General features: G+C 44.2%; 5 protein-coding genes across 7 annotated transcripts; 2 read left to right on the forward strand and 3 right to left on the reverse strand.

Moving 5' to 3' along the window:
- Window positions 1–8,353: 8,353 nt before the first annotated feature.
- CSNK1G1 (casein kinase 1 gamma 1) lies at window positions 8,354–56,519 on the reverse strand. Its single transcript, XM_063142740.1, has 14 exons — window positions 56,463–56,519; window positions 37,489–37,868; window positions 36,222–36,262; window positions 35,473–35,542; window positions 34,885–35,036; window positions 33,236–33,470; window positions 32,184–32,269; window positions 30,140–30,224; window positions 27,698–27,846; window positions 25,048–25,149; window positions 24,113–24,220; window positions 22,160–22,266; window positions 17,849–17,872; window positions 8,354–9,192 (listed from the first exon to the last, which is right to left on the reverse strand). The coding sequence occupies exons 2-14, from the start codon at window positions 37,655–37,657 to the stop codon at window positions 9,138–9,140; spliced, it is 1,383 nt and encodes a 460-aa protein (XP_062998810.1). The 5' UTR covers window positions 37,658–37,868; window positions 56,463–56,519; the 3' UTR covers window positions 8,354–9,137.
- An 11,700-nt stretch (window positions 56,520–68,219) lies between these two features.
- Window positions 68,220–73,682, reverse strand: PCLAF (PCNA clamp associated factor). The gene is made up of 3 exons (XM_063142331.1): window positions 73,587–73,682; window positions 71,268–71,436; window positions 68,220–68,697 (listed from the first exon to the last, which is right to left on the reverse strand). The coding sequence occupies exons 1-3, from the start codon at window positions 73,669–73,671 to the stop codon at window positions 68,634–68,636; spliced, it is 318 nt and encodes a 105-aa protein (XP_062998401.1). The 5' UTR covers window positions 73,672–73,682; the 3' UTR covers window positions 68,220–68,633.
- Window positions 73,683–81,185: 7,503 nt separating this feature from the next.
- TRIP4 (thyroid hormone receptor interactor 4) lies at window positions 81,186–130,723 on the forward strand. The gene is made up of 13 exons (XM_063142770.1): window positions 81,186–81,294; window positions 84,905–85,071; window positions 86,800–86,936; window positions 88,311–88,535; window positions 89,821–89,899; window positions 91,588–91,717; window positions 93,744–93,959; window positions 97,740–97,863; window positions 99,149–99,336; window positions 102,209–102,333; window positions 106,339–106,430; window positions 119,424–119,526; window positions 130,456–130,723. Exons 1-13 carry the CDS (start codon window positions 81,209–81,211, stop codon window positions 130,518–130,520), a joined length of 1,737 nt encoding a protein of 578 aa, XP_062998840.1. The 5' UTR covers window positions 81,186–81,208; the 3' UTR covers window positions 130,521–130,723.
- A 15,742-nt stretch (window positions 130,724–146,465) lies between these two features.
- On the forward strand, window positions 146,466–231,765 carry ZNF609 (zinc finger protein 609). Of its 3 annotated transcripts, none has more exons than XM_063142859.1 (10): window positions 146,466–146,570; window positions 167,281–168,171; window positions 213,281–213,506; window positions 222,491–222,578; window positions 223,596–225,981; window positions 227,644–228,010; window positions 229,451–229,626; window positions 229,945–230,155; window positions 230,651–230,754; window positions 231,270–231,765. In XM_063142859.1, the coding sequence occupies exons 2-9, from the start codon at window positions 167,413–167,415 to the stop codon at window positions 230,722–230,724; spliced, it is 4,287 nt and encodes a 1,428-aa protein (XP_062998929.1). In that variant the 5' UTR covers window positions 146,466–146,570; window positions 167,281–167,412; the 3' UTR covers window positions 230,725–230,754; window positions 231,270–231,765. The 3 variants fall into 3 exon arrangements, with proteins under 3 accessions (XP_062998929.1, XP_062998928.1, XP_062998930.1); XM_063142858.1 differs by having other exon boundaries at window positions 230,651–230,729; window positions 231,238–231,765; XM_063142860.1 differs by having other exon boundaries at window positions 230,074–230,155; window positions 230,651–230,729; window positions 231,238–231,765.
- Window positions 231,766–236,446: 4,681 nt separating this feature from the next.
- On the reverse strand, window positions 236,447–252,712 carry OAZ2 (ornithine decarboxylase antizyme 2). The gene is given in 6 exon segments (XM_063142151.1): window positions 236,447–237,701; window positions 238,909–238,994; window positions 241,284–241,459; window positions 243,845–243,925; window positions 243,927–244,002; window positions 252,546–252,712. Coding segments are annotated over 6 exon segments (570 nt in total). The 5' UTR covers window positions 252,566–252,712; the 3' UTR covers window positions 236,447–237,570.
- Between the last annotated feature and the right edge of the window lie 35,646 nt (window positions 252,713–288,358).

The following is a 288,358-nucleotide window of genomic DNA, read 5'->3' on the forward strand; positions in this document are numbered from 1 at the left end:
TTATAAAGCGCTTTAACTGCTTTAAAGCGCTATAAAACTGTTATAAAGCGCTTTAAAGCAGTAGTGTAGATCCGTCCTTGTTAGGCATATAGGCACAGCAGAAGGGGATGATCCTTCATATGTTAAGGATTGGGAGTGTAGCCCACCATTCATTTCCCATTCACAAGATGCATCTTCCAGCGGGCGATTTATTTATTTATTTTGCAAAAGGCTGATTTTATTAAGCTGCAATCCTGGGCATACTAACCTGGAAATAAGTGTCATTGAACTCAATGTGGCTTACTTCTGAGTAGACATGTGGGTTTGCACTGCACCTCTGTTACAGCAAACCCAAAGAAAGGAGTGTGGCACCTCGAAGACTTATGATAAACTTATACCACAATCTATTGAAGATTTAGGGAGCCACAGGGCTTCCCTGGAAAGAGTTCTGTGCTATGGATAGAGAGGTGCGGTCATTCAGATGCAAACTGAGAACAGACTTACCAGGCTTGTGGCACCTTATAGGCAAAGAAAAAGTCCTTTTGCACATAAGTGTTGAAAAATCTAGTATAAAACCTCATGCATCAAAAAGTGGGCATTAGTCCATAAAAGGTTATGCGACAATAAAATATGCTAGTCGTTTGGCTGTTACAAGGCTCTTTGTTGGACAGATTAATGTAGCTATACTGCAGAAGTTGTAGAGGTTAGGAGTGTACATCACAGGGAACTAGCACTCAGCACTGAATTATTTTGCTCTTCCGTGTAGGGAAATGAACAGTGTGAGTGAGCTATCCAGATATCTTTTCTGTCAACACAGCCAATTTAAATTCTGACTAGGAACAAGAACACATGAATGTCGATTTCCAATCCACAGCACTTTCACATGTATTCACTCATAAGGCCTTTCCTTGCCATTCATTTTAAAATCCACTAAAAAAATAGCAAATTATTTCTAAATGCATTTCCTTAATAGAAGCACATATGCGCATTTTGATACCCTTTGAGCCAAGAACTGTGCCAGAACATTCAGGTAGTGCAAAAGCCAATGGATAACTAAGTTCCCATTCACACAATGCTAGCTGAGATGGTATGAATCAAGGCACCTTGCCTCAATTCACACAGAAGCGTTGCAGGAACTTATCAGGGTATGTGAAATCAGGATTTTTTTTTGTCCAAGTGTGCAGCAGCTTGCATTTACTTGTGTCAACTTCTGTTTCATACTCAATTTAAGCACACATCCCACAGGAACATTTCAAAATTGTGAACTGGCCAGAGAGCCTTGGCTGTTGGGCAGTATAAATTAGGGCTGTGCTCCGCTCCGATTCGGATCGCGAATCCGGAGCGGAGCGACCCAATCCGCCTCCACCAAATGAGGATCCAAATCGGGTCGGGGCAGCTGCGGATTGAGGCGAAGTGGTTCGCCTCCATCCGGAGCTCCGAATGCAGGTAAGGGGGGGGAGGGGGGCTCACCTGGTGCCGCCGCCAGTCTGTGCAGCGATAGCAGCGGAGCCAGGTAAGGGGGCAGGGGGGAGGGGGGCTTATTCGGCCCCCATTTTGCCCCCCCTTCCCCACTTACCTGCCTCCGCTGTCGGCTGTGGAGGCAAGTAAGTAGGGAAGGGGGCAAAATCTCGATCCGCCCCTCCGGATCTCGCTCCACGGAGCGGGGGAGGGTCGGATCAACCCGATCCGAAAGTTGTGGATCGGGCCACGAAGCGGTTCGGGGGGTCCGTGCACAGCCCTAGTATAAAAATAATAATAATAATAATAATAATAATAATAATAATAATAATGGGTTGTTGAACCATGCACTGAGTGTGGAAGGTGGACTAGATAACCTCCATCTAAGTCTCTTCCAACTCTATTAGTCCTTCCTATAAGAATATGTTCAGGCAAACCAAGTCAAGATTGGCACTAGTGTTTAGGTATGCACTGGCTGTCAGTCTCTGCAGAGTAAAGCCAAAAGAATTTACTTACCTGTTTTGAAAGTACATTTACTCTCACCATGTAATCTGAGGCCTGTGGGTTATTATCCAGACAATGTTAGGTTCTCTGCATATGTTAGAACCAAGGCACAAACAACCTCCTTAGAAACGGTACTAGCAGGGATGGCTTCTCAAGATCTGTCTGAAAATTTCACACAGAAACTAGCACTGGAATCTTAGCAGTAGAAATGCAACCAGTTCTTGGTTAAACTCCAGTCTGAGAATGGCCAAAAGCCATTTACAACTGTGGTGGAAAAGAAATGCAGAATGAGGAGATGGCAGGGTGAAACCACGGTGGGTCAAGTTCAGGGTATGTCTAAACATGTATAATATGCACACGGAGAGATCACTGAGTGACTGACTGATCAAACTGAATGGCAGGACATTCAAACAGCAACTTTGGAACATGTTGATTGGTAAAATATTAAGGTTTCTCCTATTGGTGTGACACAGCGCAAGGATGAAACTCATGCAAACTGGATTTATGCCTCTTTTGCAAGTTTTATTCACTTTGCAGAAACCACTGACATTCTCTGTAGATGAGTGACATTAACATATTTTGTAACTACCAGTCAGGAGTACACAAAAGACACACACACACACACAGAGGAATATCATACTCTGTTTATCCCAGCCCATTTTGAAGATGCTAAGCATAGGAACCAACACTCAAGGCAAAAGAAAAAAAGGACAGATATGAACAAAGCAAAGTTGATGTTTTATTTTACATTAAAAGGGTGCAAATAGGGGAAAGGGAGTATTTAAGGTACACAACATTTCTTGCAATGTCCCATTAAAACAGGCACATCAGAAAGATCAGTAGCAGGATTCAAATTCCTGGCAAAGTCAAATCCAACCAGCGCCAGTGGAGGGAGCCTGCCGCATATGGTGTGTGTAAGCCCTTATCCTGGTTGAACCGTTTCAAATGCATTTGAAATTGACATTCATGTTAAAAATACTACATATCGTGTTCACTGCCGAGTCCAAGAGCAGCGCCAGGATTATATGAATAAAACATTGCATTACATGTTTAAAATAAAACAATTAAAAATCAAAAGGCATTTCAACAAGAATCAGACATGTGCACACAATACTTTAAAAAAAAAGATTTTCACAGCTGATTTTTCTTTACAGTAACAAGAGTTGCACTCATTATCCCAATCATCCCATTTTGAAAAGCACAAAAGGCCTACATTAAAGAAACAGACATAATAAATTATACATCACAAGGTTTCCAGTGGGAACAAGCCACTTAACTGCAAATTTCCCTGTTTGGGGAAGATGCAATATTTGGTATGGTCCACGTGCCCCAAACTGATAATTCTCCTCTCTGCTTGGTAACTGCAGAGACAGACCATCACTACAAAGTTGCTTTTCTATCTGGAGAACATAACCTGTTCTGAGTTCCACAGAGCAGCCCCCTACACCATGCAGCAGTTATGCAGTTTGGAAAAGCAGTTATTTAGAAAAAGTGATCATTTTCCTGAGACAGTCTTAAAAGGATGAGATAGGCTATCTAAGAGGCTTTCCCCCCTGCCTATACTTGATTGGCATGTGCCTGCCATTTCTTTGGGATGGCATGCTAAACTCAGGAGCAGACACTGGGAACCAGGTAACGTCTACCTGCTCGATGTGAGAGTGCATCCCAGGTCCCTCTCGGACACCACAGCCTCCATAGGTGCAATATCCTAGGATAACAACTCAGAATGACATCCCTGTGAGGTGCTGAAATGCAGGTTGCTACAGCACCATTAAGCTGAGGAGGGGGGCATCCCGATCAAAGACTGAGGTTCCTTCGCAATAAGAAGTTTGGTAATAAAAGCATCTACTATTCATCCTCAGATCCAAAGCCTGCTGCATACAAATACTGAAGTGAAGATTCCCCCAACCACCCCCTTCAGACGTTCACATTGTGTACAGTGGCTCCCATAATTTCAGTACAACTTAAACCCACCCACCACCACTTCATCTACAGTAAAAATACTAAAGGGTGTTTGAGGAATCCAATCCATTCCATTCTCTTACTGGGATATGCGTAATAACAAAACACAGCGTTGAGAACTGGCAAGGCAAAGTACACTGGCAATTTTAGACCCTTCAACTGCTTGATAGACATGGTTCCAACATCAGGACTTACAAGCAAAAAAGGAAGATCTCTCATTTCTCCGTTACGGAAGCTTAAAACGGATAATGGAAAGCAAGCCTTCCAAGCAAAACATTGGTACACCTGAAGGCCTGATAAACAATGCAGAAAAGGTGTCATTTGTTCCCTCTTGAAAATTCAGTAGTATTTCGAGAAAGCAGGGATTATGGCTTTGTCTTTATAGGGAGGTGGGCATTTGGCAGTTCACTTCCATCAGACTATATAAATTCAGGGGAATCCTCGCTATGGCATCTTCTGTTTCCCTTTCACAACAAAACACCACTCACAAAAGGCTCAGGAGATTTGTAGAACACAATAAAGAGTTCCATTCATTAAGGGGCAATATATGTTTGTTCCTCCACCCACTGGAAGATATTGTAAACCATGAAAGTGGAAAAATTTAGAACATGTTTTGGACTACAGGGGACATTTTGAAGTGCCAGTGTCCCTGGGAGCAATAGTTTAGAGTGTGTTTTTTAAAGTAAGATTAAGGTTGGACATTGAAAGGGAGCAAGGTTTTAAAACCAATTATGGTTTTCCAATTCCGATTTTGACAGCAGCACTTCTCAGAGTGATACAAGAACACTTCTCTGGCATTACCCTAATAGCTAGATTGAGTGACAATAGAAATTAGCAACCTGAATACTACCCAAAAAACTCAGGCTAGTTTTGGCTAGCGAAGTCATGATCACACCCATGAGATGAATTGTTTAAAATTCAAAAATGTAGAGAAGTCTAGATATGGAATTCCTCCTCCAGATACAGATGTCTGCCTTTCAATGTGGAAGAACAGCAAGTAGATCTTGAACAAACACTTGGAAGGCTCACCCTGCTAGTTGTCTTTTAATAGAAGCATGACCTATATGCTGAAATTTTATTCCCATAAAACCAGGGACTATTAGGGGTCGGCTAATAGAGGACTCAGACTTCCTGAAGGAAGTAGATTTGGCCCCTAATATCTGAGGAAGACACACAAAACTGGAGTGGGGAGATGCAAATTGTTTACTCTTATTCATTCCTCGTTATAACATCTCTCTCCTGCTTTCCAACAGTAAGTTTCAAATTAAGCAATGAGAATGCCAGAATTGTCTTGCTAATAGCAGAGAAGAAAACTGGCTATAACCTTCTCTTCAAATCAGCTAATCTTAGAACTCCCAAGAATGAAGGGGAAGACCACCAATTCATAGTTTACTAATTCCTGGAAAGGATGAACACGTTTCAGAAAAAGACCACAATACTGGAAGAGGTCTTCAAAGTTGGAGTTGGTTGTTTCATTGGAAACGGGAAGCCGCAGACCCAGTTCTGGTTTTCAGACTCTGTAAAGGAAGCACTGGTAGGCTGTGTTCATGAAACGGACTAGCGCTTTCCACACATTCTCTATTCCATGCAGCTGTTTATCAGCTAAAATGTTTGCTTGTGATAGAGAAGGAAAGCTACAGCTAATCCAGACTAAGCAGACCTCTAGTTTCTATCATGATCCCACAAAATCCAGAGTTTTACTCAGAAGATTTAGAAGCATCCCTACAGTGAATTTCTTCAAATTATTTTCTTGCTTGTGCAAAATAGGAGTTGAATATTGATTTAGCCTGCTTTGAGAACATGAACATTTTCATTCATAAGAAAGCTAGATCTCCTGAGCAATGAAAAAGTGGATCAGGAGCTTTCAAGCAATATTACATAAAAATGATCACGAAGAGATCTAAACGGAAGTGGGGGAAGCTAATTTATCTTTCCCAAAAAGCCTTCACTTAGACTGTAGCTTCTCCCTTTTGCAAACTCCAAATTGCTCCTTGATGGAAGAGAACTAGACTGACTTGTAGAGTGCAAGAGAGTTTCACCTTTGAATCAGAGTGCCAGATACTTACGGGGATTGGGAAAGAGAAAGGTAAATTGCTGCAGCACGTGGCTGAGCTGGAAACATACAAGCTGGAGTATTCCTTCACAAATTCCTACATCTCCTCCTCCCCCTGAAATCAGGCTTAATTTCCCATGGTAAGTAGCATGAGAAACATTTAAATGAAAAGATAGAAATTAGGAGGCATGGGCTGCAAAGGAGAAAAATCTCCCTTTCCTTATCAATGACTAAAGGTGAAGACTTCATGCTTCTAAGATGCATCCGAAAGGCAACAGGTAAGACTCAAAGAATGGATGCCCAGGTCTCTAGGAATGGTGGCTCATGGGGGGAAAAGAATGTTTTGGCTCAGAGACTGGGGAGAGAAAGGCAGCCCAGGGCTCAGTAATGGCAACTTCCTTTATATACAGGTGAGATTTTTAGATTAAGAAAGAATACTTTGAAAGAATACTTAAAATTGGCAGGAACCAAAATAGTCAGTGCAGAGAGAATTTCTCCTCCTCCTTGCAGAGCAGGGTCTTATTACTGTAGGCAAGGAGGTCTCACACTCTTCCTCCTATTTGCCAGAGTGTCACAATGATGAAGGCCGTTTTCTTCCCAAAGAGCCAGATCTGTTATTGACCGAAATCAAGGGCTGTGCTGCCCTTTGTTGACGATGGCGGCAACAACTTTCAGAAGGTGAGCCCAGAAGCTCTGAAAGGGGAACCCTTGCAGTCCGCTCTGACACATGGTGGTCCAGACCTCTCTGAGCAAAGTCCTCAAATTTTCAACACTGATCTCAAGTGGTACCCAAAGAAGCGCTGTGGAAGTTTGCAATCTCTGCCCTGAAGCACTGAGTGAAGACTGAGTGAATGGAGAACAGCCAATTCCCTTTGGGGGCAAAGTAATGATCCCTCTCCTGGGGCACGTTAATAAACAGCCCTGACTGCAAAACTGAAAGAACTGCAGGTAATGCACGAGACTGCTCTGCCGGAAGCCACACGTTCTTCTATTCAGCACAGATATCCTGGAAAAACCTTCGCAAGGTCTGATTAGAGATGAAGTCTAAGGCAGCGACAGTGTCCTCTCCCCAACGGAGTAGCTTTGCTCCCTTTAAATGGACAAAAGTGCCTCATTCTTTCCATTTTCACTTACAGCAGTCTATATTTGCATCTCTGTGACCTACCCAGAGTTCAGCCCAGCTGACTTCTTTCCCTCCCGCCAGCAGAAAGACTTCCATTTCCAAGCAGGTTAAGTCAGGCACCACGGAGAAAAATCACAAGAGGGGTGTTCACTGACAGCTAGAAAGGGCAGCTGAAAATTCAAGTAAGCTTCAGTGCACAACCAACAGTGGGGTCTAAAAGCCTCAGAGTAGTTCTACGGGCTTCCAAATGTGGCGGACAGGCTAGGTCGAGAGAGGCTTTGCTCTCGAATGCAAGCTGAACATGTGAGGCGGCATCGTTCACGCTCACAAGGAAAAACACACATACACATACAGCATATGCATACATAATGCTAACAAATAATTAAAAGTGCAACAACGTAAGTTCCTTTAGAACAGTGGTTCTCAACCTTCCTAATGCCGCGACCCTTTAATACAGTTCCTCATGTTGTGGTGACCCCCGACCATAAAATTATTTTCGTTGCTACTTCATAACTGTAATTTTGCAATTCTGTTTTTAGACTGTTGGTTGTCTTATTATGCTTTTCATGGTTTTAATTTTTCATGGTTTTAATTTTTGTGAAATTTGGCTATTGGGCAGTATAAAAATGAAATAAATATATTTTTTTAAATCGTGGGTGCTCGAGCCTGGCACCTTCAGACGAGAGCTTTGCAAAATCCTGGGTTGGTTCTTTAATTGCACTCTGTACATGGCCAGAGGCACTCCATTATCCAAGGAGACGTCTTCTCGCCAAAATAAAAGGAAAATCTGGGGCCAGGCTAAAAAACAACATTAATAACGCAATCTTATAAAGGTTTAGACGGGGGGGGTGGGGAAGTCCTACAGCCTCATCCAGCTGCTTCAGATGCTAAATGCCGCCTTCACCATCCCTGCTCTAAACTAAACTCCCTCAGCTTTTCCCGCGCTTTTCCTCAGACTAGGAAGTGAGCGTTGACTGGCAGCCTAATCAGCGCCCAGGGGAAAACCAATAGGATCCACTCCTGCGTGAAAGGGGTGGGTAGGTGAAGTAAGACAGGACGGCCCGCAGTTTTTTGGGTTCGTCCAATCAGAACGGGGCAGCCAATCAGAGCTCGGCGGATGCAATTGGAGGGGGGGGGAGGCGAAGGCAATCGCTGAGGCACCACGGGCGCAAGAAGGACGAGGTCAGGAAGGGAGGGGCGCTGGTGGTCAAGGCGGCTGGTCCCCTTTCTCCCCCTCCATCTATTTGGGGGTGAGGGGATAGGGTGAAATTGGGACCTCTTTCTTGTCTCACTTCCTAAGACCATCGGAAATATGTGTTTTCCGATGGTCTTAGGCGACCCCTGTGAAAGGGTCGTTCGACCCCCAAAGGGGTCGCGACCCACAGGTTGAGAACCGCTGCTTTAGAACAACCAACACTTCTCCGTAACCATTCTGAGGAGGGAGACGTCGCAGAAACCAGTAAATCAAGGCAACTGGAAGAGTAGATTGCAATTCTCTTGCTGTTGGCTTACTACCATGGAATTCGCCGGGAGTGCGATGAAGAAGGATCAAAGTCTAAGCTGCCCATGCAGCTGAAACGCAGTTACTTGGAGAAAGAGGATCTGGGCCCTCGCCAGAGCATCCTCTCTTCACCACCACCACCTTGACCCCACCGTCCATGAAGCCCCTCTCTGTTGGTGGTGAGGAGGGGGGTGAAGCACATCGAGAACGAAACAGAGAAAGGGAGCTGGGACAAAGCACATTCGCCAGGAACGCCCCCTGTGCCGAACTGTTGTACAGAGAAGAAGGAAGGTAGCCAGCCAGCCTTCCGACAAGGACAACCCCGTGCCTGAGAGGATGCGGTCCCGATTCCAAAAGGAGCCTCAGGCGTGGAGTGAGCAAGGGAGACCATTTAGGGAATCCACCTGAATGTTTATTTGGGAATTTCCCCCCTGCTCTCTTTTTGGTTTAAAGTGTCCCTCGTTCCTTGTCCTCTCCCCAACAGAAGCCCCATTCAATAAGACGTGGCAGGAACAGCAGGTAAACAAAATCCCCCAAAGACCTCAAGGAGACACCTGTCATTTCTGGCGCTGGGAAGACTTCTTCCTTTTCCTCTTATAGAAGCAGCAGCACCTGGAGCACAAAGAACACAGCAAATCAATACAGGGTACTGGGGGCTCCAGCAAGCCCTCTCCTTCCAACACAACATATGGGATGGGATGGGATCAACTTCTCCACTCTCAGAAACACCCAAAGCGCATGCTCCCCGTACCCATCCTCTCCTGCAAAAAAAGAAAAGGAAAAGGAAACACCCCTGATGAACTAAATGGCTGGGCATTTTGTCATCACTGTCCCGACATTCTAGGGACCCCTGAGACGTTTCAAGGGCTGCAAGAGCTTGAGAGAGTCACTGCAACCCATTCTAGATCCCGGCTTTGTCATCATTTTCCACACCGACGACATTTACGGCCGGGAACATGAACACGGCAGCTTCCAACGAAAGAGCTCAGGACCCAAAAGTCCCCCTGGGGGCCGTACACTTCAAGGAGGACACATTTTTTAACCAAAATACGTTTGCAGAGTTGTCGCATTTACTACACAGTGAACTAACAAGGCCTCATTTGGACAAGTAAGATGCTTTCAGACTGGAACTGTGGCTAATTCCTAGGATAATTCAGAGGCATGAAGAACCTCAAATGAGATGCTGTTGGAATAGATGGACCCACATAACACAGGCTGGGAAATTGCCGCCTACAATTACATTAAAGAGATTGAAATGGAGTGTGAGAATTACTTAAAAAGCAAGAACACGTGGAATTGGCACCCAGCCCTTAACACAGGTTTAGGTTGTCTGATCTGGAGTTTTCAAAACATATGAAGCAAAATATTACGACAGTGACTTGAACAAGGAGTCGTCTTTGTTATAAACAGATGGGAAAACAGACTTCACAGGAAAGCAGACTTCAAACGATCAATGTAGACTCTGATTAATCAGAGATAAAAGCTTGAGTGATAGGGAAGAGAGGGCTATAAATTAACCAAGAGCTGAGACTGAAATACACAGTTATGTAGGCCACGGAGATTTGCCAAGTCCCTCTTCTTTGTGCCAGGTTTGATGGAAAAGATACTTTTTCTTCCAGTTTGTATCCAAACCTAACAGGTAGTTTGCCTTACCGAGAGAGGCCACCACAAGCTTTGCTTCATAAAAGTCATAGGAAACTGAATCTCACTGTGCAAAGTTGAAAACCAATGTCAGTAAGTCTTTGAAATGTGGAACTTCCAGAGTGTTGGTGAGATGGGACCTTGTTCATTTCTTCAAGCCATTTACACTCTGGTGTATTATTGTCAAAGAGAATATACAGTATTCCCGATGTTCAAAGTGGTTTGCTTTTTCCTTCTATCAATGAGTGTTAGCTTAATTGATAAATAGTAAGTTCTCATATTTAAAAAGCACTGCGTTTTTGCCAACATCCCACCAAAAGGGAAGCAGGTTTTGGTAATGTGCAAATTTCATCAACCAAATGCTACAGAAAAAATCAATTAAAAATAACTGACCATGTGGACAGACCAAATATTTACGAGTTTTAACTGGAGTCGTCTGTAGCAGCCTTTTATGGCTTAGAAACACCTCCCTGCACCGGCCTCGTTATTTGTGGTCCGAAGAATATCGCCCCACAGATTAGATAGGACTTCAAGTATTTTTCCTCCTTTCTTTGCTGCATCTGGCTTGCCTTCTTGTTTGACAAAACGTTTTCTACATCAGCTTTCAGCCTGTGTCTTAGCAATACCACCTTCCCTCCTCCATTAACTGAAGGAGAAAACCATTAGTCACCCAAGTACAATGAAGCAAAAATATGAGGACAGTTGTCTTGGCTGTGCATATTTACATCCTTGAATCAAGGACCCCGGGGCGTGGGGGGGGGAGGGGACTTTGCCACAATGCCACAAATAACCATGAGGTGCTTTTATGTTTTTGAGAAAGAAGCCAGAATAAAAAGTCCATGCAAAAGAAGAAGCTGTTGCACTGGTCTCATAGTGCTGTGCGGGAGAGGGAACGGCGATAGGAAGAGGCAGATATGGCCCACTGGTTTGCGTTGAGGTGCAATTGATATGTGACACACACATAAATGAGGCACCCACTGAATTATTAGTGCCCGTAGTGGCTTTGTCATAGCCTGCCTCACATAAATACACAGGCTGCTGCTGGCATCAGCAAAATTTTGTGTCTCTGTTTTTGAGTCATTCTAGCAATTTGTAACCTATTGCAATTTTTTTTTTTAAAAAATAATAAACTCAACAAAATGGTGGAGAATGTAGTATGCTAGCAAAGTGTCTATCAGTCTAAACAGTCCTCCAAGAAGTGAGTGGCTTTCGCTAACTTCTACAGAGGAATGCAACTGGAGACATTTATTTATTTATTTATTTATTTATTTATTTCATTTCATTTCATTTCTATACTGCCCAATAGCCGGAGCTCTCTGGGCGGTTCACAAAAATTAAAACCATTCATAATATAAAACAACAGTATAAAACCATAATATAAAATACAATAAAAAAGCTCAACCAGATAAAAATCATCCATGGGTGGAAAAAAACCTTGATGTCCTTCTCAAACACTGATGAGCCCTGCACTGGGTAGGGTACAGGTCTGATGTCAGTCTTCTGTGACCTATTTTTTGGAAGGAGGAGGACCCCAAGGCCCCACAAGAAGGACTAGGGACAAAGAAGGACAAAGGAGTCCCTAAACGTGCAATGGGCCTCTCTTAATTACTGCTTATCCACATCCCAAGGCTAGCCAGTACATTTTGGAATTGATAGCAAGTCTGTACCTCCGGAGATGAAAGCAATAAGGTTAAGCTAATATAAAGAATTACATATTGTTCCTAATTAATTTCATGTGTAAAATTTGAATCCTTGGGTACATGATCCTGTAAGTGGATAAATCCTCAGGAAAAACAATGACTCTACAGTAAAAGAGCAAGGTGACATATCTAGGTTTTGACATGATGTTTTTTAATCAATGATAAAATGAACAGCAGAAGTGAAGGAAGACGATCTGTAAAACCTGAGAGGCCTGCATGAAGCTAGGGGTGGCTTATACTGTACAGATGGCCTCCGTTAGAGACGACACAGGCTGGAGGGTTGAAGCACAAACCAGTTTCTTATGAGAAGCCTGGAGTGGACACTGGGTGGTGGCCTTCACCTATGAAATGAATTCATGATGAAATGAAGCAGAGACACAGAGTCACACAGAACGACCCATTTCCCCTACTCTGTGCTTCCATCTAAAGCACGGGTGTCAGGTTCTGTCCTGCAGCACCACCTGGTGGCTGCAGTGCACCTTGCCGGCCGCAGAGTAGTTGCAGGATCCAGGCTCATATCATCAAGCCCTCACAGGTGGGCTGATGCAGACCAGGTGGGAGCAGCCAGGAAAGGGCAATATAAGAACTGCGTTTCCCCTCCAGCTTTGCCACAGCAACATGGTCTTCTGTGCCTGCTGCAGCCTGTACCTGACTACCTGCGAATGCTGGACCTTTCCTTTCCTGACCTTCTGTTTCTCCGGACTATGCCTCTTGCCTCCGCCCCTGCCTGAACCCTGCCACACAAATGGCTGTGATGGGCCACATGCAGCCAAATTCCAAAAAATACCAGCATATTATGGCTTAAGGTTCTTATTGCCAGTGACTAACCCTTAGGAGAAGCATTTCAGATGGGGGAAGGGACAGTCCAAAAGCTGGGAAACCACCAAATGATCCATGGTCAGGAGTAAGGTTGCGTGGCCATCTGGGGACTGGACTGGACCCCAGATGGCACAGATTTGGCTCATAGACCTGGGGAACAACATCGAGCCTAGATTCATAAACTGTGGATCCAGATCCCCTGAGACTGTCAGTGATCCACTAATCCTGAGTGTCATAAGTAGTGTGCGCACACACACACACACACACACACACACACACACTTTCACCCCCACAGCCCAGAACTCAGCAAGCAGAAACAGAGGAAGGAGCTGCTCAGTTTCTGGTATTTGGGTTAATGTCTAGAGAAGGCATGAGCCTCGTGTGGCGCAGAGTGGTAAAGCAGCAGTTTCTGCAGCTGAAACTCTCCCCACGGTCTGAGTTCGATCCCAGCGGAAGCTGGTTTCAGGCAGCCGGCTCGGGTCGACTCAGCCTTCCATCCTCCCGAGGTTGGTAAAATGAGTACCCAGTTAGCTAGGGGAAAGGTAATAACAGCCAGGGAAGGCAACGGCAAACCACCCTGCTATAAGGCCTGCCAAGAAAACATCAGCGAAAGCTGGCGTCCCTCCAAGAGTCAGCAATGACTCAGTGCTTGCACGAGAGGTTCCTTTCCTTTCCTTCTAGAGAAGGCAGTGTGCCTGTTCAAATACGGTGTGTGTATGTGTGTGACAAGGGTTAGACAATCGCCCCTGATGAAATCTTTAATATGCATTAACCTCAATAGTTTCACAAGCGTCAGCGAGTTGGATGCAGTCATCTTCACACATGCTCTAACCTGCCAAAGAGACATTGGCATAGGGTTAGGGAAAGTCCCCAAAGGTAGAGGATGTTCAGAAGGGGACATTCTGAACATCCTGCTGGTCCAAAAGTTTAGAGGAAACAATGATCTAAAGGAATTACATGAAGGTGTTCATCCGTTTGGGGCATGGGCTTCTGCTACTAGTGGTGGAGAACGTCCTTCGCACACAGAAGGTTCCAAGTTCAATCCTCAGCAACTCCAGGCAGGACTGGAAAACACTCCTGTCTGAAACCCTGGAAAGCTGCAGTCAGTGAAGACAAAACTGAGCTACATGGACCAATAGTCTGCTTTGGTATAGGGTAGCTTCCTAGGCGGGCAACTTCAGAAGCTCTGGAGACTAATATCCACCCCCTGGAACTGCCTAGGGACTGCACCCTCCCCACCATGCTGTCACCAGTGTCAACTCAGCAGCGAGAAAAAGGCTTAATTTTTGCTTTAAGTTTAAAACGACATACATAGGGAGTGTGGCACTTGTTTCTACTCAAAATCACATCCCAGAAGCCCCAAGAGAGTGCAATTTTGCTCCTTGTTTTAAAGTAAATGCAAGTGTGGGGTGGGTAGGGTGTTCGCTGCTGCCACTGAAATTTGGCAGCTACGGCGGGGTGGTAGTGGCCTCTTTTAAAAGTCCCCCTTTTCATAACCTTTGGGATAACTCCTCCACGAGCAGAGGCTATCCCAAAAGTCCTGGAATGTCCTCTAAGAAACTTAGAGAACAGGAACTCACAGTAAAAAACAACAACAACACCTTTCCCTTTCTCTCTCTCTCTCTCTCTCTCTCTCTCTCTCTCTCTCTCTCTATATATATATATATACAGTATAATTAGCATGCCGGATTTAACCAGATGCTGCAGTTAAACAGCTTTTTGCAGAGGTGGACAATTTTATGTAAAGGGCTCAACATCCAACAAGACTTTCCTCCCAACTCCGCAACGTTCAGTGGCAGGCTTCAACATACTTGCATGAAGTGTTGCCCTGCACGCAAAGATGACAGAGCAAGCACATCGCTCTTTGCACAGACGGCGATATCAAGAACATTCTCCAAAACGGTCACATGCAGAACCTAGGCACAGCCTCCCGCAGGGATTGATTGATTTGATTTTATCCAAGTATACGGTGCTTTACAAAGAACAGGATTGACAGGTCCCTATCCCAAGGGGCTTACAAGCTAAACAAAACAAAAAATAGACATATTGCTTCTTCATATAGCTAAACGAGCCTTTGGACAGGGAATAAAAGCCATGTAGTTGCACTCTCCTTCCTCCTCCGCACCTTATTTCAATACTTTCTGGTTCATTAAACCATATTTGTGGGGAGGGGATAACGTAATTGCCAGGAGCAGCAAGAAAGAAGCAATTATTTTTGCAGATAGTAACATTGTGAACCGCCCAGAGAGCTCCGGCTATTGGGTGGTATAGAAATGTAATAAATAAATAAATAAATTTGCAACTGGCAATGAATATTGGTTCAGTAGGTAAGAAAATCTACGAAACCGCAGCGTACCTGTCTAAAACCAGCTTAACTCTCCTTTACTTCCTTCTCTAATCACTTCTGTCTCCCCTCTCCCTAATGCCATCAACACAAAGGCAGTTAGTTCAGGCTGCACTTTCAATAGGACAGGGTTGAGCAACTTGTGGTCCTCCAAAGGTTTTGGCCTGCAACTCCCATCATCTCCATGCCAGTGGCTATACTAGCTAGGGATGTTGGGAGTTGTAGGCCAAAAATCTGTAGGGCCGCAAGTTGTTTACACCTGCATAAGGGATATCAGACCTTGTGATATGTAACAAAGACCCCGTGGATTCAATTCAGATCCTATGTCATGGCTTCAACATAACTGTATCTTTCCACCAAGAGATATATGTAGCAGGAATCTGCTATTTCTTTCCGTGCTACAAGAATCGTTCCATATAGATAAGGAATATGGATTGCAAGTAAGGCATAAGCTAGGGATGGAACAGAGCGGCCAAAACATTACATTCTTAATGTTCTAGATTTCGTAGGTTTGACTGCCTTCCCAAGCCTCTTCTCTCCCTGGCAGAAGTGCCTCACCAGCCTTGGAAATTTAACTCTGACTTTGGAGTTTTATCTGGAATGGCTGCCTGAAGCTGTGTCCAATGCTCCTGCAGATCAATGAACTGTAACACTGAAGCCATCTTCCCATGGAAGATTGTTCGCTCTCTTATATCTGAGGGGAAGAATAGGGAGGGAACCCCCCCACCCCACCCCACCCTGAAGCAGATGCCATTCAGATCCTTGAAAAGGCTCAGTACCAAGTCTTCATTTCCTTATGAGTAACTTGCTATTTCTTCTTCAAACACTAACTCTCTTCAAGGAGAACACCCTATCCAATTCCACACATTTTCAGACACCTTGAACATCCCCTTCTGCTTTTAATTAGTGCAACAGCTGTTAGGGAAAACATTTCTGTTTCATAAAATACGCATCCCTTACTCCATAAAGCTCCAAGCACACACACACTGCAATAAATCACCAGTTCTTCAGGGCAGCAAGCATCGCATATGGCCAGGGTCGTATGGCCGGGGTCAGAGGAGCACTGGCTAAATGACCAGAGCGGCAAGCAGCACTCCTCTGGGTGTGGCGGAGTTGGGTGCCTGCTTCATGTGCTGTGCGCTGCCGCAATTGGGAGAGCAAGCAGCTCACAAAAGGGGATCCCTGCAGTTTTCTCTAATCAATATTCCAAGATCCAGACAGTGCGGATTCCTCTCTCCATGGAGAGGACATCACCATGGGCTGGATGGGGAACTTCCACAGGATGCATTCGACCCGCAGACCGGAGGTTTCCCCATCCCCAGTTATAGTCCAGGTGAAAGGTACAAAGGGGACTATCGCTTTCACAGGATGGGCCATGTGGTGTTTTACAAGTGCTACAGCCCAGCTAGGAAGGAGCTGCAGCAAAGTAATAAACATGGTACATTAGGCCACATATGGAAAGGTTTTCTCCTTGTTCCAATGTCTGTCAAGCAATGCCAAATCTAGCCCACGGAGATAGGTAACCAGCCTATTCCCATAGTCCATAGCTGTATCACATAGCTTCTGCAGCTCGTACGAGGACCTTTTTGCTTATTCTGGTCCCATCAGGGCTCAGAGAATGAGTTTAGGATAAGACGAAACATTCTAGATGGCTTTTGAGAGAACAGCTGCAGATTAAGACACACGCGAAAGCTAGAGAGACGACAAGAATTGGTGATAGTGACAACAGGCAGCAACTTTTCTTCAACCGGTAACGCCACAATCAGGCAATTTAGCTTCTCTCTCCTATCCCCTTTACTACAAAGTCTGAAGCCCTAATCTCTTGCAAAACTCACTTTGCTGCAAAAAGAAAAGGGGGAAAAAGTTGATGTGCCCTCCTTTGCCACAATATTGCATCGCTATGTCACAAATAGCTTCGCTGAATGATTCAGAGCAAATTACTGTTATACAACCTGAGACAGAATCCTTCCTTTCCCACAAGGCAGACCTGAGAATCATATTGCTCCAAAAAGTGTCGTACATCATTTTGTAGTTCTTAAGTATTTGGAATTATTGTTGGAGCAGAAGCTTGATAAAGTCACTGAAAAAGGTACAGAGAATCTTATCTAGGCTAGGGTGCGCACCATTTTGCAAGCTTAGAGGGCTATAAACACTCTTCCCTGCAAAGTACAGGAAGTCACAGGAAAATGACTACCTCGTTCTGTGTCCTATTATAAGGAGCCTAGAACTAGATCAGACAATACCTTCAGGTTTCCCAGTACAGAAACACGCCTGTTTTTGTACTGCAGAACCCCATATATGGAAATACCAAAGTGCACTGCCCTACCAAATGACATAAATTACTCCAAAACTGCGAATAAAATGCAGCTTCAGTAAATCGAGGATTGCAAAGAAAGAAATGTGTGCACTGCTTTCAGGAGAGCTGCGCATTTTTGTTAACAATGTTTTGCCAGCTGACAAAGGTGCCCACGCAATGAGTGAATCGCATAAGATATTTATCACTTCTGGCTCCACTTCCTAGCTTCAAGGCATTTGTCCACAAATGTAAAACCTGGTGGGCTTTTTTGTTGCTGTTGTTTTCTTTTGAAGGCAAGTATTTGGTGGCTGTTAGTGTGTCAATCCAAAGACTAGTCCCTGTTCCTTGTCCTTAAGGAGGCCACTACTTAATTGTCCACCCCACCCCATCAATTTTGTTTTGGTTTGTCCAATCAGAGCCTAGCCTGGTTCACTCCCCCTTCTATGTGAACCAGAGAGAGTGACTCACCACATGTTGAGCATTTTCAGGCAGCTACAACAGACAGTGTGAGGAGAAAGAAGGAAAGAAAGAAAGAAAGACAAATAAAAACACAGAAAGGAAGGAAACGAAACGTTAGTTCAGAGGTGAGATGGAATCATGTCATGGCCAGTCATGCAAACATGCAGTGCAGATCTGTGATACACACCAGGGTCCATCTGCCTTCTCAAACCTGGTTCCACCTGAACCTGCTGCAACTAATGTGGGAGAGATACCGTGACGGGGTCCTCCTGAGATAGACAAAGACAAGCTTTCATAACAGCCCAAGACAACGGAACCAGAGCACCAGAATATCATCACTGAAGGGAATGTACTCTAGGGGACTTTGCCAGGCAGGAGGAAGAGCATTTCTGAGCCTTCAGATTAAAGTATACACATGGGAAGGTTTGCAAGGAACCTTCAAAAAACAGCTGGCTACAAGGGCCCAGATGCAAATACTTTAGTGCTTTAATGGACCATGGCAATTGATCAAAACTATACCCCTAAATTTCCTTATAAATGAATTCATCCTTTGAAGAGGACTCAGCCTCCCTACACACTTCAGCCTACATGCTTTGGAAATAAAATACACTTACTTGTTACCACCACCACTACCGCCACGTTATTTAGGGTTCACTATGTGCTAGAGAAGACAAAAGTAACATTCCTTGCACAAAGAGCTTACAGCCTAAACTGAGGCAGAACACACACAACAGCAGAAGACGGCCAACATCTAATCAGCTTATGGTTACGAGCACAAGAGGGCAGAACCTTCGCTTTAAGATTAGAAATGACAACGTTGGGGAGGAAAGTAACAAAGAGATGAAAAAGAGATTTAAGAAGAGGAATTATCATTAGTGACATTATCCAGTAAAAAGAGGATGCAATACTCAAAAGCAGCGTAGATGAGGGTATTTAACACCTAGAGGCGGGAAACAATAGTAGCATTAAGATAGTAAAAAAGGGAAGCATCCCAGGTTTCTGGTTGGTGAGATGGGAAAAATATAAAACTTTTGCCCAGTGACAGACAGAAGTGGTGAGATGGGAAGAGGACGAGTTTGGGTGAAAAGATTACTAACTCTGTTCTTACTAACAGTGCAATCCTACACATGTCTACTCTGAAGTAAGTACCAGAGTTCAATAAGACTTACTCCTAGATAAGTGTGATTAGGATTACAGTCTACGCTGTTTAATTTGGAGCTCAAACAGGACATAGAGGAGATGCCAGCAATACAAGTAGAGTAACCGAAATAGTTTTTAAGCATAAATGCAATAAGCAAAAGCCATGAGAGCATCCAGAGCAAATGGCTAAATTTTGGCTGGTAGTGAATCTCTCACATGAGCAGAAAAATTAAACAAAAAAATCACAACAATACTAGACTAACAAGAGGGATGTTAAGGAGGAAAATGTACTCAGGAGGATAGAATGAACTGACAACACTATAGCCACCTGATTGGTCCATAGAATAATGAACCAGCTCTTAGATTTGGCCAGAATAAAGTATCGGATATGTTGGTAAGAGCAGTTTCACTGGTAAAAATCAGACTGGGGGAAAGCAGAGAAGACAGCTAAAGGATAAGAAGTGAAATCGACCATAGTCAATGTATCCAAGGAATTCTGCAGTAACAGGGTATAGGGTGATGGCTGAAGGAGGAAAAAACCCCAAAATATCAGGAGGATTTAAGGATAGGGAAATATTTGTGTGCCTCAAAAACCTGTGCAAATGAATCACAGAAAGTTTAAAGGTAAACAGCGAAGGAAAACTCAGGCAGGAAGGGACGGGTCCCAAAAGCAGGACTGATGGCGGTGGGAAAATGAGCAACTTTAGAATCAGATATGAAAGATGAAGGAAAGAGTAAATAATTTTAAGGACAGCAATGGAAAATTCTGGGGTGGGGTGGGAACATAGAAGAAGAAAGAAGATTTGGATGGAAATTTGCCACCACATCTTTCACAGTGGGGGGGGGGGGAAGCAGACAGGGAGCCTTCAGTGGCAAGGTAATTGCAGGAGACACATGGCAGGCATGAAAGATTTGGCAAGGAAGGAGACTGACAGAGCTTTAGCTAGACAACGTTTGCATGGTCTGTTAGGAATCCCTGAAGGTAATGGTATAAATAAATAAATAATAAAGATAAGCCATGGTTGAGAGGTGAATGGTCAAGAAAGAAAGAGTAAAAGGCTGGGGGTGGGTGGGCGGAGAGAGACAACGTCCTATCTACAGGCTAGTAAAAGCGGAGCACGGATTTTTGGCTTTCCAGAATTTACTACACAACTCCCCAACACTCATTTACAGCCTAATACTACGCTGAGTAGATGCAACCTAAGCCTATTAAAACTAACAGGTTCAAGCATCTCTGTACCGGAAACGGTGAACAGCCATTTCCCTTAACTAGCTGTACCTTGCTATAATAGCATCATGTTGACTGGATGTTTAAGCATCTTGGAAATTCTTGCCAGAGCCAGAAAAATGAGGATAAAGCTCGGATGTACGATTTCCACAGAAAGATCAGGTGCAGGGGAGGTACGGTGCACTGAGGTAGTGACCACGTAACCTTTATACTAGAAGAGAACCTTCATTTATTCTAGTGAACATTAATGCCGCTAACCTTCACTTTCATCCCAGAAGAAAACCTCTGTTCGCATAGCTAGGTTATGGTAACAGCAAAGAACGGGATCTTGATGGCACCTCCCACTAAAGAAAGACACAGTCCTTAGGCATACTTACTGGGGAGTAAGTCTCACAGGACGAAATCTGATTTATTTCAGAGTTACCGTGCAGAGACGGGGCTGTAACGGTGACAACAGCAAGAAGGCCGCTACAGAAGAATTCCTTGGGGACATTCTGGAGTCTTTCAATTGAGTGGCCCCACGACAAAAGAAGTGGCCTCATTTAGCTTAGCTGATGCGGCGGTGTCAAAGCAAAAAGCCCTCTTGCACAGAAAAGCAAGACAAGGACGTTATTAAACCTCTCGCCCGGAGAGACTCACAAGTGTGGAAGCCCAGCCCACTTGAGTGGTGCTTGCTGAAAACTAGCCTGTTGCTGAACGGCTGAGGGATCCTCAGGCAGACAGCTCTGTATAACGTCATAATAAATAGCCAAAGCATTTAAAACCTCTCTCTCTCTCTCTCTCTCTCTCTCTCTCTATCTCCCACCCACCCTCACCTACAGAAAGACACTGATTATCTGCAGAGCCACAAATACTCATCCACTGGTTGGGAAAGCAAAGCGCAATTATTAAGTTTGCCACAAGCATTTATTTAAACTCATTTAAATCCTGCCTCTCTGAAGCTTCAGAGAGGCAGCTATGAAGCTCTCCTTAGGGGCGAAGACAGAAACGTTTGCAAAACGATAACCTGTTTCTTGGGTAATGGAGCACTAGGCGATTAGTTCCTCTCAGCTGGAGATTCAGACCTGAAGCACAATTAAAGGTATTGCATACACTTGCTTTTCTGGCAAGTAAATTTTTCTATTCATCCTCAGCACAAGGACTCAAGGATCACAACACTGGCTGTGGAGCCTACTAGGTACTGTTAGGGTTGCTGAGAGCTTCACCAGAGCTGCAAGGCAAGACAGTCAGACTGCTATGCCTTGACCCCTTTGAGGAACCTTCTACCCACAATGACTCATTAAGTGTGTGTTGGCTTTCCTTATAAAGGAAAGGAGATGACTGCTGATCACTGGGAGAAGACTCCACATTATGGTTCATGTGGTGGCAACAGATCATGCAGAGTACCACTGGATATGGCAGAGATGGGGGGGGGGGGGGAGTGGGAGAGATGGCCAAAGCATTGTTCTTCAATGCCTAAGCAAAAAACAAAAACCAAACCTTGAAGCACTCCCCCGGCAGTTTGCAAAATAGCTTACGATATCTGTGGCCAAAAAAGTTTCTGACGTATTTGCAAGGGTGAACACATGGCCTCAGAGTCCCAAGGAGGCTCTGGTTTCAATAATTTCTACATTCCCCAAAAGAAACGGAGCTAGTTAATGTGCGAACAGCATTAAGGAGAGAAGCTTCAGCCCGACCTCTGAGAGGTTTTACTATACATGCTACTCGCAATTTTTTTTTTTTTTTTAAAAGAATTCTGTCCAATTTGCAACACATGCTCTGGCCAAAAGTAGCAGTACTTAGGCAGCACAAGCAAAAAGAAGCTGTACCACCGGCAGCATCACTGTGGTTATCATGCAAAAAACAAAGGATCTGACAGCAGGTTATGGATATAGGCATCCAACACAGGAACACGCAAACATATTTCACATACAGATGATGCAGGGAAACCCCTGCTTCGACAGCAAACATACCTAGCTTCCTCCACTACTTCCACCTCAGTACGGGCTGTAAGTTGTATACTGGACGGTGCTCCTGTTGGCTCATCATTGTTCAGTTCACCATTAGTTGAGCTTACCACCTAAAAAGGAAAAAAAGGAGGAAAAAAGATCTCTCTAGACAGCTTTATAGGTAGTGCTGGGGTGGAATCAACGCCTGTCGTACATGATGGTACCAACGACGTGGGGAAATGTAGTCATGAGATCCTGGAAGCCAAATTTAGGTTGCTGGGTGGAAGGTTGAAATCCGGGACCACCAAGGTGGCTTACTCTGAAATGCTACCTATTTCACACAGAAGGCCAGCTAGACAGGTGCAGCTGAGGAGTCTCAATGCATGGATGAGACAGTGGAGTAAGGAGGAGTTCAGATTTGTTAGGCACTGGTAAACATTTTGGGACAAGCTGGGCCTTTACAAGGAGGAAGGGCTCCAGACTGCTGGCGGTAAACATAAAAAAGGTAGAAGAGCAGCTTTTAAACTAAACCTTGGGGAAAACCTGACAGGAGATGAGAAGCATCCAGTTTGGGTTAAATCATCCCTAGGGAATAAAGACGAACATGTTTCCAATTGCCCAAATGTAGAAGGGGAAGAAGCAGGCCATGAGCATACAGTGAAACATAATAGCCAGACAAAGAGGCCTTAAGTGCTATAGCAGAAAATGCCCACGTCAGAGACATCTGGAGGGGGACATCACGCGTTTCTATGCAAATACTACACACTACACTTGTTTTCCAAAATTTGCTTAGATAAAATTGGCTATGGAGCCTTGCCTTGTCTACTGGATATTATACAGCAATTTTACCCCAAAGCAGGAAGGAACGAAGCTGGAATCGTGGTCTACCAGTGAGTCGCAATTCCACCTAAATATCAGGGAGTGGGATCTTAAGTGTTTTGTATGTTTGTCAGCATACGTCGTGGGCAAACAGGCAAGTAAAATCGGTGGGCTATTAACTACTGCTGGCTTATTTTCAAGACAGCACGGTGGGCTGGGATATGCTGGGAGTTGTACCACATTGGAGAAGGCTGCCCTGCAGGTGCCTGTCTATGGCCTCTCTTGCCTGTCTCTATTCACTCCTATTCTCCTTCCCATTTTCAGCCAGCTTGTCTCAGTCCTGCAACAGACTTTGCACATCTATTGACGCTGGGTGGTTGGGGGTTGTCAGACCATTCTACTGAAGTCTCAAAACAAGGCAGAAAAGGCAGAAGGTTGGAAAATGGGTGCCCTTCTGTTCGAGGTCCTGGTTCCTCCAGCTGCAAACTGCCCTGGAGACCTCCGGCCAGTATGCAAATTAGCCCCTCCCATCAAATCATGGCTAAGGATCAACTGCAGAGAAAGATTTGTGCAGGTGTCAGGAGGCAGCTGCCAACGCAGTTCAATGAGGTCAGGAGACAGAAACTTGCTCTCTTTGACATGAAACTTTTATGCACAGATAAAGAGCTCAATTCATGAACTGTCACCTGAGTCCAATTATTTATATATTACATATTTGATACTGCCCAATAGCCAAAGCTCAGCTGTGTCACCCCACGGGCCCACCAAGTTGCAATGTGTTTTCCTGACCTGCCCCTGGCATTGTGCTACCAGCTTCCCACCCTCAGCCCATGCTGGGGAGGGGAAGGAATCTGCACCCCTAAGTAGTTTTAGGCATGCAGCTCCTTGCTTCAAATTCTGCCTACAGAATCAGCAAGTGCAAATGTCAACCCCAACATTCACCCAGCACCTCTGTCCCAGAGGTATTCTGAGCATGCACAAAGGTTTCCTATCACCCCACCCCACCCCGCCTCATTACTTTAACAGAAGCAGTTCACAAGTTGTAGCTGGAACATCCAATGGCAAAACATGCATGTCTGAGAATCAATCCACGAGAATGTGGTGGCCGAGCTATCTGGCTGCATTAGAAAAGCGGCGCAGGGCAGGAAAAGGCAATACCTGTACTGATCCCCCATGCCGTTCTGAAGCCAAGTGAGATGTCAGAAACAAAGCATTGGTCTGCCGTGTTGCTGGAATGTCCCAGTCTCCTCGACGCTCTGACACAGTCTGAACAGGCATTTGCAAGCAGGAGAGCAAGAAGACAGCAGGAAAGGCAAGGGTGAAACAGAGCAAAGCAATGCTTTCTTTAAAAAAGAACATGGTCAGTTCGTTGGGTAGGGCGGGAGGAGCAAAGCATTTTAAAAGCAGTTTGCTAAGTATTCATTTTGACAAGGTTACAGCCCCATATTTTGCACAGAAGTCAAAAGCAGTAAACACCCAAATGGGCTTCACATGGTTTAAAAAAAAATCCAGAGTAAGCCTTAGTTATCAAGTGTGTTTTTTCATTCTTCACTGATATGAACATGACAAATGGATATTCATTTAGCATTTATATAGTGCTAAACTTCACGTACATTATCAGTAATCCTTACACCAGGAGATATGAATCTGGCCCATGGGCTAAATCCTGTCTGCCTGGGTCATAATCTGGCCCTCTCCAGGTGACCATACCCCCTTTCCCCTAACCATCACCCATTTGTTCCATTCTTGGCTCTTGCTTATTTTTTCCCCGTTCTAAATGGTCAAAATGCCTCTTACAAGACAGTAAGAGCTTTAAGTTAAAATAGGCTGGTAATTTTTTTTGGAACACTGGGTTTGTGGTTAACAACCCAGAGTTAAGCCATAGTGCAGGGTTCACATGGAATGGCAACCCACGATTCAATAACAACCCATACTTTGGATCATCGTTATGTGTGAACCAGCTCAGTGAGTGCTATTAAGAGTGATCTTCCAATAACAATCCCAGCAATACAAATGAACAATGTTTTCTATGTTCCACTTTAGTCATTAAGTTTCAATAAAGTCTGGAACTGAAAGGTTATAGGTTAACAAACCTGATTTCGGTGAGGCTGTAGCGATGATCGATCCCTATGCGTATGGGCTTCTCTCGTTACAGATGGTCCAGATTCTACATGCATAGGCCCCACTGGAGTGGGCTGGAAAATAAAAACACACCACTGAATATGCAGGTGAGATCCAAACAAACCATTTGTGTTAGCTTAATAATTAGAACAGCTCATTTTAAGAGTGGGAACCAGACAATGTAGTCTGAATTTTCAAAATACTTGCTTTGAGCCATGCTGCCACCCAAGGTTTTACAGCAATGGCCTGCAGCTTCTTTAGCTCAAATGAAACATGATTCAGGTCAATACAGCAATAGACATAATTGGCATCTACATCAATGTGGTGGCAAATAACCAGATCTTCCTGCTAGATGGAGCACCCAAGAATTTGGTAGCGCGAGCACCACATTTTGATAGACTTTAAGATCTCTTTTGAGGTGCAGCTTTATATCAGGAATTTCATAGTTCCTTATCTATTTATTTATTTAGAATATTTATATACCACTCCCCATTGAAAAATTTCGGAGAGGTGTACAAGGTAAAATGAAAATAAAAACAGAATAAAACAGTTAAAACAAAATTTAAAAAGAAGCAAAACCAGAAATCCAAGGCTGCATGTTAAAGAAAGGCTTCATGGAATAAAGATGTTTTCAGGAGGTGCCGAAAGGAGTACAAGGTTGGCGCCTGCCTGACCTCCAGAGGCAGGGAATTCCACAGGAGGGGAGCCACCACGCTGAAGGCTCTTCCCCTGGTGGACTCCAATCGGAGGATGGATCTTATGTGGGACCACCAGCAGCAGACCCTCGGATGACCTCAGTGACTGGGCAGGTTGGTAAGGGAGAAGGCGCTCTCTCTTATTTGCCTTCTCAGAGATGGCATATATCTCCACAAATCTAGTAAGAAATCTCTCTTTTTTCCAGGACAAGCCTGGCAAAATAATCTAAGCTTTACAAATATATTTCCTAGAGAGCAAGCATTTTCCTCAGGAAAGCAGCGATTCTCAGGATTATAAAGAAGCACATGGGTCATAACCAGAAGTTATACAGCAAATAGGAAAAGACAATGACTGCAGAGTTCAGGATTCAACCACACAGGGGGAAAATAATTTAGAATCGGTTTCTAAACACTCTTTAACATAGCAACAGAGTCTGGATGAGTGGGATGTGACAAATAGTTTCAGTACTGAAACTATTTGAAACTTGAGTCTTGGGTTTGAGTCACAGAAGACATGGATTTTTTTTTGTCTCAGTACACACATCTGTGTTGGAATGCTTCTCAAGACTCTTGACCAACATTAAACCTGTGTAACTGAGCAACTGCCATGCCTCTGACAGTCTCTTAATATTGTCCTGGAACTTCTGAATGTTTGGAATTACAGGATCAGAAGTATGCATGATTGAACATTGATGTGTATATAATTAAGACCGGGGCTACCACTAATTGCTTGTTGTTCACATTTGGAAGAGATTTTCAACAACAGATACACAGGTGGTATTTGCACAAGCATTTCACACTGTTCTGTTTGCTGGAATTGCGATAAGAAATCTAGTTCAAATAGGATTGACACTTGTTTTGACAATCCTGTATGAACTCTCAGCAAAGAGAGGTTATAATAGGTTCTAGAATCCAGTTTTATCGATGTCAGCCATGGGGACATATTAAACAGTGGTTGCACTCGAAGTACTCTGCGCAGGGTTGAAGGGAGGGAACAGCCATGTAAAATGCAAGTGACTTTGCAGCACTTGGATGTGGATGTGTAAATGGACACACACAGTCGCAATTTGCGATTACTGACTGTGCATTTATTGAAGAGACCAAAAAGGCGGCATTCTCTCATGCCTACTATATTGAACTGGGGTTCTGATTCTGTCAGGTCCCAGTCAAACTAGATTCTTTTGATTACCAAGATGAAACAAAGCCGCTTGTGCAAAAAGATGACAGTTAATTGACAGAAAATGGATGCAGAATATAGCAAAGAAAGTTCACACTCTCTCCAGCCAATGAAGCTGTCACAGCTGGGTGTCTGCTGGAGTCCCCATAACAGACGAGAAGACGTTCGCGCAGGATGGGCAGAAATTCTCCAAGCTGTCCATGTGTACATCTCCTTGGAGCAAGACCACAGGCAAAACTAGCCTCCTTGATTTTATAGCTTTCTCTCTCACAGCTCAGAAGCTGACAGGGATGCGAAACTTATCACATCTCTTAGGAGCTGACATCAACCAGCTGAAACTGTAGATGAAAGGGTTCCTTAATTAATTATAAAGCTGCTGGCTAGGCCAAACTACACAGGTCTCTAAGTGGCTACCACAGCATATAGGAATGCTGTGAAATCCATCTTTTTTGCTCACTAACCCACTCTCTACACCTACATTCTCAATGCAAGAGCAGCGACTGCACCTGTACTGTTGTATGACCTATCTAGGGAGTCATTGGCATTCAATAAGAAAAAAAAACCCAAGAACAACATTTGGAGGCATGAATACAGGTATCTACTTTTGCAATTCGCAACAAATGTCAACCATCTTGTGTTCTCAATATATAATGAAAACATGACTTGCAACTTAAGTGGCATGTAAAAGCAGTCTTATGGAAAGAGGAACAGTCCCAAAAAGTAACTGTATGTCACTCGCCTACAACTTACAATTGGCCTGCCAACCCAGTCGTAGGCATAATCAAAGGTGAATCCTCTCTTTTCAAATAACTCTGTGAAGATCGTTCGTAGGTAATCATAGTCTGGTCTCTCAAAGAAGTCTAATCGTCTGACATAACGAAGATAAGCGGCCATCTCCTCTGTTAAAGGGAATTAGGAAGAAGGAAGATCAGATAATCTGTTCAGAAAGAAGTAGAAGCACAATACATTTCAAAATTACCTACTGGCCAGATAAATCCCCTAAATTATGAATCTACTGAAGTAGATGAGATGCTCAACAAACCTGTGCCACAGGATGGATATGCAGTCTCATAAATTCCAAGTGGTTTCCTGAAGTATATTTGAGGCCTTTGGGACATATGGAAAAGCACTTTCAGGTAGCAAAATGGACAGCTTAGGGAGGAGATAGCATTTATACTAGTGGTTCCAGAGTCCCTCAATGGAAAGGGTTTGGTGACATCAGAACAAAATGCTCATGCTGGTGTGTTTGTTTCAAGTGTGCTACCTTAACAGCTTAAGAGTGGGTTAAAACACTTTGCTATTAAAAATAGGTAGATTTCTGATCCTAAAGAAAGGTTCACAAGTCAAGTTACACTGAGAAACAAAAGAGTTGGAAACTAGTAATCATGGGTATATTTTAAGAATTATGTGAGGATTACAAGGTCCTTACTTCTACGTTCAGTCAACATGTTATGACTCATTATTAATCTGAAGGCAGTAATAAGCTAAGCTAGGTCACAAACATACATTTTGAACAAGGTCTTAATGTATGCTTTTCTGAAGTTTAAAGCCCATCTTATTTAAATCAGGCACATCTTGCTGTTCTTAAACTGTATTGAGGCACACCATCTGTGCTGAACCATGCATGATGAAGAGCAATGTGACAGCTGTCAAATATCAAAAAGGAAGGACTTCCAGTTAACTATGCTGCATATGCAAGCCTGACTAAGGGAAAAACTAGAATACTGTGGTACTTCTCTTTGTAACGCTCCTATTCCCAACATAACATGACTTCTGCAGCCACCACATAATAGGAAGCCTGTGAAACTATGGTCTCTAAAATAGAAGAATTTCAGCTTGATCACTCTTAGCACTGATTTAAGACACACTTATTCAGAGCTAACACTGTCTCTCCAAGATTAGATGAAAATGAGAAAAATGTGTACTAGGCACTATATCCCAAGACTCTGAATAATTTCACCCAGCAGTTTCATGGGAGACAAGCCAATAAACCTTGAGCTAGAGCAGAGTTGCAGAATTTCAGGCCCAGAAGCCAACTCCGACCATCCCAGGGTCCCAATCTGGCTGCGCCCTTTGACTTCATCCCCATCCGCCACAGAATGTGGCCTCCATGAGCTTCTCTGCAATGGGATTTGGCCTTTGTATTGAAATAGGTTCTGCATTCCTGGGATAGAGCAACAGTCTTTCGGCACCACCTTCTGGGACTGAGTCTTCAGGGAGGACTGGAACTACCACAAGATAGTGTTCCCCAAGGCAAGGGGTTCCAGAAGAACACCAGACAAACGAAGCATCAAAAATATATTCCCCCTATCTAATTTCTAGCACAAGTCATCCACTCAACCAGGGCAGTTTCTAAACTGGGTCAAAAACCAGATTTGCTCATTTCTCACTCATTTATTCACACCACACTTTTAGATCACAACTTCTCAAAACAAAAGAGTTCAGCTCCTTTGCAAAAATCACTCCATTATTCTGCAATACTTATTCATTTTCATTTTATAATACATATGATTAAGTTTGCAATGTTACAAAGCAGGAAAAAATGGGTTTTACTCACCTCTCATTGAAACATGTCTTTGAAATGGGTGAACGTTAAGAGGCAATACGTTTTAAACCCAATGATAACTGACTCTAAACATTTTACCTGTATTTTGCTATTTTAAACCAAGCATATAATTTGTACTGTGCACAACGATGCATAAAACATATATTTAGTACACTCATGTCAAACCTGCAGCTCCTGGCTCAGGCAGCACCCAACCTATTCATGGCAGCCTGCCAGATGATTGGAATTCCTATTCTTGTAGCACAAAACTGGCAGCAAAACCACAACATTTATAAAATAAAAGGCAGGCTGCAACATACGACAAAGTTATTGTGAACTTGACCGGCATGATTTATTTTAAACAGTGAAAGGATTTGCATTAGAAGCATTTGAAGCATAATTAGGAAACTGGCTGAAAGAAATGACTGGAACTTAAGTTATGGAAAAGCCTGTGATTTTAAAATACCACTGAAATGTACAGCCGACTCTGCTGTTTGCTGCCATACGTTGAACAACGTCTAGCATGCCAATGTGCATGTAATTATATTATTAGCTGATCTCAGAAAATGTTGCCTTATTGGGATACCAGCTCCTATTTCAAGAAAGGATCTTGCATGGTTGACATCTGCACCCAGTCTGACACTTACCTGGGAAGTTCTCACAGAGAACATCAATTGGAGTGTTCCTCTTTGTGTCCCCAATCTTCTGGTACCTCTCTTTTAGTGTATCAGCCTGTACAATGCAAAAGAGTTTTCGTTTTAATGCTTTAAAGAGTCTCTTGGGTAGCCTACAACAAACTGCACTCTCTCTGCCTCCCATCTGCAATATGGGGATAATAATGGCTGGTTGTAAACTAAAATTATATATGTAAAGCCATCTGAACTCTTAGACAGAAACGGTGGAGCTGGATCCAATGGTAGATCTCTGGACGGTCTGCAGACTATTAGCAAGGATTTCCTATTGTTAAATAGTAGCAACAACATGGTTCTCCCAGCCTGCAGTCTCCCTAAATTATACTGCTGAAATGAAAAAAATCTGGGGTAACCAGGAGTGGATTTTGTGTGGAAGGACTCCGGTCAGTTCTGATACTCAAAACAATTCCCTCGGTTCAGAATTCTTTAATTCTAAGCATTTGCTTTTACTAGAATCTCAAGGTCTACAACAGAACCTGGTGCAAAACAAAAAGTGGCTCCCACAGGCTTGAATTCTACTTAAATCTGATCTAAGCACTAAATGGAGATCGTTAGAACCATTCGGTTGTAGCCACAGTTGTATGAGCAGAAGACTGCTCATACAGTGGGATCTTCCTGCCCCCTGCCTTATCCCCACAAAACTTCTCACTCTACGCAGCAGATTTTAAGAAAGTAGGCGCTTGGAGTTATTTTGTAACATGCCATTTACTGGGGCATCCACTCTAGGAAAATTACTATTCTTATCCATGATAATTGATGAGTTTCAAGAGGTTCCACTGAACTAATGAGCAGTAACACAAGTGAACTAGGCAGGTTTAGGGGATACACGAGGTTAGAACATTGCCTATTCTCTAATCAAATCAGATCAGTTCTAATGGAGTCTAGAAATTATGTCCAGGCTTGGTAGTACAAAATTAAGCATTCCCCCATTTCCTTGGCAAATGTACAATGAACAGCTAGAGAACATGGCCTTCCTCCCTCCAAAATGCCATCCCATCCAGCACAATTAAACTATTTTTCTTCCCCCAACTCTCTAAACTCTCCATTCTTTACACCCATCCCTTCTGCTTAATTTCCAGAAAGAGACCTGCAGGGACTCAGTGTTATTCTTAATAAGCCTTTTTGTGCTGTTAGCTCTTCTCCTTAATTCTGTGGGAGGGACGGGCTGCACTGGTTTAGTGAAAAGGGACAGACACTCTGTATGTGATTAGATGCACTTTTATTTCCACTGGTTATTACAAATAATGCTTGGCTACCAAGCCTGGACATAATTTCTAGATTCCATTAGAACTTCATTTGCACTAGTGCCCAGCCCGGTAGTCATCTATTTTCAACAGGAGGGCTTAAACATCTAGGACTACAATCTTTCCCTTCCTCAAAAAAATCCACTCCAGATTTTAAAACCTTCCCTGCAGAAGCTCCCTTCTCCACAAAACGGTAGGTTTTCTTTGTTTGTTTTCCTTTCTGAGATTTAAAGTGGGATGCTAGAGAGATGCCAGCTGGGAGGAGGACAGCAAAGGCTCTGGGAAAGGAGAAGTGGTCTGCAGAGAAGCAGACAAAATGGAAGCAGAAACTAAAAGGGAGCTTTGAAAATGAAAAGGAATGCAGGGGCAGAGCAGAACTAAAAATAAGAAGTCGTAACAGAAGCCTGATTTGCAGCCACCTTTAACTGCTTACAGGAAAAATGCTGGCAGTTAAAAACAGGAAGGGCAAGACACATGACTTTGCCTGGCAGATGGCCAGAATTAAGTTCCTGGTTGCCAGAGCTACCGGCACCTGTGTTTATTGAGCGCTGGTTTGAAGTACCATAATGGATGGAGCTTAAGGAGAAACTTGCCCGCCCTCCCCGACAACTAGTTGTCACTGTCCAAAGTCGCACGTTTTCTCCAAGTTATCCGAATTAAATATTAACCTTCAGCAAAGGAGAAAGTAAAGATATCAGTCGCACAGGAAGCATCTGCTAGAGGCAAGTTTACCGAGCACACACTTTAGTAGGTACCTTAAGGCCCTGCCATGGCAAACTGCCTCGAAGGAAATACATGAACATATGTCCAAGGGCTTCCAAGTCATCTCGCCGACTTTGCTCTGAAATTCGTAAGAAAACATTGTTGCTTTATCCACTAATAGAAATGCCTATTACATTCCTTACATTACATTCCTATTACACTCCATAAAAAGCAGGAAAACATTTGTAAACATCTGGGAGCAAACAGGAGACATGTGTCAAAGAGGTCTGATTGGCCACGAATTCTTAGTTAGGTTTGTTCGGCATTTTCAAAAACACATTTCTGCTTCATATACTTTATGATGCTTGCCACTCCAAAGGTCAGTATGCACAGCAAATATCTCCAGGACATAAAGTATGAAAGGATTTCAAATCTAGGATATGAGGACTTAATCATGAGTCAGGAATAAAATACACAGCACTGTAGTAACGACAGGATTTGGAAACTTAGCCAAGTTCTCAAAGGTGGACAAAAGAATCTTTCAAGTGCCACATAACCTGTGTTGTAAAGCTTCAAGGATGTTCTCTGAAGACTCTTCTAGTGTGAGGGCAGAGGGATTAAGGGATGATTTAACAGCCCAAAGGCTGACCTCTAGAATCCACTTTCACCAAATTTCACTGCTATCAAAGCAGCTGTTCTACAGTAAAGGACAATATCTTGCGTTTGGACTACAGAAAAATGCAAAATAGAACTGAAAGAAGTTAGGGAAACTGAACAATCCAAAGAATTGGTCAAATAACAGCCATTACTGGACCAAATTAAAAGCTACTGACAAGTTAGCAGGTGTGCAAGACTACGCAGCAGTAACCACTACAGCATAGCGCCCCCACCATGTCCCAACATTTACTTCCAGGCTCATTAAAGCTGCTGTGAATCTATTGCTCTGTCTGTTACCATCTAGCTCTAAAATTAATTGCGACGTGGACTTGCAATTCCAGTCATTCAACTGCCTCATTTTTTACATCTGAAAATTCTTTAAATAGTATAAATAGTGCAGAAAAGAACCAATGCTCTTCCGAGTGACATCAAATTAAACTGAGCAAACCTTTGCCAAGATGTGTGTTGATGGACATGTATCTTGCTGTTCCAGTTAGACTTTTGTGTTCCCTGTAAGGTATATGCTTTTGCGTTTCAGGATCGATGTACTCCTTGGCCAATCCAAAGTCTATTATGTGAATGACGTGTTCTTTCTTATTTCCTTGCCAGCCAATAAGGAAATTTTCTGGCTTGACATCTCTATAAATGAGATTCTTTGAATGCACAAATTCCATTCGTGTGATCTACAAGAGGACAGAACAAGAAGATATTCAAATGCCTTTCGTTACATCTGGTGCCCTCCAGACGTTTGCTCTACAATTACCATAATCCTTGACCATTCATCATGCTGGCTGGGGCTGATGGGAGTTGCAGTCCAAAACATCTGGAGGGCACCTGTATTAAAGCCACTAGCCTATCATACCCAAAAGTGTTGGAGTAAGGGACATGGTTCACCTCATCTACTGGGGAAATATAAACCATGGGAGACCATCCTCCTGAGTTTTTTAAAGGACGGGACTCAACTGCCACAGATCTCCAGGATATTGCAGCGAATCCTGGGACGAGTTCTAGATTAGACTCCTGGTTCAGGACAAGCTCTTGCCACACCTGTTAGGCTTCACTGTTGCCCCCTCATTAACTGAGTGCAGCCTAACACACACATTCCCCTGCAAAGGATGAACAGCCAGCCACCTTCAAGGAACCTTGTCCACTATTAAACTTCTCATGGAGAACTCCCCTTGTAATGCTTTCAAGAAACCTCAGAGTTTCCCTGTAAACAGCTTGAAACCCAGTGCTCTAATCCATGCTCTGCCTTCCATTATTACTGGACTCAAAGAACTAAAAACCACCCAGTGTAACTTAGCCTGAACTCCCATGCATTTACCTCAATTTACTTGTGAGGAAACTGGCCAACTTGACAGAGCACAAATTCCATTTGGGGAATCAAAGCTTTCAAATCAGTCAGCCCTAAATTTCCTTGTCTGCTACCCAATTCAGTTCAAACAACATGTTCATCAACGCAGTGTGAAAACTCCACTCAACGGATGAGTTTTTAGGGGGTCCTCCCCACACAACATGGTCTAACTCCACCGTTGTGTGACTGTGGGCTACCATGGAGTTGAGTAAAATTCATCGCAATGTTTGATTGACAGTTCCTCCACCCTCTCGCCTCGCCCAGTCCTCCCGATGGTATCCCATCAGCCACTGCTGCAAAAAACCAATCCTGGCAGCTCTCCTAGAGTGGCACTCTCTCCTTTCGCCGCTCTTGCCAGGGAAATCTGTAGCCAGTGGAAAAAGTCAACTCAATGGAAAACTCCATGGAGCCTGCCACACAACATGCAACACAACAGTTGTGCAGAAACTCTCCTCTGCACAGCATGGAAACCTCCGCCATGGGGTGGGGTGGAGTTTTCCCACCAGACAACACATTTCTCAACGGTGGAGTTCTAAAACCATCGGTGAGAAACGTGTTGTCTGAACTGAGCCAATATGCCTGTTGCAATAATGTTTTAAAACTTTGTACTTTTAAACTATTTGATAATGGAACACAGAGTGTGCATGTGTGTGGGTGTGGGTGTTTAAACAAATCAAAAAGCACATGCATTTTTGGAAATTGTGAAGATAAATCAAACAAGATGAAACCCTTCCTTTACTCACCAGCTGGATTGCTATCATCAAGACAGTCTTCAGAGTGAATGTTCTATCACAGAGGTCAAACAAGTCCTCCAAACTTGGACCAAGGAGTTCAAGTACCATGGCATTATACTTTCCGCATGGCCCATAGCAATACACTTGGGGGAAGCCTTCAACTGAAAGTATACCAAAGGAGAAAAATTAATCCATCATAACGACTGCAGTACCGTCACTATCGTTATATGGAAATTTCCAAGAGCCAGTCAAATTGGTAGATAGGTTTGAGAACCATTTTAGTGACTAATCTTTCTCCCCATGATATCACCACTGGTAACCCTTGCATTTCATGTGTGGTTTGTTTCTTTATTGGATAGAGGATGACCTTAGAATTGTGAGTTAAGAAAATAAAGACTAATACAGCAATTCTGGCCAATACTTGTAGTCCAAAAACTAACAGAATTAACAGCTCATCATTACACTTTATGGCTGGAATCAAAAGAGCTAGGAATGCTACTGATGAGCTTTCAAATATATGCTTGTGTCAACTACAAGCTCTAATACGTTGCTTTATTACCACAATCTATTCTCATTCCTAGGAGAGACATTCCTTACCTGTACAGCCAATGTGTTTATAAAACCTATACTCTAAATGCAGCTGTGGGGCACGGGATTTTAATGGCTCCTATAAAAAAAGAGAATGAAGAGACAATCAAATTAAACTGAGCTTCATGGCAGACTCTGCATTTTTCAAACTTTTAACAACAGCTTAGTACCAGCAATAAGCTTAATTAGATATGAAAATATGCTACCAAATCCCTGGCCCTCTCTCTCCAAAGTAAAATGATCAGGCCTCGGTTCATAAGAGGACATCCGTTGCAGAGTTAAGACACTGAAAGTAAACATCCCAGCTACCCTGTCATATTGTCAGATAAGAATGTGTAATTAATATTAAACATCTGATCAAATAATTTAACCTGGGACGTAAGTCTGACTTAATATATGATATCTGGTAAGTTAGAGGAAATAGCGGTCATTCACCAAAACAACATTAGGGGCAAAAAACCTATGCATGTTTACGCAGAAAAATGGCTGGCTGGGAGTTGTTATGACTTCTTTCTGTCTAAACACGTGAAGGATTACACCCTAAATCTTTTGGCATGTTAATATCACGACAGCTTTCCAAAATTGTCTTTATGGAAGCATATCATTAATAGGTTTATAGCAGGACCACATTCTGCCAGGATTTGGTAAGTACACTTTGCATGGATGTCCAGGATAATACAGTCTAGAACAGAGACAAAGTCCTATTTTGTCTAACATTCAGAATTTCAAAGATGTTTTAAAACTGAAGGCCTACTCACCAGTTTGATTGCTACATATTCATTTGTGTAAAGATTTTTGCCTATAAAAGAAACAAAGATGCTTCCGGAATTACAAATGTTTGAATATAATTTTGAATACAGAATTCCCCATTCTCGAGTTACAGAATTTTGCAATTCTGGCACAAATTTTAAAAATGGATCATTGCTGTCTCCCTAATCTTGATTATTCCATGAAATCTGAGTCTAGTTAACAGCAGGCTTAATTCTGATGATTCTTACCAAGCTGGGGTAAAAACAGCAACCCACAAACAATCAGGTTCAGACATCACAGTTCAGACATCGCAGTCTGACGCAGCATTTTTAGGGGTTTTCTGGAAATCAGAAGTTGCTTGTAAATTAACCCACAAATTGCTGTCTAACTCTGCCATTACATCACCAGAGCTACATTTTTTTCTGGCTGAATTACATTTTTTACACAGTATTAAGAAGCTACATTCTAGATTCAGTTGCAATCATCATAATTTATGTAGCATTTTAATGACTGAGTACTTTACTGCCTTTATTCTATTTGCTCTCACAACAGCCCAGTGAGGTAGGTCACCATTATCCCCATTTTACAAAAGGCGAAGGAAGGCTATCAGGTATCTGTTTACCCAAGAACACACAATTAGGTCATGGCAAAGGTGAGATATAAACACAGATCTCCAACATCTACATCCAGATCCCTATGCTAATTCAGTAGTGTTGAAACACAGCATGGCCATTATAGATGATCATCCGCAGACTTAAAAACTCAGAAGATCTAAAATTCCCTGAAGTTGCCAGGAATTAGAATGCAACGCCTCTTTACAGCTCTTCAGATAAAGTCCTTAAAACATAACCCACCCTCCCTCCATTGCAAGACTTTAAATTGCGTGGTAAAGAAATGTTTACCAAGTAAATAGAAGTACACCTAAGAAATTTTATTAAGTTAAGTAGACTGAATTCTAAATCAATAAATTGGTTTAAATCTGCACAAAACTGCGTAAGAACACAGCATATAGAGACAAGTACGTTGTAGCAGGGGCCATATTAGACAGGGCGTTTCCTCACACAGAAGGGGAAATGCCGTTCCTATGCTGGCACCTGCTATCTGCAGTTTTTATACATATCTATCTATCTATAGATAGATAGATAGATATAGATATTAAAAAAGCGCATTGTCTAGTTAATTGCAGCATCTTTTTAGATGATCGAAAGGTTTTTAATCCATTGATCAAGACCGTGCAAGCCTAATGACAAGTCAAGGAAACTGCAATGCTCTTACCTAGCCTGAGCTCTCCGAAATTTCCACAGCCTATCTTCTTGCCAACTCTGAAATTGGGCCCAACCATAAGAACACCAGATGCTGAAGTGGAACTTGATGCTTGGGAACTTCTTCCTGGATTTCCCTTTCCTGTTCGCCTTTCATCTTTCTCTCTAGTAAGATGGTCCATGATCTTAAAATAAAATATCTGCCAGTAAGCAGGATTTGGACTTTGCACTTATTCTTGTAGAGAAATATATATCCAGAAGAAACATTGGGTCAAACTATAAAATCGTTTGGAGATCTTTTGGCATCATATCCAAGTTGTTCAGGTAGTACCACCGAACATCTGATGGGCGACTCCAGAGTCCTCCACGAGGTAGAGGGAAATCTTATACAACCTAAAAGAGAGAAAAAAGGGCAACTGAAAGACCAAAATCCTATTTATAAAAGAACAAGCTGCTCACTAAAATAGAACTCAACGATATCTATTTTGGAGTGAGTATTTTCAACCGGTTGATCAGTTCCAGTGTAACCCTTTGTTGCTTCATATTGCAGAAAACAAAACCTTGAACAGAAGGACATTTCCACCTTCCACTCCCAGGCCAGCCATCAACAATGGCTATTTTCTCCAATTTCTACAGTCACTCAATTTTCAACTAAAGATACTTGAGAGCCCTTCTAGAAATGACACCATAAGCATTTTAGTTGGTCTATGGTCTATGGACAAGTGCCTTGACTTTAGATCTGTTGACAATGAATTGGATATGGCTGCACATTGATGATGGCCTTAATGAAGAATGTTTATGAGTCTGGGTGTGCAGTGCAACGGGAGACACAGAAGAGGTTTGATAGCAGTAACTATCATGCACATAAGTGGTATGAATACATTGTACAAATCACATCCTGAAACAACTCACTTCCCCAACCTGGTGCCCTACAGATTTTTTGGACTACAACTCCCAGAATTCCAGATCATTGGCCGTGATGCCTGGGGTTGATGGGAGTTGGAAGTCCACAACATCTGCAGGGCAGCATGTTAAGGAAAGCTGTCCTAAAACATGTCAATTAATGCTTTGGTAAAGTTAGAAGCTGGCAGTTTAAAGATTAGGTTTGCTCAAATGCAGGCCTGTACATTTATTTATTTATTGGTATTACCAGCTACTGAAAAAACAACAGTAGAGAGTGACTGACAGAAAGGGGGCAAGTTTGAAATCACCCCACCCCTGAGCAACACGGGTTTTCCCACACGACCCTATCTCCACCAATGTTCTAAGGCCCTTCTTGTTGAACCCCCACCTGTGAGGTTTGGTAGGTAGCTCCTGAAGAAAAGGGTCTTGTCTTTGGTGACACCAAAATTATAGAACTCTTCCCCTAGTGGTGTAGTGGCTAGACTGTTGGGCTGGGAGTCGGGAGATCCGGGTTCTAGTCCCCACTCGGCCATGGAAGCTCACCGGGTGACTATGGGCCAGTCGCAGACTCCCAGCCCAACCTACCTCACAGGGTTGTTGTTGTGAGGAGGAGGATTATGTACATCATTTTGGGTTACGTAAGAAGGAAGAAAAGCAGGATATAAATATAATGAATAAATAATAAGTGGAGGGCAGTGTCATGTATATGTTAAGTATATGAAAAGAAATACTTGCTTAGTCATTAAAATTGTGTGTGTATGGCTATCTCAGGGTTAAACAGAGAAAGTATCTGTGGGCAATTACCTTGAGATAGAGGCTGTTCTGGGAACCTTGCCAAGATTCTAAGTTAGCCTCATCACAGCTGTATGTAATGTAGATAAGAATTGTGTAGATCTGTATATAGTTTCTCACTTGTGTAAAATGGAACTGATCACTGATCACTGATCACTGCTCTATAATCACTGCTCTCTGTGTATGCCTCAGTGTGCTGATCTGAACTGATCTGATTTGGACTGCACAGAAGCCTGAAGGAAATAAACCAGCTCTGCTGTGTAAGACCTGCGTGATGTGTGTTTGTTTCTGAGCACAAACAGAGTTCCAGAGAGAGAAAAGTTCTGGCACAATAACCCAACAAAGGTTATGGGCCCAGTCAAGTCCAGTCTAGCCTAGACCAGCCTACGCCAGGCAGAAGAACCAGAACTTGATGGGAACGGTGCAGTATCAGAACCAGGAGTCTGCTAAAACAGAAGACTGTTGATGGAGGAAGACATCAAGCTAAAGCCAGTGCTGCAAAGTGAGGAAGAATCTCAGTCGGCTGACTCTGAGGAGGACTCTGAGCAGGAGGACGGTGAGATACAAATTCCTAAAGCAGAGAAAATGGCAGGAGCTAATATGTCTGGTTTGCATCAATTGTTAGAAAAGCTGAATGACTCTAACTATGCATTATGGTCTTACAAAATGCAAATGTATCTGATTCAGGCTGAACTGTGGTATGTAGTCACAGAGGATCCACCAGATAGAGCAGATCCACAGAATGCTAAATGGTTTAAGGACGATGCAAAAGCAATGGCAGTTATTGCATTAGCTGTGGAAGACTCTCAAATTTCCTTCATTCAGTTTTTGAATACATCAAAAGAATGCTGGAATGCGCTACAAGCTGTATATCAAAGAGAAACAGCGGGCAGTAAAGTAATTCTAACCCGGAAACTGTATGGAATGAAGCTGAAACCAGGGGAGTCTGTGTCAAACCATTTGAAAAGCATGAGAGAAATCTTCAATCAACTCAGGGCACGAGGGATGGAGTTTACAACTATACACCAAGTCTATGTGATTTTGTCAAGTCTTGATTCATCGTATGACGCGGTTGTCACCATGATGGAAAGTCAAGAGGAGAAAAATTTAACCCTCGAGTATGTAGCTGGAAAACTACTGGAAACCTATGAAAGAAGACAAGCTTCAAAACAACAGAGCCTTAAACTTCCTGTGGCTGAATTTCAACAAAGCCATAAATCTTCTGATGTGGTGGCTGCATTAAAGGCAAGGAAATGCTTTAACTGTGGTTCCACAGGACACTTAAGGCGGGATTGCAACAACAAGAAGAAAAAGCAGTCAACAGCAAAGTGGAGAGAAGAAAACAACATGAATGAAGCTGAATCAACAAAGAAGTGTCTTCTAGCAAGAGTCAAAGAGACAATGAATCCTTGGTTTTTGGACTCTGGGGCTTCAATAAGTATGGCAAAAGACAAACTTTCATTTGTAACCTTGGAAACTTCTACTTCAGAGCAAAAGTGTGTTACCCTTGCAAATGGAACAAAAATCCAGATTTGTGGTGTGGGTAATGTATATTTTGATTGTCTGGGAGTTGAACTACAAAGTGTTTTATATGTACCAGAATTAGAAACAAACCTTCTAAGTGTGTTTCAGTTAACAGAAATGGGGTATGAGGTTTGTTTTACTGAAGAAAATTGTACTATAAAACAGGGAAACAAGGTGTGTGTGCAGGGAATAATGAAAGAATCTTTGTATGTGATTAATACTTGTACAGAAAATGAAGTTGTAGCCAGCAAAGTCACAACAAAAACAATAGCCAATTGCAAACCACACCAAGAGTGCATCCATTTAACTCATAAAAGGTTTGGTCATGCTAACTATAAAACAATTTCTAAGATTCCAGAATTGTGTGAAGGGGTGAAAATCAAACCATGTTCTAACTATGTAGAATGTAATGTATGCAGTGAAACCAAGTGTCATAAGTCAAACATTCCAAAACATAGTGAGAGAACAACAAAAAGAATTTTTGAATTAATACATGCAGATCTTGCAGGTCCTTTTGAGACAAGTCAAGGAGGAAACAGATTTTTCTTGTCTATTGTTGATGATTACAGTAGATTTGGATTTGTGTATGTGTTAAAACAGAAGAGTGAAACTTTTGGAAAGTTTAAAGCCTTTGTTAAGTGGAGTAAAAATAGATTTAAAGAACCTATAGCTAATCTAAGAACGGACCGGGGAGGTGAATTTCTTAGCAACCAATTTAAAAAATTCCTCAGTGATGAGGGTATACAACATGACCTTACTGCTCCATATTCACCATTTCAAAATGGAGTTGCAGAAAGGAAAAACAGAACCTTGCAGAACATGTTAAGAGCTCTATTGAGAGAGTCAGGATTGTCTAACCTGTTCTGGGCAGAAGCTTTGTCCACCTCAAATTATTTGTTAAACAGGCTTTACCACTCTGTACATGAAAAAACCCCATATGAAATGTTTTACAACAGAAAACCTAGAGTGTCACATATAAGGGTTTTTGGAAGTAAATGTTTTGCTCATATTCAGAAAGAAAACAGACCAGAAAAGCTAGCTCAAAGAGGTTTGGAATGTAAACTGTTGGGATATGATACACAAACAAAAGGCTATCGTTTGTGGTCTCCATATCACAAAAGTGTAATTGTGAGCAGAGATGTAGTTTTTCATGAACAAATGCAGGAAACAAAACAGTATGTAAGTTTGCCTGTAGAACAGAAAGCTGTAGAAACAGAAGAAATTCCTGAACAATCTCAGCAAGAGAGGGAGGGGGAAGAAACTGTAAAGGAGGAAACTGTGCCTGTAACTATGCCAAAGCGACCAGAAAGGGAACGCAAAGCTCCAATTCGTTATTCAGATGAATACCAAAGCAAACAGGTTTCTCATAGAGCTTTACTAATAGCCTATGAACCTACTTCATTTGAGGAAATTCAGGAAATGGAACCTACAGAAGCTCAGGGCTGGCATGAAGCAATGTCAGAGGAAATCAGAGCAATGGAAAAAAATGAAACGTGGGAGCTAGTACCTTTACCTGAAGGTCATAAAGCCATTACCTGTAAATGAGTATTCAAAGTAAAACAAAATGAGAAAGGACAGGTGGAACGTTACAAGAAAACAAAATTGTGTAGCAACCTCTAGTGCAGAAGCAGAATATATCAGCTTATCTCTGGCTTGTAATGAGATTGAGTGGTGTAAACAATTATTTGCTGATCTAAGGTTGGAAATTGAGACACCAGTAACCATATTTGAGGATAATCAGGCATGTATTAGTATGGCTACATCTGAAAAGTGTAAACTAAGAACTAAACATGTGGATGTTCATTATTCTCATGTGAAAGATATAATTCAGAAGGGCTGGATTAAGCTTGAATATTGTCCATCTGAAATGATGTTGGCTGATTTATTCACAAAACCAGTATCAATGGTAAAACACAAAGAGATGATTTTAAAGCTGGGTCTCAGATTGTAACACAATTTAAACAACATGCGCAAGAGGAGGACTGTTAAGTATATGAAAAGAAATACTTGCTTAGTCATTAAAATTGTGTGTGTATGGCTATCTCAGGGTTAAACAGAGAAAGTATCTGTGGGCAATTACCTTGAGATAGAGGCTGTTCTGGGAACCTTGCCAAGATTCTAAGTTAGCCTCATCACAGCTGTATGTAATGTAGATAAGAATTGTGTAGATCTGTATATAGTTTCTCACTTGTGTAAAATGGAACTGATCACTGATCACTGATCACTGCTCTATAATCACTGCTCTCTGTGTATGCCTCAGTGTGCTGATCTGAACTGATCTGATTTGGACTGCACAGAAGCCTGAAGGAAATAAACCAGCTCTGCTGTGTAAGACCTGCGTGATGTGTGTTTGTTTCTGAGCACAAACAGAGTTCCAGAGAGAGAAAAGTTCTGGCACAATAACCCAACAGTATAGCCCTACTGCTCCTGTATTGGGAGAAGGTGAGGCAGGTAATCAATCAGAAACAGATTCAGACAAGAAGGCACCGAGCCAGACACCAGGCAGTTAGAGCCAGTGGGGGAAGAGGTTCACACGGGAGGCTCCAGCTGGTTATCTGCCCCCTCCAGAGTCTATCTCTTCAACGCCAAATTCTATGCTTTCAGGGGACAGGGAGTCAACTTCTGGGGTGAGCATTCAGAAACCTTACTGGATGCTAAGAATCGCCGGAAACTAAAACGTCCAGCGAGGTTAGCAGCAAAGAGACAGTCGGACAGACTGCATGAGAAATTGTCCACGCATCAACCACCTTGAAGTTATGAACATTTGAAAAGCCTTTTCTTTGAACGGACAATTGTCTTACTTAGTTTGCATAGTTTTTGCCTAAGGGGGAGTTTCACAGAAAGTGCCTAGTTTGTGTTACAGAAGTGTTTATTGCTTGCAATAAAGCTTTGTAAATTGCCTAGCACTTTACCTCATGCGTCTCCCAGAGAAAGCTGGAGCAGCTACAGGACAGGACAGGCAGCACTTGAGGTGATTATCTTTCATTGGCCTCAGCCCTTGCAGCGAAGAACACTGGTCTATTCTAGGCCAGCATTCTGTTCACACAGTGGCCAACCAATTGCCAGTAAGAAGTACATGAGTACCACAGCACCATTCTGCTCAAGTTCCCCAACAACTGGTAACAGAGGCATATTGGCATTCTACCTGTGAATATGTGTGTGAACACAATGTTCAAAGAATCTTACTCCCAGGTAAATGGCTATAGGATTACAGAGCTACCTGTTGTTTTGGGTCAGGGTTTGTATAAGCAAATCAAACCCTCTGATTCTTGGAAGCACCACAGATTCAAAATATATGACCCACTACCACCAGCTCTGGAGTCAGTGAGATACTTACATGTATTCTCTACAAATCTAAAAAATACTTTATATCCATGTACCTTTACATGTCTGCAGCCCCATACAGAGTTCTCTGCACCACTGTTGCCTAGCATTTAAGAATTAAAATCTACTTGTTACCATGCACTTGCTTTGAGGGAGACATAAAACGAAAAGGTGAAAATTGATTTATAAGATTTGCTGAACAGACTGAGATACTGTTAGCTCCTGAGTGACTAATAGAACTTGCACTCCAAAACCAATATACACATTGGTCGAACAAACATGAGAGTTTGTTGATATAATTTGAACATACTATAGGTATCAGACCTCACTGACATTCTGAAGCTTACTTCACATGAGTTCATGCATAAGAACAAAAAATGAGATCAGAAATCACAAGTATTTTCACTTGCAAGAGCTGTGATAACACTGAATTATCTATTACTATGAACTTAGGAAGAATTCATTGTTTTGTTTCCTTGCTGCAAACGCAAGACTGCCTGCTTCTATATTATGATATTCCCTAGTTCTACCCATGTATGAAAGAAAATCCATTTATGCTGTATGGCAGTACACACAATTTGATTCAAATTACTCAGACTGCATTAACTTCTACTTATGTTGGAAGCAGAATGTATTCCCACACTCAAAACATGTGCTTCTCTACTCATCGTTGCATGTCCCCTCCTCAGCAATACGTTCCTGAACCTTTATTAGCAAGTCTTTATGATAAAAATAAGATATGACCTAGTGTCTATCCACCAGACAAATTTTACAATATAGGAACAGTTCTGCTCAAAGGAACAATGGTGCTTTTACCTGTAACCTGTCTCAAACAATAGCCAGATGCTTCTAAGGTGTTAACAAAACCAGGTATTAATACAGAATTCTGTTATTTGTTATTTTAAAAAAATATTTCTAGATCACCTTTCAGGGCAGCAGCTTACAGTACAATTAATATACCGTATTTCTTTGATTCTAAGACACACTTTTTCCCCATCTCTAAAAATGGGGTGCGTCTTAGAATCACGGGTACGATTATTATTCTTAGAATCAAAGTTTTTTCTGTTGGTGGTACTGAAATTAGTGTGCGTCTTACAATTGAAGAAATATGGTAATAAATCCTAACCTTCTATTCCCAACCTTCTCCAGTTTGAGAACACTAGAAACAGTAAGATATATTCCCAAAGCTGCTGAACATCTGATTTAGTCCAGTCCTCTCTTTAACTTACTTACAAGATGGGCCATTTCTACCTCCATCCACAGATGGATCTTTTCCTTTTAACCCAGCTGTGTGCCAGATTCACTATAGGGTAAACTACCTTATATGACCGAATGTTGTCAGATATCAAGTCTAGTTCAGTCTTGTTTGCTCTGACCGCAGTTCTTCTTCAACCCTGCTACACAAAATCTTTTAACTGAAAATTTAACCTGAGTCCTTATCCATGACAAAGCACGTAGGCTATGACCCTTCCATTGTTCCCTATTTAGGACTTTTTTTTACCCTGAACTTAAAAATGTTTTTGTGCTGCTTCATACGGCAGGCATCCCATGCTCCTAATCATTTTTCTTGTAAGTATTCTAGTTTATTTTATCTCCATTCAGGTTCAACCACCACAATTACACATAACTCTCTTGATGTCGTGTTTCTCAAAACCTCCTGCCTTCTTGGGAGACAATAATGAGGCCTGCTAAGTAATCGACAAAGCTTTATTTAAGCAATAAACATCTCTTCCCATATGAAGAGAGCCTAATCTCTAGGAACTTTCCCCTGGGCAAAACTATGCAAACTAAGCGAGACAACTGTCCTTTCAAGGAGAATGGAAAGCCTTTTCCCAAGACACCTTAACTCAAGAGAGGCTAGTTGTGCTGCAGCTTCCGATGGGATGCCAGCCGGGCTGACTTTCTTTCACCTTCCTTTAGCCCCGCCCGTTTTAGTCTGTGGCGTACTCTAAGATCGGCTAACCTCTCCATGCTCTCCCCCTTGGAAGAATATTGGCTTCCCACTGACTGTGTATTGTTTGCCCTTGAGGAGATAAGCTCTGGAAAGGGTTCACTCCCAGCAGGTGAAGAGCCCGTGAGAGCTTTCTCCCCCACTGGTACAGGCTGGCCTGTTTCTGGTGCCGACTCCTCTACTTCAGAGTCTGATTCTGATTGATCACCTGAAACATCTTCTTCCAACCCAGGGGGAGCAGGGCTAGACATGACACCTGAGTACTATCATCATGGATGAGCACTGCTAGATCTATCCTCCACAAATGCATTTAACCCTTTATTTTTTGAGATATTTAGAACTTACTGGCCACCACATTTTGTAGCACTGCATTCTATAATTTACTGAATCTAGACAGATTAAAAACATGTCTTATTCAGGCAGCAGCTTGATGTTCCATCTTTAATACTGGGTATATTTGTCATTGTTTGAATAAAATGAAGGCATGTATACTTTAACTTTAATAAATAAACTACAATTATGTGCTAAGATATATAATGCATTATACATTCTTAAAGTAATACAGTTTACTACTGATAAGAAAATAAGTACAGCATATATTTCAATTCCTTCCCAAATTTCCATTATTTCAAAGAACAAAACAGAAATACAACACAACAGGGATATACACATGGCTTTTCCCCATGGCTTCAAAATATCTGGACATTTTACATCTTTAGAGACATGGCTGAGGGGGCTGCACATTTGCTAGGATAAGCTTTAATACGTATTTATCCCAGCCATTTTTGGTACACAACAGCAGGATATATGCCACTGCACATGAGAATCTCCACATGCTCACCCACCTAAGAGATTGCTGTTGTGGGGCAAGGTGGCGGTGAAGGTGATGATAGAAGTCCAGTTAACTTTAGGGGCCCTCCCCAAGTTCAGAAACTGTGAGACAAAATTAGCTTAAATATTGGTTAAACTTAAATCAAGCTCACCAATCCGTTGTCATTTTACTGTCTAGCTCATAGGTGGATGTTGCAACATATGAAGTAAAGGGTGGCTTTATGATCTCATTTGAAAGTAGAGCCACTGCCAGTCAGAACACACAATACTGGGCTACTTAGACAAATTGTCTGACCTGGCATTAGGCATCTCCCCATGTTCATATGAACACGTGTACCAGGGCAGCAAATAACAAAAAGCCCATGTAGAAGACACAAGAGGTGAAAAAAGGTCCAAGAAAGTGTATCCAAGAGTTTGCTTCATTTTTAACTAGAGAAAAAGTTAACACCAGAAGAGGTATTATAGAAATGTAGAAATATCTACTACTACTCTCTTGGACTATGACTTATTGTTAACCTAATTATTTGGTCATACCTGGCTCAGAAAGGATAGGTACAAGACCATTTTGCTGTTTATCCCAAAGAAAAATCTTTATGTTCCTAAGCTACATGTCTTGAGTAAAACCTTAGGTTGAAAGGCTGTCATCCTAGAATGTGAGAGACTCATAGAACTTAGATGGCTGTGACAACATAATGAGTTCAAGTGAGTACAACCACAACTATTTGAACAATACACTCATTTCTGATTTTATCAAGTTACAAATTATAAGTAGTAGAGGACAAGTCTTGTGGATTATTCTTAGAGGAATAATAAAAATGTATCGAGAACTTTAAAAACTAGGTGCTGTACAGAACAACACAGCTTCTGTTCAACAATCTAACATAAACACAAGCTATTCCATTTCCTTGAATCCTCCTATACTGGAATAGAGTCCTGGGAAGGAAAGATTATCCCAGACATTGTGTGTCTGATTGCATAGCCGAACAGCCACCAAATAATTCCTGTTTCTGGATTGTGGAAACAGAGTTCTTTCTGCTCATGTTTAAGCTACCTAACAGAACAAACAGAAAGGAAAACTACATTAATCACTTTCAGCCTGGCAAGTCAGAGTATTGCCATTGGACATTCTTCTTAGAATCAAACGAAACAGTTTAATCATTTCGGCTGCGTTCAGACATCACTTTAAGCCATGATAGGTAAAAAAGCTACTCACAGTAGCTTATTTTGTTATCCCCCACACAAACAGACAAATAAGCTACTGTGCGTAGTTTATTAACTTACTGTGTATAATCTGAGTCATGTTTCACCCATTGACAACATCACAGCAGTCTGTTTTAACTTTCCACATTATCCCAATGAGAGCAGAGATGTGTGGAGTAAAGGGGCTTAATTCAGTGTTTCTAGCATTACCGACAAGGTGGTGATGGCTCTTAAAGCACTAGATGTTTGCAGGATCGGGACAACATTTCATACACAGTCTCCCCGAGTCTGGGTTGTTCGTTTCCCTCTTCCTTCGCCTGTTCACTCCCTATACCACAAATGTATTTGCGGTGAAAGAATACTGGTATGTACAGTGGCTGGGTTTGCCAGCTATTCCGCCTATTCCTATCCATATAGCCCATGGATAACCCATAGCTCTGGATTCAAATAATGACAACCCATCATTTTAACAACACAGAGTTCACAACCCAACAACAAACCATAGGTTCTCCTTCTGGGTTGATCATTGTTAACAACCCATGGTTTGTTATTGCAGCTGGGTTTGTATATCATGACAACCCAGAACGGAACATTGGTACTTACCGAGAAGGTTCCTTCTGGGTTGGTGTGCGGAAGGCATCCCACAATGGGTTAACTCCCCCTATCGCCCAGGAAAAGCAGCGACTCACATGACTGAGTTTTAAGCCCTCTATTGGTCTGAAGCTCCTCCTAGCCAGTTCCGTCCATGGCGAAAGCTCAGAAATTGAGAAAGGAAGCATCTCTTTGTATCATAGGTAAGGAAGAACCACAGAGGAACAGATAACTTATTAGTAAGTACTTAGAAATCAATCTGAGAGTACAAACTTTGAGGATCCTTAGGAAAAGGTCTGGCCGGCTAAATGCAGAGACAAGTGGCCTGATAGACTCGGTGGCGTTTCAGGGTGTGGTTGGGATGCCTTCCGCACACCAACCCAGAAGGAACCTTCTCGGTAAGTACCAATGTTCCGTTCTCCAGGTTGGTGTGAGGAAGGCATCCCACAATGGGATATGCAAAAGCTAAAACCCCTTATCTGGGTGGGAAAATCTTAAGCCGAGTCTATTGTAGTCCTACAACCTGCTGGAGGACTCTCCTGCCAAAGGAGGCATCCGCTGAGGCATATGTGTCTATTTTGTAATGTCTTATGAAGGAATTAGGACTTGTCCAGGTGGCCGCCTTGCAGATTTCTGCCAGAGGGGCATTAGTACTTAAAGCGGCTGATGTGGCTGCTGCTCTAGTGGAGTGAGCTGTGACTCCTAATGGCTTGGGGAGGCATGAGGCCTCATAGGCCAAAAAAAAATACATGCTTTTAACCACCTAGCTAGGGTAGATCTGGTAACCTTCTTGCCCATAGCCACAGGGTGAAAGGAAACAAACAAGTGAATCAGATTTTCGAAAGGACTCTGTCCTTTTTAAGTAAACTTTAATGGCTCTGCGGACATCCAGCTTGTGCCAGGCCTTCTCCTGTGGATGAGAAGGGTTAGGACAGAAAGATGGCAGAATAAGCTCCTGTGACCTATGGAATAGCGTGTTGACCTTAGGGATAAAGGTCGGGTCTGTTCGAAGGACGACAGAATCCTTATGGAAGGTGATAAGGCCTTTTCTGATTGAGATGGCAGATAACTCTGAGATTCTGCGAGCAGATGTTATGGCCACAAGGAAAAGAACTTTTTGTGACAAAATGTGTAGTGGAATAGAGGCAATTGGTTCAAAGGGAGGTTTAGTCAATGCAGAAAGTAAAACATGTAGGCTCCAGGAAGGAAACCTATGGACAATGGGAGGACTCTTGAGTGCTGCTCCACGGAGGAATCTTTTGACGTGAGGGTGTGAACTTAGTGGCTGCCTACCAGGCCTGGAAAGGACTGATGACAGGGCTGACGTTTGCCTGCGCAGGGTACCCGGTTTTAAACCCATCTGAAGGCCTTGTTGGAGAAAGGCTAGGAGTTCCTTGACACCTGTTGCCCGTGGAATAAGCTTCTCCCTTTCACTCCACCTGCAGAAGGACTTCCAGGTTGTTTCGTAAATTCTGGTGGTGGAGTCCTTGCGGGATGCCAGCAGGGTGGATATGACATCCTCAGAATAACCCAGAGTTAAGTAGATGGACCTCTCAGCAGCCAGGCGGCTAGTTTGAGCCAGTTTGGATCTGGGTGCAGTACTGGTCCCTGAGACAAGAGATCTGAGATCTGGGGCAGGAACCATGGACCTTGCACTGCTAGGGCTAGAATCTCGGAGAACCAGGGGCGTCGGGGCCAGAAGGGGGCTACTAGGACTACAGTGGCTTGTTCCTTTCTGATTTTTTGTAGAACTCTGGCTAGGAGGGGGATTGGAGGGAATGCGTAGAGCCTCTCTTTCGGCCAGTTGATATATAGTGCATCTATCCCTTCGGCTCCGTAAGACTGGAATCTGGAGAGAAATCTTGGCAGCTTGTGGTTGTGCCTGGATGCAAACAGGTCCAGCGTTAGTGGGCCGAAATGGTGTATGATTCTCTGGAAGACTGCTGGATGTAGGCTCCATTCCCCTGGGTCTATTTGTTGCCGACTCAGATAGTCTGCTGTATGGTTCAGGGTCCCTTTGATGTGTTGGGCTGATATGGAGGCTAAGTTCTGTTCGGCCCATAATAGCATGCTCTGGGCCTCCAGGTGTAGGGAGAGGGATTTGGAACCCCCTTGACGTGTTATGTGGGCTCCTGTTGTTGTGTTGTCCGTTCTGACTAGGACATGAGAATGTTGCAGATGGCGTGAGAATGCTTTTAGACCCAGGTGTACTGCCCTGAGCTCCAGCCAGTTGATGCTGTGGCATTTTTCCTCTGCATTCCATTTTCCTTGGACCAGGAGAGAGTTGCAGTAGGCTCCCCACCCTTTGAGGCTGGCATCTGTTGTCAGTAAGATCCTCTGAGGCTCCTGGAAGGAGCTGCCCACCTGCAGATTTTGGAGGTCTTGCCACCACATGAGGGAGTCTCTGATGTGCAGAGGGAGAAGTATTGGGAGGCGATCCCTCCTTGCTATTTGAGCCTGGAAGGGTAATAGGAACCACTGAAGGGGGCGAGAATGCAGCCTGGCCCACGGGAGAATGCCGGGGCATGAGATCATTAAACCCAGAAGATGCGCAGCATCCATTAAGTTGGTTATTCTTTGCCGATGAATTGCCCTTGAGCGGTCCTGAAGCTTGACTATTCTCTCCGGGGAGAGGAATATTAAACCCTTGGAGGTGTCGATGAGTGCTCCTAGATGAGAGAGGACCTGGGTGGGTGTGAGATGGCTCTTTTTTCTGTTTATGACAAAGCCGTGTCTTTCTAGGCACTCGACAGTTGTCTGTAGATCCTGCGAGGCTTTCTGACTGGAAACAGAACGGATAAGAAGGTCGTCCAAATATGGATAAATATGCACACTCTTTAGCCGGAGATGAGCTATTAGTGTCACCATGATCTTGGTGAAGATGCGGGGTGCCGAGGATAGGCCAAATGGAAGTGCTTTGTACTGGTAATGATAGTTCTGGTACGTGAAGCGTAGGAATTTTCTGTGAGGTAGTGAGATGGGAATATGCAGATATGCCTCTGTGAGGTCTATGGAAGTCAAATATTCTGCTTTGTGAAGGGCTTCTTTGATGGTTTGCAATGTCTCCATACGGAATTTTCGATATTTGACAAACCTGTTCAGATGCTTGAGGTCCAGAATTGGTCTCCAGCCCTTGCCCTTTTTGGCTACTAGAAATAAGATGGAATAAATACCTTCGTATTTTTCTATGGATGGTACTGGTTCTATCGCTCCTATTTGAAGTAGATGCTGTATGGCGGTAGATATGATGTGATTCTTGGTGGCGGATTGTGATGTGGGGGATGGGATGAACCGAGGGAGGTTGTTTCCAAAACTCTATGAGATAACCATGGGAAATGGTGTCCAGGACCCAGCGATCGTCTGTGGATTGTTCCCATGCTAGGAGGAAATGTTGAAGTCTCCCCCCGATGAAGGGTTCCCTGGCGTCAGAACTGCTGTCGTCCAGACCTTGAGGCCTGGAAAGTAGAAGGGGGTTTGGCAGAAGCGCTAGAGGAATTGGCGCTTCTGGGCTGAAAGCGGGATCTGGACCATGCTGGTTTAGGAAACCTGTAGCTTTTGGATCGAAAGGAAGATTGGTTAGTGGTCCGGAATGGGCGAAAGGATGTATAAGACCGGATGAGTTTTTTATCTTCTCGCCGGAAGGATGAAGGCATAACTTTTTTCTTATCCTTAGTCTCTATGAGGACATTTTTTAAGGCCTCTTCTCCAAAAAGGTGTGCACCTGTGAAAGGCACAGTCGCAAGATTTCCCCTTGAGGGAAGATCAACATTCCAGTGCTTAAGCCAAATGGAACGTCTGGCCACATTAGCAGCTGCTATGGAGCGGGCTGAAACTTGAAGCGCATCTTGTGTAGCATCAGCCAGGAAGGCAAAAGATTTAGAGAGTTTGAGCAGTCCTCTGTATAAAGTAGGCTGATCTAATTCCTTATTGTTTATTATGTCTTCCACCCATAAGATGGAAGCTCTAGCGAAAAAAGATGATACTGCTGAGGCCCTTAAAGCTAATGCTGAAGCTTCATGCGCCTTTTTTAAAGCTGTATCTGATCTTCTTTCACCGTGGTCTTTTAGGGGAAAGTCACCATCTTTTGGCAATACAGCACCTGAGAGCAAGGCCGCCACAGGGGCATCTACTAATGGAATTTTTAATTCTTCCATCACATTGTGAGGAAGAGTATAAAACCTCTGCGCTGTACTGACTCCCTTTTCCCCCTGGAGGAGAGATGTCCACTCCTCCTTCATTAATTTATTAAAGGAATTGGGAAAAGGTACCTCTCTGGTGGTTGGCTTGGGTTCTGGAAACATCGCTGCCCCTCTAGATAAAGATTGCTGTTTGTCGGGTTGTACTGGCTCACTAGCTAGAGAGACAATTGCTTTGGACGATAAAGGTAAAAAATCCTCTTTGTTAAAGAATCGATCAGCCGAGATATGGTCTGTAATTTCTATGTCTGACCATCCACCCTCCTCTCCTTCTGAAAAGAACTCCTGCAGTGACATTATGGAGGAATCACTGTCATGGTGGGGCTCAGCCAAGGGGGTCTTGGATTTGTTAGAGCGACCTTTGGCTATGGAGTGTGGGTCTGGAGAGCCGTCCCCAGAGCCTGCTGATGAGTGCAGACTATGGGAAGAATTGGGCTGTTTTGACCTGAAAGCCTTATTTTTGTTTTTTGTTTTATCATTGTTTTTATTTTTGTTTTCTAATTGTGGAGGAGGAGAGGAGGAAGACTCAGAAGTGTGCAAGCTTCTGGTGCGTTTTGCAGAACGGCTTGATCTCAAGGTTTGCTTGTCTAACAAATGGTCAGACAGATTATCCAGTACTGCCTTAGTGATCTGTGCTAAAACAGATTTATCTATTTGAGCCATGCTTAGGATAGGCGTTGGGGCTATCTCATTATTCTGTGGTTGAGCAATGGAGGAGGTGGAAGGAGGAGGGGCTTCCCTTTGCAAGTTGGAATCAAAACTGCAACTCAAAATGGCCGCCCGCTTTGTTTGGCGGGAAACATCCACGTGGGGGAGAAAGAATGGATTTGATCTCACCCTTGATGCTGTTGGAGCATCCAGCTGCTCCGTTGCTTCCTCCTCTTGTTCTGAGTGGAGAGGGTGGCGTGCTGAGCCCCCCCCCCACTCCCTCAGTCTCTGCCGCATCTTTTGAGGCCGGGATCGCACCGTTCCTGGTGTGTAAGAGACTCAGCGAGGGGCCTTGGCCTCCGGGCTGGTGATCTCTTTGATCCTCGGCAGCCTAAGCCGGCAAACTGGTTATCTCCTTGACCTTTCTGGCAGGTCATCCTTTTGTCTGCTGATGGCTTCCTAACGACTCTCACATGAGTCCTTGTTTTCTTTTTCTTTTGAGGCTTCGAAATGGTTTTCTTTGCCGGAGGGGTCATAGAGAATGATAGGCAAGCGGCAGAGAAAAGGAAGCAGAAAAGCGTTTTTTGTTTGTTTGTTTGTTTTTGGTAAGAGAAAGAAAGTCAAAGAGGGAAGAAGTTTAAAAAGTGTTAGAAATAGAGATAAGTATAGGCTTGAGATAGGAGGAGATGAGAAGTAGCTCTGTCCTGGGCGAAAAGCAGGGACGAACTGGCTAGGAGGAGCTTCAGACCAATAGAGGGCTTAAAACTCAGTCATGTGAGTCCCTGCTTTTCCTGGGCGATAGGGGGAGTTAACCCATTGTGGGATGCCTTCCTCACACCAACCTGGAGAATTCAACAACTCATGTGTAAAAAAACCCTTTGGGTTAACATTCTTTGTGAATCAGGTCACTGCTTACAAGGAACATGCTGATGCACACTGCCCAATTGCTCCCTCTGCAACTGAGAACAGCTGAACAAATGACTGACCCTCCATTCGCATTGTTGCAGCGTGGTTAGTAAGTCACAGAGGCTTGTTTATTTATTTATTTTATTTACAATATGTATATACTGCTCCATTCAAAATTTTTGAGTGGTTTACAAGATAAAATAAGATAAAAACTGAATAAAACACCTTAAAATAGATTTTTAAAGAAGCGAAATGAAAAGTGAACCATGGCTGGTCATTAAGGAAAGGCTTCCTGGAACAATGACGTTTTCAGGAGGCGCAAAAAGGAATACAAAGTTGGCATCTGCCTGACCTCCAGAGGCAGGGAATTCCATAGGAGGGGGGCCACCACGCTGAAGGCTCTACCACATGTTAACCCTACCACATGTGCTATTTTATTTATTTATTTATTTATTTATTACATTTCTATACCGCCCAATAGCCGGAGCTCTCTGGGCGGTTCACAAAAATTAAAACCATTCATAATATAAAACAACAGTATAAAACCATAATATAAAATACAATAAAAAAGCTCAACCAGATAAAAACAGCAGCAATGCAAAATTACAAATTTAAAACACCATGTTAAAATGTATTTATAGATTGTTAAAATGTTGGGAGAATAAAAAGGTCTTCACCTGGCGTCTAAAAGCATATAATGTAGGTGCCAAGCGAACCTCCTTAGGGAGCTCATTCCACAGCCGGGGTGCCACAGCAGAGAAGGCCCTCCTCCTGGTAGCCACCTGCCTCACTTCCTTTGGCAGGGGCTCACGGAGAAGGACCCCTGAAGATGACCTTAGGGTCCGGGCAGGTACATATGGGAGGAGGCGTTCCTTCAGATAATGTGGCCCCAAGCCGTTTAGGGCTTTAAATGTTAATACCAGCACTTTGAATCGGGCCTGGACCTGGACTGGCAGCCAATGAAGCTGGAAGCTGGAAAAGGACTGGCGTAATGTGGTCTCGTCGGCCAGTCCCTGTTAGTAAGCGTGCTGCCCTGTTTTGTACCAGTTGAAGTTTCCGGACCGTTTTCAAAGGCAGCCCCACGTATAACGCATTGCAGTAATCCAAACGAGAGGTTATCAGAGCATGGATAACTGTAGCTAGGCTATCTCTGTCCAGATAAGGGCGCAGCTGGTATATCAGCCTAAGCTGGTAAAAGGTGCTCTTTGCCACTGAGTTCACCTGTGCCTCAAGTGACAGTTCTGGATCCAAGAGCACCCCCAAACTACGGACCCGATCCTTTAGGGGGAGTGCAACCCCATCCAGGACAGGGCAAACATTCACCACAGATGAACCACCCGCTAGCCAGATTTCCCTAATTGGCCTTGTTGGCACAGCTTGCTATGTTGTCTGAAACTGAGCATCATAGCTTGTTTGAGGAGGCAGCAACCCTCAAATAACCCATGAGCTGTTGTTGGGTTATTTGAGTGTTGCTGCCCACCCCAAACAAGCTATGCTTCCTGGGTTCAGATAACATGACAAGCCGTGCCAGGAAGAATAACTATGGAAATGTGACTGGCACGCATAACAGGATTAAATAAGCCACGGTGGCTTGTTAATCACACCACAATCATGAGAACAGGACCAGTATGTCAAAGTTGAAAGAGATAAACATCGTATCATAATGAACTCATCCTTTTTCTTACAATGGCACTTTTTTCAAGTTACTCTTATTTGGGACAATACTAATAGTTAACACTTATATTAGATAATGCACACGTCATTCTGGACAACCAGATGTTTCAACATCATTCCAAAGATTAGTGGACAGTATCTTACTAACACAATACAAACACAATAAAGCAAACACAATGCGCGGAAGACGTTCCTGCAAATGGCAGTGCTACTACAATGATCGTGTCATGGAAAACTCTCAAAAAGTATGCAAGTGTGAAAATGAATATGACTAGGGCTCAGCTACAAGAATATTAAGCTGAAGGAACACAGTGGAAGAGGAGATTACAGTCTGACTAGGCTTGTCTTCACTGGATAAACAAGCAAAACTGAGACTTAATATTACCAGCTCACCAATACATATCAATGCCTATGTACAATTTGAATAAATCTGCATAGCTTAACTACCTATTTGCAGATCAGTCAACAGCTGAAGGTGGTTGTCATGGAAGCAGCTCACAGTTGTGCCCACGCAACAGCACCAAGAAACTGAACAAGTAGGTGGCTACAGGAAGAGCTGAACCCTGATAGTGCGAAGAGGCTGGAAAGAGAATTTTGCAGCATCAAGTTTTGCAATATCCATAAGTCACGGCTTAGAATAAATTTGCTTAGCAAATTTGCTTTCTTATGGGTATATGATTTGTTTTAAACGTAATTAAAACTCAATATAAAAACAACTGCCACTTCCCACGCTTTAACACACTCACACATCTTGTTAGTGAGCTTGTCTCTACCATGACAGGTATCATTCCTCAGCCGTGTTGTGTTTACAAGAAACCTACAATATACTGTGTAAAAGCCGTAGATTAAAAGGTAAATAAAGCCTTGCTCACATATTTGCAATTTTAAAAGGCTCTGAACTGAGCAACAAATGAATGTTTACCATAAAACCAACTGTTTTAATTGATGTTATTCCCTGCGCTTCTTCCCAAAATGCTCAAGGCAGTTAAAAACAAAAAACAAAATTTAAGACTCTAGCATCTTAATTATAATCCAAACCAAATAAGTACTAGGATATTTAAAGATGTTCCTAATATAAGCATTACATTGCTTCTGAAATGGACTCAGGGCATTTCTATGGTTAGTCCATTCTAACGAATAGGAAGCCATCTCAAAAGGCAGCTCCACTCTGGTTCCCTGCTATTTTTTTCTCCCTGTACAGGGGTATTCAAGGTACAGCAGGGCTTATGTGGGGAAAGGTGTTTTCTTTTGTGAAATAACACTCTAACAGAACTGGGCCAGGAAGTTAATTTGCAGCCCATATAACTCCCAGCACCGATTGAACCAATTCCCTCTTCCTAGCACTAGTCAGGTAGACAGGATGGGCTATTCTGCTCAATCTTGTGAATTATTTTAGTAGCCCTTTGTTTACAACAATGTAAGGGTCAAACCTAGAAATTACAAAGGCATGAATGAGGATTGCAAAAGTCCTTTTCGCCCAGCAGCTGTCATAGCTAATAAATTAACTGAAGTTAGTACTACATGCTGCTGGCCAAAAAAATACAAACTGCAGCACCAAGTCAGAGAATACCTCTAGATGACACTTTTGTTCCTTTAAGACTGGCAATAACCTGCAGCCCCTAACTATTATTATTATTATTATTATTATTATTATTATTATTATTATTTATATAGCACCATCAATGTACATGGTGCTGTACAAAGTAAAACAGTAAATAGCAAGACCCTGCCGCATAGGCTTACATTCTAATAGCATAGGCTTACATTCTAATATGTAACTTACTACTGACCAACTACTTCTGTCATACCTGAATATAGTTACACCAGCTACTCAACAATGGCTGTTAGATGCTGATTTAGAACTGGAACCATTATTCTAACACTAAACAAAATTGAGAAAGATTTCTCAGAGAAATAAACACATTAGATAACCATGAAGCCTGAATTCCCAGTGGCTTCCTACAGCAAAACACCACAACAGCGAAACCTGCTTTATCCTATTAAAGACAACTGGTCAATCCCAGTTACTGGTCAAGCCCAGGCTCTCATGGACCTCTCAGCAGCTTTTGATACAATTGACTATGGTATCCTACTGGATAGCCTGAGTTAGGATGGGGAGAGGGGAGCTGTGGCCCACTGGTTCAACTTCTGGATGGATGGCCGATTCCAGAAGATGGTGATGAAGGATTATTGCTCTGCTCTATGGCAACTGTGTTATAAGTTGTCTCAGAGCTCTATTTTATCCCCCATATTTTTCAACATCTACATGAAACCACTAAGAGGTTATCCGGGGATATGGGCTGAGACGCCACTACTATGTGGATGAACCCAATTCTACTACTTCTTTTCATCTAATACAGGAAAGGCAGTTGATATTCTGAACCACTGCTTGGACAGGGTAATAGACTGGATGAGGGACAATAAACTGAGGTACAATCCAGAGAAGACAGAGATATTTGCTGTAGGTGATTCATCTGTCCAGTTAAAAGGTGTTTAACCTGTTCTGGAAGAACAGGTTTGTAGTTTAGGGGTGCTCTTAGATTTGTCATTGTCACTAGAGGCAAAGGTGGCCACAGTGGCTTTGAAGGCTTTTTATCAGGCCGATATACCTACTACAACCCTACCTGGACAGAGACAGCCTCCCAACAGTTATTTACATTCTGGTAGCCTCCCATTAGGATTATTTCAATGTGTTATACCTAGGACTGTCTTTGAAAACAATCCAGAAATTCCCATTAGTCAAAGATAGGGCCGCTAGATTGCTAACTGGGACCAGTCAATGTGATCATATTATGCCAGTACTTTGCTGTCCGCACTGGCTGCCAATCCATTTTCAGGCCCAATTCAAGGTGCTGGTTTTCACCTTTAAAACCCTAAAGACCTTAGGACCAGGTTATCTGAAGGAGTGTCTCCTTCCATATCTACCAGCTCAGACCCTAAGGTCATCATTTGAGCCCCTCCTCCAGGCACTCTTGACAAATGAGGTGAGGCAGATAGCCTTTTCAGTGGTGCCATGCCATCCATAGAATCCCTTCCACAGAGATTATCATCTAGCACCTATGTTATGGCCTTTGGAGAATCAGATGAAGTTTCCAGGCATTTAAATAACTGCTTTTAATGCTTTTAAATCATAGCTGCAGGTGATTTTACTTGGGTGCTGTAGTGTTTTACTCTTTGCTGCTGGCTTTATCTTGGTTTTATTATGTACTGGTTTTATTCATTATTTTATGGTCTTAATGTATTGTACATCACCTAGAGAGCTTGGGTTATTGGGTGGTTTAAAATGCAATAAATAAATAGAAATTCAGAGTAGCAGAGGTATTGCTAGCCACTGCTTTTGCAAGTAACTGACTGCTAATGCAGGAGCCCAGTATAAAAATTGGTCACTCTTTCATGTGCAGGACAATGTATGCATATGTAAGTTTGTAAATCATCCGTGAAGGGCAATCTCACATAGCACAGATAGAGCAGTTAAGTCCCAGGGAGGTCAGTAGAACCTACTTACCAGTCTATTTACATGGGATTGTAAAATATCCTATCAAAACTTGAGTTGTTTTTTTAAACTATTTCCCCCCAAAAGTCTTCACCGCACTGCCGGTCATGTGCAAGACCGGCAGTGCAGAACCTAAATCCTGGGGGGTCAAATCTATTCCTTCAGGGGTTCCCAGAAGGCCTTGCCCACTTTCCCTGGCCACACCCCAATTGTTTTGTGATTTCCCAGCTTGTGTGCATTTTTTTCTAAAATGTTGAAATTCCTCTCTTACAGCTTATTTACTGGCAGAAGGAGCTTCAGACTAAAATATGCTGGTATTTTCAGTATTCTTGCCCAGCCCCTTTTGTCTTCAGCGCTGCCCACCACTGGAATGCAGCCCCCTAGAGCATCTCCCAACCAGAACTTGGCCCTCAGGCTGAGAGAGGTTCTGCACCCCTGGGCTAGACAAATCCCAGCACAGTGACATTTTCAGATATCATATATAGCACTGTGGACATTCCCTTCAAACATAACTGTAAACAGTTGACCAACTTTATACATCCAAAGACCTAAGATAAGTGTGGGAAGTGGTTCTTTCAGATGGGCTTGGCTGACTCGGATGTCTCCAAATCCAAGCTCTTGGAGACAACTCATGAACAAGTTTGACAGTCTAAAGCAGAGGTGGGCAATTTGTAGGTCAAAACATTGGGGGGATACAACTCCCATTAGCCCTAGCCAGCACCCCAATCATGAGTGGGGGTGCTGTGGGACAGAACATCTGGAGAGGATGTACATGAAGAACTGTGGGATGTACATGAAGACAGCTATCTCAAAGATAATTGGCTTTATAGAGTTTGAAAAGAACTGTTCTCCATATTGATATATTTGCACTTCAGTTTTGCAAATTATATGTAATAGTTCTTCTTAAACTGCATATGAGTCAGCAATGAGTGAGATGGTTGTCTTTATGCAGTCATGCACGTTTACAGCCCAACAATTCCTACATGTCAAGCTTGTTCACGATTGTCTCCAAGAGGATGGCTCAGGAGATATCAAGCATATATACCTGAAAGAACAAACTCTCATGTTCAGCCCAGGTCTCCATGTTGATAACACTAAGTGAGAGGTTGGGCCTGAAAGAGATGGTCATTTTGCTATATGCAATACCTATGTGCCATAAGTAATAGGATCTATCCAGCCTCTGCAATTACGTTTCTTCAGCAAATATGGGCTGTGTCCAGATTCAGTCATACTAAGTTAAAACCCATTGATTTCTACTCTGACTAAAACTGGATCCAGGCTGATTAATCTTTTAACATATATTTGAAAGTATATTTTGCCTCCTTTGCAAAATTCCATGCGTGCAACTTCCACATGCAATGTTCAGTGGGTAGCCAGAAACAAAATTATTTTGGCTCTGTTACTAAGCTCCTGCAAGTGTCAGAGGCCACCGAGGAACCCATAAATGCAGTTCTAGAACAAATGCCCTGCTAGATGAACATAAAACTTTGTCTGATCTAACACCATGCCATAAACTAGATTGCTGCATGCTAAGGAGTTATTCTAGAATGCATCAGGAATGAGGTTTATAATCAAGGTTGCAGTAATTTATCAGTCTAATATATTTGATAAAAACACTAATGCGTTCTGTTCTGCAACCCATTCCATTGAAAACAACAGAACTTACATCCATGTAAGTATGCCTAACAAAAGGCTGCTAGAACAAGGTGCCAATATTTTATTTTTGCTTGCATGTGTAGAGTTTGCTCTACTCCTAAAGTGCACAGCTTCAGTTTACTAAAACAGTATAGATGCCTTGTACCAAACAGGAAGCAATGTACAATGAGTGCAGAGTGACAAGGCACGCATAATGATATGGATCAAGGCAACATCTGGTAATAGCGATTATGCCTTATTATATTCTACAATTGTTAAAATCAACATGAAGAGTTATATTTAAGACATGCCAGCAATTCTGAATGTCATACCTGATAAAGGATTCACTCATATACTATTGAAATATTTAGCAAACTTGCTGCTAAACCCCTGCCCCCAACAAATGTTTTTTTAAAAAGAAGTCATGCTGAAGCAAATGCATATATTCCATTGACACTAGAAGTTAAATTTGCAGCAAAATGTACAATTTAGAAAATTCTGCAATTTTGAAGTGTAAATTACACTTCTACAAACTGCTTTGATTCTCATACAACACAGTCCAATTCTAACACGACTTGATAAATTGACTTACTCTCAATGAAATATGCTTAAGCACACCTCTTGTTATAGGGTACACACTAATACACACATTCTCATAATTGTAACATACTCATTTCAACATCCTTACACACAATAAGCATGTCATAGACACAGTAGCTTTAACTTGACAGACAATAAGTTAATTAATTAAACTTTGACACCCTAATAGCAGATGATTTTTCTTCATATGTCCAATGCTTCTTCAGTTCCAAAGCCAGTAAAATGCAGATGCTAGCCAGCAAGAAGCACAACAATACATACATATCTGTATCAGCCTCGGTACAGATCATCATCATAATAAGCTGCTGCATTTTATATACTGAGTCATCAAGGCTTAGAAAGGAAAAACAATACATTCAAGAGGCTCATGGCAGAGAGGAAGCAGAAAGAATTCCTAGTTTCTTTGGTACAGCCACATCCTCACTCCTCTTGAACTGTTTAGCTTGGCTTCCTAAAAAGACTGCATCTGTTTTACAAACATACAGGTTCTGAAGCACTCAAGACCTCCAGAGTACTTCAAAACTATTAGGAACTTGTTGACTTGCAATTTTTGTGACCTCAAGTTTAAATGAAACAAAGAGAAACTCTCATAATACATAACTAGCCAGTGGAACTGTGTTACAACCTCGTGGCAGAAATGGTGTTTCTAAAAGGGATTAAGTAGAGGGACCAGAGAACTATATCAGTGACTATTAATCCTGATAGCCAAACACATGAATTCATATTCAGAGGCAGAATTCTTCCATATAGCACCTGCTATTTATACAAACACTCCCATTAAATCGTTTAAAAAGCCCCTACAGGTCATCCAGCGGGCCACTTTCTGTAGGCAGAAGCCTAAACTTAGACAGACCATTGGCCTGATCCCCACACGACAGTTCTGACGTGCTGTATCGTGTCCAGCACCCGGCAAAACAGCAGGATTATTATTGTTATTCATTTTCATTTTGTCTCGTGGCTAAGGCAGAGCCAGCGTTTGCTTGCATGAAGGCTAGGAAGTAGCTACGAGGCTCTTCCACCTCCCCACATACAGGGACGTGTGAAACCCTCCTTACGGGCCAGTCCTTTGTCGTTACACGCTTCTCAATATTTTGGTCCAAGCCACGGAGTTGGAACTTTTTTCTTGGAAACGGGTTGCAACGGAAAAACGAGAGAGAGAGATACACACACACACACACAAAAGGAAACCCTGATTCCGCCTGCGCGATATCGAAGCACAAACGCTCCTGCGTGGCTGGAGAGCTCCGTTTCCAAGTCTGAGGCGAGGGGGGCGGCGAGGGGCACCTCAAGGCAACCCAGCTTCCCCCAAAAGGACACGCACGCGCGTGCGCCCACCCCACCCCACCCCACCCCCAACCTTCACTTTTGGCCCCACAGAAACAACGCCGAGCGCTGTCAAAGCGAAAACAGACCTGCCCGGGCAAGCCGGAACATGCCTGGCTCAAAGAAGCGACCTCCTCGACCTCCTCCTCCTCCTCCCACTTCCCTCACACCCCGATGAGCAACGCCAGTCGGCGACTCCCGTTAACGGCACACGACCCCTTGGGGACAAAACAGCCCTGAGGCGCCTGGGAACACGGATAAAGCCCGAACGCGGCGATCGGGAACGCAGGCGGCCATCCGGCCCGCGACCTCCTACCGTCTTGAGGGGGGGGGAGCCGCTTCTCCCGGGAGGGGGCGCGAACCCGGGGCCACTGCCCCCTCCTTCGCTAGGCGCTCTAAGGGGGAGCGGGACACCCCGGAAGCTCTTCCTGCGGGCACGCCCTATGCCAGCCAGCGCCCTATAGGAGAGACGCGAGCCGGCCCTCGGCCGCGTCATCAAACTGCTTCCGGGTCCCGTCCGCCACAAACGCTCCTTAGCAACCGCGTTCGGTTGCTAAGCGGAAGTTGGCTGGGATGAGGCAGGACGAGGTCACGTGGTGTGTGGGGGTGGGGTGGGGGTCTCCTCGCTGAGAAGAGTTGCTCTGTGTTGGGACTCAGGGGGCCGCTGGACTGCCTGTGGTGAAAGCCTGAGGTACATGGGAAGATGAAGACGAGACACAGGGCCGGTGTAATACTTCCCAGAGACATAGACATGAAGATGCCAGGGAGACTGGAGCAGGCAGGGACCACCGGAGCCTGCTTTAGTTGGACCCCCCGTCCCCCAGGGCTAACATCTTCACCCTGTGGGGAAGAAGAAGGAGCTGTTGGTTTGCCCCTCCATTGGGAGATGAGAGGACAGAGCAAGGCCGTCCCACCAGCCTAAACAGTCTCCTTAATTTCTTTTTATTTTCTCCCTCTTCCCTCCCCATCCCCTTTTCCTTGTGTGTCATGTCTTTTTTAGAATGTAAGCCTGAGGGTAGGGACTGTCTTCTTTATTGATAAATTGTAAGCTGCTCCGAGAGCCTTTTGGCTGAGGTGCGGGATAAAAATACACTAAAATAAATAAATAAATAAATAAAGCAAGCCGAGCTGGTCCATAAGAAAAATCTCCACATCCACAGTTAGGGAATGTCTTTATTACGGCCAAAGATGGACTGCAGTGTGGAGCATACTGTTTTGGCTGATCCTAAAAATGGTATTGACTGTCCCTGGATTTTGGAACATCCCAGAGAGGTTTGTACCATTTTAAGGACTAACGGATTTAGGACGCAAATCCTATGGGCGGAAAAAGGCCTACAACTCCCAGCATACCTGGCTAGGGAATGCTGGGAGTTGTAGGGTTTTCTTGTCTAAACAGGTATAGGATAGCACCTGTAGTGTACATCTATGCATGTTTACACAGGCTGTTTCATCTCTTAACTCAATACATGTAAGGAACAATTCTCATCACCTTTCCTGGTATTATTCAATTTATATCCCGCCTACATACAGACTACCCTAGGCAGCAATATTCCCCATTTGACAATGTCATTATGGAGCAGGGGTTGGACTCGATGGCCTTATAGTCCCCTATATTCTGATTCTATGATCATCCATGTTGAATAAGCATTTAGCCTTGATTTTACCTTTGACTCGCTCGCTTTCCTTTGTTCCCCATATCCAGATGCATTGCTTCTCCCTTTACAACAGCCTTGTCTAACCTGGTGCTCTCCAGTTATTGTTGACTACAATTCCCATCAGCCCAAGCAAGCAAGCATGTCTAATGGACAATAATTGTGGGAGTTGTCCAAAACACCTGGAGGGCACCAGTTTGGGGACAGCTGCTTTACATTGCAAAAATACACCCTGCAAAGACCTGTGTTCTTGTACTCTTAAAAGAAAAAAACAAGGCCTCTTAAAAACGTATCTTTCTAGACAAGCCTTCCCTGGACTGTAACCTATTCTGGTTTTATGTGATTTTAAATTTTTTAATCTGGATTGTTATAGTATGGTTTTAGTTGTAAACTGCCCAGAGAGCCTAGGCTGTTGGGTAGTATAAATATGTAATAAATAAAGTTGATGGTGCTGTATAATTAAGTCTAATTTCGATTGAACTTGCCAGTAATTGTGTTTAGCATTACAACATTATTGTGACACAAACCTTCATGGACTATAGCTCAATTTATCCAAAAATTGAAGCATTATCTTCATTTGGCAGATGTTATATAAAGTATAGAGGGGGGGGGAATGTAATCAATAGGAGCAAAAGGTCATGAAATACAAGTTATTGTCTATGCCTTTACTATACAAAGTCCAATTGTAAACAAGAGAAACACAGTGCCAATTCATTATAGCAATAATTGCAGCTAATGTATAGCAGTAATTGCAGCTAATCCAGTGCAAATCCACCCTTAAGGAAACTGAAACTACATTGGTTTATGGCATTTGAAATTTTATCTAAACACCTAAGAAATACAATTTAAAGCTGTTTAAGTGTAGACATCTTTTCATACAGTTTTGCTAGCTTTTTATCTACTAGAACAAAAAAGCCTACTTTCCAGTTAACCAAATTTCTAGTAAAGGCATACAAACATCTCACTTTTTAAAATATTGGCTATTATTCAAAACTTTTTTTAATTGAGTTTTTAAATATTTAAGTTTGCAAAACTTCTACAAAGTTGACGTTTTGAAGAATGAAAGGACGGTTTCTCTTAAGTAGGAGAATGTGCATCTATAATCTAGCCAAGGCAGCTGGTTTATTTCCTGTAATTTCAGGTTTAAATTATGGAGCATTGCTACTACAACCTTACACAAAATAGCTTTTAAGTAAGCCTGCAAAACTGATCAAGGTTACAAGAACAGCAACTTGGAGACATTGCCTACCAGCTCTTTCTTTTAGGAAGAAAACAATATAAAAGCTTCAAGTCAAACCATATTTTAGTATATAGTGGAGCTAGGGAAAGCTGAGTGTTCCTCTACCCACCACTTCAAAAGTTTGACACAGGGAAAACAGAAATGTGTACATGTGTGGTAGACCCCTCTAGTCCTTAAAAGGCTGTTATTGAACAAACCTCTATCTGTATATAGCCCTTAAGCTTATTACACTGATGAAATATTGCAGCCTTCAGAAATATGAAAAAAAAATCTATTCTCATTCTTGCTGTAACATTAAAGCAATGCTAAGAGAACATAAGAAGAGCCCTGCTGGATCAGACCAAGGGTCCATCTAGTCCAGCACTCTGTTCACACAGTGGCCGACCAGCCATCCGCCAGGGATGAACAAGCAGGACATGGTGCAACAGCACCCTCCCGCCCATGTTCCCCAGCAACTGGTGCACACAGGTTTATGTATAACTATGCAACTTTCCAAAACAGTCTTAGGTTAGTCTGGTCTTTCTTTGACCAAATATGTACAGGTGGGAAGGCCTTTTGGAGTCACAGGATAGAACGGAACAAAAACTATAGCTCAGACCTTGGTCCATTAAGCAGTCATACTTAATCTTCCTTTGATAAGACACCTGGGAAATGTCAGTTCCCCCAATTAAGAAAAATAGAAGTTACTTACAAAGTTCCCTTAGCCATTAATCAATACAGAGCTGCTTTTTGGTTGAACATGAAAATGCTTAGTGGGTGTGAGAAAGGTTTAGTCTTACCAGAAAACAAAAACAGAAGAGTTGTGAGGGGAACAAAGCAGCAGGAACACATTTCTTTTTCTCCTGATGCCTGTTTTTATGCTTCCGCTTCATTTTTTCTTCTAAATCACTGAAGAAAGACCTTGTTTTTCTAGGTTTCTAAGTTTTCATAGAGTAGTTTTGTGCTTTGTTGTTTGCAGATGCATGAGTAAGTTTTCCTGTGCTGATTATTTGCCACAGGTACTTTTACAGGTCTAATTGGATTAATTCTTTCTAGTTTTTACTGCTCATATTTTCTGTTTTCCCCCTTTTGTGTAATGGCGTAATTTACATTTAATCTCTTGTAGCGTTTTTTAAACAAATTCATCCTTATTTCTTCCTTTTGGTATTACACTTTTTCTAATTTTATAGAAGTGGTATTTTATTTTTAAACTTTTTGACAATATGTTTCACAATGATGCTTCTATTCTTAGTTCCACTATATTGGGTCATAGCTATGAATTTCTGTTGTACAGTGCTAAGCAGCTAGAACTGCATAGAAACTTAAATGCTTTTAAACTAGATGGCTAGACTGGAAGAAGTAATAAGATTTATTGTTCTGTATTGTATTGCATTGCCTTGTGTACTACATTGAATTGAGTTTATATACTTTCACCATTTGTATGCTGCAATTCCAATGAACCTCTCAAATTTTACTTACCATCTGCGTCTTGAGTCCTTTCTGGTTATGTAACTGAGCTCACTGGAGCAGAAATGGAGCAAAATAGAACCTAGTCTTTATATTATACATACACAGTTGATGTTTGCAAGTTTCAAAATTATGGGTTGGATTCAGACTTAGACATACTTACAGTAGACCCAAATCAATGGGACATTAGTTATGACATTGATTTCAATGGGTCTACTCTCAAACTGGATTCCACCTAGTAACACTTCAGCAAATCTTTTCTAACCTGTGTTTTCAAATGAGATTCTCAGCCATCTTTTATCCACATTAACACTAGCCATTTAGCCACACAATTCTGTTAAACAAGATTAGTAACTAAATTGAAACCAGTTATCTACTTCAATGTTTTTTACCCTGACACGTGTTAATCTCCACTTACCAGCAATCCTAATATTCATCACCTTTCCAGAGAGTTTCAAAACTTTTCAGAAGGTCCTATTTAAAGAGGGCTCTGCTTAGTTTCTCGACATATGGCATATCACTCTTAGACTCTACAAGTACAATTGGCTTTAGAATATGTATATTCTGATCCATCTGGGCAACTGAATCAACCATCACCATCATGCTTTTTACCTCCTCCCTCCCCATTGCTCTTTCCTTGTGTCTCGTTTCATATTGTAAGCCTGAGGTCAGGAGCTGTCTATGATTGATTCTGTAGGAGACCTTTTCCTGAAGAGCATTTTGGCCCTATTAAACTAGAAATGAAGAATACAGAAATACAATTATACTATCATTACTTTGTAAATTATTTTATTATAAAGCAAGTTCTATTTCATCAGATACTTTCAGTTCAACCTTCTCAAGGTCTCAGAACGAAAGGGAAGGCATATCCCATCAAAATACAGTTGGAGGTTGTGCAACAAAGTTTTAACAAGACAGTCTTAACACTCACATGGCATTGAAGTATAGGAAGTGCACAAAGAAGCAAAGAGCATTTAACATCAATTGGTTACCAATTAACTCAGCACTGCAACGCTTTATTGATAGCTAAGCTCCTAGGAAATTTTAATATCCTCAATTCCCTTACAGTCATTCAAGTTTTAGGTCAATTCAGTAAACGAAACAGCATGCTAGGCTTTTATAAAGACTTGTATTCAAACCAAATATTTGTAATATATACAGATGTACACACAAAGCCACCTCAGATATGGTACATGGCAAGACCTTTGAGCAGAAGTGGTGAGACAAGCTCACATTTGTTCCTCTTCCGAGGATGCTTCATGTTCTGTAGAGTAAGGAGGCAGAGGACGGGCTCTGTGAAAGGAAAGAATCTCTGTATATAAAACGCTTAGGTATGTTTCCGTAAAGGCTTCAGCTGATACAGGTTGCTAAGCAACAGTAACAATGTGTAATGTCAACTGATACAGGTTGCTAAGCCCAACTTCTCCGGGCTTTCCAAGGTAAACCTACCCCCCTTTCTGCCTCTTCGCTCCCCCCCCCCCACAAAGGGGGCAGCGTCACAGTCTGGATCATGAGCGAGGCACGGCCGGGGCCCTTGGTGGCCAGGTGGGAGGCCGTTTGCTTGCTGCGAGCCCAGGCCCCTGCCTAATCTCATGCAAGCTGGGCGGGCAGCCCAAGGCTGACAGGAACCCCGGGGAGAGGGGGACACCTGCTACTACTCCCCCTGACCTCCCTGCCCCCCAGGTCTGCCAGACAGCACTGTATCGCCGGCCTCCAAGCAGCCCGCGCCCCCACGATATTTAACTAATAAACTTTAAGATATGCTACAACGGCGTACGTTACGCCAGGTACAGTTAGTAATACAGAAACCAATTACAGAATGGTTGGGATGTTCTCCGGTTAGCAGATCCTTGTAGCTGAGATTAAATTAAATAACAACAAAAAAAGTATTTCTAAATTTCCTTTTTTCACTTTTTATTTTATATGAAAAAAGGAAGGGTATGATTAACAAAAGTCCAAGACATGAATATCATCAGGATGCCCAAGAAGGAGTCACAACTTCAAACTATTTGACACGATCATGACACATCAATACAGCAACTCACACTGTCTTTTCTATCAAAATTGCTACAAATAATATATCTTGGGTTTATTACAAAATAAAAATAATGTTTTAATAAAGTTTCCTCTAAACTTTAGCACTAAACTTCTGTATGTCCAGGGACCATTTCTGCCCCCCACCCACTCCCCGCTTTTGGGTGCTATGTAGCCATTATGGATGCCATTTTGTTCCAGGGGAGAAAACACTTGAAATTGGAGGGTAAAGGAGGGGGGCTAGGGCCTTCTCCGTGGTGGCCCCTCAACTGTGGAACAATCTCCCTGATGAGGCCCGCCTGGCGCCAACATTGTCATCTTTTCAGCGCCAGGTCAAGACTTTTCTCTTTTCCCAGGCATTTAGCAATATGTAATGACTGTGGGTCCGTTTTTTGGCTCATTGTTTTTAAAGTTGTTATAGCAGTTTTAAATGTATGTGTATTTTGCTTGTTTTTGTGGTTTTTAATCTTTGTATATTTTTTTAAAGTGTTTTTATCTTATGTGAACCGCCCAGAGAGCTTCAGCTATGGGGCGGTATACAAATGCAATAAATAAATCATAATAGGGGGCAGCGGCAGCTATGTGCAGCTTTTGGGATGCATGTTGCCCACCCCAGAAGGGAAAACAAGCCAAAGAGACTGTGCTCTGGGTGAAATAGATAATTCTGTCCAGCTGGCAACCAAAATGGCTTGTCTGATGCAGCACATCTGCCAGATCACTGGTGCTCAAGTGCATCAAGCTCAGCAGCATTAAAATATCCCTCAGCTAAACAACTATGGAATATTTTAGGTCACAATGTGGATTAGATATTGAATCTGTCCTTTGATAAGGAATGCCTGAGTCCTAGTTGATTGGCAGACATGACGGTTTATACCCCAGGGTATTTTTGAAATGAGCTAGACAGAACAATTCATAGACTGCATGCCCAACATCCCGGGACCAAAACACTTAATATAAATAGATGGGGCCACTCAAAGCAGTTGAAATTTATGAGACATTTCTAATTGGATTGCAGACCTCCAGCTCACCATACCAATTGTCCCAGTCTGTTTAGAATAAGCTGTTCACATTCCTCATTCCTCATTTGTTAAAATACCACAGATCCCAATGGGCCGTATTCAGAATACTTGGCTATTTAGAGGGACTGAAGTAAATATCCTATACTAAGCACACTCAGTTTTTGTTGTCTTGAATTGGAATTAGTTTTCCAATTTGGTTTAAACAACATTCTTCTGTGGCCTTCCTTGATACACACAGAAAATAATGAATGTCATATACTTCTTCTCTAGAAATGTAATCTTGAAGTCAGGTTTCAGAGCTTATATGATTTAAATTAAGGCACCTACAGAAAGTTTTCTTGCCCACATATTTCTGGGAAATGCTCTGAACCGGTTTTTAAAATCATAAAAAAATCAACGAAGCAAAACTGTTCTGAGCATTCTGTCCGTGGCAAAAAGTAGCCTTCACCCCACCCAAAAAGGCCACTAGGTCAGAGTTTTCGGGAAAATCCTAATTTGGCACCTATTTCCCATGGAACAATTTTACCAAATGCTGTACTGAGTGAGTGAGTGAGTCTTATGACTTCAAGTTGCATCAAGAGCCAAGTCAGAAAGCTGATTTATATGTTTAAAAGCCAAATTTGAAGTGGGTCTTGCAATCCCCTCAGTGCTTCACCAATCAATAAAAGACAAGGCTTGCCACATCACTAGGGGTGCAATCCTATGCATGCTTAGATAGGGGGAAAAAGTCTTACAAATGGTGAATTGTTCTAGACATGCATGTATCTTAGAGATATATTACAGTGGGAAAGTAGAGACACCCATTCTTACTTTCGTCTATGCTTTTCTATTCCGCTGCATCCTGGCTCCTCATCGTCAGAGACCTGGTTCTCTTTCTCTGAATGCTTTGAGGACTGACAGAAGAATTCTCCAATTCCTTTTTGCCATGGCGGAATTGGTCTCACGCACACTGGGTTGCCACCCGTGTACTTACTCTCAGCTGCAAAAGATAAACTTGAATGCATGAGGAAATGCAAGCTATCAGGAGCAGCCTATCTTCAAAGTATAGCAGGGAGGGCTGATTAAAGCAACTAGCTGCCAGGGTCTAGTATATTTATCAGAAGCAAGGCCCAGCACAAACCTATACAAATTTACTCATAAGCCCTGTCGATTTTAATTGACACTCCCAAGTATGCATATCCAAAGGATTCCATAGGTTTAGCACATTGGGGTGGATGTTACATCAGACATCTGCCTTTTCAAGAAAACTGCCAAAGGGCAGGTAAGACGACCCACCCCACTATTTGTGCTCTACAGCATCACTGGTTTCCAAACATCTGAAGCACAGTGTTTTCTGCATCAAATTTGGGGAGTATGTCTCATTCTTAATACTTGAAAGTTTGCTTTTTTAGCGTGTGCAAGAATAGGAAAATTCCTTAGCAGAGTTCCACCACTCTGCCTCCAATGATACCATCAGGGCAGTCCTCTTGGGCAAAGGCCCAGAACCTCTATAGCAAAATGAGTGTGACGGACCCCAAACGCAGCAGTTCACAGTAAGTGAAGCACTGCACACTACCCAGTGGAGGAGGCTGGTAGCTCCGACATCACTGAGGCAGTGAATCCACTCTTGGTTTCAGCCAGAACCAGACAAAACTCTAGAAGAGCTATCCAAGGTGCAGAGACTAAAATTACCTACCTGCACCATTGCCGACCTCATGTTTATGCATGTCTCACTGATCTGATCATGCCTCATGACTGGTTGAAGGCAAGCCTAGAACAGTGACTCTTATGCAGAGAAGCTCTCCTCTGAAAGCTGGTAATTGTGCTGCAGCTCTGCATTGGGAAAGACCCAATCACAGAACACGGCACAATTACCTGTCTGTTTTCAGCAGAAGCCAATTAAAAGCGGGCAAGGCCAGGTAGCTGCAGCAGATTATAACAGGGCATTTGGGCTCATTGGGACCTTTATTTAATTATCTTGCAACATGCTTCTTGAATCATGGCACACAGTTTGATAATTACTACCCTACATTAACTCCCACAGCTATACATTTTGGTGAGTCTTAAAATCCTAGTATAACATAATAACACTGAGACGGAAACGATACATAACCTACCCATATTTATATTCATATCAGCAGCAGTACATGTTTACCAGGATGCTGCCTTCCATATGCATGTCAAGTGCAAAGGCAGAAATTTAGAGAAAGCCTTTAAAGAAAAAGTAACCCACAACACATATCTGTGAAGAATGGCCAACACGGCGGCAGTCCTGCCCAGTTAGTGTTGCTCAGTTTGGCTTCGGCCTCTGTGCCGGGAGAAGGGAGTTTCAGAGAACATTCCTTAGAGATGGTCTCATGGTTTGGATAATTGGTTGTGTCAAACCCTCCCTGTCTGGTGGGAGTAATACATGTTGTGGGTTATCAGTTTAGCTCAAATAGCCAAGGCCACACTAATTGGAGTGCTCATCATTTACAGCAGGGACATGGCCTGATGAGGGAGGGGGTGCCAGCGACCCGAGACAGGCCTGGGATTGGCTAGCGCGAGTCACGAGGCCTGTAGGCCCAAGAAGGAATAAAGGAGTGGGCAATCAGGGGCCAGCCATCTTCCCTGGACTTGTGCGTAAGTAAAGTGGAAGATCCCCGGTGAGCTGGGTAAACGCTTGGTCTTTAGTTAGGTTTCTTATGTTCCAGTGTCTGGAGGTTCCAGGGGAATCTGCTTGCCTTAGGGGATGGTTCTGGGTTGGATTAGAGACTTAGTTGATTGCTGTGTGGAACTGTTTGTTGTGAAGTGTGTTTTTAACCTGTTAATCCATTTCTTCTGTAAAGTCTGTTTTTAAAGTATTGTCCCAACTTTCCCCTTCCAATATTTTATTATCTGTGTTATTTCTGTGTTTGGCTGAAGCCTTACTTGTTAGTCTAGTCTTTGTAATAAACTGCTTCAGTCCTTAAATGTGTGTGAGTGCTTTTATTTCCCAAAGTGCTGGCTTGGGTAGGATTAGGATGGGGGCTATCCGGGGAATTGGATGTTTGGTCCAGAAGCCTACCCTGCAGGGAGGTTGGGTTGACACCTGCTTCCCTTCACAATATCCAAAGCCACAATAAAACCAGCCAGGAAACTACTTCTGCCAGCCCCACACTATAAACTTACCTTTCCGTGATGTAGGAGAGGAACTCACATTAGCATTTCCAGAGCCCAGGACTTTCCGGGGTGCCCTCGCAGCTACCACTGGCATTGGAGAAGGAAAACTTTTAGAGATTATAAAGCGATTGATTCTTCCACAACACACACACAAGTTTAACTTGTACACTGGGGCTACACAGTGTACAAGTTTGTAATACAAGTTCCTGTATTACAAACTGTCATAGCTGCTGGTTGTAAGAAATACCCTATATAGGAAATATATTTAAAGGCATTCCCTTTATAGGGGAAAAAAGAAGTAAAGCATGCAAAATGTATGTAGCGTAATAAAGAAATGCAAAGCCCGGTTGTAAGAATAAAGCAACAGTGCAATAGATAATACTGTTTAGTTGTAAATAAACATGATTTAGTGTCCAGATTTGCACCATTGTTTAGTATATATATGATGCAGAATCAATGGGGAACCTTATTTAAATCAATCCACCCTGGTTCTACCAAGTTCAATAGGCCTTTGTCCCAGAAAAGTGGATGATTGCTGTCCAATCATGAAATGTAATTAAATGTAAATGTAATTAAATAAATAAATTCCTCCCCCCTTCCGACTGTGGAATGATCTCCCCGATGAGGCTTGCCTGGCGCCAACATTGTTATCTTTCAGGCACCAGGTCAAGACTTTCCTCTTCTCCCAGGCATTTAACAGCATTACACACTAAGTTTATTTTTTAATGGATCCCAGAATTGTTTTCAATGGCTGCTGCTGTCTTTATACTGTTGTTTTTATGTCTCTGATGGTTTTTAAATTTTGTATACTTTTAACGTTTACTGTTTTTAGCTTTTGTGAACCGCCCAAAGAGCTTCGGCTGTGGGGCGGTATATAAATGTAATTAAATAAATAAATGAAAAAGTCTTTCTTAACTTAGTGACATTTACTCACCAAGTAAAGCTACTCAGGAAGTTTTGCTGTAGCACAGCTTATAGGCAGATGATGAATGAGCCCCAATAGTGAGCACAGGTATTGTGGCTAAGCCCTACCACAAATGGAAGGCCTACTTTCACAATCACCACCAGCTATCCAGCCTCGAGAGTCAATGCAGCACAGTGGCTAAGAGCCTGAGCAACAATTCAGGAAGTCTTCATCTCTGTCATTAACTCACTAGCTCAACCACCCCGAACCTGGTGTCCTCCAGATGTGGCTGGCTGGGGGATGATGTGAGTTGTATGCCAGCACCCCAGGAGGGCAACAGTTTGGGGAAGATTGCACTAGCTGATCTTGGGCCAGGCATTGCACTTGTAGAAGCCCTGTAGAGTCCACCTGTGCAAGTATCTACCCTGGGTGGCTATAAACCACCATTTAAAGTCTCCCACAGTGCCTTGGAATAACGCTACAGGAGGTGGGCCAAGGATACTGTAGGACATTTAAAATAGCAACATATCTATCAGTTAAGCTCACACCCAGGGGTGCCTGTATAGGAGAGGGGTTCAGGGAGGTCCCTTGCTAAACCCCCCCCCCAAACCTGACCTCAGCCCCACCTTAGGCAAGCCACCCAAGCTCAGCCTCAGCCCCTCTGCTGCAATACAGGGCTAGGAATACCAAACTTTCTTAGAAAACTGCAGTAAGTTAACGCTTTGAACACTGGAAAGCGTTATATAATAGCAATTGTAGTTTCTAACCCTCCCACAGCCTAACTTGCTCAACTCTTCCCAGGGATTTACATGATGCAGGTGCTCTCCAGCCCCACCACCCATCATCTTGTGAACCACCCAGGGAGTTTCAGCTGTTGGGCAGTATAAAAATGCAATAAATCATCATCATCATCATCTTTAGCACCAGAACTCTGGTTTAGAAAACTGCAGACGAATCACCTCTTTGCAGTAACATCCAAATATCTTCTCATCACAGCCGGACCCTGCCAGCTTGGGAAATCAGGGCAGGGGAGCTCGAAATATCCTTGCAGACTTAAAACGGCAACAAACCACTCTGCACTCTCCATTGCAATGAATGGGATTTACTTTAGTCGTGACTATCTTAGATCTCATCCACTTCAATGGGTCTACTCTAGATAGAACTTTAGCTGGATTCTATCCTATACTCCGTTATTGGTTACAATTGTCCTCCCTTCCCCCCACCCTTTTTTTCTTTTTAAGGAATTCGGGACGGTGCAGACGGACGACCTACCACTACCGCCACTTTATCTACACAACAACCCTTTGGGGTAGGCTAAGCCAGCATCTAAAGCATCCCGGTGGAGTCTCGCGGCCCAGAACGCAGAACCCGATCCCTTGCCTTTCCGGTAGGCTCCGCCGGTCCCACCGCAGTCCGCCTTGGTCCGCACCATTCCTATGCAAAGCTAGAAAGCGAGCGAAGGAACCGTCTCAAGCAGCTGCCGCGCGCCGTTCTGGCTCCCGACCAGACTCGTTCCAGCCGCCGCCGCCGCGGCGATTTCGTCTTTCCCGCGCGCGCGCCTCGCTGCCATTGGCCCGCGCGCGCTCCCGGATGGGCCAATCACAGGCAAACCCGCGGCTGGCTTAGAGAACAACGCCGCCTTAAGTTAGAATACCCGCTTCGCTGAGGTGTCCCGTCCCCTCCTTTTTTCATTGGTCGCGGATTGACCAATCAGAATAGGCGCTGATGCTTGCGGCGGGTGCCTCGCGCTAAGATGGTTCTTCGTGTTCTTTCCCACCCCCCTTCCTTTGACCTTGCCATTCATCCTTTAACAAAAGACTCCGGTTGGAAGCCGCTGAATACGAGAGGGTTGTGAAGTTTGATTTAATTCGTTTGGGGCATGAATCGAGACAATAGTGTCCTATCCCATTACTAAGACGCACTTTTTTTCCCCATATAAACATCTCTAAAAATGGGGTGCGACTTAGAATCGCGGGTGTGTCTTAGGGTTTTTTTTCCTGTTGGTGGTACTGAAATTAGTGTGCGTCTTACAATCGAAGAAATGGTAATTCATTTTTATTAAAATAAATTAATATTTTTATGGGCCTATGGCCTGAATGGAGAAGAGACATGCTATATCAGACCAAGAGTCCAGCTAGTCCAGCATTTATTTATTTATTTATTTTATTACATTTATACACCACCCCACAGCCGAAGCTCTCTGGGCGGTTTACAACAATTAAAAAGAGTAAACATTAAAATAGTAAACATTTCTGTTTAAACAGTGACCAACCAGCAGTCAACCAGGAATCCACAAGCAGAACACCGGTGTAACAGCACCCTCCCATCCATGTTCCCCAGTGACTAGTGTATATAGACTTACTGCCTCTGATACTGCCATCAGGAACTCCCTGCCTCTGGAGGTCAAGCCTTCAGTGTAGTGCCTCCCTCTCTCTGGAATTCTCTGCCTCTGGAGGTCAAGTAAGTACCAACAGTGTTGTTTCTGGTGCCTCCTGAAAACACCTTTATTTCAGGAAGCCTTCCTTAACTGACCAGCCATAGTTTCGGCTATTGGGCAGTATAAAAATGCAATAAATAAATAAGTTTTATTGGAATTGTGTCTTTAAAATAATAATTTTCAATATGGAGTTTTATTCTTTTATCTTACCTTTTTTATCTTTTATTGTTTACCGCTCCAGAATCTATCTAGATGTGGAGCTATATATAAATGTTCTAAATTCATAAAATAATTGGTTTTTTTATTAAAATAAATTACGCCCCCTGTAACAGTGGAGCCATCATAATTAATTTAGGATGCAATTCAATGCATGCTTAGGCCGAAAAAAGTCCTGCAGTTCCCAGCATGCCCCAGCCATCCATTTTTTTCTGTTTAAACATGCATAGGAATGCATCCTAAAACATTTATACCCACCTTTCCTCAAACAAACTCAAGGCAGCTAACAAATTAAAACAATAACTTAAACATATCAAAAAGATACAATAACAATAATCAAGCAGCCATAAAAGACACAAACTGTAGAACAAAGCAAATCAAGCTTTTAAAATCCCAAACAGTTATCAAAAATAACTTCATCAGAAAACATCTAGCGAGTTTAAATCATGTCAATGCGTGATGAAAAGTTTAGGCTGCACTCCTAAGCACTCTTTCCTGGAACTAACCCCCACAGAACACAGTGGAAAGTACCTCTGAATTAACATTCATAGGATTGCACTATCAACCATCCTGCAAAAGACCATTAAGGAGAGGGTGAGGTGAGCATCCTTCAAGAGAGAAGTATGGTATAGTGGTTAGAGTGTTCAATGAAGACTGAGGAGATCAAGGTTCAAATCCCCACTCAGCCACAAAGCTCACCATGTGATTTTGGACCAGTCACTGTTCACAGGGTTGTTGTGAGGAAAAAGGGATAGAGAAATATGTATACCATATTGAGCTTCTGAAAGGAAAAGTGGTAAATAAATAAGGCTTCCCCTGCTTAAATTAAACCATCAAAAGGCATGGATTCCTGTCTTTTAGTCCCCCTGCTGGTTACTGAATACAGACCTGTGTCAGGTGTTAAATGCTTACAGGTCTCTATCAGCAAAGATTAACAGTTCCATTCAAAACCAAATACAGCTGAACTAATTCGATTTAAGCCAATTTAAGCCCACTGAAGTCAATGGGCCTAAAGTGGTTTAAGGCAGATTGCTTTTGCAGATTCATCTATTATTATGTTAAACCAGCTTAATTGGTTTTAAACCACTTTAGTACCATTTACTAAGGAGTAATTGTAGCAGCCTGGAGCAGACAGATTACAAGAATGAAAATCTGGTTAACTTGTTGATTGCAGAATGAGATGACCTAAGCAACACACTTCATTAGAGGCATGACATATACACACATGGGATGAGGTATAAGATTTCTCATCAGAACATAGTGGACGTATTAAAATACACACAACGTCCAATATCCTTTTTGATATGCAGCACAGTAAACTGGAGACAGTATTCCAAGTATGGTCCCACCACAGATTTACATAAAGGAATTATAATACAACAGTTTTATTTTTAATCCCACCATAATGATCTCAAGCATGGAATTTGCCTTTTTCAGTGCTGCCACATTCTGAGTTGACATTTTCATTGAGTTATGTCCCTAAGATCCCTTTCCTGGTCAATTACCACCTGCCCACATCCCATTAGTGTATATGTGAAGTTAAAATATTTTGCCCCAATGTGCTTCAGTGTCCATTACCTTGTGCACTAGCCATTTTATTTCCCGTTCACCATTTTTGTCTTTGCAATCTCTTTCTTAATTTTAGCACCCTGAATAATTTGTTGTCAACAAATTTGGCCACCTCACTTCTCATCCCTAACTCTAGATCATTCATGAACAAGTTAAAAAGCACCAGTCCCAAAATTGTTCTTTGGGGGAAATCACATTATATCCCTCCATTATGAGAACTGTTTATTTCTACTCTCCAAGGTCCTTTCCAACTTCTCTGCTTCGTGTTCAATTGCTAGTTATCAGCCCATAATAGATTGGCCTTTTATATTAGTTTAGACCCAGGTGAGAAAGGCCTGATGGGAAAAAAAATCTTGGTTCAAACAGCCATAATTGTCTTTTCAGCTTGCACAGCAGAGGGGAGACATGTGTCCTTGATGTTGGAATGCAAAAGGGCACAGATTGATAGGTGTGGTTCAGTCATAAACAATGGAACAGTATGAAGACATGGGATTGAATACTCCCTACAGCTGGTGAGGCCCGTGTAATCTTCCCAGCTTTGAGAGTAACTCAGAACTCCCCCAATAAAGATCCTTGGGAACTTGTCAGTTGCCCTTGTTTAAGACAAACTACAAAGAGATATTTTCTGAAATAGCAAGGGTTTGACGTTACAAAGTGGTTTTTTTACTTGGCCACTAGTCAAAGCAGAATTGCTTATTCATTGGAATGAAGATACCAATGAATATGGGATAGCCAAATGGAATACAGAAAAAATGGATGTTGTTGTTTTGGAAAAATTATATGGGAACAAAGATTATATGGGAACACACACTTTCCCCTAACTAATATTTAGGTGTTTTTCTCTGGCTAATCTCTGTTTTCCTGAATCCTGGAGAAGAGGATTTGCTCTGTTTTAGTTTTTTAGTTTTTCCAATTCTTGTCATTGCCTTTTGTCTTTTGAACATTTCACATTGGGATGTAACAGTAATGTTGCTTTATAGAATGGAAGATTGATATAGATCTCAAATCATAAATCAAGCAGTTACATTATGAGATGTAGCGTAACCCAGCTTTTTAACAATTCACAGTCCCTTTGAAGGATAGAAAGAGGGAGAGGACATAGGACCACCCCCTTCCCTTCTACTGGTGCTCTTGATATCAAGGCCAGCTCAGCCCACAAATATCTTCCTCTTTTTGTATATGTAACAGCGGAAAGAATATAGAAAAAGACTAGCAAGACATAGTGCAACATTTTTCCACCTGCTGCAGAATCCAGAAAGCACTTGTTCAGAGTTCTTGGCCATTGGAACAGCAGAACCAGCATGAGAGTAAGAACTTGTGAGATGGATTTCTCCAACTTGTCTGTCTTTCTCTGTTTTCTGTTTCTTTTCCCCTCTTTTCATTTCTTCATTAACTGTTCTCTCTTCTATCCTTCTCACTATTTACACACACACACACACATGTCCCTGCCAGCTTTCTTAATTTCTAATTGCCCTTCATGTACACACTTCTGAGCTGGTGACTAACCCGCAAAGATATCTAGGGTTGTGGTGGAGAGCACAATGAAATTGCCAACTCCACGTGTGGGGGAAATGAAAATGGATTATCTAGGGTGACCATATGAAAAGGAGGACAGGGCTCCTGTAACAGTTGCATAGAAAAGGGAATTTCTGCAGGTGTCATTTGTATATATGGGGAACCTGGTGAAATCCCCTCTTCATCACAAAAGTTAAAGGTGCAGGAGCTATACTAGACTGACCAGATTTAAAAGAGGGCAGGGCACCTACAGCTTTAACTGTTGTGATGAAGAGGGAATTTCACCAGGTTCTCCTCATATGCAAATGACACCTGCAGAAATCCCCTTTTCAATACAACTGTTAAAGATACAGGAGCCCTGTCCTCCTTTTCATATGGTCAGTCATACTATGGATTGTTAGGAAAGGGGTTGAAAATAAAATGGCCCATATCATAATGGCTTTACATAAATGCCTTTAAATAAATGTATGGCGTGGCTACATTTGGAATGCTGTGTAAAATTCTGGCCATCCCATCTCAAAAAGGATATTGAGTAGAACTGGAAAAGGTGTAGAAATGGGCAGCCACAGTGAAGAATGGATCCGAGCAACCTCTCTACAATCAAATACTTGAGCGTTATAGGGGTCCTTAGTCACACTTTTTATCTTCACAACAACCTTGTGAAGTAGTTTAGTCTGAGAGAGAGAGTAACTTTTAATTCCCACTTAGTCATGAAGTTTACCAGATAATCTCAGGCCAATTATTCTCCTAACCAGCCTCACATAAAAGGGGTGTTTGACTAAAAAACACACACACCCTACACCGCATTTAAACATTTCATTGTAGAGGGTCTGTTATTCCGGATTTATTAGGGCCGGAACTCTCGATCCGCAGCCCTTGTCGTTTAGCCGAGATCTTTGGGCGTTGCACTAAAGCTTTGCCGGTTCCTCACGAAAGTGCGCCGGTCTTTTCCTTCCGCCAACACCGAGGAAGACTCGAGCAAAAGCGGAGATGGCGACGGCTGGGGCGCTCGTGTCGTGGTGTATGGGGCAGTTGCGTGGCGGCTTCGCGCTGGATGTTGGCGAGGAGCTTGTCCAGTGAGCTGCGGGAATAAGAGGAGGGGAGATAGACTGGCCGAGCCGGCTCTCTGTCGCGGTTGTAACGTTGTAGAAATCCCCTCTGTGTGTTCAGGCTGGTCGTGGGGACAGGGATGGTGGGCTGATGGGCGAACGGTTGAGTTCTTGGCCTGACAGGCAAGCACCGCTAATGCGGTTTGGTACTTTGTGTCCTGGCAAAATTCCTGTGCTTGTAACAGGTGTAGGTCAGGCAGAAATTCAACAGGTGCAGGCTCTGGGAAGAGGCCGCTCTCTTACCATTAGGCAGACTAAGGGAGCTGCCTCAGGGGTGCTGGGGAGGTGTTGGGAATTTGGAGCTGTGTGCCACGTCACCTGTCCGGTGCCCCATAAACTAGCCTGCTTCCTTCAAATGCAGTGAAGGATGCTGAGGCCATTGTTTTAAGGTCCAACTGCCCATCTGGTCAGCTTCTGTATGTGGAATGAGTGTGGGAGCGGGAGAGGTTTGTCCTTCACCTCAAGCAAATGTTAAACATTCATCAGCTCTTTTCAACAAGTTGAACATAAAGCAGAATGTAAGATACCTGTTGAATGTTTGTCTTTCAGTTCACCTTATTTGCTTAAAATCAACATGGGTTATTGCAAAAACAATTTAAAAAAATCTGATCCACTGGCCAATACAATAGACTGTAAAGAAAAAATAATAAAGCTATAATTAATCTCCTCTCTCATCTCACACTATTGCCCCGCTCGTGCTCTTCGCTCCTCTAATGCCATGTTTCTCTCCTGCCCAGGGGTCTCTACTTCCCTTGCTCGGCTTTGTCCATTTTCTTCTGCTGCCCCTTACGCCTGGAACGCTCTTCCAGAACATTTGAGAACTACAAGTTCAATCGCAGCTTTTAAAGCTCAGCTAAAAACTTTTCTTTTTCCTAAAGCTTTTAAAACTTGATGTTGTTCGGACTTTATACTGTCAGTTTTACCCTACCCTGTGCCTGTTTACCCTACCCTGTGCCTGTTTGCATTCTCTTCCCCTCCTTATTGTTCTACTATGATTTTATTAGATTGTAAGCCTATGCGGCAGGGTCTTGCTATTTACTGTTTTATTTTGTACAGCACCATGTACATTGATGGCGCTATATAAATAAATAATAATAATAATAATTAGTTAACTAAAAAAAACTTTAAAGTTATTGTTCTTCAATTAGGGGAGTACATTAGATTGCACATTTTTGTGCCCGATTCTCTATGGTGTTATGGTGAATAAGGAGTTCCTATAGATCAGTGGTTCTCAACCTTTTTTGCTCTATTCCCCCCTTTCACCATTGTTCAGAATATAATTCCCCCCTTCCCAAGATAGTCTAACTCAAAAGGTGCATTCCAAATAATATGCATATAATATTGAAAATCTTTTATTTTTTTCTGTATTAGTCCCGTTTAAAGGGGCGGCCCCATCTGCATTCTCAGCTCCCATGCTTTGTGTTGCCCCTTTACATGGGAAGCTGGAAACTTCTAGCATTGCGAGGGAGGGAAAAGAGAGCAAAGGACTGGCTTTTGTAGATGACATGACACATTTCTGGGATGTTTTTAATAACGTGTAGGAAGACATAATCTACAGGACATAATACTTTGCTGAATAGTGGTCCCAATTCCCCCCCTGGAACCCTAAAATATCCCCCCTTGTTGAGAAATCATGCTATAGATGATGTATTTTTCCCAGTCAAGACAAAACATATTTATTTCTGTTTGTTAATGAATGGTTAAAGGTGTCAAGTGAGTATGGATGTCAATACTAGTTGAACAGAACTGGCTTTTTGAGTTGCTTAACTGTTTTATGGCTCCTCCATCTTCTTCCTTAACAGCAGCTTTATCTGCAAGCATTAGCAGCTGCTAATACTGAGATATCGGCTGTGAAGAGCTCCACCTGCTGATTTCTGCAAATCAAGCTTCTGATAATGACACAGGAGAGACTAGATGGGGGGTTGTTTGCTAAAGTCATCTGGATTTAACTCTGTAACGACATTAGAAAGGGCTCAACAAGGGTTTAATCTGAGCAGAAATCACCAAGGCTTAGACTCAGAATTGCTTGGTAATGCAAAGATTCACTTCAAACCAGGGGAATGAGCATTAAACTGGCAAATGTGGTTTAATGTAAGCAAATGTAAAGGGATGCACATTAGGGCAAAAAATCCTAACTTTGCATATACACTGGTGAGGTCTGAGGTGCCAGTGACTGACTAAGAAAGAGATCTTGGTGTTAATGAAAATGTTGAGCCAGTGTGGGACTGTTGTGCAAAAGTCAAATTCCATGTTAGGAATCGCTCAGATAGGAATAGTAAATAAACTGTACTGTGTACAGTTCTGGACTGGGAAACATGATAGAGGTGTATAAAATTATGTGCAGTGTGGAGAAAGTGGATAGGGAGATGTATTTTCCCCTCTCTTATAATGTTAGAACTTGGGATCCCCCAGTGGTGGAACATTTAAGACAGATTAAAGTATGTATGTCTTCGTACAGCATATAGTTTAACTATGGAATTTGTCCCCACAAAATGTAGAGATGGCCACCAATTTGGAAGGCTTTAAAAAGCAATTACACAAATTCACGGAGGAGAAGGCAAGCAAGCCTTCATATACTGGAATTCAACTTTTTACTCATGTTTATAAATGGGCTCTGTCAGTGGGAGATATTTCAGACTGATGTTATGAAAATAACAGAAAATAAGTAAACACGCACTAGCTTTGGCCCAAGTCACGAACCCCACCTTCAAGTATAACCTGATGGGATCTGAGCTGGTGGTGACTGACCAAAAAAGAGATCTTGGGGTTGTGGTGAATGGCTCGATGAAAATGTCCATCCAATGTGGCAGCTGTAAAGAAGGCAAACTCCATGTTAGACATTATAAGAAAAGGAACTGAGAATAAAACTGCCAGTATTATACTGCCTTTATATAAATCTATGGTGCAACCATATTTAGAATACTGTGTACAGTTCTGGTCACCACACCTAAAAGAAGATATTATAGAGCTGGAAAAAGTGCAGAAAAGGGACACTAAAATGATCAAGTGGGTGGAGCATCTCCCCTATGGGGGAAGGTTACAACAGCTGGGTTTGTTTAGTTTGGAAAAAAAGGTGGCTAAGGGGAGACATGATAGAGGTGAACACAATTATGCCTGGTGTGGAGAATGTGGATACGGAGACATTTTTCTCCCTCTCTTGTGATACTAGAACCCAATGGGGTCATCCCATGAAGCTTTTGTTTTTATGATATTAAAAAAAAAATAGAAGAAAGGGGACACTGACCTTCTATGAGGGTGGAGTTTGAGTATTGTTTTCTGCTGCATTCGGCCATTACTTTAATCCAGCCTTCCCCAACCCATCATCTCCAGCTAATAGGGAAAATGGTCATGTGGCTGGGATGATAGGAGTTATAGTCTACCTGATTTGAAAGGGACCAGTTTGGGGAAGGCTGCTCTAATCCTTGTTGTCTCATTTAGCCCTCCACATGGGCCCATAGCAATTTCATTGCACAGGAAGTGCATGGAGAATTTAAGCACCAACAGATGGAATGTAGCTTTTACTTTGTTTTTTGAGTAAGGTGCTGTTACAATTCTTTTCTTTTCTGTCCCTCTTTAGGTATATCTTGTCTATTGAAGATGAGGAGGAGATTCGAGAGTATGTCGCTGACCTAATCCAGGGGACGGATGGCAAGAAGAAGCACTTTATTGAAGAACTAGTAGACAGGTGGCGAAAATCTTGTCAGCCAACATCTGATCTTTTGCCACTTTATCGGAAAAAAGATGGTAAGTGAGTGCAGAAAATGATGCAGTAAGCAGAAGAATAATTGTTTAATAGTTAGAGAGAAATCAGCACTTTCAATATATTATTATTATTATATTTATTTGTATCCCGCCTTTTGCCCAATACTGGGCCTCAAGGCGGCCTTACAAAGTTTAAAACATACATTGAAAAGGAAAAAAGAAAAAACACGTTTAAAATACACAACAAAATTATGAAAATTAACATAGATGGAGGGACAGATTATTCTCCAAAGGCCTGCTGGAATAAACAAGTTTTAGCCTACTTCCGAAAGCCCATCAAGGAGAGAGCCAGTCTAGCTTCCCGGGAAGAGAGTTCCAAAGCACTGGAGCAGCCACCGAGAAGGCCCTACCCCAGGTTAAATATTAGACAATAGGCCTGTTCAGACAACACACTAATAGGTAAGAAAAAAAACCTATCCAGACCCCTTGAAATCAAAACCGTAAAATATGAGAAAGGGGCGAACAGAACAACAGGTTGGAATATCACGGCAACCGGTGCTAGCCCTGCCACAGTTAAGAAAGAAGCCTTTTTCCACCAAAATATCAGCCCAGTGGTTGGGATATGAGGCTATATTCTAAAGCTTTCACAATAGCTAGAATATAGTAGCCTAACTTACATTCTGAAAGGCAAAAGATAGAAATACCAAGTGGCGGTGGCGATTTAAAAATAGTCTTTAACAGCTTATGTTCATGCATACTATATTTCACCACTGAGGAAGACCTGTAGGTTGAAACGCGTTTGGTGTTTGAATAATATTGTTCTTTGTGGTTTGAAAGTAATACTGCACAGTGTAAGTATATCTGAATTTTACTTTTTGAATGTTTTCCATTGTGGTTTGAATACAATACTATACAGTGTATAGATATTTTAATTCCTGTGACCAGTGACCTTTTTTTAGCGCATTAAAAGCTTTTTATAGTATCTTATCCACCTTTGCTACATATGTGACTGTTAGCGGCGATAAGATCCACCCCTTTCTCATATTTCACAGACAACCCACTAAGCCATGGTTAGGCCACTAACCCTTTTGCAGCAAATGGTTAGTAAGTGTGTTTGAACCATGGTTATGAGGCCACCATGGTTTGAATGGTTCACATGACACGCTAAGTCATGGTTCGTACGACGTGTTAAGCCATAACGTTTAGCTTGGAATACTTAACCACTGTGGCTTAACATGTCGTCTGAACAGGGTCTATCCCTGATTCCAATAAAATTGTGTTCATGGAAAACATGAACCAGCACCCTTTATTTAGAACACCAGGAACTATTCATTAATGGTTCCTAGTGCTCCAAACGAAGGGTGCTGATAGTACTTTTACCAGCGTTCTCTGGGTATTATAAGACTTGCAAATCAGACAATTCTATGCCCCCCTTTCTTTTATGTCTAGGTAAATGCAGTGATGTGACATAGTTTCATATTGACCTGGATCAACAACCACTGATGTGATAGAGGTGGTGGGGCAAAGCATCAACACGATGGTGTCATGTCATGCTTTGTGTGGTCCTGCAGAGAGTTTGGCCTCCAGTTTCCATCAGCCCTAGTCATTATAGTCCATGGTGAGGGATCATGGGAGTTGTTGGCCAAAACATTGGGGAGACACAAGTTACCCACCCCTGGCTTAGATGTTACAAGGAGGGAAGGGAATAGATCTACACACACAACACCATTGATTTCTCTGTGTGTGTGTGTGTTCTGTATGTAACTTTAGATATTTTGGAGCCTCCTCGGCTAGGAGACCAAACCAAGAGGGGAAGACGTAAAGGGAGAAACAAACTGGAAGCACCTGTTTATGTTGAAACCGAGCAGCCTGTAGAGGAAGTAAAAACACCACTTGACCTAGCCAAGGTAGGTGCATTCCTTGTCTGTCATTGGGACACATCGCTTTGCGGGGGTACTTTTATAGCAAGATAGAAGTATAACTTTCAAAATAAGAAAGGGTTGTTGATGGAAATTTCTTACTTTATATTATTATTATTATTATTATTATTATTATTATTATTATTATTATATTTGTACTCTCAAAGGAGCCATTGCTTGCCAGTCATGGGGACTAATGAGGACACAGCTGTTCTGGATGTCACAGATTTTCACCTTTTCACTTGTTGAGGCATGGGACTCCTGGTTCTGATTATCTACTCTGGTCGCTTTTTCACATGAATTTCAAGAACATAAGTAGGAAAAATAAAATAAAAAGGGAAGCAGCCTGACTCCAACTCCGAGTTCTAGGATACATTCTTCCACACTTTTTTGTTTTGGTGATTATTAAAACAAACATGCAAAGGCAGGATGTGCTGCTGCTTCTCTTGGCGCTAAAAGGTCCAAGGATTAATAAACATGCCTTATCTCAGTCAAGCTGTTTTCTTGGCTGTTGTCCCAAGGTCGTCTTGAGCGTTTCTTTAAGTTCTCTTTCCCCAGAAACATTGTCCCCTTACGATAACCGAGCTTAGCTTAATACTACTATATTATTATTATCGTCCTCATCATCTGGGTGACAGGCAGTCTTTCACCAGATCTTGGAAGCTGGATCTAAATACAAGGGAGGGGCTGCTTGCTTCCTCTTTCTCAGGAGGCCTCAGCAATGGGTATTGGCAGCAGGAAAGCAGAGGATCTCGGCTAGAGCTCCATAAAAGCGCGACAGATGATGCCTGACTCAATTGATATGCAGTGGACACTGCTTTCCTTTCGTCTCTCTCCAACCAGCCAACACACCCACAAGATCTTTTAGGGCTGCATGGACACAAAATGCTGTCCCACACAGCGCTTTGATCGTAGGTGTTTCTTCCTTTTCCTTCCCCCAAGTAGCGTGTATGAGGTCTTTTCAAAGCCTGGTAAAGACAAAAGCTCCAAGACCAACAGCTTGTTTGATTACGGCCTGGGGAGGTTTGGGTTGATGAGGTGTTGACTTCAGCAGATATATTGACTAAGCGACACAGTGGAGGACAAAGTACATTGATAAACGTGAAAATACAGACAACATGAATGCAGTGAATTCACCCAGATAGGTGGAGCGTAATGCATCATCTTATTATCTGAGGCACAGGAAAACTTGACTACCAAACAATTCCTGCAATGAGACAATGGTTTGCTTGATGTGTATTTTTAGTGTGAAGCAACCTTCCATAATCTTTATGTCAACGAGAAAGAAGTAAAAATGGGTGATGAATTCCAATGTATTTCTCTTCTCTTCCCACCCACCCCCACCCTGCCTCCCTTAATTAGGCCCAGGAGATAAACAGCAGCAGCAGCTCCTCCTCCAAGAAGAAGGCAAAATACGTCAACTTGTACACGAAGGAAGGTCAGGACAAACTGGCAGTCATGCTACCGGGACGCCACCCTTGCGAATGCCTGGCCCAGAAACACAAACTCATCAACAACTGCCTGACATGCGGACGCATTGTCTGCGAGCAAGAGGGTTCCGGGCCTTGCCTCTTCTGTGGGACTCTGGTATGTTACAGCCTCCGGTATATATTTATTTTTCTCCCCTGTCTGCTTTGCTTAGCTGTAACTGATCATGCATGGGGTTGGATTTGCCCAGCGTTGTCTTCTGCACGAAAAGAGGCAAGCTTTTTTCTCTCTTCTGTTTATTATTTATTTGCACTTTTAGACCACCCAATAACCAAAGTTCTCTGAGTGGTGTCCAGAGAAGCTAAATTACAAAGAAAGGAATTGAAATTAAAACTGCCAGTGCCATACTGCCCTTGTACAAATCGATGGTTGGACCACACTTAGAATACTGTGTACAGTTCTGATCATCACATCTCAATAAGGGTCTTGTAGAGTTGGAGAAGGTGCAGAAAAGGGCAAAAGGATCACGGAGCAATCCCCTATGAGGAAAAGTTAAACGCCCAGGACTGTTTAGCTTAGGAAATAATAGCGAGTAAGGAGAAACATGATAGAGGTGTACAAAATTATGCATGGTGCCAAGAAGTGGATAGGCAAACATTTCTCTCCCTCTGTCCTCATACTAGAACCGTTGTGGTCATCTCATGAACCTGATTGGTGAGTGATTCAGGACAATTAAACCCATTTTGAGGTCTCATTGTGACCAGCAGAATTGCCTGTTGAAAGTACGTTCAGGAGAATAATTTGTTTGAAAATTGTACCTCTCAGCTGGAGAGTGTTAATGACAATTTGCAGTTTTTAATGTTTGCTTGATTCAGACATTTCCCCCCACTCTGAATATATCTTGAATGCATTGGGGAGAATGCTCTAAAAACATACCATTTTCTCTCTGTTATAAGCGCTGATAGAACACTTCCCCTGCTTCACCGGGGTCCAATGAAAAAGAGTTGTGTGTCATTGACATAGTGATGCCACGGCACTCTAAACAGCTAAATGGCCTCACTTAGCGGTTTCCTGTAGACCTTAAACAGCATGGGGACAGGATGGAACCTTGCAGGACTCCAAGCATAAATTAATGCCAAGGAGTCTAGCAGGAATCCCCCAGCATCACCTTCCAGAACCTATTGTCCTAACATGGGCAGAACCACAACAATGTAATCCTGCCACACTCACCGTCCTGACGACTTTCCAGAAGGATACCATTGTCAATGGTATCGAAAACTATTGAGAGGTCCAGAAGAATTAATAGGTTCACCCTCCCTCCCTCCCTCTCCCAGCACAGATCATCCCACAGGGTAACCAAAGCAGCTTGCATTGCAAAACCAGGCCTAAACCCCAATTGAAATGGATCCAGAAAATCCACTTACAGTTCTTTGTTCCCTTTTAGGTCTGCACAAAAGAAGAGCAAGATGTCCTGCAGCGAGATTCTAACAAGAGCCAGAAGCTGCTGAAGAAGCTCTTGGCAGGTTAGTAAATTACTGGAGATTTGTACACCAGATCTCATTGTAGGGTCAGCTGCACTTGCTATCGTGAAGTGATTATTCAAAAAGCGAAAAAAGGAGAAAAAATCTTCTGGAAGATGGGCCAACCAGTGCTTTTTGGGCAAGCTGTGATTATTATTATTATTATTTATTTATTTAAGGATTTTTATGCCGCCATTCAGCCAAAAAAGGCTCTCACGGCGGCTTACAAAAGTATTTCTTGACAGTCCCTGCCCACAGGCTTACAATCTAAAAGACATGACACAAAAGGAAAGGGGATTGGGAGGGAGGAGGAGGAGGGGGGAAAGGAAAGCAAATTCAGGCACTACAATCTTAGTTGCAAAGTTCAGCAGAGACAGTTGACAGCAGGAGGGAGGGGGCTCTCAGCTGGAGCTGGACCCAGGCACGGTGGAGAGGTGCCTGGCTGCTGCTTCCTCCCTCAGTGGTGGCCTCTCCAGAGACAGTTGGTAGCAGGAGGGAGGGGGCTCTTAGCTGGAGCTGGACCCAGGCACGGTGGAGAGGTGCCTGGCTGCTGCTTCCTCCCTCACTGGTGGCCTCTCCAGAGACAGTTGGTGGCAGGAGGGAGGGGGCTCTCAGCTGGAGCTGGACCCAGGCATGGTGGAGAGGTGCCTGGCTGCTGCTTCCTCCCTCACTGGTGGCCTCTGCAGAGACAGTTGGTAGCAGGAGGGAGGGGGCTCTCAGCTGGAGCTGGACCCAGGCACGATGGAGAGGTGCCTGGCTGCTGCTTCCTCCCTCACTGGTGGCCTCTCCAGAGACAGTTGGTGGCAGGAGGGAGGGGGCTCTCAGCTGGAGCTGGACCCAGGCATGGTGGAGAGGTGCCTGGCTGCTGCTTCCTCCCTCACTGGTGGCCTCTGCAGAGACAGTTGGTGGCAGGAGGGAGGGGGCTCTAAGCTGGAGCTGGACCCAGGCACGGTGGAGAGGTGCCTGGCTGCTGCTTCCTCCCTCACTGGTGGCCTCTGCAGAGACAGTTGACAGCAGGAGGGAGGGGGCTCTCAGCTGGAGCTGGACCCAGGCACGGTGGAGAGGGGCCTGGCTGCTGCTTCCTCCCTCACTGGTGGCCTCTGCAGAGACAGTTGGTAGCAGGAGGGAGGGGGCTCTCAGCTGGAGCTGGACCCAGGCACGGTGGAGAGGTGCCTGGCTGCTGCTTCCTCCCTCACTGGTGGCCTCTGCAGAGACAGTTGACAGCAGGAGGGAGGGGGCTCTCAGCTGGAGCTGGACCCAGGCACAGTGGAGAGGTGCCTGGCTGCTGCTTCCTCCCTCACTGGTGGCCTCTGCAGAGACAGTTGGTAGCAGGAGGCAGGATTATACTCTTGCAGCCTGGGACAGTGGTCAATCAAACAGATCATATGGAAGAGATCTTCTCTGTGTAGGGACAGAGGGGAGACTGTGCAGAAATGAGCGTACAGGTTTGGATCAGAAGAGGGGCAAGAGTATCGCAGTTCACTTCAGTGTCACATCTGTCCACACTGTGCCTGCTCCTGCAGTTTGCTTCTGCAATCTTAAAGTGGGTGTGAGTTTAATTGCATCAGTGCCTGTGGAATGGTCCCTAAAAGGCCATCTGTGCTTGTTGGATCCGTACAGTCCAGTGGGGGTGGTAGGCCTGTGAATTGGTGCATGGAGTGCAAGTTGTAATGAGATTCTCTGGATCCCAGGCGCTGAGAACTCTGGTAAGGCAGATATAAGTGGCAAGGACCTGTTGCCCCGTCAAGAGGCTCGACTCAAGGCAGGGCTGGAGGTGGCTGTGAAGCACAAAGACAAACTCCTGGAGTATGACAAAACAAGGTATGTGACAGAGCAAGTCAGAAATATATCTAGATGGATAGGATGCCTGAGGTTAAGTATCCAACCAGCCTTCCATGTGGGCAGACTGTACCACAGGCTTAGAGGTGGGCAGTACACAGGCTGTATGCAGCCACCCCCCTCCCCACTGCCCCTTTCCATGTCCCCAAATATTTTTTTTAAATTTGCAAACACAATTGATTGATTGCATTTATACCCTGCCTTTTTTCCTCCAAGGAACCCAAAGTGGCGTGCATAATCCTCCTCTCCATTTCTATCTTCACAACAACAGCCCTGTGAGGTAGGCTGGGCTGAGAATCTGTGACTGTCCCAAAGTCACCCAGTGAGCTTCCATGGCTGAATGGAGACTAGAATCTGGGTCTCCCAACTCCCAGTCCAGCACTCTAGCCACTACACCACACTGGCACCACACTCACATAATGGTGCGCCATGCTAGTTAATGAGCACTAAGGACATCAAATTTAATTTTGTTTGCAACTAGATTTAACCCTTTTAGCGCTACCAAATGCTATGGAGCATTTCAGCCAATAATAATAATAATAATAATTTTATTTCTCTAATGTGGCCAGTGGGAGTGTCTAGAGTGAAAATACCTCCCCAAAATGCCCACCCCTGCATAAACTAAATGCTCTCTGCTAAACCATTGGGCCTAATTTCTTCCCACATTTAAGATTTTGTCTTTTCCATCCCTGGCCCCTGAGCCTTGCTCTTTCTCTTTCTGTTTAAAGCCTTCACCAAATCACGTGCGCGTCAGTTTTGACTCAGCAGGTTCTTTGCTGTAATGGGAAGATACCCAGGGGCCCAATTTCTGACAGCTAGAATCTGTGCTAGTTAGACTTGCCTTCCAGCAGGATAACCTCCAGCAAAGGGGTGCGTTTTGTTAGGAGTCTTCACCTAGCCAATTTGCCAGACCAGAAACAGCCCTTGCTTTGCTTGCTTCCATCCCTCGTATATGTATGAGGCTGTGATCCATTGGTTCATTTTTATGCTCTAAGCGAATGTAGACCTATGAAAGGAAGCCATCGTCCTGAGTGTAACCTACTTACGAAGCCCAATACTAATTATGTGTAAAAGTGACCGCGTCTGCCGTACATTTTATTGTGGAGGATGGGAGTGGTGGTTATTGGCTGGCTATCACTTCCCAAGGTAGGGCTTCCAATATTTGTCATTGGGGAGCATCTCTGTGCAAGAGCTAGGATGACGGCTTGGGACCACAATACCTGACGGAACGCCTCTCCCGCCATGAACCTACCCGTACCCTGCATTCAACATCTAACGTCCTCCTCCAAGTGCCTACTCCAAGGGAAGCGCAGAGGATGGCAACAAGGGAGAGGGCCTTTTCAGTGGTGGCCCCCCAATTATGGAATGATCTCCCCGATGAGGCTCATCTGGCGCCAACATTGTTATCTTTTCGGCGCCAGGTCAAGACTTTTCTCTTCTCCCAGGCATTTAACAGCATTTAACAAAGCTAAGTTTGTTTGTTTTTTAACGGACCCCCAAACTGTTGTTTTTAAATGGATGCCGTTGTTTTTATACTGTTTATGTTTTTGATGGTTTTAAATTTCGTATACTTTTTAATGTTCACCGTTTTTAACTTTTGTAAACCGCCCAGAGAGCTTTGGCTATGGGGCGGTATATAAATGTAATAAATTAAAAGGCCCATCTGCTAAATGTGGGCTCCCATAAGAATCCTGGGACTCCTCTTGAGTAAACTCTGCATCTCAACCTTCTTTGCTGTACTTGCAGTAGGCACCAAAGCCTGTGAAGGGAGGGACTGGAGCTTGATGGTAAAGCACTCGTTTTGCAGGCAGAAGGTCCTAGGTTTTAATCCCTGGCAGCTCCAGGTAAAAAACGGATCCGAGCAAGTGACGTGCAAGGCCTCTCTCTTAAGATCCTTTTGAACCACTGCCGTATATCCACCCAATAATCAGATCTGGTACAAAGCAGCCTCTTATGCACTGTCTCCCCTGGGGCTCTTTGGTGCCCGTCTTCCATTTTTGCTTGCCAGTGTGCGCCGAACCCACGTGATTGACGACGAGTCGGACTACTTTGCCACCGATTCCAACCAATGGCTCTCGAAGCAGGAGAGGGAAGCGCTGGAGAAGAGAGAGAAGGAGCTGCGTGAGCTGCGGCATGCTTCGCGGCTCTCCAGGAAGGTCACCATCGACTTTGCCGGGCGGCAGATCTTGGAGGAACAGGGCGGCCTGGCAGAATATCACAGCAAGTGAGTATCCTGGCACAGTAGGGCAAGGCGGTGGGTTCAGGATGCCGGCAAGGAGGAATGGGCAAATGGCAGGAACAGGAATTTGGGGGCTGATAAGAAGTGCCATGTTGGATCAGACTGAGGGTCCTTCTAGTCCAGCACCCTGTTCACACTGTGCCCAAGCAGCCATTGGCCAGGAATGAACAAGCAGGACATGGTGCAACAGCACCCTCCCACCCATGTTCCCCAGCAACTGGGGCACACAGGCTTACTGCCTCGGATACTGGAGATAGCACACAACCATCAGGGCTAGTAGCCATTGATAGCCTTCACCACCAGGAATTTATCCAACCTCCTTTTAAAGCCATCCAGATTGGTGGCCATCACTTCATCCTGCGGTAGTGAGTTCCATAATTTAACTATGCGCTGTGTGAAGAAGTCCTTCCTTTTATTTGTCCTGAGTCTCCCACCAATCAGCTTCATGGGATGACCCCGTTGGGTCCTAGTATTTTGAGAGAGGGAGAAAAATGTCTCCCTATCCACATTCTCCACGTCATGCATCATCTTGTACACCTCTATCCTGTCTCCCCTTAGCCTCCTTTTTTCCAAGCTAAACAATCCCAGTTGATGATGTAACCTTCCCTCGTAGGGGAGATGCTCCAGCCCCTTAATCATTTTCGTTGCCCTTTTCTGCACTTTTTCCAGCTCAATAATATCCTTCTTTAGATGTGGTGACCAGAACTCAAAAAAGGAGCTGTTGTATGGCGTACCACAAGGTGCCATCCTATCCCCAATGCTGTTTAACATCTACATGAAACCGCTGGGAGAGTTCATCCAGAGGCATGGGGCGGAGTGCTATCAGTATGCTGATGACACCCAAATATATTTCTCTATGCCTTCAATAACAGCATCGGCTAAGGATAGTGTGTCTCCTCTGAATGAATGCTTGGAGGCAGTAATGGGCTGGATGAGGAAAAACAAACTGAAGCTGAATCCAGACAAGACGGAGGTGCTCGCTGTCAAAGGCCACAACCTAGGTTTGGAGGTGTGTCAACCAGTTCTGGATGGGGCTACACTCTCCCTGAAAGACTGTGTTCGCAGTTTGGGGGTGCTCCTGGATCCGTCGCTCCAAATGACAGCCCAGATAGATGCGACGGCCAGGAGTGCCTACTATCAGCTTCGGCTGATACGCCAGCTGCGCCCCTTCTTAGAGTCAGAAGACCTAAAGACAGTAGTGCACGCGCTGGTAACCTCAAGGCTTGACTTCTGCAATGCGCTCTACATAGGGCTACCATTGTACCTAGTTCGGAAACTTCAACTAGTTCAAAATATGGCAGCCAGGTTGGTCACCGGTACACCTAGGGGTGACCACATTACACCAACATTAAAATCACTCCACTGGCTGCCAATTAGTTTCCGGGCAAAGTACAAAGTGTTGGTCATTACCTTTAAAGCCCTAAATGGTTTGGGTCCAGGTTACCTGTGGGGTCGCCTTCTCCCATATAGTCCGCCCCGCACACTCAGGTCCTCTGGAGTGAACTTACTTCAGTCAGCTAAAACTAGGCTGACATCAGTTTCCCAGAGGACCTTTTCTTCTGTCGCCCCCAGATTGTGGAATGGCCTGCCAGAGGAGATTCGTAAAATTAACTCTATGTGTGATTTTAAGGCAGCTTTAAAGACTAGCCTTTTCCGGCAGGCCTATCCAGATCAATGTAAAATCATGAATTTTTAAGATGTATTGATTCTTGTTCTAATGTTGTTCCCTGCCTCGATCTAAAAGGAGAGGCAGGTAAGAAATAAATTTATTATTATTATTATTATTATTATTATTATTATTATTATTATTATTAGAACTATACACAGTATTCTAAGTGTGGTCGCACCATAGATTTGTATAAGAGCAGTATGTTACTGTCCGTTCTATTCTCAATTCCTTTTCTTATAATGCCTAACATGGAGTTTGCCTTCTTTACATTGATATTTTCACTGATATTTTCTCTTCTCCCCCATTCCAAGCATCCAATTTACTCTGTCTATGGCCGTCTCACTTTCTGTTCTGTGATATGACAGTCAACTGCACAAACAGCACAAACAAGAACAGAGCGTATTTGGAACAGCGTCTGATGCAGCTCCCTGGATGACGCTTCCTTGCATCTGTTCCCAGTGATGGCTATAATTGCCTGACGTGAAGCAGAGCGCTGTTTGAATCATGCTGCTGTAGGGATTTTAGTCCAGCATCTTAGTCGTGTCCTCATCCTGAAGACACCACATGGACACATGTTCCATTTTTAGCAGTATAGGCTTCTATGTAAAATATTGAAACTAGGGGTTAGTCTGCTAGGAAGACTGCCCGGAAAGCACCTTTGAGTTTTTAAGAATGCAGGTGTGGGGTTTTTTCATGCAGTGAAGTTTCATGTAGCACAGGAGGTGAGGGGAGCCTGGAAAAGCATTTTCAGCTGAAGTGGGGTGCGACGACACCGACCTCACCCAGAAGGCCTTGCCTAGCACACCCTTCTCAAGCCAAGCGCCACCCCTTGAAAAGCCAGAGGAAAGGGTAAAAACAACACAAGCTCTCCCCTATATGTGAGGGAACAAGGTAAAGGGGTTTTGGCAAATAGGTTCTGTTGTTGAGGTACTGAACTGCAGGTGTATTGGTAGATGTTTTTATGCTGCGTAATATAGCAGGTAATCACTCCGAGCTGACGCGTGGTTTGTGGTAACAGAACGCAAAGTAACGTTTATTGAAATTGAACAGCTCTCTGGTATTTCAATTTAGAGCAAACTTATTTTTATATTTAAAACAACAATCCCAAGTCCCTTAAAGTCCTGTCTCTTCTCACTCCTCGCACACCAAACACTCCCAAGAAGCACAAGCCTCAGACACTCCACAAGAATAATAATCAGAATCAGACAAGACAAGACTAGACCACAACCCCCCATCCACCCTATTTATACTCCTCCCTCCCGCTCTCTCGCAGCATCACTAGCCACACCCACTCAGTCAAATATTCCGCACTCACTAGACATACAAACCCAGACATACCTTATTATTATTATTATTATTAGTAGTAGTAGTATCCCGCCTTTTGCCCAATGCTGGGCCTTAAGGCGGCCTTACAAAGTTTAAAATATACATGGGGAGGGGAGGAAAACAAAACCATAAACAATTAAAAAATACACAACAAAATTATAAGACATTAACATAGATGGAGGGCTGGATTATTCTCCAAAGGCCTGCTGGAACAAAAAAGTTTTAGCCTGCTTCCGAAAGCCCATCAAGGAGGGAGCCAGCCTAGCTTCCCCAGGAAGAGAGCACCGGAGCAGCCACCGAGAAGGCCCTCTCCCATGTTCCCACCAAGCGTGCCTGTGAAGAAGGTGGGACTGAAAGAAGGGCCTCTCCAGAAGATCTCAAAGCATGGGCAGGCTCATAGGGGAGAATACGTTCTTTCAAATAACCTGGACCCGAACCATATAGAGCTTTATAGGTCATAACCAGCACTTTGAATTGTGCCCGGAAACAGACTGGAAGCCAGTGGAGCTGTTTTAACAGGGGAGTTGTGTGCTCCCTGTAACCAGCCCCGGTCAACAATCTGGCTGCAGCTCTTTGAACCAGCTGGAGTTTCCGAACACTCTTCAAAGGCAGCCCCACGTAGAGCGCGTTACAGTAATCCAATCGAGATGTAACTAAGGCATGTGTCACCGTGGCCAGGTCCGACATCTCTTAGGAACCTAAGGCACAGAAAGGACAGAATGGAGATCGTTTGTAGGGAATCGTCTAAAGCGTGCTGGTTGTCCTTGCAGGTTGGATGAAACGGTTGAAGCGATCAACAGCGGCACCTTGAGCAAGTCAAAGCAGAGCCCTGAAGGGAAACGTGAAGAGCCTGGAGTCCTCGTGAATCCAAACCTTCTCCAGCCAGCCCCTGTGGTCAGTACCCTTCCCCACTCCCCTCTTGACAAAACTCAGGGATGGGGAGTATGTGGCCCTCCATCTTCTGTTGAACTGAACTGCCATCGTTATTATTAATTTCATTTAGTTATTAAGCGCCATCAATGTACATGGCACTGTACAGAATAAAAAATAAATGAAATGACAAATCCCTGCCACAAAGGCTTACATGCTAATAAAATCACAAAAACAAACCAAAATGAAGGGCAGGAAACACTGCAAGAATAAATAATCAACATTACCAACAATGAATAAAATCTAAACTAAGGTTCCAGAGACTTGGAACAAAAAAAATCGCACGTTTTTAACTGAGATTTAAAAGCAGCCATTGAAGCCGCCATCTGCAAATTATCTGGAAGAGAATCTGAGGGATAGGGAGCAGCAAGAGAGAATGGATAGAGCTGAGCAAGGGAAGTGGGCAACCACCTGTCAGGGATGCTTTAGGGTGGATTCCTAAAGCAGGGGGAATCTGCTTTAGCAGGGGGTTGGACTCGATGGCCTTAGAGGCCCCTTCCAACTCTACGATTCTATGATTCTAAGTAGAAACCCTTGGGTGAGTAAGAATCCTAGCCTTCAAGGAGCGGAGAGCACGAGCAGGGCTATAATGTGAAATAAGGGCCGAGAGATGAGGAGGGGCTCAGTCCTGCTGGTGAAGCCTGATGGGAGTTGTTGTCCAACAACATCTGGAGGGGCACACATTGCCTGTCCCTGTTCTAGATAGAGTGTTGCATTTCCCTCTTCGATAGATTAGAGGATTAAACGTAGGATTGGAGATGGGGAAAGTCAGCTGTGTTTCCTGGCCCATGAAGCAGGCCTCCTTCCCATCCCTGGCAATGCAGCTCTCACTGAGTTCCTGCCAGGTCTCGGTCGTGCTCCGTTTCATTCTTGCTTTCGCTTGGTCCACGTTTTAGCGGAGGCATCCTTGCGAATAATATATAGTCACTTTCTCTCTGGGGGTTATCCTAAATTGCCGTCTGACTGGGAATCAGTGGGGAAGGGCCATAGCTCAGTGGTAGAGCACAGCCTTTGCAAGCGGAAAGTTCCAGGCTCTGGCCTGCTTCTCCTATGACCTAAGTAGTTGCCCTTGGGCCTTTCCAAATTAGCTTTGTGTGCTCGATGGAGAGAGCATGATGAGCAGTGATGACACCCAGAGCCCACAAGCGAAAGAGCACCTACTGATCTAGTTTAAAGAGAGAAGGGTTAACCTTCTATAATGTGTTTTTCTTTGTCTTGGAATTCCCCTCCTTAAAAACCTATATCAAAGTGGGTGGAGCAGACTGGATTGCTTCCACACAAGAAGACCGGCCCACCTGCAGAGACTGGGAGCGAGACAAATTTGGAAAGAAGCCGCTTACGGGTTCAGGACCGAGAAATACAGGAGATCTCAGATGATGGCTGGTGCCTAAGCATGCATCAGCCCTGGGCCTCCTTGCTGGTCAAAGGGATCAAAAGGTAAGCAGAGGCCTGTCGTTGGGAACGCTCTGAGCCTGGGTGTGCAGGGACAGCCCGAAATACTTTGCTCTGTGATGCCGACTAGCAAATTGTGCTGTCTGCCCTCCCCATGATGGCCCACAATACCCAAGGTGAGTAAAGTTATTCTGGCACCTGAGGCAGAAAATCCCACGAGTGCCTCTCCCAATCATCGGCAGTAAAACATATAACAATAGAGCCGCAATCCTATGCATGTTTAGACAGGGGGGAAATCCTATAACTCCCGAGTTGTAGGATTTTTTTCTGTCTAAACATGCATAAGATAAGCATTTGCTGCTGTTTCATGACACCCAGATTCAGCTCTGTTCGCTCTATTTATTTATTTACTTTAAAAGTTTTCTTTCTGGCCACACAACACTCAAAGCAACAGACAAGTTGCTTTTAAAGGTAATCATGTAAAATAATAAAAACAGCCAAGAACACAGTAGATAAATGCCAGTGTATTCAGCAAAATCCTTTCTAAATTAAAGTGAATTTAGTCACCTGTGGAAGCTCCGGCTATTGGGCGGTATAGAAATGCAATAAATAAATAAATAAAATAATAGATAATGAAAAGCTTGGTTCGCATGATACAAGATGGTTAAGAAGCGACAGTGACTTGTTAACCATTCTCGTGCGTGCCAGCTGATTTCCCTAATTTCCTTCTCTGGCCACAGCTTGTAACATCCGAACCTGGGAAGGGTGAATAGTTGGGGTGGTTAGCAAATCACCCAGCAACCCTACAACAGATTGGGGGTTCTGGGTATTGTTAACCAACCTAGTCACCCACCCTTGCCAGGTTTGGACGTCGTGACAACCTGCACCTGTAATTAGAGTAATCAGGCTGCTCAGAACTAGCACATGCAGGGATGGTTAACAAGCCACCATGGTTTATTAACCACCCTTGTCCTGTGCAAAATCGGTCAAAGTGGGGTGTCACAACAGAGAAGGCCCTGCTTTGTACTTGCTCAGGATTAGCTATAGTAAACAGTGGAAGAACAAGGACTCTTCAGTGACTGTAATAAGCAAGGAGACTTGTCTGGGAGATTGATTAACGCTTCTGAACAGTCTTGAAGGAAAGCCCCGGGTAATTCAGGCTGGAGGTTGCCAGCGCATGACGAAGGAATGTAAGTGCGTAACCTGAGAGTGCGGATAGCAGCTGGCTTGCCTGGCAAAGCTGGTAAGAGGCACTCTTTTCCTGGACGAGGGAAAGGGAACAGAAACCTGAAGCGCTGGGGGTGGGGAGCCCCCAAAACAGCCGTTTGAGTTTGGGGAACGGAAATCCAGGAAGATTGGAACTGAATAGGAACACTGCAATGTCTTTTAAGAATATAATTTATATATTCTTAAGAATCTATTCTTTTAAGAATATAATTTATATATTCTTAAAAGGATTATCTTCCAATATTTTAATTTTGGTATGGTGACCAGGCCTAATTTTTATTTTTACCTCCAATATCATGCACTAGGTGGTGCTATTTTCCTCTTTTCTCTTGCTGGAAAAGAGATAAATTTTGAACCGAATTGCAGCATAGCTTGAAGTCAGCCTCCTGCAACCTGGCACCCTTTTGATGTATTTGACTACAAGTACCATCATCCCCACCTCTGCTGGGCTGGCTTAAAGGATAAGGTGTCTGATTTTAGACTAGCAGATCAACTGTTCAAGTCCTGTTTTGATAGCACTTGATTTGATACCCTTGATTTGTAAAGATCCGGTATATTTTATTGGCTAGAACGCTATTGGGCCAGGGAGGCCTGGTTACAAATGGCTGCTCACCTGTGGAGCACACTGGGTGTCATTGGGCAAGTTGCTGTCTCTCAACCTAAGCTGATGGACTAACACCAAGCCCAGCAGCCATTGGCCAGGGTGGCTGGAAGCTGGTGAGAGTTGAAGACAAGAATATCTGGAGGGCACCAGGTTGGGGAAGGCTGGCTACAGCGTTCTGAGCTCCTTGAAGAAAAGACACAGTGCAAATATGGTAAATTAAGATGGGCACAGTGCCTCATCACTTGGTCGTCTTGTTTGATTTCTGGGCTTTTGAGACTTTGGAGAGGGCATGGACCCCTCTGTGTTTTACAGATCCAGCACTGGCAGTCCCTCAGTTCTCTATCTCTCTCTACTACCCCCCCCTCCAAGGATACAAGATCTTTCAAAGTTGGGGAAACCCAGCCATCACAAGAGCAGCCACTGCGGCTGCAGGTGCTGGCACTGCCTTCAGGGCTGCTGCAAAACCGCCGCCGCCACCACCCAGCTGGCAAGGGGAGTGGGGTTATTCATATTTATTACACTTATATCCCACCTTTTTTTTCCTCCGAGGAGCCCAAGGCGGCGTACATAATCCCCCTCCTCTCTATTTTATCCTCACAGCAACAACCCTGTGAGGTAGGTTAGGTTAAGAGGCTGTGACCAGCCCAAGGCCTCTTGAAGTTCAAATGGCAAGATTTGAGGGTCGGGGGAAAGTGTTCAGAGACCCTCAGCGGCTTCTTTTTGTCTAAGCTTGTTTCTAACCTCCTACCTAATAGCTTGAAGAAACTTGACAGTGGCTAGTGGCGAAGAAATGGGAAAACGTATAAAACCTCACTCTGGTGCTTTCAAGATCGTACTTCTGAAACCAGCCTCGTTAACGTCCAAGCTTTTCATGGGTTTTCAGCTTGCAACCTTTGTACTTCGGTTGTTATTTCTTTCTTTTCGAATCGAGTGTCTGGTGCCCGCCGTCCCGCAGAGTGAGCAGCCTGGATGCGGAAATGGCCATTGAAAACGTTCCCCGGGTTGTGAGGGTGCTGTGGAACGCCACGCCTGCTGGAGGCGAGATCTGTCCCTGATCCTCCCCTATCCTTCCCTCTCTCTCCCCAGAGTAGAAGGCAGGACTTGGTACACATCGCATCGGGGTCGGTTATGGGTAGCAGCTACAGCTCAAAAGCCGTCCGCTCAGGAAATCTGTGAGCTGGAGGCCACCTACAGAATCCTGCTCCAGGAAGGTGAGCCCTCTTAAAGACGTTGGGATTGCGGGTCCCTTTAACTGTGTCAAGGTGTTTCTACTTCAAGACCAGCAGGCCAAATGCAAAGGAGCTTTTGGGCTGCACAGTGAGATGCTGTGAAATGAACAGGATCTGGAAATAGTTGCAGCACGTTGCCTTTTCTTCGCTCTAACCTTTCCTTCTTTTCCTCCCCTCCCCTTCGATCTCCTCCTGTCTATATTCTCGTAACCACCGTGAAGTTTTTTAATTAAATGCTACTGGGGTGGGTGGGTGGGGAACATCTTCATGGTAGGAACGGCTGTTTCTGTTAGCTTGCATCTGGCGATAAAGCTATGTTGGGAATTTAAAAGAAATCAGGTTAAAATGCAAGTCAGGATTTTCCTTCAACCAGACTAAGGGGCGGATGTGCTTTCTGCTCCTCCCTCTCTGCTTCATTTACGCAACACTTCGAAATGTAGGAAGCTGTTTGTCCATCTAGAACAGTGGTTCCCAAACTCTTTCAGGTCACCGCCCCCTTGGTTCCACAACCTCATGCCCAGTGCCCCCTACCCTACACTATAAAAATAATTATTCAGAATAGCAGTTTTCAACAACCCACTAAGGAAGATAATAACAATAAAATTCAAAACAGTAACAATTTAATATTTATTCAAAATCCGAAGCACCCGCCGCAGGCTTGCTGAGGGAGGGAGGGAAAAGAGAGCGAATGCCTCTGTTTTGCAGCCGGCATGGCAAGGCACACCAAGCAGGGTATGTCTCTTCATTAGCGTTTTGGTGCTTTTGAAACATTTCAATTCACCATTAAACGGACTCTTCTTAAACGGTATTAAACGGTATTAAGCCCTATATGGCTCAGGTCCAGGTTATTTGAAAGACCATATTCTCCCTTATGAGCCTGCCTGTGCTTTGAGATCTTCTGGAGAAGGCCTTCTTTCAGTCCCGCCATCTTCACAGGCACGCTTGGTGGGAACGTGGGAGAGGGCCTTCTCGGTGGCTGCTCCAGTGCTCTGGAACTCTCTTCCCGGGGAAGCTAGACTGGCTCCCTCCTTGATGGGCTTTCGGAAGCAGGCTAAAACTTTTTTGTTCAAGCAGGCCTTTGGAGAATAATCTGGCCCTCCATCTACCCTATTTCTTCAATTTTAAGACACACTTCCCCCCCCCATATAAACATCTCTAAAAATGGGGTGCATCTTAGGATCACAGGTGTGTCTTAGGTTGGTTTTTTTCTGTTGGTGGTACTGAAATTAGTGTGCATCTTACAATTGATGGCGTCTTACAATCGAAGAAATACAGTATGTTAATGTCTTATAATTTTGTTGTGTATTTTAAACGTTTATGGTTTTGTTCCCCCGCCCCCCCCCCAAAAAATGTTTTAAACTTTGTAAGGCCGCCTTGAGGCCCAGCATTGGGCAAAAGGCGGGATACAAATAAATATTATAATAATAATAATAATAATAATAATAATAATAATAATAATAATACATGTGTGGATTCTTCCCCTATATGGCTTGGGACCAAACTACCTTTTCCCAGAAAAATGTCCCTGGGTTTTAAGACCTTCTAGAGAGGCGCTTCTCGGAAAAGACCACCTCGAGCGCCCCCGTGCCGCCCCTTTGCCTCTTAGCGCCCCCCTGCCACCCCCTTGCCTCTTAACGCCCCCCCATGCAATCCCGCCACCCCCAAGGGGGCGGTTCCGCTCCCTTTGGGAACCACTGATCTAGAGGCTCAGCTTCCCTGTTTTAAACGAAGATCCCATTCTCTCAGTTTCCCCCTCCTCCTTGCATTCCCTCCTCCTTCCCACGTGACTCCTCTCCCTTTCCTCCTCTTGCACATTTTTTCCTTCTCTTCTATATATCGGCTCCCTTCCCTCAGAGACTTCATTTCCACACTGCACAGGATCCTATGGATCCAAACCGCTGGAAGAAAGGTGGACGGGGCACCGCGATGTCAGGGGGAAATGCTTGGGCATTCCTCGCCTACGCTTCAACTTGGTGCATGACTAGACGTGAAGGAAGATCTGCATCGTTCTTGACATTGGCAGTAATGTCTGCCTTCACTAGCATTCAGATCTGATATGTCCGATTAGGGTTCTAGCCTGTGGCACTGTCTTGGATGCAGTCGCAGCAGGTTCTGGTGTTGTAATCCAGGTCACTCTTGCTAAACTGGGGAAGGGCAAGTCATTTGGCATGGTTGAAGTTGCCAAATCAAAACTTCAGATGTACTTTTGGTTTGGTTTGGCAGGTGGTACCGAAGCAGCCCCATCCCACTGACAAATAGGCTCAGTTCAAACAACACGTTTCTCAACGGTGGTTTTAGAACTCCACAGTGGAGTTGTTACACCACCGTTGAGAAATGTGTTGTCTGGCGGGAAAACTCCTCCCCACGTCAGAGGTTTTTTTGGGGGGGAAAACACTCCACGCTGAATATCCACGCTGTGCAGAGGAGAGCTCCTGCACAACCATTGTGTGGTGGGCTCTGTCGAGTTTTCCGTTGCGGCAATTTTTCCCACTGGCTACAGAGTTCCCTGGCAAGAGCGGCGAAAGGAGTGAGTGCCGCTCTAGGAGAGCTACCGGGATTGGTTTTTTTGCAGCAATAGCTGATGGGATACCATCGGGAAGACCGGGGGAGGAGAGAGGGTGGAGGAACTGTCAGTCAAACATCACCATGGACTTCACTCAACTCCATGGTAACCCACAGTCACAGAATGGTGGAGTTAGACCGTGTGGTGTGCGGTGTGTCCCCTAAAAACTCAACCGTTGAGTGGAGTTTTCGCACTGTGTTGACTAATGTGTTGACTGAACTGAGCCATGCTGATTTGCTCCAGTATGGATTGTGCTCTGCAGATTCCTCACAGCAGTGGAATCTGATGAAGAACTGGGCGTTTGGAGGAACGTGTGCATTCTGTTATTATAGCGCTGCCTGTGTACGTAGAATAAGAGGGCTCCGTGGGGCATCCAGTCTAAAAATAGACCCAGGGGAGACAACAGGGGAAGGGGTGGGAAATGGGGGTGGGGGCAGACCAGGCCTAGACTATGTGATTATTTCCATTACACATACTTAAGCTCAGTTACAGAAGTTTGGCTTTTGGGGACCAGGAGGTGGGTTCAAAACCTTCACCGGAAAGATGGGTTTTGAGGCATTGAAGTGAGTGAGAGGGGTGGCCTCACAGGGGTCTTCTGCAGGAGGCACATTTAGGCATAGGAAGCAGCAAGGGAAAATGGAAACACAGAGGGATAGATGTGTGTGTTGTTGGTAATATTTAGTTTTTATGGGAGTGGGACGAGGTTTGAATATGCATGGGCTGAGGGCTTTCCCGTTACCTACTTCAGTGTTCCCCAACCTGGTGCCCTTCAGCTGTGTTAGATACAACTCCCATCATCTCCAGCCAGCAATGATCATGCTGGCTGGGGATGGTGGGAGCTGGAGTCCAACTCATCTGGTGGGCTAGGAATGCTGCCCTTTTCCCCGTGCTATTGCCTCCTTTGGCATTCGCCTCCCTTCCTTCTTTCTCTTTGCCCCTCATTTTTAACTAAATACTTCAAGTTCTGCAGGAAATAAAATCCTACCATGTGAACACAATGCAATATTCAGATTGCATGAGTATGTTCCAGTTAAATAATTGGGTCATTCCTGGGCGTAGAGCATGGAATTTTTTAGGACTGGATGTAAACTTTGGCCTCCGTCGAAATACCACCTAAGCCTGGGACTGGCCTGGCAGTGGCTGGCGGCGCATTAATGGAACAGATTGGAGGGCCTCAGAGCTTCAGGTCGTGATGGGGAATTGCTTCCAGGCTGTGGGAGTGAAATGCTTTTCCCAGCACACCAGACAATGCTTTCCTAAGCAAATGTACACTTTGTCCAAACCATGAAATTAACAGTTGAAAGCACTGTGGAGAGAACACACGCAAGGCAAGCCGAAGGCTAATCAAGGCCATGTGGAGAACGGCAGGGCTCTCGATCGCGTGTGTGAGCTTGCCTAACAATTTTCTCTCCTTCTTGCCACAGATTTGGAATTTCCCAAAGATTATCCCTCTGGCTGCCTCCTCGGCTGCGTGGACCTGATTGACTGCTTGTCACAAGAGCAATTTAGGGAGCAGGTGAGTGAGCGAGTGAGAGTCTGTTTGGTTTTGCGATAGTTGGAGCTGGAGCACGTTATTTTGCTTTCCTTGACGGAAACAAATGTGGTCCTCCCCCACTTCCCTAGGAATAGCAACATGGTGCTACCCTTCTCAATAGTTTTCTTGATTGGAGCCTCAAAGGACCTAGCAGACCGCCTTTCCTTACACAGAATCCACACAGCCTTTAAAATCCGCAGAGGAAGCCTTGCTGGTCATTCCAAAACAAACAGAATGTCGCCTTGAAGTACCCAGACGGGCAGGCCTGACATCTTTTAAACGTCCCCTAAAAACGCACTTGTTCGCCCAGGCTTTCCCTGAGCTATTAAGTAAATTAATTTTGCTGCTCCATTTTACTGCTTCTTCTTTTTTTTACTGTAGTTGGAAGTGTCTTTAATGCCATGTGTTTAATGTGGTGTTCTAATATGTTTTTAATATTGTATTTTAATATTGTGAACCGTTTAGAGATTTTGCTAGACTCAGCAGCATATAAATGCCACAAATAAATAATAAAGTGGCTAGGAATGGGGGAAAGGTGAAAAGCTTGAGACACACATCAACCACACTCCAGATCTAGTTGACTCACAAGCCTGGAGAGGAAATGGTTGAGGTTGTTCATACAACCTCAGTCACGCTAACCAACCATGATTTGTTAACCACGAGCAACCGGTGAGGAGAGCCCATGGTTTGTTGTTGGATTGTTCATAATTAATAAATCATGGTTTGTTAGCATAGCTGGGTTCACACAACAATCCACGATGCAGCAACAACCCGTACTCAACCCATACTCTGTGTTGTGTGAACCTGGTTGTTGCCTCCCCGTCGCTTTCCCAGAGGGTTTTTCCTGTTCTGACACTGGCTCTCGAGGGTCTCTGGCAGAGGTCTTTGCCTCCCCGTGAAATAACAGCTGATGGGAGTCTGTTGCCCATCTCATATTTTGGCCTACAGTTCCCATAATCCCTGAGCCTTTGACCATACTGGCTGAGGCTTACAGGGATTGAACAGAAGTTTTAAAGGAACTGCGCTGGCTGCCAATACGCTTCCAGTCTGAGTTCAAGGTGCTGGCGACTATACTTAAAGCTCTAAACTGCTTCAGGCCTTGATATTTGAGGGGTCATCCCTCCCTGTGTACACCTGCCTGAGTAATGTGATCTGTTGAGGGGCTCTTCTCTGCATGCGACTTTTGGGAGCTGTGCATTTCGCGGAGGTGCACGAGAGCGCCCTGGTTATAGAGTGCCCCATCCCTTGTAGGCTTGGCTGGCGCTAAGGCCGGCCTCATTTCGACGCCAAGTGAAGACCTGGCTCTTTGCCCATACTGCGTGGGAATGATGGGGGTTGCAGTGCAACACGTCTGGCGGGCCCAAAGTTGAGCTAGGCTGCTTTGCTGACTCCGTCGGGTTTTAATTTGGCTGCGTGAGTTATTAATGCTGATTTAGGTTGTCGATAAGTATCTTGGATTGTAGTTGCAGGTTGAATTGTTTTTATTATTGTATCCCTCCCTGAAGTCTATTGATATAAGGCAAGTTAGGAAGATTTTAATATGTAAATCTTCAATAAATAAATGTAGGCTGGGACCTTCGGGCTGCAAGGGATATGCTCTGTGCCTCTCCTCCAAACAGCCTCCTGTGCTTCCGGTAGGGTTGGGCTGCCCCTGGCAATTTGCCTTTCTAGAAACACGACAGAAAGGAACACAAAAACGAAGTGTTTAAATTAAATTAAAAGCAAATGTTCTGAACCCTAGTTAGGCAAATTTGTTGCAGGAGGCATTTCTCAGCCAGGCTTTGCTTGAGCTTATGGTGGAAATGGCTTGTCTGTCTGGTAGAAACTAGGGGAAGTATATGCCCCCTCCTCCTTTTTTCTCGAGGCAGCTTTGGGTATAGATCTGAAACTGCCTCTCTCAGATCTGTGTCTGTTGTAACTCGTATTTGTTTAACCAAATCAGCCTTGAGTCAGGGAAATCCCTTTCTGAGCAAGGCTCCTGGCAACCCGTTGGGTGGTTGTTGATTTACAGAGGCAGCTGCAGCTGGGCCAGTATGCCTAGGAGATTCGTGGCAGTCCCCCGGCGCAGAGGGAGGTCTTGACTCTATCACAGGAGAGCTGCCACCAAAATGCATTTGCCCACATTTGCAAACCCTCTGTTTTTGGCGTATTTGGCTCACGCTTTTCTCTTATTGAGTGGTTTTTGTGTTTGTGCTTGGGAGGATCCGGCTTACCAGTACCTTCTTGGCCTCCATTTCATAATGCCTGTGTTTAATGGTGTGTGTGTGTGTGTGTTATCGGTGGTATTTGAAGCATTTGACGATTCTTGCTTGTTTGGGGACAATCTGGATTTGTTGCACCAAATCTATTTCTTGTCCTAAATGCGCTTCCAAAGTGAGGAACCTTTCTTGCATTTAGCGTATTCCACACATTTGCAAGTTTGCTACCTACATTTTAAAGGCGGCTTTTTAAAAAACGAAACAAAACTACAATGCAGCTTGCGATATGTTTGGTCCCCATGGGGTAACGGAATGCTCTCCTACCAGATAGGAAGATCAAGGCAACTGTCATAGCTACCTGGGGAGGGATGCTATGCTAGCAGGAAACCAGGAATTACCTCTTGGGTAGGGGAGCCTTCCCTGTTCTCTTTCATTGCTTCCCAAGTTAATATTTGGGATATGGCTGCATTGAGCCCAGCCCAGTCTGCAGAATAAAATTATTCTTTAGAGCAGGGATGTTGAACCCCTTTCAGTCTGGGGGCTGAACTCCATTTCAGAGAAACTCTCAGGGGCTCTGCTCTAGTGGCGGCCAAGGCTAAACCCAAAAGGGCCAGGGCCAGAGATAACCTATCTTAGCTTACTGCCAGTAGCCAAACACAAGAACATAAGAAGAGCCATGCTGGATCAGACCGATCAGTCCATCTAGTCCAGCACTCTGTTGACACAGTGGCCATCCAGCTGTTGACCAGGGACCAACAAAGCAAGACATGGTACAACAGCACCTTCCCACCCATGTTCCCCAGCAACTGGGGTACACAAGCTTAGATACTGGAGGCAGCACATAATCATCAGGGCTACTGGCCGTTGATAGCCTTCTCCTCCAGGAATTTATCCAGCCCCCTTTGAAAGCCATCCAAATTGGTGGCCATCACTACATCTTGTGAATTCCATCATTTAACTGTGTGCTGTTAAGCTTTAGGAGAGGTGTTTCAAGCTTTTTGAATGGAGAAAAAGAGGCACAATAGCCAGGAAACCACCAAACGATCCAGGGGAAGGGGACATAACCATCTGGGGCACTCCAGAGGGCCGGATTGGGACCTAGGCAAGCCGCATTGGGGCCCTGGGCCTGGAGTTCTGCACCCCTGCTTTAGAATGTGGCTGAGCATTACTGTGAAGCCAGACACGGCATTCGTCACAGGCGGAAAACCTTGGCAGGAAGCCAGATGCTAGACTCCTGATCCCATCATCCCCAGCTAGCATGGCCAATGGTCAGGCATGGTTTAAATTAGACCATGGCTTAAATTATTGCCTTCGACGAACCATTGATTGACCTCATGGATGCAAAAAGAAGTTTTCATAGAATCACAGAATGGCAGAGTTGGAAGGGGCCTACAAGGCCATCGAGTTCAATCCCCCGCTCAATGCAGGAATCCACCCTACAGCATACCTGACAGATGGTTTCCAGCTGCCTCTTGAATACTTCTAGTGCAGGAGAGCCCACAACCTCCCTAGGTAACTGGTTCCATTGTTGTACTGCTCTAACAGTCAGGAATCTGACTTTCTGTCACTTGAGCCCGTTATTCCGTGTCCTGCGCTCTGGGAGGATCGAGAAGAGATCCTGGCCCTCCTCTGTGTGACAACCTTTCAAGTATTTGAAGAATGCTATCATGTCTCCCCTCAATCTTCTCTTCTCCAGGGTAAACAGGCCCAGTTGTTTCAGTCTCTCTTCATAGGGCTTTGTTTCCAGACCCCTGATCATCCTCATTGCCCTCCTCTGAACACGCTCCAGCTTGTCTGCATCCTTCTTGAATTGTGGTGCCCAGAACTGGACGCAATACTCTAGATGAGGCCTAACCAGAGCCGAATAGAGAGGAACCAGTACCTCACGTAATTTGGAAGCTATACTTCTATTAATGCAGCCCAAAATAGAATTTGCCTTTCTTGCAGCCATATCACACTGTTGGCTCATGTGTGACCAGGGTCTGGCAATAGATTCTTAGTGATCCAGAGAACTCTAATCCTGTGCACTGCCCCTTTCCTGCAGTGACCCCTTCCCCAAAAGAAAATTCTTTCAAATCCTCATTCTCAAAAGCGAAATAAGTGACGTGTGTTTGGCACACATAAGCATCTATTCTCAATTTGCAAAATAATCTGTTTAGATTGTTTACCAAATGCTTGCTGCCCTGAGAAATACAGGCTATTATTAATAAACCCATTGATGGCTTCAGTCTCTGACGATACAGCGGATAAGCCTTTGATGTCCCAAAGTCCAGGGCACTGCAAACAGCATCTCCCCTCGTTTAAATGGCTCCTTCCCCCCAAAGACCACTAGGATATTAGGAACACATTAATCTTCTAGCGGCGGTAGCGGTTCTTATGCGGCACTGAGAAGCCAGAAGCCAGCTTTTAAAAATGAGAGGCGAAGGTATTACTAATACGCATCACTGGAACGACGTGACAGATCAGAGCGGCCCGACATCTTGATGATCAGCAGGCAGTTTGCACTGGAGAAATTAGATGATGGCTCAAGCCGGCCGGCCGGCTGTGCCCTGCTTCTCAAGCAAAGTGTGGTCTTACGCCTGGAAAGCCAGTGATGATGCAAGTCTCTATTTATGCTTCTGCCTCTCCAGATGAATCTGTGGGATCAGTTTCTAGACACATACAGGCTCCCCTGCTGCTCTGCATCTGTTGGCTAAAGCAATGCAGATTGCCTTAGAAACAGGGCCGGTGCTACCATAGAGGCCACTCAGGCGGCCGCCTAGAGCGCCAAGGTAAGGGGGGCGCCAAACGCTGCACCTGGAAGCCGCTGTCCCACAGCGGCTCTAAGAGGGCGGCTTCCGCGCGCGCCATTCCGAAGCCGCTCGCCCACCCTAGCGTCCTGGCTTTGCTTCGGCTGGGCGCCCACCCAGCTGAAGCGAAGCCACGCCCGCCTGCCCACTCCAGTGTCCTGGCTTCGCTTCGGCTGGGTGGGCGCCAAAGTGAAGCCAGAATGCTGGGGTAGGCGGGTGACTTCAGAACGGCTCGCCTGGCAGTCGCTCTCCCAGAGTGGCTTCCGGCCGGGCACGCTATTCCGAAGCCGCCCACCCACCCCAGTGTCCTGGCTTCGCTTCAGCTGGGCGGGTGAGATGGCGCCCCGCACCCAGGTACACTGGGGGTGGGGGTGGGTGGGTGAAAGCAGCTCACCTGCCTAGGATGCAAAATAGTCTGGCACCGGCCCTGCTTAGAAAGATCATGTTCTACACTTTCTACATTTAAAAATTACATCATCACTTCCTGAACACTCCTTGCATCCTTAGCAGCAGCCAACATCTGTAACAGGAAGGAGACGTTTCTCTTTCGCTTACACATTCAACGGCATTTGTATGTGCTCTTTACACTGTTGAAATCCTGTGCTGCTGCAGCCGTCTCATTGAAATAAGCATGCTATAGTTTGTATTTTCATTCACAATTGACCTTCTGCTAAGGCTGACTTACTGGCTGTTCTGCAAACATATCAGTGATAGAATAAGAGTTATAATTTATGATTTATAAGCTCTTGTTCTCTTATTATGCTTGTCCTTCTTTCTTGTTGCCTTTGCTTTTTAATTTTACTTCAAAATAAAATTTCCTGAGTTTAAAAAGAAGCGTAAAAGAAAAGGTGTTACTATACTTGTAGTAACTTTTAAACCATCCTTCCCCAACCAGGGGCCCACTAGATGAGTTGGGCTGGTTGTGGAGGATGATGTGTAATAATCCAGCCTATTTAGAGGGCTCCATGTTGCCCTAGACAGGCTAGCACCAGGTTATCTGAAGGACTTCCTCTGCTTTTCGGAAACTACCTGGGCCCTAAGATGGCCTTCAGAGACTACCTGCTCTCTCTAGCCATCACATTTGTGGTACCAGGGTCAGGGCCTTTTCAGCTGTGGCACCACAGTTGTGGATCTCTTTCCCCGGGGGGTATCTGTCCAGCCCCTCTCTCACCATCTTTACGTGAGTTTTTTCCCCTCAAGGCCTTTTATGACTAAGTCCTTTTGTCTTTACAATTGAATTATTATATATTACGGTCGCAGACCAGCAAAATCAATATGAAACATGCAAGGGATGAATAAAAACTCACATTAAAAACAAAATACAGCTTTGTGAAGTTCCTTGTCTCAGGAGGATTGCAACGTTATTTTTTAAAATTTGTGTTGAGTTCATAAGAAACTTAGAGACCCTTTCAGTAATATGGGGGGAGGGGAAGGAAAGGAACCTCTCGTGCAAGCGCATGGGTCATTGCTGACTCCTAGAGGGACGCCTGCTTTCGCTGACGTTTTCTTGGCAGACTTTGTAGCGGGGTGGTTTGCTGTTGCCTTCCCCAGTCGCGGTTACCTTTCCCCCAGCTAGCTGGGTCCTCATTTTACCGACTTCGGAAGGATGGAAGGCTGAGTCAACCTGAGAACCAGCTTCCGCTGGGATCGAACTCAGGCCGTGGGGAGAGTTTCGGCTGCAGTAACTGCCGCTTACCACTCTGCACCACACGAGGCTCCTAATATGGGGGGGACACATCCCTTAAACAAATTAATACCAAAGTTGTGGGGTTACATCCAGAAAAGGCTGTTAATAACGGAAAGATAAACTTCTTTCTGCATTCCTCATACATGTTTTGTCTTTACGCTAGCTCTTAATTTCTGTTTTGAAGCTTTTCCTTTGTTTTGTTCTTATGTCAGTGTACTTTACTATGCTCCTTTTTGTCCGCTTTCATTATTGTCTTCCTTGGTTCTGATGTAAGCTGCCTTGGAGAGGTTTTAATTTCAAAGGTGGCGTGTAAATAAATTAAAAACTTCAGCTGTTCCAGCCGGTGGCTTGGGAATACTTCAGCAGGCGGTGGCCAGGCACCATTTGCCGAACCTTCTGCCGAGGGAGGGGGCACATGGGAGGGACTCACCTACCCTGTGCTTGCAAGCGTCCCCGAGGCCCGTCTACTCCTCGGTAGCTCCTTCCTCTGTCTCGGCCCTGCCTGTGGCTGGTTTGGTGTGCCGGGCGGGCGGCGTGAAGAGTGAGAGGGAGCTTACATAAGCGCGAGATGAAAGGGAAATGCAGTAGCCTGGCTAAGACGTTTGCGTCTGCCCTTCAAAGCAGCCCAACCACTTGCCAGCATGTTTCTGTTATCTGCGAGCAGCAGATATAAGCTCTCAACAGCCTCCAGGGAAGATGTTGCCTGCATTCAGCAGCGCAGCAAGACTGTGGTTTGTAACCTCAGCATTTGAGGCGGTTGGTGCTTCTTCCCCCCCCCCCCCCGGTCGTAGCAAAGCCGTTTTGATTACCAAATCCATAACTATTAGCAGCGGCGGTTTTGTGCAGTTCCTTTTTCACCTGTTTCGGCTTGGCCTAGCAGGCTTCTACGTGTAGACTGCGTAGCCTTTTTTTAAAAAAAGCAATTCAACCTTATCCCTGACCTGAATGCATTGAAGCAATTTCTCTTGCCCTGTCACCTTCCTCCTCCTCCTCCTCTTTATTATTATTGGGGAGAGGAGGAGGAGGAGGAGGAGGAGGAGGATATCCCACCTTGGCAACTTACCAAGTTTCCCCCCTCTCCATTTTATACTCACAACAACCCTGTGAGGTAGGTTAGGGTGGGGGAGAGTCGGCCACTGAGCTTTCGCGGCTGAGCAGGATGTTCAACCCAGGACACATACCCCAGTCCTACCCTCATTCCCCTGCACCAGGCTGGCTCATCAAACCTAAAGTCCTGCGTGTTTGGCATGTCAGGACTGGGCTGGGACTTTGGGTAGCTGGCTGTGCCAGGAACCCAGTGAGAGTGCATGTTCCCCACCCAGGACCTGGGGTTTCAGCTACAGTTAGGGCTGAGTGAGCGCAAGCAGCAGAAGGCTGGTATCTATGCCAGGGAGCTGATGGAGCACAGTGGCTAAGAAACGGAGCTGTGCATCTGGAAATTCCTGGTTCTACTTTTGTCTGGGCCAGGGTGTCACGGTGGCCTTAGACAAGCCTCTCTGTCTCAGCCTCCGTTCCCCCACCCGCAGTCTGCAATATGGGGAATAATAATACTGGTCTATCTTGCACGGTTGTTGTAAGGATTGCCACTAGACAACAGACTGCCTTGCTGGCAGGTCTGAGGCCTCTGTCACCATCTGCTTCTTCGCCCCAAGAAGGGAGGGTTTACGTTGCACAAAATCAGGTAGCGAGCACAGTATGCGCACCGGCATCTTTCACCCAGACAGCATGTGTGACCTTTCCTGGTCCTCTGGAGAATTTGCACACTACTCTTATTATTGCGTATCTATACAGTGCTTTCAAGGGCTTCACGTGCCCGGTCACATTCATAGTTAAAACAGCCATGCAAAGTAGGTCAGTATTTTTGGCAGGTGGGCAGTTGAATCTGAGAGACTGTAGCTTGGCAGGGCCATGGGTCCTTTGTGGCTGAAATCTGAAGCGGGGATTTCCCATCTCCCAGTTCCCGTATTTGAGGGTCGTGGGAAAATTGGCTACAGCGGGGTGGAGGAAGTTCCGTTTGTACCTCAGCCTGTGCTGAGTGGGTGAGCATGCACTAGCTGGCTACGTTAACTGCAGCCACAAACATGTGTCTGCTGCTGTTTCATAGTCCTAAGCAGAGCCTTCTCCTTAGGGTTGATGAGACCAAGAGAAGGTTTTCTGAACTCCACGCACATCTTGCACGTAATGGAAATGTCACAGCCATCTGGCGCTGAAGTGAAGGGAGCTGTGCCCTGTGAAACGCGCCTGTCACAAACGGTTAATTACTCTGACTCTATGGGGAAAACCAGTGGGTCTGAGCCAAGGTTCTCTTTCTATCAGAAGGCTTGACGCTGCTTCTTCTCAAGGGACTTGTTGCTGGCTGGAAGCATTGACATAGTTGCCTGGGGCTTTGGCACTCTCTCTACTTGCCAAAAATCCTGATGCATGGTATTTTATTTTTGCTAAACAGCTGCAGAGTTGTCTTCTTGCTGGAATGGCAAGCAATTTCCTGCAAGAGCGGAGAAGAAAACGCCTACTAAGCCATTAATTACCTGTAGTATTAGCCTAATGGCTGTGCAGCTTGATGAGGCGTGAGAGAAGTGTGGATCTGGTTTTTTTCCAGCAACTATATTTGAAAGACAGGGACTGGAGAATGGAACGGGGGTACTCAGGACAGTGTTCCCCAGTGTGGTGTCTTCCAGATGTGTTGGAGAACAAGTCCCATCATCCCCAATCCACCTGTCCATGCTGACTGGAGATGATGGGAGTTACCATCCTCCTCCTCCTTAGTCTGTCTCTGAAAAGCACCATGAGGCCTCTTCAGGAAGGAACGAAGGAACCATATCTCATGCCTTCGCTCACTTTGCCCTCACATACCCAGCATTAGGGGGTGCTTGTAGTTAAACCGTGTTAGATAGCCTTCTCTGCCAATGTGTATAAAAGCACCAGTAAAGTTGATTTGAACTTCTTTTAAACTGGCCCTAGCCTGCACTTATTGTCTCCAATATTAAATGCTGTGTTGCCACGCTTTCTCTGTATAAAGCAACTCTGCTGTAAGTCACACTAGACTTTCCAACAGAAATACCTCTCCTAAGACATAGTTACTGGCAACAAGAGTTTTAATCTACGATATGCTGGTATATATTGTATTTTGGGCCCTACCTCTTTTGGCTTCTGCCCTGCCCATCACTGGAAGATCCCCCCCCCAAAGGAGCTTCTCCAAAATGGAATTTGGTCCTCACCCTAAAAGAGGTTCAACACCCCTGAATTAAAGGCTATTGCCACATCTCATGGTAGTGAATTGCATGATTAAATTACAGATTGCGTGATAAAACAATTGCTTTTTGGAGGGGAAGAAAATGAAATTGTGGCTTGGACTGCAGTGGAATACTTGCCACACAAACCAGAGAAGCCTTAGGTGCTCTTGGAGGAGGGGAAAGAAATGCGCAGCCCTCGTGCGATGTGTTAGATCTATACGAGAGCGGGCTGTCCTTCCCTTTTCCTTACCAGCTCTTGCAACTAATCCCGGCGCACAGCCGAGTTTCCCAAGTGTTGAAATATGCTAATTCAGCTGGTAGCAGCCTGCAAAAACATATATGCCAGTATTGGAACGACAGGCATTCCGGGGAAGATAGTCAGGTGGCTCTCCTCTAGCTGGAACCTCTCCCAAGCCAGGGGGGAATCTCTTGCTAGGGCAGCCAAGGCCTCCTGTGAAGTGGTACAAGGAGAGTAGGCAAGCCAAAAGGCCACTTCCTTAGTGTGTGAGTGATCGGGCACATCCAGGAGAGTCTCTGTGTTTCCCGCGTTGCAGCAAAACCTGCCAAGGTGTCTCATGGCACCTTTAAAGACTAACAAGATTTATGTTCGCGGGAGCCGGCTGCAGCCCACTCCATCTGAGGCAGTCTGCAAAAGTCGTTGCCTAGTTGCAGATGGCCGCTGTAAGCAAAGGCACGGGGTTTAATGCACACTTGCAGCTGCGCACCGCACAGCTGGAACGCCGGCGTTGACAAAGCACACATTTCTAGCCCAGATAGTTGCCAAGGTAAGCGACGCAGAAGTGAATGCCGTGATCAGGAGCGAGGCTTCAAGTGGCGAGGCGAAGAGCTCTTTGCCTTTCTCCACGGCTGTAATCACAATTGCCAGCCGTGAGCCCGGTTCATCCTCTCCTGGCGCTTTGGCATTATAGAACCGAGTACTTAACACTTGCATTATTTTGTATAAATTGAGTGGTATTATGTTGGCTGGTAGAATATGGGTTTCTGGGTTTTTTTTTTAAACATGGCGGTAAACCAAGGTCAGGTCTCTAGCTGAAGCAGGCTTGTGTGCATTTTGCAGTTGCATTTGAACATGTGTGAGCAGTACCTGATTAAATCTCAGAGGTGTGTGTTTGAGACAGACAGACGGGCAGGGTGTGGAGGGAGACAACTGAGACTATGAAACTATAAAGTTGCCTTAGAGATTTATTTTATTACACTTACATCCCGCCTTTTTATTTATTTATTTATTTATTTATTACATTTTTATACCGCCCAATAGCCGAAGCTCTCTGGGCGGTTCACAAAAATTAAAACCACAGTAAAACACCCAACAGTTTAAAACAGTTTTCCTCCAAGGAACCCAAGGCGGCGTAATCCTTCTCCTCCTCTCTATTTTATCCTCACAACAACAACCCTGTGAGGTGGGTTGGGCTGAGAGTCTGCGACTAGCCCATAGTCACCCAGTGGGTTTCCATGGCTGAGAGGGGACTAGAACCCGGATCTTCCGACTCCCAGTCCAACCCTTTAGCCGCTACACCACACTGGGATCTCCAACATGTGGCCTGTGGACACTTTTCTTGGCACCCAGCTGGGGTGTTGAAGAGGAACAGGTGCCCCCGCAGCGCTATCTTTAGGTTCAAAAGAGTGGTTTTGTGTGTTGGAGCTCAGGCCCCACCTGTGCCTTGTACCTAGGTTCTTGGGCAACTTATACTTTTAGGAGGTTTTTTAGTCTCATCTGTTTGCCTTCTGAGAAAGTAGTGGTTTGTCACCTGTTATACGCACCATAGCAGCCATTGTATGAATGAGCAAACCCTCTCTATGGCAGCCATTTTGTGAGAGTGCCCATGACACTCTCTCCCATTGACCCCAAAGCGTTAGAGACCCTTGCCTTAGAGTGAGTTAGACCATTGGCTCAGCTTGCCCGATGTTGTATACTCTGGCTAGCAGCAGTTCTCAGTCTGATTGATCTTAGTTTAACTGGAGCTGATGGGGATGGAACTCAGGACCTTTCCATGCAGGGCAGGTGCCCTACCACTGAGCTCCGGTCCCTTCCCTATAGGACATATGGGGAAGGACGCTCCTTTGGGTACATCATCTTCAGAGGCCCTCCACTGAGACCCACAAATACACACCCCTTCTGAAGTTAAGTGGATGGTGACCAGAAAAGGCTCATCTTCATTTGCAGCACCCTTTGACGTGGAGGCACCCAATCTCTTCCTGGTGCCAGCCAAAGACCTTGATCTTTGCTTTCCTCTTGTTAGCAAGGAATGGGCTCCATTTCCTGTTTTCTGCCCAGATACTGCATCTGCATTTTAGAGCTGTCTAGGGCAGGGAATGACATCCAGAAGGTGGCCCAGGGTTTTCATGCAAAGAAGTCTTCTGTTCTCCCCCTGGGCCATGGCTTTGCGTCTCAGAGATTTTGTAGTGAGGCTGGGAGCAAGAGATTGCAGAGTAGCCAGGCAGCCTAACGTGCTTGAAATTATTTAATGGCATTAATATTCATAACATTAATTTAATTATCTGCAACTTAAAAATATGTGCCAGGTCCTCATGAATCAACCTAAGTACCTCGATATGCAAGAGAAGATGTACTACTTCCTCAGCAATGGGCCAGAATGCCACCTGCAGTCTTCCCCCACCCCATATCTTATCGATAAAAGAATTAGAGACTTAATATTACTATTGCTTTGTTTTTGGTTTTTAATGAAACCTGACAATTTAAGGGTGGAATCTCCCTATGACCAGCGCCCCACAATAGCTCTAGGGCGTACCATCTTTTCCGAGCGATTTGCAAGTGTATAATGCCGTGTTTGTGTGGTTTAAGAACTAGCTGCATAGATTTGTCTGTGTGCTGTGCAGCTTCGTTTAAACCTGGCCATCCTCTGTATAAACCTCAAGAGCTCTTGAGACAGGTGAGGCTGCTCCCTGCAATTAAATTCTAAATTGCTCTGGGTTGCTCGAAACATATTTCTGCTGATCGGTGTAATTTTGAGATATACTGTTTCTCTCTCTCTCTCTCTCTAATGCATTGTGGTGTTTGTTTGATTTTTCTTTCTTTCTTTTTCTAGTATCCACGGCTGAGCCAGGAGTCGGCGTCCCCGTTTGTCTTTATCTGTTCCAACGCTCAGGAGATGGTTGTTAAGTTTCCCATCAAAGGCAGACACAAAATCTGTAAGTTGTCATTCTTTCCTCTGAGTTAGAGGTGTGTGTGTGTGGCAAAGTCCCTCTGGTGGGCCCCCTTCCTACATCAATGGGCTCCTTCAGGCTTTCCTGTCCATGGCAGGCAACTTGCAGCTAACCATTTCAATTTCCCACGATGCCCTGGGGCGAAGTGTCATTGGGGGCATTTGGGGAAATTGAAATAGGGGCTCCCCAGCCACCCAGTGTGCAGGAAGCTAGGGCACTCATCAGTAGTGGGTTGCAATAGGGCACCGGCAACATCTCTGTTGTTATTTCCTTGGTGGGCTCTGGCCTTGCTTGTGCCCTGTTCGTGCCTTTGCCCTGACGCCTTATCCATGCCCGCCCGTTGCTGTCGTTGCCAAGAGTGTTTTCATGCCAATGCCTCTTTAGCATTTCTTTCCTCCTTAGTTTCCCATCTCACCAATAGACAGTGCTTGCCTCGGGGCACATGGCTTCCCTGGGGTCCCTTGCGAGTGTTGCAGGAATAGCAAGCCCCTTCTGATGCAATCAGGTAAATGTAGCCCTGGTCTAAATACGTTAGAATGGGGAGGAAATGATTGACTTTCTTAACACATACCTTGGATCAAGGAGGACGTTGGGGGAAATGGCATAGAGATACCTTCTTTCTTCGCATTTCTTCACCTCGCCTCAAACCTTTGCTTGGCTTGAGAAGAGAACGTAGAATTGGTGCTGCAGGGAATGTTCATGGAGGAATATTTCGTTTCTGTGCTGAGTGCAGCCTATAGGTGTGGGTTTTTAGCCATCCCAGGATTTGGGAAGGCAAGAAACCTCTATCTCTGAACTCTGTTTGGCGACCAAGGCATGTCCACAATCAAGGATGCCATGCCAATTTCCTTCCTTCGGTGTGATCTCCTCTTCCCTGATTGTAGTAGTTAGCACTAATAAAATTGTAGTAATAATTACAATCCCCTTATTACAGCCTTGCTCAGTCTGTGTTGGATTACAATTCCCATAACCCCCCCCCCCAGACAGCTGCTGCCTGGAAGATAATGGGACTTCCAAGCCAGCACATCTGGGGGGCACCAGGATGCGAGGGCTGCTCTAAAACCCCAGCGATACATTATGAGCTCATGTGTAAGGGACTAGAATCACTTTATACATTATGATTTCCTATAGCAGCCTTCCGCAACCTGGTGCCCTGCGGCTGTGTTGAACTACAACTTCCATGATCCCCCAACCAGGTTGGCCACAGGCTGGATGGTGACAATGGGAGCTGTAGTCCAACACAACCAGAGGGCAACAGCTTGGGGAGGACTTTGCCCCTATGGGGTATCATTCCTGTCTAGCAGCGCAGTGTCTGTACTGCAACGTTTGCTTACATCTGTTTTTCTGGAATCTCATAAGCCAAACCCGATTTTCCTTTATGTGGACATGTGTGAAATGGATGTTTACGGCACTCATCACCCGTGATAGCATACCTGTATATCTAGGCATAGTTTTCGTATACAAAAATCAGATCTGTAGGACATTTTTTAAACTATTTGGTGGTCTTCCGTGACCTGTATTCAAACAGTAACCTGTTCAGATGTATTGCTTTCAATCCGATTAAACTATTATGGGACTGCCAATGAACCTCTCCTCCTGCTCTCAAGTGTCCAGTTTTGAGGCAGATCCTGGTTTGTAAGCAGCACTTAAACCACAGTTTCCCAGTTCACATGTCAGAGGAAAGAGTCGTTTAGCTAGCCACCATATATTCCTGGCAGATGGGCAATTGAGGGAATGGGAGGGGCGAGAATGACATAGGTGGGCAGTATTGGTCCAAGATCTTTGTGTCTAAACCAGGCCAGTAAATCCCCAGCATAAGCTCTCTGCCTTTCAGGGGACCCTAGAGTTCCCATTAATGTTAGAGACAGATTTGAATCACTGTTGATTTCATATCTCAAAAGGAGTGTGGCTGTGGCTTCTTTGTCCCCGGTGTGTTTTGGTGCTGCTTTGTCCCCGGTGTGTTTTGGTGCTGCGCACACAAATGAACATAACTAGTTTGTAAGGTGCTGCCAGAATCGCCAATTAAGTTACATATTACAGGCTGACCTTTTCCCATTCCCTCTAACAGCAGAACCTCCCCTCACCTTCACTTTTTGGAGGATGTTCATTTAACATTGAGACTAAGGAAGAGTTGTGTGGATGTCAAAAGCTAGCTCATGATTTTTAGTTGATCCTAAGAAAGGTGTTCATTGCAAGCAGTTTTGGATGACACAGATTTTCTAGACCCATTTCAAACTGGCTTGAGAGGAGGATACGGAGTTGAGACCGCCATGGTCGCCTTAGCGGATGATCTACGCCTGAGTATTGACAGGGGGAGTGTGTCCCTGCTGGTACTCTTGGACCTCTCAGCGGCTTTTCATACCATCGACCGTGGTATCCTTCTGGATCGCCTGAGGGGATTGGGAATTGGAGGCACTGTCCTTCGGTGGTTCCAGTCCTACCTCTCGGGCAGGTTCCAGATGGTGATGCTTGGGGATAGCTGCTCCTCAAAAAAGGAGCTGCTGTGCGGTGTACCGCAAGGTGCCATTCTTTCCCCAATGCTATTTAATATTTACATGAAACCGCTGGGAGAGATCATTCGGAGGCATGGGGCGGGGTGCTATCAGTATGCTGATGACACCCAAATATATTTCTCTATGCCTACGATAACAGCATCAGCTAAGGATAGTGTGTCTCCTCTGAATGAATGCTCGGAGGCGGTAATGGGCTGGATGAGGAAAAACAAACTGAAGCTGAATCCAGGCAAAACAGAGGTGCTCGCTGTCAAAGGCCACAACCTAGGTTTGGAGGTGTGTCGGCCGGTTCTGGATGGGGCTACACTCCCCCTGAAAGACTGTGATCGCAACTTGGGGGTGCTTCTGGATCCGTCGCTCCAAATGACAGCCCAGATAGATGCGATGACCAGGAGTGCCTACTATCAGCTTCGGCTGATACGCCAGCTGCACCCCTTCCTAGAGTCAGAAGACCTAAAGACAGTAGTGCGCGCACTGGTAACTTCGAGGCTTGACTTCTGTAATGCACTCTACATGGGGCTACCTCTGTGCCTAGTCCGGAAACTTCAATTAGACCAAAATATTGAAGGCTGGTCACTGGTACACCTAGGGGTGACCACATTACACCAGTTTTAAAATCTCTTCACTGGCTGCCAATTAGTTTCCGGGCAAAGTACAAAGTGTTGGTTATTACCTTTAAAGCCCTAAATGGTTTGGGTCCAGGCTACCTGCGGGATCGCCTTCTCCCGTTCAATCCGCCCCGCACACTCAGGTCCTCTGGGAAGAATCCACTTCAGCTAGCAAAAACTAGATTAACAACTGTTACCCAGAGAACCTTCTCTTCTGCTGCTCCCAGACTGTGGAATGGCCTGCCGGAGGAGATTCGTCAACTTGACAATCTTTTAGAATTTAAAAAAGCAATATAGACTGATCTATTCCGGCAGGCCTATCCAGTGAAATTTTAGAATGTTTTCAGGATGTTTTAATCATGTATGGTGTGTTTTAATTCATTTTAATGTGTATTTTATCTCGTTTTTATACTGTTTGTTTTACACTTTGAATTGTTTTAGTTTTTGTGAACTGCCCAGGGAACTTCGGCTATTGGGCGGTATAAAAATGCAAATAATAATAATAATAATAATAATAATGGTTCCATTTAGATCTCCCCCTAATACACCAATATGGCTGCCCGCATTTCTCTCCCCACCCCACCACTCCATATTAGTGTAATCCTGGACAATGCAACATAAAATCATTCCTGTTCTCCCCTGATTGGTAAAATGCATTTATATCCCTGTAATGCTTGGTTTTTTCTCCCTGTACGTCCTTGGTAATAATCACATGCTCATGCAGTATTTGCAGTAGAAACATAGATTAATGTGTCTTTATGTGGGTTGGTTTTCCGGCACAAGCCATGGCATTGTCTCCCGAAGGAGTGGGCCTCTTGCTTTTGGAACAGATTTGGCTGGGGATGCACCTGGCAAAGAGGCTTACCTCAATGCATATGAATTGGGTTGGGAGAGCTCTCTCTGTTTGTTGGGGGATTTACTTTGAGATCAGCTTCCTCCAGGCTACTGGATCAACTAATGGAACTGCTCACACAACACACTGCGTGGTTTGGTGTGGTTTCTTGTTGAACCACGGGTTGTTTGTTGAACCGTGGGTTAATGTGTTGTCTGAACCCAGGATATTTTCCACAGGGTGGCTGCCCATGGATGTTGTGTGCTGATGCTCATTGACCCGACCTGTCTTTTCCTCCTTGCAGGATTTAGGGCTATTATTATTATTATTATTATTATTATTATTATTATTATTATTATTATGGTTTTGCATCTCTGGAGCAGAATGTGCATTTCTGCTGCCAGTATACAACCCCCCTCCCAAGTATGTCACAGCGTGTCCTTTCCAAAGTGACAGCTTCCAGTCTGTTAGGGATCACCCTAACAGACTGGAAGAAGCTCACCCGTGCCAAAGGCTGCTGGAATGTGTCGCTTTCCCCGCTCTCCTTTTGGCATATTCCCTCTGCAACGGTGGGGAGCTAGTTGCTGTCCCATAGCAAGTCAGCTTGCGGGAGTTGAGGATGGGGCTGGTCATTTCAGGCCATCAAGAGGTTGTTAGTGACAAGAGTACGGGGACTGAGAATCCTCCAGCTTTTAATCACAGCAATGCGCCGTCACCATGTTTTAACTCAAGCCGAGCCTTAGGAGAAAAGAGTTCACTTCCACTCAAATATTATCTCAACATCCTAATTTCCATTAGCCTGGCTTGCACATAATGCTTAACCCATGGTTTATTTACCCCATGGTTCGTTGCCCTATGATTCACACGTAATGGCGGCAAATTGTTGTTTAATTTGTATTTTTCTAAATTGAATTGATGTTCTGCTGGTACAATCATTCTGAAACTTTTTCCCACCATACAATAAGAGTAATACAATACATATATACATCAATCAATGAATTAAGTAAGATTTATGATGATGATGATGATGATGATTACTAATTTATTATTACACCTATTCATGTTAAAATACAAAGACACAAATATCAAGACAAAGGCCACAATTTGTTCAGTTTAGCTAATACAGTCAATCACTATGGTTTAATTATGGGGTTTTAATCACAAGCGAAACAACCCAGAGTTCACAACCCAACGACGAACCTTGGGTTCTCTACCTGATAGTTAGGTTAACTGGGTTGTTTAACCCATAATTAACCTATACAGCTCAGGACCGCAATACCTGACAGAACGCCTCTCCCAACAGAACAACCCAGCAGTTAATCCATAGCTTGTTGTTGTGTTAACTGCTGGGGTGTACAATCCGCAATGTACACCCCAGGCCATGGTGCACAATCTGTGAAGGAGCTGCTCATGGGTTTTGCTGTGAAGGGGAAGAGGCGGACATGCTGCAGGCAAGCACATGCGTGTCCACCCGACAACCCTTAGGTTTTTAAACTGATGGGTGGTTGTTACATGTGAACAGCCCCATAGTTAACCCATAATTCTGAGTTCACTCATAATGACAACCCACGATTCAACAACCCATGCTCACATACACCATGGTTTAGCGTTATATGGGAAGGCAATCAAACTGTGGCTTGTTTTCTCAATTTGGGGGTTGTTTCCCTCCTCCTTTGCCCACTCCCTCCCTATATCCCAAACGCCTTTGTGGTGCTTCAGTACTGGCATGTAGCGGGACTGGGTTGTTGTTTTTTAACCGCTCTTGCCCGCCACCTCTGTAGCCCAGCAAAGCAACCTGTGGTTTGCGATTTGCACATAATGACAACCCACAGTTCACACCCCAACAACAAACCATGGGTTCTCCATCTGAGTTGTTCATGGTTAACACATGTTCACACATCACAACAACCCAGGATTCAACAACCTATACCATGGGTTAGTGTTATGTGCAAACCAAACCATTCATGAGTCCGTTCCCTGGATCGTTCCTGCAATGTTAACATTACCTTACTGCGGGATTCTTTGCAAGTCCAGCCTTAATGGACTTAACGTTTCCTTTTTTCCACACTGTATGTGATCTTTCAGCTCCAATCCAAATGGAATAAGCGAGGAATAGCTCGAGAGCTGCAAATCGTCTCTCACGCAGCTCCCATTTATTTCAACTGGGTTTGCTAAAGCTGCACCCCTTGTTCCCCGCACCCCATTCTTGCAATTGCCCCCTTTAACCAGAGAGATTTGGAAGCATCTTATGTTATGTTCCCGGCTCTGCTGCTCTTTCTTCTAAAAGGTACATTTCTCCCTATCTGAGACTGTGAGTGAACATGTCACAAGGGAGTGCATTTGAGGAAAGCAACAGCGAGGCCTGTGGCAAAATGCATTACAAATGTGATTTCATGTATCTGAGTAACGAGTGGTGTTCAAGAATTGGTCGCAAAAGAAAAGCAGGGTATGGGGGTAAGGACTACGGAAAACCAGACGCTGGGAAGAACTCTTGTGAAATGTTGATTAAAAGAAATAACTCCGGCGTATCACTTGCAGTGGTAACCACTGTCAAGACAGCGTACATATTGGAAAAGGGCTTTTCATTTGAGTAAACAATCAAACTCTGGCATGGCAGCAGCTTGTATCCTAAGGCAGCCAACCTCTGCACACTAACTAGAGAGTATGTTCCATTAACTGGAACTTACTTCTGAGTAGACATGTTTAGACAGGAAACAGCCCTACAACTGTCAGCATTTCCCAGCCAGCCATGCTGTAGGACTTTTTCCCCCAACTAAACATGCGTAGAATTGGGCCCTTAGTTGCTTTTCTATTCGTACAGGCGGGGGTGATATCTGCCAACCCCCTTTCTAACTAACTGCAGCCTCCTGCATTATATCCCACATCACTCTCAAGGGTCCCTCAACCCTCAGAATCAGATTTTCAGGGGACACAGGGATACATATACAAAAATCCTGAATGCTGAAGGTATCTGGCTATATTACGTTTAGTCTGTGCTATGCCCCAGAACGGCTACTAGGATATTTCTTTGAATTTTGCTTTGACATATAGGGTGGTGTGATCCATCGATTCCTGCTTCCCACTGCCTGAGATGCACAGCACGGTTCTTTCATTCTGAGATATTTATTGAACATTTTCACCTGCCTTGAAGGGTTTAAATTGGGGTTTACCAGGCTTTTCTACATCCAGAATATTGATCTTTGGGACCTAGTTAGAAGTTTGGGATTGTCTACTGTAGGGGAGGGGTGGAAATTGTGGTTCTGAACAAATCTACCAAAGGAAAGGCATTCTCCCAACACCCCTTGCACCACTTCCCCCCCCCCCCTGAATCTGGGTGGATTTTTGCTTTCAGTGTAAATGTTTTTTAACTTATTTAAAATTATTTTTGGGCTGCTTTTTAAGGTAGAACCTTCTCAAGAACAAGAATTCTGAGCTTTACCTAAATTCCTCATTTCCCAGAAACCAAATGGATGAGATTAAAAGAAACATCTCTTCCCCAGGAACCTGTGTGGTGTAGTGGCCAAAGTGTCGGACTGGGAGCCAGGAGATCCGGGTTCTAGTCCCCACTCGGCCATGGAAACCCACTGGGTGACTTTGGGCCATTTACAGACTCTCAGGCCAACCTACCTCACAGGGTGGTTGTTGTAAGGATAAAATGGAGAGGAGGAGGATTATGTATACTGCCTCGGGTTTCTTGAGAGGAAAAAAAGGTGGGATATAAATGTAATAATAATAAAATAAACCGAAGGCAGAGATGGAAGTCTGAGCGATAAAACACACAGCAGTTCTTTTGAACCTAAATAAAGCTGGCAGCACTTCACTTTGCAGCATGCCAGCCTCCCACAATCATCATCATCTTAAATAAAATACAAATAAGGAGGGGCCAGGCAGTGAACCTTGCAGGCATCAAGAGAAGGGTCTGTGGGCACGTTGATGTCCACAGGCACTACATTGGAGATTCCAGTGTTAAGGGTTCAACCAATGAGACGCTGGGCTTATGAAAAACAGCTGCATTTGGGGCAAGACGGAAGCAGCAGTTTATGCCGGAGTAGCAGCAGTTTATGCCGGAGTAGCCGTGGTCAAACATGGTGACATGGTAAAAAGCCCCATGTGCTCCCATCCACTCTCAAAATCTTCATTTCCCTTCTGAGGGTCTTCCACTTCATTCCAAGCCTGTCCTTGATTTGGGCATCCCTGCCGGTTTGAGGTTGGAAAGTGTCAACCATCTGCTCTTTGGGGTCAGACTTAAATCTCGAAAGAAAGAGGTATTCAGATGCACGTAGATTGGAGGATGGATTCAGATGTTCACTTTCCTTGCCTATGCTGTTCCTTTTCCTCTGTACGCATGAAGACGAAAGTTCTTGTTTACATAAATTGTGATAGTAATGTCATCAGATAGCAGACATGCACCAAAATCTACCTTCTCGGAGACACATGACTTTTGATACCGATGAAGTTGGATGAGTGTGTCCATGTGTGGTAGAGCCAGAAGCGTCTGCGGGAAGGGCCATGGCTCAGTGTTAGAGCACAAGGTTTCTGGGCAAAAGATCTCAGGTTCAGTGGCCAACATGTCCAGCAGGCAAAGACACACACCTGAAAGCCTGGAGAACCACTGTTACTCAGTGTAGGCTTAACAAAAGGCAAGCTGGTGGCCTCCAGATGTTTTGGGCTACAACTTGCAGAATTCCTGACCATTGGCCATGCTGGCTGGGACTTATCATAGAATCATAGACTCATAGAATAGTAGAGTTGGAAGGGGCATCTAAGGCCATTGAGTCCAACCCCCTGCTCAATGCCGGAATCCACTATAAAGCATCCTTGACAGATGGTTATCCAGCTGCCTCTTGAAGGCCTCTAGTGTGGGAGAGCCCGCAACCTCCCTAGGTAACTGGTTCCATTGTCGTACTGCTCTAACAGTCAGGAAGTTTTTCCTGATGTACAGCCAGAATCTGGCTTCCTGTCACTTCATCCAGTTATTCTGTGTCCTGCACTCTGGGTGGATCAAGAAGAGATCCTGGCCCTCCTCTGTGTGACAACCTTTTAAGCATTTGAGGAGTGCTATCATGTCTCCTCTCAGTCTTCTCTTCTCCAGGATAAACAGGCCCAGTTCGTTCAGTCTCTCCTCATAGGGCTTTGTTTCCAGACCCCTGATCATCCTGGTTGCCCTCCTCTGAACACGCTCCAGCTTGTCTGCATCCTTCTTGAATTGTGGAGCCCAGAACTGGACGCAATACTCTAGATGAGGCCTAACCAGGGCCGAATAGAGAGGAACCAGTACCTTGCACAATTTGGAAGCTAAACTTCTATTAATGCAGCCCAAAATAGCATTTGCCTTTCTTGCAGCCATTTTGCACTGTTGGCTCATATTCAGCTTGTGATCTACAACAATTTCAAGATCCTTCTCGTTTTTAGTATTGCTGAGCCAAGTATCCCCCATCTTGTAACTGTGCCTTTGGTTTCTATTGTAGTCCAAAACATCCAGAGGACAACAGAGTGCTTCTGAGCTAGATGAACCAGTGGTCTGACTCTGTGTAAAGCATTTTACTTTGTCCCTAAGTCACCCTCACATTCCTAGGGTCTGGTTTGGGGGGAGCCATTTGCACAGGGGAAGCGCGTGGAAGGGATGTGGACTGGTTTTGCTGTGCTGCTTCCTGCCCTCATTTGGCTCCATTCTATGCGGACTCCCTCTGCGTCCCATCTTCAGTTGTGCAGAGCTCTGAGCAATGTGAGCGATCAGCTTGGCTTGTGCAATAGCGTGCACATCTCTTGGGGGGGGGGGGGAAGAGGACGCAGCTAATGAGTTACTGCTGGTTATGGATGAGCCTGCCTCAAGTCAGCCGGTGCCCTGGCAGTGCAGAGATCAATGAGAGGAGACTCCTCCTGACAAATGGCTCTGTCTAGAGCAATGGACTTTGGGCCAAGGGCAGCCGATTAAAGGGTATAAATAGCATCAAAAGGAGGGGGCCGGGCACGTTCCTGGGCTGTTGAAGCAAAGGATAAGGCTTGGTGCAAAGGGCAGGGACTGACTGAGAGATGTCGGTGGGTCCCCACTCCAGCCCGTCCTATCCACACTCACCCTCCCTAGTAGAACGGATAACTCAGCCAGAAAGGGAGAGCTGCCCAGATGGCACGGTGGGTCCATCTTAGCATCCGCTAATGCCCTGCCAAGCGCTAGGGAATAGAAGTGCTGTCCTGCTAGCATTGCGGAGAGGAAGATCTCATGCTATTCTAGCCAGAAGCCTCGTGGCGACCACCGCCAGGGAAGGTGGCTTTCATGCAAGTGGCTTGCCACAGAAGGAAGGAAGGAGAGGAAGTTGGCCAACCTTCTGGACGGGACTGCAGGCCCACGGGACCTGACACGAGTGCACTTCCGGGCTGCGGACGTTGACCGTGCTAACACGGGACCTTGCTAACATGTGTGCCTTTTGTCCCAAAGACAGTCATGCCTGTTTCCTGGATGCTCTGCTGCCCTCTCTCTCTCTCTCTCTCTCTCTCTCTCTCTCTCTGCTTGCAGCCCTCGTTAAAATGTCTGCTTTTGGGGGGCTGTGCTGGCCGCCCCTTTCGTGCCCCCCCCTTTCCAAGCCCGCCTTTCACAATGGCTGCCCATTGTCTCTCAGTCTGAGACTCAATGTACAGGCCAGCTTACTTTCCTCTTGGCAGCGGTGCCAGCCGTGGCTGTTGGTCTTCAGTCCCCCCCCCTCCAATTTTCTTTTCTCTCCCCCCACCCCGCACAAAGCTTCATGGCTCTCTGTGTCACTGCAGCAACAACACGTTTTTGGAAATGCCTGGTTCCTGAAGCAGGAAAATCGAATGTGACAGCAGCACACTGACAGAGGGAGACCTTGCTGCCTGCAGCTGATTTACATTGCAAATAACCTTTAAAAATAAGTACTCCCGAGACTCCTCCCACCACCACCACCACCTCCTCCCTCAATTTTTCCTTCTTTTTTTGTTTTTACAGGGAAGCTGGAGTCAAAGATTCATCAGGGGGCAAAGAAGGGGTTAATGAGGCAGAAAGCCGCGTGAGCTGCCGGGCACAAACACCCACCGCCACCCACCACTCCTAGCGGACGGATGGATCTCTGCCAGGCCCCTGTGACTTCGGGAATGGAGGCCCTGGAGATGCCAAGGGGAGAGCAGAAGGCGCTGTGGAAATGGCAGCCCCTGATAAAGACTAGAGGGGGTGGGGGGGCGAGGAGGGAATGGTTGTTGAGTTGCATAAATATTATAATCAAAGAGAGAGGAAAAGCGAGGTGCTGAGTCGTCTCTGAGCAAGGGGCCGTGTCGGGAAGCTCTCAGAGGGTGGAGTGATGCGCTGTAATCTCTCCCTGCTTGACTGGCCACAGGTTGACTAGCCTTTCATTCTCAGAGCCTCCCGTCTCTCAGAATGAAAGCGGTGACCAGAGCTGAGCAACGAAGCAGCATCCTCCACTTGCTTTGCGCTCTCCCTCTGGGCAGTTACGTGGAATCTCCCACCATTCCGTTTCATGGGACGGCCCCTAGTTCTAACCTCATGGTGGTGGGGGGGGGGACACGTCGCCCTAGCCACATTCTCCACACCACGCGTCATTTTAAAGACCTCCATCCTGTCTCCCCTGACTCTATGCCACCCCAGCTGTTGTAACTTTCCTCCATAGGGGAGTTGCCCCCTGCTCAAGACCCCTCGTCCGTAGGTGCCTCGCCCTGTGCTGTGAATCTTGGCTTTCAGCTGCTGAGCAGGTGTGGGCCGCAGCCGAGAGTGCCTGGGAATCCCCAGCGCTGGAGCCTGTGTTGTGCGCTGCTGACACCAGCAGAAACGTGCGGTCCTTTGTGCCAGCGTTGGCCCAGTGCCCCGCTCCGAAGGTGCTGCTACCAGAGGCGCTGCCGTTGAGAAGGGGCGGGAAGGGGCTCAGAACACAGGCGGGAGACATGATCGAGCATCTCCTTCGAGCAAAGATGAGGCAAGCCACGTGGGAGGTAATTGGCTTGAAGATCTATATGGATTATTTCCTGCTGCTGCTTTCTTTTTTTAAAAAAAAGTCTCGTTTGGTAGCTTCATTTCCATGTTGAATGATTCAAGCCTTGGGCAACGCTGTGCAAAAAGCTGCTGTTTAGGTCTGTCTGGGTGTGCATACCAGCGGGAGGCAACCTTTTGCAGGTTGAGAGTTGCCTTCCTCGGAGGAATAGCGCGTACTGGCACGGGGCAAAGGCCAGGTAAAAGGTTGGGGGCGGGGGGGCGAAAGCCAAAAGTGAGCAGGATGACTCAACGTTGGGATTCCAACACTGGGAGAGCTGTGGATTTTCCGCCCCTGAAACCTTAACGGGGATCTGGATTTTTCCTTTCCTTCTGCTCCAAACTTGCCTCCGTCTCTCTCTCTGTGCTATCGCAGCACAGCTATATAGATCCTTCAAAACAGCTAGGCTGAAAAATCTTCACTTGAAAGCAAAAGAAAGTACATAAAAAGTAAGGGAAGCAAAACAACAGGGGAATCCGTGTCTGATCTTTCCTCCTGGCTTTGACAGAAATATTGCTTTGACAGAAAGTCAATGCAAGAAGCAGCCGACGCGGCTGGCCCGGGGGCTTGTCTGTGAGAGAGGACCAAGCTCAGCCCTGTTCATCAGGGGACGTCTGTGTGATCTTTCTCTGAGGATGGTGCAGTCTTTGGAACTGGCTTTTTCTGGGGTTGACTGGTGGGGATACATATACCACTACTTACTTTGGAGGAGGAGGAAACCTATTAAAACGTGGACTTTTTTCCGTCAAAGATACGATGAATTAAGGTCACAGGTTTTCTAATAAAAATGTGCAGGTTGTGTTTTCTCAAACGATTTTAATCTCTCTTTAGCCCCGGGGTGGGGGAAAGTGTGGCTTTCCAGACAGGGGAGGCTAGTGACTCCAGTGTCAGTGGAGTGTTAAATCTGTGCCAGGTTTTCGTCAGAACCAGTTAGAACTCAAAAGGAGCTATCCAGCAGTCAATTCATTGCCCCACTGACATTGGGGTCACCAGTCTCCACTGTCTCCTGATGTTGTTTGTCATGTCTCACCTCGAAGAAGAGTCCTCTGAGGAAGAGAGAGAGAGACAGCTCATTGTGCCGCAGCCTGAAGCACAGGGAGGGGTGGAGGCCCCGGCCGACAGCGTTCCAGAGGTTTCTCAAGTGCAGCAGGCAGAAGAATAGCCTGGCACATCTGGCTGCATGCCGGAGATGCCTGGGTTGCAGGAGGTGGAGCTGGACGTAATTCAGCCGGTGCAGCGGAGAAGAAGTAAACGGCAGGGACAACGAAAGAAGAAAAGCCAATCACAGCAGGAAAGAGCACTTAGGTACCACACACGGCCTTCATGACCCAGCTGTGCTAATTAACAGCTGGCTATAAATCAGACCAGGCCCAGGCATACTTTACTGAAGGCAAACTGTCCGTTTCCTTGGCTTCCTGACCTTGCTTCATCAAGACTTGGCTTCCTAGACCCTTGGCAACGTTTCTGATACCACTTTTCTGGACAATCCCTGATTGGCTCCGACGCTTGGCTCCACGACCTCTTGGCAACAGACTACGGACTGACCTGACTACACGTCTGCTTTTTGATACGTTACTGGAAATTCGCTGTGAGGACCTGGGCTGCTTGCTGTGCAAACCCTGCTTTGGGCACAGAGCATCCGTAAACAGGACATTGTTGGGCTGTGCCTCCTGTCATCCCTCCCTATTGGCTATGCTGGCTAAGTGGCAGTCCGGGAACATGTTTAGGGTGGATTCCTGCATTGAGCAGGGGGTTGGACTCGATGGCCTTGTAGGCCCCTTCCAACTCTGCTATTCTATGATTCTATGATCTGGAGAGCCACATGTTCCCCACTCATCCTTTAGCTTATTCTGGGTAGCCTCTCGTTTACTTGACACTGCGTGGGTGGTTCACGTGTGACACCAGACTGTGTTTTGGCATTGCACCAGAAAGCTTTAGGATTGCTTACTTCTTTCCCCCTCTCTCCCTCCAACGTAAACCCTCCATTGTTGGGTCACAGCTTGCCATTACAGCCAAACCAGCCAACATTTTTTTTTTTTTAATTGTACTCCAGGGATCAAACTAAGTTTGCTTCCAAACAGAGGGCTCCCAACATTACCCATCAAAAAGCCTGTGCAGCTCTTCACTCTTTTCCTCATTAACATTTTTTTTTCTGGTAAGAAAAATGATGGAAGAAATGATGGGAAAACATGGGCGGGGTTACAAATGAAAGGGGATGACTGGGTTCGCATGGCACGCTAACCTACAGTGGTTAAGTGTGGGTTGTGGAACCGTGGGCTCAGGGCATTTTCTTCGGGGTGGCATGTTAACCATGCAGCATAACGTTTTTCTTGAACAAGCCATCCTGAGAACTCATGGTTTGTTGTTGGGTTGTTTAGGGTGGTTAACAAGCCCCCCTGCAGAAAATGTACTGGATTCAAACAACACACTAAACTATGGTTCAACAAACACGGCACAGTTCAACAACCACCCACACTCAACCATTGAATGTAGGTTAGCGTGTCGTGTGAGCATCCCCAGCGCGATTGCACAATCAAAACCTCATCTGGAAGCACCCATAGAGTCCCATTTCCAGTTTGTGACAACGAGAACAAACCATAGTTTGCCAGTTCAGATGTGATGGCAAAATAGTTTTGTTTCAAACACCTAAGAGGGTGGCAGGTTGAGGAAAGCTGCTCTAGCTCCTGTAAAATTGGGAGTTAAATCATTAGTACTTGGTGCTTAACCCTGGAGAGGTCATCAAATCATCAGCTCTCTGCCTCGTCTTTGGGAAAGAAGGACTACGTTGGATAGAAACAAGGTAAGAAAACTGTCACTGAGAAGCAAATTATACTGCAGCACAACTAGCAGGTGCCTAGCGTGGAAATTAAACCTTATATACAGGCAAATAGCACACTTATTTATTTATGGCATTTTTATCCTGCCTTTCAGCCAAAAAGACTTCCAGAGGCAGCTTACGACGATAAGTGTGAAATTCCCTGTTCCCAGGCTTACAATCTAAAAGACATGACACACAAGGAAAGGGGATTGGTAGGGAGAAGGAAAAAAGCCTTGTTCAGGCACTTGATTCTTAGTTACAAAGTTCAGCAGCTCACGGTGATGGATCTAAACACACTGGATTGCTGCTGCTGCTTCCTCTGAAGAGCTCTCAGAGCTTTATCCAGGCATGATGGAGGGTGCCTAACTGTTTCTTCCCTTCCCTTGATGTTTCCGTCCAAGGCTTAGGCCTCTCACAAGATCTCCATTGCCCTCAGGTAAAGAGTCTGGCTATAGCATCCAATGGAGTTAACAGGTTTATTTAGAATGATTAAGGCAAAATACTTGCTTATTTGGCTGAAACTGATAAGTCAATGAGGTGGTGTAGTTCATAGTGTCAGGCTGTGAGTAGGGAGATCTGGGTTTAAATCCCTACTTAGCCTGGGACGTCACAGCAAGCGTGTTTGCACATCACTATGGCAATTTCTGAATTGTTTAACAACCCAGGAATTGCATGGACCAGCAGGGCGTGCACTCGTCATTTCCACTTTTAATTAATCCAGGAATGCTCCACCCCCGGGTTTTTTCATGATGCGCAAACCTGAAAATTCTTAGTTGCTTAAAGTTAAATGTTAAAAGTTTTCTCTATGTCTGAAATTTGAACAAGGTACTTAAAGTTCCTCAATTTTGGTTTAACATGATAGTGTTTATAAAGCTATTGTACCTTGTTTCTTTTTTAGTTCGAATATTAATGCACTAAAAAAAGATATGATTTTAAAGAAAAATATATGTAAAAAATACAAGCAATGATAAAGTACAACCCACTCACCTCAGATTTAGAAAAGACATAATAAAGCATAAGTACCTTATTTGGTTTAGAGGTTAGGTGAGAGATTAATAATCAGAAATAATTCAGCCCTATGAAGAAAGGCTGAAAAAATGGGCATGATCAGCCTGGAGAAGAGAAGATTGAGGGGAGACATGATAGCACTCTTCAAATACTTAAACGGTTGTCACACAGAGGAGGGCCAGGATCTCTTCTCGAACCTCCCAGGATGCAGGACACAGAATAACGGGCTCAAGTTACAGGAAGTCAGATTCCAGCTGGACACCAGGAAATACTTCCTGACTGTTAGAGCAGTATGACAATGGAACCAGCTACCTAGAGAGGTTGTGGGCTCTCCCACACTAGAAGCATTCAAGAGGCAGCTGGACAACCCTCTGTCAGGGATGCTTTAGGGTGGATTTCTGCACTGAGCAGGGGGTTGGACTCGATGGCCTTATAGGCCCCTTCCAACTCTACTATTCTATGATTCTAAGCTTAGGTTAATCATTGTTCCCTTTTATTATTTAATCCATTGGAAGGGAGTGTTGCTAACTAAATGCAAAAGGCAGAGCAGTTTTCATAGTATTAGACTACATCTGATGTAAACAGTTATTAACCTACATGCTGATTGCAGCACAAATTATTATTGCCACTCTTTGGAAAGGTGGAAACCCTCCCACAAAGAATCAATGATGCATAACAAATCTGGGATGTTGTCCAAATTGGGAGGGGGGATGCATCAGGTGAGGACAGCTTGCGGTTGCCAGAAAAATAATGTGTTTCTAGCAATATGGATTTCCCAACTATCACATATATTTATTTATTATTTATTTATTTATTTATTACATTTTTATACCACCCAATAGCCGAAGCTCTCTGGGCGGTTCACAAATATATAAAATGTACCAGGAGATGCACAGCCAAAGCAGTATAGAACCTTATTCCTATAGTAATCTGTTATTAGAGCCTAAAGGGCTGGTCTAGGTAATGAAATGGAAAGAAATGATAAAGCTGGAAGACTCTTCTATAATTATTGTTTTAATGTGATTCCTGTGCTCATTTTTTAAAGTGGTAATTTTTGTATCATTACAACATTTGGTCATTTTTTAAAAAAACACAACACATTTGAAGCTGTACTGCTGTACAACAGAGTCCTATGGCAACTTAAAGACAGTAAGATTTATTATGGTGTGCTGTAAGCTTTTGTAGACAGCCAGGGTCCACTTCATCAGATGGAGGCATGATAAAGGTAGAAATACTTCAATGCTTTTCAACAGCACAATCCTATGCATGTTTACTGCATGTTTATGTTTACTGATACATAAACATCCTTGTGATCCTTGGAGCTTACTCTAAGTAAATGTAAACACGAGTCTTGCAGCACCTTGAACACTAAAATTTGTTCTGGCTTAAACGTTTGTGGACTGTAGCCCATATTTTCATATGCATGGAGTATTATGGAGACTTTCAGATTTATATACGGTTCAGGTGGTGTAGGAAAACTTGTAAACAGAAGGAAATTAAACCCCAAAAGTGACAATCATATTATTAAAAATGGTCATTCACAGTGCAGTTGTTGCTAATAACACAAATGCCATGTCACTAGGTAAGCTAATAAACACATGCAGACCTGGTTTGCACATAATGGCAATTTATGGGTTGTTTAACCCATGATTTATAGTTACAGTGAATGAGTACACTGTTCCCGCATGCTTGTCACTTCTGTTTTGTATCTGGTTTCATAAATAACCCAGAAACGCCCTGTTCCGGTGTTGTGCGATATGAGTCTTAACACGGAATTCTGGGTTGTTGAGGGACAAACAACCCAAAGTTTTAACCCAACAACAAATCATGGGTTCAAGCTCACTCTGGCACAGCTAAAAACAAAAGTCTTTCCCTGTTTGCTGCAAACCAACAAAGGCCCCCAAAAGCAGGCTTCCTTAGACAAGGAATTCCATCAAGGCAATTTAGAAAGTGTCCCAACAGATGTTAAGATATATTGTTATGCAGCTTACTGGTAGGTTAGAGGAACAAATAGTTTCTGTTACAGCACAACCCACAAGGAAACTCCATATCAGGATCAAAATCTTCTTGGCAATTAACATGGTTTGGAACTATCAAGAAAGACAGGAAGAATCACATATAAGATGGCAGAAAGAGAAATGTCATCTAACAAAATGTTTCAAAAGGGAGACCATTTACTTAGGTTCTCCAGTATTGAAAAAAAATACAGCATGGAACTCCCAACAACAGGGGTTTTGTTTTGTTTTAAAGCTAGATAAAAAGCAGCAAGAGAAGCAAACTGTTTATGTGTTAACGTTCTTTCCCTCCTCCGAAGATTGTCTCTTCTGAAACAGGACAACCCCCATTCCTAGGAATGGAAAATAGATTTACTAGAATGATAAATGGGTCATTCCCCATGAGCACAAGTGGTTCCTAAGCAAAGTATTTTCACAGCTGGGCATCCATGTATACAGCACCTCTGTCTCTCTGCACAGAATGGGAACAGAACAATATACAATGGCTTGAAAATCTGATTAAGAGCAGAAGAATCAAGAGAGCCCTAAAACAGTCCGAAAACAAATGTAGCCTTAGTCTGTAATCAGTTATTCCTAGCTTATTGCATTTTAAACTCAATGTTCAATGATTTTCATTCTAGAAATGCCTATAGCGGTCCTGCGGGTAATCGTACCTTCAAAGCAGGGGAGCCTCATATCCGCAGGAGCTTAGCATGGAAGCCATGTTCTTCCTCTGAGCTCCAGCACTATCTGCCTCCCCTCTCCATGATCACCACTAGGATAAAAGGGCCCTGAAACAAACGTGCTTATTTATTTAAGGTATTTATTATCTTGCTCTTCAACCAAAAGGGCTCCTGGAACAGCTTACATGCAGTCAGTAAAACAAGACAGTCCCTGTCTGCAGGCTTACAATCTAAAAAAAGACATAACATACAATGAAAATGGGATGAGAAGGGAAGAGGGGGAAAATAGCCTCCTAGCAGGCCTGGTGGAATGGCCCCAGTTCCCCTCTCATCTCCTGCTGGAATGGCTGCTGATGCTGACAGTTGAAGGAAGAGGAACTTTAAGAACATAAGAAGAGCCCTGCTGGATCAGACCAAAGGTCCATCTAGTTCAGCACTGTGTTCACACAGTGGCCAACCAGCTGTTGACCTGAGACCCACAAGTAGGACACGATGCAACAGCACCCTCCAACCCATGTTCCCCAGCAATCAGATGCAGTAGGCTTACTGCATCTGATACTGGAGGTAGCACAGCCATCAGGACTCATAGCCATTGATAGCCTTCTCCTCCAGGAATGTATCCAACCCCCTTTTAAAGCCATCCAAATTGGTGGCACTCACTACATCTTGTGGTAGTGAATTCCATAGTTTAACTATGCACTGTCTAAAGAACGCCTGCCTTTTATAGAACCTTTGGGGTGGGGGTGGGGAGCTTTCTCTGAAACTCAACTCAGTCCCCATCCAATCGGTTGGGGGCTGGTGCCTGGCTGCCCCTTACGAAATGTTCCTGGTTTGGTGAGTCAAAGACATGCCTCTTTGCGCTGATCCAAACTACTTATGATGTTCTTGAGAGGTACATGAGCCTCATGCATGCAAAACCCTGGAGTCAACACAGTTTTGATAACCCCACATTTTAGGCAAAAGTAAACACACCCTTCCCACTGCCTCGTTTGCTACTTTTTCATCTGCACATAGATAGCTGAGGCTTCAATCCTATACTCATGTACCTGGGAGTAAGATCCATTGAACTCAATGGCACTTCATTCTGAGTAGACATGCATAGGGTTGTGCTATAGATAGGGTCCCCAACCAACTTTTATCTTTTTCGATCTTGTTCCTTATCTTCTTAACTATCTATTTGAAAAGAGAAGGGCAGATTTTTTAGATTCTTCTGCATAATTCAATTACGATGAGTCTCTTTTCTTCCTAACATTTTCTTTCTATGTGAAGGGATGATAGATGCATATTTAAAATCTTCATATTTTTGTCCTAATTTTACTGATTAATCTCTTACACTGTTTTATACTTTGGCATAATAAAAAAAAAATTAAGTTATAAAAAAAAGCAATCCAGTAATAAAATAATTTATATTTGTAAATTGCAGCCTTCTCCAACCTCCTGCTCTCCAGATGTTTTGTACAACTCCCAACATTCCTGACATTGACCATGCTGAAGCCGAAGTCCAAAACAGCTGGAGGGTACCAGATTGGAGAAGGCTGATTTATTGGTATGGATAATTAAAAATTGTAAAAACCTACAGACTGAGAGAGCGTGTGTAGCCTGGAACTCCGAGAGCTGATCAGCCAAGAAAAAAATCCCTGGCAAACCTGGGTGTACATTATGCTACAGGTGGTTATTCTGGTCCCAGAATTTGGCGGTGATCCCTTGAAGCCACTTCATCCTGCTGCCTGCTCTTGAAAGCTAGGCATAATTTCCATCTGAAGTGGCAGCCCCAGGGCATGGGCTGAAGGCACACGAGGCAGTCACCTTGCCAAAACTAAGCAGGTCTGGGTCTGGTTGGTGCTTGGAAGGAAGACCAGCTAGCTGGGAGCCCCATGTATCCACCTTAAGGTTCATGATGGAAGAAGGTGAGATATAATGGTAGCCATTTTGTGCTGGCACCCAAGACAGTTTCTCAAATAGCCAAATATGCTCATGGCCTAAAAATATTGCCTACCTTTAAGCTTTCCCCTCACCCATAAGACCATTAAGTCCAGAGTCTAATATGACCTAACTGTGCTACTGATCTGAAGTTTCTCAAGAGTTGCTATGTGGAGCTTCTCATATTCCAATGTCCTCGCTTTCTCCACCATCCACTTCCTCGGGGAAGAAAAACTGCATTGCCTCCAGAACCTGCCAGTCAATGCAGTAAGGCCAGCTTGATTAGAGACCCTTTGAGGGTGCATAAGAAATCTGTAGCCTAGCTATGTCAGGAATCAGCAATGCTCCGGTCCCATTTTTCTTCCATTTGTTAGTTCCGTAGGTCTTTCACTGAAGGAAAAACCTATTTTGCCTCTCCTAGCAAATGCAGTGAGTTATGTGTGAGAGTGTGAAGAGACAGAGGGAGCCTGCTGCTTTTCACTCACATATTAGCTGACTGGGTGGCAAGGGTGCAGCAGGAGCAAGAAAACAAGGAACCGGATTGTATACATGGGTGCGAGTACGCACGAGTGTGTACACATGTCCACCAAATTGTATACCATGTCAGGGCTGGCCTAGAACCAAATGTCACCCCAAGCTAGAAGTATCTTTGTCCCCCCTCCCCAATTCATTTATTCAGTTATGGAGCCCATGCCACAACTTTAACCTCTAATTTGCAGCCACAACTTTGACCTGTAATTTGCAACCTCTATTTATCCCTGTCACCATGTAAGACAATAAACTTGCATGCTGGGGGCTGTGCAGCTGTATTTATTTGTACTGTATTTTGCCCTAAGAGAGCAATCCTATGGCACCTAGACAGTGTCTGGGTGGGATGGTGGGCATAGGATATTTCAGATTCCTCGATCTGACGTCAGTGGCAGCACTCCGACAATCTAGCTGAAATGCAAAGCAAGGAGAGCGCGTAGGTGCATTTTTAAAAATTATTATGTATTACATTTATATACTGCCCCATAGCCGAAGCTCTCTGGGCGGTTTACAAAAGTTAAAAACAGTGAACATTAAAAAGTATAGAAAATTTAAAACTGTCAAAACCGCAAACAGTATAAAAACAACAGTATCCATTTAAAAACAACAGTTCTGGGGTCCGTTAAAAACAAACAAACTTAGCATTGTTAAATGTTGTTAAACGCCTGGGAGAAGAGAAAAGTCTTGACCTGGTGCCAAAAAGATAACAAGCCTCATCAGGGAGATCATTCCATAATTGGGGGGCCACCACTGAAAAAGGCCCTCTCCCTTGTTGCCATCCTCCAAGCTTCCCTCGGAGTAGGCACTCAGAGGAGGACCTTAGGTGTTGAGTGCAGTGTACAGGTAGGTTCATGTCTGGCTGGCTTGGCAGGTTCCCCTCTCTCCCTCCCTGGTCTGTGTGCATCCCTCCCAGAGCTGTGCACTCAGTGGAAGAGGATGACCATCCCAGACAGAAGGATACTACACAGAGCTTTATTCTGGTCTGGCAGGACTCTCCAGTGTGGTGCCTGTGCACATCACTGTGCCCATGGAGCCCTCTCTCGGCACCTGCCCAGGCTCCTTGCCCAACTATCTTTTCTATTTTCTTTAGGAAGTTTAATTGAAGTTTCTCTTAATGTTAAAAAAATTAATTGTGAGGCTGGCGTGCTGCAAATTATTTTTAATATTACTTCTGGATTCCACATGGTTAAATACGTGATTTGCCATCGGGAGCTCAGACACCACGTCTGCCTTGTACTCAGTTTCCTGGCTACATTACTTGTCTGAGCCTCACCAGTGCCTACTGGGAAATGGGTATTTTGTGACCAGCCACACCTCCCATGGCAGCCATTTTGAGAGTATGACCACAACATACGGTCACGCCCCCTTTCCTTCCTCTCTGAGGTTATGTGTGTGGCCTCAGAGAGGCAGCTGCCATGCTTCTCTCCACACCAGCTGCAAGAAGGAGGGGACAGTGAGCTCAGATTGTAGGCTCCGAGGTCAGAGACAGTGCTATGACCTCGGAGCGAGGAATCTGAACTATCCTATGACCCTCAAGACTCTGTCTAGGGGCCATAGGATTGCTCCCTAAAATATAATATACATTAAAATACATAATAAATACAAAGAAATTTCTAAAAACATTAAATACAACACCATAATTAACACACAACCTCAGCAGCACACTAACTCAAGGAAGACATGGGTAAAGAGAAGAGTTTTTAATTGGTGCCTAAAGCACGTCATATTTGGTGCCTCCTGAATACCAAGGGAGAAGCCATTCCATAAAGTGGGACCCCCAAGGAGGAGGTCTGCTTTCAGGTTGCCATAAGATGGCAATGTGCAGGTCGCGGTATAATCAGCAAGGCCAATTGCTAGACTGGCAGAGCATGCCCATAGAATATACACCACATTGGCTACAGGCCAGGTATAGGAAAGTTTCTTTCCTTAAGATTTTTTTTTTTTTGGATTAATGGTCTATAAATCAGAAAACAGATTTTCATTCTGAGCTGCAGCTGGCATTATTACCAAAGCATGTGACTTTTGCAGGAAGGCACACTAAAGGTGCAATCCTGCACACACTTTCCTGGAAACAAGTCCCATGGAGTTCAGGGGAAGTCACTTCTGCTTTAGACATGCCTTGGATTGTGCTACAAGTCCCCAAAGGGATCGCCTTATTTACTGCATATCTTTTAGAAACCAAAGCTAGAGTGCTCAATGTTATGCCCTCCAGATCGCTTTGGGACATCCAGCACAGGCATTGGGAGGCTTTGGCTACCACAGGCCAAGAGAGCCTATTTCATGAAACCAGACTTAGCCTGAGTAGCTCTTGCAACAGCTATGAAAGAGAGGATAATGTACTGCCAGCTGAAGGAAAGCCAAGCCGGGACTAATTTACAGAAGTCTGATGAAGTTCTTGAAAGGCAATAAATCTCCCCTGGCTACAAAGATGCATGCTGCTGAGGGTCAGGCTTGCGCTATTCCCCTTACTAGAGTAAGCAGTTTTATTTATTGCATAACTGGACAGAACAATCTAATCAGCAATCAGTATTGTAAATCATGGCACAATGTGGGGATGGAGGGCTCTGGGCTAGGCAATGTGCAGAGAGCTGAGTAAGGAAGGCAGATATCCCCCCTGCTCCTTCTCCCCCCTCCCTCTCCAATTCCTGTGCCTAGGAGCATAAATGCAGCAAGCAGTGATGGAGCAGCATTACATGGAGTAAAGATGTGGCAGCCACCATAGCACTGCACTTCTTGCTTCCTTGAGGAAGGGCAAGAGAAAGAGGCTGAGTTCGGACGACACGCTAATCAATGGTTGATTTTCATTGTGCTCATTCATTCCCCCACCCCCTTGATTAGCGTGTCGTCCAAACTCAGATAGCATCTCTTTTGCAGCTCCCATTTATCTTGGCAGTGTTGCTTGCGCTGGGAAAGGTCTTTGTGGATGGCGCCCAAAAGCGATATGCACATCAAAGTAAACCACCTGGTATACATAACGTGGCGACCTGGAGTATGGGTTGAGTATGGGTTATTGTTGAATTGTGAGTTGTTGTGTTATGTGAATCCAGCCCTGCTAGCAAACCATGGTTTGTGAAGAGAACCCACGGGCCCGGTTCAGAAGACACGCTGAGGATGCTTTATCCACAATGAGCCACGGGTGACATTTTGAATATACAACACTGCTCAGGGGTTGCTGGGTCATGACAGCCCAGCCACCAATGGCCTTTTGATGGTTAAACTGAGGATTTTGCGAGGGTTGTTTAATCCACAAATAACCCTTAGTGGGTCAGTTTGCATGCCACGGCAACCCCCAAGTGGGGGTTGCATATTCAAAATGTCACCCGGCACTCATCATGGGTTAAACAAGCTAGGGTGACCATATGAAAAGGAGGACAGGGCTCCTGTATCTTTAACAGTTGTATCGAAAAGGGAATTTCAGCAGGTGTCATTTGTATATATGGAGAACCTGGTGAAATTTCCTCTTCATCACAACAGTTAAAGCTGCAGGTGCCCTGCCCTCTTTCAAATCTGGTCACTCTAGTATAGCTCCTGCACTTTAACTGTTGTGATGAAGAGGGGATTTCACCAGGTTCCTCATATATACAAATGACACCTTCTGAAATGACCTTTTCAACACAACTGTTAAAGATACAGGAGCCCTGTCCTCCTTTTCATATGGTCACCCTAAACAAGATCCAATGAGTTGAGTGTGTAGTCAGAACCAGGTCATGGTTTGTTGTTCAGTTGTGAACTCTAGGTGGTTTATAGTTAACAAACCATTGTTTGTTAGTGTGGCTGGATTCACACAACACAACAATCCACGATTCAACGACAAACCATACTCAAGGTCACTAATATTTCTAAATCTTGCTTGTAAAATTAAGTGATATACATTCATTTAAATTAAACGACACACCTCTCTGTAATTTTATGTTGCAGGATGTCCCATACAAAAACAATCCAATATATACAGAACAAATTACATATGATTAGGTGGTTCATCACTCAAGTACATGTATAATTATGTTTTTAAAAGTACTCCCTGTTGATACATATCTATCAGTGCCAAGTGTTGACATGCATGTACATTTTTATGACATTAAAAGAACTCTGATAAACAGGACAAGAATACCTTATAAAATTATAATTACATGTAATATTTTTCTGAATAATTTATAATTATCCTTCTTGCACAATAAAAAGCTTGAATAATAATAATAAATGCAGCAATTCACCCTAATTGTAACTCAAGAAGGCCATACTGAATCTATTATTTAAGATCTGCCTTCTTAAAATGCATGTTTGTTAGCCAGGTACACAGTCTGGGAGTGAACCTGGTGTCTGTGCTTATCTGTGGAGGTACAGGCAGTATTGGTGTCCAGGTGTACTTTTTACCATCTTAGACTGGTTTGACAGCTGCTGCTCTAGAACAGAAAGCTGCCCTAGCCTTAGCTAGGGTGACCATATGAAAAGGAGGACAGGGCTCCTGTATCTTTAACAGTTGTATCGAAAAGGGAATTTCAGCAGGTGTCATTTGTATATATGGAGAACCTGGTGAAATTCCCTCTTCATCACAACAGTTAAAGCTGCAGGTGCCCTGCCCTCTTTTAAATCTGGTCACTCTAGTATAGCTCCTGCACTTTAACTGCTGTGATGAAGAGGGGATTTCACCAGGTTCCCCATATATACAAATGACACCTGCTGAAATGACCTTTTCAACACAACTGTTAAAGATACAGGAGCCTTGTCCTCCTTTTCATATGGTCACCCTACCTTAGCAATATATACATTGGTTATATCCAGGCTAGATTACTGTAAAGTGCTGCACATTGGGCTGTTCTTGAAGACGGTTTGGTAACTGCAACTGGTACAGAATGTGACAGGTAGAATGCTTGTGAGAATAGGCACTCTGATCATGTTACACCCATTTTGAATCAGTTACATTGGCTGTGTATTTGTATCCATGTGCAATTCAGATACTGGTGTTGGCCTTTAAAGCCCTATAGAATTTGGGATCAGGTTATATTAAAGGCTCCTTGCACCTGCCTGAATGTTGAGATCAATGCCTGAGCCCTGTTCTCTGGCCCAACAAGAGCTCTCAATTGGTGACAGGGCCTTCTTAATGACGGCTCTGCACTTTTACTACACCTTTAGTATGGTTTTATTGCTGCTGGAGTTAAAAAACCAACAACCTTGAAGACGGTTGTATTCCAGTCTACATTTTATCAATTAATGCTTTGTGCTTGAAGTTTTTAGCTGATGGAGATTTTAAACTCACGTTCTTAAATTAATGGTTAAATTGTGATTGCTATTTTTATGTGCTTTAAAATACATAAATGCGCCTTGTGAGGCCAGCGTTTCCTGAAAAGCAGATAATAAAAGTTTGAATAAATAAAATAAAGATAAAATACCATTGCAGTGGTACACAGGGCTGCAAATCCTGCGCACGCTGACTTGAGAGCAAGATCTCTGAGTGGGGCTTACTTCTGAGTAAACCTGCCTTGGATTTGTGTGTGTGGAGGGATGCAACTGGGTTCGGAAAGCGGCACTGAAGCGTCGCCGGCTCAGCCTCGCCTGCTGCAACCCTCTTTGTGCTTTTGAGAGCTCCGGGCATACGGACCGACGGGCGACGGATCGATCCCTTGGTTTCCTCCTCGCGTAGGGAATTTCCTGTGCTCGTCTCCTCCTCCTTAAGGAGGAGCGGCGCCTCCCCTCCCCCCTCCCCCCCCTGACCCGAGACTCCGAACTCCACGTTTTCCTCCGGTTCCCAAGAGGAGGGAGGTGGAGAGGCTGAATCCTTCTCCCGGGTTTTCCCTGCCGCTCCTAGCTCCTGCCTCCGCGTTTTCCTCCCCCCCCCCCCCAGATCCGGGCTCTGAGCTCCACGCTCTTCAGAGCCTCCCCTCCTCCACCGGCCGCCCTCCGCCGCCTCCTCCCTTTCTGGTGGCCGCACTGAGGGAGGGCCGAGCACGAACCGAGGACCCGGGAGCTCGGCCGGGAGCGGCGCGCACTTCTCCCCCCTTCTCCTCAGGCGCTGAGAATGACGGGCCCGGGCCCTTGAGGCGGCGCTGAGGCGAGGCGAGGCAGCCCCATGGAGGAGACGGCGGCGGCGGCGGCGGCTGAGGGACGCGCCCGGCACGGGCCGGAACCTCTGGGTAAGTCTGAGGAGAAAAGGCAGCCCAGGGCGGCCGGGCGGGCAGGCAGGCGGGGGGAAGGGAGAACGAGAGAGCGAGGCAGCGGCGTGCGTAAGGCCGGGGCGAGCGCGCCGGGGCTGGGTTCCTCATGGCGGCACGCTAGGCCCGGGCCTGGCTCCACGCCTCTAGTCGGGCCAAAGTCGCCGTGAGGGAGGCGCACGCGGAGGGCGAGGAGCCCCCGGCCTTCTTCTCCCATCCAAGTACCTCACGACCCCCACGTCCCTTAAGTACCTGCAAAAAGTAGGGGGAGGGGAGGAAAGGACAGGACCCCTCCCTGCCTCTTCTCCCCCCACACACACACCTGGGAGGAGGAGGTCTTTGCTAGCCTCCCTCTTTCCCCGCTGTGCGCCCCCCTCCACCCCCAAAATAATTCGGAGTCCAGGTAGGTCCCGTCTTTCTGCTCACACACAAAAGCCAAGCTGTGCCATACACGCCCGGGTCCTGTGTGCAGCACCGCATCAGCCAGGCATGTGGTTGGTCCCACAGGGGGAGAGAGAGAGAAACACACACACACAGATACGCACAGACACACACACACACACACACACACACACACCGATTGTTCCTGCACAGCTCCCTAAAATTGGAGGTGACTCCGGTTCTGATGATTGCAGCAGAAACACGCAGCCTTGTGGCAGCCTTTGGAGGCGGTTGCAGCAAACATGCATACCTTTTGTGGCACCTCTGAAAGGCTCACAGAAGGGTTGTGGCAAAAGGTTGCCTGGGCTTGAGTGGGCACAATGACACGGAATTGTAGTGGGTTCCTTTATGCTGAACGTGGAGGCTTTTATGCTCAGAGGGCACGGTCAGGGTCACCACGGAGTGTCGCTTGAGGCCTCCGGGGTTTGCCAAGGGGAGTGCGTAGCGGCACATTTTGGTTAAAGGCTGGTTTATGTGTTTGTGGATGTGTGTGCTGCGATTCCTTGTCACTTGGGGGCGTTTCGTATGCCATTGCGACCTCCACAGTTTCCTTGGGAGCGTCAAGGTCCACTCTTGGGCAACACTCAACGCTGATTTATGTGAACTGCCCCCCCTGTGTATGTCATGCTGTGAACATAAGTTCTGTGGCTCTGCTTACCCTTTTTTACAGCCGCTGCCACTGTAGGGCAGTTGTAAAACAACCGTGCAGGTGATTGAGGCACTTTTTGTGTTGATCATTCATGTGTAGGTCAGCCAACCAGCTTGCCCCACACACTTGCTTAGTGAGCACCTTAGGGTCTGCTGTCATGTGTGAACTGGCAGATGGTGACTCTTGGTTTGGACTTAACCATTGAAAAGCATTGTGTCTGAGATAATTCAAAGTGAGATGTGAAAGTTCTATCTATGGTGCTTCATCTGTCCTTGCGTTCATTCATACACACCGCCATTTGATGGTGCAATCATCAGGTGATGGTAAACCAGTCCAAAGTCTGTTCAGGTAATCAAACAGAGAGGTAGTGTACACCTGTTAAGGTGTATTGAGTATGATAAGTCTGTTTTGTGTGTGTTTCCTTGTGAACACCTGTCTTTGAGGAAGCAAGGTTGCTTCTGTTTTCTGTTCAGTAATGGCTGTCATAAAGATGGCTTACTTAGCTTGAAGGATAAGCCCAGATATGCTTGTCTGTACCTGTGGGCCATGGGCAGTGTAAATGATGCTCTTGTAAAACTTCTTGCCTGGAAGAAATTGTTACTTGTTCTGGGTGAGTGGTTAACTGCAAGTTGGCTGTGTGCCTGTGTAGTGAAACCATGCTGCTGTTTTCAGTATCTCTCAGAACTGTACAGAATCAGTGTTCTCAATGATTTGCCTCACTGTGTAAAGTACATTTCAATTGTGTTTCGAATGATGGTGCATTGAGAACACAGTATTCAAACTTATCTTATCCCTGCAGTGCTTCTAGTTGTTCTTGCTGCTTTATATCATATGGGCCTTGCTTTTTCTATCTCTGAAGTGTGCTTGCCTCTGGGAAATGACAGCTCCTCAGCAGTGCCCTTGATGTGAAGAAGTGAAGGCTGCTTAGCAGTTGCTGACAGCTGTAGGAGGAAATGAATGGGCAGTTTGAAATATCCTGTACAGATCGAAGATGGTCTGGGTCTGATCGCTACTAGGTGCTTGTATTTTTCTGCCTGCGTTTGGGATTTATAGTACTTGGGATGGTTATTTGACTTGGGCACAAATATATTCAGCCAGGGTTTGTGTCCGCTATGTAATAGCCATTGCTTTGTAAATTTGTGGGCTCAGCAGAGATTACAGCAAATCTTGCATGCATTGTGAATCCCTAAAAGGGATTCATAATCTGTAGATGTTGTTGTAACATTAATGTTGTGAAGGAGTAACCATGACTGTGTCTCCAACAAAATTGCTTGTTTTCAAGCTACATTTGTGGCTTGAATAGTTGTGATATAACTAAATTTGTGAAGTAGATTGTAGCTAAAAACCTGTATTGCCCTTCTGAGTTCTACAGTTGTGATCATAACAGGGATCGCTAAAGTTTTTATTTAGTCCAGTATCCTACCTCTGCAATCTTTAAACACTTACTAGTGAGCAAGCCTCATTAAACATAGTGGGACTTTCAAAGTAGACATAGGATTGCACTATAAACTACATACAGCGCTTTTTTGGACTAAAAATGTGTAGATTATGAACAAGTCTCAGTGCAAATCCTGGGGATTTTCTTTTTCAGAAGCCTCTGTCCCAACTAGATTATCCTTATTAACATTTTAAAAGCATCCTTAAGATTTATGAAGTACACTTTTTCTGAACATTCATGTGTGTTAAATAGTTTGTCCTTAATAGTCTTTTTTGGCTAGTTGTCTGGAGTTCAGATCTGGCTCACTAGCATTATAACTTCCACCAGTATACTGGAATTTTTCCTTAAAAAGAAAATTGACATTAATTAGCAACCTTCTAATTGTCTGGCTTAGAAGTAGATGTTAAGGGTTACAAATTGATGTTGATAATGATCAATTATATTTGAGTTCATAAATTCAGAATGTCATGTGACTGTGTGAAAGTTTTTCAAATTAGTTAACTGAGATGAATCTTTGAGATCCTCTTTGTTCCAAGACAGATTTAAAGAATTCTGTAGCTTTTTTTCTTGCAGTATCCTCATTGTGTGAAATGAGAAATCACAAACCTTGATGTCTAATGGCCCTAGTGATTCTCTGGCAGGCTTCCATTTTCTAATAAATATGAAGAGTACTGTATCTTCTTTTTAAGAATGCAATCCTTAGCTAGCTCTTCATTTTTCTTGGCTACCTTTACTGTGGTTTCCCTCATTTAGATTGTTTTCATGTCTGAAAGGATCACCATAGTTCTAGGTGATCCCCCCTCCAACTCTCGTTAGTTTTGGATGCTTTTTTGCCAACTTTTGGTAAGAAGTGTTAATGTGTGGATATGGTTAGATACGATGTAGTCTATAGTAACCAAATGTGAATGGATGTGTCTTCTGACAAGTCTGAAACGTTAAGGCTGTCCAGTTGGTATCGTCCTGTGCTCTATTTGATTACTTATAGATGCTTATAGTTTGGAGATCTGTGGCATGTAGTAGGTTGCAACTTCCCTTCTGAAAATTCCTGCTTGTAAGTTTACATGTTGAAAAACTATATGAATTGGCATCTGATTCATATTCTTGAGAATTTAGTTCTAATATTTCAAATGCCTCTCTTCCTCTAATTCAGGGATGGGCAACTTGTGGCCCTCCAGATGTTGGACTGCAACTTCCATTAGCACTAGCCAGCATAGCCAATGGTGAGGGATGATGGGAGTTGCAGTCGAACATCTGGTTGGCTGCAGGTTGCCTACTTCTTCTCTAATTGTAGTAGAGGTAATGTTTGAAAGCATACAGGTAGAGTATGCAAATGCTCAAGTGTTCAGGAGGACATAAAATCAGTGCTCTGTATGTCTATCTGTCCCTCCCTATATTGTACCCTGGCATCATATGTTTTGCAGAATCTTAGATACCTCTCAAAATAAAATGTGCAAGTTAAATGACTTTATGTAAAGTAACCAAATTCTAATTTATTTTGTTCAATGTTCAGCACAAAAATTGTGTGGGATTTATGGCAGGGCTGACTTTGGCAAGTTTGCCGATATTAGTTGGAGGACATGCATAAGACACCAGCATTGTTGGCTTTGTTTTCTCCTTCTGCTGGTACCTGAGGTAAAAATGGAATTGGTTCCCTGTTGTAAGTGATAGTTTGGGATTATTGTTGATCACCATACACTAATCTGCTATTATTTAATAGGTACATTCAATAATATTTTTGAGATAGGTAACAATCACAAGGAGGAAAACAACAATATAATTTAAAAAGAGAAGATAAACATATGACAATAAGATAATGCAACAAAAAATCAATTCCATCATCTATTAAAGGCCTGGGGAAATAAAGAGGTTTTCATTGGGTGACAAAATACATGCAGTTGAGTGTCAGGAGAACCTCTTTGGGAAGAGCATACTTGAGGCAGGGTGCCACAACCAAAAGCTTGCCACTTACCTGAAGTGGGAGCACTTTGAGGAGGGCCTTTGAAGAGGAGCTTCGTGTACAGACAGGTTCATGTGGCTTTAGGTGATCCTGTAGAGAGGTTTATAGGTAAACTGGAAGTGTATGCGTGTTACTCATTGGCAAATGGTTTGTTGTTTGGATTATATTGCTGTTTGTTTGTGGGCAAACGTTCACCAGGAAGCTATCTTGAAATGTTTCTTTGTCACTTTTCACCTTTTGCTTCAGCAGGCTTGAACCTGTATATAATCAGCGGTGGGGGCTGAGATTCAGTTATGTACTTCGCATAATGGGCCCCTGGTATTGTTTGGAGAGTCTTGCTTGCACTTGAGAGTAGCAGCATTGGAGCAAGGGTTCTGTGTCTGTGCTGCTGGGCCTCTTGTAAACATAGCATATTATTGTTCCAGGTGAGCTGCTGCTGGAAAGTTATGAAAAGAGCTTTTCTTTTATGGTGTCTGTCTGGCTTTATAAATGGCTACAAGTCGATCACGTGCATGCTCAATGAGAGGGCAGGAGGCCCTCCCGTGACCCTTGTGGAGGCAGGTGACAGTTTAACTTGGTTCAGTTGCTTGTACCCATTGAGGAACAATAGTAGCTTGCTAAAGAGCAGTCTTCAGTGCTTATTCAGTGGTGAAGTGGCGCAGGAAGCCTGGGCCAGAGCCAGGTGATTACTTGGCTTCAGGGAAGGCTGCTTTTGTTTGTTGGAAACCTTTTGATGCACAGTAAGACGTGTTTCCTTTTGTTTGCACTGCTCTCTCCATTAGCATTCTTACTTCTGAGAATTATTTAGCACATCTTTGGAGATTTGCTGAAGGATCTGGAAAGATATTTCTGAGTCCTTGAAATCCCGTGTTCAGAATTTATGCATAAGAGCTTGTTCCCACAAAAGTGCCTGAAGGCAGGCTCTTCTCCTGCACTTTGGTCTTTCATATAATGTACAATGAGTGATTGGCTTCAAAATTATAAACAAAACTAGCAGCTGTGTGACAAGATCTGTTAATGTGTCTTCTGTTGCTTAGGACAGCCTCTGCTCAAGTGTTTCCCTGCTGGAAGATGCATAGGGGAGACTATATAATTCTCTGATAATGTCGTTCAAGTGCAATCTCAATAAATAATTACCTTGCTGTGATTGAACCAAGCGCTTCACAGATGCAATAAGCTCTTTCCGTTTTAAAAAAGAAAAGAAATATATGTTACCAACACTGAGGTGGTGTCTCAGGCTTCTGAGACCAGTATCAGTTGGGAATATCTTGGCAGCAGCACAAAGAAAAGCTTCAGAGGGTTTTGAACCCTCTGAGAAGTGACTAATTTGGATCGTTGCTCCTGATGATAAGGTTAAGGGGAGTCATTTGCAAGGTGGAAGTCTGGTTGAAATGCCACTTAAAAAGCCACTGAATATTTGGCATTGCCTTGCCATTGGACATTTGGCTCTGCAGCAATTCAATTCTTTGGCTGGTACATGAAGCTCAACATTTGACTTTTGTGCTTCCGCATCAACACACTTTCTTTCTGTATTTTTTTGTCATTATGTTGCCAGATTTTCCTATGAACCTCCCTACTTGCAACTGAAACAGTCCATCCCTGCACTCTGTTTATTCACACTAGGAAATGTCACCAGGTTTCATGACATTCAGGGCAATGTTTGTTCAGGATGGCACTGCTTGCTTTCCAATACTTTTCTTCTAAAACTCAAACGGATGGGTAGAGAGCATTTGAATGAAGAGAAAGGGATCACAGAAGGTTTGGCAGACCATTGTCAGATGACTAAAGGCACTTAAAGACCCAATTGGTTTTGTGTGTTGTGTTTTGGTTTTTCTTGTGCTTGAAGCCTGTGATAGGTGTGCATAATACTCTCTGCCTCTTCCAGCAATGCAACCTAAACTCTTACATATATCAAACATTGTCTTTTGACAGTGGAAAAGGCTTCAATGTTTAATGATACTTTTAAAAAAAGCTGAAAACAGCAGTAGAAAGCATGAAATACACGGAGTTAAAAACTCCCCCAAACATCTACGTAGTCCATCATTTAAAAAGGTCAGCTACAAAATGTCTATGTACATTTTTCACATTCATCATTAATTTTTAAATGCCTCTTAATTCCACCTTTGGAAGTACTTGATGTATTGCTTTGTTATATGGAAATAGCCAACTGAGACATGCTGTAAGTTGGATACTTTTGCCATGATTTCTTAATGATTTATATTATCTTACTGTTCCATACCAGTCTTTTTTTAAAAAAACTGGTAATTGGAATGGGCAATAGGATTGGCTATATGCTGCTGTACTTCATGAAAGAAATCCATATTCTGCTTTCAGAATAAACTATGGGTATTAAACAGTCAAGCAAACTTATTTCATGTGCATATGTGTTTAATTTGTGCAATATATTTCTTCTTAAGTTGGGTGTCTGCTGCAGAGTTAGAATATTTTTGCTTAGATGGAAAATGAATATGGGCTTGGTATGGCAGACGCATAGGAATAAAAGCTATGGGGAAGAGGCAAAAATGATGGTATACACTCAACCCCTGCCTAAGTACTGGATATCCTGTACAAGTTTTCCTCATTGTCATTTTAGAATGGGGAGGGGTATACACAAATTATTGTGCTATAAATAGTAGGGAGAAGGGAGGGGTAAGAACTGAAGAAATTCATTCACAAAACCTATGAAGAATGTGGTATGTAGCTGGTTTAACATGTTCCAATAGTTGTCAATGTAGAAGCAGCCTAGAGACCTTATGTCTACCATTTTAGCCTGCATTAACTATAACTATGTTTCAACAGATAGTTGGAACATATAAACTGAAGAATGTAGATATTTTCAGTGCATAACTTAAGAATATATGCTGTGGATCATGTAGTTAATTCTAAATCCCAATGAAGGCATTGGAAGTTTGATGGTTTGGCTTGCAGTGATGACTTTAGCTGTCCATTTGCTTTTAAAAATTGGATGGATTCCAATGCTAGCTTCAGTTAGTGAAATCATGACCACTCAGAGACAAAAAAATCATTACATTCTAAATGGGCCTCTTCCTAGTCAAACTAATATTTAGTTTTAATTCAGAGTTCACCTACAGACAATCCTTTAATAATGTTTGATTTCATTATGTGATTCTCTTGTGTCTCTTTAGACAAATAAGGCTTAGTTTCTGTAGCAAACACCTACAGTGATCAAAATGAGTTCCAAGCCCTACATTCTTACCTCTTCACCATCAGGTACTTTTATTTTTATTTTCTACAGTGGGCCATTCTATTGCACCTATATGAAGAAAAGCTATTCGTGTTCTCAGTTGTTTCTGATGTGCAAGCTACTTAACCCATAAATTAAATTATTGATAATTTAGAACTCCTGAGTAAGAATCTTTTTATTAGTAAATAATCAAATAGCAAAGGGAACTCACTGCCAATTGCAATATTATGGCAGTATAAGGATTTTGTTGGTAATAACTGTGTAAAGACTAGAGCAGATATTTAGACAAGATATCACTGGTGTGTAATGCATTCTGTCTATGGACATGATTAATCAGGCAGAAAAAATCTTTGTACCTCAGTGTAAAGGGATGTGTGCACACGAAGATGACATGCACGCTATTCTCAAAGTGGTGGGATTCTATGCAAACATGGTAGGCAGGAATGGTGACATCTTTTACCTGCCTAGTGTGTAGAAAAACCAAGTCTACCTGGTGAGCAGGAACTAGAGTCCTTCCTGCCTTTGTTTTCTGTGTAGAGATGCTTGCCTGTTCATATGTGCCTAGTTGTATAATTTCAGTTTATAATATTTATGATATTGATGCCACAGATGTTGCAGTTGTTGCTGGTGTATGATTACAATCATTGAATGTCTTCTGCTTTAAAATGAGTGGTGGTGAAAACCCTCCTTAATTTCTTTAAAACCTATTGCAGTGTAAACCTTTCAAACATTTTAAAATGCCACACACTTCTATATTGCCCTCTTCTAAAAAAAGAGAAACATATATGTTGAATGTTTTGGCTACTTCTTGGAACTAGTATTTTGGAGTATATTCCATTCCTCAGAGTCCACATAGGCCCTTGGTATGTCCTTCTAGTGCATTACTTCAAGGAAAAGAGAAAGTTGTGCTATCCTCACAGCCAGGGTGCATAGGAAGCTGCCTTTAACTGAGTCTGACCACTGGTCTATCTAGCCCAGTATTGTTGAAACTGATTGGTAGAAGCTCTTCAGGGTTTCAGACAGGATTCTTTACTAGCCCTAGCTGGAGAACCTAGGGATTGAAACTGGGGCCTTCTGCATGCAAAACAGGTGTTCTACCACTAAGCTATGATATGTGCTTTTTTCAGTTCACAGGGATACATTTCCATATTTCAAAGCATAATGTGTGAAGCAGCCATGGGGCTTCTTAAGCCAGCCTTCCCCAATGCAGAGCTCTCCAGATATTTCAGTCTACAAAGTCAACCATTCCCACCTAGCATAGCCAATTGTCAGGGGTGGTGGGTGTTGTAGTCAAACAACTTTGCAGGGGTAGGTTTGGATAGGCTTTCTTAAACTGTTGTGCAGGTCCTGCCCTTCCTAGTCTACAAGTCCGGGAGTTGTTGAATCCAGATTAGAAGATTGTTTCAACGTTGCAGTGCAAGTGGATCTCCTGCTCCAGGAATTGAATTTTTAAATTTCAGTTTCCAGGCTGTTACACATGACAGCAGAAGAAAGATCACAAGTGCAGGTAAACATTCTGCTGCTGCATGCAAAGCCCCATCTAGCCCCAGCATGCCTTGCTTAATTAGTTATTGAACGAATGGAACTGCGGCCATTAGCCAATAAAGCAACAGCCCCTTCATGTTCAGAATCTGATAATTTTTTGTCTGTACTGAAGGCAGCAAGGCTTCCAGAGCTGCCCATTTGTGATCTCCCTGGGGAGGCCTTCGATCCAGCCTGTCTGCTGCCCAGCTGCAGTGGGGCCTAGGATGGAGGAAACAAGCCATGAAGCAGACAGCCTGCAGTGACCTGCTTGAGGTTCCAGGCCATGAGGTCAATGTAGAGGTCAATCTCTGGGCAGTCTTTGGCCCTTGTTTTGCAGCTGCCCCTACTGAACCTGGCCTCTCTTGTTTGCTTCTCCAAGGGCTGAAGTTATAGGTGTTGCTTGTAGCTTATTTGGATTGATTCAGTTATTTAGCCTGCCTTTGCCATGGATGCTTTGAAGTTGGTAATGTTTTTTTTTAAAAGTCCCCAGTAATAATTGCTTTTCCCTGGTTGCTCATTGGTCTGGAACAGGCATTTACCTTCAAACCCCACAAATGTATGAAGTAGCCACACAGAATACTAAAATTAGAGCTGGCTCAAATTGTTCCCAAATCTCAACACTGTTCTTCATCCCCATCTTTCTCCTCCTGTCCTTATTTCAATAGTGGGAGCTGAAATATTTTTGGAGCAAGTCTTGTTTTACACAAATGGGCAGAGCTAGTTTTGTAGCACAGTCTTGCTGTATGTTCTTTATATCCTCCTAAAATAGATAGCAGATATTTGCTGCTCAGAGCAGGGAAGGATTTATTGGATGTAGTGAATCTTTGTGAGACTAGGCTTTATAATTCTGTGTTTTTAAAATGCTTGGAGCAATGACTCTGAGCCATGTCAATAATAGAATGAGGCTGCAATGCTAAGCACACACCAGGGAATAAGCCCCATAAAGTTCAGTGGTGCTCACTTATGAGTAAACATGCTTAAGGTTGTACTGTCAATGTGGATGAATACTGCACCTCTGAGTAGTGATCTGTGAGTCTGGCCCTTTTGTACGACAAGAGTAGATATTACCTAGGGTCTGAAATATTAGCAGGCATAGTATAGCCACAATTTGGCTGGATCATTGAGATTGGTCATTCTGGAGACTACCCCAAGCTGTCCTGTGGACTTCCATAGGAGCCAAGAGTTTTTCATATTGTCGCTGCTTTCTGTTGTGCATGCCAGCAATTTAAGCATGTTTTATTGAAAGGCCAAATTTAGCCCTCCTTTGTATGCATTGCAGTGTGGTTATGGATTTTATTGTTTAATGTATTAGAAGAAAGGTGCAGTGAAAACTACTTTGCTAAGATTCCTGTCACATATGAATGTTTTACAGTCCTTCATTCTAATGCTGAGCTGACTTTATGCTGCTGGTACTTGTATCAGAGGTTACTGTAAAATGTTAGGCTCAAAACAGGCCGATTCACCCCTGCCTCTCTTCCACTAACACCTTCAAGATTCTCTGATTCAACTGTCCTCCACTTAATTGCTAGACTTGCACAGTCTATCTGACTTTCAGTTGTTTTAGGCCCTTGCCTGTCAGTACAAATCTCTGACCTCTATGTAAAGTTCCAAATAAAATGTAAGAGACAATAATTAATATGGTGCAAAGGAACTTTGGGCTAAAAGAGATGACTTTATTGCAGTAAAATCCAGAGCTAAATAATTTTATAATATCCTGCATCAACTTTCTGTAAAGGAAAAATACTGAGTATTGAGTAAGTGACGGTAGACCTAAGATGGTGATACATAAAGCAGATGAAAAGGGAGATTTTTATCTGTCTTCCAGTCACTTAATTTCAGAGATGCGAAGATGGGCCTATCTCAGGGACATTTTTGGAGGGAGTATTATAATGTCTGCAGGCACATAGAGAGCAAGGAAGGTGGAAAGGGAAATTGGAAGGGAGGGGAAAGGAAATAATTAGGAATGGGGAACATAAGGTGAGCTCTGCTAGATCAGACCAAAGATCACACTAGTCCAACCACCAACATCCTGATTTCCACAGTGGCCAACCAGATACCTCTGAAAAGCCCACAGGCAGGGCATGAAGGCAATAGCCTTCTTCTCTGTCCTCCAGTATCTGTACGCTGCCCTGAGATCTTAATGATATAGGGCGGCATACAAATGTTTTAAATAAATAAATAAATAGTATTTAGTGCCATGCTGCCGCTGAACCTGAAGGTTTCATTTAGCCTTCATGGCTAATAAGGTTTCATGCAATTATGTCAGGCTCTGTTTGTGGCCTCAGATTTGATTCAGACTTGAAGGAGACCGACTAGGATTATACTAGCATGGAGGAATGGAGAAATCTGCCTTTTGAAATGCCAGTCATAAAGAAGGGACTGTCCAACATGGACAGTTAAAAGGGAATGCAGGTGTTTCATTTTAGATATCCAAGGCCATTCATACAACAGAAAGGGAAAAGTTACTTAAGTCAAAGCAGAACATAAAAATAAGGATTGGAAATATTGTATATTCCTTGTGAAAAATGTGATGCCATTGTCTAGAACGTTGTTTTTCTCCTTTGAGCCCCAGATAGTGCTGTTGCATAAACTGTTAAGCTGCTGCAGTAAACAAAATAAATAAAATGCTAGTGACTAGGAATTTGAAATATTTTTCTAGCTATGGGCATCAGAACAAATGGGCACACATCTTTGAACAAATTTGAATTGAAAGCCAAACACAGAACCCTTCTCTAATAGGTGATTAAAATCACTCTTGGAACTGGTGTATGGTGGTTTGAAGATACATATTCATACAGAGCGCTACTTGCAGCTATTAGCACATCTTTTTGAGTATCAATGGATTTTAATTCTAAAGTTAGTTCCCCTAAAATTCCAAAGACAGTATAGAACATAACTGACGTATACACTTAAGACATGTGATGAGTTCAATTAGATGCCTTAACTGGAGCCTTGAAAGATTTTTCCCTTCCTTTCAGGAATCAGATTGCCTGGTAGCTTAGGCATTTAAAAATCCTTTTGAAATATGTGGCCTGCGTTGCTTGTTTTGACTATATCATTGCAATATCATGGCTTTTGTGACAATGTCCTTTTTCCCTCCTGCTGCTTGAGTGTGCACCCATTTGTAGAATAGATGAAGTCCCTTTAGATGGATGCTGTAGTTGAACCCAAACCTGGTTCAACTACAGCATCCATTTAAATAAAGGTGATTCACAGTCTGATCATGCTTTTATTATAGATTACAGAGATAGATTAAAAATTAAGCCTATCTGGAGTCGTTTTGCTTCTTGGTTTCTCCTTTTTCTTTGTTGTAAGTGAACATTGTTGCCCAGACCTGTTTGAAGACATGAACCCAGAAGTGGAGCTGATTATCAGTTTCTGGATTTTGATGCATCATCTCAAACATTAATTCGTAGTATATATAATAGATAGTTGCATTAGAAAAATGGTAACCTTGACACCATTGTCTGTTTATGGCTTAAAACTGTTCATTGTGGTGCCCTCCTCGTCTGTTGTACACCAAAGAGATTTTTACAAGTTGTGAGTAGCGTAAAATCCCCTTCTGTGATTATGTTTATCTGTTTGATATATTTATTGGTCAAGTGAGGGGCAGAAAAATGTCACATGTAGGATCTTCATATTTAAAACTAGTCTATGAATTATCACAGGGTTCCAAATATAGCTCATGGTCAGACATGTCAACTACAGGATATAGCCTTTTAAAGATAAAGTCTCCTCTTAAGAAATGTGACATGCTGAGACCTCGTAATTGTTGTAGGATGCACTGCCATAGTGCAGGAGATGGACTGTTTTATTTCAACTCTGCATGATACAGTGGTTGCACAAGCTGCAGTTTTCTCAGTATTTGCTGGGCAGACATTGCCCATAGTTTGTTTCCCAATTAGACTAATAGAAAGTGACACTGAAGTCCTTCAGTTCATATTTTGGAGAATTCTGGTTTTAGACATTTAGTCATTTGGTTCAACCTTGCGCATGCTGTGTGTTGCAACATTTTAGTTAACAGCTGTGCATCAGTACTGTAAACATAACCCTGGTGGGGGGTGGGCAGGCTCTAATAGCACATTTTTGTTGTCTGATATGGTCTGCCTAGAATAGGGAGAACCAAAAATTTCCCTCCTCCTCCTGCTAGCAGACAGTTCCTTGAACTGAAAGCAGGGAGTTAGGAAGCTCCTTTGTGCAGATTTCTCCGTCTCCTCTACTGGCTGCCAGCTGGCTTTCATTCAACATTGTTTTCATCATTGGAGAGAGAGCGAGGGAGAGAGCAACATCTTTAAAAGAAAGCTACAAAAAGACATGGGAGTTGCTTTAAAAAAATCCAACCTAAACAAGGCAGCTGGAGGGAGCACAGCTCTTTAGTGTGAGGAGCTAGGAGTGCTGCAGCTTCCTCTGCAAAGCAAGATGCATCCCCCTGAGTTTCTTTAGTCGTAAAAGGAAACAAAAAAGGATCCTGTGTAGAGGTAGTGTATAGAGGAAAGCCGTGGGCTGGCTGCCAGCAAGAGATGGCGGGAGGAGTGCCTCCAGAACACAGCAACTGCTCATGTTTCCATCCTGGTCTCTGGAAAAGAGGGCTTTAAAGGGGCCAGATGGGGTTAACAGAGCTGGGTCCTGGGCTACAGGGAAAGATTCTGGGCCTGTCCGAGGTAGGATCATCTATATTTGTCTGACTGAGACATTGCTGCTTGAAACTTGCCCTGTTCTGCTCCAATTGCTGTGATTGTTCCTGACTAATTTTCCCGGGGGCTGCCTGGAGCCAGAGGGCACATATGCTGTCTTGGCCTGATCCCAGTAAGGCGGAGCAGTTATCTGAAATCCCTTTAGCTTTGCAGTGCTCTACAGCAGTAGTTGCCTGGTGCTGGAGATTTTCCACTGTTTCTGCTGTTCCTCAGTGCAGGCATTCCTGGAAGTTAATCAGGGTGAAAATTGCAGTCAGTCATGTCTGGAAGCAACCAGAGGCTAATCCCAGAGCTCTGCGGATTTGAACACACGGGTAGGAGACATTCTCTTTGTATGCAGTTGAACTGTTAGTGGGATCAATTCACCTTTGGGTGTCAAATCATTCCCAATTAGGCTTTCTCTGCTTCTTGTTTCACTGCAAAAGGTCATAAGTAAAGGAGGCTGTTGTGACTAGCTTGAGAGCAGCACTGTGTGTTAAGCCCTTGTGTAGTACTTCCTTGAACATTGCCTGGTGAGATTTGTTAGATTTCAATAGGGCCTGCAAGTTCAAAATGAACTTTCAGGTTGGTATCTAATGACATTGCTACTTCTTGGAACATAGCAATGGTTAATAGAGGTTGCAACCCTTAATGGAGCTGAATTATTTATGTCTGGCACTACATGGGTGCAGCGTTCTGAAGTGAGAAGTTGTCTCCCTTAGTAGTTCTGTTCCAGGACTTCTCTTCGAATTCCTTGTTGGAAGATTGCCAGCTGGACAAGTGAATGCATGCATTTTCTGTTTTGTATGGGAAAACTTTGTGTGGCAGGGAGGAAGTAAATAGGGATTCATGTACTCAGATTGTTTTTTTCTATCTGGATTTAGTAGCTTCCTGGTATCCAATGTTACTCCTACTTAGAGTAGTCTCATTGCAATAATGTGATCGTAACTTAGTCATGACTACCAAGTGTCATTCATTTCAGTTGGTCTACTGTAAGTAGGAGTAGCATTGGATCCTACCCTTTATTTCCACTCTATCTAATGGATGTTCTGTTGGGGAGTGTGCCAATACCCGAAGGCTGAGTTATAACTGCATAAAATAGAACAGGTTGTTTCTGTGATTTGTTTAAGTCTACAATGTGGGGTTTTGGTTAGTTATGTGTTCTAGTTATAATTTCAAATAAAGCTGCATACAGATTTGTAGTATACCAAAGCTGAACTTCTAAATTTATTATGAAGATGGTTGCATGCTGGGTTTGTGTTTCTTCTGTCAATTCTGACTCATGGAGCTTGACTTTAGCATAGTGCATTTGCTGTGAAGCAAGAGAAAATAAAATTTTATAGGGTTTGCTATCCCATGAAATATTCTGTTTTGTTTATAGACTTTTACTCCTTATACTTGGAGGCAGATTTTATTTTCAGTTAGACATGTGGTGAAGATGGTCTTAGTCAAAGCCTCTTTATCTAGGCCAGTGGTTCCCAAAATGGGTGGTACTGCCCCCTTGGGGGCGGTGGGATTGCATAGGGGGGTTAAGAGGCAAGAGGGCGGCAGGGGGCGCTAAGAGGAGAAGGGGTGGCAGGGGGTGCTCGAGGTGGTCTTTTCTGAGAAGCGCCTCTCCAGAAGGTTTTAAAACCCAGGGACATTTTTATGGGAGAAGGTAGCTTGGTCCCAAGCCATATAGGGGAAGAATCCACACATGTATTGATACCGTTTAAGAAGAGTCCTTTTAATGGTGAATTGAAATGTTTAATTGAATAAACTAAAAAAATGTAATTGGATTTTCAATAAATATTCAATTAATTGTTACTGTTTTGAATTTTATTGTTATTATCTTCCTTAGTGGGTCGTTGAAACCACTATTCTGAATGATGGTTTTTATAGTGTAGGGTAGGGGGCACTGGGCATGAGTTCGTGGAACCAAGGGGGCGGTTACCTGAAAAAGTTTGGGAACCACTAATCTAGGTTATAAATTTCATCTTGTTTACCACTGTGACAAATTTGCAAGACACTTGGAGAAGTTTGCAAGTCATTTTGAGAATAAAATCATTCACCATCATGCTAATTTGAATGCTGCTGTTGATTTAGTGTCTGTTGAAGTGACACTATCTTATTCTGTTTCAGTTTCTGTAGCCTGAGCATGTGGACAAGAACTTGCATCTGGATGACCCATTATACACACTCTCGATCATTGCCCTTCATGGCTTCTTTGGATTGACCAGATGGATCAAGGGAGTGGTGAATGCTTCACTGTGTGATGATGTGGTCCCTACTGCCTTGAAGGAGGCAGAGATGTGACCACTTCTGAAAAAAAATGCTCCCTTGGCCCAGAGATACCTCCTTCCTATGTCAGATGCTCAACAAAGTGGTGGTGTCTCAGCTGCAGGCACTTTTGGATGAAATTCCAGTTAGAATTCAGGCCCACTTTGGGGGCAGAATTGGCCTTGGTCATGCTAATGAATGATGTAATTTGAGGGAGGGACAGGAGGAGTGTGTCCCTGTTACTACTACTTGATCTTTTAGCAGCTTTTGATACTGTTCACCACTGTGTCCTCCTAGACTGTCTGTCAGTTGGGAGTTGGGGGCACTGCCTTACAGAGGTTGAGCTCTTACTTGCAGGGTCAGTTCCAGAGAATAACATTGGGTGTCCGTGCTTTGAACTCTGGGGTGCTACAGGAAGTGCTGCCACTCTGTGTCCCTAATGATATTTAATATCTATATGAAGCTGTTGGAAGTGGCCATTAAAAGATTCAGGTTACCTAATTGCTGATGAAACCCTCACCCCCTCCCGGTTCTATTTCTCTGTGACATTGAATCAGGCGAGGCCATGCACATTCTGAATCAGTGCTTGGATGAGGGCTGAAACTGAATCCTGATAAGACTGAGACCCTATGTGGGTGGTTCCCAGGTCTTGGAATTGGGCTGTTTGCCTGTTCTGGATGAGGTTGCACTTCCTCTGAAGGAGCAGGTATGTAGTTTGGGGGTGCTCCTGGATCTATCTTTGTCACTGCAGGCTAAGGTGATCTCAGTTGCCTAGAGCACCCATTAGCAACTTCGATTGGTGTGCCAACTACTTCTGTTGTTGGATAGTGACAGCCTAGTCACGTTGGTCCATGTACTGGTAACCTCACAAATCTGTAAAGGGGCCATTTACACAAAATTCCAAGGCATGGGGATCCCCACACTTGCCTGATTCAGTGCTCAGCAAGTCAGGCAAGCGTGGAGATCTGCAGACTAGTATCCACGGGCCCAAGCCAATGAGAAATTGCAAGGCCATGATCCCCAGCCAGGCACCCCTAACATCCCTAGTTGCTTGTTCTTTTGACTGCCACATGGCTCTGTCCTTCCTCCAGAATAATCTAAACAGTGGAGAGCTTGCCAATAATCTCAATTGGAGGAATAAAGGCCCAGTGACGATATCTAACAAGTGAAGCAGCTGGAATGTTCTAAGGAGGTAGATAGCAGTAAGCTCTGTGCTAGAAAAGGGAGGGAGACTGCAGCTTTTCAAAGCCATTCCTGATTCCAACAGCTGCCTGTAACACAGTCTCTTGATTCTGCACTTTCTCTGCAATAAGATGAAAAGTCACTGTTTTGTTTTTTGTTTTTGTTTTACTTCCTGCTTACATGCCAATCCTTGGCTCATGGGGTTAAAAATCTCCATAATGATCTGTCAGGGAGCAGATTGTTAGCAGCACAGAACCAGAGATTCTATAGGGAGCGCATGGAAAATAGTGCGTGGTTACTGCAGCCCATCAGATGAATTAATTCCTGGCGTTATATAGTGTACCTGTCTCTAGATACACACTTGCAAGCTGCTTTTTCGCCTCCTGCCGTAATGGAATTGTAAAAAAGAAAAAGGGAGGAGAAACCTTTTTATAAAAATGGTACTAGCTTTAAGTGTTTTCCATATGTAACAATGCAGATCATCAGTCTCCTGTGCTCAGCATGGAGGAGCAGAAGACAATAACACTTAAAGAAGAGCCACAGCTGTAGGGGAGGCCATGGCTTTCACAGGAGCGCCTGAAACTACCCTTTGCTAGGGTTTGGCTGGCTGCTAGGGATAATGTAGTTTCATGTGCTAATTGCCTCTTGTAAATATAATTGCCATATACTTATCTTGTGGAGTGACTGACTTGCTACTATATAGCCTCCAGGGAAATATCCAGTGTACAGAATCTTCATGAAGATACTGCGTTTGGTTGCTTATTAATTGTAGCCTAGCATGATGCGTTACTGCTGATACATGTTTAGCCTTCATATATAGTCATTGATGTGGGTTTTCAGGAAAAATTTAAACTGGATAATTTCCCAATGCAAATTAAGTTATTTTGCACAGGGCGACTTGCATAGTAAAAAATTCAGTTTCCATCACAAAATTTTCTGATGCTCTAGAGCAGGGGTTAGAAGCTTGTGCCTACAACTCCCATCATTCCTCACCATTGGCTATGCTGGCTAGAGCTGATGGGAGCCATAGGCCAAAACAACTGGCCCACCACTGCCTTAGGAAGATCTAATTTAGTGTGTTTATTTTACTTGTATTTAGTAAACAAAGCCAAAAAAAACATAACCCGTGTTAATCTTTTTGTCCCAATACACCACAGCTATTTGAGTTGAAGTATTTGAGTGAAAAAATTGAAACATTAAATTAATATGATTTAAATGTTATATTATATAGACATTTTTATTGGAGAACTTGTAGAAAATTAAAGATCATAGAATATACTTCCTTTTCCTTGTTTAGATTTAAGGCGGAAACAACCAGGTACTGAAAACTGTTGAAACTTGAATTAATAGCAACTCCAAGAAATCTGCATGATATTCTGACATCCACTTCTCTATTTTAACAGAGTTCAACTCTCTTTCTCTAAGGGTCTTGGGGTACCTTCAGTTCTGCTATCACAATCAGTTTATAGCTGGCCGGCCTTTGTTTCTCTGTGTGATTATTTGTCTATAAACAATTCAGAATTTTGAAACAAATGGCTGCAAAGCAGTTTTCATGGGAAACTATGTTGCACCAATCCTTAAAGTACTTTACCGCCTCCTCTGTCATCACTGAATAATTCGTTAAAATAGCAGTGTGTGGGAATATGCATTGTTCTTTAAGAAGGAATATATGCCCTTACACTAGACCCTTCTCAAATTGCTTTGAGAAGGTGACCATTTCCTCTTTAAAATAAAATGTTATGGTGGCTGAATCTAGTGGTGGCATCCCCAGTGAGGACTTGTTAGGTAGCCCTTGAAGATTCTCTCATTCTTTGGAGCCTGTTTTCATTTTAAAGAAGTTTGTGGATAATACAAAAGCATGATCCGCAACAGCAGAGGAGGGACCATAACTTAAGGGAGGGGAAAATGCTTTGCATGCAAGAAGTCCCTGGTTCAATCCTTGGCATTTGTAGTTAAAAGGATCATGTAGATTGTGTGGAAAAAGGCACTAGAGAACAACTGCCAGTCATAGTAGACATAGTGGATTAGATAAGGCAAAATAGTCTGACCTGGTATAAAGAAGCTTCTTATGAGAAGTATTGCGTCCAGTTCTGGGCACCAAACTTCAAGAAGGACGCAGACAAACTGGAGCGTGTTCAGAGGAGGGCAACCAGGATAATCAGGGGTCTGGAAACAAAGCCCTATGAAGAGAAACTGAAACAACTGGGCCTGTTTAGCCTGGAGAAGAGAAGATGGAGGGGAGACATGATAGCACTTTTCAAATACTTAAAAGGTTGTCACACAGAGGAGGGCCAGGATCTCTTCTCGATCATCCCAGAGTGCAGGCACAGAATAACGGGCTCAAGTTACAGGAAGTCAGATTCCGGCTGGACATTAGGAAAAACTTCCTGACTGTTAGAGCAGTACGACAATGGAACCAGTTACCTAGGGAGGTTGTGGGCTCTCCCACACTAGAGGCCTTCAAGAGGCAGCTGGACGACCATCTGTCGGGTATGCTTTAGGGTGGATTCCTGCATTGAGCAGGGGGTTGGACTCAATGGCCTTGTAGGCCCCTTCCAACTCTACTATTCTATGATTCTATGATTTAATATTGCTTGAATTTCGACAAGTTCTACCTGAATTTGCAGCGAGAATGAAGCATGCCCAGAAGAAAAAATATTCAAGGCAGTAAGTACCTGCAGTCCTTAGTTACTAGGTTTTTCTATTTTTTTTTAATTGAGTCTATGCTCACTTTGAAGCCGGTGATACAGAAGAGGGAGGGAAGCAGCTACCTCAATCCTTGCAGTCAGTGTGAGAGAGGGTTAGAAACAGAGTAGCGACCTGTCAGAATCTGGTATTGAAGGAACGATGCCAGATGACCAAGTTTGTTGCAGTAAAAGTGCAAGTGAGACGGAATCTTTCTCTGAAGGAGTAGCATAAAGCTTTTCAAGGGGTATGACAATGAAGGGCAGAATAAATGGTAGCAGGATGGCATGTTGCTCACTGAGTTGGTGACTTAGGATGTGTGTGTTTCTTCTATGGTGATGTTCACATGTAGTAGGGCCCAGTATGCCATCCTAAGCTTAGCACTTTACTTTTTTCATGAAAGGAACTGAATTCAAAATATTATGCATAATTAAACTCCTTGTAATTATGTAGTAATGCCTTACCACCAGTGGCATTGGTACATGGCAATAAAGGCCCTGTTATATTGGTGGAATGTTGGTTCCATGGTGAGTAAATAAGTATATATACTCAACTAATCTGTATGTGTATCCTTGTGTCTGCATGTGAATATGTTCCCATATATGTATATTGTGCACTGGTTCTTCGATCCACTTTCTGAGAACAGCAATGTAATATCCATTCTTGCTTTCCCTTTCAGCAATTATGTTGTCGCCTGGGCGCACCTTGATCGCTGGAGGCTTGAGAACATAGCTGAAGCTGCTACTTCATACCCAAAGGCTGAGGGAGCAGACAAGAGGCTTGAACCTTGAGGTGGGTCGTTAACTCTAAGATGTCCTTGAGCAGTGGAGCTTCCGGAGGGAAAGGAGTGGATGCAAACCCTGTTGAGACGTATGACAGTGGGGATGAATGGGACATTGGAGTAGGGAATCTCATCATTGACCTGGACGCGGATTTGGAAAAGGACCAACAGAAATTGGAAATGTCAGGCTCCAAGGAGGTGGGGCTACCAGCACCGAATGCTGTGGCGACACTGCCGGAGAACATCAAGTTTGTGACCCCAGTGCCAGGTCCACAGAGCAAGGAAGGCAAATCCAAATCCAAACGGAGTAAGAGTAGCAAGGACAGTGGAAAGGCTGCCCCAGGATCCTCCCTGTTCACTCCAAGTGAAGGGACCAGTGGCAAGAAGGAGGTTCAGGGGCGCCCTGGGGATGGCGTGAACTCTGGTGGCTTGGTGGCTGCCATTGCCCCAAAGGGCTCTGAGAAATCGGCCAAGGCTTCTCGCAGTGTGGCCAACTCAAAGAAAGAAAAGGAGGGGGGTTCGTCCAAGAGTAAGAAGGAAAGGAGTGAGGGTGCGGGTGCTCCAACAGAAAAGGAGCCCAGTGTACTTCAGCCTCTTGCCTTGGCTGTCAGGGTTGGGCAGTATGATGGTGGCCAAGGATCAGAGCCTGCTGCTGCTGCTGCTGCTGCTGAGCAGCTTGGAAGTATAGCTATTGACACAGGATCTGCACTCAATCCTTTGGGAGTTAAGTCGGAGCTGGAAGATGGTGACAGTGAATGCCGACAGCTCAAAAAAGTCAAATCGGAGAAGGTAAGATGTGGGCTGATGGCTGGGTCTGGTATGGTGCTGCTGGAACGCAGATGGAAGACAACAACTATGATGTTCTTCTTTGTAAAGGGGATGTGTTGCTTCCTAGCCTATGCAGCCTTGTTGTTGATCAGGAACAGAAAATTAAGGCAGATTATTGCATTTCACTGGGATTGGGTTTGTATGTCTCCCAATGGAGTGGAACTGGGAAATGGAGCATTTTTGTGCGGAATCTTATATTATTGGAAGGTAACATGATCTTGCTCATTGAAAAATTAGAGTATTCTGTGAGGAGTATCCTGCAAGGAACACAACTGCTGTGACCTGATACAAACTGCTAAAGTTTGTGGTGTAACACATCAGGTGTTAGCTTTCTATTGAGCCTCCATCCTTAGGTGTTTACTGGGCTTTATCTCTTGGGGACTAATGTTCTACCTTTATTCCTACAAGTTCAGCTTGTATGATCAGTAGCTGCTATATAATGACTTGATCCTTCTCTGTTTGGTAAAAATGTGGAAGTAAGACAATAAATAATGGTTTACAATGAGGACTGCTTCAACGCATGACAGCTTTCTTACATGTTATCACTTCTGTTGGGAAATTACAGTTTTTGTGATAGAACTCCCAATTCTGACCCTGTTCAATTGATTCAGGGGCTGCAAAATCCTTCTATGTAGATTATGCTTGCTCAAGGTTATTTATAAAATGGACCACTATTTGAGGGCCTGGAGAATGGAAGAGAAGAGATCCAACATCCTTGGAAGTATTTTTAGGCCTGGGCTGTCTCTGTTACTGGCCTCCTCTTTATATCTTGGTTATACTCTCTTCTAGAAAGGTTGCAGTTTTCTCAGCATTGGCTGCTTAGAACTGAAGAACCATCCACTGTTTTCTGCAGTTGGGCCAGGCAGTAGGATGTGGTCCAGCAGGGGACTGCTTGCCAATTTCCAGTAGACTCCCTAATTCCTATTTATTGCTAGAATTCCTGCTTTCTTGCTTTGTAAATTTTAAAATAGTTTGGTAGACCAACCACAGTGTTTCTAATTAAAAATGGACCAAGCAAGGGTGAAGTCAGCGCACCATTGTGCTAAACGTTCAAAATTAAGATTGGGTAGCTGGCAGTACCAATATCAGAATGAGTAATGGGATGTCGGTATTGAGGAAATGACAAGCTCTGCTCTCTAATAACCTGTCCCTGAGCCTGTCAGGTTAGAAAGTAAATTGGTATGTTCATGGCCTACCAGTAGCTATGAAGTGAGTTTGGATGGGTATGTCCTGTTCCCCACTGAGGTCCTGCTCATCATGGATTGCTCTTTGTGGATTCTGCATTCAAGATCCCATACTTCCTCCAGTCAATTTACAAGGGGTTGGGCTGAAAGGTTTTTTGAAAATGCTTGAGAGTAGTAGCTTTCAAAGTTATTGAATTGAGCGGAGTAGCTCTTCCCAGTAGTTTCTATGGCAAATGCTTTTAAAGAGTAACTGGGCATTTCCTTGTTTCAGCTGATTGCCCTGTCTAAGTAGTGAATAATAATAGAAGCTGCAGCTTACTATCCTTTGCTAGGATTGTGCCACTTATCGTATGTCTTAGTAAGAGTGGTTATGAGTTGCTTTCTTTGCCTACAAAGATGAGAAGGCTATGTTCCTAGTCTGTATCTGTTGATATGTATGGTGGTTTCTGAAGGCAGAAACACTGGTAACCTGCTGGAAGTGATGGAAATGTCGCCCTCCCTCTTCTTACTTTGCTCTCAGAAATAAGTTTCTGCTTCTGCTGTTGCAACCTGGTTGCTCTGTTACGAATTGTTTTCATCTATGACTCACCTGCCTTGTTTGTTGTTGGACTTTTGTCTGCTCTGTGACAGTGGCTTGTTATTCTGTTCAAGTGCTTGGAGAAGATAAAGTCACCTTTGCTAGGAAGAACAGAAGGATTGATCAGCTGAAGCTCCTTAGGTGCCACACAAGGTTTCAAAAGCAGGCTCTATGTTTGAAGCATGTGTGCACTGGATAATTTGATACATTATTCGTGCTACTGCATCCCTCCAGCCCACCTGTGTTATGCCACCTGTCTGTACTGAGATACTTACAGCAATGTGTGCACAGATTTTGAGGAGGAAGGAGCAGGGCTATGGATTGTAAATAAGGTAGCAGTATTCACTTAGCCCTTCCGGGGTTGTAGTCTAGGAAATGCTCAAGATTAGTAGCTTCCTGGAAGTCAAATCTGTAGAGTTCTGATGACCTGCCTAATTGCCCATCTATTTCTACCTGACTCCTGGTTTATGTGGCTGTCGTCCCTAGCTGTTCTAGCCTAGTGACAGCTCATTGGTTTATACTAAGCAGTGAGTTTGTATGCTGGAGATAGAAATTGAAATGATGTTATTGACATGGGAAGGAAGATGGAAGTATATGTATATACCTCTTATAAGAAAGAAAAACAAAGAGGAATCTGGCAGGATTTACAAGCACTTGCTTTCATAGTGTAGGGCTGCTTTCCTCAACCTGGTGCTCTCCAGATGGCTACTGTAGTTGATTGGGTTCTTGCTTATGCTTTTAAAATAGTATTCAGTGTTCACTTTCTCTGAAGAACTGTCAAATCACATCATAGCAAGAGCTGTTTGCAGAGGGAAGAGATGTGCTCTGATTTAAGTGCTGCATTAGCCTATTCATAGTTAATAACAGAAATCTCTGCATTTCCAGGATACCAGTGCAAGCAGAGAGAATAATATCCTATGTATTACATCTCTTTCTGTTTCTGTGGATACTGTGAGACAGAAAGCAATTAGATGGTTATAACTTGTGTTGAAGGGGGTTGTTGGTCTTGTATGTATTATGTTTTAAAACAAGGGAAGAGAGGAGCTTCTTTATCTGGCTTCTTTTTTGCTGCCATATTACAGAACTAGTTTTAAACTGTTTCCTGCCTGTTGATTATAGTTTATAGCTTCCTTGTGTTTTCATTGAGATATATCATGTATTACTCAACATATTGATAGAAACGGCATGGTGCTTCCCACCCCCAACCAACTTGTGTATACAGAGAGACAATATCAACAAATGCCTAATGTGTGAAATCTAGATTCCATCTTCTGGATCAAAATTAGCTAGTCTTGTCAAACTGAGCATTGTGAGTAATTCTCCTTTTTATAGCTGTGACAATACCATATAACAAATGTAATTAGAAAATATGCTCTATAGGATAGATAAATCCTGTACAGCCTTGTAAAATGGCAGCAGCAATGTTTGTGAAACATGATATTCCACTTCAGGTGGTGGTGGCAGAATCCTGCCCTAAGCCTAAATGAATCTGTCATACTGATGCTGGATAGGTTTGAAAAAATATTGGCAAAAAGTTGCTTGCAACCTCCTTAGCTACTTGATTTGATGCATCAGACTTGCCTTGTATTTCCTTTGATAGAAAATTTAAGCCTGAGGTGATGGGGGTTGGGAGGGTGGGGGGGATTGGTTTAGCTGTGACAGAGAACAGAATCAGGCTTGAAATGGTAACACAGCACAGATTAGGATCTGTGCAGAAAGGCAATTGAAACCAAGTGCCTGAACTTGGGCTCTGGATGGACAGGCTTACCTCCCTGGTGTTGCTATAAACAGCCTCTTTGTGCAGAGAATTGGGGTGAAAAGACCTATAACTTGCCACTTATTTCTGGGGTTTTTTTGTGGCAGGGTATATATTCTGTGTGAGAATGGGTCTGTATGTATAATAAACTGATATATTGATTGATATATTCAATATAAGGAATGAAGCCCTTAGGAGACCCCTTTTTGCAGTGCTTACAGCAATAAAAGTTGGGGAGGAAGTTGTAGTGGTGGAAAACAAATGAGCAGTAAGGTTTTGCTCCTGCTATAGAAGACGTTAGCAGTAGTTGACTTCTCAAAATCTATGTGTACACATCAAAATCTATGTGTACAGAACTTTACTACAGACACTTCACAAACAGCACTAATGTATCAGTTGGTTGTGTGAAGGAGGGAACTGCATGGGTTATATTCATGCCTAAAATAATGTCAGAATAGGACCTTCTCTTGTGATCTATGGGATAAACGTGTTTTCCAGAAAGGAGAGTTGGCTTGACTTATTCTTCTGCAACTGACAGATCTCTATGATGACATCACATTGGATACTATGCAGGAAATAATGCTGCACTGAGAATGAAGGGCAAGCGAACAGCCGGAACTATGTCTTATGGGAAGCAAACAAGGAATTCCCCACCTCATGTTTCTTTTGTAATTCGAATACAGAGGGTTGAGTTCTGCATTCTGTTTTTCCTTTTCTAAACTCTTGTAGCAGGAGAAGCCTGGTTGTGATGGGAAAACAGCAATATTGAGATTTGCAGGGGAGATTTAGCAAGCATGGGAAGGGCTAAGCACCTCTTCGCCTACTGACGACCTTGAAAATCCTTCTCACTCCATGAATTTGGAAAAGATCAGTTCAATGGTATAATATGTATCCCCCACCCACCCCAGCCCCATGTGTTTTCACCTCAGCTGGCTTTTACCCTTTTGATCACTGTGACCCTGGAGAGGAAAAGCTGTCTTGAACAGACCTGACTCCTGAGCATATAATGCCGCTTTAGTGCTTCAGGTTTTTCTTTCTGTCAGTTTAGAGACTGCATTGCTGGCAGCTGGTAGTGCTCTGGCTGTGGTGCTGCTTTTTCTGATAATAGCACAGTAAATGGCAGGTTCTTGCTGTGTGGCAGCAGCTACTGTAGTGCCTGCGGGAATGGGAGGTGCAGCCCAGCAGACTCTGGCAGCTCCATCCGTTGTCATTGTTCTCTGCTGTGCTTGCCTGGCTTGATGCTGGCTAAGTAGAGGCGGAGAGCTGAGCAGTGGACAAAACCGCTTCCTTGTGTTTGACTTCTGCTCCAGCTTTGTTTTGCTTGAACACTTATTAAGAGTGGGGGTATGCGCCTCTGATGTGTAGGATACTAATTGTGGTGCTTTTGCACACAGGAAGAAGGAGCGTTAAGAAGCTTCTTATTGAGGTGAACTTGGGCAGTATGTTGCAGACACATAATGCTGCAAATGCATCCTTTGTCATTGTCACACAGACAGACTGGGGAAACTCACCCAAGTGGAGTAACTTACAACACCCCTTCTACTAGAATCCTATCTGGGTAGCCACCTCAAAAAGCCCAGTCTCAATTCATATTCAGTCCAGGTTTTTTTTCCACATTAACCATCTGTCAGTTGTTATCTATAGACAGAGTTCAGACAATTGTGGCAAGTCTGAAGCCTGTGTACTACCCCCTCCTCTCTTCTTCCCCTTTGTGCACAAGAGGAAGAGCGTGAATGCTTCTGCTCTCACTTTAAAACAAACTGTTGTTCCCTGTTATATACGAGCCGGGAACTGTGGCTTGTTCTAAAAAAAGTTGGTTAAGACAAGCAAGGATGAAACCATTATATTGATATTGTGGTTTGTTCATTTGGAATGCGCAGAACAAAACAAGGGTTACTTAACCAAAAGATTTTATGAACAAAATGGGGGAAATGGTATAAGCTTGAAATGTATTCTCAGTCTTAGAGTCCAAGAGACAGCTTTTATTTCCTGTTAGTGATCAACTAACGTTTATTAGTGTAGGTGTCCATGAGTTGAGGATTTCTTAGATTGGGTCATCAAGCAAAAAGACATTCGTCATCCGTCAGCTTTCACATTTCTAAATGTTCAGACAGTTCTCAGCTCAAAAATGTGTCAAAATCATTTAGAAATGTATATTTGGAGGGGAAAGTAAGTTTAAAAAATGAATTTAAATATTCATGTAAATGCAATTTTTATGTGTGTGCAAATTAATTCCCCCCCACCCCCAATGTATTAATGTGGAAGCAAGATTTATGGGCCGACACATATAAAAGTGGTGTGGTTTGGGAATAGACTGTTTTGCTCATCCCTAATATGAACCTGCCTGACAGTTGAGATATTTTGAGGCCCAGCACAGATGGGCGCACCTTTTGAGGTAACCCAGTATGATCAGATAGTAATTAAAAATTCTAAATGTTACCCATAAAATGTTGATTCTACGGATCTAAGCCCAAACTGTTCTCCTCCTTAGAATCCCACTGCTTTCACTGATCATGTAGTTAGTGTGTGTTGACTGTCTTTAAGCATTTCTTTGAGCAAAATAGAGGTATATCTCAGTTTGCTGAATAGCCGGAATTACTTACTCTGAGGTAGTAGCACATCCTCCAAATCCTGAAGGGAGCAACTGTAATGAAGGGAGCAGTGCAGTTAAATCTCATTTTGTAGACTTGGCCTGGTGCTAGTAGTGGGATGATCCAGGCAGATAAGATTTTGGTATTAGTCTGGTTAAAGAATCAGTTGAACATATTTCAATGAAAAGCATCTATTTTGCAGCAAACTTATTACTGGACCCTTAGTGGTGTATCTGCATCTTAACTTAAGGGTCAGCGTTAAGGTCTTGGAAAGGCTGGTTGATGTAGAAGGCAGATGTGTGCTCCCTCAACCTCTGCTTACAAACCTTTTTTCAGGGATTTTCATGAGTCAAAAGTTTTGTGCCTCCTGTGTCTCTTGCCCTCATGCATTCATTCTCATGTTGAAATCCTTAAAACATTCTTGAATGGTTTGGATGTAGAAAGTTATTAGAAAATCTGAATGCATTATCTGAATTTATCTGGATGCTTCACACACTTTCCATTCTTTTACAGAAAGGGGTCTATGGCATTCATGGAATGGCAGGGGCACCTCTAAGTGAGGGAGAGCTGAGTTAAATAATGTTACTGTGCCCTTTCCTCCTAGAGATAGGCCAGCAAGTGTGGCACCTCTGTCAGAGGCAGTTTTCCCAGATATCAGTCCCTCCGTCCCAGCCAGCTACTTGTTCCCATGGCTAGGGCTGAGTGCCAGCCGGCTAGAGCAGAGCGTGCTCATCATGCTGCTGCCTCATATTGAGCAATGCCAGGCAGTTGGTACGACTGTAAAGGTGCCAGCAGCAAATGTGCACTCTCCCACTAGGAACTGTATTGGTAGCTAAGCAAATGATAAAGTGTGTTTTTGGCAGCTGTTTGTATCAGTTTCTACTTTCCCCTCCCCATCACTACCTTAATCGAGGGGGCAGGTGCCACACCAAGCCATCCTGGCGTTGCTGTATTCACTCAGTTCATTCAAGTGTGGAGCTATGGTAGCTGCAATTATGGCTCTTCATCTTCTATCTCAGGGGTGGGGAACTTATTTTCCCCCTATTAAGGACCACATGCCAGCAGTGGGTGGAGCTAAAGCTGTGGTGGCCATTGCCAAAGCCGTGAGTGGGCATGTCAACCCCTTCTTTGGCTTTCTCTCCTGCCACCGCCCACCCCCAGTTCTCTGTCCCTCTCCCTCTCTCTCCCAGCACAGTTGGCTGCCAGCAGTCTGCTTACAGAGGGCTTTTGAAATTAAGCCAAGTGCTACCGTTTGCCTATCCTTGTTCTAACTTGAAGGGCTAGAAGAGAGAGAGAGCGCTTTAAGTGTAGTTGCCACTATGCTGCCCTGCTGTCCCCTAGCCCAGGAAAATGGCTGGAGGCCAGGTAGTGCATTTTGTTGATTTGCTGCTCCTTAGAGGGTAATTGCTACTATTCCAAGGTAATGAGTGGCAAATTGCATGTAGTAGTTAATGGATGACATCTCTAGGAGGGGCCAAAATGGTCAGGAAACTGACATTGCACTACAAACAGCCCTAATATAATAACTTGAATCAAAGATCCATGAATCCCCATTCCCTGAACAGATCTCACAGGGCGCTTAGTTTTGTAGAAGTGTAACTTGACCTTATACAAAAAATTCTAAGCAGCCAAAATCATTATCTTTAGGAGATTTTGTAGATGTGTTGTAATGTTACCAAAGAGCGTAACTAGTACTCTGATTAGCCTTCAACACAAGCCCCATTCTTCCCAGAACACACTTCAAAATCATCTTCCAGCCTGGAAGCAAGGAGTTGCCCCAAAGTTTGAGTATTGAGGGACAATAACATAAGCTTACTTGCTTGTATATAAAGGACAGTATTGCAGATTGCTTATACTGCCACCTGTGGAAACACTTTGCTGACCTGGCACACAACTTTCTTTGCCATTTTGTCCCGTCCTAGAAATGCCAACCATTTACTAGTATCAGAGGCATTATGCCTCTCAGTGTCAGTTGCTGGGGAACAAAAGCAGATGGGTGTTACTGCTCTCATGTCCTGTTGTGGGTTTCCCATAGGCATCTGGTTGGCTGCAGTGGGAACAGAATGCTGGATGAGATAGGTCTTCAGTACAATTTCAGCAGGGCTCTTTTGTTCTTATGATATGTTCTTAACTGCTGCAAGCGGTTTGCCACTCAGTTACCTCTGTATGGTACCTGCTTTCGCTTCCCAAGACAGTGTAGGCAGCCTGGACCAAAGGTTCTGGAAGGCATTGGAAAATGGGCATCTGCATTGGAGCTTTCCAGCTGCTACCTTGTCTTTGTGCCTTTTACTTTTCCCTTTCTGAGTTCTGCATGAATAAGCAGCTGACAGGGCTGCCTTTGGAGGACTTGCAAAGTAGAGTGCTGATTTCCTTATCATCCCCTGACCTACAGTACAGAACCTTCTGTTGCAGGAACCAGGCAAGAACATGGCATGCAGCCAACATGTCAAGAGTTACAAAGGAGGAAAATGAACTTCCTTGCTTAAACCAATGGTGTTTGATTTTGATATTTGGCTCCCAGGGAGAAGTGTGTGTGTGAGTTTTATTGCTTGATGTAGTAGGAAGAGATTTGGCTGCTATTGCCTCTGGAGTTTGGTTAAACTGAAGAAAATACCTTCCTTGTTCTGTTAATGCCACTTGTGAGAGTAGGAGGGGGCTGGCAGTATTTAGTTAGTTGTAACCTGTTTAATATATTTTGTGCTTTAGATCCAGTTCAGCTGTTGCCAGCTCCTAGCTGTGAGAGGCAGTGCTGCTTGTAGAGCAGGAGTTAATCCACTCTTGACCCCTGAAGGCTGATTAATATCTCCAAGGATGTGCATGCTCTCACACATGCATACATTGAATTAGAAAGATGTAGCTAATTGGAGAGGAGGAATAGTATGGAGGCATTTAAAGGCTTGGTTGACTGTACACCTTAATTTCAATCTTTTGTTTTTGGTGATATGTATGTGAATCCTCTACAATGGGAATACTTGCTTATTTTTCTGATTTCCAGATCTTACTGAGATATAAAGGTACCCAGAAGGAATTATCTATCCATAATATAATGGCTTGCTGGCTTGTGCTTCACCTCCTACTCTAGTTGCATGGTTTTGGATAAGTTTTTAAAAAATTATATATATCAAAACTTTTCCAATGACTTTTGCTTTGCTTCTGGTTTTATTTTCTTGAGGCCCATCTAAGGACCCCTCCACCCTGGCACATTCTCTGGCATAGGCAATAAGATTTTTGTATACCTTTGTATCCTTCTTGTATAGTCAACTGCATTAATCTAATTTACCTAATGATTTAAAATTATACTTCAGGGTCTAATGCATTTCTAAGGCTAGTGATAATAGGGTTCTTCTTCAAAGAATATCCATGACCTCCTTCACACTGGAATTCCCAATAGATCCGTTTCCTGGTGGTGTATCTGTTATTCATGACTGCTGGGGAGTTTGTGGAAATATTGCAGTCATATGGGCAGGGCTTATAGATTTTTAGAGAGCCAGCCAGATAAGAGCCCTTATCCAAATCCTGCTCCCCCTCCACACATATATGCTACTAATATTCCAGAATACAGCTCATTTAGAAATTCATGGTGGATGTTTAACAATCATTAAAACAGCCAAGCCCAGTACTCTGTTGTACTTTCCATCCTGTTTTGTGACTTACTGTTTTTATGCTTCTGTGCCCTTGAGACCAAAAAAAAAACAAATTCAGTGTTATGTTTCATTCAGATGCTGTAGGTGTGTCTTTAATTCACAAGAAGAAATGTGGAAGATTTGGTGATTGTCAGGGCAGGACTTAACATATTTGAGCCACAGGAATACCTTATAAGAGTTGAGTTTGGAGTCCACAAATTTTAAGACAAGCAGTATGTCTATGCTGTTCTTCAGGTTAAACCTTGCAGAGTAGTTAAGTCTGAACCAGGGTAAACTGCAGTTTGTTTAAACCATGGCTTGACTGAACAAGCCAACTTTTAATTGTGATTTACAGTCCTTGGATAAATCATAGTCAAAACCGTGTTCGCAGTTTGGACATAATGACAAACCAGAATTCGTTGAAGACAAACAAATTCTTCCAATTCCTCTTCACAGTTGTACTGGAGGGGGAGCAGGATCATGCACGCACTGCTAAACTGGATTGACGATTGATAGAGTGCTAAATTGTACCCTGTTATGTTGCCTATTTCTTTAGAGAAGACCAAAAACTATATCTGTTCATCATGATGAGTTGGAGTCGAGATATTTCTAATTCCCAAATCAAATGATTAGGAGCCTACAACAAATGTTTAGGTACCTGTACTGGGTAGAGAGGTTGGAGGAGGGGAGGGGGAGTGTACAGAATTTTGGAGCATTTGGAACTTTTTCAGTCTGAAATGGAACTTTACAGTAAGTACCGTCTTTCTTCTGATAACTTGAGATGTGATTTCTTTTGGAGGTTGCTTTAAATCTTCTGGTTGGTTTTTCCATAGAACAGCATCCCTTGCCTGTCTCTTTTTGTAGGTGTGTTTTCGAGACTTATTGATACAATTCTGTCCCCATCTGCATCTTATGTTAGTATGCCCCTAAAGGTGTTGCATTGATTTAAAGCATCTGAATATTCCTAACAGGCATTAAGGCAGATGGCTTTTGTTCTGCTTTTCAAGTCTACTTGCCAGCAGAGGTAATTTTGAAGAAGGGTTTGATATATCACTAGATAGATGGGGAAAATTGGTGCCTTTGCCCATGTCTGGGAAACGGGCCAGTACTGGAATCACACTTGGGTTTGCAGCAAAAGCAGAGAATTTGTAGATGCTAACTCATGCAGCTGACAAGCTACTGGGTTCCTGAGCATGGAGCTGATAGCAAGAACACAACACAGGCAGCTCCTCGTAACAGGGTGCTTTGCTGTTCTTATAGGGAGCCTTTGTTTCTGACCGTCTTTCCATGATCACAGATCAGTGGGACAATCTCCAACAAATGTCATGCCAATGAAGGTGCCATAACAAAATATTGGCTTTAGAACTGTATTGGATCTACTGGGAATGAAAAATTAGGAGCAGCTGAATGCAGTGCCTGACTTCAAAAGGGGCCTGCACACCTGGGGTGTGACACCTTGCCTTGATGTGTGTTTCTCCCACCTACTCTTATTGTCATGCTGGCTGTATCTTCTTGTGCACCCTAGAATTGCAAGTGGGAGAGACAGACTGCTATGTGCTCAGCACAGCAAACTGTTTCTTCCATTGCAGTCCAGAGCCTGATAGTTTTGAAGCTGTAAGAGAAGAGAGAGTCCACTTTGGGCTCATTTTCTGTTTGTGTGGAGTGCAAGATTTTCTTTCTGCCTCAGAGGGGGTCATCAATCTGGAAGAGCAATGTGCACTGTTTCTCATCTGGTATAGATGATACAGGGAAATAGAGCTGAGTGCCATCAGCCAAATCCCTGGATAATCTTTCTCAGTGGCTTCATATAGATGTTAAAACAAGTAGGACTTGCAGCAAAATATTGCACTGTCTAGTGCTTCTTTTTCAGGTTGCCAGCCAGTGATGCCTTTTTCCAGGATACTCCATTCCACTCTCGCTTTGTTTTTTCCACATATCCCCACAGCTGTCAGTCACTGTCTCATGCCACCAACAGATGATGCCCTGGGTGTTTGGGGTTTTGCTCTAAATATTGTTGTACTTGTGCAAATCTTGGAGTTCCCTGAAGCTTGCTGATGGATGGTGCTTTTTTGACTATGTAAGGATCTACACTTGGAGAATGTTTTGGACTACAAGACCGATCAGTCCCAGCCAGCATGGCCAATGGCAGGGATTATGGGAGTTGTAATCCCATAATCTGGGACTAACTGGAGGGCACTGGGTATTAGTATTGCTAAACCCACCCCCTGAGGGCAGCCACTGTTGATGAATAAACTTAACAAAACCAATAGTGTAAATATCTAAAGAGGCATAATGTTGTACTGAGTCATAATTACTTTTGTACTGTTAGCAAGTTCCAGAATTGGTGAGTAGCAATAAAACAATTGGGATAAGTAAAAGTGGTGAAGATAAACGATATCCCACAAAATCTGACAGGCTACAAATATACAGTCATTGAGGAAAAGAAGAGAGCAAAATCAAGTTGTACTATCATATCATTCAATGCCAGAAATAACCAAAAACAAATCGACCATTGGCCTTTTTCAGTGGTCTAGTGTATATATATATATAGGTATATGAAAAGATGTGTATATATAGAAAGACTTAAACATATACACATATATGATAAAACATCCAAAAAAAGCCACCACAAATTCGTGAACCTTTCAAAACCAAAAATAAAACATACATTTGCAAACGCATATACATATATGAGTACTGTCAAACTGAAAGGGGTGTTAGGTTCCCCCGTGAATATATATTTCTGAGAAAGGCAAGGAACTGTAGTGGTCTTGAAAACAAATTTATTAAAAAAAAAGTTATAATTTTTTAAAAAATTAAAAATGCTGTTTTCAATATATGCAAACGTACTCACATATATGAAAATAGTTAACCAAAATGCTAATGAAATCACTCAGTGGGCTTCCCTTCCAGAAATCCTATTCGGTTTGGCAGATTTTGCAGCCTCTTGCCACAGCACTTTGAAAATTGTCTCCAGGGATCTCAACCACATGTGGTAATTGATGAATGGGCCCCATATCCTGCAGTGTTTCAGTGATCAGCTCTAAACCTGATGCTCTCCTAGGCTGTTCTTGCCAGCACACGGTGCATCTCCTGTATTGCCTTTTTGTTGGTGCAGCAGCAACAGTTGGCTCTCCATCATTCTATGAAATTTGAACCAACAGGTGCCAGCTCCACTGGTTCAACCTTAGCTGAGTTCCCAAGCTGCTGGTAATCACTCATCTATACCCAGAAAACCAGACTGTGCCCGCAAATCTAAGATCTTCGAAGGCTGCATAACAAGGACAAATCTATAGCAGAACAGAAGACAACTAATTAAAATGATGATGCAATCTCCTTCTGCATCTACATTCCACTCACAGCGATCTTGAATGCATGCCCTCTGAACTGACCTTAACAGTCCCAGTGGGACTCTGTAAATATATCGCGTTATAAGCTCTCAACTTCCACTGACCCACTACCTAAATTGCCCCTTCCTCCATTTTCCATTCCTGCACTACAGCATAGTAATGGTCCTTGCTTTTTATATCACATTCATAGGAATAGTCATGTAGCTCTGTGTTAAAATTGTGTACAAGGTTGTTTTTTTTTAATTCCTACATTTCCAGCAACATTAATCACTGATGCAGTTTAAGTTCACATTTCTCCCCAAGTGCCCAGAAAGCAATTATCACATATAAGATGTTTCCTGGTTATGGTGGCTCCCTTGCCCTACTGCCTTAGAGAATAAAAATAGGGAAAAAACCTTCTTGTATGTCCCATTCAGTATTAGTAGTCATAATAATCTTATATCCTGCCTTTCCATTTCAATTTGAAACATCCAAGGTGGCTCGCAAATTTTTAAACTGTTAAAAAAAAAGTAATGAAACAAAAATGGGCAAGAGATGAGGTAAAAATCAATAATGGACGCAGGCATAATAAATTCAGACACTAGTCAGGCCAGTGGTCCGTAGGGTAGTGACTGTACCTCAGTTGTGGAGCCAATTCTTTGCATGAAGGAAATTCAAGGTTATATCCTCTGCATCGCCAAGTAGAGTTGGAAAAGACCTTTTTCTGAAACCCTGAAGGATAGCTGCCAGTCAATAGTAGACAATACAGAGCTAGATGGAGCAATGGTCTACTCAGTAAAAGGCAACTTCCTTTGTTCATGTGTTAAACAAAATATTTAACTGGCATTGAACCAGTGATAACTATCTTGTTCTTTTCATGATAGTGGGAATGTATGGTGAATCTCAAATAATTTCCCACTTAATCTAGTGAGGACTGGAGCTCTCTTACAGGCTATAATTTATTTTCTCAGCCAATGTGTGTTCTTGTTTATGTGCGTATACCTTCTTGCCCTCGTATTCACCAGGAACAGAAATGAGCAACTGCACTATATATGGTGAATGAGCTCATGAGTATAGCATTTCTCACACATCAAGTGTTCCCTGCTGAGACCCAAGAATTAGCTTGCTCAATAGCAAAAAGGAACTATACCAGAAACACTAGATTTTTGTATTGCAGTACTACTCATGTTATGCCAGATGCAGTAATAGGCTCAGGGATATAATGCATCTGAGATGAAGCTTGGTTTTTCAGTTGGAGAAATGAAGGGTCAGCATCTGTGCCGCTGATAAATAAACAGCAGTATGATTTAGAATCAATATGACCTGTGTTCAGCAATATTAATTATGTAAGAATTAAGGATATTTTGGAGTTCCAGAAGAAAAAATATCAAGCAAGCCAGTTGAGATAGCTGTGCTGTGAAGGTATAGCTACAATTTCTGAAATAACACAGCTGGGGTCATTATAAATTGATAGCATCTGGAGGCAAAAAGAAAACGTTTGGGGTGCATCCTGAGGAAGTTCTGCATATTTGGATCCATTTAAATCTAGTAGACCAATCCTGAGCATATTTCTTTGGAGATAAATCCCATTTATTTTGTTTTAACATGTATCCATGAAAGGACCCACTGCAACCATATGGATACACTTAAGTACATATGCAATTTTTAATGTACTTTAATGAAATTTTATTGTAAGCTGCTTTGAGGCCCTGGATTATCATTTAGTCTCCATATAAATCTAAATTCATTCCCATGGGTCTAATTCATATCATTTATGTAACCTATACGTTCCAGTTACAGCATTGGGAATGCCACAGATTGAATCTGGGATCTGTACACATGCAAAGCATGTGCTATATTACTGAGCTTTACTATGCATGCTGCCCTAAACATCTCCCCTTTGCATTACTAGCTAAAACAGAGGCGGGCAACTGTGGGAGGTCTGGGGGCCATTTCCCCCTGTGGACTCTCCTTCCTCTGTGGGGTGCCACATTGTCTGCATACCACCTTGAAATGTGTTTTAAAAAATATTGGTGCTCCTCTGTAGCATTACAGATTGTTAAAAGGATTACGTTTAGCTTGTTTGCAGGCTAAATTTGACCCTTTAAAGCTTTGTAGCTGCTATGGAGCACCAAGACCAGTCAAATTCAGCTTTCAAACTCTATAGTGCTAAAAGCTCCACCCACCCCCAATTTAGCCATTGCTGAATTTGGCTGCATGGCAGGGGGAAGCTAGGGCTGCATGTGGCTCAAGGTTCATATCTTGTCCACCCCATAGCTAGGAGCACCAGGCAGTATGCACAATGCTGTACTTTATAGAACTCAGTATTGTGCCCAGTGTCTAGAACATGCAAATACTAGACACTACCCACACTTTAAAACTTGCAAAGGTCCCTTTAATCTCTGACTACAATACTATTCCATTCTCATCTACTTAATTCTTCCATATCCCTTTTCTGTCACTGTTGCCCAGTCTTCTTGTTTCTTGCTTTTTCTGTTCCTTCCCTACATGTTGCACTATAAGAAGCCATTTATTTCTGTGTTAGTAGCCCATCACTTGTCAGGATTAGGTTCCTTCCCTATTCTAGGTGGTTGTTTCTGAGAAATACAGGGAATTTAACTATTTTCAAACTTTTCTCAGCGATTGCAAGGCAAAAGTCTACAATGTACTCAGAATTCTAATGTTTTGGGAGTTGAAAAGATCTTTCTGTTGTCTAAGACAATAGGTATTTAAGTGAGGCCTGGGAACTCTTCAGATAGAAGAATTACATTTTACTTTAATGCGCCATGTAACTGCAATATCTGAATGTCCAGTTCATCCGAATGACAGGAACAACTTGCTTTAACCACATAGCACATTGTTGGATTCTGCTGTTCTTTGTTCAGGGGATCATCCCCTCACATCTGCTGAACAGATGGCAATTTTGTTTTTTGTCTCGTTTTTTTTCTTCTTTGAAATGTACTAGCTGCCATTTTTGTAGCACGATTCCCAGGTAAGACTGCTTAGGTGTGTAAGTTCCTGGCAAGGGGTGTGGATCGCTGCAGTGTCTCCCCAAAAGAATGTATGCTTCTATATGCAGTAGAACAAGAAGGGTCTCTCTGGAATTATAGCATGGACTCCTCTCTCTCCTGTATCTTTGAATTTAGAAACAACAACCCCTTTATTAGAAATGTATGTTTTACTCCTTGGGTACAAGATCATGGAAAAAGGCTTATTAAAATGCTTTCCAAGTGTGTGTTGTATTAAGAGCTCTCTGTGTTCTAGTTCTGAAAATGCCATGGGCTTTACTTGCTTTTCCAGCCAGAGTGCAGGGTCCTTCCTGTATAGCAATTCTGTGTGTTTGTAGCCTTGTCACCCCCTCCCCCAAACAGTCTGCCAAGTAAATCTGGGTGGGGGGAGGAAGGGAAAGGCAGCTTAGCAAGCATTGGAGTTGCTCAGCAAGGGTCAAGCAATTACCTGGATGGGGTGGGGGAGAGCCTGCACTAGGAGCTGCTTTGTTGAAGTCCTAGGAAGCTCCATTTTGAAATCTGAAAGAATCCCGCAGGGAGGGGATGGGCTTGGAGCCAAGCAGCTCTTTGAGGTGGTGGTGATCTTGTAAATAAGAACTGGTATGTGGGCTAGCTAAGTCTTTCCTCTTCTTTGGGCAGACAGGCTGACCTGGATAATAGTTTGGAGGGTTTAGAATGCTGCTTGGCTTTCTTTTGCTCACTGCTCCTTATGTCTATCATGCAGTCAAGCAGTTTTGTAGCAGGAAAATCTACCTTCTTAGTGTGAACACTTGAAGGCACAGGAAACATTTATGTGTTTAGTGTTTATGGCTGCTTCAGAAGTGGCTATTAATTCTTCAGTGCTCTGCAACATGAGGGCACCAGCAATAGCTTCAGGAGTTTGGACTCTTCCATCTTGGTGGGGCAAAGGCAGGAATTCTAATGCTCAATGTAAAACCTGGCATTTTCCATAAAAATAACTGCTGCTAATAATAATGTTTCTCCAAAATTCTCAGATTGAATGTGAGATGTAGGGGGAAATTACTTCCTAGTGCCCTAAGGGCCTGTTATTTCAGTTGCATATTATACACCAAACATTTCTCCATTTAGCCTGCTATCAGAAACTAGGCAACAATCATACAATACACTATTGGAGTATAATTGCTAAGGTGAAGCATTACTTTCCCCCTCCTTTTCTAACCGTCAGTGCTCCGTACTTTACTGCAATGTGTGCTTCATTTTCACTCCATATAAAGTAGTTGCAAAGTCACTGCATAGATATTTCAGAATAACATCTTAAAGAAATTCTTAAAGACATTATTCTGGAAATATGCAAGAAATGAACTCTAACACATGAAGTTTTTGGATTCTTTAGATAACACTGATTTATTTGGCCTATAGAACATTAATGCTGGGAACCTGTGTGGTTGGTTGACCTTTGCACTTAGCATAACTAAGTGCAACTAGGAAGCTACTAGATAGATTTTTTTAACTATAAGCTGACATTCATTCATTAATTTTTTTAGTTAAACTGAGTTGATGACGATGATGACGATTTATATCCTGCCTTTTCCCCAGCACTGTGACTCAAGATAGTTTACAAGATTAAAACATGTACAATTAAAACATATAAATATAAATTACAAAAGTTAAAATAGAATTAAACCTACAGTAACATTAAAAACACGTTAATTTATTTTTTTAAAAAACCAGTAACAGATTAAAAGGGGGGAATCCAATATATTAACACAGGTCCAGTGTAGTTCCAAAAGCCTGCTGAAACAAAAGTTTTTGACTGCCTCTGAAACTGTAGCACAGAGGGAGCCAGCTTAGCCTCCCTGGGAAGGGAGTTCCAGAGGTTGCTGCTCAACCATATGAAACTTTTTACTGCATATAGGATATGCTATCCAGAAATTTGTCCTTAAAGTTGTGTGGGCAAGTAGAGCAGGATTGACCAGTAGCTTCTGAAGAGGTTATTTTACATCACTGCTTTAGGCAGTGTCTACTGTATTGCTAACCATGAGGAGTATTGCAACGTGGAATATAGTGAATTCTGCTTGAGTGTAGGGAGCTACTGTAGATGACATTCAAATTCCCTCAAACCTAAGAATTCTTGGGCTCTCTGCCTTGTAGGTTGTTGTCCGTCTGCTGGCACACTGCTCTTGGCTGGATTGTAGGTTGGGTGTTATACAATGCAGGGGGGGACCCCAAGCTGTCTGGAGGGTCACACTGGTGCCAATGGGCCCCACATTGTTAACCCCAGGGCTAGAGCAGCTCAGTAAGTTTCTTTTATAATGCTGGTTGGCCTCTAGGCTACAGCAGTAAAACGTTTTAAGATTTTCAGCAAAGATTTACGTGTATTTTCAGTACTGCTGATTTTGCAATCATTTGTGGAATGCATTCTACATGCAGTATACTTTCTTAAACATCAAAATTCCCTTTGAGACTAATTCACTATTGCTCTGCATGAAATATTCTTGACTTTGCAACCCAATTTGGATGGGTTTGGGGAGCTGTATTTCCTGGTATTTTGGATTTTTGCCACCCATGTACTGTTCTGGGGGAAGATTTCCTTGCATCATGGTTCCTGTTAACTTGTTTGGAAGAACCATATAAATATTGTGTGATCTTCCTTTATTCTTTAGTATGGATGTGGTCTTGTGCCAATATTTCCTAACTCTAGCTTGCCACCTTAACAGTGGCCTTGATATAAATGAAGTTAATGATGCTGCAGGGGCAGAATTTTTCTGGGGGCTCATATGTTTTCAGAGCATAGTCAAGTACTATCCATTAAGCAGGTTAATGTTCAAATTGCTATATGAATGCAGTCGAATACACAGAGTACATCACTGTTCATGAAGAGAATTTGAGCCTAGGAGTTTGGAATTCAAGCGTTTTCTTGATACCTTCTCTTTGCTAGGCAAGCAAGACAGTTGTGGGTGTTGAAGAATGGAATAAAACAAGATCACCTACCCCTGCAGCAGAAATGATGCCTTGGCACAGCCTCATTCTTCCATTCCTGTCAGCTTTCTAATTGACTCCTGGAATCCCAAGGCTTGAGTAAGCTGTTGTGAGGTGTATCTAATGGGATCTCCATGGATACACTATGGTGTTAGCTGGTATATCTGTTGCACTGACCTTTGAAATAAGCTGGTGCAAATAAATAAATAAATAAATAAATATTGATTTAATATATTTCTTAGCTGTCTTTCAAGACCATGGTCTTCTCAAGATAGCTTACAATGTGAAACAGTAAAATTCAGTATCAAATTATTGAAGCACCTTAAATTTAAAAATAAGCCAGTTAAAATAACTTTTTCAAACCTTAACAGCAGCAAACACAATAAAATGTTTGAATTAAAAGCCAGAGAGAACAGGAACATTTTTAAAGAACATTTCACCCCCCTGCCTGGAGGTCCATCACCACTGACAAGTAGGTACTCTATCCCCGCTCAAGGCTATTCCATCGAATTCAAACATACCCTCCACCCTATGGAGAACTTCCATTCTACTCTCCCTACTCAGGTTCTTAGAGAAGACATCGCTGCCCTCTTGAGAAAGAGCGTGATAGAAAAACTTCCTATGTTCAAATGACAACTGGCTTCTTTTCCAGGTACTTTACAGTTCCCCCAAAAGATGGTGGTCCTTGACCTATACTCAACCTTCAGGATGTAAACTGCTGCATTCTCCCCCCCCCCTTTCCCTCCTGTGTCAGGGATCCTGATTTGTAACAATAGATCGTTGTGGTGCTTGCTTTCACATCACTATACACTCTGCTTATCGCCCCTTTCTCAGTTTCACTTTGGGCAACAAACTCTTCCAATTCAAAGTTCTCCTTTTCTGGTTAGCCGCGGGTCCCAAGAGTCTTTATGAACTGAATGACAGTAGTGGCAGCACATCTGAGACTTCAGTGTACTGTCGTCTTTTCATATATAGATGATTGGCTCTTCATAGTCCCCTTTCACCACCGCCTCAGTGTCAGCATCAACATTGCCCTACTTCTGGAATCTCTCGAGTCAACAAAGAAAAACCTTGTCTCGTCCCTTCTTGAACCTGATAATTCATAGGGGCACTTCTTGACTCCACTCAAGTCTGCGGCTATCTACCAGAGGACAGAGCAGATACTCTACAATGCCTTGTATGGGAATGAAAGGCTGCCTGCCAGTGCCAAGCAACCAGCATCCAACGCCTTCTCAGGCTCATGGCTGCGACCACCACAGTAACTCCATTAGCATGCCTCCATATGAGACCATTCCAGTTGTGTTTCCTATGAATCTTCAACCCAGAAATGTACCCCCAGACTCACATTTTATCTCTTTCTGATTCAGTCCGGCATTCCCTACACTGGTGGACGGCCTCATTTGCTACCAAGTGGAAGGCCTTTCTGAAATTCCTTGCACCAACAGATCAGGACCCCAAATCCTGTGGTCTACTAAGTATATTGGGCTGTTTCCTTTGAAATCTGGAAGATTAGTTTTTTCCTCTATCAAAGTTTACTTAGCAACTATATCAGTGAATCATGACAATATTGAAGGTTTCTTTCTGTTCCAAACAGTTTCTTAAAAGACTTGCTAACCTCTATCCACTGGTCTCCCCACTGGTCCTGGCCCGGAGTCTCACAGTGGTACTGGCTCAATTAACAGCCAAACGGTTTTATCTCATTGCTATTACTCCAACATGATACTTCAGCATGAAAACCGAGTGAACTATGTGGCACCCCGGTTGTGGAATGAGCTCCCCAGAGAGGTCCGCCTGGCACCTACACTGTACTCTTTTCGTCGCCAGCTGAAGACCTTTTTATTCTCTCAGTATTTTAACACTTAATTTTAACTTAAATTTAAATTTTACTGTTTTAACTCTGTATTTTAATCTTCTATCAATTTTGCTGCGTGGTTTTATCCTGGTTGTGCTTTTTATACTGTATTTTGTAATTGTGCTTTTAACCTGTTGGTTGTTTTATTGTGGTTTTAATTTTTGTGAACCGCCCAGAAAGCTTCGGCTATTGGGCGGTATAAAAATGTAATAAATAAATAAAATAAATAAACTATGCACTCTATGGCATGACCAACTGCTCCTAACATTTCATAGCAATAAAGTAGTGTTGCACCTGGACTACCCCTTTATTCCAAAAGTTGTCTCACAATTCCATTTAACTCAAGATATTGTACTATTAAGCTTCATTCCCTAGATTATCAGAAGGGCAGTTTCATTGTATGATGCAGGTGCAGAACCATTATGTGTGAGTTTGCGGATTACCATTCAAAGAACCACAGTTACTGGTAAGGAACCTATCTATGGATAAAGATCAGTCACTCTTCTTCGGAGGGGAGAAGGAGCACTTGTCAGTTCAGTGACTGAGAGATTTGGAAAGCAGAATGAACAGAGTGCAAGTAAGATCTGCTGGAAAAGCCAGCTGGAATAGAGCATGGAGAGTTAGAGTAGCTGCTATTGGGTCATCGTGTTCTGGGGCCAAGAATTTCTAGAAGCAAATTGATCTGTACTGGAATTGGACTGTAATGGTGTTCTAATGATAGATTTATTATTATTGGCAGTGGGCTTCTTAAGTGCCCAGTAGAGCTTTCAACAGCTGGTTCCTTGCTAATGGGGGAACATTCATTTCCACCACCCCCAGGAGTAAAATTCATCTCAGGCAAGAGTGACTCAGATTTTGTTTGTGTTTTGCTGTTTCTTGACTGCAATATTACAACTATTAACATAATATCTCTTATTCCTATTTTTAGAAATTATGTGTATCAAAGAAGGGAGGAAGAGAAGGGCGGACAGACCAGGGACTGATGTAGTTGAGTGAACAATCTTTATCACTACCAGCTCTATATAAGAACAACTTAATGCACTCACACAGTAGTCAGCTAAGCAATTTTCATTTTAGTGCCAAAACTTGGGGGAGTTGCAACCACCATTGCCTATTGAGGTCCCAGTAGGTAAGAATATTCTGGTTTGGCCTGTACAGCATCTGGGGTTTAGATGAGTTTTCTGCATCATCTTCTGTTGGAAACCTATGGAGCTTCCAACCTTGTCATCCATTTTCTAACATATGTTTCCTACTTAACAGAGGAACCAAAACCATGGGTAGTTATGTGGGCTTGGTCAGACATTCTGAATCCTTATGCCTTCGGTGGTATTTTTAATAAAAGATTTCCTCCTTTAAGGTAAAACGGAACAGAATATAAATACCTGCATATATAAAAGAATAAATACTGCTAACCTGTACACTGCTCTAGTGTAGTGTTTACCGTTGAAAAGCACATTGTAGTCAATTTCAAGTATATGTAGTTACACTTTAAACCTAAAGATCAGATTGGTTGCTGTATTCTGTAAATTACTGTAGTATGTACAGGTGGGTGCAGAAAAAGGGGATATGAGCTCTAGTTGAAAAGGGTTGGAGAAATACCAGAGGCTAACATTTGTAGATAGCTATGTGTCAACTGTTTTTGGGAAGTATGGATTGCCTCCAGGTGACGAGGCAGGGGAGCTAAATAGTCAGTGATATAGAGAGGTTGTTGCTTGTGGTATGAAGTTGGCCTGGCCAGCTAGGGAAGTCTGCATTGGATAATGCTGAGGACTTTGCTACAGGAAATGGAGTCATGATGATGATGATTTTGCAGCAAAGAGCACTTTTTTCACACCCGAATTGATGTGATGAGCCCTGGGGTTTGGCTAATATGGACCAGGTTTGAGAATTTGTGAAAACACCCCATGAAGCACAGGGGAAATTGAATTTTTTAAAAAACAAACTTCTGGAATCTTCAAGTGGAGGTTTCTTTGCATTTGCCTGTACCTCTGTCATTCAGCTCTCTAATCCAGTATTGTATTTGATTACTTAATGTTGAACTTATTGTGCTAATGTTTAAATATATATTGTGCAGTTCGGAGCTCATCGTTTTTATTATTTCTATCTATCCAACCTTTTTTCCCCATGGGACTCACAGCAGTGTATGTAGGGGTTCCTTGGCAGTTTCCCATGCAGGCACTATGTTTTGTGACGTGGATAGAACTGAATAATTGCTGGCTTTGAAAATATAAAAAGGACAGCAGCAATGTTTCTGTGTTCCCTTGGCCTTCTGTGCAACCTGAGATCTCTTTGCACTCAGCCAGCTTAACCTAATTAAGCCTGTTTTAACACCTTCCCCATTCCGTTCTAAGTCTATTAAAAATTACAGATTAGGGCTTTTTCATCTTGCCCAACAAATCCTCTTCTTTTCTTCCCAGTCTGGTATGTATTTGCGATTATGCTTAACACCTAGCCTAATAAAGAGTTTGGATGAACCTGAAAGCTTACTTGATAGTTGGTTCTAATAAAGGTATTATTCTACTGTTACTAATGGCCATATCATTCTTAGTGCTTTCTGATAATATTACTGGGCTCTTCTGGTGTCAGAATCAGGCATTACAAAGATCTAGCTGAGTGGGTTTCATGGAAGAGATATTGCGAACATTTAACTGCACTTCACTTTTGATAAATTAGATAGCTTTGGAGGCTGCTCGGGACATAAGTAAAGCCATTAACTGTTCAAGCCTCCTGCACTAAGGCCCATCCTCCGTTCTCCTAATCTTTATGGTTTTGTTCCCAGTAGCTAATGGATAGGATAGGTGATGAGTTACTAGACTATACTTGTGTATCTGGTTTAACCAATTAAACTTAAACAAGGCATTTTAAAGGAAATGCCTTGTCTGGAGTTATGAATTCTTGGTTGCTGCTCTTCAATCCACTGGTAAGGAGAATGTTGTTATTGTCCATTAAAATCCAGTTATCAGGATATTGCTGCTAGGCATATTGCCAGCATATGTAATCTCTGCCATTGTGTTGTGTTATGTGAAGGTGTAACAATATTGGCTACATCAAAATAAAGGACTATGTATGAGCTGAGTGTTCCTAATAACTCTTCTGGTTATTTTTGTGGTGCTTCATATGCGAGATCGTTCCAATCTATAGAAGAAGCAATTCTCTTATCAATAGTATCTTACAGGTTGTCATATGGTATTGTTAATGAAATAGTAATACGTGACTGTGAGTTTGGACTTCTACATTCCCCCACCCCACCCCCGCACATCAAATCTTCTCTTTTGGCTTGCTGTGTTCTTGGATAGAATTGGTCACCTAATTATTTACTATTTTACAAAACAGCTGCTACTTTGCTACTGCCTGGCACCTTTATTTATTAAAATTATATCCTACCTCTATGGAATGCAAAGAAGCATACATAGGGCTCCAAATGGAAGAACGTGACAGTGACAGTTGTCCCTGGTTCACTAGGAACTGTGGCCATTCTGTAAACAATTGTCTGTGGATAGTAGATCTGGAAAGGTCAGGATGATGCTTCCCAAATTGGAGAAGGTGAAATAAAAAGTAGGCATATTGATGAATTGTTTATCTGTGTTAACTTGTTCCATATTGTTGTATGTTGGATAAATGTCCAGGTCCAGGTCCAGGTCCTGCAGTCTATAGTGATTGAGTTAATTCTAAAAAGGATCAGAGAGCATCCCGTTCACACTAAAGTGAAATTAAAGGAATGCAACAATCCTTTGTCAGGCAGGTTATTTATGCCCTTCGCCTCCCCACAGGTCATGTGTATCTTAACACCTAACACATTATAGCAGGCCATAAATTTCAACTGACCTTGGTAGCCAAGCTGAAGTGTCCCTGCTGTGCTCCTTTATGGGGTCAGGAACCATCCCTTTCTCCAGCTCTTACGTTTGGAGCTGGGTTGGGGGCAGGCAGGGATCATCTCAACAGCTGTGAAGTCCAGATTTGGAGGAGGGGAATGGGGTTTTGTCACTGGGTGGGCAAGGCATTAGCCCAATGCCAAAATGGCAAGCCTCAGTCTTCAGCTTGGAACTGGAGTGGACGTCAGGGATCTTCTCTGTAGTTAAATTGTGCTGAAGCAAGGTAAGAGCTTTCTCTGATACTTTCAGTGGAGATAGTGGGCTTCCATTCCCTGATTTGGGCAGATATGCTCATGATCCAAGACATATGTTTCTTGATTATTCTAGGCCCAGGGCTGGGGGTGACATGGCACTGGAGTTCTGACAGGCTTTCATTCCAATCCAATTAGAGTATGTAGTACGCAGCTAAGTAGGCAAAGCTAAAGCATGGAGAAATTGCAACAGGTGCAGCAAATGCTTTTAACATAGTGAAGGGGGGAACAGCAGTAGCAGAGGTGAGAAGCTATTAAACCATGGAGGGAAGAGTTACCTGCAGACACCAAGTCAGCAGGTCAACATTAATTACAAATGCTTCCCCGTCTGGCATCCTCCCTTCCATCTGACCCAGCCTGTCTTTCTGAGGTCCACACACACATTCTGAGACTAGCATTTGGTTCTGTAAAAGCCTTTCCTTTGGTTTGGGAAGCAAAATGTCATGTGGTAACAGCGCTTCCCTTTTGACAGAGGATATAACTAGTTTGGAGAGTATCATTGACTATTTAGAGTTCAGTGGCTGCAGAGACCAGGGCAAGTCAAAACAGTTCACTAGTCTTTTGTTTCCTTGCTCAGCCAGGACTTATTTCCAGCAATGGCTCTGAGGCAACTGTTGTTGGCTTATGCTCAAGATTTCCCTTCATGGGGCAGGTTGGAGCAAGCTTCTCTGGCAAGGAGCAGCACGGTGTTTGCTTAGTTGCCTCTGTTTTGTGCAGGAGTGATAGTGTCAGTGGTTGACTTTGCCTGTGAGGGTTGTATTTTTAGTTATTAATTTACTTGCTTATTCACTGTATTTCTATACCAATAGCCAAAGTTCTCTCGGTGGTTCACAAAAAAATTTAAACTCCAATATACAACATGATAAAATATAAAACCTTTAAAATGTATAGGGTGCTGTATTAGTGTGGCAGGTATTGTACTAGAAGAGACCTGACATCAGGAGATATATGTTGACAGTCCCCGTACCCCCACCGATGTGATAAAACTGTTTACAGAGAAAAATGAATGCCTTTTTCAACATGAGAGGCCCTGAAACCTTTAGTTCATGATTATGTATGTTTTTCATTGGACCAGCAGTTTGCACATTGCATAATGAACTTCTTGGGTACAAATCTAAAGAAATGGTGTGTCAGATATGCCATTCTGCATTTTAATATCTTTCTCTTAGACCAGTCGTCTTGACTGTATCTGAAGTTATTTGTAAATGAAAGGGATTAGAAGGTAACCTTCTAGGTTCAGTTGGTTTTGGTTCCAGACATATGCTGTTGTTTTACTCCCTTGCCAGATTTGACCCCCGTTCAAAGTTTTATTAGTATGATAACTTTATCTTGTAGGTTTACTCCACCGACTGTTTTTGAATCACTTGCATTTTGGAATGCAAAATTTAAAACTTTAGCCAAGGGCTCTTACAGGCTTTAAAGCACATGTATTGTGATGTATTTACACCATAAATCTGAGTATGAGTGTGTGCAAAAGTATCGGCTATCTTTTTGTTTTTATTAAATAGTTTGTTTTTATTAAATAGTCATGTCAGCTTCCAGGTCTCTCTTTTTCAGCTCTTCCTTTGAACAAATTCCTCACTAGCCAATTTTGACTGTGTATTAACCTGGCTTCTTACTGCCAGTGGCTAGTGTAGTGGGATCTATATGAGCCTATTTAAGTGGTTGGGGCATTTGAAGCCGCAAACATACATCCAAACTAGAGGTGCCTGCTGTGGCTATAGGATATTGAAGCACCAGCTCAACTTAATGTAGCATTTTTCTGTTGTGTTCTTTCAATCTTCTTTCTGCCAAGTCTGTTTCCTGCTGAATGTTAGTAGAGAAGATGCTTCTGGATAGAAAAAAGCAACTAAAATGATCAAGAGGTTGGAGGACTTGCCTTGTGAGTAAAGGTTAAACCTTTAGGATGGGCCATCTTTTTATTAAAGAAAGACACAAAGGAAGAACACAATGGATGCATATGCAATTTTTACATCTCATAGTAGTAGAGCTTGTGGTGGGGGGAGGAGAGCAGGATCACCTTTTTTTTTTTTTTTTACATATGTAACCTGAAATTGCTAGGTCCTATTCAGAAATTGACATGGGCTTTTGCACTAGCTTACAATCTAATGAACATACTGCAAAAGGAAAAAGGGGTGGGGAGGAAAGAAAAAAAAATAGATGCAAATAGAATGGTCACAGATAGAATGGTCACGGAGGAGGAGAATTCTGGGAGTGGTGTTGCCACAGTGCAGTTAGTTCCGGCCAAGGTAATGGCATGGTGTTCACTGACTTACACCTTTCTGCGATGCAACTGGATGAAATGGCTGAAGTGAAACTGATTGGCAGTAGAAAGAGAGGATACTTCTTCACACTATGCAGAATTAATTTTACAGAATTCCATATTGTGAGGAGGGTGGTGGCTTCTGGGTTTAATGGCTTTAAAAGGGGATTAAAAAGCCAGCATGGTGTTGTGGTTAGAGTGTTGGGCTGAGATTTGGGAGATCCAGGTTCTAGACCTCACTCAGCCATGAAGCTCCCTGGGTGACTTTGGGCCAGTCACTGACTCTTAGCCTAACCCATCTCACAGGGTTGTTGTGAGGATAAAATGGAGAGGAGCATCATGGTATAAGTTGTCTTAGGTTACTTGCAAGAGGAAAAAAGGTGGAATAGAGGTGTAATGATAATATAATACATTGAGGAAATTCATGGAGGATAGGCTATATGAGTTATTAGACATGAAAGTTAAACAGAACCTCCAGGTTCGAAGGATGTATGTTACTGAATACTAGCCATGGGGGTGGAGAACAACACAATAGGCAGGGGTGTTGGCTACATGTCCTACTTGTGGGCATCTTGGTAGCATTTGTTGGGACCACTGTAGGGTACCAATGCTTGACTAGGGGGGCTGTTGGTTTGATAAAGTAGGGTTGCTCTTTGCTTGGAAGGGTCTTCCATGAGTGACTCCTCCCTACTTTCATCTGTCCTGAATCGTCTTTCCGTGCTGTCATGGTGGATGTTTTTGTTACCTATTCAGGTGTCCCTCTTGCTGTCTTTCCACGTGTAGATGTTGGTAGCCACCACTCATTCCTCCTTGTCTTTCAGCATTACGCTTTAGAAACAGGTTCATAAAAGCATGCAAATTACTAGAGTGAATCTTTTGGTTTTGGGTGGGGTTTTTGGGGGGATGGGTTTCCTACAGAGCAACTGCATTTTGAAGGGCTTGTCATAACAGTGTGTGAAGGTGTGAAGAAGTGGTGATTAATACAGGCAGCACCACATATTTGGACACTTCAGATGCCCTCTATCTTTCTGGAGAGCAAAAGCTGGCTAATGTATCAAAACACTGATGCTCTTCAGAAAGGCAACTTCGGTTGTGATTGTTGTAATTTCCAGTTTGCAGGAAAGCAAAGAGGTGCTGCAAGCAACACAACCAGAGAATTTGTGTGTGGGGAAGTGATAAGCTACAACTACAAAGTTCCATAAAGAGATCTGTGATGAACTGCAGCCAGACAGATTTTGCCTGTGAGAGCCCTGAAAGCACTGTGGGGTTGAATAGGCAAGCATCTCTTTTTTGTCACATACAGGAGAACTTGTGCACATACAGCCCAATGCTATGCCTATTTATTTGAAAGTAAGTCTCATCAAATTCAATGTGCAATTCCTAGATGTGAGCATAGGGTTGCAGTTTTGATGACTTGCTGAGTCCTAATCACTATAATAGGCTTGTCTTTACATTTATATCTTGAAAGAGTGACATGTTTTCCTGTGATGGGGCAATGTTATTTCCCCGTAGTACTTAGGCTAGCCTTCCTCAAACTGATGCCTTCCAAATGTGTTGAACTCTAGGTTGAGGAAGGCCAATATAGGCACTATCACTTTGTTGTAAGGAATCAATACATTTCAAAGATAATCTGTTCTGCAATTTACCGAGCAGGTATTTGTGGGAAGCTTTGGGGAATTACAGCACAGTATACATGGCTCTTGGATTTTTCAGGGTCACCTGTACTCTGCTACATTCCTGTATTGTGGACTCAGGTTCAAATGTTCCTGTGTCACTTTTTCCCTTTCCTCCTGCACAGTCTGTAGCTATGTTGGGGGTAATAATTGGTAAAATTGTAGCCTGCACGCCTGTCTCTTCATTGGTAATTGGATGAATTTTACCACAGCCTACAAGTAGATCCTTCAGGGCTAGGAGTTCAAAGTTAATTCAGACCATTCAGATATGCTTGAATCTCAGTAGATTGATTCCCCTTTCCCTTGATCTGGGGTTTGTCTATTGGGTGAGAGAGAAGCTTGCCTTGCCTACAAGTTATGAGAATTTTCTTATCAGGTATCTTCAAAACACTCAGCAGACTTAGAAATCCGTAGCTGCCTGACAAAGGAAGTAGTAGATTATGCATTGGCTCCCCTCCTCTCTGATAGATGCTGGGTTGGAGTTAATTTTCTCTGGTTACAAGCTAGTAGATTGTTTTCATCCCAGAATTCTTCAGTGGGGGCTGCTAGTTTAATTCTATATGTTTGATAAGGAACATTTTAGTTGGGAAAGCTGTGTGGAGCTTAGATAATATGACTAAGGAAGGAAAATAATGTCACCTGAATGCAGGTGCCTGCTACATTTGTATGATAGAAGAAAGGAGCTTGAATGAGAAGCTAGCAGGTAATTGAAGGAGGGGTTTGCTTCTGGTTGTCTGTTAACTCTTGAAATGTTACAGCAGATGACGGTTCCTTTTGTACTGAATTCCTTATGTCCATCGTCAGTGTATGTTCACTTTACTTGTACTTTTAGTGGAGGCTGAAGCAGCAGAGTGATGGGTCAGACAATGTTTTGGAACCTGACTGGGTATTCTTACCAAACATTCAGCTTCTCCTCTATTCCTGTACACAGGTGCTTTATGTAAGTATATGCACATCACTTTATCATGAATCAAACACCACAAGGTTCTGGCAAGGAGTTCAACATGCAGCAGAATAGCTAAGAAAAATAGAAAATCTATTTAAACAGTTAATTTAGGGAGCTGCTGTTGTCTGAACACAGTTAGAACCCCATTGTTCAGGTTATTGTTGTCTTGTTTAGCACTGGAACTACCTGGTTACTTTGTGGACTACAGAGAATTTTGATTTGCCTATGTAGAATGAGACACTGGATATGTGAGTGCTCAGAATTTAATTTAATTTTTAATTCGCTGCATTTGGCTTTTGTTAGCTCCACTGTAATATTCTTTTGGTATTTATTTGTGTATAAGTTAGGAGAATTGCAGTACAATCCTATACTATTCAGAAGTAAGTCCCATAAATTTTTTTGGGTCATACTCTTGGCTATATGTTTCCAGGATTGCAGCCTTACTATCTGATTCATAGGTAAAGAAAATGGCAACATTTAAAATATGAAATTAATAAACTTTGATTTTATGTGGGTTATCACTTATTCTGCCCCCTTGTGACAAAGCCTAGATAAATGTGTTTCAAGAATGTGTCTAAGAACTAGCCAGGTTTGTATAAATAGTTTTTTGAAGTAGAAACAAGATCATTTACACATTCTCACTACTTGGTTTGGAGTCTGAGAAGGAGTGTTAACATAAGCATATATATTTTTCTGTTCCTATTGCTTCTCGACCTTTTGACTAAGATCAAGTGTAGTGTCTGTTCCCACTTTGTGCTAGACAGTTCTAAGATCTATTTTATCCAGGCTTTTTGAGGATTATCCAAGATAGGGAGAACCAATCTACATAAGTTAACCTGAATAAATTTGGGAATAATTATTACAATATACAGAGTTTTTCAGGAGAACAGATTTACACAGGATGCTTGTAAATGTCTGATAGCTTTAGTATGCAAACAGGAAGTAGATACAGGGGGTAGAGTGAAATATGGTCTCGGTTGACCAGTGAAATCTGCAATAATATCCAGGCAATATTTTTTAGAAATGTACAATGGATAGAGTAGATGGATTTGTCACAGAAGGAAAAGAAGCAAATCTGGTTTTCTGCTTGCAAACGCCTGACTCATAGATCTGCAGCGCTCAGATTTTGCACTCTGCATTGTAGTTGGTACTGTCTGTGTTACAGATTGGAAGTGCTTTAGTGCAGCAGTTTGAAGCAAAGCTGTAATTATTGATCTGGTATTCATCCAGTAGACTTGTACTTTAGGAAAGTTCATTGCAAAGTGGTGTCTCTACTACCTTGTGGGGGGTGGGGTGGAAATACCATTCTTCTACACTTCATTAAGAACATAAGAATTGCTTTATCCAATCAGACCAAAAGGGCCTTCTAATCCAGTATTGTCTGTCTCTCCCACAGTGGCCAGCGAGATCCCCACAGGAGGCTTTCAAGCCTGTCATGATGGACATGCTTTGGGGAGTGGTAGAGTACTTCCTTTACTTCTAAAAGGTCCCAGATGCATTTCTGAATAAGACTGGGAAAGACTTTTGTCTGAAAACCTGGAAAGCCACTGCCAATTAGTGTACTGAGCTAGATGGACCACTGCCCGATATAAGGCGGCTTTCTCTGTCCCTATGAGAGATCGATATCATGTTTTTCCCCAGCATCTGGCAGTCACACTGTGTCTGAATAGAAAAATTCCATTCTTGGCAGCAGGACTAGTAGCCATTGACAAGATGGATCTATCTATCCATCATGAATTCTCTGAATATTTTTTGAAAAACCTATCTGTAATCCCTGTTCTCTTCCTCTGCATCCTTCTAGTTGAGGCTACTCAGTGAGAAAATGAGTATCAGCTCTATGAATATGTGGCAGATTTAGTGGATTGTGGAAATTACATTGAAGGAGAATGGAGCAGATTGATTGGCATGGTGACTTTTGTTTCTATGAGTATGACTTGGAATGCCCATTTTATGGGATAGGAGTGGCTATATGGGGAATTACTTTAAAATATATCCAACAGCATGTTGTTTGCTGTTCCTCATTGTATAGTCTCTCAGTTAATGAAGTCATTCCAGAATAGAGCTCTCTCTAGTTGGGGACATATACAGGATAATTTATGGTAGGTCACCCAGCTGGGAAATCTGGCCTAGGGTAAGGATTTTAAGAAAATGATTCCTTTAATACTTTATGATTTCATATGCATTAGGATTTCATTTCTTGGGTACACGAAAAGGCTGGAGCAAAATGCAAAGCAAATTCGACTGTGATCCTAAGGGCATTGAAGTAGGACGCAAAATGGTTTTGCACAAATGTTGTGCTTGACTACAAGGTTGTTCTGTGTAGCACAAACACACTCACCAAAGCAGCAACAACAGATGAATAATTTGAAATAAAATATCTTAATTACTGCTCCCTGTTACGGCTGCTGTGGACTCTTTCTTGGTCAGCAGCCAAAGCAAGACCACTTGGTAGAACTTTCTGATTAATACTGGTTGCACTATGTGACTGACACATCTGTACAGATGTGCAGTAGTTAAGCTCAGCGTGCCTTGAGAGAAGGCAGAAGAGGAAAAGCCCAGCGAGTTCATGCTATTAGCTCCTTTGGGGACCATTAGTCAGCCTGAAAGAACTCTGTTCTATATTTTATACCATTTGTTTGTGTTTTAGCATTTTAAATACTAAATTAGGTGATTTGGAAGAAAAGTTGTATGTAAATATAAATAAATAAATAGTTGTATGTAAATATAAATAAATAACCTTTTCTGTTTTATTCTTATTAGGGTAAAGTACTAACAGTGATAAATATGTAAGTTAGCTTGTTAAAATACATATTAGTGATGCCACCGGAGGTGGACTTACGGCATTGCTATTTTGCATGTTTGGCGCAAAATCTTGCTTGATGCTATACAGAATGCAGGAGTGACATAGTACCCATGGGAGAGGTTACAGTCTCTATAAGATGAATATTCAGCATGGGGTAACTGGTAGCCCAAAGTAAGTACAGAAGGAAGTGGTCTTCGTCCTGGAAAGGCTCAAGGCACAAACTGTTGGGTTTGGGGAAGAATTTGAAGGAGGAAGGAGTTACAGCAGCAGAAAGGGGCTGCTTCCTTTATGCCCCTAGAGGCATATGGTTGGACTGGATGGACCTTTTGGATCTGATCCAGTATGGCTGTTCTTATATGGATGCAAACATAAGAGAATACTTGTTCCTTGGCTTTCCTTCCACATCAGAGCCGCATTTGTGATGAGAAATCAATTGACTCTCACACTGTGACTTTAAATAAGTGACTGTGAGGGGGGAAATGAAAGCAGCCTCATCCTCTGAGGATGCAGCCTGCAAGGACTGGGGTGTGCACATCATAACAAGTTAGGGACTTTAATATTTAATAGACTGAAAGAAGATGTCTCTACTTGCCTGAGGGATAAATAGCTCTGAAACATCCTGTCTTCCTTGCTTCTCATATCTGAAACACACACACACACACACACACACCTTCAGAAACCAAGTATGCTCTAATTTCTCACCATACCTGTGTATAGCATGTGTGTATACAGCTGCAGCAATATACTGTACTAGTGTGTTCTCTCCAGGTCTCTACTTGCATGGGGGCCCATGTGCAGAATATTTTACTTGGCTGTGAAGCAATTATAGAACTATCCAGAGTTTTCAAGAACCTCTTTGTGTTAGAGCTCTTCAGGGTGGACAAGAAGATATTATTTTTAAAATGGATTTTAAAAATGTGTTACATCAGATTTTAATGGGCTTGTGGTACTTAATTTAATGTTTTGCGGACGTTAAATTAAAGGACTGCTTTTCTATATAGGGAACAAACCATGGAGTGTAGAAAGTATCATCTGTTAAAATTTATGTTCTTGATACCGAAGACAACAGACTGGCAATCCATCGTATAGATAGGATCTTGTTTCAGGAGATGCCACCCAATATCTCCCCAGGATAATCCCCCAAGTGTCAAGCTCTGAAGATTACAGAACAGTACAGTTTCTCTAGTTATGAATATTTGACCGTTCCAACCAACCGAACAACATGTACTTCTCATCTCAAAAAAAGATACACTATTCTACTTTGAAGCTAGTATCAGCCCTTGCTTCCAGTCAGGTCTGGGTTCTTAGTCACCAAGGAAATGGTCTCGCTCACGATTCTTGCATGTGTATACAGGAACAGACAGACATCTTCTTCCAGAACATTTGAGAACTACAAGTTCAATCACAGCTTTTAAAGCTCAGCTAAAAACTTTTCTTTTTCCTAAAGCTTTTAAAACTTGATTTTGTTCTGACTTTTATACTGTTAGTTTTACTCTACCCTGTGCCTGTTTGGTGCATTCTCTTCCCCTCCTTATTGTTTTATTATGATTTTATTAGAATGTAAGCCTATGCGGCAGGGTCTTGCTATTTTATTGTTTTACTCTGTACAGCACCATGTACATTGATGGCGCTATATAAATAAATAATAATATTTTGAAATGTATTAAGTGTATTTATATATTATGTATTAACAATACAATGTATGTGTCTGTAATTAGTTGCCACCTACCATCCTAATGAAGTTCTACACAAATCATACATAAAGACATTATTCTTTACAATATTGAAAATCTTGTTCATGATATATACATATATAATATAAATATATTATGCGTATTTAAAATAAATCCGCTTAAATAATAGTAGGCTTCATTTGTAAATCATCATAGTTATATCAAGTGATTATACACTGTTTTGTTTAAGAAATCTGAAGTTCAAAAGGGAATTTCTATTTAAAATCAATGATTCAAATTTATCTTTTCTCTAGGGTAATTTTAAATCACATTGATTATGCTGCATAGGTTCCTCAGAAATCAAAGTTATTTGTGAGAGTTCTAAGGTGAACCAATTTAAAATCAATTTCTGTTGCAAGGTGTTCTTTTCCCCCTTTAATATTTAAACTGCTTGTCATAAGAGTGCTTTTGTAAGCTACAGAAAGAACCAAAGCCAGAGCAGGGTCTCAATTTATTTATTTTATTTATTTATTTATTACATTTCTATACCGCCCAATAGCCGGAGCTCTCTGGGCAGTTCACAAAAATTAAAACCATTCAAAGTATAAAACAACAGTATAAAACCACAATATAAAATACAATATAAAAGCTCAACCAGATAAAACCAGATAAAAACAGCAGCAATGCAAAATTACAAATTTAAAACACCATGTTAAAATGTATTTATAGATTGTTAAAATGTTGGGAGAATAAAAAGGTCTTCACCTGGCGTCTAAAAGCATATAATGTAGGTGCTAAGCGAACCTCCTTAGGGAGCTCATTCCACAGCCGGGGTGCCACAGCAGAGAAGGCCCTCCTCCTGGTAGCCACCTGCCTCACTTCCTTTGGCAGGAGCTCATGGAGAAGGACCCCTGAGGATGACGTTAGGGTCCGGGCAGGTACATATGGGAGGAGGCGTTCCTTCAGATAACCTGGCTTCAAGCCATTTAGGGCTTTAAATGTTAATACCAGCACTTTGAATCGGGCCCGGGCCTGGACTGGCAGCCAATGAAGCTGGAAAAGGACTGGAGTAATGTGGTCTCGTCGGCCAGTCCCTGTTAGTAAGCGTGCTGCCCTGTTTTGTACCTGTTTTGAAGCTTCCGGACCATTTTCAAAGGCAGCCCCACATATAACGCATTGCAGTAATCCAAACGAGAGGTTATCAGAGCATGGATAACTGTAGCTAAGCTATCTCTGTCCAGATAAGGGCGCAGCTGGTATATCAGCCTAAGCTGATAAAAGGTGCTCTTTGCCTCTGAGTTCACCTGTGCCTCAAGTGACAGTTCTGGATCCAAGAGCACCCCCAAACTACGGACCCGATCCTTTAGGGGGAGTGCAATCCCGTCCAGGACAGGGCAAACATCACCTCGCCGGACAGATGAACCACCCGCTAACAGTACCTCCGTCTTGTCTGGATTGAGTTTCAGTTGATTAGCCCTCATCCAGTCCATTACCGTGCCCGTGCCCAGAACAGCCACTGCCTCACCTGGGTTTGATGAAAAGGAAATGTAGAGCTGGGTATCATCCGCATATTGATGACACCTCAGTCCACATCTCCGGATAACCTCCCCCAGCGGCTTCATGTATATGTTAAACAGTATAGGGGATAAGATAGAGCCCTGTGGAACCCCATAGCTTAGGAGCCACGGCACAGAGCAATAATCCACCAGCACCACCTTCTGGAATCGGCCATCCAAGTAGGAGCGGAACCACTGCAACGCAGTACCTCCAACTCCCAGCTCAGACAACCTATCCAGAAGGATACCATGGTCGATGGTATTGAAGGCCGCTGCGAGGTCCAGGAGAACCAACAGGGTCGCACTCCCACTGTCTCTCTCCCGACAGAGGTCATCCCACAGGGCGACCAAGGCAGTTTCCGTTCCAAAACCAGGCCTGAAACCCGATTGAAATGGATCTAGATAATCCGTTTCATTCAAGAGTGCCTGGAGTTATCCTGCAACCACCCACTCAAGCACCTTGCCCAGGAAGGGGATATTAGCCACCGGCCTGTAGTTGTTAACATCCTCCGGGTCCAGGTTAGGCTTCTTCAGGAGTGGTCTAATTACCGCCTCAAGAGGCCGGCACCACTCCCTCTCTCAAGGAGGCATTTACAACCTCCTGGACCCAGCCGGCGATCCCCTCCTTATTTGATGTAATGAGCCAAGAGGGGCAAGGGACAAGCACACAGGTGGCCGACCGGACTTGGCCAAGCATCTTGTCCACATCCTCGGGCCTCACTAACTGAAACTCATCCAATAAAACTGAACCGGACGGCGCTCTGAACGCCTCTACTAGTGGAGCTGCATTAAGTGTGGTGTCCAATTCATGACGAATCTGAGCAACTTTATCTTCAAAGTGCCGTGCAAACTCGTCACAGCGTGCTACCGAGGGTTCCACCATCTCTCGCCCTGGCCCAGAGTGTAACAGGCCACGAACCACACGGAAAAGCTCCGCCGGACAACACTGAGAAGATGCAATGCTGGTGGAAAAGAACTGTCTCTTTGCCACCCTCACTGCCACAGAATAGGCTCGATAGTGAGCTCTAGCCCGTGTTTGATCAGACTCAGCATGAGTTTTCCTCCACCTGCGTTCTAGCTGTCTCCCCTCTTGCTTCATTGCCCTCAGCTCAGGTGTATACCAAGGAGCTGACCGGGCTCTGCTCAGACAGAGAGGACGCTTGGGCGCGCTCGTGTCAACCGCCCGAGTCATCTCTGCATTCCACAGAGCAACCTGGGCTTCGACAGGAGCACCAGCCATACCAGCAGGAAAATCCCCCAGAAACCAATTTGTACATTGCACAAAGGATCACATGTGCAATCACATTCCATATTTGCAGGATTTGTTCACTCACTGAGATTTGTGGGAAGGGTTGGCCAATTGGGAGGTGGAGTCACGTACAAGGGACACCCCACTGTTATTTCTGATCTCAGCTGGTGGGGATGACATCAGCAGCCATGATTACACCCATCCAGCGTACAGAAGGCGATTCAGCCCCCACCATAAACAGTTGTGCAACCCTGCTCTGGTGCTAGGAAAAGCTTGACTTGAAATGGATATGTGGGTTTTGAAATGTAAATTAGATTTTTTTTAAAAAATCCCCTTAATCTTCTTTGTTCAACAAATCTGAAGTTAGAGGGAAACTAAACCAGTCCATTCTTCCTTCTGTTCCAGGAGAAATCCCTATACCCAGAAGTAGACTATCCATACTTGAGTTTGTTTGGGTCATGGTTCTCACCACCACCACCACTCCGTTCTGTCAATAGTGACTGATTTGGGGGATGTCTGAATTCATCATAAAATATGTGCTGTCTAGATAAAGTTACTTTAGAAATTTAACTTTAGATGTCTAAATGTCTTGGCATTTGTTCCCTGAAGATAGCTTCTTTTAAGCAAGCAGGACAACAGATCAACAACTCAGAAGCATGTATAAGTTGTACATATTTAAAATGTTTCAGGAGAGGAATCCAAAGAAACATTTTAAATATGTTCAACTCATACATCTATCAAAAGTAAAGTGGAAGCATGAATCTATAGTTACTGATAACTATATGTGGTTTATATTTCCAGTAACTAAAACATCGGCTCTGGCGGTTAGCCCAGCCTAAAAGGAATCCAGACTCCACACCCTGGACACACACAGATGGCTGAAATAGTCCCTGCCTTGCCGTGAAAGCCTGCAAAGTGATAACTTTCAGGTCATGCCAACTAACTGGAGACTGACCTAAGCACTTTGCCTGAAATGGCCCTGTCATCCATAAACTTTGCAGCTGGTTCCTTCACATCATATTCCTTCATAGTTTATAGCTCCTACAAATGGATTAACCCATCAGCAGTGGAAAAATAGTGGTAATTCCAGGACAGCAAAAGGAAGTCACTTCTAATTTTGGAAGTATGTCATATGTTTGAGCAAAAGAGCAAATTATTTCACATTGTGTAACCACTTCCATATTATACTTCTGGAGACTTATTGTTGTCATGCAGCCAGCCCTACTCATTTTGCAGATAACCAGCTCTAGGCATTGGTTTCCTCTGGGCAACATAGATTATGCAAAATCTGGCGCTCTGTACACGTAGCCAACTTTGCTAAAAGTGTCAATCACAATAACCTTCATCAATATTAACAGGATATTGAGAACTGAGTATGAACTATAGGCTTTCCCTGAACAGTTCTAGATTGCTAGTTTCTTAATACATTAGTTACAATTGTTTTTAAATTTTTATTTATTTATTTATTTAGAATATTTATATACCGCTCCCCATTGAAAAATTTTGGAGCGGTGTACAAGGTAAAATGAAAATAAAAACAGAATAAAACAGTTAAAACTAAATTTAAAAAGAAGCAAAAACAGAAATCCAAGGCCTTTCTTCGCATGCTGGAATTTAAAATTACCAAAGCAGATTTTGTTTTCCTTTCTGAAGAAAGCATGTTAGCCCTGCGCTGCTCACATGGGTGCCCTGCCCATGCAGCTTGCTTTGCATCCAGGAATGGAGAGTAGGATGGGAAATAGGAAGCATAATTTTCCAGTCACCTGCAGACAAGACTCCTGATCATCAGCTGCCAAGTATTTGACCTTGAGAATAGGAGATACTTCACAGCTCCAAGAAATAAAAGGGATTTCTAGGTTACAAATAGGCAAAGGAAAAGCATCAAGGAGCTGTTTCTTTCAGCCACACCTTAGCCTAAGGTTAAGCTGGGGTTGTGGCCACATTCTTTGAGATGAATTTTTCTCACTGCTGCTCCTTTCCTCCTAATTTCAAGGGAACCAGATTCCTAGATAGTAATGGAGAGGCTAACCATCTAGGAAGCGAAACAGTTTCTTTGCTATAGCATGTCAAAGATTTTAGCTCTGATGCCTGGCACCAACACAGAGCATCATTTATCTTTAGATCCCAAGTAGAAGCTGGAAAATCCTGGCTTCTGCCCTCCTGTGATGGATTTATTTCAGCCCAAGAGATGGCTGTAGTCTTTCATGAGAGACACTGTATATGCTTTGTGCTGTTTGCTGTTTGCATGTGGAATGTATTTGATCCAACAGCTCCCAGAGTTTGAGTAAATTTTATTTTTTGAGACGCAGCCATCCCAGAAGTTAGTTTTGCCTTTGATTCCATGGTGTTGACCGGCGCTTACTAGATTGCTCTTGACCACTGGTCCTTTTTCTAGGAACTATTGTGATTGCTCGAGCCATTCTCTTACTAGAATTGTATAACCCGCCCCATTTCACCAAAATTAAGTGACTTTGTGTTGATGAACAGGCTAGGTCTCCATTACTGCAACTCTTTAATTGCAAGGTGTGCAAAAAAAAATTGTTCTGTACAGTGGGACACTAAAAGGAAGGCATATGGAACTGTTAGAGTACAGCTCATATTAGGAGGGTAGATTATCCTGTCACCTTGGGTTCTCGCCTTCTTTGAGGCAAATAACTATCCTGTCAGTTAGTGATTTGTATAGAGTCATGCATCAATTTCTGGATGCTGACTCAAGCTCTGCTATCTTAACACTTGAGGCTAGAGGTTGGAGGTGAGTTATTGCTATGTGGCCGAAGCCCTTATCTGTTGCTAGGTAGACCTTTTGATCTGACTTGGTAAAGTAGATCCTAGATTCTTCTTCCACTGAAAATAGGAGCAAAATGTTTAGAAAATGAGACTAACTGGAGATAAGGCTATGGTAGCACACTTAAGCATTATGCTATGCATTTCTTTTATCCTTGAACAATGTGAATTGGAATGTGTGTAGTTTAAGACAAAAGATGCTTCTTTAGTGAGACATCCCAAACTAAAATGAAGCTGTTTTCATGAGGTTTTACTTTTTTCTTGTGTTGTTGTTGTTGTTGACCTTCTGTATCATCTCCAGCCCCCAGAGAGATCTTCAAGGCTTCTGTACTTAAAGTCTACATATCTTGTCCAGCACTGTCTGGGCTATTTCTGAATGTGTATTGGGTTTGGTAGCCTTATCATAAATTCAATATCTCTTGTGAATGAGAAGTCATTTTCTGGTGATGTGTTTTTGGAGGTTGCTTAGTACATGCAGCATACTGCTGTCACTCATTTGGCCTAGTCCTTGGACAGGATGCCTCATTCCTGAGCTGGAGGAAACATTCAGAAATAGTTAACTGTCTCCACAGCACTTGCGAGCATTAATGCATTATATGTGGCTTAGCTATGGGAACATTATTGTATGTTCAACACATAAAGACTGATACTTTTTGACATGTGGCTCGCCTCCATATGTTACAGCGATCAATAGGGAGACTTGTGCAGGACAAATGGAACATCTTTCCTTTGAAATGGTCTGAAGAATGTGATTCTAAGCATAGCAGAAAATAAGCTGCTTTGAAATCATGCTTGCAAGTAAACATGGTTGTAGGATTGAGGTATAAATTGGTAACCTGCCCAAATTCTCTGCAAGATTGTTACAGAGAAAACATGGTTTTAATATATTCTCGGTCCAAAAATATTCCTATCACTGAGTGAATATTAGAACCTTGCTGAATGGCACAGACTAGGGTTGAGGCTTTAAGGGGACTTGGAAGTAAGCAGAGTTGGAGATGCACAATTTATGACATTCTGACAAACTGTCACTGCCTGCAAATTTGGCCTTTGAATCAGTAGCTGATTCTATGGCTGGCTGTTCGTTTTTTGGAGACTTCTCTGCTGTCCAACATCTGCATTTGCCAATAGTTTTCATTGCTTGTCTGGCTTTGGCAGGCCATCTGTTTGGATCCTAAGCCTAGAAGGAGCTTTTGCACAGGAGGAGAACACAATGTAATTACTACCCATGGGGAGAGTAATGATTCCCAGCTCTGTTCTTTCCCCATCAGTCTGCCTGTCTCTGTTTATGTTGAGTAAATACCCTCCTGTCATCTGCAGCTCAGTAATGTGAAGAGATGCAGAGGCTTGCCTAAGAGAGACAAGCTGCTCTCCAGGTGAAGTCAGACATCCCCCCTCCCCGCACTTCCTCTGAAATGTACTCAGGTCAGCAGGGTGTATTTTATCATGGCCTCTTTAGGAACTGTCTCTCTAAGGTTTCTCTTCCTTTCTTCCCTCTCTTCAAAAGCTACAGGGAAAATTGAGCTGCACATACTGTCCCCTCCTTCTCCCTGTGTTCCTGTGCCCCAGCAGCTGATAAATGACACTACGTTTGTTCCACTGCGGAGTGAAATATGAAATCCCATAAAGCCGCCTCACTTATTAGATGATTCTCAGCAAGCTGCTTATTATGCGCTGTGGCATAATGCAGATTACAAATGTGACCAAATGATAATTAGCAAAGCTGGAGCGGCAATTAGCGTTCTTCTGCTGAGTGCTGATTACCTTTTAAAGTAGAAAGCAGCAGAACAGTTTGCAAACCTGCAACTACCCTAACTCTAAACACACCAAGAAGTGTCCCAACTCTGCCTCCAGGGATACATTGTGGTGAACCAGTTTCCATCTTCCAGGATGAATTGACTGTCCATAGTTCCTTGCCAAATGTTTTGCTCTAATATGTGAGAGGGAGGGAACATCTGCTCAGGATTAGAGAACAGGGTTTTCTGGAGCAGCAGATTAGTTCCATTCTCTGTCCTCACAAGAAACAGGCAGAGGCATCCAGCATTTTCTCTGGCAATGTGACATTGACCCTTGGCTGATATTGTTGGGAACCTACCTGGGAGCCCCTCAGAATCAGTCTAGCAGGCAGAAACCCTTGGAAATGTGAACGTGCCATGTTGAGACTGGAGATTACTGCCTAGAGCTGCCATTAGAGCTGTTGCTAGAAATATGGCAAAACACACTGTGATGCCTTAGATTGTTATGAGGCTGCTGTAGCGTATTGTCTCAAGCAGCAGATTCTCTGTTGGCCTGGGTGAGGGATTATGCTGCCACCTTTGAAACCTTTTCTCGCATCCAGACAACTTTGGAGTTTTGACAAATGCATTATGAGTAGGGATTTTTAGCTGTGTCTTTGGACACCCCGTTTGTTTTCCATCTCCATGCCAATCTCGAGCAGAAGGGGAAGCGAAGCAAATGGATGTTCTTCCACAAATGGACTCATTTGGGTCTGGGCTCCTGCTCAGCACATGAGACATCCCTCCCCTTCCATGTGTACAGTAAATTCAGAGAGATGGGTATATATTTAATCCTAGGATTTATATCAGTGGTCAGCAAACTTCAGTATTGCAGGATCTGCTTCTGTTTTTTAGCTAGAACTCTGAGGTCCACCAACCTGAGCCAGATGCGAAATAGTGTACAGGGTGCTTGTGAGCACATACTTGCCCAGGAATTTGTGATTAGTATCAGGACTAAGCTGATAACTCTTCACCCAAACATTCATTCCTGGTTTCCCCTTCCCTCAGCATTTAATTCTGCATCTTAATTTATGTAGGGGGAAACACATTTTAGATGTTGCTATTTAGACAATTGGGAGTTGGAAACCTTTGCCAATCTTCTGCAAATCGTCCAGAGATCTACCAGTAGATCCCTATCTACTTTCTGCCCAACCACATTTATATAAATCTTAGCCTTCCTCCTGACATGCTAATTTTCTGTGTGTAGGATGTGTTTTTCATAAGAGAACATGTAGACTGCTGCAGGTGGAGGCTTACCTGAGGAAACTGGTCCAAACAAGAACACAGGCTTACTGGCATTTTGAGAACTAGGCCATAGACTCTGCTACCTGCCTGGGCAAATACATCCAGCTCAGTCGCTGCAGATTAAACTGGCAGCCAGTATTAAACGTTGATCAGATTGGATTTGCTTTGTTCAGCTGTCCAGAGCAAGGATATACACAGAAGGAGAAGGAGCCAAATGCAGGCAAGCAGGCAAAAGACACTCGGGGTGTTTTGTTCTGCTATGTTAACATGACTAGAAGTGAAAATCCATCCCCAGAGCTCAGCATTGCCCACGTTCTTGGGCACCGAACCTTGCCAAAGGGGAGGCAGCTGTTTCCCTCAGTTATTGCTTGTGTGATGGGGGACATTTAATGAGATTGTGTGCACTGAAGGGTAAACATAAGTGCTTTTCCCTGTTTCTTCTCCAGCAGGGGCACTAGGTAGTATAATGATCACTCCCACCATTTTCTCAGTCAAACTCATGACACGGTTGTACCTGAGAATTGAAAGGGTCTTAATAAATTAGATAATAGTGTTTCAACCTTCCCCTTCTTAGGGATTGTTTTGGGAACAGTGTGTAGATATGCTTCCATTGTGCTGGGAAAGCTGCACTGGGCACACAAGATTCAACTTGCTTGATTTCACTGCATTTAATTGCTTCATAAAAAGGCACAGCTAGGGGTGTGTGTGTGTGTGTGTGTGTGATTGTGTAGAGCACTGCATCTAAGGAGGAGGATCTGGCAACTGTTCAAAAACCAGAATTAGTTTCAATGGGAGTTGTGGTTGTTGGCAGTCATGTTCCATAAATAACTCCTGATTTTATGGTCACAAATGCCCATGGGAAGGAGGGTACAGGGTATCTTCTGGCAAAGGGCTTTGGGATTTCTGCTTTTGGCGCATCTGAGACCAAGAAGAGTAAGCTATAATCAGCAGCAAGCAGGCAGATTTCCCAGAGTGACAGCTTGAAGGCTTTATCCCCCTGGCTGGAATGTGTCTGTGCTTACCCAGAGACATCCAGGGCCATCACTTGGATGCTGAGTGGCATGTGGTACAATTTTTGAATTAGCTGATGATTTGAGGGGCAGCAAAAGTCTAATTGGAAGCCTTGTCCCTGAGAAGACTGCATTCTGTGCGAGTAGACAGCATCTGTGGATGCAGATCCTCTTTCAGGGCATGACTGGGGGATTTACTTACTAGGGTGATTGTTTAAATTGGAAGAGCAAGATAATTCTGTTTTGAAAAGACATGGGCAGAGTGGGTAAGAGCCTTGAAACTACCTTTCCCTTACATGTGCGCCTGGTTATTATTGGTGATTCTCTCGCTATGAGCAATAGCGATGTGATTGCTTTGTGGCAGGCTTCAGGGCACAATTTGCATCTGCTATATCAGATTATGTTTCCATAGAATAAACACTGGCCAATAACCAGGCTGACTAGAGCCTACTACTCACTGAAGTTGTTCAGGCTGTACCACATCAGGTGCTAGATGGGAGGGTTCATGGGATTTCTCCTCCCTAGAAAAATACCCCCAAATAGAAAACTTAGATGTAAAGAATAAGAGCTCTATATTCATCCACTACCTGTCATGTTTGAACTCTATATGTAGGAATCCATTTTTCATGGAGGAGTATTCTTTCCATATGAGTTTTCACCTGCACTCTGAGGTGGGACAACCCAGACACAGGCTTTGGTCTCCTTTTCCCTTCAAATGTATATTCCCACCAGGGAGATAAGGGGCTGGAAAAATAATTATAGCAATGTGATGAACAGAAAGGATCGTGCCTTGGAATGAAGCTAGAAGTTGTCCATGCTAGAATTCCAGATGCATATGAACTTTTCCAACAGATGGTTGCAGTGACACCATCTATTCAGGCTTTGTTCCTTTGTAGAATATTGGAATTGGCATGTCTAAATTGTGGATGCCAAAAGCTTTCTAGATCCTGTTCCCCAGAATTTGTTGTCCCTTATCTTTAGGAGTAGGTATAAATATAAGGGATTGAGCCAGGCCATCCTTATTTGGGAATGTTGAAGGCAAAGGTGAGACTCAACTGGTCCTCATGCATCTGTATTCATTTGTTGTAATGGCTCTATTTTCTCTTTTTCCAGATGGAATCTCCAGTGTCCACCCCTGCAGTGTTACCGTTGCATCTTCTTGTCCCTGTTGTCAACAATGATATCTCATCGCCATGTGAGCAGATAATGGTACGCACTCGCTCTGTAGGGGTGAACACCTGTGATGTGGCACTGGCTACTGAGCCAGAATGTTTGGGCCCCTGTGAACCTGGCACCAGTGTCAACCTGGAGGGCATCGTGTGGCAAGAGACAGAAGACGGTAGGTGTCCTTTGTTATGTTTCCTTTCAGACCAGTACTGGTCAACTGATGGCTCTAACACAGTATCCCACTCCAGCCTAATTTTGTGTGGCCTTTTTGTACAAAATGAGAAAACCCGACAGAGAATTCTGCCACGTTGCACATAGCTCTTCATCTGGGCAACATTGCTCCTCTCACTTTGGGAGAAGTGCTGCCCGGTCCATCTAGGCTCCCCTCCCCATGTGAAATAAGATCATACTCTAGGGCATGGGGGAGCAACTTCCATGGGTTTGGGGCACCACATTGCCCCCTAAGCACTACCCCACTGCAGCCACATTGCCAAAAAAGACTTCTGGGAGCATGATTTTGCTTGAAAACAAGGCATGTGCACTCAGTCTCCACATACCTTGCTTTAAAGTAAATTGACCCTTTTTTGCCACCACCGCCACAGTGCTGAAGTACAGTGGCAACCACCTATCCTTTTACTGCTGCAGCCACAAATCTGGTGGAAGGGGCAGCAAAAAAAGGTTGGGGGGCACATGTTGCTCAGCCTTAGCCAGGGTTCTGGGGTGTGTTTCTGACTTCTCCAGTAGCTACACTTCTCCACTATGAACCAGCACCTGGGTATTGAGATATATGGCTGCCATAGGTCTAAAAATGTGACCATCCCTGTTCTAGACAAGTTGCATGGATTTGCTGTTTTGAACCCCTAAATTCTATGTACATAAAAACTTTTCCCCTTCACTTTTAGAATGGGTGTTTTGCTCTCTCTTAAGACCTTTAAAAAGTATCACTTGATCTGCGAGATATCTTAGCTGTATAAATTTGAGCTTTGTTTAAAGTCTGCGTTCTGCTCATTTCTCAGCCTTTTGTTTTCCAAAGCTCTCTTTCCAGGTCATTGTTCAGATTAGTCTCTAAAGTTTTCCCACGTTGGAGACAGAATAGACTTTTGCCAGATACCTTGGGAAAAACACTGATTTCAGCTTCACCCCACCCCCACACAAATGGTCTTCGTATTCCGGCAAGCCGGTGCATGCTCTGCCACCACTATTGCTACCCCATTGGCTTCACTCCTGAAGAGGTATGCTCTGCCTGGGCAGCCAGCCAGTAGGACTTGGGTGGTAGTCAATTATCTTGAGTGAGGATGATGCAAGGACAGTGTTTTGCTGAGATGCAAAATGCATCTCCTTGTCCTGTTACAGATCCATCTTGATGCAATGCCAGGCAGAGTAGATTTGACAGATTCTGAGGGGTTATAATTTGAGAAGACACAGTCAAGCTGACAAATGCTGTTTCCCAAATTGCTGGGCCTGCACACTGGTATCTTCAGTGCCTAAAGACCAAAACAAGTTATCTGATCAGTAAGCATTGGATCTCCTGTCCTTCGTTTTGTTTGTGGGCTTTTCTTGATTGATCATCTCTGCCTGATTGTGTTTCTTTTTCTTAATGTTTTTCTGCAGAATCATATGAAACAAATACAATAAACCATATATGTTGTGTTCTACCATTTAGTAGCTAAGCTTGATTTCAAACTAGAATTTAGGTCTGTGTTTTCCTGGTCAGTCAGTGGCAGTTTCCAAAGATTGGGTTTCTTCCTCCTCTCCTTACCCTTGAAATAGTCAGGAAATTTTCTGTGCTGATCAGAGGAGAAATTATTTTTAAAAAACATTTTCATATTTGCCAGGCACATGTTACCAAAAATGATGTGCAGAGATCATGCCTTTGAGATCAGCTTTCCAGAAGGGTCAGAATAATGTGCAACATACTTAGCATTTCACTATGTTCTGTAGTGTTAGGAGTTACAGCAGCCACAGTAATAGTAGTTTGCATCTCTCATGATATGCTAATGTCCAGTCCTCCTCCTACGCACGTTTCAATGAAAGATACTCCAGGAGGCAGATGGGATGCGACACTTGTCCTATGCTCCTGGCTGCCATCCCTCTTGCTGTCTGGCTTTAATGGTTTTTGCAGCCTGTCCTTCCATGTTAGTCTTTTTTAGAGCAGCTATAATTTTAGATCTTGCCTAGGAGGTATTCTGTGATTCCTGCAGCTTAACTATTTTTAGCCTGCACTCATTCAGTGAATGTGTGCAGAGATCTTGCCTGCCAGGCTACTGTGGCTGCTGCATGGTCCCTGCTGTCAGAAGAAATAACTCTCTCACATCAGAGGCTTTGCATCCTTTAGATCAGTTCTGAACTGTTGCATTACTGACTGCATGTAGGTTCTGGTTGGTGTGTTTGGCAAGAGGTTGGCCCCATTGCTGTCGGGGCCCTGCTCCCCATCCAAATTAACAACGGTATTTGGATTTCAGGTGGTTGTTTACAGTTTTGCTAGTTGAGGATATTTCCCTTTGAGGTGTGTGATGCTGAACCAGAAAAATCTACAGGATGGATGATGGAGATTTATTTCTCTCATCCCAGTTATTGCTAACATGAAATAGGAGATATTAATTATTTTGTAAATGAATCAGCTCCAAACCCTCTGATTTTTTACATGGAATTGCACTTCTCTTCTGAGTCTCAAATCTCTCTTTAGCTTACACAATGCTGTTACTGTCCTGGTGCCCGTGACTGACATTGTCACCTATTGTGGAAGCCAGTAAAAGCCAAAATAAAAGCTCAGGTTAACATCAAGGCAAGGAGTGGCCATAGTACTATTTCTTAAGGCCAGATAAAACTGCCCCATAGGATTTAAGCAGGATTAATCAGTATGGGCAGGTGGCAAAGAGGAAGACATCCAATCTGCTACTCCCAGTAGCAGTTAACTAGCAAGGATAGTTTATGAATATGCAATTTAAAAGCCTCCCCTGGCTAGCTTCATCTAGCTGATTATGGCTAGCAAGAATCTCTTCCAGGTGGCCAGGCAGGGAAGCTGAAAAAGAAATGGTGCGCCCTCTCCTTTCAGGACTTTGATGTGCCACCAATGATTAACGGTAATATTTTTGTGGCCAGGTCAGCCACTAACATTTTTTGTGGAACTGTGTACATGGTTGGACACTCTGAGGCTTCATTTATATAGTTTTTCAGAATGGGAACGGGCTGTGTGCCCACACACAAGGTCCTGGATTGCACGTTGTGCTTAAATCACACTTTCCTGCTTCATACATCATGGGAAACCGTAGTTAAGCAAACAACAATACTGCTCTCAGAGTTTGGCCTGTGGGAAAAAGTGAAGGACAAGGGGGAAGCACATGTGTACAAGGCTCAATTCAAGTCTGATAAATTGAGAGTGTTCTGTCTGATCTCAGTCACTGGCTATAAACCTGTTAGCTTGCTCTCTGCTTCTTAGCTCTTTGCTCATTCCCTTCAGTCTGAATTGAAAGAGCACACTCTGCCAGGGGAGAAAAGATCCCATGATCTCACAGGAGGGTGAAGAAGAGGGAACATTTCCTATCAGGACACATGACCCTTGGTATCCATACTTGTCCACTGTCCTTTTCTGAGGCTGTCAAGCTATGTGAAAGTTGTAGCACTTGTCCTCCCAGCTGTATGCTCCTTTGGGTGACTATTTCATGGCTATCTGCTCTTTTTCACTTAGCCTGGCAGCCACCTTCTAGCTGTAGCTCTTTCTCTCTGCCTGCCTTCACAGGAATATGTTGTGTTAAATACTTTTGAGGACATTTTAAGGCATTTAAAGACAGCTGTTGTAGCAGTTTCCCTAATTCTGTTAGGCGTGATTCTGATCTGCCGGGATCATTAATGGATCTAATTATGCTGGAATGCAGCACTCCACTTGCTGCCTTATGAGCTGCCAGGTTCCCATTTCCTCTTGCTGTGATTAATACCACCTGGAGTGAAGCCTAGTAACTGAAGAGAGCCTCCAGTCTCCCCAGACCTGATCGTAGTTGGGGGCAACTAATTTCAGCCAACTCCTAAAACTGACAATTCAAGCACCATCTCGCTGCTCACCTGGGAAGTATCTCTGCCAATAGCAATAGCGCTTGCAGCTAAAAAAGCCATTGTCTGACATGGAGATCTTCATAGCAACAAGGATCACTGCATGGCAACAGCAGCTGCTGCACAAAGGAAACGTCAGACGCGTTTTCCTCCAAATCTCTCTCCTTTCCTTTTATCTTGGGGATGAGAAGCACTCTGGGTTGCGATTTTCCTTTTTTGTTTTGAGAGGTATACATTTTCTCTGAAAGAGGACAGGCAGCCCTGTCAAGTCTCTGGGTAGAAATAAAAGGGAGAAGGTGATGCCATTGTGGTGGTTAGCTGTATACAAACCCTTTGAATTTTGCATAATTAAATTCCACCACAAGAACTCAAACTTAACGACTGAGCTGTAGTGTGCAAATTGGAAAATATATACCATTTTGAAAACTTGCGGACTCGTAGCTCCAGCAGTTTTAATAACTCCTTATGAAATACAGTCCTGCCCCCTTCCATAGGGTCTAATGGTTATAAGCAGTGGGAAATAGGAAGAGTCTCGTGAAAGGGAATATTTGGAAAGAATAATAAGATGGGAGATGTGCACTCCAGCACTGGAATCAAATATAGGTTTATAACTATTCATAGTTATAACTAGCTGCTTTACAAAATATGTTAAGTCTGTAGGCTTACAATCTGGTAGATGTGAGACACAAGGAGAGGAGGCAGAGATGAAGCAAATGTATAGACTTGAGAATCTATATTAAATAAGACTTGAAAAAACTAAATAAGAACTTGTTAGTAATCTGTGGGAGAGAGTTCTTCCTTTACATAAAAAAAATTCAGTTGAATCTCTTTAAGTGTTGACAAAATGGCACTGGGCAAGTCTGTATCTGGCAGAGTGTGCATCACTCGTAGTGATGTCATAGTCATTCAGAGACTGAGCCCCCTGTGTTCACACAGTAGTCACAAATAGAAGAGGGTGGGGGAGAAGTTGCTTTTCCCAGTAACAAAAGCCAGCCCTTTGAGTTCTGGGGAAATGCATTATGCTCACAACAGAAGTGCTTCCTTGGGAAGCCTGTCTGGATACACGCACATACGCATACACACATACACGCACATGCACACACCACAACAGCTAAGTTACAGCTGCGTATCTATTATGTAGAAAAAAGAACAATGTAAAAAAAAAACAACCCACCCCATTCTTGATTTGAAAATAATCTCTGGGACTTAATAGTTACTTTCTCTCTGCTACTGAATTGTCCACTAGTAAAACTGCTGCAGTTTATGGAGTCTCTAACCATCCCTCAGCAAATCCTGGCTCAGCAGGTTGGCTAGTGAGAGATGTTTGGATGAGCTGCTGCACCCCTTTGGCCCTATAAAAATGGGGGGTTATTAATCATGACTTGCTGTAGAAAGTGCTAGGTAAGAGCTTAAGAACAGCAGAAGAAGCAGAGTTGCTGCCAGGACTTGATGGGCTTGCAATGCTGTGATAAAAGACTCACCTTCTCCAGTATTACAGTAATTCTGAGTGCTTTAATCGTTGTGGATTGGTAGTACTAGCTGAGCATGCCCCTGCCCCCAAGGGTAATTCTTCAGAGGCAGTTTAGTTAAATGGCTGCCTTGCAAATTGTCTTGCATTTCACAAAATAATTCTGTATTTATTTGCTGGGAAGGCTTTTTTTTTTTTGCATGATTGATTGAGGTAGGTTAAATCTAGGACACAGTGTGTCAGGCAGGAGTTACAATTAGTCTTGTGCTTTGTTTGGTTGCCAGAGCAGCAGGCAAAGGGAGGGGGCAGTTCAGCCACTGCTGAGGTCTCTGCTTTACAGAGCTCTTCATCTTTCTCCTGTGATCATGGCAGCGGGCAAGCTGCCAGAACGTCCTTCCTAATCTGACCTGCCAGCTCGGAGATGGAAGCAGCTGCTGGCGTCTTGCCACGCAATTAACTTGTAAGGCTCTGCAGGAAAGCAGAGTGTGAAGCCTGAGCATAAAGCCTTACAAAGCAGCCTCCCATTGAAGAGCTGGTGCCTGCTTGGATGATGGTGACACCTGCAGGAGGAGAGATCCTGGCGCATCAGGAAGGATGTTGTGGGGACTGAAAAGCCGTATTGGCACCAGAGGAACCAGGATGCAGAGAGCTTTCTGAGCAGGCAGGGAGCCGCTGCATTTCGTTAGTGGGGAAGGAATACGTTCACTCCCATCTGAATTGTTTCCAGGTCTGAAATGAGAGATCTATATTTGCCTACTGTTCTAGGGTATGAACTTCATCTCCTCCTGCCTCCACCCCTAAGTGTCCAAGGGTTCTGTACTGTATAAAAACAGAGGTTTCATATCCTTTGGCGTCTTGCCTATAGCAGGGGACGTTGTCCTATTTTCTCTCTCATAATGCTTGTCAACTCCACAGTGGTGCGGCAGAGCTTTAGGCACAGATTCCTTCAATTGCCTTGTACTCAGATGATGCCTATAAATCTCTCTGTTACATTGAGGAGAGGAATTTTTGGGCCAGCCCTGCCTGAAGTGGGGCCAGGGAGAACCAGTCTAAAGGCTAATTTACACTTGGTGTAGCTCCCCAGCATGCTTGATAATATTTTAGCAGTTCACATGGCAAGGGTGATTTCTGCATGAAGTATAAATCATGCTCATTTAAGCCCACTGCTCTCTTTCATGAGGGTGCATTTCTTTAATTCCCATTGCCTTTTCAGTCCAACTCTGCAAAATAACTCTAGCAACTTGTAGTGTTTTTTTCAGGTTGTGAACAGAAATGGAAGTATCTGACCTATGGAAGCCATTCTGATTGCTTACATGCTTTTAAGCCAGGAGTTGGGACTCTGTGGCCCTTCAGATGTTGCTGGACTCTAACTCCCATCATTCCTGATTATTGGCCATGTTGGTGGGACTGATGGGAATTGGAGTTCAGGCGGGCCACAGATTATCCCACCCCTCTTTTAAGCTTAACTGCACACTAGAGGAAACTTGAGTGTTTGTGAGTGTGGTTACATTATATTTTTCCTAGGATACAAGCATACACGTCTGATGCCAAATAGACTAGACTTTGAGGTGGGATAAGAGAAGCACAATTTTTAATCATTTTGAAGGCATACAAAAATTAGCACGTGTGTGTTTGTGTGTTTAGAGAAGGAAAAAACTGAAGTATTTACGTTTTGAATTTTGAGTTTAGTTTGAGTTGTTAAAGTTTTGTATTATCCCCTAAGTGTTGTTGTGCTGTTCATGGGCTTCCTAGCTGTTCATATTCTTATTTTGGTTACTAAGTTGGGATGTTCTAGTGTTGATTTGATCTCGATCTCTCTTTTTAATGTACTTTAAAAAATGCTTTCCTTGAGTTTTACAGCGTAGGCGGTCTCTTTCTTGGGTTCAAAAGGCAGGATGCTGTAGTTTAGATTAGGATTTGGCTCAAGAGAAATACCAGCTACAGTTCCTATACTTCTGGGTCTGTAGTTGCTGGGAAATGTGGGTCATGACTGATGCATGTGCTCCAGGCACTGCTGTTCTGGGCTACTTGAATAATCTCCCCATTTCCAGCAGCTCTTCACCCTGCCCCTCAGATATATAGCTGCACTTAGCTGCATTTCTTCCTGAGGTTGTGATGTGCTGAGTTTCATCTTGCTCGGATAAGAGCACCCTGTTTCGTGGGCCTGGACTGGAATATGCGAATTACTGATGCAGTAGTCGGAGAAGGCCATCATGGGAGGAAATGCCCTCTTGAGTTCACTCCGCTAATGGCATGAAATTGTTTAGCATAATTGTTTTCTGATGGAGAAGGCTCTTTATAATCTGCTGCAAGGAAGTTCACATCCAAATTATGCACATCTGTAAATTTATGCTAATGTATTTATTTCACATAAAATGGCTCAACTTGCATATTTTATTCCAAACCTAATATTTGAGGTTCAGTAGCACATTGAATTTTCTGGCAAGGAGCAAAGGGAGGAAGCAGTGGCAGGGCATGGGAATGGAGTCATCAGCAGGAGGGACAAGTAGGCCTTGTGCAGAGAAGCTTCCATTTCTGCACACTGGTGCCCTGTACAAATAGTGCCTGTGCATTTTCAAATACCTTGACAACCATGAGGGCTAAGAAACATGTGTGCTCAGCTCTCTTTTTAAGATGAAAACTGAGGATTTTGGACATATGGATTGTGCAAAACCTAGAAAACGAGTGACTCTACTTGGCATTTGCTGGCTGCAGGAGAACCTTTTTAGATGCATATTTAAACCTTCACCATGCGGACCAAGCTGGCTCGGATCCTTAAGAGGTATTAGTAGTTCCTGTGTGAGGCATGTGAAGCTGAACCTTTCCTTCCACATCCTGCTCCAAGGAAGGTAGAGACTCAAATGAGTGAAGTATGGGGCAGTTTTCGGCCAGGTGGCGGCTCCCTGGTTTATGCTTAGATGGGGCTTGAGCCTTCTGTAAATGCCTCAGCCCTCCTCTGGGGGAGGTCCAGGTTCAGATTGGTGAATGTATTCTACAGATAAATATTTAACAGCTAGCTCTGTTGTTGACCTGTCCAATAATAGAGCTACCTTTTGCCACCAGCTTTAGGCCAGCTTGGCGGTTTGACAGAAGAAAAATATTTGTCTATACACGTGTTGAGAAAAGGGAGGGTGCTTCTCATATTAGAACTGGGCAAGTGCCCAGTGGCAGGTGCTGGCTACAGCTGTGAATCCTACTCCCAAGAGCCACCTGTGTTTCATAATAATATTGCTTGTATATAGAACTAAAAATAAGGCCAGTGCATTAAAAAAAACACTACTGTCTATAAGTATCCAAGAGTCCTGCCATGTTTTTTAGCATGTGGCAACAATATTGTGAGGATCCTGACCTTGATGACTGTACTGAAACTATGCAGCTGGTAGAGTGGGGGCGGGTGGGCGGACTTCAACTGTCTTGATGGCCGAAGAACTGTGGGTACAAAAGCCCCAAGCAAATACTACCTGGGTTCTTCTGCAGGCTTGTGTAGCTTTGCTAAAGGGCTTCTAGTCACAACCTACACTTGTTCTGACCTGTTAGGCAGGAAATCTGTGCATCATGACTTGAGAGAACTGCAGGATGAGGATGGAGCAATATTTGCTGGCCCAAACAGCTGTTCACAATCCTCTCTTTTCCTCCCACAGGAATGCTGGTGGTGAATGTCACCTGGAGGAATAAGACTTACGTGGGGACACTACTGGACTGCACACAGCATGATTGGGCACCACCCAGGTAAAGCACAAGGCAGAGAGGCTTTCCTGCAGCGTGCTTGGTGGCTTTACCATCTCTCTCATTCATTAGCTGCCTGCCAAATGGGGTTCTGCTAGAATAGCCTTCCCCAACCTGGTGCCTTCCAGATGCTTTGGGCTACAACTCCCATCATTCCTGACCATTGGTCATGCATGCTCAGATTGATGGGAGCTGAAGTCCAAAACATCTGGTAGGCACTAAGTTGGGGGAAGTCTGTGCTAGAGGACAGATACTTTAGTTCTGAGCACCACTGAGAGTCTATTGGTATATGCGTTCTTTTCCACTTACATGTCCTACTCCAGCTCTCTTCCATCAATCTGGGATAACTAAAGCAGCTGCTTTCCTTTGCCCTAGGTGGGAAAGATGAAGCTGCTTTAAATCTGGAGTTATCTGTGGCCAGTGCTGCTTCCGAATCTGACTTTCTGGTAGCCTTAATTCTTGAGGTGAAGCACACACTTGTCAAGACACTGCTGATTGCTGTTGATACAACCTCTCTCTAGGAAAACTGAATTTGATTGTGTCTTGGCTTCACTGAGAGAGTTTAACTGTTGCACTTTCCCCCCCTGTGGATCTGTGTCCTAGGGACAAGGTGGAGATTGCTAATTGATTGGCTTGAGTGTGCAACAATTTTTAGCAGTCGGGACTTTGTTCATTCCTGAATGCTAGAAATAGATATAAAAAGCTGGATGTCTCAGAATTCTGAGGAGGTTCCACAGCTTGCTAAAAAGAACAACAAGGACCATGCAGTCTTCTCGCTCCTGCTTTAGAAAACTGTACAGCTGCTGCTTGTCCTGCTTTCCTATTTCAGGTGAGCCCAACCAGGGTGTGTATCGTAGCCTTGCAGGTAAGTGCAGGACACCTCTGCATGAGACTCTAGCTTTCGCTCAGCTGTTCCATGATAGCTTTGCAGGAACATCCAGGAGAGAGCCAATTGCAAAGTAAAGGTGATGGCTTGAGGGCCGACAGCCTCTTCCTAAGCCCTTCTCTGCTATCTTCTAGGTTCTGTGATTCTCCCACCAGTGACCTGGAGATGCGAAATGGCCGAGGGAGGGGCAAGCGCATGCGGCCCAACAGCAACCCTCCCATGAACGAAAGCACAACCGCCTCGGATAGCAAAGGGACAAGCAACAGTAGCAAGACCCGAGCAGGGGCCAACAGCAAAGGGCGGCGAGGCAGCCAGAACTCCTCGGAGCACCGCCTCCCGCCCAGCGGCACGCCTGAAGATGTCAAGGCCAGCCCTTCATCAGTGACCAAGCGGAAGAGTAAACCCCTCTCTGACATGGAGGTGAATTCCAGTTCCGAGGACTCGAAGGGAAGCAAGCGTGTCCGTACGAACTCCATGGGCTCGGCTGCCACGCCTCTGGTGGTGGCTGCAGCAGCTGCTGCAGCAGTAGCCACAACAACAGTCAAGGTGGAGCCCGCCATTCTGGATAGGAACTGTCCCTCCCCCATACTCATTGATTGTCCTCACCCCAACTGTAGCAAAAAGTACAAGCACATCAACGGGCTCAAATATCACCAGGCCCACGCACACACCGATGATGACAGCAAGCCTGAGGCTGATGGGGATAGTGAGTATGGAGAGGAGTCATCTCTTCCAGCTGACCTGGGCAGCTGCAATGGTGCCTCTGCTAGCCAGAAGGGCTCTCTGTCCCCTGCTCGATCGGCCACCCCCAAAGTGCGGCTGACAGAACCACACAGTCCCTCACCATCAAGCAAGTTCAACCCCAAGGCTTCTTGCAAGAAGAAGCTGGGTGGTGAAGGAGACCCTGACTCTGGTGCTCTGTCCAACGATGGCTCCGAGGATGGCCCTTTGGTAGCTGATGAGACGAGCAACGATGGCTTTGACTCTATGGAGAAGAGGAGCAGCGACAAGGAGAAAGCTAAAAAACCTGTCAGCATCAAGCCCGAGAAGATCTCTTCAAAGAGCATCAAGGCCGCCCGACCCATCGCCCCAGCCATCCCGCCTCAAATCTACACCTTTCAGACGGCCACATTCACAGCCACCAGCCCTGGCTCCTCCACAGGCCTCACCACCACAGTGGTTCAGGCCATGCCCAACAGCCCCCAGCTGAAGCCCATCCAACCCAAGCCAACTGTAATGGGAGAGCCTTTCACCGTCAGCCCAACACTAACCCCTGTCAAGGACAAGAAGAAGAAGGATAAGAAGAAGAAAGAGTCCAAGGAGATAGAGAGCCCCTTGACTCCTGGGAAAGTGTGTCGGGCCGAGGAAGGCAAGAGCCCCTTCCGGGGAGAGCCCAGCGAGCTTGGGGCGAAAGGGGAGAGCCTTCTGAATGGCTCTTCCGACCCTCACCAGAGCCGCCTTGCCAGCATCAAGGCTGAGGCGGATAAGATCTACAGTTTCACTGATAATGCCCCAAGCCCCTCCATTGGCGGTGCCAGCCGACTAGATAGTGCAGCGCCCACCCAAACCATGACTCCACTTCACGTTGTCACCCAAAACGGTGCTGAAGCTAGCTCTGTGAAAACGAACAGCCCAGCCTATTCTGACATCTCGGATGCAGGGGAGGATGGCGAAGGTAAGCTGGACAGCATGAAGGCAAAGGACCCTGAGCAGCTTGCCAAGGAAGGGGCCAAAAAAGCCCTCTTTCCCTCTCAGCCTCAAAACAAGGAGTCTCCTTACTATCAGGGCTTTGAGACGTACTACTCACCAGGCTATGCACAGTCAAGTCCCGGCCCCATTAATCCCAGCAGCCAAGCCAGCATAGATGGTCAGACCCTGAAGCTGAAGAAAGATGAGGAGCCACCAAGCCCAGAGGTGAAGGTGAAGAACGAAGCTTGTGAGGAGAAGAAGGCTGAGCTGGGCCCCTCCAGCCAGCAGCCGTCCGTCATCCAACAGAGATCCAATATGTACATGCAGTCCCTCTACTATAACCAGTATGCCTATGTACCTCCTTACGGCTACAGTGAGCAGGGCTATCACGCCCACCTGCTCAGCACTAATCCCACCTACCGGCAGCAGTACGAAGACCAGCAAAAGCAGCGCCAGAGCCTGGAGCAGCAGCAGCAGCAGCAGCAGCGTGGCATGGACAAGAAAGTGGAGCTGGGGCTGAAAGAGAGAGAGGTGGTGCTCAAGGAGGAGTGGAAGCAGAAGCCGTCTCTCCCTCCTACTCTGACCAAAGCGCCCAGCTTGACTGACCTGGTCAAATCCGGACTGAGCAAGGCCAAGGATCAGGGGGCTGACATGGCCAAGTCGGTTATCATCCCCAAGTTGGAGGATTCCTCAAAGCTCCAAGGCCAGGCTGCAGAAGGCCTCAAGGGGAAGTTAAGTGAAAGCCATCTTGGCAAGGAGGCAGCAGAGTCAAAGGCGGGTTTGGACTGTGGCCGGCAGGCCGAGGTGGACCCGGTGCTCTGGTACAGACAGGTAAATTGGGGTGGGGTGGGGGGTGCTTGGATAGTTGAGATGGGGAGGGCACAGCCATGGCAGGAAGTATTTGCTGACTTTGGGGACTCCAGAAAGTGGCTGGTCTGGCTGTGGGGAAAACTGGACAATCTGGGAAGGGGTAGGAAAGAAGAAGAGCCATTAGTTCTTGTCGGCGTTTTCTCAGCTGCCTAGCTTTCTGGGTCCTGCTGTTTTTGCATAGATGAATGTACGCTACAGTTGCATTTCGATGGCTAAATCAGGGCCACATGTGAACTAGCCTACCTCTTGATAAATTCACACTTGATGGTGTTTGATTCCTGTTTTTTCCTCATCGGTATCTGACCTTGAGTTTTAGACACACAGGCAAACCTCTGCCAGCCCATGAGTTAATATACGGTATTCTAGTTTATCGAGAGTCGGATGACCTTTCTGTTTTGAGAGGTGCTCTTCTCTATGCCTGGGCCAGTGCAGAAATAGTGAAGAGCACAGGGCTTCAGAGCCGTTCCAGGACACCAGGCGTCATTAGTGTTCATTTGGTGGACTGTTGGAGTCACATTTGTCCCACTTTGCTAATGAGCATTTAAATAAGAGGGCATTGACAGACTACTGGAAAGCAGAATTCAATTCTCTCTGAATATTAATTGATGGACTTATCACTGCTTGGTCTGCCTAGATCTTGTTGAGGCCCGGGTACCATATTCCATTCAGTAAAAGAGGTTTTGTACAGATATCTGGCTCATTGGCCCACATGTTAGGTTCAGTGATGGATGATGAGGAATCTTGGAAAGCAATGAACAAGTTGCAATATTCAAGCGTGTGGCCTAGCTGGGATTAGTTGGAGCTGCCTCTGTATCCGTCTAATTGGCAAGCCACTTGTACAGCACAGAGGAAGGTTTTATGGGGAATGGTGAGAGAGCTAAACCAGAATAAACAAGATTGTGGGTCTCCCCTGATCCTTTGTTTTTGTCCTGCCTTCTTTCTTCTGTGCCTTTTGGGAGCATCTATCTCTTGCTAATATCCAGGTCGGGGCCTGAACACTTTTGTGCCAAAAGGAAATGAATTAGGCGGACGTTGTTGCCAGCACTAGATGATTTGGCATTGATCTTGTATAAGAGTAGCTGAAAGGGGGTTCTTGTATCTGGGGGCCTGCAGCCAGGGAGCGGCAAGGGCTGCGCGGTGCAGCTTTTCCCTGCCTCGGATCAGAGTTTCAAATACTGTTCTATCTTGCTAGGAATAAACTCCCCCAATCCAATTATGCAATAGAATTCCCACACTTCCCAATGGTAACCAATTCAACAACTCAGTAATCAAAAATAAATAAATGCATGTTTACCTAAGAGTGTTAGATTTCAGAATTTGGGGCAATGCAAAATGTTCACTTCTAGACAGAGATTTGAGTGGTGGAGAAATGTACAGAACGACAACAGTAAGGAATATTTAAGGGGGAATATGTGGAGTGCAGAAGTCTTTTTGTTCTCTGCATTGTGAGGCTTTGGCAGACGTTTCCCATGCATTTTTGAGGGCTTTTTCTTCTTCAGTTGCATCTACAAGGCTCTTTATTTTTAAATAACCAAAGCTGAGATTTCCAGGACTTCAGAAATGTCAACATCTCTGCTGTGGAACTTCTAGGCAGCCGACTGACTTGTCTCTATGTTGCTGTAGGAGGCCGAGCCTCGCATGTGGACCTATGTTTATCCTGCTAAATATTCTGACATCAAGACAGAGGATGAGCGGTGGAAAGAAGAGAGGGATCGGAAGTTAAAGGAGGAGAGGAACCGTGGCAAAGAGTCCATTTCTAAGGAGGATGGGAAGGAGAGCACGAGTGCCGACTGCAAAGTGCCCTCCAGCGAAGAGTCACGCTTAATGGGGAAGGAGACGAGACCCAGCACCCACGTACCGGTGTCCTCGCCCCTCAGCCAGCACCAGTCCTACATCCCTTACATGCACGGCTACTCCTACAGCCAGTCGTATGACCCCACCAACCCCAGTTACCGTGGCATGCCCACTGTCATGATGCAGAACTACCCAGGTATGGGGGCACCTCTCAAAACCATAAAGGGGTGATGTCCAGATGGACTTCCTAGGCCGCAGCCTTCCTCAACCTGGGGTGCTCCAGATGTGTTGGACTACAGTCCAACACATCTGGAGCGCCCCAGGTTGAGGAAGGCTGTCCTAGGGGAAGGGTTGTCATTTTCATCCTTGGAACAAGGTGGGAATTTGGGAGCCTTGTGATAGCTGGAGGCCCAGGTAGAGGTCTCGGGTAGATTGTAGTGACTATCCTAGCATCAAGATGCAGGAAAGGGAACCCTCTTTAAATAGCGCATATGGATGAGATCAAGGGTGGTGAACCCTGTTCAGCCTGAGGGATGAATTCAGTTTTGGAGAAGTGCTGGGAAGACCCCATTCCGGTCGTGGGTGGGAGCAAAGGCGAAAGGGATGGTGCCCAAAATACAAATAAAAGTTTGTTGGATCTTAAAGCTCTTACTGCAACTGAGACTTAGCAGACGCATTTCAACCTGCAAGAACGGAAGGAGAGGATGCACAAGAGCTGGGAAACCACCAAGCAATTTATGGTTAGGGGCAAAGGTGGTGGGGCCGCCTTGGGAACCCCAGTCCGCGGTTCCCCACCCCTGTATTAGACCAACAAGGAAGATCTGAGAGTAACAGTGCAGCCCTGATGCATATTTAGTTGCAAGTTAGGCCCACTGTGTTCAGTGGGGCTTACTTCCGTAGTACAGGATTGTAACCTCTCAGGTGAGAACCTGGAATGAATGTAATCTTCTTCAAAATATATTTTAAAAAATGAACATGGTGCTTTTCAGAAATAAAAGTTGACCAACACGATTGCATTATTTCAAAGTTCCCCTTGGAGATTATCCATACATTGTAAACAGTGCATCCCCTGCCCCAGTGCCAATTTTTTCAAAAATAAAAAAATAAATTTTTAAAAATGGCATCTGAGCTGCTTTGGAGTGCCAAAAGTGTCGGAAAAAAATTTCCAAGCAAATTTTGACCCTCTCAGTGCTTTGTAGTAGCTGGAAACACTGGGAGTTCCACCCAGAGCTTCTTTTGTGTTTCTGAGTCATGAACAGATGCAGCAAAGACGGCTCTTAAACTTGGCCCTACAAGCAGTGATACCTAGGATTATTAAAAAGAAAATCTGAGGAGCGCAGTTCTAAGCGCCGCCCTCCACGGAGTCTCTGGTTCAGGGCTTTCTGCTTCTCACCTCTTCCTTTTAGAGCAGCCTTCGTCAACCTAGGGCGCCCCAGATGTGTTGGACTACAACTCCCAGAATGCCCCAGCCAGCAGAGCTGGCTGGGGCATTCTGGGAGTTGTAGTCCAACACATCTGGGGCGCCCCAGGTTGAGGAAGGCTGTTTTAGAGGATTGGTGCTGTCCGTTAGTCTTTTTAGTTCCTTGCTGTTTTGCTGGAACGAGTGGCAACATCCTGACTGGCATCTCCTCCACAGGCTCTTACCTGCCCTCCAGCTACTCATTCTCCCCGTATGGTAGCAAATCTTCTGGGAGCGAGGAGAGTGAGAAATCCCGAGCCAGCCCCAGCATGGGCTGTAAATCCAGCTCTGAGTCCAAGGCCCTGGACATCCTGCAGCAGCACGCCAGCCACTACAAGAGCAAGTCCCCAACGGTGAGTGGCATGCAGGAATGAGAAGTGCATGTATAATCAGCACAATTCACGCTGCTGGGGCGTGCAGTTGTCAATGTCATGTCATGCCTTCCAGGGCTAGAGCATTTGTGCTGTCGGGGTTCCCCTGGAGCGGGTGTCTGTGTGCGTGTGTGCGTGTACAGTGCCTTGAAACAGCTTCTCAGAGCTTGCAGGGAAGCTGCACAAGAGCTAGCTTGGCCAGCCTGCTGTTCCTGCCTCATTTAGGCCACTGACTGGCTTGCTCTCCTTGCAGATTCGCATCTGGGCTTCAGTATGTCTGTCTGTCTGGTTACTTTACAGATAGGCGACAAGGCCTCTCAGGAGCGCAGTGGCTGTGGGGTGGGAGGAAGCAGTGCAGGCTGCAGCGGTGTAGGGGGAGCCGGTGGTGCTGAGCGAAGCGTTGACCGGCCCCGCTCCTCTCCTTCACAGCGTCTGATGTCCACACATCACCATCATCACCACCTGGGCTACTCCTTGCTGCCAGCCCAGTATAACCTGCCATATGCAACAGGTGAGAGCAGAGGGGGGCACGTGGTGGCATTTCTCTAAAGGGGATGGTGTTGGGAGCGGGGCAGGAATCCAGGGCGAAGGCGTTGGGGGACTGAGGCTGTGCCAAAGCTGGGTGGCACAGCCACAAGTCTGGCACTGTAGGTTCCCTGCTGCTGCCTAGCCCAGCCCACACAGGAAGCTGCCTTATACTGCATCAGACCGTTGGTCCACCACCTAGCCCAGTATTGTCCACACTGACTGGCAGCTGCACTTCCAGGGTTTCAGGCAAGACCCTTTCCTAGCCCTGCCTGGAGAAGCCGGGGATTAACCTCCTGCATGGAGAGCAGGCGCTCTACCACTGAACCGCAGCCCCTCCCTCAAAGGTCCTCTCCAGGACACTAAGACACATTCCCACCTAAACCTGAGCTGCTCCTATGCTGGAGGCTGCTTGAGCATCTCCCTCTGCCTCCTATACTTCTCACGGCCTGTTGTGCACTGTGTTTTCGCTTCCCTGCAGGTCTCTCCTCTACAGCCATTGTTGCCAGTCAGCAAGGCTCTGCTCCTTCCTTATACCCCCCGCCCCGGAGGTGAAAATGGTAAGGATGCCCCCTGTGTCCCTGGCTTAAAAGGCAGGCAGGCGGGTTAGAAGGGAGGAAGCATCTCTGGATATTTCCATTATCACCTTTTCTTAGAATTTGAAATAGCCAACCAGCTGGCTTGTTGTGATTTGCGGCTAGATTAATGGGAAGTATCAGTGATATAAAGTTCTCATGCACCTTGAAGTCAAGTAAAATGTGCCACAGGTGGTGGGTCACTTGGAGCTCTGTTAATGATCTTTCTTGCCAAGCTATTTCACCCCAGTCCTCTTCGCCTCCCCGTTGTTGCTTCTTAATTGTGGCCAGCAGCTATATTCCCCTCCTCTTAGTTTTAGCCGGATAGTGTGCTGTCTGCACTCTATCCCCTACCTAGAGTCTCCTGAGCCCACCTGCCTGGCCAATTGGGGATAAACTTCCTAGTTTATGGTTGCAGTTGCTCTAGCACCCCCATGTGGCTGAAACTGAAATTGCTGGCTCTGAGTTACATTTTCTCCTTTCTTTCCAACAGGACACGGTGCGATCAGATATCCTAGGCTATACCAAGCCATGTGACTGGCTCACATGAGGAAGCGCTGGAAATTGCATTAGACATCAGTTGAATGGTGTTGATTGTTCTGCTTGATGGTCCTGCCATAATGTGAGGCAGGCTCTGCCCCCTCCCCTATTGAACACAAGCTGAGCCCCATATGTGTGAGTTGTGGAGCTGGGACTTGCAGAAATATTTATTCGCCTGACTTGGAGTTGACTGGCCAATTTCCAGAACTCCTCTGAAGCGGGGACTTCATGGTGGTGGGTCAAGCAATGCAGCCTCACAGGACGTTTGGAATGGCTGGGGAGGGGAGGGTGCATGAGCCCTAGGGTTCCATCCATGGCTCTCTTGCTGCTCAGCAACAGCTACTCCAGGGTTGGCTGAAGGCGAAGAGAACATCCAGATTGTGTGATTAGTGATAAGTGGTCACCTGGCACAAGCAGGCAGGCAGGCAGTCTCCTGCAAAGACCACAGGAAAGAGCTGGTGTTCCTGCCTCAATGTGGGGAGGGGTGGAGGGGTGGGATGGGATGGGGGAGGCAGCAGGGCCTGCAATGAGCACAAGCCAGCAACATGCTCCTCTGCCAGCAACGAAGACTGAAACTCTCTGTAGCACTTTGCCTCTAGGACTGCTGCTCCCTCGTGATCCCTGAAAGGCCCCCCTCCCATTGCCTGTTCTTCTGACACCTCTCCCTGCTGGCAGGACTTGCGTGTTGCAGTGGCAGATGCTGCTTTGCTCTACAGCACAAAAAAATGCATCAGTTCTGCATAAAACAGGGCCTTTCGGCAGGCTGGCCCTGCTCCCATTGGGCTGGGCCTCCATTGCCACCTGACAGTCCACTTGCTCCGTTCGGCTGGAAGGCTGCTGGCTGCCTGTCTTCCCCAGCCCCTTTTTAAAAAAACAATCTCTTGTGTCCACACCACAAGAGTGTGCAGAGGGGGCTGGTTAAATTTCAGGCATGCGGTTCTTCATACCTGCAAGGTCATCCCTTCTCTGCAGGGAGTGAAGGGATGGATGCCTGGGTCTGTGAGATGTGGATATGGGAGCTCTTGGCCTTGCTGAGATGAGAGGGAGAGAAGCAGGCCTAGCAACTGGCTGCTCACCTGTGAAAACCTGCTATCGCTGCAAGCTCTACCAGAGTAGAGCATCCCTAACGTTTGCCCAAGGCAGTCAAGGATGGACCTCCTCTTGCCAAGTGCCCCGTGGGCTCTGAGACATTGCTAGTTCCCCTGCAGAGGAAGGCCATTCCCTTGCATCATAGGATGCTTGTCTGGATTCCTCACCCCACCCTTGCCAAGGGTTCCTCACTGAAGCTTCGGGCTGGAACTTGGCCCAGGGCGCTCAGCTCGAATTGCAAGTGGGGGTGGCGCGGGAGGTCCTTCTTGCCCAACCTAGCCAGCTTCTGAGGAGCAGGTGCTGCGTGTCTGTCCCAACAATGCAAGTCCCCAGCTCTGTCTTTCTGTTCCTGTCCGTATGTTGTGTGAGGCCACCCTCTCTGCCTCTTGGATTTTGTATATACTGTAAAAAGGAATTGTTTGAAATCTCTTGTTTTTTGTTTCTTTCCCAACTCGGGAGCTCTGATAGTTCCATACAAATAGAAGAAATCATTTTCTTATATAGCCTGTTTTGACAGGGGAAGAGAAACTGCTTATTCTGGGTTTAGACATGTTTTGCTGCTATCTTCTCAGTTTTAAAGCACGCAGTGATCTTGACTCAAGGAAGGAAGTCTGCTGCAGTCTGCCTTTCGAGTTCCTTTCACTCAAGACACATCCCCTAAGCTTTCTGCCCAGAGAAGTTGCTCAATGGCATCCGCCTTTAGTATCCTGACAGGAACTGAAATGGGAAAGCCGGAGGTCGTAGAGGCTGTCCTGAAAAGAAGTGCTTTTCGCTGAGGTTTCCACTTGTTCTCACCAGCGTACTGTCCTGGAAAAATTGCTGGCAGGACCTAGCCACTTTTGTTTACAAGCTGAAATGCAATGCCAGTGCAGTTGGGCTTCATACTTAATGCACAGGAGGGTACAAAATATGGCTTTCAGAATGTAAACGGCCAGGCTGTGCTCCAGCAGTAAAAAGGAAAGCAGGAGAGCTTGGTGGCTGCTCCTCCCGGCAATTTGAATTAAAGGGGAATGGAGAGTTTAGGGAAGCACTAGCTGGTAATGTGTTAATGTATTTGAGTTAAGGAGTCACTTGTGTTGTCCTCTTCCACCCTGGCCTTATTTAGGAAGGGCATTTCTGATCTCATAAAAAATAACTCTCAAAAGCAAAGTCCTTGACTTGATTGGTAGGTGCAAAACTTTACTGGAGTTTCTGTGTTAAGTTTTTAATTTTGGACTTCCCTGTCTATCTGTTTGTAAAATGTATACACTAAACTTCCTCAATGTGGTGCTCTCCTGATGCTCTGGACTACAACTCCCAGAATCCTTCGTCATTGTCCATTCTGGCAGAGACAGTTGGGAATTGCATTCCAAAAGATCTGGAGGGCACCACATTGGAAGGCTGGTATACAGTGTTGCCTTACTTGCTTTTAATGCAGATTATACACACACGTGTCCGAGTGTAAAAAAACCCAGTTGATACCACTGCTCGGTACATTCCAGGCACTAAGAGCAAATCAGTCTTCAAAAGAGACAACTGCTTTCTTTAAATTTTAAAAAATAACTCTGCATTAACATAACCAACTTGTATGACCTAGGCAAAACTGAGCAACTGTGTTTGTTTTTGCCTAATCTTTTTAAATGCCCCTTTGCCTTAGGCCAGTGCATTAAAATGCCCACACATACCTGCACTAAGGTTTAGAAACGTGTGTTGTTGTTTTTAAAAAACACCAATAATGTGAGGCTGCATCTGTGATTCTGAAGAATGCATCTAAGGCAGAGAACTCTAGTCAGTCTTAAACCAGCCTCCTGCACAGGCAGCTAGCCTAGCCTCAATGTTCTCATATAAGGTTATACCAAGCTGTAAACTTTGAAGAACTTGCAAGGTAAGTCAAAGACTGCAACCAATACAGCACGTAGAGGAAACCATAAGCCACTCTGGCAGTGCTTTTCAGCCAGAGCAGTTTAAACATAATTGCAATTTTCATGTTTTGTCAAGTGCAGCCATGTTAGGAAAAACTAACCTTGTATGGCATGTGGTTTGGTATCGAGCCCTCTTAGGTTCTCTAAGCCAGGCTTCCCCAACACGGTACCTCCCAGATGGTTTGGACTGTAACATCCAGCATTCTTGATCATTGGCCACTCTGTCTTGAGCTGATGGGTGTAGTAGTCCACAGCACCTTGAGGACACCAGGCTGGTCTAAGCAGTATAAATAGTATGTTTGGGGAACTGCCCGACAACTGAATAACTCATTAGAAGGAAATGTGTCAAGCCCTTTTAAATAGATGTTGTATAGCTTTTAGATAAATTCCCCAAATTTTTATAGCCATGGATAAGTTCTTTCCCAGTTTTTTTCTTGGAAAAATAAGCAATTCTTTTTCTAAGTGCTCTAGAGATCTAGTGACTATAGGACAGCCTTCCCCAACATGGGAGCCCTCCAGATATTTTGATCTTCAGCCTCAGGCAGCATAGTCAATTGTCAGGAATGCTAGGCAGTGTAGTCCAAAACATCTGGACGTTAGGGAAGGAACATAAATGGTGCCTCAGGGCATTTGAAAAGGCAGCAGCCAAAACACTTCAAGATGCGATAGGGTCTGAGGCAGGTGGAGTTGCTTCCCTTACCCAAGTAGCCTGATGTGGAATAGCCCCTAGCAGAGGGCCCTGCTTGAGCTACGCTGGATTGACAGCGTGCTTCGTAACTCCATTCTCCCAAGCCAATCTAGGAAGAAGAGAGTTCAGGAAGAGCTGTTTTGTTCCATTGAGGTTTCCCTGAGGGTAATTCTATTCTTGTGCTTGCAGATCTTCATGAGGAAGGGGAGAGAGAGCATGGGTAATACAGCATGTACTACTAACTAGAGAGTGCTAATTATACAACACTGGAGGAAGGAGCATTGGGATGTTATCCAGCCTAAATTGGAAGGCCTTGCTTTGAATAGTGCCAGAAATGACAGGAAATTGCCAATATAGGGTAGCAGGACATTTCTCATTGGCAGGAGATTTAAAATCTGACAATCAAATGTGAACAGAAGCACTTTAAAGCTGCAGGATTAATATGAGTCATGGATATAAACATGATGGTAACAGACAAGGCAATTTAGGAACTAGCTGGTAATGGATTGCTACCACAAACCAAAGTAGTATTGTTACATTCATGTACCAGCTAAAGCAAGTGCAGAAGGGCATTGAAGAGTCAATAAAGCAAACAGAAGTAATGTCGAAATGCCAAGAATGCATTCTGTAAATCCTAGCCGGCAGAAGGCCAGTAAACTTAAAATAAGGCCTTAACAGCATGATACCCAAATTGAATTGCTTCATGAAGAAGCTTAATGTGAGAAATCTTATGAGAAACTTCACCCACTTTCTCTTAGCATCTGCATTCACCGCACCTTACTATTCCTTTACCAAACAGTAACTTATTATATAACGCATGCATGCTGGTAAGCAAGCTGTCTGTTCTGAGCCATTAAGAGTCCTCTTCCCCTTTAACTGAATACAGAAAACCTGTTTAACTAAGTAGTTATAGCTGCAAATTGCAACAAGCTATTATGTAGCAAACAATCTGTTTTCCTCCTCTCAGTTCAGTATGCGCAAACTATTCCTAGTCAGACTTGACATATGAGTGATGTTTTTTGTCCTAACTCATTGCTAGTGTGAAGGCTCTCAGCTATGACACTCTGAGGAATAGAAGTGGTGAAAGGACAGTGAAAGCTTCAGTATATTCCTTTGCTATTACTACCCCAAGCTGTCTGTCGTCTAAAGTACTCTAGGTTTAGATACTCTCCATTTCAAACAGTAGCCCCTTAACTGTAAGGTAAGAAAAATTCTAGTCATGCCTACAGTATCATGCAGTGAGACAAATGAAAATACTCAGAATCTAAGGAACGCCAGATATGAAGACGAAACAGCAGAAGTAGCAGGAGCTTGGCTCGAGCAAGCATGTTCGCACACAGACTCTTAGACCGCGCGTGGTTTTCCTTTTAGTAGTAGGCATTAGTAGGAGAGATAACACAAATCCATACAGACAAGGCCTCTTTAAAGGTATAAGCAGTATTGTGTAACATTGTTCAAGAATGACATCAGTAAATAGACAAGGAAAGTGTTGGAATTGTATATTATGAAGACTCTGGCTGTTTAAAGGAAAAGTAAGCATGTCATCTAATATCCAAAAGAAGGCCCTTCAGGGAAGGATGAGACATCAACGTTTCAACCATGTAAGCTACGTTTAGGAAAAGTTTCCTAAATAGCTTGCTCCTATGCATCATGGGACTTAATTCCTAATGAGAGAGCATAGGATTGAAGACTAAGAATAGCGAAGTGTCAGATCAAGTTGCCTATAAGCATTCTGGAATCCATTAGCTGCATGGGCATCTATCGGAGCTGTGGCCGTCAGCTTTCGCGCCTCAAGCTGCGGAGGCAAGATTTGAAGACTTGTCTCTTTGCTTTCTACATTGCATCCACTTATGCAGACACTCCACTCAAAGCTTGTACCCAGACTACATAATGCAGTGGCAGAAGACAGCACTACCACAACCCCGAGGGTGGGTGGGTGCACTTAGGCAGTTCCTTCTCACTCAAAAGCAGGGCCAGCTTCACACATTTGTTTGAATGCCCCTTTTTATTGAAAGCTGCACTAATGCAGTATTAATACTAACCTAATAAAAAGGCTAGAAGAGCACAAAGCTTTTCAGAGACCCACGGTGCTGGTTACCTCAGTGGTGCCACCTATGGTTTGCTAAACAGTGTTAAATGTTCCTCACATCTCTACACTCAAAGCATGCCCCCTGCTTAAGAGTCTGAGTGAACATATAAATATACAGTTATTTTAAATGAAAGCCGAATAACCAAATGAACAGAAAAGCCCAACACTAATTTAAGAAGTCATAAAGCCTGTCCCTCTTCACCTGTGGGCTCCTTACCCACCATATGTGGTTGGACAGGATGTCTCCACTAGGCTAACCAGCGGACCACTGAGCTGTATGAAAGGGCTCCATTTACCTTCCATTTACTATTGTGCGATTACTTGTGCAGACTTTATATTATTCGCTAGGTAACACATTTCAATGGAAAAGTCAACTCAGAAGATATACAGGTCACTCTAACAATAAGAAATGCAGTTTCAGTCCAGAAGAATTTTGTTTTTCCTTTCTTCAGAAGAGGAGTTTTAGCCCCCTCTTGTCTTTGAAGCATGTCCGGAGCCCACTGAAGTGCTGCACTGGGTCTAATCATCATCAGAAGAGACCTGATCCAGGGGGTACACCATAAACAACACATCCGGTCGTGATGGGACACAGGGATGGCCAGGCCTCACAATTTCAAAGCCCAAAAAACTGAATGTCTTCAGTAATGGAGCTGTAAAGATAAAGATTGGCAACGTCAGCTAGTAAGAAGTTTGTTGACAACCACACAGCAATGCTAATTCCATGAATTTCACTACAAAGTGCAATATTTGATGCTGTTAAGGTTTCTGAAAACCAATGTTGTTCCTTCTTTCCCTGACTTGAATATTCTTCGCATCTTGTCCGGCTTGCTGCATTCCTTTACGTGTCCGGTTGCTTGTTTAACTCTGCTGCAGCAATCTAGTTGAGCAATAACTGGCTTATTACCCATCATCCTACCAAACAATCCTTCAATACCATTCTCTGCGACCCACCCTAAGAGTCACGTTAGAAAGAAGCAAGCTTACTAAGATAGTGGTAATAGCAGTAAAACCGTCAACCATTCAGTGTATTTATTTAGATGGTTATTTTCAAAATCAGACCTATTGAAAGAGGGGTGTACATCAAACGATGTAATCAAAGATAAAGGTCAGAATCCTGGAGCCACATTCCAGATTTCCTACAGTAAACAAACTTTTCAAAATCACTTATCAGATGAAATGTATGAAAACTCCTTTGATTCAATAGGAGTTAAATCACCATTGATGATCCTTCAACCTAGATAGGACAGAAGCAATGTAAAAATAAAACCTCACAGAAAAGGAATTGGCAGTTTCTGTTTGGGTACAGCCACTGATCCAACATGAACTTGATGTAACTTAATTTAGAACATTATATGCTTTACACCAAATCCCTAAACTTCCTAGATTTAATTACCTACAGATACTTAAAGCATTATGTTAAGGTTTGGAAGGGGACAGAGGTGTTGAAAAGCCCAGTTCATCAACCTCCCTTAAAACTGATGAGCATCTGGGCAATCAGCCAAGCAAAGCTGTTCCACAATCATGTTAAGCTAGCAAGAAAAAATAGCTTTCCCATTTCAACCAAAGTGATTGGAAACTTCGGTTGCAATCCTACACTTTCCTAGGATTGCACTGTTGTCCTCCATTCCAATCAAAGAAACCATGTAATACCCCTAAATGCCATTCAGACTCTACTAAACAAATCCCTTCTAAAAACAACAACCCACTCATCAGTTATTAAACTTGGCCCCAAGGTTTATAACTGGATGGCCCTGATGAAGAAGCCACCCTACAAAAGGGTGTGTAGGTGTGTGAGCTCCTTTTTCTACGGAGCAAGCTCCTTGGGTGGGAGGAGTACAAGGGGTTTAAAGCACTCACCTCTGTCTTCTCTGCTTTTTCGGAAGCAAATAAAGACATAACTTGCTTTCATTTTTTCTTCAGCAAATTCCAACAGTGCTAATAATCTGACAGGAGGGGAGAAAAAATGCACATCAAATTAAGGCAACCTCCCCTGGATAATTCTTTTAAGCTTACTGCATTTGTGTCTTTGACTTGATGGCTCGTGACCGACACCATTCTTCCCCAGACTGATAGTTAGGAAAAAAGCAGGAGTGCCAAGAAGAAAAAGTCATCCTCATGGGCGGTGGTTTTTTTGGGGGTGGGGGAGATGGATATTTGCATATGAGCAGCCAGCACAAAAGCTGGGTTGTATGAAACAGCAGCTGGCTAAGGATGCAGGTAAGGAATTACACCCAGGTCCCATATGTTGAAGTTTGGGGATTAAAAGTCTAGGAAAGTTAAAAAGACTAGCGATAGCGTGAGCACTAGAAGGGGATCTTGCCACCAAATCCTTCCACTTCACAAGGAAGTCAGATGGCCACCATCCTTTCAAACACTCACTAGCAGACCAGCAGAGTAATATGAATAGTTTGGCTCCCAAACTTCCTCACATTTGGATTGAAGTGGGGGGGGAGAGAGAAGAGAAAGGGAAGGAGAACACAAAACATGTCTCCCGCCTACTGAAACCCGACACATTCCAAAATACGGCAGAATGACAGCTGTTTACTCTGCATAACCCTCATCTCAATTTCTGAAATACTGTGTGAGTAAAGTGACAAGTGCCAACAGCCTCAGCCATACCATTCTGCTTGGTCAGGGGTCTCTTGCCTTTGACCTAGCAAGTAGCAGTTAAAAACGAAGCTTTAATCAATGCCTAATTGAACGTTGGCCACAAGTCTGGCAAGCAGCAGCAGGCAGAGATTTACTTGGAAGGGATTTTGTTAATATGATAATGATCCATTTTAATTATAACCTCCAAGCAGCTTATTTTAGCTAGCTAAAAATAATCAGTTATGCAATTGTACTTAAGCCGTGCTGACAGTGGAAGTACAGCCACCAAAGAATGGCGTTAAGAGAGAAGGGATGAATGAGCTGAAACATTTAGCCCTAAAATCTGATTTATAGCACTGTCTTTGGACATCAAATTATTTATTAATAGAGCAGCTCCCCCTCATACAGAAGGAGTGGGAGAAGAGCATCTCTACACAACACTTATAGGAAAATATTGAGGAATCATAAAGGAACACCCCCTTTCCCAGCACACTAATCTAGAATGTGGGTGTTATTTCCATACTTGCTTCCTTTAGCCAAAAACAACAAGGGGCAGGCAGCAAATCCCTTCTACCATTGGTCACTTTGAGGTGTAGAAAGGAAGCTGAATCTTCCTCTCCGAAACGATTGAAAGAGAACGAGTTCAAACCTGAGCCCAAATTTCTACTACCACCATCCCCAGATTATTAAGGTTCTCAAACATTGATTTGCCCTGGGGAGGAACCTTTTTCCTTTTGAAGGCCACGTTCCCTCGGAGGTTGCATATGGGTAGGGAGGCCAGGGAAATGACAGATCACTCTTGTCAGAGGTCTGCACTGATCACTTGCAGAGGAGCTTTTGAAATTAAGTTGACACGATCTTAGGCTGAGGACTGCTTGGAGCCATAGGGCCTGGTACAAGCCAATATTTCAGTTTCTCTAGTTCATAAAAACAGGGATAGAAGAGGAGGGAATCTGGTCCAACGAAGTCTTCCACTCCCTACAGTATATCTCAAAGTATAGGCATTCGCTTGCCTACAGCATATATAATAAATGAATTCAGCATTTGTTAAAACAGGCAGTTCCGTTAAGACCCAGCCACCTCAAATTCATAACAAAGAAAAACTGCTATAACAGAGACCAGGAGAAGTAAGATGCTGTTTCTAAGCTCATCCAACTGAGGTAAACACACACTTAAGCAGCATCAGATTGAAGAGAATCCAAACTGCCCTCTTAGAGGAATTCTTGCTACTTGCTGAAAACTGACCTATTGCAGTCAGCATGAAACAGTCTATTGGGTCAGCCCAGGGCAGCTCACCACACTTCTGTAAAAACTGTCTAAAAGTTAACAGTACTTGTGAATAGAATTGAAAGGAAAGATTTGGATCTGACTGTCCTTGGGAAAAGTCGGTTGACTTGAAATAGTTGGGGAGGTATTAAGTTGGCATATAAAGCACTAAGTACACATCTAAGATCTAGGCTGCTCCCCATTTGTTTTTGATTTCCACCGCTGCCATTGTAAGCAACATTGCACACGTGTAGCTGTTTTAAAACCCTCTTTTTACGCACACCCGTTTTAATACCATGATATCTTTGGCCAACACATTTTTGCTCAGACAGAAGTTTAAACAAACAAAAAAGCCTGAAGTTGTTTGTCTCTCTTACCCTTCTTTACTCCCATCAGCTAATAAGCCATCAGGGATTTCCACAAAAAGACTCTGATTGGATAGCACTGCATCCCAGGAGGAGATCTTTACTTCCGTAACTTTGTACTGGAAGTGAACAATGTGTGGCTTCCCATCATGCACTGGAAGATCTTGGTTAACAGTGAGCTTCTCATCCTTTGAATAACATAGAAAGAAAAACAATTTTTAAAGTGTTATAACAAAGGAAGAACTAGGAGGAAGCAGCAAGTAAAGTCATTCTTCATTCCTATAGGAACTGACACCCAACAATGCTTCTGCTTTTTAAAGAACAGCTTGTATCAACAATGCTTCAACTTAATTAGGAAGTTTACTCAGTTACAATTTAAATACATTTTAATAAGACACAGTTATAGCCCAATATCTCCAAATATGGGGTATGCTCTCCCTCAAATCAAAGTGCTACCCTCAAAGCAATCTCCAGTAGAGTATCCAAACTAGTTTTTTTTTAAAATAAAATATCAAAAGTTACAGTTTCTTACAGAATTCATATACTCTAAACCTAGGATGGGGAACAGCCCTGGCTATCATAGCCAATAATGAGGGATAAGGGATGTTACAGTGCAACATATGAAGGGCCAGACATTCCCTGTTCCCTGCTCTAAGCAAACCTATTATGTCCTAAAGCAATAGAAATGCTTCTGGAAGAACTATTATTAACCCAGTTCACATATAACAAGAAGCCACTGTGGGTGAATTTCCCTGAGGCTTTTCGGCATCTGTCACTGCAGAGGCCACCAGTGAGGGAGGAAGCAGCAGGCAGGCATTTCTCCACCGTGCCTGGGTCCAGCTCCAGCTGAGAGCCCCCTCCCTCCTGCTACCAACTGTCTCTGCAGAGGCCACCATGAGGGAGGAAGCAGCAGCCAGGCACCTCTCTACCGTGCCTGGGTCCAGCTCCAGCTGAGAGCCCCCTCCCTCCTGCTACCAACTGTAACTGCAGAGGCCACCAATGAGGGAGGAAGCAGCAGCCAGGCATTTCTCCACCGTGCCTGGGTCCAGCTCCAGCTGAGAGCCCCCTCCCTCCTGCTACCAACTGTAACTGCAGAGGCCACCAGTGAGGGAGGAAGCAGCAGCCAGGCCCCTCTCCACCGTGTCTGGGTCCAGCTCCAGCTGAGAGCCCCCTCCCTCCTGCTGTCCCCTGTAACTGCTGAACTTTCCAACTAAGATTGTAGTGCCTGAATTTGCTTTCCTTTTCCCCCTCCTCCTCCTCCCTCCCAATCCCCTTTCCTTTTGTGTCATGTCTTTTAGATTGTAAGCCTGTGGGCAGGGACTGTCAAGAAATACTTTTGTAAGCCACCATGAGAGCCTTTTTTGGCTGAATGGCGGCATAAATAAATAAATAAATTGTGGAGGCTGCCATTTTGAATGTTCAAGCCATGGAGTAGCTTGTCATTATGTGTGAACCCAGCGAGGGCTGGTTGCTGGCATGGTTGCCAAGCCACCCACAATCGTAAAACAACCCATGAGGTCTGGCTTCTCATTACATGTGAACCAGGTCATTGTCTCGTGACATACAGAATTGCACAAGGTACGATTTAAACCCTGGTTCTTCAGAATTTTTAAGAACCCAGCCAAACAGTTCTTTCTGTATCCCCATCTCTGGATACAGAATGCCATCCAACTACTTCTCTTATGTACATTTTAACTGGATATCTCAAGGAAAAGCTCATTTTAAAAGACTGTAACAGAGTTAAACTTTTACTTATTTATTTATTGCATTTCTATACCGCTCAATAGCTGAAGCTCTCTGGGCGGTTTACTAGTCACTCTAATAAGTAAATGAAACACAAAACATAAACAATATAACTATTTTATACCCCAACCTATTTTGTTAGTTCTTCAAGCACAGCTGTAGAAGAGGCATTTCCCCTTTTCTCTGACCTAGGAGGGAATGCCTCTCGGACAGTACCTGCAGCAATATTTCTTAAGGTGGCTCTGCAGCTGCCCATCCTTTCTAGTATCCCATTTGCAGCACTAGAAGGTAATCCATTTGTCTCTTTATTCCCTCTTCCTGGCTCTAAGATACTCAGAAACTTGTGCTATGATGCGCTGGCTTTGTAAGCGTTATGGAAACACAGAGCTCCGGGGAGAACAGCAATTGGGTGATTATTCAGAGCAACCCGGAGGGAGAATAGTAACCTAGTGTTGTTTTCTCCGTTATATGCAACCAGTACCAACTAAGCTGATGCAAAATGCCATTTCACTATTCGTCCTAATTTGTTGAGTTAAAAAAGAAATCACAGTCACGCTGCTGGGTGCTGGAAAGGGTCCCTTATTTGAAAGATTTCCAGTGCTACCAGATCAAAAATAAGGAAATAACATGCTTGATTTCTAAAGTGTGAAGAGATTTGAAGTAGAGAATATCCTTGGTGTTTCTGAGGCTCTCTTATCCTGGAACACAAGTGCATTCTCTCAAAACAAGTATTTAACAACACCTAAAATACATCAGCCTAAACAAAAAAAAATCCCTCCCCACCCCCCATAAAAAAAGCAATTTGTCTCTAGACATGGAATTAGGCTTACCTTATAAATCAAAGATGAGAGAGAAGGATCCCTGCCAACCCCTCGCCCACCGGGGATCTTCGACAGTGGGTGAGGGGCATCAGGAGCACCACAGAGGCCCTGGGACAATGTGCCTGCAGCACTGTAGTTGGGGGCAGTTACTCAAAGGCAAAATACTACTGGAAAAGAAAGAAAAAGCACAACTTTAGATTTGTAAGGCCTGCCAGGATTCAGCTGAAATTCAGACAGAGTTTGCCATTCCTCCGCCATAGTCTCAGCACAGCAGATGTTGGGTAGATTATGGGTAGGCAGCTTTCAGACAAAAGACAGAGAAGAGAATCCCATTGAACATGGTATGTGTGCAGAGCAAACTTTTCTATTGGCAGGAATCCCAGATGACTGGAAACACATGATCAGATGAGCATGCGTTTTTCAATAAACAACTAGAAATAGAGTGAGGATCTTCAAGGGGCAGGGTTAGGTTTCATGTTTTCAGGAAGAGTAAGACAAGAGACCTGTACTTCAAACCTTGTAATACATTCCATAATTTGTACAATACTGCCACCCACACGCAACCTCATCTGGCCTAAATGTGGCCCTCTCTTACACAGGGAGATATGAGAGCAAATGAAAAAAGCGTGCTAGTGCTCTTTTGGACACTAGTTCCTGGGTCATCCAGGTAGGTACTTCAGATGTAGCTTGAAGCTCCTAAAATAGGCATACCATAAAAAAGTAGTTGTGTATCTTTTATTCAACCAAGAACCCAACGCATTTCTGGCCAAAAGTAACACATACATTCTTATAACTGGAGAATCAATAGAATTCAAGTGTGGCAAACTCATTGCCTGGGTGAAGGGGTTCTTTTTGCCCAACACAAGTTAGGTTCTTTGTTGAATACATTTACCCCTGCACCCTTCTACAGGCTTTTTAATGACTTGCTTCTTCGAATGCCTGACGTGACTCTAAAATTAGAGTATTCCATCACCACTTTTAACAAGATCAGCAGCCTGCTTCCCATTTGCAATGCCGACATAGTAAAATTACAATATATAATATTTCTCACGATAACTATACATATAATTAGTATTTCTTACTAATCTGCCTTGACGTCTAATCTGCAAGAATAGGGATGCACTAGAGCCTTCCAACAAAGCTTCAGATTCGGAGATGTCTAAGATACAGCAAATCTCATTACACTGGATTTGGGGGTGGGGCGATTAAATATACTCTATATGAAAATGTGACAAGCAGAGGGTAGCAATTAACACACTTATGCATCTGAAATGGGCTCTAGTCCGCAAAAGCTTATGCCACAAGAAATCTGTTAGCCTTTAAATTGCCATAGGATTATTTTTTCTTTCATATTAAAACTCTCAGTATTGCACCTACTCTGTAGCCACTGCACTGAAAGCTACAATAAGCAGCCCACGCTAATCTTTATTTTGTGTGTGTGTGGGGGGGGTCCTGACATAACGCAATGTGACAAACACAGCCACCATACCTCTACGCACTAGCTAAAATAGCTGCTGTATTGCTTGTTCCTTCAGATATTCCACAATAGCACTCTCTCGTCGTCCTTTTTCCTGCCCCATCCTAGAGCTGGGAGCACTGCTCCCATGTCTTGGCACAAGGAAAGTTTATGGCGCCTACAAGAACATGTCGGGGTAAGTCTTGTGTGTGTGCTGGATGTCCTACAGGCTCTGCACTGATATAGTTGTGCTTTTGGTTACCATTCACAATTTTAAATGACACCTTATAAGGTGTGCGTCTTAATTCTGGCATTGAGGCTATGCCATTCCACACCCTGTCTCAACTTATTTGGGCTCCATCTACACTGTTTTGAGCTGGGCTGCACCAATTCCTTGCACTGGTACAGAGGGCAGCACCTCTGGGCTGCGCTAGGCAGGGCCACTTTGCATCCTATCAGCCCCTCCAATTCTTGACACTAGATTGGACTGGGGCCTTAGTATTGATATAGCGCTTTCCCCATAAACATAAACTGATTCCATACATCTCAGAAATTCCTACAAGAATCCTGTAAGGTAGGACAATTATAATTAAAAACATTTAAGTTTTTTTTAAAAAATCCCTCTTCCCAAGTAGCCCCAAAAAACAACCCCCATATTACAGGGACATGGCCTGACACGCAGAGTGTGGCTTACTTAAAGGCCACCTTGCACGTTCATAGCTGAGCTTCATATGAGAGAAGTTCACATTTTTAACCACCAGAACAAGAATCTCTAAATACTCTGAATAAGACGTAAGCTATAGTTCTTAAAACCTTGTATGGAAAATAAATAGGTTTTTTTTTTTACATCTTTCACACAGTGCTGTGGGAAAGAGAGTTGCTGTCTGAAAACTTCCCAAACCAGTTCCCACAGGTTTATGTTGATGGGAGCTGTATATACATTATGGCACTGAGCAGAACACTCAGTTTCAACAAGTTTCAGCTAGAAAAGGCAGTCCTCACATGCTGACTACACTAATTCCCAATACTGAAGCCTCAAGCTAGCGTATCCCTGGACAGCAAACAATTACCTTTACTGGAGCAAAGTTAAATTGGCTGTAGGCCCCCCTCCAGCACCCAATTGAGTGCTAGCTTGGAAACTAAATAACTTGGTCTGAACAAACAGGCATTTCTTACAGAAGTTCATTAAAGGCTGATGTAGACTGATCCAAAGCAGCTGCATTGAAGGTGCCTGCAACTGAGTGTGTGTACATTAACTTGGTCTGTCTTCATCACCCATATTCACTGCCACAATTAACTGAAAAGCAGTCCTGCTTTTGTACTGGTGCCTGGTGGAGACTGGTAAAGCAAAATGCTTGGCTGTGCTTCTCCCCATCCCCCTTTAACTTCCCAATATGGCCAGCAGACATGCTTGTTTTCTCCAGTCAACAATACAGCATTATTGTGGATGGAGGAGGCTTGAATAATCAAGTGCAGTGGTGAAAATCGTTCATTCTTGCAGCACGGGATCCTAGAGCCTTCGAGGGATGGACTCGTCACACCTCTGGCCACACACACACACACACACAGACACGCATACCTAGGCTGATGTCCCTGCAGCCCAACAAAAGGCAGTTCTGAATTCTAGAACTGTATAAGTTGTGGGAATAAGCATATGCAGATTTTTCAGGACAGTATGCATCTAGTTGTGGGGAAAAACCAAAGGATAGAACAATTAAACCCCACCTGCTCGGCACTGGGAATCCTCTGGCTACAAGGAGTTCACTAAGCAATGGGACAAAAAAAAATAAAAAATCAAGCCTGCCTTCACAACAGAAGGGATAGAAACTTTATTTTTATTTAAGGAAAGGAAGCTGTCATCAGGATGCAAAATTCTAGAATTCACACAGCCCTATGGCTCAATAAATTGACACTGAGTATTATATCGGGGTGGGCAGAAGGCAGATCTCCAGATGTTTTTGACTTCAACTTCCAGGAGGCCATGCCAGCATAGCCAATGGATTAAATTGTTTTAGATATATATATATATGTGTGTGTGTGTGTGTGTGGTGTCTGTTTATATGTAAATTGTTTTTATACTTGTATAATGAATTTTTAATGGTTTTTAATCATTGTAAACCACCCAGAGAGCTTTGGCTATTCAGGGAATAGAAGTGTAATAAAAGAAATTAAAAGCATCTGGAGGTCTACTTTCTGCCTACTCCTGAATGTTGCGAACCTGTACGGAAGTGCCTCCTAATTTGTAGTATGCATCATTAACAGTACACTTTAGTTCTGCTGAAGTTGCCCTGTTTTAAGCAAAAAATAAATAAATTTAATGCCACTTATTCAGCATGTTCACCTTTAAAGAAGCACAGGAAGACATCTCTCTAGTAGAAATAATAGCACACACTTGTATCAGAATTCACAGGACTTCCTGTTTACATCATCCTACGGACAGAGTTGGTTGATAATTTTTTTTAAAAAAATGTTGAAGGGTGTATAACTGAACCATCACTGCCTGTGGTGGGCACGCTTTTTCTATTCATGGATGCATTGTAGGCTTTTTATAAAATCTGTAAAACTTGTTTTGGCAGAGACAAAAGCAAAAATCAGTGAGTGCTAAATTTGGCTTTATCATACCAGCTTTCTGGAAAAGTAATACTTGTCTGTGGCCTAAATTTTAATCTGCACTGTTCCGCTGCCATTAATCCAGACATTTGTATGTATCACAAGGATATGAGCAGGGTACTCTAGTCAACTCCCAATCCCTAGAAGGAAAAAAAACTGTTCCACAACGTGAAATAAAAGATAAAAGAACAATCTGACTACACTTGGATATTTGACTGGACAGATTAATCTTAAATGGTAATTAACTTGTCATCTGATATATTGGTTCAATTAGAAAAAAGCTAAAGCACTGCTTCTCAAAAGAATGTCTTTCATACCATAAAACAAGGGGAAGCAATTCCAAGGCTCTTGCAAGGAAAGTTTAAATAATTGGGTCAGTAAGAACTGGTAAATAGAAAGCCTGACCCAAAGATTGCTCACGTCATATTTACTGGAAAGCATCAAGTAAGTATCACAGAACAGCATTCAAGGGAAGATGTACTTGCCAAGGACAAAGGACAAGGAGCCCAGTAGAAAATTAAGTCAATATTCATAGGAGCTCCGTAGCTGGTTTCAAATAGTACAACCAGGCGTTCAGAAATTCATCCTGCGATATAACATCTTGTACAGGAATTAAGAACTGCATTAGCACAGGGACAATAAGCCTACTCTGCAAACACAGAAACGGACCATCCACCAAATCAAGTGATTCCGTTTTGAAACAATACTACCAGGTCTCTTCAAGAAACTACCAGATTCAATTCTTTACTCACTGAATGTCACAATACTTGTCTTGTTACAGGCTGTATTTATTCTAACATGTTTGTAAACAACCACTTGCCTAATAGCTGGTAGCATGGAAGAACAACCACTAGATATATAATTTTATCTCGACATGCAGCAAACATTATACATGCATATGAAAGTGACTATATTGGAGATTCATTTTCAAGGCTATTTTTAATGATCTTATGAGAAGCTCTTTTGCTTCTATAATAATGCCAATAAGCACTAATAGAAACAGAAAACATGCATTCAGCCTTTTGCCAAGCCTAAGTAAAGTATTGCCCTCCTAAAAAGAAAAGGAATACCTTAAGTAACTGATGAAACACTGTAAAGACAGAGAAATTCAGGAAACACATGCTAGAATTCCACAGAGTAACATTCCCCTGTGGGACTTCATTATCGAATGACCAATCGTGACTGGATAGTTAAACTAAACAAACAAGGATGCAATGGTGAGCTTCACAAATATCCAATTTTTCCACTACCCATTTGGTTAGGGTCTGCAAAACCTATGCAAATACACAGGTATGGTATCTCACTAGAATACTTTTTTTTTTAATGACAAGGTTGAAAGCTAAGTTTGCCTGTCTTGCAATTTCTTCAGAAATGTTGGAGGGATCACATTGGAATTGGGGAGCCAGAAACTGCAATCAGAACAAAATTGATCCATAGTCTCAAGAAAGACTAGCATTTTTCTGCAGTACAGTCTAGAAAGTCTGAATAGTTATATGCAAACACTAACTTTTGGAACAAACCTAATTCATGCACATATGGTGCATAGGCTGCCATACGTTTCCCCACTTTGTGTCTTAGCAAGGTCCAGTGTTGAATCTTAAGAGTATAAATTATATAGATATCTTTACATCTGAATACCTGACACGCAGCATGGACCTGGAGAACACACCGAATTGTATTATAATCTAGCACGCAGAGTTAATTTTCAACTACATGGTCCTGAACTTTTCTACAGCTGTGCATTTTCCAATTCCTACAGCCATGCATTTTCAAATAGAAATGTTAGGCACAAACAGTTTTAGTTAGAATGAAAGTTAGGGTTGGAAATCAATCAAGATCTCAAAAGAGAAAAGGAGTTACATACTATTAGTAAAATGCATTTTAGAATGCAATAAAGTTTTGCCATGCTGAACTTGGATGTTTTTACTTGCAAGCATATTGCTAGAAGTCAGTCTAAAATTAGCTGGGTCTTATACTTTGAAGAGAGAGTGACACATGCAAGGCAGATAGTTCATAAACTCCACAGTGAATGTTAAGAGGATCACTCACCCCATCCCTGACCTGATTTCTAGACTTCTGGATGGATGGAATTACTTCACTGTTTACATAACACCAAAGGCCTTGAGTGGATTTTAAAAACTTCCTGGTGAGTGTCTTATGTACATGCATCCATATTCAGAATTAACAATTAATCAGAGCCCCATATTCCAACCTGAAATACATTCCCAATAAACATTCAGGTAAATAACTATAGGACTGGATGTGTAGCTTTTTAAAAGCTCAGCTGTTACTTATGTCTTGGATAAAGCTAAGAACTGGTTCCCTAGAAGGGCTGTAAATGAACGGCCTTCCTGCTTTGCAAACCATTGCGATTTTCCAAACATGCATTTAAACATTTGCCAACTCAAGTGACAATCTGACTTGTATTTATGGTTAGGATAAACTTTTTACTACCCAATTCCATTTCAGTAACTGACATTTTATTCTGAAGAGAAAGGAAGTGGGTTTCTGAAAAGGCTGTTCCCATTTTAAAGAGCCTGATGTCTAAATTTGAATTTGAACTCAGAAGCAGTACTGCAAATGGCATTCTGCATCACCTGCTTTCCTTTCATTTACACCAAGAAACCTCATCTTGCAATTACTTTCATCTCTCTCTTTCTATACCCCCCAACACACAAGGAAATGAGCAGTCTTGTGGAGATACTATTTTTTTCTAGTGCGTCTATTAGATCTCCTGCATTTTGTCCTTAATCTAGTAGCTATAGGAAACTTCTACTACAAGTGCTGACATCACGGTTTGAAGAACCATCACTCAACCCACTTTCGGAAGGTTTGCAATAGTACATATACGATAACCATCTGAATCCTCACCACTTTACCACAAACAAACTGCATGGCAAGGAGGGATGGGGCTCATGCAGTTCATAAAAGAAGAGCCGACCATGGAAAATTGGTTCTTAGAACCAGCCTTCTCCCTTCTAGCACAAAAGACTGAGCACACTAAAAAAAAAAAAAAAAGCTCATGTGTATCAACTATTATCTATGCTATTATAGCTACCCCAGCATTGGGGTAATCCTTTGCTTCTTCGCAGTAATAAACATTATTTTTGCATACCTTGGGGAAGCTGGCCCCCCATCAACCTCAGGCATTCAGTTATTATTATTATATTTATTTGTATCCCGCCTTTTGCCCAATACTGGGCTTTATTCAACTACAGCACCTGTAAACAACCCCCACCCCCAACATATTCATGCATCAGTAGTCTTCCTGAAACACCCTATCCCATGAAGGATGCAGAAGGTAGATCAAGATCTACTGGTAAATCTTGGGGTGATTTGAAGCAGATCTTCCAACTGTTTTAACAAAAGCAATAACAAAAAAGAACCCCTCTAAATTAGGTTGCTGTGAAATAAAGAAAGCTTTCGGGGGAGGGGGGAGATCCAGGATAGTATGTTTGGGCAAAAGGTCTGGGAGCTCAGTTCTGATCTGAAATCCAATTCTTGATCTGAGCAATATGCTCAGAAGCACCCTGTTCCTCAATTCTACTTAGATACACCTCTACCCCAAGCCACTATTTCGCACCTGATCCCAGAAGCCTAAAATCTGTCCACCCTGACCTAACCACTATAGGAGACCCCCGCAGGCACTCTGAAGCTATCTGGCAGCTTGACAGCTCAACCCTATAGTGTTCCCTGAGAAGTAAACTCAGCTGATTGTGATGAGATTACTCCCAGCGTGCATAGAATTGCAGCCTTACTCTTGCTTCCTACCACACCAGATTTGTTTCTTTGTGGGCCCCGGGAACACCTGATGCTTCAGTGAAACTAAGCAGAACGAATCTGATCAGAGATGATTAAGAAGCCCCATACTGGAGCCTGCTAGAAATATATCCCCTTATTTTAAATTTAGAAGAAGAAAAAACACACATGCGATTTAAAGGTGTGGTGTCACACTGTGGGAGGGGGTGGGGGAGGAGTTAAGCACCCTGGCTGCATCCCCACCACGGGAAGTAGAACCAAATACCCCCCCCCCAACTAATTAAGATTGGGGGGGGCATAAATAAGACACAAGGCTGGGTGGGGAGCAGCCTCTCACCCAACCCGGTGCCCTCCAGATGGCGCCAGGTTGGGGCAGACTGTTCTAACCATTCGTGCTAGATCGAGGAGGCGGATGACAAAAACAACAACACCCGCCACCCATTGCACAACGGACACTTTCGTGGTGCGCGGACGTGCAGAACTGCCAGCCCCCCACCCCACCCACACACTCCGCTTCGGCCTGTTGTTGTCTCCAGTGTTATTTCTTTGCACACGCGCGTGCAAAAAGGCCCCCGGGGTGCAAGCTTTCGCCAGGCAGGCCCGCGCCTGCGCCCACCCCAAAACGAGGCGCCCCCTCCCTCCCTCCCTCCCTCTGGTGCTCTTCCCTGCCGCCCCACCCCCAATTCCTCCGCCCTCCCTCCGCCTCCCACCCCACCGCGTTTTGTGTGCCGTCGGGGTCTGTGGGCCGCGTCCAGAAACAGGCAAGGCCCGGCCACGATCCTGAGGGGCGACGAGCGCGCGAGGCGGTGGGAGCGGTTCTGAGGGGGAGGGGGGAGGAGGGGGTCGCCCGCGAGGCAAGCCGAAGGCCCCGCTCTCCCCAGTTACCTGTCCTGGGTGTTTATCATCCTCAGAGCTCGTCAGGACGGACGCGGGGGTTGGGAGGAGGCGCTCACTCTCGGGCCTCACAGCAGCTCCTCCCTTCGCGAGCGCTGAGCTCCAACTGACGGGTTCACCCAGAGCGCGAGCCGCCGCCGCCGCCTATGATGCCACGCGCGCCCCCGCCCCGTTGCTCATCTACATAGCCACGCCCCGCACCGCCAGGCTGCCTGGGAAACTGGCCGCTCGAAACAAAGGCGCTGAGGGGAGAGAAGGAGGGGCTTGTGGCGGCTCCACCTCCCTCGCCCTGCGCAGGCGCACCACCTACGTGTCCCCGCGCGGGGGTGGGCAGCTGCTTTTGCTTGTCCCGGGCAGCACGTGGCCGGGCCACGGGACGGTGTGAGTCGTTTTTAGTGTTTTCTCATCATGAGTGCAAGTATTGCTTTTCTGTCAGGGCTGGGTGCAATATGCCTTTGGTGTGAATGCAGTGCTGCCATTACTTTGGTTAAACATCTTTTGTTTTATTCATTACGTTTTTATTCTGCCCCTTAGTCCAGGCTCTCTGGGCGGTGCACCATGACAACCGTAAAATACAGCAAGCGTCAGATAAATTTAAAACGTTGAACGATAAAAAGGCAATATAAAAACCAGCTGAGTTAAAATCTGTGTTAATACCTGTGTGAAATGGTATTATTATTTATTTATTTATATAGCACCATCAGTGTACATGGTGCTGTACAGAGTAAAACAATAAAATAGCAAAACCCTGCTGCATAGGCTTACGTTCTAATATGTAAGGTATGTTTTCAGGAGGCGTTTAAAAGATGTTACATTTTGCGTCTCCCCAACCGCTTGAGATAGAGGGTTTTCCAGAGGTGGGTGTCACTGCAGAGAAGGCCCTGCCGCCTTGGTTCTGTTTCTAAATGGCCAGCAGGACTTCCTCCTCTGAAGATTGTAGCTGTTGTCTGTGTCCATATAAGGCAAGGCAGTCTGCTAGGTATGCTGGTCCCGAATTGTTCAGGGCTTTGTAGGATAATAACATAACCTTGTATGTGGCTTGGGAGCTAACAGGCAACCAGTGCAGTTCTTTTAATACAGGTTTTATATGAGCTCCTGTAGGTGTCTATGGCCCTATTTAGAAGACACCTTAAACCAGGGCTTTAACCATGGTAGTTAAGCCTGAGAGCCTTATTCACCATGGTTAAAGCCATGGTTTAAGGTCTTCTGAACACGGCCTGGCTTTCTGGCTTAACCACAGTGATTAAAGCTGTGGTTTAAGGTGTCTTCTGAATGGGGCCAATGTAATGTTGTGTTTTTAATATTCCTTCATGCCAAACAGGCAAGGTAGCCCCTCTGACAGCAGGATGATGGACAGTCCTGCTTGGCCAATCAGTGGGGTGTGAAGGTGGGGCTAGGCTGCAGCCGCGTAGTTAGTCTGTCACTGCTGCCAGGGGTTGTGAGAGAGAGGCGGTGCTGCAAGCAGATTTTGGAGGGGTGATTCACTGTGCATGAACCATGTCGGCTTTATTCATGAGCCCCTCCGTGGTGAGGGGGCTGAGGTGTCAAAAAGCAGGAAAAAAGCAGGACTGCTATGGTGACACGGGCTTTACACTAGTTTATACATGAACTGCTTTGGAAATTTATTATATTTAACCATATATAAATATCACAAATAAATAAGTAAGGGTGCAATCCTATCTATGTTTAAATAGATAAAAGTCCTACAACATCCAGCATTCCCCAGCCAGAGTTGTAGTACTATTGTCTCCCTAAACATACATAGGATGATGGGTTTTAATACGGAGTTTTATTCTTTCATCATATTATTTTTTATCTTTTATTGTTTACCTCTCCAGAATCTGTTTAGCTATGGATTGGTATATAAATGTTGTAAGTAAATAAATATCATTTATTTATTTTAGTTACATTATTGTTACTATTTATCTGTTTATTTTTAGTCTGTCTCCCAAACGGTTTCCTTGGGCTGTTTATAATTGAAAACAAGGACACTGCTGAGCTCAGTAAAGCTTACATCTGAGTGAATAAACATAGAATAGGGCTGGTTAAGCATGTTCTACAGAGCAATCCTTCTCATGTCTCCCCAGAAGTAAGTCTCTGTGGGTTGGATACAGACTTAATCATCATTGGAAGCAATGGGGCAAGTTAGTTGTAATTAACTTAAGTCCTATTGATTTCAATGGGGCAGTTCTAAGTATGACTCCAACCTATTTAGATCAATGGCACTTTCTCCCAGGTAAACTTTAGTGGACTTTATTCCACCATCCCTCCTCTCTGCAATTATGTGCACAGGGTGCAGTTATGTGCACAGTGGCTTGAGAGTAAGATCCATAGGATACAGTGGGACTGACTGCTGGATGAGCATGAAAAGCTCATGCTATATGGCTGCAATGCCATGCATACTTATCCTTTGACCACAGGCCAGTTTTCTTCTAAGTAACCGTGCTTAGGATGTACACTGTATGCCAAGTGCGGTTTCACCTTAGTTTTATATAAAGTTTTGCTCTGTTTTTGTCTATTCTCTGGGCAAAACTACTGCTTGCTTACCCTGCAGGAAGTCGAAACCAAATAGGACTGCAAGTTCAAAAGAAGCCTGTTAGTGTCATTCTCTACACCCACCCCACTCCTAATTTAATGTCCCTATTAGCGGAAGGGCTCTATTTATATTGCTCAGGAAAAACAAAATCAGCCTTTCCCACAGAGGTTGTTGCTCCGGCTGATTGTTGCTGGAGGAAATTGGAATGTGCTACATATTATTTTTAGGATTCACATGGGAAAAATTTTTTTTTTTTTACTGTTTCATTTCCAATCCCATGGAAGAATTGGTATACCTTTGTGGACTATGATCATGAAGTGTGAAATCAGGTGTGCCCCCCCCCTTTTCCTCAATGCCCAATCTGCTTTTTGTAACATTTTACCTGATGAAGAGATCTGGAGATCTCGAAAACTTGCCCATTTTTTGCGGGTGATCAAAATTTTAGTTATTATTATTATTATTATTATTATTATTTATTTATTTATATAGCACCATCAGTGTACATGGTGCTGTACAGAGTAAAGCAGTAAATAGCAAGACCCTGCCGCATAGGCTTACAATCTAATAAAATCAAAGTAAAACAATAAGGAGGGGAAGAGAATGCAAACAGGTACAGGGTAGGGTAAGCAGGCACAGGGTAGGGTAAAAGTAACAGTAGAAAGTAACAGTAGAAAGTAACAGTAGAAGTCTGCCTCATAAAGGTTTTGCACTAATATGGATTTTGCAATTTTGCTAATGGCTAACACAGCTGCCTAAGTGCGAAAATGTTTGCTTGATACCAGACTGTTATGGCTGTTTTTATACTTTGCAGGGTTGTTGTGAGGATAAATGGGGATAGTGGCAGGCAGGGAGTGGGTGGGAAGAACCCCCCCCCCAACCTGGAGACCTTCAGACTACAGTGCCAGCATTCCTGACCATTGGTCATGCTGCCTGAGGCTGATGGGAGCTGAAATCCAAAATATCTGGAGGGCACCAGGTTGGGGTCGGCTGTCTCAAAGCAACAAAGTAAGCTTAAAGAGTGCTTTAAAAAATCACTTATTTTTCTATTTTTCCAAAATTTCCATTTTTCATGCTAAAAAAACGACGTTTCTAGAAATTTTGCATCTCTAGTGGAGGTCCTCCCACCCAGGCCTCCATGAGCCGAATGACATCACCAGCCGTGGCCTTGGTGCTGTTGTGCGTGGCCATGCCCCCTGACCTCATTGGGCAGGTGGATTCCCCACTTGGTGCTTCAGTTGGTGACCAGACTTCGCTGCCCTGTGTCAGGGAAGATGCAAGGCAGGGAAAGCCAAGCCAGCTCACTCCCATTCACTCCGCCCTGAGCTTTCCTCTCTAGGGAAAGCCCATGTGGAGCAAAACCTCCATGGCAAAGGCTCTAGATAGAGGATCGCTCCTCCACCCAGTGCCTCGACAGGGGGAACAGCCCATTTCCCGTGAGCCTAATTCTTGCTGACAGTGGTGTAGTGGAGGATACACAGAGGTGTAGCACCAGCACTTTAGCCCCCTGTTTCCTCTCAACTTAGCTGCAATCCTCACAGTAGCTGGCAGGGTGGGATGGCGGATGAATTTTCTCTGCAACAATATATAGTCCTGAGCTCTCCCTCTGGCAGTGCAAAGTATTTTGGAATGTCTTGGTCTTGAATGGGCAATTAAGACCCAATAGCTGTATTATAAAACCTCTGTTTCTGGTATTTATTTATTTATTTTATTTATTTATTACATTTTTATACCGCCCAATAGCCGAAGCTCTCTGGGCGGTTCACAAAAATTAAAATCATCATAAAACAACCAACAAGTTAAAAATACAAATACAAAATACAATATAAAAAGCACAACCAGGATAAAACCACGCAGCAAAATTGATATAAGGTTAAAATACAGAGTTAAAACAGTATAATTTAAATTTAAGTTAAAATTAAGTGTTAAAATACTGAGTGAATAAAAAGGTCTTCAGCTGGCGACGAAAGGAGTACAGTGTAGGCGCCAGGCGGACCTCTCTGGGGAGCTCATTCCACAACCGGGGTGCCACAGCGGAGAATGGTAGAGTTGAAAAGTGCTAGAACTGGTTTGTTAATAGGGGTCAACACAGCTGCTTGGGGTTTTGGCCACGCCTTGGGGGCGTGGTTATGGAGACTGCCATGATGAGTGCCTGCACTTCAGAATTTACAATGAACACCAGCTCTAGCTAGTAGTTACATGGATGGAGTACAACAGGAAACATAACGTGGATTGGGTTGTGTGTCTGTTTTCAGGACCGGCCCTATCACTAAAAAGAGTGAAGCGATCACTTCAGGCGGCAGATGCTGGGGGTGGCAGTGGCAACCTGAAGTCTCCAGTAGTTGCCTCCTGTTGGGGGACAGAACCGTGGACAATGTCCTATTCCAGTGTTGAAGTAAGATTTGACTACCAGTCCAGTCAACTTCTCTAGGTGTACTGGGGAGGGGGCGCCATCTTGTCCTTTGCTCAGCTAGCAAAATGTCTTGGGCCAGCGCTGTCTGCTTTGGTAAATGTTTGGTGGCACAGAAGGTGAGATGCAAGCCACCCTATAAAAATTATCACGGTTGCAGCTGTAGAAAGCAGTGAGGAGGGAGCCTGGGGGTCCATGGCACCTTCTCCCTCCAGACTACGAAGAGCGGAGCGGAGATGAAGAGAAGATGGTAAAGAAAAGCCGAACACTTGGTCTCTCTTTGGCTGCAGCTGTGTGAAACAAGCACACTGGCCGACTGCCTGGAAGAGGAGGAAGGCACAGCAGCGCATACAAGAAAGCAGTCTGGGGCATGTTGTTATAGTGTGACTTTCCTCCTCCTCCTCCTCCCCCATCATAATTTCAGCGAGCCGCTTCCATTGGTCCCTCCTGGCATCCCCCCAAGAGCTGCAGTAACAGGAAGGGCAGCAGGCCGTGGGAACAGATCCTGTGAGACAGCTCCCTGCCGTGGCCAGGGCCAGCTGCTTCCCCTGCCACCCTCTTTTCCCCCAGCCCCATTCAGCGCGGAAATCTGAGACAATATGCCAGGCTGAAGCCAAATGCCGGCAGGCCGAGCAGATGCAAATAAATGCACGCGCCCTACATACTTGGCTCTGCACTCAGGTGCCCATGCGCTCAGTGCGCTTAGATGCCAGACGCTTTCCCACTCTGCATGTGCGGCCCATTGACTGTTTGTGTACTGTGCTCATGGAACATCTTGCACCAATTATCCATGCGCAGGCATGGCTCCTTGGGCTAGACCCTGGAAGTCGGAAACCCACCGATCTGTGTTCTGCTGCCCCATGTGGCAAACTACTGTTGCTACAGGTCTCAGTGTGCCTTGGAAGATGTTTTGGCCTACAACTCCCATCCACCCTCACCATTAGTTGTGCTAGCTAGGGCTCATGGGATTTGTAGGCCAAAACATCTGGAGAGCAACCCCAGGACCCACCAAAATGCCACAAAAGCAGCTTCATAAGCAAAGCCCTGCTGGATTAGACCAAGGGTCCATCTAGTTCAGCATCCTATTCACGCAGAGGCCAACTAGCTGCTCATGGGAAACCCATGAGCATGACATGAGTGCAACAGCACCCTCCTGCCCATGTTCCCCAGCAACTACTGTACATAAGCATACTGCCCTAGTGCTTGGGCAAAACACGCAGGTTCCTGGATAGATGCAGAGCAGAAGCAAAGAAAACATGGCAGCCTTTATGTGAGCAAAGCCAGAGATTAATTTTAGGTGGAGCACTAGATTAAAAAAAAAATGAGCCGAAGTCAGATTGTGTAGCATTGTCTAGTAGCGGGAGGGAATGGAACCCTCAAAATGCAAAGCCCCTTTTCAGTGGTAGAAAGTCATCTTCCTCTGTATGGTGAAGTATTCTTATGTTCTTCATGCCATTGATCGGCTCCCCTTATTTTGGAAGGACCAGAAGTCTCCCAGATTTAACTGGGACGTTTCCTGGGCAGGTACAGTATCTAATATCTGCTGTGTCTGATTCCTGGTTCATGATTCCTAGCCATCACTCCATGGCCACCTAAGGCCCAGCACTGACCTAAGTGACGCTTGTGGAATTGTGTTGTGGAACCCGAATAGGGCCACACCCTCCCCAACCAAGAGGCTGTGCTGAAAGTCCTAATTTTAGGGACCATGTTGGTTCAGGCCTGTCACATTCCCCCCCTCCCCCCCATGGGTTTGTGCATCCTCTCCCAAAGCTCAAGATAAGAGAAGAAATGGTAAATCCAATCACATGCATGCTATGTGCCAATAGATGGCAGCATAGGCTTTTGCAGCGGAAAGTCTAGTGCGCTCATGCGCTCTCTATGAGGATTTGCAGCTGTTGTATAGGACACAGGGATGCTCTTGTGAAGGGGAGATAAATAGCTGAGAGATTCCCATTACTTCTTGAGAGTGAAGATCTCCATCAGGAAGACTGTCCTCCTGCCAACTAGAGAGGGTAGCATGATAAATATAAGAACCCTGCTGCAGTGGCCAGCCAGATGCCTCTGGAAAATGCTGCAAGCAGAACAGGAAGGCAATAGCCCTCTTCTAATGTTGCTCCCTAGCAAATGGTACTCACAGACGTACTGCCTCTGATCTTGGAGGCTGCCTGGGCAACTTTTTTGGGTGGCAGAAGCCTGGCAGTGTGCTATTCTATTGGGAGAAGGAACCAGGCTGTTCCTGCTTTGGTTTGGCTAACAGCAGCCAGGAGGAGGCTCTGTAATAGGTAAGTCAGGGCAGCATTCTCCAACCAGGTGAACTTCAGATGCTTTGGACTACAACTTTCAACATTCCTCCTGTCTGGAGGTTGTGGGGGGGACATTGTGGACCTAAACAACTAGAAAGCACCAGGCTGGGGAAGGCTAGAATTGTCTCTTAAAGCCTCATTAAATGTCTCAAGGAGCACCTCCTCTTATAAGAACTTTCCCAAAATTTAAGTTTAGCTAATAAAAGCCCTAGTCAAGGGTAGGTGTCGTAGGGTACCTACCGAGGGCCCACATCTCATCAGGGCCCACCGACAAGACCCTCCTGGAGTTGCTCCTCTTCCCCATTGCAAGTGGCTTGTTTACCTGCCTCTCGCTTTGGCCCAAGCAAAGGTGATGCTGGTCAGAAGGAGTAGTAGTAGATGCCACTGTCTCTTTGCTCACTGGCTCTCTGTCTGCCAAGCAAACAAGTGGTAGCAATGAGGAGGAGGAGGAGGAATAGCAGCTGGTGACAATGGTGGTGAGAAGGTAGAATCACGGAAGGAGTGGGGCCTTGAAGTGTCTTGCTCAAGGACCCTCAAAAACCTGGAGCTGGCATTGTTGTCCAGTAGTACATTTGCTGCAGTGGCTGTAGCCCAGACATGTATAATGTTGCCCTAGTTGGTTCTGGCCGGGATGTCTTGTCTGACCTAGTCCTCTTCTCCCAATGCATCACAGACAGTGCTATTGGGAAAGCCCAGACCAAAGGAACAAGAATAGTGGCGTCCAGTCCGAGCCATGCATTCTAGCAGGTATATTGCACACACATGCATTGCTCTGCACCTGAGACACATGACACACCACCGGTGCGCCGAAGTGTCCAGCGGAGTGATGAGTGAGTGGCAGCAAGGTTTTAGAATCTGAAACTCTGCAAGGCCAGCCCTACCATTAGGTAGAGTGAAGCAGTCTCCTCTGGCGGCAGTGCTGGGAGGAGGCAGCAAGGCGTCGGAGGATAGAACTGTAGGCCACGCGGTCTGCCTTGGGCTCCCGAAGCTAACCTGCCACTGGGAGTGGATGCTCTCCTATTCAACTGCCAGTCCAGTCAGCTTTTGTACATGGAATGAGAGGGACACGATCTTGGCCTTGGATTGCAAAATGTCTAGGGCCAGCCATGGGTCTCTGCGGCTGAGTCAGTGTGCATCAGAGGTGCCAGTGCCTCCAAAGGACAACGGTTGCTCTCATGAATTTCTGCTGGAAAGGACAGCAACCGCAACATACATCCCCCTCCTGCCTTGGACACAGCTTCACATCCCGTCATCTCAACTTGAGCAGAGACCGGAGAGCCTGCTCAATATTTCATGACCTGTCTCCTGGCGGCCTTCGCATGTCGCATTCCCTTTCTCTACCGCTCGGCATTTCTTGCCTTGCCATTTCTTGCCCTTCCAGTAGGAAGAAAGCCAGAGATGGGCTGGGCTAAGTTGAACAAGGATGGGAGGAGAGGAGGAGAAGGAGAAGGAGAAGGAGCTCTCTAAACACTCTCAGCTCCTGGGATAACAGTATTTTATTTATTTGTCATTATTTATATCCCACCTTTTTTTCCTCTTGCAAGAAACCCAAGATGGTTCTGACTGCAACTCAGAACAGATTCACTGCACCACTGACATCGGTGCCTCCACTGCTAAAACCCAGATTTCGCAAGCCCCAGCCCAACGCTCTAACCGCTACACCACACTGACTGTCATTTCCCACAGTATTTATGACGCTGCTATCAGGGTCAGCCCTGGAACAAATTGCACCCAGGCAAAGAGCACCTTTAGCACCACCTCCATTTAGCTAAGCTTTCGAATAGTGTATTTTTCATTGCATTTGTAGCCTATTTCATAACTTTGGTATGCAACTTGTATTCATGTTTTAGTCCTGTCATATAAGGCAGGGCTCTATTTGCACATATGGGTCGGAACACAATCCTACAGTTACACAGTTTCTTGAATAGGCATTGATCTTGTACATTCCCCCATAAATTAAAAAAGGCCAAAAATGAAAGCTACACTGACCGCACAGATCAATGTCACCAGTTTTACAAGTGAAGTGTACTCTTTGTTTTAGCTGGTGAGCGGATGGTTACATAGATAGCTTGGGCACCCCCACAAGTCCTGCCTGGGTAGCTTGTCCCTAAATCTGGCTGAATGCTGTATCCTGAGGACCAGGGCTGGCTTCAAAGGTAGACATGGTGGAGCACTAGCTGAGAGCCTACACTGTTGCAGCTTGCTAGTTCACCTGCCTCTTGCTCTGGCCCGGACAATAGATGTTCATAAGATCAATTCAGTGCATACTATTCCATTGAATGATCAAGGCTCCTATTTGAAAGCTTTGCTCAGAGCCTATCCGTTGAATCAGGTGCAGCCTTTAAATCTAGTTGCACCTAGACTTCTTCAGGCTGCTTCTTGCTGCTCTTTCCTGCTCTGGCTGGCTAGCTAGCTAGCTAGCTCTCCTCTCTTTATATACCCTCTTCTTCAAAAAAAAAACACCCCAGGAAGTACTGTTTCAACCCTGAAGAAATGAAATTTAACCAAGGAATGAACCTTAACCAGGTAAATGAAATTGCTCCTCTCAGGGATGCCCTCTCCCAACAGAAAAACCCCCAGGCCTCTAAGCCTGACTTTATTACCTTGCCTCTGTAGGCCTCAAACTTCACAACAACACATCTGGAGGGCAGCAGGTTTGGGGAACTGAGCACTTTGTTACTTTCCCACATTCTCCAGCCACATAGCAACAGACAGAACTGCTCCAGCTTCTTCCAGCAGAGGGGAGCATTGTGTCTGCTTCTATTCAGGTCTTTGAAGGCTGGGGAAAGTTATTGTTTTCACCTGAGACACTAAAAAGTGCTTTTGAGCCTCCCATACACAATTTGTGTCAGGTTGGTTTTATATGGCATAAAACCCAGACGATTGTAGCGTAGGCGTTACATTTGCATTACATAAGGTGACCATATGAAAAGGAGGACAGGGCTCCTGTATCTTTATCAGATGCATTGAAAAGGGAATTTCAGCAGGTGTCATTTGTATGGAGAACCTGGTGAAATTTCCAATTCATTACAACAGTTAAAGTGCAGGAGCTATACTAGAGTGACCAGATATAAAAGAGGGCAGGGCACCTGCAGCTTTAACTGTTGTGATGAAGAGGAAATTTCACCAGGTTCTCCATATATACAAATGACACCTGCTGAAATTCCCTTTTCAATACATATGTTAAAGATACAGGAGCCCTGTCCGCCTTTTCATATGGTCACCCTACATTACACACCCCAAAAAGACAGCACAGGATGCAATTCTTGGAGTGGAAGAAACATCTAAAAGAATTACATTTTGTTCTCTTCAAAAAGTGGTAGGAACTCAAGCTCATTTTAAAACATAGTGGTGGGTGGAAGAAATTGCCTTAAACCTTGGTCCATCTCTCTCAGTATTGTTTACACTGATTGATGTGGCCAGGATCAGCCCAAGACATTTTGCTGCCTGAGGTGAAGTACAAGATGATGCCCTCTCCCATTCCATATACAAAAGTTGACTGGGCTGGCTGTTGAATCTTTAAGAACATAAGAAGAGTCCTGATAGATCAGACCAAGGGTCCATCTAGTCCAGCACTCTGTCAACACAGTGGCCAACCAGCTGTTGACCAGGGACCCATAAGCAGGACTCAGTGCAACAGCACCTTCCCACCCATGTTCCCCAGCAGCTGGTGACATGACAGCATTGTCCACCACGTTAGGCTAGCTAGAGAGCACAGGGTAGACCTCTTGGCATACAGCTCTGTCCTTCAACACCTTGCTGCCACCATCCAGCATATCCCCCTGAGGTGATTGCCTCACTCTGCCTAATGATAGGGAGACATACTCCAAGATTTCAGACAGAGGCCTTTCCCAGCCCTACCTGAAAATGCTGGGGATTGAGCCTGTGTGCAGAGTACTTGTTCAGTCTCTGAACTACCCATCGCTCTAATGTAACCAGAAATACTGTACTCAGATGTTCCAGGAATATGTGCATCTGTGTGTGCATCTATATTCAATGCAAGACAGCTAAAATCTAAATAGAGGTAGCTTACTTTGTTTGAAGTTACATAATTGTATTACTTATTGATATAAAATGTAATTTTATAACATAAAAAAGGGCCTAGTGTTTATTTCAATTATTTCAGAGCTTTTGGCGTCACTGCCCTCCTCAATCTTAGATGTGGAGCAGTATGGAAATGTTGAAAATAAAATAAAATAAATTGTCCAGAATGCTGTATGGTGGACTTAAGGTTAAGACTTCAGTTGGATAGAATGTTACCTGCACATTTCCCCTTATATCTCCAAGTAAAAAAGGATAGAGACTTATTTTTTTAAAAAAAAAAAAAGAGGGGGGGAAAGACTGAAATTGTAAAGAATAGCTAATCGCTGCTTGGGAAATAGACATTTAGCTGATGCAACCTCCCCATCACTACAACGCCATGCCAGGAAAAGCCACACCAGATGTATTTCTGCCTGCCATGTTAAAAACAAAGAACTTCTGCCGAGGTCATAGGGGTGACGGCCCTATCTGTTAGTCATTTATTTTAATGTCGTGTATACTTACTGGATGAAGACGACAGTGACCCATGATTCCAGTGTAGCAACCCTGTTAAATATTACTTTTGAATTGGAAATAACATTGTGGGTGAAGGTGGTTTACTTTTTGTCCTGTTTGCCAGAGTATACATTAACCTGTTCAGGCACAGCCCACTTCAATGCAGAGTGATCATACCATGACGAAGTGCAGCCAATGGGTGAGTAAGTACCATCCCTGTTGTATGTTGGAGCTGTAACTGCAGGAATTAGCAAACGACGTGCAGCCAGGAGACCTTTGCACGAGGTGACCTATGGCTACGTCACCAGGTATTTAACTTGCCGTATTTTGTCTGGTATGGTTCTCGATCCTCCCAGAGTGCAGGACACGGAATAACGGGCTCAAGTTAAAGGAAGCCAGATTCCGTCTGGACATCAGGAAAAACTTCCTGACTGTTAGAGCAGTGCGACGGTGGAATCAGCTACCTAGGGAGGTTGTGGGCTCTCCCACACTAGAGGCATTCAAGAGGCAGCTGGACAACCATCTGTTAGGGATGCTTTAGGGTGGATTCCTGCATTGAGCAGGGGGTTGGACTCGATGGCCTTGTAGGCCCCTTCCAACTCTGCTATTCTATGATTCTATGGTTAGTGCCCATCTTCCTTTTCGGTCACCCGCAAACGACTTGTGCCATCTTGGTCATTAAATCAGGCCAGTCTTGAAATTCTCCTAAACGGCAGGCCCTCCTAGCCTCCAGAACACGGCGACCCATTAAATTGGCTAAACAAACGCAGGAAAATAATTTCGCCTGTATGTGAAGAAATGCCACGCGCAAAACTGTTTATGTGGTGTAATGTTCTGTAAATACTCAGTGTGGCTTCTGAGAGTCTATAATGGATCTGTGTAGGGTTGGAGCCTAGTGTAGCCTGCTGTGTTGGAGGCCTGATTTGGTGGTAGCTGCTTGGAGAGGTTGTGAACGAGGAGAGAGAGATAAAACCTTGTAACATTTTTAGATGGGGTCTGGATCAGGTAAATTAAAATGTTGATTGGCATGGGGCTCTAGCTAGGTGGAAAAGAGCCATTGGGAAAGGTCAGTCAGTGAGGAAGAGCTGCGTAAACGGGCGTAGGATTGGTCTACAATGCACCAAAGAAAGGAGAACAAGACAAATACTCAGAGGCCCAGGGAAAGTATTCTGGAAAAGGGCTTAAGGCTCGACGTACTCTTTTGCCCGGTGTGTGTGTGAAATGTTAGGGGGGGGGGGGCTGGTAGGTGCTAAAGGAGAGCGAGCCCGGAAAAATAGAGCGGCCTGTTCCTTTAACTGTACCAGCTGGAGAAAATTCCAGGCTCTGGGAATGCAGCTTTCGCTCAATGAGGCGAGGGAGCTGGGAGCAAGGTCTAAGTGCTTTGTGGCTGCTGGATGGTGATGGGATGTGATGGCTGCAGCCAGGCGTGCAGGTGGAGATTGCACTTGGCTGCTGCCTCTGGGCTGGGGGTGGGGAGAGGTGAGCCTCCAAAAGCGCGGAAGATGGAGGAGGCTGCAGCAGCATCTGCAGCTGCAGGCACCTCGCAAAGGGCTCCCACTCCCTTCCCTCTGGCTTTCACCAACGGATGGCTTTACCACCAGTTGTTCACTGGGTAGACTTGGGTACTGAGGCTACCGACTCAGGCTTCAAAACCGACCGGTCATTGTCACCTAGCACAACCAAGATTTCGATCTTGGTACAAATTTGCCATCAGCCGTGGACTCGCTGTGCAGCTCTAAGCAAGTCCATCGCTATCTGTAAGCTTCCGCTGTCTGTGGATGACTTGACCCAGAGAGCCAGTGTGGTGCAACGGTTAGAGTAATGGATGAGCACCAGGGAGAGCCAGGTTCAAATCCTGACCTCGTCAAGTGACCTTGGGATGAGCATTATTTCTCAGTCTAACCTACCTCACAGGGTTGTGGTTGAGGGTAAAATGCAGGGGGAGATCCTTGTCCGCCACCCATGCTTGGACAAAGAGTGGGGTAGAACAATGTAAATAATAGTAATAATAATAATAACCACATTATTTTGCCTGCCCGTGCTTACTTGACTTCTATGGGAAACGTTTACTATCTGTTTCCACCAACGCTGACCAGTGCAGGAGGATAGAAGTAGCGGAAACATGGGCAGGAGGCCTTAACCAGCCAAGGAGCTGTCCAGCAGGGGTTGACCTAGGAGGAACTGGGTTAGACCAGGGAGCTTCCCCACACAACTGTTGCACTAGCAACTCTTGGATGTCAACTAAAGGGGTTTATATAGTCATGTTCAGTTGTGAAAGAAAAATAATGTGTGGGCGGGGACAGGGTGTCTGACAGGGCATTTATGCAGTTGGGAAATTTGCTTACACCCCACCCATCCTGGTAACGGGAGTTGCCAAATGGGAGCACGGCTCTGCTCTTCTGGGTGGTTCGTGATGCCCAGAGCTTCTAGTGTTCTAGTCTCCGGCAGAATTCAAATCTCAGAAGCAGAGGACGCAGCAAGGTTCCTGATCTCCTGAGTCTGTGGTGGGCAGAAGGTAGCTCTCCAGATGCTTTGGAATTCAACTTCCAGAAGCCTGTGCCACCATAGCCAATGGCTAGGAATGCTGGGCCCTGAAGCCCAAAATATCTGGAGGTCTGCTTTCTACCCAATGCTGTCCTAACGTAAGGTTGTTGCAACAAAACTTCATTTTTTAGATGCACACGCAGCCTTCCCCCACTCACTCTTTAGATAGCAATGTGTATTATTTTCCCTACTTCAAAATGTGGTAAGTCAGCTCTGCTGTGTTTGGGGACCCTCCTGTGTATTCCTCTGAAAGGGACCCTGGACTACTGCCCCAAAGTCCTACCCAGATGGTGCCACTGGGCCTCCTACTATTTGCTTGTGGTACCTGTGTAGTAGAGGTCAAAACGAGCTGGGAACCTTGTAGTGGCCTCAATACATTGCAGCAACCATACTCTGATCCAATGGTGCAGCTAGGTCATTTCAGAGGCTGGATTTAGGGTGCCATTGCTATGCATGCTTAGGCAGAAAAGAAGTCCTGCAACGGCCAGCTTTCCCCAGCCAACGTTCCCTAATAGTGGTGCAGCTCTAACCTGGCCCTAGTCATGAAAGCAGCCCTCCAAGCATCGGAACCCAACACATCCTCGTCCTCAACAAAATGATTGGACGGATAATGTTGGCTCTCGTTTCTTTCTAGCAAAGCTGCAGCCAAGCAGCGAACCTTGCCATGTTGCATTGGCGTGTGCCGCCCAACTACGGGAAGACATGATTCCCCCTTTTCCTGTGATAGCGCCTCTGTAGAGGGAATTGTCGCGAGGGAGGTGATATCTAGCCACCGTTGCTGTTGAGTGATGGTGAGCTCCTTCCAGCCACCGGCAGGAGAGTGGAGACAATGCAGGCAGCCCTGGAGTGACAAGCAGGCCCTTTTATGGAAGCGAGGGCCTTGGCAGGAGCTTTTCTCTGTGTCCGCCCCCTCCCAAGAATGTACTCCACTTTCTGCTGCCACCGCCGATAGGACTGCAGAGCCAGTGTGCCCCTTGGAACTTTCATTCTCCACAGTCATGGAATCAACCGAGAGGGGGTCTTTTCTAGGAGTAGATGCAGAATTCATATGCTGCCTGAAACAAGCCTAGGCCTATTTTTAAGGAGACAAGGAAATCTCTGGGGCCCTGAGGATATAACACGGGGGTGATTAGGATGTGTAGAATAACTGGCGCGAGCTGAGCAAACCTGGACAACGCCAGCATTCCAGTGAATACTATGTGTGGTGTAGTGGCTAAAGTGTTGGTCTGGGAGTCAGGAGATCCAGGTTCTAGTCCCCACTCGGCCATGGAAACCCACTGGGTGACTTTGGGCCAGTCACAGCCTCTCAGCCCAACCTACCTCACAGGGTTGTTGTTGTGAGGATAAAATGAAGAGGAGAAGGATTATGTACGCTGCCTGGGTTCCTTGGAGGAAAAAAAGGCAGGATATAATAAATAAATACATATAAATAAATAAATAAATATATGCGGAGGCTGGCTAAATGCACAGAACTATTTCTAGAGGGTAGCTGTGTTATTAAACTGTTGCACCAAAAACCAAGTGTCTTGTGGCACCTTAAAACAGCCTTTCCCCATTCTGGTGCCTGATAGATGTGTTGGACTACTACTCCCATCATCCCCAGTCACACTTTCGTGAACTCTAAACCACTAGATCAAAAGCATGGAGAGTTTCAGGTTTATAGGCAGTAGTACTAGCGTCTATATAAATCTGAAACTCTCCATAATGCTCTGTGCATCTGATGAAATGGGCTGTGGTCCATGAAACCTCATGGCAGAATTAATGGGTCTTAGTCCACATGAGCCCCTGCCCCCTTTAGTTGTATTTTTCTTTCCTCTAAAGATTTTATGAACTTCAGCAAACCTCCCTCTGTGTGTGGATGGTGCCATTTAATTACATAAGCAATGATATCCACAACCCGAGCACTGTAAATAGAGGAATTATAATTGTTGATTATTTATTATCATGGTATATGAGGATTTCTGGAATCTCTGCATGAACTAGGATGTAATACATTTGTGTGCTTGCACCTATTCATGTTCCTCTTATTTAAAGAGGTGCATACTTTAATATGCCAGTCTACTGTTCATGCACATGTGGACTAATGGTCTGGGTAGACTTCAGTCTTCTGAGAATTTTGTGCCCAGGGATTTGTTTGGAGTAATAGAACTGAATGGAGCTCACAGATGCTATGCGCAAAAATCCTCTCCTGATTACCCCAAGCAATGTAATTTTGGTGTGAAAGGCAGGGCAGGGTTGTTTTGTTAGTGGAGAGTCAGGATTTTTTGCTGATCTACTACAAACCACCCTTAGATCTGCCACTAGATCCATAAGAACATAAGAAGAGCCCTGCTGGATCAGACCAAGGGTCCATCTAACCCAGCACTCTGTTCGCACAGTGGCCAACCAGCCACCGGCCAGGGATGAACAAGCAGGACAACAGCACCCTCCCACCCATGTTCCCCAGCAACTGGTGCACAGAGGCTCACCACCTCAAACACTGGAGGCAGCACACAACTATCAGGGCTAGTAGCCATTGATAACCTTCTCCTCCAAGAATTTATCCAACCCCCTTTTAAAGCCATCCAAATTGGTGACCATAACCACATCTTGTGGTAGCGAATTCCATAATTTAACTATGCGCTGTGTGAAGAAGTCCTTCCTTTTATTTGTCCTGAATCTCCCACCAATCCAAATCCACTTTCTGGCCTTGGTTGATCCCATGCCTTCCAATGAGATGCTTTAGGGCACCCATGTGCATTGCGGGGAAAAACATGCACATACACAAATAGTTTTCAGCCTAGTCAGTGGTCATGTCTGCCTTTGTGGGCCTCATCCTGTGGCCCAACTTGTAATGCAAACAGCACACACACACAGATACACGAATAAAGCCACTCTTAAATGCAGCAATGCCTGTTGGTTCCCATCAGCTCTAGAAACAAGTTTGTCTATTCAGGACATCTTGCAGATCCTACACATTTAATGCGGTGAAGAATTGCTTTCAATAAGACATGGGGCCAGGAATGTTCCTTTCATAATGTGTTAACAAGAGCTGCTCAGATTGAGCTGGGTGGGGGAATGGATAAGGCGGGGGGAAAGAGGAAGAGGGGGAAAAGAAGAGATGGAGCCTGAGAAGATGAAAAGAGCACCAAAGAGGGAGAGAATGGCAGTGGGCAAAGGACCTGGCCTTTCACGAAGACAGGCAGGTGTTCCTATCTCACCATATTTTCCCAGAATGCCCCTATCGCCTTCTTTAAGCATGTCAAGGCACCTGTGCTCAACCGCACCAGGAGAGAAGCTGAGCCCCTTCCTAGGCAAGCCATATAGCTTATGCCTTTAGGACACACACACACAAACACACAACGCTGCGCTGCTTTTGCGTGTCAGCCCTCAAGTGGCGAGATTGTTCCTCGGCTTCTACAATGAAATATTTAGAGTAATTTAGAGCGATTTCATGTCCCAAGTAGAGAGGCATGATGAATATTTCACAAGCCACATATCTCTGCAAATCCTGCCAGATGATGCGAAGGCTCCTCTGAACACAACCTGTACGCTCACCAGGCTAAAAACTTCCCCACAGCCGATGCAGGAGAGCATAACAAGAGCCATACTGGATCCAACCAAGAGTCCGTCGAATCCAACACTTTGTTCACATCGTGGCCAACCAAATGCCTCTAGGAAGCCCAGAAGTAGGACGTGATTGCAACAGCACCCTCCCTCTCCTGTTCTCCAACAATTGATGTACATAGGCATACTGCTTCTGATACTGGAGGTAGCACCTAGCCATCCAAGACTATGAGCCATTGGTAGCCTTCTTCTCCATGAATTTGTCCAATCCCTTTTTAAAGCCATCCAAGTTTAAAAAGGGGTTGAATAAATTCCTGGAGGCTACTAGCCCTGATGGTTGTGTGCTATCTCCAGTATTCGAGGCAATAAGCCTGTGTGCACCAGTTGCTGGGGAACATGGGCAGGAGGGTGCTGTTGCACCATGTCCTGCTTGTTCATCCCTGGCCAATGGCTGGTTGGCCACTGTGCAAACAGAGTGCTGGACTAGATGGACCCTTGGTCTGATCCAGCATGGCCCTTCTGATGTTCTTAAGTGGGTGGCCATCACTACATCTTGTGGCAGCGAATTCCATAGTTTAACCCCACGCTGTGTGAAGAAGTCCTTCCTTTTATCTGTCCTGAATCTCCCACCAATCAGATTCATGGGATGACCCCGTTGGGTTCTAGCATTAGAAACGAGGAAGCAAAATGTCTTCCTATCTACTTTCTCCACACCGTGCAGATTTTTGCATGCCTCTACCATCTCTCTCCTCACTCACCTTTTTTCTGAGCTGAACAGTTCCAGGTGTTGTAACCAACCTGTTGCTCCAACCTGTTGTTCATTTTACTCGCCCTTTTCTGCACTTTTTCCAATGGACTCCTCCTATTCCTTGGTTCTGCCGCATGTGCGGCTCAAATGTCTGGTAGGTGAAATCTCTGTATCTCTGGTTGGTTCCAGACAGTGTTTAGCTAGTGATGAAGGTGTGCTCAACTTTTCAGGCCAAAACCCCAGCTCACTTTCAGCCAAAAAACAAATTCCTAGGCTGAACATGTGCTCAGAGACACCCTGTTCTAAGGGTGTGCCTGTCCCTGAAACCAGTATTTCAACTTGGCTCTGGTTGGTAGACTTTGGGGTCCTAGTTAAAAAAAAGAAGAAGGGAGATGCAACACAATCTTATTCACGCTTCACTCCCATTCATAGGAATGCCTCTTCTAAGATGCCTCTTCTACTGTAACATACACTTGCCCCCATTTAAATACAACAAATATATTGCTTCCCTACAAAATGATTGTTTCATATGCAAATAGATGTGCTTTAAACAAGTAGCTAAGCAATTTAAACTCATTTGATTAACTTCTTTAATCAGATAATAGCCATATTTATGGGATTGACTCTTTTTTTATTGCCTCATTTCTATATTAGCGGGTCTTTGGGTTAGCTTAGCCTCAATGCCAGGGAGTAGATAAGCTTAACATGGTACATGCAAAGAGCAGTGTCCTACCCTTCCTTCGAAAGGACGACAACGCTGCTGCCATGGGTAGGTGCTGGCAGCCTGTCTAACAGCCTAGCAGAACCGGTCCTCCTATTAGGCAGAGTGAGGCGGCTGCCAGAGGCAGGGAGCAGTGGGGAATTGTTGAAGGACAGAGCTGCGTGGGTCATGCCATGCATCATGCACTTTTCTATGCACCAGATAAGCTAGCCTGTGGATCTCAGGTCCGATGGAGGAGGACAGTGCCTCATTGCCAGTACTGAAGTAACAGTCAACTGCCAGTCTGGTTGGCTTTTGTACATGGAATGGGAGGCCTTGGCCTCGAACAGTGAAATATCTTGGGCCGGCCCTAGTCCTGAAGGGTTACGGACAAGAGAAAAGTTTGTTCATTGCCTAGTTAGGAACTGGCCTGTTCTATGAGTCCCCTGTAAAGGTTCCGTCCCTCGAGACTTGGGCTGCTGCGTTCTCCCTTCTGTCTCTCGGGGCTTACTATTTAAGGCAAATCTCTCTCCAGTCTCTCAACCCATCCCCACCGTCATTTTTTTTTTAAATAACTTGCTGGGAATAAACAGCTCGAGGTACAAGCCCATAAATCAGGTTTTCCCAGGCCTTGTACAAGGGAAAGGGGCCGTGCGTTCCAGAGAAGGACTGTGTGCCATCTCTCGCCGCTTCCATGCTTTCCCCAGTTGCAATGAGGGGCGATGCCATTTCAGCTACTGTACCTCTCTGCTTAGAAGAGCCTTCACCTGTTGGATTTCTGCCTGTGGCATGGCAGTTAAATGCACAAGTGTCCTAACTGGGAGTGTAAGGGGTGGGGAAGGTTGCAGCCCCAAATGGGGACAGGCTTTGCGATGGGCGGGAGAGAGCTCAGCGTAAGAACACCAGTTGCCTCTCTCTGTAACGGCATGCAGGCTTCCGTCTCAAACCTGCCATGGCTGAAATGGTCCAGGTGGCTGTCATAAAAATGTAAGAGCCCTGCTAGCGCAGACTGCCCACATGACGTAAGTAGGGCATGAGAACATTAGCCCTGTCCCATGCTTCCTTCCTAGCAAGTGGTATTCACTGGGATTTTGCATCTGAACCTGGAGATTCCATTTAGGCATCATGCTTAACCGGGCCCGTGTCAAAGGTCGGCATGGTTGGGTACTTGCCCCAGCGGGGGCCTTCTGATAAGAGCCCCATGGAGTTGTTTCTCCTCTTCGTCATTGCAACCTGCTTGGTCACCCTACTCTCCCTCAGGGCCAGACCATGGTGATGGTAAGAAGTGCCTTATTGGATCAGACCAAGGGTCCATCTAGTCCACTGTTCACACAGTGGCCAACAAGCCATCGGCCAAGGATCAACAAGCAGGACATGGTGCAACAGCACCCTCCCGCCCATGTTCCCCAGCAGCTGGTGCACACAAGGAGGCACAGGAGATCCCTTCGTTCCCTGCCTGCCAGGCAAGCAAGTGGTACCAGTGATGAGAAAAAGAATGAGAAGCAAGAGCAGCTGGTGACAGTGGGGGTGAGAAAGTAAACTCACTGAGGAAAGGGGCCCGTTCAGCCCAGAGCTGGCACTGATGCCTAAGTAGGATGTCATAAGAACATAAGAAGAGCCCTGCTGGATCAGACCAAGGGTCCATCCAGCACTCTGTTCACACAGTGGCCAACCAGCTGTCAACCATGAACCCACAAGCAGGACACGGGTGCAATAGCACCCTCCCACCCATGTTCCCCAGCAACTAGTGTAGATAGACTTACTGCCTCTGATACTTTAGATTGCACAGCGCCATCAGGATAGCCTTCTCCTCCAGGAATTTATCCAATCCCCTTTTAAAGGCTTCCAGATAGGTGGTAATGAATCCCATATATTAACTATGCACTGTGTGAAGCCCCACAAAGTGGAAAATAATGGTTTGGGGAAGTAATTTGGGGAGGGGGAGCATGGTTAGAGGATGGGATCAGTGCTCCCTTTCTGCCCTCTGCTTTTCTGTTTTAAATTGCCCTTTCCCCTGCTTTATGCCATGTAGCAGGACCCGTGCTTAACCCACGGATTGTGCGTGCGTTTGAGGCACAGCACCGTGCACGGTTTCCCGCTCCCATTTGACCCTCCAAACTCTTTTTGGGCCTGTTCGGACAACACACTAAGCCATGGTTGGGCCATTAACCCTTTGCAGCAAATGGTTAGTGAGCATGATTAAACCATGGTTATGTAGCCACCATGGTTAGGAATGGTTCAGACGACACACTAAGCCATGGTTTGGTCCGTCCCCTTTTGTGTTTGGTCCCACCCTTTTGCCTTCGGCCCCACACCCCACTGGAATGGGGCCCCGGCAGCTTCTCCGAAATGGAATTTGGCCCACGGGCTGAAAAAGGGTTAGACCCTTTTGCTGCAGCGTTATGAAACGCCTCTCTCTTCCTCCCAAATTCTGCTTTTTCGTCCTGTTTATTTCTTCTACTGCATTTCCTCCCACAAAGCCCTATCTTACCCTCCGGCTCTGCTACCCTGACGCCCTGGGGAAGTCGTTCCCCTCCCGTTCCCAGCCACAAATTTGCCTCTTGAGTGCCAATGCGCCCGGTGCTATTTTTGCTCAGAGCTGTCTGGGCTGATACTGCCCTGTGGCTGTCTCCTAGTCCAGGGATCCCTGGCCTCCGCAGAAAGCCACACAGTAAAGTCCTTTGAGTTCCAACACGTTTGCATCGCTGCCCTATCTCCCCACCACCACCACCACCACCACCTTCCCTTAATCTCTCTGCTTATTCCCTTCTTTTGTGCGTCTGGGTGTGATTGATAGAGCAACCTCTTCCAGAAGGATGCCTCATTTCACTCTCCTCTCCCCCAATTCGCTAATCCCTTGTTAGCCACATGACTGAAGTGAGGCCTTCAAAGTTCAAAAGGATACTGCACGGTGTCCGTTACGGATCGGATTGCATCTCTTCAAGGCAATTGTGAACTTCTCCGAGGCTAATGCAAGAGAAAAGGGCGCTTAGCAACCAACTTCATACACCCCTATTCTAGACAGGCAAATAGAGAACTAGTGGGAAAGGTGTTGGGCACATGGGCATAAGATGACTGTCCCATGAAGGCGAGGGAGACAGGTTCTGCAAGGCCCTGCCACACAGGAAGAAAACGTTCTACAACAACCTGGCTTTGGAAGATGCATATGGCTGTAAGAAAGGCATGTTGCCTTTTGGCTGGAAAGCTGGGATAAAGGGTGAGCTGTGGTGTGTTGGAACTGGGGTTTGCAGGGATGCAGCGCCAGCACTTTTTTTTTTTATCAGCAGGGATGCTGATGTCATTAGCCACCCCCTTTGGAATCCCTTGTTCCTTCTGAATTTAGCTGCACTCCTCACCCTAGCTGTGGGGGAAAGAATCTTCCCAGTCACCATACATTGTTCCTGGTTGTAACACAAGTATTTTGTGGTGGCTTGGTCCTGAATGGGCAATTAAGACCCACTGGGTGTCCAAAAGACCAGCTCCTAGCAAATGAAAGCTCCTAGAACTAGTTTCTTGATATGGATCAACACAGCTGCCTGCAATTTTGGACTCTCTTTAGAGACAGGGCTATGAAGACAACCACGATGAGCAACTGGATTTCAGAAAGTGTGAGGCTACCAAAGGGCAGCATTCTTCCATTTTTCCAGGCCCAAAAGGAAGGGAGGTGGGTACGCAACCTTGACAAATATGCCACAGTGCTAGCCAGAGCACAGCTCTGCAGCCGCTTAGAAGGGTAGATCTGGAGACCATCAGTTCCACGCTGTCACCACTAAGTGCGATGTGATGAAGTGGAGCTTGTTTTATCAGAAGGCAGCTGCTAATAGCATGGCTCTCTGGTCAGGAAGGAATGCAACATAGCGGTACCATGACCAAGCAGCTCTGCAGGGCATTTATAGGGACAACCAGTTTCCTGCACATGCCTCTTTGCTGGAGGTATATATATTTTTTCTACAGTGGAGGCTCCTATTTTGGAAGAGCTGTGAATCCACTCTGGGTTTCAGTCAACCAGTTAGAACTCTAAAGATATGCAAAGTGTTCAACCCTATCTCTCTATCCCCACCCCCACCCCACCCCAAAATGGGTGCAGGACCTTGAAAGCTCCTTTAGAATTCTAGCTGAAACTCAGAGCGGATTCACAGCCCCATTGAAATAGGAGCCACCAACCTGCAGTGTTCTGCTGTCTATTGAAATGAGCTCTGTGTACCTGTGAAATGATCTTGGTAGTTGTGAAGTTTACTCCAGCCCATGGGCTGGATGGGCAACCTGCATGGGCTGGATGGTCATCAAACCCCAGGTCACAATCCCCTATTGTAAAACTTACTGTGGGCCTTGCACACAAATTATAGCAGCCTCTGTCTGAAATGCTTGGAAGAGATCCCACAGCAACAGGGCTCACTGTTTCTCTGTGTCCAAGCCTGCCCCGTCCCGCCCCGAATTCCAGTGGCCAAATTGCACAGGACTCCTGATCGAACTCAGCACTTGTTGAACATCCGGTAGAAATGGGCAAACTGAGTTGACAACAGCATGCTTCTAGCAGAGGATTGTGGGATGTTGTCCAGGGTACGAGAACCTATGCAAGTGCTAGAATTCACGCAGAGAAAGGTTGCAATGCGTGATCGGCTTTGAAGCCCCAGGGAAGCCAGGAATTGGCAGCAGAGCAAACCTAGGGTGACCATACGAAAAGGAGGACAGGGCTCCTGTATCTTTAACAGTTGAACAGAAAAGGGAATTTCAGCAGGTGTCATTTGTATCTATGCAACACCTTGTGAAATTCCCTCTTCATCACAACAGTTAAAGCTGCACATCCTGCCCTCTTTTGCATCTGGTCAATAGGGCAGGGCTCCTGCAGCTTTAACTGTTGTGATGAAGAGGGAATTTCACAAGGTTCTGCATAGATACAAATGACACCTGCTGAAATTCCCTTTTCTGTTCAACTGTTAAAGATACAGGAGCCCGGTCCTCTTTTTCGTATGGTCACCCTAGCAAACCAGATGCTGAACCTGCTAGCAGCATCTGCTTGACAAGATCCTCCATTTGACAAAAGTCTGTAAACATGGGCAATATACCAGATCAGTGGTTTGGCCCAGTTCTAAGGTCGCCTTCACAAATGACGCTAAGAATGCATCACTGACAACACAATCCTATATGTCTCTACTCAGAAGTAAGTGCCGCTGAGTTCAATTGGGCTTGCTCCCAGGCAATGTGTATTGGCTGCAATCCTAATTCTATTTAATGGTGAAGGAGATCCATGCCCCCTGTTCTAGCCTGTCTGGCTTTTACATTCATATTACAGATGCTGAAACCAGGGGGGGAAACAGCAGTGTGAACATGACATGTGTGGAAATATCTTGGGGCACGTTGCACAACACAAACCCAGTCTTTTCACTATTCAGTAGAATGAATGCATTTTCCGATAGAATGTTGTACACTCCCAATGGCCTTCCCATGGGATACTGGCTAGAAGAAGAAAGGAGCATCTTGGCAAATCATTTGACCAAAAACACACGCACAAAAGAGACACATTTTCAGTAGAGATAGGGCTTAGTCATAAATGATATTTTCTAAGGGGGAAATCTGCCAAAAGTCACATTTCCAGCATCTTACTGGCCTTTTCCGGTTGGGGTGGGGGGTAAAGGATGTGGAAGGAGAGAAGGAATTACATTACATACACCCACCCCCATATTTACAAGGTTTCCTGTGAGAAAAGCAAGATTTCCTGATGGGAAAAAATCGAAAGAGAATCCCCCCTTCTCTTCAGTTTAAAATATGGGAAAAATTAGAATAAACAAAAGAATAAAACTATAAGGCATTTGCCAGTTGTAACAAGCCTCGTTTAAAAAAAATTAACAAAAAAATTTAAAATAGAGTTTTTGTTAGAAAAATTGAGCTTTTTTAAAAAATAATGTTTTTGAAAGCAAGATTTGTCTCAATACAAGTTTTTTCAATGTATAGGATGGTTTCTTTCAGGTCTTCATGTCAATAACTTACAGAGTTAAATATCACAATGTTTTAACAACTCCTATGCAATGGTATTGTCCCTGGAGGGAATCTACACGTTGTACTGAAGGCGCTTGCATGCGCCTCCAGTACGCCCCCAAAACGAGGGTGTAGACTAGGGTGACCATATGAAAAGGAGGACAGGGCTCCTGTATCTTTAATAGTTGCATAGAAAAGGGAATTTCAGCAGGTATTATTTGTATATTTGGAGAACCTGACGAAATTCCGTCTTCATCACAGCAGTTAAAGCTGTAGGAGCTATAGTAGAGTGACCAGATTTAAAAGAGGGCAGGGCAGCTGCACCTTTAACTGTTGTGATGAAGAGGAAATTTCCCCAGATTCCCCATATATACAAAGGACACCTGGTGAAATTCCCTTTTCAATTCAACTGTTAAAGATACAGAAGCCCTGTCCTCCTTTTCATATGGTCACCCTAGTGTAGACGGAGAAAGAAGAGACGGAGGAAGAGGCGGTGGAGGCGGTGGCTGGGGAACCGGCCGCATCCTTGCCGCCGCTGCCGCCTCCCCACCGGCCTCCTGCTGCCGGGGTAAGAGCCACCCAGGTCGGAGAGCTCAGCTTCCGCTTCCGCCGAGCTCTCCGACCTGGGTGGCTCTTACCCCGGCAGCAGGAGGCCGGCGGCGATGGCAGCAAGGACGCGGCCGGTTCCCCAGCCGCCACCTCCTCCGCCTCTTCCTCCGTCTCTTCTTTCGCCGCCACCCGCCTCCCCGCCGGCCTCCTGCTGCCGGGGTAAGGGCCACCCAGGTCGGAGAGCTCAGCCTCTGCTTCCGCCGAGCTCTCCGACCTGGGTGGCTCTTACCCCGGCAGCAGGAGGCCGGCGGGGAGGTGGCGGGGAGGCGGCGGCAGCGGCGGCAAGGACGCGGCCGGTTCCCCAGCCGCCTCCTCCACCGCCTCTTCCTCCGTCTCTTCTTTGTCCGTCTACACCCTCGTTTTGAGGACGCACTGGAGGCGCACACAAGCGCCTTCAGTACGACGTGTAGATTCCCTCCAGTTGTATTTAGTTATGCACATTCATTAGTTTGTAATCAAATACTAATATATGTATATATTCTGTGTTAAATACAGCCCCTGAAGAAAGATTGTCATCATCTGAAATGTTGGGCTGTCTGTGAAGTTTTAAAAACCTTTTTAAAGACTTTTTTAACAAGAAAAATTAAAAATTAAAAAAATCTTCTCACCAGCACCAGCACCAGCGCCAGTCTCTCCTCCTTTTTGCACATAATTTTTGGTGCTTCTCCCTCCAACCCATCTTCCCTTTCCCTTTAAAACCTTTGGTGAAAAGATTGTTCCTGCTCCCACCCCAGGGCAGCGCTAGAAACGTAGGCCTTGCCTCCTCCTTCACTCTTCCATCAAGGCTGGAGAGATTAAAGGAGCTTCTTCACAGCCTACCCTAGGTGAGCAAGCTTTAGAATGTCACTGCTAATCAGAAGGAAGGCTGAGCGAAACCAGGACGCTACATCTGCAAATGCTCAAAACTCAACTGGGATGCAGTGGCAGCTGCGGTGGGCAAGGAAGAAATAAGAGTAGAAGGGAGTTGCAGATGTTGCTACTGTGTTTCTGCCTAATTTAAAAAAAAACTGCTTAAGGGTGCAACCCTACAGACACTTTGCTTGGGAGTAAAACCCATTGTAATCGGCAGGATTTACTTCTGAGTAGGCTTGTAGTGTAAAAAAAAACTTTTCTTTGAAGCTTCTTCAGTGGAAACCCTGCCATCGTCATCTGCTCCTGACGTGGTCCGGGGCTCAGAGGACCCCTGGGTGCAGAATTTCCCTATCACCTTCCCAAAGCCAGCAGGGCTGTATGTCAATCTAAACAAATGCTGCGGCTATCAGTCAGAGCCTGAAGTACCCGTAAAAGCAGATTTGTGTGATGCCTTAATGCATCTGAGATAACCCCCTTTCTTCCTGGCTGAAAATAGGCCTCCAAGGAAAGGCAGGCGGGAGGGTTTGGGAGCAGGGTTGGAATTTTTAGCAAAACAGTTCTGGTAAGGGAACCCCCAGGGGGGAAGAGATATGCAAGTGAAGCGTGAGCGCAGCACTGTTTCATTTGAACAGAGACGTCCAAGCTTCTTCAAGCCTTCCGCTGGATTCACAGGCTGGAGAAGGAAGTAGCTCTGACCATGTGCAGAGTGACCCTCCTCACCATGTCATAGCAGTCCACCCTTCCCATGTGAGAAGATGGGAAAAGGAGGCTCCAGTTTTTCATGACACTTCTGACACTTCTACTTTAAAAAAAAAATAGATTTTACCGGCTACATATCACCACCTCCTCCTATCCTCTCCGTGGGAGAATGCCCTTGCACTAATGTGCTGCTTGCGGGTTTCCTATGGGCACTCATTGGCCCCTGTGAGAACAGACTGCTGGACTAGATGGACCCTTGTTCTGATCCAGCAAGGCTCTTCTGATGTTCTTACATTCTTAACCAAGAGGGCAAGGTGTTCCTTTTTGCACTTTTCACTGCTTAGTGATGCAGATGCTGTAAAGTATTTATTCTAAGAATCTCATGTCCTGTGCATTTTCAAGCTATCTCTCTTGCGCCAGACCAATTTCTATATATCCAGGCCATTGAACTGCATATAACCCACAGGACAAACAAGAGCTCTCTCCCATTAATTATATACTTGAATATGCTTTTCCTAAATTGATGTGCCAAAGCCAGCATGCTTTGACATTTTGTCGGTGACTGGTCTTGTGAATGCACCGACCAGTATTAAGATGGCAATTCACCCCCTTTCTGGGAGAGAACAGGCTATTTTCCAGCAATACACTAAAAAGTGGAATACCAATAGGCTTATGTTATAACGATATATGGACTCTGTATCTTTTCTACAATGTTTCAGTTATATTTTTGTAGGTTGTTAGTTTTCTATAAAACTATTATTTTTAGTAGTAGTAGTAGTAGTTTTTTTTAATAAACAAAACTTAGGGTTGGATCCAGATTTAAGCTGGATCAACTGAGCTTGTAGACATGAACATCCTCACCCCTCCTTTTTATAGGAGCCCCTTCAACCCCAGAAAATGCTACACAGGACATCCTGTGCATGAGAGGGAATGACCAAAAATCAGACATTTCAGAAACAGAGCCCTTCCTCTGGCAGAAGGGCCATAGCTAAACCTAAGGTTTATCCCAGGATCATCCCAGATTCGCCCCTGCCTGAGTGCTGGATGCCCTGTGTGGCACTTAGATGAACAGGTTTGACCCCAGGACAATCCTGGGATAAACCTTAGGTCTAGCTACGGCCAAGGTCTCTTTCTTCTCACAGAAGGCAGTTCCTGGATCCAATCCATAATTTTTAAAAAGAGAATGCTGGTGGAGCTTTGCTTTAAGGGACCAGGAGCGAAGCAGCCCATAAAATCACATCCTTGAACATTGTGGGATGCATCTGAAGTTGAAAATTCCTGGCACCATAAACTAGCTACCCTTAAAAGAGCAGGCAGAGGAAGCAGACTGCTTCAGGCAGCCAGAGTTTTGGGGATAGATGAAAGCAAGAATCGATGTATGAATGGTGCAGGAAGACTTTTTAAAAGTGTGATCCCTCGCTTGGGGCGTGGAGGTCTTTGGTACTTCACTTCAGACAGCAAAATTTGTGTGCTTATTTAAAACATTAAATCAGATTGTATAATTGGTGCCAGACATAGGCCTTTATGGAGGGCATGCCAAAGCCAGGGGGCCACCACCGAGAAAGCCCTGTCCTTCGTAATTGCAGAACTTGCTTCCAGTAAGGAAGGCATTTGGAGTTGGTCCTTGGTGGAATATCAGGCTGGTTGGTATGGGAAGAGGCACCCCTTTAAATATATGGGTCCCAAGCTATTTAGGGTGTTAATGTAAGGGCTAGCACCTTGAATTGGGCCCAGAAGAGAATACCTGTGCAGTTTGTTTAAGGTTGAAGTAATGTGAATAGTTCTGACCCATTAAAATGCTGGTACCCAAATTCTGCACTAGTTGATAGGTGGCCAGGTGGCCTACTTTTAGAGAGGTCTCTCCTCTATTTGAAGGGCTGTCCAGTAAAAGTCTGATTTAAAGATAATGAACCAGAAGGAAGGAGCACAGAGCAGGGGCCTTGAAGTCGTCTATCTAGTTAACCCCTAGGCATCAGACTCAGCAGGCACAAAGGTCACCTGCTCAGTCTTCCCCACTAAGATCAAATGTATTGTATTTCTATTAAAATTATAGTTATTATTTCTAAATTTGCATCTATGCATAGAAATTAGCTCATGCAAATAGGCATCATGTTTTGTCCTCTTTTTAGGTGATGTGTTTCCTCTTTCGGGTGATGCGAAAGTGGCCAACCTAACTACTTAAACCGTCTGAATCGTCTTCAAGGGCAGCCCCACGCAAAATGTATTACAGTAATCCAACAGATGATCTGGTACTGTGAAAAAACTGCAACACTTCTGGATTGGAAGAGTGAGGGATACTAAAACACACACGATTACACCACTGTTCTTCTGGAATTTATCCTGGGGAGGGGGTAAACTGCTCCTGGACATGACCAGCAATTTTAGCACCAAATTACCAACCAACCCTCAAGAGCAGATGGTATTTTAGGCTTTGGTTTCTGGCAACTGATCTGGACTATGGAAGAGAAAATGGTTATTATTAGAAGTAATCTTGTCTTCAGTGATCATGAGCTAATCCTGTTTGATTTAACTAGAGTGACAGCTGGAACTAGAACTGCAGCTAAGGTATTTGATTTTTAAAAAAGTCAGATGTCATGAAACTAGTAAGGTTGTTTAATGAGCTAGATGAAGTAGAGAACCCTGTGGTTGTAAATGCAGAAGAGAATTGAAATGTATATGGTTAACACACTCATTCACACCCACCCACACCAGTTTAAAAACCTTATTCTAAGCACTACTTGTTGCTCTGTGCAGACTGAGCTGATCACAAAAATGGGAAGTGGCTGCAGTTATGAATTAGCAACATTGAACAGAAACCCTTTCAATCCCCTCTCTCCTAGTGAGGCTCCCACCCCCTTCCACTGTTATCAAGCTAATGATCCTGGATCAGGGCTAGGGTCAGTGGAGGCTGGTAGCTCTGATGTCGGTGGGGCGGTGGATCCGTTCTGGGTTTCCATCAGAACCTGCCAGAACTCTAAAGGAGATCTCCAAGGCATGGACCTTGGATAGCCTCTTTAGAGTTCTGGTTGCTCCTGACGGAAACTCGGAACAGATTCAACGCCCCACTGACATCGGAGCCACCAGCCCCCACTGGGTAGTGCCATGGTAGTGATAACAGGAAATTGCTCCATAGAAATGACCCTCTGTACAGAGCCACTGACCCTTGACTTTATGGCTATGGTTCAACCTGATGCTACTTTAGTAACATAGCTCTGAGCCAAGAACATATGCCCATTTTTAGTGACCAGGGAATGTTAATTAAGTGTGTGTGTGTGTGTGTGTGTGTGTGTGAAATAAGATGTTCATGCGAAACTCTTTCCTTATATACTATCTTTTGATATTATATAAAGTATTTTGATAAAGTATTCCCAGTTTGCCTGGAAATTTGAGAGTTCTACCTCATTCCCGGCCCTTGCCCAACAAATAATTTTTTTTCCTAGCAGCTGCTGAATCTTGAAGTCATTTTGTAGATACAAGAGACTAATCTATTGAGAGGAGTAATCCTATACACACTTACCTTGGAGTAAGTCCACTGAAGTCCATGGGACTTAGTACTGAGAAGACATGCCTAGTATTGCGTTGTAAGTCTGCCTAACACACCCTCCTGCTTTCCCATCTCAGGACTCGTACAATCTGCAGACTTTAGGGCTCCAACACTATGCCCAGTTTTCCTTTTCCCCTACTGCCTTGTTTTCCTTATCACCCATACCGATGAAGAGTTCTGGAGGATATGGAAGCTTGCTTACTACCTTGTGACATTTGAGTTAGTTGTAATGAGCAGAGGAACAAGGATCCAGGAGAAAAGCAGGTGCCTAGGTTTCTCAACTGCAGAACTCCTGTTGCTTTGCAGATTTCTTAGCCGTGTGTGTGTGTGTGTGTGTGTGTGTGTGTGTGTGTGTGTAAAATAAGTAGTGACAGAGCATAAGAAGAGCCCTGCTGGATCAGACCAAAGATTTATCTAGTCCAGCATCCTGTTTCACACAGTGGCCAAGCAGATGGAAAGCCTGCAAGTAGAGCACAAGGGTGGTAGCATTTCCCACTGTTGTCCAGCAACTGGCAACTCACAGCACAATTCTATACATGTCTACGGCCCCATTCAGACAACACGCTAAACCAGTGGTTCCCAAACTTTTTCAGGTAACCGCCCCCTTGGTTCCACAAACTCACGCCCAGTGTCCCCTGTGCACAGCCCCTTTAAATGGGAAGCAACCGCCGCAGGCTTGCCGAGGGAGGGAGGGAAAAGACAGCGAACGCCTCTGTTTTGCAGCTGGCATGACAGGGCACACCAAGCAGGGTATGTCTCTTCATTAGCGTTTTGGTGCTTTTGAAACATTTCAATTCACCGTTAAAAGGACTCTTCTTAAACGGTATTAATACATGTGTGGAGTCTTCCCCTATATGGCTTGGGACCAAACTACCTTCTCCCATAAAAATGTCCCTGGGTCTTAAGACCTACTGGAGAGGTGCTTCTCGGAAAAGATCACCTCAAGCGCACCCCTGCCAGCCACTCCTTTGCCTCTGAGTGCGCCCCCTATGCAATCCCACTGCCCCCAAGGGGGTGGTACCGCCCACTTTGGGAACCACTGCGCTAAACCATGCTGCTTATCCACAAAATGTTTAATGGAATGCCTACTTCGGGGCCTACTTAAACGTCAGCCTCATTAAGTCCAATGGGGCTTACACCCCAGAAACGAGGAGCCTCAGAGGCATGCTGCTTATGAACCGGGTGGTAGCTTAAAACCATCAAGACTTGCAGCCAACATTGTACCCCAGAGACGATCAAGGATTAGATTTCTTACTACTTTTATTTCCCCCTGTTATCGGCAGTGCTGAGTCCAGGGTCTAGAATTGGGGGCGGTGGGAGCACGCCACTTACATCAGGCTGCATTTTATAATGTTAACCAGCTGCATTTCCCAAATGGTAGAAAAGAAAATATATGTTTACTACCTGAATGTTAATTTCCATCAGGCTGGAATTGTCTAACATCTGGCTGGCCCCTCACATGTGGAACTAGTCCAGAAGAATGGGGCTAATACAGGCAGCTCCATTGGGCCTCTTTTTCTTGGCTACAAAGTCTTCTGGTTCAGAATTAGTTCTTGCTCCTTCCTCTGTCTGCCATCATTGGCTCTCAGCCTGTTTGTTTAGCTGCCCACCTGCCCTTCCACCTTATTCCCATACTCAGAGGTGTCATCTCTGACCTTAGCTTTGAATGGTTCTTATTATGCACTACACTTGTGTTGATCCTTTGCGTGGCTGGCACCTCCATCCTCTTGGCAAATTGCACCTGGGAACTCAATAATAATAATAATAACAACAACAACAACTTATTTCTTACCTGCCTCTTCGATTGGATCGAGGCGGGGAACAACAGCAAGCATAAAACACTGATTAAAAACATAGTATACACTGTTAAAGTGTATACTAAAGTAAGCTCCCCAGAGAGGTTCGGCTGGTGCCTACACTGTACTCCTTCTGTCGCCAGCTGAAGACCTTTTTATTTTCTTAGTATTTTAACACCTATTAACTTAAATTTTAAACTTTGCTGTTTTAATTCCATATTTTAACCTATATCAATTTTTGCTGTGTGGTTTTATCCTGGTTGTGCTTTTTATATTGTATTTTGTATTTGTGTTTTTAGATTGTTGGCTGTTTTTATGCTCTTCATGATTTTAATTTTTGTGAACCGTCCAGAGAGCTTCGGTTATTGAGCGGTATAAAAATGTAATAAATAAATAAATAAATAAATAAATAAAATAAAATAAAAACATACTAAAAGTATCCTAAAATTCTACTGGGTAGGCCTGCCGGAAGAGATCAGTCTTGATTGCTTTCTTGAATGCTAAAAGACTGTCAAGCTCCTCATCGTCTCCAGATTCATAGAATCATAGAATAGCAGAGTTGGAAGGGGCCTACAAGGCCATCAAGTCCAACCCCCTGCTCAGTGCAGGAATCCACCCTAAAGCATTCCTGACAGATGGTTGTCCAGCTGCCTCTGGAAGGCCTCTCGTGTGGGAGAGCCCACTACCTCCCTTGGTAACTGGTTCCATTGTCGCACTGCTCTAACAGTCAGGAAGTTTTTCCTGATGTCCAGCTGGAATCTGGCTTCCTTTAACTTGAGCCCATCATTCCATGTCCTGCACTCTGGGAGGATCGAGAAGAGATCCTGGACCTCCTCTGTGTGACAATCTTTTAAGTACTTAAAGAGTGCTATCATGTCTCCCTTTAGCCTTCTCTTCTCCAGGCTAAACATACCCAGTTGTTTCAGTCTCTCTTCATAGGGCTTTGTTTCCAAACCCCTGATCATCCTGGTTGCCCTCCTCTGAACACGCTCCAGCTTGTCTGCGTCCTTCTTGAATTGTGGGCCCCCAAATGAAGCTGTCCACAGTACTGTGGTTCTTTCTATGCCGCTTCTGAATCTGCTGGAGCCGTTAACGTGTGGGCAGGAATAACCCATTGCACAGTTCTCTGGGATTCCCTGTTGGGAAGGCAGAGCCATCGGCTGCAGCTGAGAGCCAATGTAGACAGAGGGGGAAGGGCAAGGAAGCTGTAAACGGCTCCTTCTCAGCAAACACCTTGCTGGAAATGTTCAAGCCATGGTGTACTTCAGCCCACCGCTGGAAAAGCAAAGCTGCAGTATTGACGGGCAGTTGTGCTTCCGCACCGTTGCCTTTCTGGCCTGATTCTCAGCGATGTGGTAAACCTGGACCGCTTTAGACGGCAGGATGAGGCTCCCGTGACAAATTCCTCCTCCATATAAAAATAATCCTGTTTGTATAGGGAAGTAGAAGTCAGGGAGAAGGTTTCCAGCCCGACAGTCTGTATGACATGCTAAATTGCTAGGGGGAGGAAATGATCAGGCACGGAGAAACACTAATTCATATGATCCCCTCCCATGCAACCTGAAGTGCCTTCCCAGAGGTAGATCTGTCCAGATGTTTTGGACTTCAGCTCCCATTAGCCCAGCCAGCAGGGGGCAGGGGTTACTCCAAAGCATCTGGAGAGCACCACATTTGGGAAGGATTTATGTTACATGGGTGTGTGTGTGTGTGTGTTCGATCTCTACATCTCCAACTGGTGTGATTATGTGTTCAAAACAGGCCTCTCCCCAGTGACCTTTCCCCTTGTGGAAGAAAAGATACATTATCCTGTAGGTGGAAAAAACATCTGGGGCCGGAAAGATGACATTACCCCATCAAGGGTTAAAAGGATGCGTGAGGTGGGTTGCAGGGCCGCACCACCTAGCCACATGACCTGCTGCCGACAAACATGGCTTAATGATCAGAACTTCCCTCAAATAACCCTGGGATTTGTAGTGTTGTGAGTGGGGGTGTTAAGAATTATTTGTATGTAGATCCCAAGCCTCTTCATGATACCACAACTCCCAAGATGCCTTGCCTGGTAGTAATTTCTGCGAAAATAGGTTGAAAATGTATTTATTTTATTGCCTTTGTATCTCCACCCACCCACCCTTTGTCAAGGAGAGATGGCATGCTTGGTTCTCCCTGCTCTGTATTATATTCACAACAACCCTGTGAGGTAGGTTAGGCTGAGAGGTAATGATTGGCCGAAGTTCACTCAGTGAGCAAGGATTTGAACTGGGATCTCCCCTGTTCTAGTCTGCCCCTCTAACCATTACACCACACTGCCTCCTGTATATATAGCTATGATACCTATTTAAGGGTGCAGTTTAGACATGCCCAGAGAAGTGCAGCAGCAGAACTGCATCCTGTTGTCCTCTTTTTCTAATTGTCAACTAAACCTTAGAAAAAAGGCTTTGTTTTAAAAGTGCAGAGGCCAAACTGGAATGGAGCATTTGGCCGTAGGACGGTGGCCAGGCTTGGGTATATTTCCAAAAGGAACGGCTCCTGTAGTTCTGTCATTTGGCAGGTGCAATTTACACAGGATGGGAGGATGCGTCATCTCCCAAGGCAGGAATCAAAAGCTGAGATAATAATTCATGATATCTTTTATGTGCTGTTCAAACATTTGACAAAATAAACGGTGAAATGCAGCAGCTGGCTTCAGCGACCATCCCTGGAAAAGCAATGACAGAGGGCATTATTTGCTGGGAAGTTCTTCTGCATGCACACATACACACCTACCCTTGAAATGAATAGGAAACTACTCCTCTGCAAATGAGCTCTTGCTCAGTTGCACTGTTGAGAGCGGTTTTGCTCTTGCACAGCTCTTGTTGGTTTCAAGAGGGATTGCACAGAAGAATGTCTCAGTAGACCATGCCCTAATAAGACTTAATTCAAACCAAGCCTCAGCATCATGAGCTTTCAATGCCCATGTGCACCTTTGGCACATGTGAATTAATATTAAGAAAGTGCCTTTGTACATATGA

The sequence above is a fragment of the Elgaria multicarinata genome, chromosome 16 (assembly GCF_023053635.1).
Source record: "Elgaria multicarinata webbii isolate HBS135686 ecotype San Diego chromosome 16, rElgMul1.1.pri, whole genome shotgun sequence".
Classification (NCBI taxonomy): domain Eukaryota; kingdom Metazoa; phylum Chordata; class Lepidosauria; order Squamata; family Anguidae; genus Elgaria; species Elgaria multicarinata.

Bases quoted from the DNA above. Each gene is read 5' to 3' on its own strand.
- CSNK1G1 (XM_063142740.1), bottom strand. From the start codon at position 37,657: ATGGACCATCTTACTAGAGAGAAAGATGAAAGGCGAACAGGAAAGGGA. The intron at 36,263-37,488 runs GTAAGAGCATTG...TTTCTTTTATAG, and splicing joins TTTCGGAGAGCTCAGGCTAG to GCAAAAATCTTTACACAAAT. The intron at 32,270-33,235 runs GTTTGCTCAGTT...TACGAATTTCAG, and splicing joins CAACACACATCTTGGCAAAG to AGCAAAGTCGGCGAGATGAC.
- PCLAF (XM_063142331.1), bottom strand. From the start codon at position 73,671: ATGCCAGTGGTAGCTGCGAGGGCACCCCGGAAAGTCCTGGGCTCTGGA. The intron at 71,437-73,586 runs GTAAGTTTATAG...TATCTTTTGCAG, and splicing joins CTCTCCTACATCACGGAAAG to CTGAGAGTAAGTACACGGGT. The intron at 68,698-71,267 runs GTAAGAATGGGT...TTCCTTTCACAG, and splicing joins ATAGAAAAGCATAGACGAAA to AGCCCGTCCTCTGCCTCCTT.
- ZNF609 (XM_063142859.1), top strand. From the start codon at position 167,413: ATGTCCTTGAGCAGTGGAGCTTCCGGAGGGAAAGGAGTGGATGCAAAC. The intron at 228,011-229,450 runs GTATGGGGGCAC...TCTCCTCCACAG, and splicing joins CATGATGCAGAACTACCCAG to GCTCTTACCTGCCCTCCAGC. The intron at 230,156-230,650 runs GTGAGAGCAGAG...GCTTCCCTGCAG, and splicing joins TAACCTGCCATATGCAACAG to GTCTCTCCTCTACAGCCATT.
- TRIP4 (XM_063142770.1), top strand. From the start codon at position 81,209: ATGGCGACGGCTGGGGCGCTCGTGTCGTGGTGTATGGGGCAGTTGCGT. The intron at 88,536-89,820 runs GTATGTTACAGC...GTTCCCTTTTAG, and splicing joins GCCTCTTCTGTGGGACTCTG to GTCTGCACAAAAGAAGAGCA. The intron at 91,718-93,743 runs GTATGTGACAGA...TTTGCTTGCCAG, and splicing joins CTGGAGTATGACAAAACAAG to TGTGCGCCGAACCCACGTGA.